The sequence below is a fragment of the Nansenia antarctica genome (assembly GCF_963989245.1).
Source record: "Nansenia antarctica genome assembly, chromosome: 4".
NCBI lineage: Eukaryota > Metazoa > Chordata > Actinopteri > Argentiniformes > Microstomatidae > Nansenia > Nansenia antarctica.
In genome coordinates, this window is record NC_137689.1 from 59,076,898 (window position 1) to 59,365,255 (window position 288,358).

General features: G+C 43.4%; 13 protein-coding genes across 13 annotated transcripts in view; 6 read left to right on the forward strand and 7 right to left on the reverse strand.

Moving 5' to 3' along the window:
- Positions 1–4,679, forward strand: part of sh3bp2 (SH3-domain binding protein 2) — a gene marked incomplete at both ends in the record, with an annotated part of 16,429 nt that extends 11,750 nt beyond the window's left edge. The window contains 7 exons of the mRNA XM_080529539.1: positions 359–430; positions 643–1,438; positions 1,957–2,047; positions 3,095–3,150; positions 3,539–3,620; positions 4,189–4,248; positions 4,542–4,679. Of these exons, the coding sequence (XP_080385665.1) occupies positions 359–430; positions 643–1,438; positions 1,957–2,047; positions 3,095–3,150; positions 3,539–3,620; positions 4,189–4,248; positions 4,542–4,679 (1,295 nt within the window). The remainder of the gene's footprint in view (positions 1–358; positions 431–642; positions 1,439–1,956; positions 2,048–3,094; positions 3,151–3,538; positions 3,621–4,188; positions 4,249–4,541) is intronic.
- Positions 4,680–9,043: 4,364 nt separating this feature from the next.
- vldlr (very low density lipoprotein receptor) lies at positions 9,044–30,655 on the forward strand (the record flags this gene model as incomplete). Its single annotated transcript, XM_080528141.1, has 20 exons — positions 9,044–9,110; positions 12,408–12,527; positions 14,150–14,272; positions 16,840–16,962; positions 17,127–17,498; positions 18,165–18,287; positions 18,451–18,573; positions 19,973–20,092; positions 20,534–20,659; positions 21,058–21,229; positions 21,996–22,220; positions 22,354–22,472; positions 22,713–22,852; positions 22,995–23,136; positions 23,458–23,607; positions 24,629–24,691; positions 25,089–25,130; positions 25,575–25,655; positions 27,194–27,363; positions 30,526–30,655. 20 exons carry the CDS (start codon positions 9,044–9,046, stop codon positions 30,562–30,564), a joined length of 2,640 nt encoding a protein of 879 aa, XP_080384267.1. The 3' UTR covers positions 30,565–30,655.
- Positions 30,656–34,360: 3,705 nt separating this feature from the next.
- On the forward strand, positions 34,361–36,711 carry kcnv2a (potassium channel, subfamily V, member 2a; the record flags this gene model as incomplete). The annotated part of the gene is made up of 2 exons (XM_080529540.1): positions 34,361–35,755; positions 36,475–36,711. The coding sequence occupies 2 exons, from the start codon at positions 34,361–34,363 to the stop codon at positions 36,709–36,711; spliced, it is 1,632 nt and encodes a 543-aa protein (XP_080385666.1).
- Positions 36,712–39,145: 2,434 nt separating this feature from the next.
- Positions 39,146–49,508, reverse strand: pum3 (pumilio RNA-binding family member 3). Its single transcript, XM_080528712.1, has 18 exons — positions 49,481–49,508; positions 49,078–49,177; positions 48,774–48,974; positions 48,493–48,631; positions 47,926–48,001; positions 47,469–47,562; positions 47,300–47,366; positions 46,744–46,918; positions 46,458–46,561; positions 46,192–46,270; positions 45,875–45,973; positions 45,618–45,671; positions 44,591–44,671; positions 44,138–44,280; positions 43,709–43,931; positions 42,005–42,092; positions 41,550–41,640; positions 39,146–39,704 (listed from the first exon to the last, which is right to left on the reverse strand). The coding sequence occupies exons 2-18, from the start codon at positions 49,160–49,162 to the stop codon at positions 39,575–39,577; spliced, it is 1,929 nt and encodes a 642-aa protein (XP_080384838.1). The 5' UTR covers positions 49,163–49,177; positions 49,481–49,508; the 3' UTR covers positions 39,146–39,574.
- Positions 49,509–57,147: 7,639 nt separating this feature from the next.
- On the reverse strand, positions 57,148–73,961 carry LOC308156186 (histone-arginine methyltransferase CARM1-like; the record flags this gene model as incomplete). The annotated part of the gene is made up of 13 exons (XM_080529541.1): positions 57,148–57,241; positions 58,596–58,733; positions 59,054–59,143; positions 59,455–59,540; positions 59,630–59,711; positions 66,878–66,968; positions 67,308–67,485; positions 69,500–69,610; positions 70,606–70,710; positions 71,479–71,534; positions 72,602–72,825; positions 73,628–73,766; positions 73,895–73,961. The coding sequence occupies 13 exons, from the start codon at positions 73,959–73,961 to the stop codon at positions 57,148–57,150; spliced, it is 1,461 nt and encodes a 486-aa protein (XP_080385667.1).
- A 19,678-nt stretch (positions 73,962–93,639) lies between these two features.
- Positions 93,640–94,263, reverse strand: LOC308156187 (heat shock protein beta-11-like; the record flags this gene model as incomplete). Its single annotated transcript, XM_080529542.1, has 1 exon — positions 93,640–94,263. One exon carries the CDS (start codon positions 94,261–94,263, stop codon positions 93,640–93,642), a length of 624 nt encoding a protein of 207 aa, XP_080385668.1.
- A 1,771-nt stretch (positions 94,264–96,034) lies between these two features.
- Positions 96,035–96,670, reverse strand: LOC308155383 (heat shock protein 30-like; the record flags this gene model as incomplete). The annotated part of the gene is made up of 1 exon (XM_080528700.1): positions 96,035–96,670. The coding sequence occupies one exon, from the start codon at positions 96,668–96,670 to the stop codon at positions 96,035–96,037; it is 636 nt and encodes a 211-aa protein (XP_080384826.1).
- An 11,778-nt stretch (positions 96,671–108,448) lies between these two features.
- Positions 108,449–109,075, forward strand: LOC308155585 (heat shock protein 30-like; the record flags this gene model as incomplete). Its single annotated transcript, XM_080528944.1, has 1 exon — positions 108,449–109,075. One exon carries the CDS (start codon positions 108,449–108,451, stop codon positions 109,073–109,075), a length of 627 nt encoding a protein of 208 aa, XP_080385070.1.
- Positions 109,076–109,842: 767 nt separating this feature from the next.
- On the forward strand, positions 109,843–169,868 carry tnksa (tankyrase, TRF1-interacting ankyrin-related ADP-ribose polymerase a; the record flags this gene model as incomplete). The annotated part of the gene is made up of 27 exons (XM_080530170.1): positions 109,843–110,275; positions 111,645–111,869; positions 115,234–115,329; positions 130,934–130,970; positions 133,725–133,800; positions 148,170–148,264; positions 148,692–148,758; positions 149,448–149,634; positions 149,982–150,103; positions 150,204–150,295; positions 150,437–150,515; positions 154,072–154,243; positions 154,543–154,622; positions 156,769–156,914; positions 157,862–158,027; positions 160,568–160,787; positions 161,467–161,576; positions 163,353–163,541; positions 163,750–164,005; positions 164,404–164,483; positions 166,453–166,573; positions 167,155–167,252; positions 167,609–167,683; positions 167,945–168,050; positions 168,435–168,621; positions 169,352–169,508; positions 169,678–169,868. The coding sequence occupies 27 exons, from the start codon at positions 109,843–109,845 to the stop codon at positions 169,762–169,764; spliced, it is 3,759 nt and encodes a 1,252-aa protein (XP_080386296.1). The 3' UTR covers positions 169,765–169,868.
- Positions 169,869–173,393: 3,525 nt separating this feature from the next.
- dusp4 (dual specificity phosphatase 4) lies at positions 173,394–179,997 on the reverse strand. Its single transcript, XM_080528923.1, has 4 exons — positions 179,521–179,997; positions 178,487–178,608; positions 177,736–177,955; positions 173,394–176,370 (listed from the first exon to the last, which is right to left on the reverse strand). The coding sequence occupies exons 1-4, from the start codon at positions 179,906–179,908 to the stop codon at positions 175,967–175,969; spliced, it is 1,134 nt and encodes a 377-aa protein (XP_080385049.1). The 5' UTR covers positions 179,909–179,997; the 3' UTR covers positions 173,394–175,966.
- Positions 179,998–202,655: 22,658 nt separating this feature from the next.
- Positions 202,656–240,672, reverse strand: LOC308156188 (putative cytochrome P450 120; the record flags this gene model as incomplete). The annotated part of the gene is made up of 11 exons (XM_080529543.1): positions 202,656–202,886; positions 208,066–208,153; positions 218,213–218,340; positions 232,395–232,505; positions 233,088–233,232; positions 233,728–233,851; positions 234,551–234,684; positions 235,071–235,106; positions 237,343–237,427; positions 238,429–238,506; positions 240,483–240,672. 11 exons carry the CDS (start codon positions 240,670–240,672, stop codon positions 202,656–202,658), a joined length of 1,350 nt encoding a protein of 449 aa, XP_080385669.1.
- A 15,032-nt stretch (positions 240,673–255,704) lies between these two features.
- Positions 255,705–269,530, forward strand: LOC308156944 (5-hydroxytryptamine receptor 4; the record flags this gene model as incomplete). Its single annotated transcript, XM_080530404.1, has 6 exons — positions 255,705–255,733; positions 255,936–256,082; positions 257,321–257,521; positions 258,175–258,328; positions 259,151–259,716; positions 269,437–269,530. The coding sequence occupies 6 exons, from the start codon at positions 255,705–255,707 to the stop codon at positions 269,528–269,530; spliced, it is 1,191 nt and encodes a 396-aa protein (XP_080386530.1).
- A 1,747-nt stretch (positions 269,531–271,277) lies between these two features.
- Positions 271,278–278,335, reverse strand: prc2 (protein regulator of cytokinesis 2; the record flags this gene model as incomplete). Its single annotated transcript, XM_080529544.1, has 13 exons — positions 271,278–271,343; positions 272,692–272,772; positions 273,040–273,123; positions 273,732–273,830; positions 274,253–274,399; positions 275,203–275,298; positions 275,686–275,822; positions 275,998–276,148; positions 276,463–276,612; positions 277,050–277,220; positions 277,410–277,643; positions 277,942–278,064; positions 278,186–278,335. 13 exons carry the CDS (start codon positions 278,333–278,335, stop codon positions 271,278–271,280), a joined length of 1,689 nt encoding a protein of 562 aa, XP_080385670.1.
- Between the last annotated feature and the right edge of the window lie 10,023 nt (positions 278,336–288,358).

A 288,358-nucleotide genomic window follows, 5' to 3' on the forward strand; every position in this document is an offset into this window, starting at 1 on the left:
TGTAGCACATGCAGATAACACTTTAAACTAATGACAACTCTTAAGGTTTCATGAAGCCTTCATAAACCCTGTATAATGTCTACATAGACGCTTTCCAAATGTTTTATAAGTACTTTATGAAGCCACCCGGTGGTGAAAACAGTTAAATACTTCATAAAAATAAAACAATTGTCAGTTGATTAAAGTAGGACCCCGGTGCCTAAATTAGCATTGCGCAGTGAGGCATGCTTTGGCTTTTCTGGGTCAGTGGTTGTCGTGGTGCGTGGCTGTAGAAGGGATAGACATTGTCTGTCAACAGTTCTTTTATACTACATATATATGCTATATGTACTCACAATGATGGAAATCTTGTATCTAGATTACATGTTAGAAGATGATGACGATGATGAAGAGGACTACTTAAAACCAGATGGCTCACCAGCATCTACAGGTATAGTCCACCACTAAATCCTGAATTTAGTACAGTGTTTGGGACTAGCCCAGTACCTATCATGGTCCCTGATTTGCTATATAATTCCATGGATCCCATTTAATTTATTTTTCACGGAATTAATTTGGAATCAACTCAATCAGAAATATATAATATGATTCCTTGTTGTTCCATTCATCACTGAATCTCTTATGTTGTTGTTGTTATTGAAGGTCGGCCAACCGTTCCACCGCCATCCTACCCCCCTCCCCCGGTCCCTGCCCAGCTCAGACAAGACATGTCGGTTTTCTTCAAATGTCTTCCTCCGCCCGTCCCAGCCCCCAACAAGAGCCCCCCTAGCCCCCTGCCCCAAAAAACGTCCATTGCCTTATCTTCTCCGCCCAAGCACACCAAAATCAACCAATACGGACACAAGGACATCCCCAACAAGGGTCCAGCTCCTCCACCACCCTTCGCCCCCCACCTACGTAAGTCCAGCCCAGAGAGGAGTGCGCGGGGGTGCTCCAAGAGCCCAACCCCTCCTCCCCCTCCCATGGCCAATCTGAAGAAGCAGGTGTTGGAGAAGATGTCCATCTCCACCCTCCCTGGAGGAGGGATGAACCAGAGGGACAGGAAGCCAGTCATGCCCATAATTCTGCAAACCCCTGCCACCCTGCCCATCTGCAGAGACCTTGAGAAGAAGATGGCGCTGGGCAGATCCCCGTCTCCGCACCCACGACCGCCACTGATGCCGGGTAACCAAGGCAATTGGCCCAGCCTGCCCACCTTGCCACCGAGCCACAGTTACCTCAGCAGCCCCAGACCAGCAGGTCTAGACAACGACTCAGCACAGCAGCAAGCCTCCCCACTACACCCCTGCCCCAAGCCTAGATTATGCACACCTTCCCTGGCCTCCAAGCCTCCCCCACCCATGGCCAAGCCTCCCCCACCCATGGTCAAGCCTCCCCCATCCATGGCCAAGCCTCCCCCACCCATGGCCAAGCCCAAACCTAGCCGACCCTCACCACAGTAAGTGTACCATTTCACTTACTACAGATACAGATCAAGTCAACGCCTAGACTAGAAAGAACTGGAGAATAGACTCCATTGAACATGGTCTTTAGTCCAGGACAAGGCTTAATCTGGGCCAGGCAAACTAGTCCAATCAACTCTTTATTTGATTAAGGTCAACAACATATCTGTTCTTTTCCCTCTGTATGCACATCATTTTAGAATCAAGGCTTTCATACCATAATCATACAGCAGAACTGTAAACTATGATTGCTTTGAATTTATTGGGGGAAATGACAAACATATGTAAGGAAATACTTCCATGATTATGTACAGTACAGAATATTGTACCATAATTCCACATTTGCATATCGTAATTTGTAGGAGCAAAAAGTTGTTCTGAATCTGGCCATAATGTTCAAGGTTATAGTTCATTGTCTTACGTCAAGTAAGGTGAACTACTATCAGTGTGTAAGGAGTCAACTTCATCTGGCATAAGAGAATTGGATACAGTGATAATACCTTTTTGTTCTCAGAAGATCATCACCGGACAGACAAAGCTTCAGAACTTCAGTGGATGAGATGCCTGAAGACACTGGGGATGTCTCTGATGACGATTACGAGAATGTGAGCATACTACCAGACCTATGCCAAATGTGACAGGGTCTCGTAAAAAAGCAATGTCATTTTTCTTTTTTTTCCATGAAAGTGCAGATTGTAGCTTTCAAATGAGGTGTCAAACATTGAAATCTGAACATGCTTATTTGAATGTTGGTACACCTCAAACCAAATAATGGAGAAACAACAAACTCTGAATCAAAATACACGCAAAACAGCTGCTAGTAGGCCAGCGCTAAAAAGGAACAACATTCGGATAGAACATCAACATCGTAAAAACACATAACTACACATAATTAGATCACACAGTCCTTACTTTTGAACACATCCTAAAACGTACGTTTGTTTACAAGCCATGTATCTTGTACTTACCCAGTAGCCTATGGCAGACGATACAGTGAATCCAATTCACAAATTGTAAGTATTTAGTGATCCTGAAACTGTTGTTTGTTATATCAAGCGGGCACTTTTATTTTTCGTAATATGCAAAAAAACGGAAAACACTTTGCCGACATGCAACCCTTTTCACTAGACTGTGTCACAAATACTCTATCCTCACCTCAAACTCATTGGAGAAGGAGAATGTCTAGCCATCTCATCTGATATGAAAGATAGGGAGAGAGGACAGGAGGAATCAAGGAAAGACTTGAGATTTCAACCCTGGGTCAAATACTGAACATGTGCCCAATGCTTTCACACACACACACACACACACACACACACACACACACACACACACACACACACACACACACACACACGCACGCACACACACACACACACACACACACACACACACACACACACACACACACACACACACACACACAGACACACACACACAGACACACACACACACACACACACACACACACACACACACAGACACACACACACACACGCACACACGCACACGCATGCACACACCCACACCCATACCCACACACATACATCACATTAAACCCTGCATAATCATTAGCGCACATGTACAGATTCCATTTCATTCCATTCTAACCTTCCTGTGTGTCTTGTGTTTTCCTAATTGTCTGATTGCAGATGCAATTACCAGATTCTGTGTTCGTGGACACGACTGAAACCAGCAATGTTGAAAGGTAAGACACACATTTCTTTTCTGTGATGAAAATTCTCTCAACTCACCTCCTCACCCTTTTTTATGTACTTTCTGAACAAGAGTGGCACCCACTAGTGACAAATCAGGAAACAGCACTCAAAATCGTACTTGTGTTTTTTCCTTAAGACTGAAACAAGCAACATTGAAAAGAAAGAAGCAAGATTCCTTTTTGTACAAAAAATTCTCTGCCCTCACTTAATGTTCATTTCTATAAGGTGGTTCATACTCTTTAGCGCCCACTAGAGCTGGATCAGGAGACAACACTCTAATATTCATGATTACTCTATTACATGTTTTCTCATGGGTAAAGTTCTAAACACATGTCGGACTGCACCAATGCATTATAAATTAGCTTTAATTGACTACAGGTTATTTAAGGAAGGCACCAGAAATCCAGAGGACGGCCTCTACTGCATCAGGAACTCAGGATCAAATCATAAGACATCACAGGTAGATACACCCTAAACCTAATCCTAACCAGCACATGCTAGGATACAGTAGATGTCACCAACAACACCTGCTGGGATGTATGAACACACGCATGCACGCACATGTGGCACGTGCACACACACTCAAATGCACGCACCTACACACACACACACAAATGGGGCGGCTGTGGCTCGGGAGGTAGAGCCGGCGTCTAATGATTGCAAGGTCGGCAGTTCCGTGGTTTGATCCCCAGCTGGCCATGTGTCGAGGTGTCCTTGGGCAAGACAATGCCCCCAAATTGCTCCCAATGAGCGGGCCGGCACCTTTTATGGTAGCTTGCCGCCATTGGTGTGTGAATATGTGTGTGAATGGGTGAATGAGAGGCCATTGTAAAGCGCTTTGGAATAAGGCGCTATATAAGTGCAGTCCATTTACAATTTACAAATGCATGCACACACGCACGCACACACACACACAAATGCATACACACACACACACACACACACACACACATCAAAATCTAATAGGTTATGCTACCCAAGTGAAAGATGCTAAAACTAGAAAGTAAAATATACATTACCTGAAACAGGTGCTGGTGGTGTGGGACGTGACCCTGAGCAAGGCCAGAAACTACAGACTATTTCAGGAGGTGAGTACCATCCCAGGTCTCTCACTACATTCTCTGTGTAACACAGGCTGTAACACACTTTTCACTTTTTAAAACTTTTGAAGCTCCATTGTCCTCTAAGAGTTGCTGATTTTCCTCTTCACTTCAGGGTACTATGCATATCAATGGTAGTAATACTACCGTATATGTCAATTAGGAATAGCAGAATATTGGAATTACCATTGAAAATGTAAATGATAAGGAATGTTGTCTTCACCTTCTGTTGTTTGATGAAGCTGTGTGTTGTAACACTGATGTTGTGCTGTTCTGTCTAGGACTCCCGGGTCTTCCTGGAGACAGATGTGACCTTTCCTTCGCTAGCAGCCTTAGTGGAACACTACCACGTCCAACCCCTCCCCAACAATGGCTCTCTGTGTCTACAGAAGCCGTATGGCTACATCATACCCAGGTGACCCCGCCATGACCCCATGGCCCAGGTTATACCCCACTGAGATGACCATGTGACCCTCACCTTGACTGCTGGAGTCAATGCCATATCTGCTCATGTGGCGTCAACCATTCTGCCATAATAATGAACTTCAGTAGGAATGCAACACTGCCCCCTGTGGAGATTGTTGCTCCCCCAAATGTTGCTTTAGGTATTACTTGACGGATTCTAGTGCTGTGCTTCTTGCCCTGGTCTGAAGCTGGTCAAAAGGGACAGAATTGGTGCATCCCAGTCTTTCCTCTGTTCCTTCCATCCCCCTTCTCCACTTCCTTCTCAAAACACATTGGAGGAGAAGATCTAAGGGTCCTCTAATGTTTATTTTTAGAAGAATGGAGTATGGACGCCTCTTGTCTGCAGCCAGAGGACCACCACTGTAAATGTCTGTCTGTCATTACACTGGATAACTGACTGGACTGAGAGTGTATGTCCACATGTATTGTACTATTGCTGCAAAAGTACTGAGTTTGTGTTGAGTAGAATGTACAAATGTCAAGATGTGGATTGAATACAATACAAGACATTCCTGTAACAAATGTGTGCAATGCTAACTGAGGACCAATTTAGCTGCCTTTTCACTTTCTGTTAAATAGTTGCCAATGTACATTAATTCACTCACTTATCACTTATTACATCATCACAATAATTCAAGTGATAGAGGATATTGGGCTCTATTTTCTATTTTCAAAATCGACCACGGCATATTGGCAATTTTGTCGGTGGTTACTGGTGAAAATACCACAGCACTGAAGCTCTATCTCGCCTGTGCTCAGGCACATTTCATATGCAATATACGGTGCTCAAACCCAGCTGATTCATTTGATGATTCCATATATAACCTCACAATATCTTGCAGAGAATGATATCACAACAGTATTGTCACAATAGTATTGTCAGGCCTATAATGCTTTTGTGAAATGTCACACCTAAAGTGTAAATATTCACACTTACACTATTACTCTGTACAGCATTGTATATTTGTGAAATATGTATTATATGTATTATTTTGTAACTTGCATTTGTAAAGTTGTAAATATACTCTTTCATACAATTATCCTTTTGAGAATGTTGTTATGTTGTTACATTGTATTCCATCAATGTAAATAAGCTTGGATGTTCCTTAAGCAACATTGATGGAATACCCCCTGGTTTAGTAAGCTGCAGATTCCAGTAGGTGGCGCTACATAGCCCTGTACCATAACTCTATTCCGCTTCACTATTGCTGCATCCCATTTCTCCACCCTTAACTGAAGTATGCACTTGTGCACTCTGCCATAGAGATCAAAATAGGAATGGATTGGTGTTAGAGCCCATGCTTAGGGGGTCGTTTAAATGATGAGTTGAATTAAACTCATATCACTGCTATTTTTATATAATATTTCATATTTGTATACATATTTCCTATTGGCCTGTGTCTTTAGTGAGCAGTTTGAGGGGAAATCATTGTCATGTTTGTGTTTTGAATCCTGTTCCATCTGGGCGTTATTTGATCTGAGGGCATGTGCTGCAATCACACGTTGGACATAGAATCAGACATTGGACACTTGGAGATGTGTAGAATCAGACATTGGACACTAGTAGAATTATACATTCAACACCAGTTTTAGAATCTAAAACTAGAACCTGACAGAATGGTAAGCTATAGACAGAGCAATAACAGGCAGTTGAGGAGCAAGTTCATTAAGCACTGATACTAAATAAATCATTGTAATGGCACTGTGATTAATATTCAATATTTCTTCTCTACATCTTACTAGTGAGGGAATGGAGATTATGTAATTTCATTCTATCTCTCTCTCTCTCTCTCAAACTTTGACAAGACACCCAAAGGAAACTCTAAATCATTTCTTATCTCTACCCCCCTCCCCTCTCTCTCACCCATCCCCTCTTCCTCTCCCCTGTTCTCTATCGCCCCAACATCATTACGTTAGCAGCACAGGAAATTACTACTGTGTTCCTCAACTGGTTAATTAAATCTAAAACGGCGAGAGTGAACAGCAATGCAAATTATAATTTATCAGGACAGGATTACGAGAATCTGTGTATGTGAATTAATTAACACAGCATATTGGGTGGCGACAGACAGCACTGCCAAAGCGATGGCATCCAATATGTCAAATTCCATTAGAATTGAACATTTCAAAACTTAGCATGCAGACATTGCATAATAGTCCAGATAATTGATGTTAATGATGAAATTATAGTTTCATCTAATAATGGTTTGCCTAATAATTCTGTTAGATAATGAATTGTGTTGGATTTAAGGTGTTTGTAAAAAAAAAAAGTACCAACAAATAAAAGGAAATTGTCTCAACCGTGAAAAGACAATACAGGTGAATCCTCAATCAGACTCCCAACATGGCTATGCGTGGCCTTCGCAGAAAACGTTGTTTATTTCAACAAGTCCAGATCGGTACAGTTGTTAGAGGAGAGATACACTCAGCTCCTGGTGGGCCGCACACATACATAAACAATTCAGCATTCTGACACTGGTTTATGTAGAGTTTCCTCATGTCATACATTATCGGTCAGCCTGACCCCTTCACCCCTCCTTACTTAAAATAAGATGCAACCTACTATCTCCTCTGCATGAGTGGCCTTGAGCGAGGAGTTGCTAGATAAGGCGAGAAAATCACTTGCTGAAGCCAGCAAGTCTGCCCACAATACACATTCCTAGATTGTAAAACATACATACTGCTCACACACTGTAATTTGGAACCTAGGTCCTTGGTCAAACATAGTGAAAACATTGTGAAATCAATCAATGTCATTTGAAAGATGATTGGATATCAATATATATATATATATATATATATATATATATATATATATATATACAGCAGTCACCGTTTTTACCCTCAATGTAAGCCAATTTAGGCACAGTATTCAAGTGGCAGTGCTCATCTTGACTAACCTAAATAAATTAATGGGTTATTCTCACCTGAATAAATGTGTGTGTGTGTGTGTGTGTGTGTGTGTGTGTGTGTGTGTGTGTGTGTATGTGTGTCCGTGTGTGTCTGTGTCTGTGTCTGTGTGTCTGTGTGTGTTGTATGTGTGTTGATACGTGAATGTCATAGTCTGCGAAGAAGCGACATTGAATTATGGATTTATATGTGAAAAAAAACACTGAATAATGGATTTGTTTTGAGAAAGAGAGAGAGAGAGAGAGTGACAGAAAGAGATGATTTGTGTGTGTGTGTGTGTGTGTGTGTGTGTGTGTGTGTGTGTGTGTGTGTGTGTGTGTGTGTGTGTGTGTGTGTGTGTGTGTAAGAGAGAGAGAGAGAGAGAGAGAGAGAGAGAGAGAGAGAGAGAGAGAGAGAGAGAGAGAGAGAGAGAGAGAGAGAGAGAGAGAGAGGAAGAGCAAAATGGACTGTTTTGTTTTGGGATGACAAAATGTAGGACAGAAAGTGCCTCTAGGAGTATTACCGATGCTTGTAGGCCTACAGCCTTTAATGCAGAGAAGGTGCAAGGAAAGTCCTCCCCCCATCAACCTCAAGTGGATCATGATAAAATGATAACAAGGCTGAGATATCTGTGCAACTGTTGTTTGTAAACAACAAGAATAGAGGCTCTTAAAGGCATGTTCAATTGATTTGTGAATTACCTAATCATAAATGCAGTATGTATGTCACTATTGCCACTGGAAACTATTTGGATACTTTGAGATCATTAATCTCCTGTCAGTGGATTGATAGAGAACTATGTTTTAAGTGTGGAGATTATCTATCTATAAATACTGCTCAGTAGGCTATTCGTGGGCTGTGTTTTTTTTAAAAATTATTATTATTTTTACATTTTTAAAATGTTTTTATCAATCTTCTTTCCACCACATCTTTCAAGTGATAAGACACGTGTGACACAACTCTGACAAACGCATTACTGATTGCAACGTCCGATTAATGCTGCATAATGGGTCTGTATTTTTTAATTATTTTATTTCCATATCCCCAAATGGATGAAGCTTTATATCACCGAGGAACGTTGGTGATGAAACGGAATATTGTCCATAAAGAATAGCCTACCATTGCATTCAGGGGTGGGCAGGGAAAGGGTTAATTTACAGTATGTGTAAATGACATGTTGGAGGGTGAAAGCACAGGGCTCTGCTGGCGCGGTTATACGCTGCAGGTTCACGCGATCAGTAAATTAGGACATGGATTGCAAGTCGATGACCAGCTTGAGAGGAGGTCTGAGAGCCTGAGCGGTCACCTAAATGAGATAAAGCGCGTGGTTTGCGTTGCTTTCTGTTTGCTCCTGGGAGGCGTATCGGTAGTGTGTGAATATCCGCGCAGAACGACGAGGCCAGCTTTCAGTGCTCAGCTCCACCGCGAAATGGTCACGTCTATTCTGGGGCTCCTTATCCTACCAATATGTCTTCAGCAGTGCGGTTATGTACAGGGTAAGTTGTCGAGTTTAAAGCAGAAAACGATTCGTTCCGGTTATTTTGTTGTGACCGCTTCGTTTCGGCGCGACTGTTTGCGTTTTTGGTTAAGACCATTACACCTGTCTGTGTCTTACGCAGGAATGACAGCGTTATTTCTTATGTTCAACCTTGCTCGTTCTATGTTTACGGCCAAACATTTACTGGCAACATATGTGTACCGTGCGCTGTCATGATTGATTATATAATTGGCTCATAATAATCAGTGGTAGACTATATTGTTGCGTGAATTGGCCACTTTATATTTGCGTATCCATGGGAATATTAAAGGCCTATCCTAATAATTCTTTCAATTGCGTTCAAGCTATAAGGCCCCATATGTATTCCTTTGATACACAGGGAAATGAACGCATGTTATTGAACATTATAATACTGGTTAGGCTACAAGATACCCAAATTCAACCAATGCCTGTGTGTCGGGCAAATAATCTGTTATACTACTTCGGAGTCCTCTGTTAGCATTTTCTCCCTAAATTTAATTAATTAATTTATTTATTTATTCCTGAAGATGGGCCGAGCCTTCAGTGGGTTGATATGGTGGTGTAACAGCCGGCTGTCGGTCCGCGTAGCAACACCGCATTCTCCTGGAAACTGTCTGTTGGGGGGGGGGGGGCTGCAATTTACCAAGACCAGGTGACCGTTATTATTTGCGGCTTGTAGACTATACTATTAGATTGCGGCAATTGATCTGATTGGTTGGGTTAGCCCAATTGAAAAGGCCTATTTGAAGATGCAATCTTTAGGTTTCCATTGAGCATTAAGAAGATTAGTGCCCAACCGTGAAAATGACATTTAGTTACAGCGACATGGAGACGCGCTTTTGTTCTGAGCATATTGTTTATTCTTGGTGTGAAATAAAAGGGACGGTATACGCAAATTAGGGATTGGTTTGCTGACCTAATTAAAATGGAGATGTAGGCATACTATCCACGTTTGTGTTGTCCATCCGAACCACCGCGCTCAGTGGCTCGTTGTCTTCAGACAGTAGTCTACCCCAGGGTTGCAAGTGGCAAGTAAGCATGCTGCAACTCAATTACCGGGGGAAATGTTGTTGCCACCATGAAATCTATGCAATCAATTCAGCATAAACCCTACAATATAAATTAAACATGATGCAACAAGGGCATATGCGCTACATATAGAATGTGTATTTGTAGATTAATTAGGACTGTAGACTGGCCTAGTTTTAATTGTTTGCTAAGAATTCATATTTGGCCCATAGCATAACTGCCTCCTGTTTGTAATGCATCTTATTTCTCAAGCCTGTTATGATTACAAAATGGTAATATCCTGATGAGTCAACTACAATTGATATTGCATCATGTTGGATGAGACTGGAGAAAAATATAGGCTTTGAGGATCTTTCCTTCCTATAATCCAATTAAGACTTAGACCTGATGGTTGTTTTTGATCAACACTGAGGTAAGCACAACCAGACGCCTTGGGCTAGCTAACATGTTCACTTTTTAGTGAAGCAACCTCAGCATTAAATGTGGTACATCTGATGAGTTGCAGGTTTACTGTGAGTTTGAAGTGAACGGCTTAATCCATTTGGCCTGGGAATGCAACAAACTATTATTGACTTATTAGCATCATCATTGAGGTACTGTTGGCTCTTTGATGTCTAAAAAATCTGATGACAAATGTCTCCTGATTCTGCATTGTGTATGTTTCCAACAGTTTTCAATATCAAATATCACTAGCAACCTCACATTAAGCACAATCAGCATTCACATTTTAACTTTTTAGCACTCACTTGTTTTGCTATTTTCGGACGAATAATTTCAGTGGCCGAACTTTTGATGCATCCCTAACAGGAACAAGACCCACACATACCACAGTTGTTGACATTCCCCATCAGGCTACCCTGAGATGGTGTCTCAAAACATTGATAAACTGTCTCCCGAGCAGTCTGGTAACAATCGGTGTGAGACCCTGCATTTTCACCTCTGATCTAATCTTCACATAGTGGGTATAAAATATTGTTCAAATTCTTCAGTACTTGTAGGTTGTATAGTCTGTTAAGAACTGACCTGAAACTTTGAGTAGCTTGTATGATAAGGATTGTAAAATTGTTTATCCTTTTTGCACCTTTTAAAATTGTTTAAACATTTTAATTTGACCCCAAAATAAATCCTGTTTGATCCTAAATCCATGATTACTCCAAGCCATATATTCTGTATGTAGGCAAATATCAGCATCTTATTTTGTACGGAGCCCCCCATTGTTTAACACTCTGTCGTATGTAATCCTATTGACCTCTGGTTTGCCACTTGAACACACTAAAGTCAAGTGCTAGGGCACATACTGTATGCTTGAACACAGTCTACCTTTTATTAGCTTGCACAACATTTTGATCCAAAAAGAACTTTGCCATTGTTACCAGATGGTGTTAGCTCCCCAAGCAAATGCCTAAGATTTATTTCAGCAGGCTAACACAGTCTTGTGGTGCACTGGAGACCTGGGTTTGAGCCCAGTCGGTCAAACACAATGCTGGACTGACACCCAAGACCAGGGGCCAACGCAGAGTCCATGGCCATTATTCAGGACCACAATGCTGATTGAGCCAAACTGTTGTTATTAAGGAGTACATGACTACTCATACTATGAAGTATATTTCACATCAGTCCACTATAACTTTGGTTATATTATTTTGTGCATACAAGCCTCCTAAAAACAAGCTTATATTTACTTCCTGAAAAAGTGAGATGATGCGTTTTCACAGGTCTCTAGTAGACCTACCATTCCCAGGTAGAGGATTGTTATGGTAGTATTGGTCTAGACATGGTGAGAACTTTCCCCTGCAGAAACTGGCTACATCCTGTCATCATTTGGAGGCATATGGCATGTTTCACTCTGGTTGATGCTACCCAAAGGCAGATGCATCTACAATGCAGTGCTCAAAGCTGTACTGTTTCTTTAAATGTCTGTTTCTTACATTTCCTTCATCCTGAACACATTCCCTAGATGATTTATAGGAAACCTGACAATCCAAAGCTAGCACACCTTGCATTGCCACATCAGTTCCCATGTAATATAGTGTACAAAAGAATACAATGGGAACTTTACAGTGAGCATTGAGTTGGGAACGGATGGGACTAACCTTGTGTAGCCTGTACCCTTGGTGCTAAACCCACACATACCACAATGCATGCTGGGATATGTAGTCTTATAGGACTAACCTTGTGTAGCCTGTACCCTTGGTGCTAAACCCCGGTGAGATTCAGTAATGTTGTGTTTCCTTGCCCTCTCCAGGATCAAAGACAGAATGTGAGCCCTCCCAGTTTCAGTGTGGCAATGGCCGCTGCATCCCGTCTGTTTGGCAATGTGACGGGGACGAGGACTGCTCTGACGGAAGCGACGAGAACACCTGCGGTGAGAATGACCAGGAAGTGCACGGGCGAACACACACACACACACACACACACACACACACACACACACACACACACACACACACACTGTACACTCACACTACCCCATTCCCAACCCAACATGTCATACATTATCACAATTGTATTTAATTTCAGTTTAATTGATGAGAAATCACTCACGCACTACACACGCACACTCAATGTCACAAGTTGGTGCCAAAATCACCAGCATACTACTGTGTTGGAGAACTACCCTTGTTAGCTTGGCCAATCGGTGCCACACTAGAATACACCAGGGCCTTGGTGACCTGGTGCGGCAGAGGTTTTGGAGAGCTAAAAATGGCAAGTGACAGCGATGTGTCTCCAAGCCCCATCTGGGCAAATGGATGCTTTTCTCCTTGATTCTGTGCGATATCTGGGTCATGGATGGGGCTGGGAAAAGGGAGGGGGAGGGAGGGAGATGGGAGTAGTTGGCATAGAAAGGAAGCATCTCCACTCAGTTAAATCTGTGCTAATGTAATAACCACATTGTTTTTGTCCCAAATGGATTACCTGTCCATGTACCGTAATCTACCTCTCTGCCTGCAACTCCCACTACTTGCCCTCAAGGGAGCCACAATGGAAATAAGTGACTGTCATCCTCAGTTTTATTTATTCTCATAAGAAATGGTCAAAGAAATCAAATCAAATCCCCACTGACTGTTCAGTCCACCCAAGTCCAGTCAGCTAAACCCCTTGTCCTGGTGATACAAACAGACTTTTAGAGTAGTTATGTGCCCCTGCCACTTATTGCCATTCTAGCCACATTGAGGAGTGCCCTAGAGGAGGTACTTGAACACACAGTGGACATGGAGGGACTGAGAATGGCTTGTGGGGGGGGGCGGGGGGGGGGAGTTTGGGTGGTGGGTGGAGTCTTGTACTAATATAGACTTGAATATGTTTGGCTTTGGGGTACCTTGGTTGGCAAGCAGCCACCTGGGAACTGATATTTACCTAACTCTGCACTTCAGAACAAAGATTTGTCACTTAACCCTAATTCACATTCCAGAGCCGAACTGAGCTGAGCTGGAGAAGGCCGTTACCCATCCGCTATTGTTGCTGTAACAGTACTAGACTGAACAGTATGAGAAGCAAATATCCGAGCCGGTACAGTAGGGTTTTGCTCAGCCCTGTAGTGTGTAAAGCCCCTCAGTCCTGAAATGACGGCTAGCCTCTACCCCCTAGACTAGACTTGTTTACATACGAAATATAAGGAGTATGAAGTGATTGGATTGATAGATTCTGGAAAATGCACTTATCAGCCATCAGATGGCAAGATGGAGCTATCGCCTATCCAATCATTTTAGAGCTGCACAAATGTCAAGGGGTAGGGGCTACTGGTTGACAAACGACCAGCCATGCTGGAGCCTTTTTCACGCCGACCCAAACTGCACTGTGATAGCTCGGACATGTCCCATTGTCTCTGTTACAACGACTGTACTGGCCGCAGAACCAGGTCAGCACAGTATAGCTCGGCTTGTCTCAATAGTGGGAAAAGAGTGCAAGTCTTTCTCTTATTCTGATTCCGAACCCTGTGCACCTTACCCGTCTAACCTACTCCATTCCTCTCGTCTTCCTCTACAGTCAGGAAGACCTGTGCAGAAGTGGATTTTGTCTGTCAAAATGGCCAATGCGTCCCCAAGAGGTGGCACTGCGATGGGGAGCCAGACTGCGAGGATGGATCTGACGAGAGTGTGGAAGTGTGCCGTAAGTCGTCTGTGTCGAAGATTTGATCTGTTCCACCACCAGTACACCTGATTCAACTAATCAAGTACAAAGCAATTATGATTTTTACTTGATTAGTTGAATCAGGTGTGCTGATGGTGGAACAGATCAAATATGTGGAGCCATTTGGGGGAACGAGGAGAGGTTTGAGAACCACTGGTCTAGTCTTTGGATAGTTAAAGACATTGCCCCTTTTTCGAATGGTTTGAAAAAAATGCACTCTGAATGGAATGAATCCTTCCTTCCTTCATAGAAGAAATCACTAATCTGACATGCTTTGATTGGTGAAGGCAATCCAATGCAAAGCTCACTTGGACAATGCCAGTTGTATTAGGTCAGTGATTGGATCAGTTATTTCAAAGGAGGGGAGAAAGGAATCAAGGATTCATTCCATTTGGAGCATGCAAACAGGGGCCATAGATTGGCTATTCAATCCCACATTGAAGCATGTAGACACCCCATGTGGTTCATACTGTCTTGTATCAGCCAATGCAACAGCTGTGCAAGTTTTTGTACATGGCTTTGGATTCATGCCATAGGATTGGGTTACTTAAACCCCCCCCCCCCACACACACACACACACACACACACACACACACACACACATGCACACACATGCCTCTCACATGGTTTAACTTCCATTGAGTCACCAGCTGGCCACATCAAACAGGGGCATTCATTTAATGTTCCAAATACAGTAAGATGATCCTTCCCTATTGGTGGGACAGTAGCCATGAATTCTACTCAGCCATGCAAGACTGCCTGTCATGTTTCCGATGGTGTACGTGCAGAGTTGATATCACTGGTTTTATTTGACCAGCTGTTGGAAATGTTCAGTGAGCACTGAGCAGTGTCTTTGTGGTCGTGTGACTTAGGAACTAGGTCTCTTGTTTCTGCCTTTAACTTTCAGGAATAATGAGTGTCTGAGTCATAGAAGACCTTGTATACGACTCTCAATACACTCTGTATGCAATGATGTAAATAGTGCTATATTCCAGCTTTTTCCAGGCTAGTTCTGTGGTGTAGATGGTGTCCTCTCTCAAGTTGTGTGTGTGTCCTGCAATGTAGATATACATTGTATAGTCTGCTCTGTATGAGTTAGCCCATGTCTGATGTACCTGTGGATATAAGGTAATAGTATATCTTCAGGTACTTCTGCTCCAGCTGTGTATGATGCAGATAAGTATAGTCTGCTCTGTATGAGCTAGCCCATGTCTATGATGTACCTGTATATATGATAGTGTTCTGCTCCAACCTCAAAAGATGGAGATATGATGATATGGCCAATGTGTTTTGTACCTGGCTGTAATGTGCTCTGCCCTAGTTAGCCTCATATCTATGGTGGGGATATAACACTAGTCTGTTTTGTACGAGCTACAGGTAGGCCATGTCTATAAGATATATCTGTAGATATAATGGTGTTCTGCTCTATTTAGCTTCACAAAGTGTAGATAATGGTACTATAATTATTCTCCTGTGTATGAACTAGTCATGTCTGATGGGGATCTGATACTTGAAAAGTTTACCTTTTCCTGACTTCCTCAACCCGGCATGTTATTTCATGTGCACTGCTCACAAATGCAGTTGTATTGATTTGCTACCTACCGTACTTAGATAACACTCCTCCCTGACTACACATTGTAAACCTCTGTTACATTTCTGCGCCATGTCAATAATCTTGACACATGGATCAGTTCCTTCATATGCCTTACTAACGTTGTGAGACTGTAGTGCTGTTTGTCGGGTTCTTGCTGAAGGACTGACTGGCATTCCTATCGCATTCCATCAGATTCCATTTTTTTTTTTTTTACTATTATGGATCAATAGCCACCTCTAGATAGAGCCTTGTAATAGTTGTTAGTGGCCTCCAAGCTATCCTAACAGTGTGTTTGTTGTGGAAGCATAAGTCCCAAGTTCAAATCCATAGAATATGATCTCTAAAGAGTCCACACACTAATCTCAATCAAACACAATCTTGTTGAACACATCAAGATCAATGGACCTGGGTACCCAGTGCATTGATTTTTCAGACCTGCGGTAACTACCTGCAGTGCTACATAAGCCCATGCATACTTTTTATTAAACCTGCTTGATCCTCTGCCAGAAGCTGGATTCGGTACCATGTCATCCAACATACTGTAGAAGCTAGTGTACTAACCATTACTCTACCGAACCATGCCACTGATTAGGCGAGGGCAACACGTCTTCAGGTCAGGAAGGTGACCCTGCCGCATGATGCCGACTTAGTCATCAGCGTCATACAGTATACTGAGTTCTCCATTAGTTGCCCTAGCCAACTTCTGGAGAACAGTGTAGCCTAGCCCATTCAAACCTACAGTATACCTCTGCAGGCAGCTCTACAGAATATCTGTGGTCAAACGATAAACCATCGATGTTTTGTTAGCCAAGCAGTCTAATCAATCGTCGGAATATGGTAATTTTTCGCCCCTCCCCCCTGACACAACACACGTGCTGCTTCATTAGCCAGCCTAGGCTTTATTTCTGCAGAACTGTAAGCGGCTCCCCTCCCGTCCCTGTGCCCCGTACAGACACCAGAACCTGCCGTGTGAATGAGTTCAGCTGCGGGGCGGGCTCGACCCAATGCATCCCTGTCTTCTGGAAGTGTGATGGAGAGAAGGACTGTGATAACGGAGAGGATGAAATTGCTTGTGGTGAGTGGATCTGTGCTTCAGCCGACAGAGACGTGTCTCAAGTGTGGGACATTTCTATGATGGGTTTTTAGAATATACTGTGTATTTTTGGGGAAATGAATATTTATTTGTAACGGACCTCTTCTCCCATTGGCATCACAGTATTCTTCCATTCCTTCCCACAGGCAACATCACCTGCGCCCCACTGGAGTTCACCTGCGCCAGTGGCCGCTGCATCTCCCGCAACTTTGTGTGCAATGGTGAGGATGATTGCGGTGATGGCAGCGATGAGCAGGACTGCGCCCCATCCTCCTGTGGCCCCAGCGAGTTCCAGTGTGGCAATGCCACCTGCATCCCTGCCAACTGGGTCTGCGACGACGACGTGGACTGCCAGGACCAATCGGACGAGTCGCCCACTCGCTGCGGCCGCCATCCCACGCCACCGGCCAAGTGCTCGTCCAGCGAGACCCAGTGCGGTTCGGGCGAGTGCATCCACCGCAAGTGGCGCTGTGACGGAGACCCCGACTGCAAGGATGGCAGCGATGAAGCCAACTGCCGTGAGTGTGTGTGTGTGTGTGTGTGTGAGGCTGCTGCGTCTCAGTAGTTTGAGTTTGCGTGCTTTCCTTATGTTGTTTCCTCAATAATAACTGATCTGGCAGGATGTGCCAGATGTAATAGATACCTACCAACGCTCTCACCTATCATAGGGCTTACACACCGGCAGTTCCGAACGCCGGTTCGCGTTCGCGTGCCGAAACCTCCGAACGTTGGCGCTGTCTGGCGGATGATACACTGGTATGAACGCGGGCTCGTTCGCCAGACAGCGCCAACGTTCGGAGGTTTCGGCACGCGAACGCGAACCGGCGTTCGGAACTGCCGGTGTGAAAGAGGCCTCAGTGGTGGAAAGGACTTATGGGATCCAATTTTATGTGGCCTTAAGTTGGATCCCATCTGCTTCCATTACATTGGAAAATGATTAACAGGATATGGAAGTAAGAAGCATCTTGCTGTATTGAGTGAAGGTAAATCACAGAAATTAGATTTTGGATTTAAGTGCAAACAGTTAACAGTTAAAGGGTTGGCTAATAAGCCGACGCAGGGTTTAACTAACCATTGAATGGGTTAAGTAAGACTTGACGGATTTGAAGAGTAGTCTCCCTTGCCAAAAGATTAGGGTTAACTGGTTAAAAGATTAACAGGTCTGTATCATCTTTCTTCCCCAGCTGTTCGTAGCTGCAGGCCCGACCAGTTCAAGTGTGAGGATGGCAACTGTATCCACGGCAGCAGACAGTGCAACGGACTGCGTGATTGTGCAGACGGCTCAGATGAAGTCAACTGTAAAAACTGTGAGTGTCTCTATTCAGCCAGAAGTAATTTTTATTCCAATTTAATCTACTTGGAAAAACAGAGCAGCCCCCCCCCCCTCCCCACCACTCTCAATACTTTTGCTTAACCTTTCACCATCACCAGTTTGTGATGCTACTGTTGCTCTCTTTTTCCTCCACCCAGTGACCCAGTGTAATGGCCCTGACAAGTTCAAGTGCCGGAGCGGAGAGTGTATCGAGATGAGCAAGGTGTGCAACAAGGCCCGGGACTGTCCCGACTGGAGTGACGAGCCCATCAAAGAGTGCAGTAAGTGGAGGGATCCAAAGTGTGCAGTCGTTCGCTCTGCCCTCATAGATCTAGGAATGTACTGGTATTGGGCTTATGGTTGAAACTCCATTTAGCCTATGCTTGCACCTAGCCGCTGGCTTCAATTCCAGGAGGGGGACTTGAATGCTTTAGCAGAATGTCTGGCATAAGAGTCCTGTGATATTTTATTCACCAGGTGGAAGTGCAGTGCATCAGAATTCAGTAAGTGGGCTAGCTTGTAGTTTTCACTCAATGGTTGAAGTATGTGTTGAGATTATTTCAATATATTGTTTGATGATGAATGAATGGTCTTTATTGTCATTGCTATAGTACAGGTACCAAACAACGAAATTTGGGTACATGCATCACTATCGGTTTCATTGGTTTGTTGGGTAAATGACAAGGAGAGACACAGCTAGTACATGTGTAAAGTTTTCACTCATCTTGGCTATGAAGCACCACCAGAGAGTAGATGGTAAACATGGGGAAATATGCTTGGAAACATGGTTTGCAAATAAACTATGGGCACTGTATAAATCAAAGTAACAATGGTAACATAAAGGGAGCTCCTAGCAGTGTGAGTTGCTACTCCTAACTGAGAGTAAGTTAACAATTTTCTGAACATTTTGTGGTGACAGTGTGACCCACCATAACTTGCTGCCAGGCATCAATGACTAGCTAACATTAGTGGTGTGTGTGTGTGTGTGTGTGTGTGTGTGTGTGTGTGTGTGTGTGTGTGTGTGTGTGTGCGCACATACGTGCTATGTGAGAATCTGCCTGGGTGCAAGGCAGCAGTGAAAACGTGGTATGGAATTATGCAATTTTTGGGCATTCTCTCAATAAGCAAGTGGAATGGATTTCGTAATGAAGCACAGATTGGATAGACCGAAGTACTGATTTCCGACATGGTGTATTTGACTCAAGTCTGGTTGATTACTACTACTATTGACTGTTCCAGATCTCATTCATAACTTGAACATCATTTATTTATTTTTATTTGACCTCTAAATTGTGTGATTAATACGTAGATGTTAAAAGGAAATAAACACAATATACATATCAAAAGTGCGGGTGTGTAGCTGTATGTTGGTACCAGCCATGATGCCCCATGCACAGGTGGATTCTCTCCATTTTGGCAGTCATGACACGAGTGCTCGTCCACTCATGAACACAAATCATGGAGCACAGGCTGCAGAGAGAAGGGCTGACCCACCCTTCTGCATAATGGCAATGTTCATGTAACAGTATGTCCATTTCTGCTTGTCTGGTTGAAGTGCACTGTTGATAATAAGGCCCCAAGTACAGTGTCACACACACACCACAAGTCAAATGGTAGCATTAACAACCTGTTCCAGACATGAATAGGCATTAACAAACAGTCTTCCATTGACCGTTTCAGACCTGAACGAGTGTCTGCTCAACAACGGTGGATGCTCCCACATTTGCAGAGACATGGTGATTGGCTACGAGTGTGACTGCACCCCCGGTCTGCAGCTCATAGACCGCAAGACCTGTGGCGGTACGTGTTGCAATTCAGACATGACACATTCACCCATACACCTCTAGAATGAATTAAGCTGTTTTCTGCATCATGCCATGCAGCGTGGCCTTTCCCATATGCAATTATGACATGCATCAGAAGAACACAAGAAAATTACAAAAAGGAATGCAATTTACAGCTCAGCTCCTGCAAGGAATAGCACTGGTTAGATACATCAACTCCAATACAAAACGTAGAAAAACTAAACATTTTAGTTTCCTGTTCAAAATGGGGCATTGAGGCACACACTATTTCAAAACTACCTACCAGAGTCCATTTGAATTTCAATTCACTCAATGCAAAACGTGAATCCAAAGTCAAAGACCCTCATTGTTTCCAAAAAGGATTTGGATGACTGAATTACCATTTGATGTGTATGGATGACTTTTACACACGCACTCTCTCCCTCTTTCTCTGCAGACATTAACGAGTGTCTTAACCCTGGCATATGTAGTCAGACCTGTATCAACCTGAAAGGGGGCTACAAGTGTGAATGCCACAATGGCTACCAGATGGACCTCATCACAGGGGTGTGCAAGGCTGTAGGTAAGTGGGCTCACCCAACCCCCTACTACTGACCATTAGGAGATGTGGGGGAATAGGTCTTCACCAGACCTAGGGTCAAAAGAGTCTTTTAAAAGTGTCAACGTTCAAAACCTCCTCAAACGGAAACGCCTGTCCAGCAATGGAGGCCGGATTAGAATAGCAGTGGTATTGTTTTCAAAAGCAGCCTGGCCTATGTGGGTTATACATGCAGCTGGGGGAGATGTCTGCCGTCCCTAGCTTGTAATCAGTGTGATCAGGGCATGACTCTAAAAAGGCTCCTTTGTATTGGTCATTATGAATGAGTGTCTTCTGTGTCTCTCACCCCCCACCCCCCCCACCCCTCTCTCTCTCTCCATGCTCCCCCTCCCTCTCTGAATCCTCCCTCCCTCCCTCCCAAGGCAAGGAGCCCTGTTTGATCTTCACTAACCGACGGGACATCAGGAAGCTGGGTCTGGAGCGGAGGGAGTACACCCAGATCGTGGAGCAGCAGCGTAACACCGTGGCTCTGGATGCAGACTTCACCCAGCAGAGGATCTTCTGGGCAGACCTGGGCCAGAGAGCCATTTATAGGTTGGATCAATTTAAATTTAGCCAAGTCCCATTTTTAAAAACCCCAATTCCCACTGCAGAGCTGAACTGTACTGTACTGGGCTGGCCTGGTAAAGCATCCACCATAGTTGCTGAAACAGTGCTGGAAAGGGCAGTGTAAAAGTGTGACCAGCCAGCACAGCATGGTTCTGGTCAAACCTGTAGTAGTGTGTGAAGCCCCTAAGATTAATCTCTTTACAATACAGCTCTTGCTCACTTAACCAAAATGTCTCAATACTCCACACAACTACTGAAGGCCATATTTAGATAGGTGCTGTAAGGACAAGCATATGTCTTGTTTCTTAGGTAGAAAACAGATTAAAAGGCAAGAATATCATAATTACTTAAATCATTATGCTAAAATCAGTTGGACACTGCAGCTCTCCGTGCTCGTTACAACCTAATGACTGAACTAAACATGGAGAGACACTTCATCAAAATATGCATCTGTTTCTTTTTCTGATTTAATGCCATGCGAAGAACGTTTTAAAAAAACACCACCACATCGGCCCTGCAACATGAAGCTTAGGGACAGGATTGTTGGAAATGAACAGAAGAGCCAAATTCTGGATGCATGCACTGATAGTCTGTGATATGGGAATTTTAAACACATTTTGAAGCTATGCAGTGTTTGTTTACCTTCCTGTTTGTAAACATTGAAGTACTTCCCAGCTATTCAACTTCTGGGTTAGGGTTGGCTAACCCAATGTAGCCAACTTTAATGTTCCTCCTCCCCTTGTCGCTCCAGCACGGTGTTGGACAAGCGAGGTGAGGTAGGAACGCATGTTAAGGTGATAGACAACGTCCAGACGCCAGTTGGCATCGCGGTGGACTGGATCTACAAGAACTTCTACTGGTCCGACTTGGGCACCAAGACCATCGCAGTGGCCAACTTCAACGGCACCAAGCGCAAGGTTCTGTTCAACAGAGGGCTAAAAGAGCCTGCCTCCATCGCCGTGGACCCGCTCTCTGGGTAAGACTGTTGAATTTCATTGATGGTGATCAACTTGAATACTGTGCCTTTCATACGCGCCTTCTGTGCCTAATATGTGTACAAATGATTTTTTTTTTACTCTTATGATCAACTCACTCTGCCCATGTTCTAGATTCCTCTACTGGTCAGACTGGGGCGAGCCAGCAAAGATTGAGAAGTCTGGAATGAATGGAGTAGACAGGCAGGTCCTGGTTGAGACTGATATTCAGTGGCCCAATGGAATCACCCTGGGTGGGTATAGCATAATGCCATTTAAAAAAGAAACTATCAGCCCCTAGCTTTGAATTGTTCTACCCATACAACGCGTATATCCTCTCAGACAGGGGCAATTTCGCTGGTACACTGGACATTTGAACTTGAATAGGAGTATTGTATTTGTTCAGATTCTATGCTCCTTCCATTCCACTGTGTCGAAGCAACAAAATGTTAAACGTGTCATAAAAATGAATGTATATATTTCCCCCCCCCCAGATCTGATCAAGAGTAGATTGTACTGGGTGGACTCCAAGCTGCACATGCTCTGTAGTGTGGACTTGAATGGCGACAACCGGCGGAAAGTGTTGCAGTCTGCAGATTACCTGGCCCATCCCTTTGCTCTCACTGTGTTTGAGGTACAGCAACATAGCATGAGGCATCAAGACCTGGCTTGCCAGTCAGGGGTTGTGTGTGTGTGTGTGTGTGTGTGTGTGTGTGTCTCCTTGTTTGACTGGCAGATTTATGGCAAACTTATCAGCAACTGTGATTTCTTGTCAGGATCGAGTGTTCTGGACCGATGGCGAAAACGAGGCGATCTACGGAGCGAACAAGTTCACAGGCTCCGACGTGATTACCCTGGCCAGCAATCTGAACGAACCCCAGGACATCATTGTTTACCATGAGCTCATTCAACTCTCTGGTAAGACTGCCATATGGTTTGAGAGGGAGGTAGGTAGGTAGGGAAGGAACGAAAGAAGGGAGAGGGCAGTAACCCTTAATAGACGTGCTGTAAGCATTTGGGGGTACTGATATGTATGAGTTTCACGCTGGCCTTGACACGATCTATTGTCAAGGCCTTTATGGACAGAAAAGTTTAAGTCATTTGTTTACGTCTGACTCCTGTAGAGACGGTCCTTTTTCGATTCATAGAATTCAGTTTCTCTGTCCAGGCTTCTTAGTTCAGGTGTTTGATAGTCCTGGCAACGGGCCACGGTTGACTCCGCCTCAATATTTCCGACAGGAACCAACTGGTGCACCGAGAAGGGTGAGAACGGAGGCTGTGCCTACATGTGCCTGCCCGCCCCGCAGATCAACAAACACTCCCCAAAGTACACATGTGTGTGTCCGCAGGACCAGGAGCTGGCCTCAGATGGAGTTAGCTGCCGACCAGGCAAGTACACCCCCACCCCCACTCCCCTCCCAGTCAGGCAACTTTCAGGAGTTCTCTTTAGAGCTTTCATTCCAATTCTGTGCCCGAGTCACTCAAGCGTGTGTGTATTGAAATGTGTTGCTTGTGAAGGGTGACGGCTGTAGTTTGGCTGACAGTCTCTCTGCTCTGACTGCTTTCTACTACCAGTCTGAGCCGCTTTGCTGATGTGCTGCCCCTTTTCTTTAGATTCACAAACATGAATGATCTGGGAGGGGAAGTATTTAAACTCCTTGAAGGGTGAAGGTACCACCCAGGGGGTGGGGCGTGGTTGTGTCCAAAAGCAGGATGGGAGTCGCTTGATGAATGCTTATGCCACCTTTTGATTTGATCCAGAAAACTCCCATTTCATTTAGTACCAACCAACAATAGCTAGTCACTGTTTTATTAAATAAATCAATGGTAAGTTCCATGATAAGTGATGGAATGGTAACTAGGTCCATTGTGTCCAATCCGGTTATAGTCAGTGTAGTGGACAAAGCTCTTGCACTCAGGCTTGACATGACCATGGATCTACAAACTTTTCTTTCACTTTAGAGCATCGGGGAGTAAAGATGTTTGTAGGGTTAGTGCTTTGGCCCAGATAATGATCACAAACCAACATTTGTGACTTAGATTGCACAATATGAGAATTAGTTGTGGTGATTTGTCACTAATTAGTTTAATCATTTCATCTTGTCATGGACTCTGTCTGTTCCTTCATGTCCATGTCCCTCATCACATGATTCCTGCTTCATATCATTCATAATCAGTGTTGTGGCCAGTGTTATGGATATTGATTAATTCCCCCACCCCCCCATAATATGTCTTGGTCTTCAATAAGCGGCTTGCTTTTGCTCCACTTTTCCATACATTCTCACCAGGACAAAGACGAGGCAATCTGTTACCTGAAATGGTTCCATATGTCACATGAAAGTAGAGGAAGAGTTTGTTTTGTCAGAATGTGAATTCTTTTTCAAAGCTTTGCTTTGCTCTCTTGTGTTAGTGATGACTTCCGCTCCCTCAAAGGATGATGGGAAAGCGCTAATACACCCCACTCACCCTCAAGGTAAAGATGTCGCCATAACCATAAGCTTCAGGACAGAATCTAGTTTCACCCTTTCAGGCTCTTAGTTGTTGGTTGTTTCGATACAAAATATTTAATTTCACACTAGAATGCAAGTCTACAGCTGCATTGCTATTGTTGTATACTGATTAGCCAGTTAGCATGGAGCCTGCACGTAAGGAAGGTTAGCACTTTAGCATGCAGCCTGCCGCCGACAGAGCCGGTGCAAGATGTGAAAGTTGAAGGCAGTTTCTGCTCATGATAATGAATGCCTATTTTACAACACCATATACTTTGTTGCACAGCAGCCTGTTTTGTTTGTTTAGGTTGCAACTGACATTATTGTAGCCATGCCGTTCTCATTTGCACTGATCCTGGTGTTTTTTTGTTTCGTTCAAAGTGTCCACCTTGCCAAAAGTTGCCCCTCAACCTGTTCCTGCTGGTAAGCCTGGTTTACACTCCCCACTCCAGCCAGGACTTTGAGGAAACCCATCACTTATTTTCATTCAGGGCTCAGTGTTATCGTGCCAAACACTATGTTGGCTGGTTGGTTAGTCAGCCTGGCTAAGTCAGAGCTCAGCTGACTGGCAGGGCTTTGCCAAGGACCAGAGAGACATCCCCCAGTTGGCAGACATGGCAGGAAAGATCCATTCACCTACTGTTTTGCAAGTCATGTCACTACCCTGACTCATCTCAAACCATCATTCATTGCTCATTTTCCTGGTCCATCAGCTACAGATCAAGCATATTGTACTGTTAACTTTTGGTACAAGGCACAACATAACATTTTTGCTCAGGATAGATCTTGGAGAATAATGCAGAGGAAAACTTGTTGAGTTGAACAAAATGAATTATTCTTCATTCTGATTAACCTTTTGCATTTCAGAAGCCAATGTCACTACCTCCATACATGAGGTCAACCCTACTGCTAGAGGATCTGCAGCCGCCTGGGCCATCCTCCCTGTCTGTGAGTACCGCTGTATCTATGACCCTTGAAGTTACCTTTGATTAATAATAAAAGAACCGCATGCTCAATGGCACTGTTTTGTGCAGTGCATTGTATTGCATCTGTGTTTGTAGTCAGAGTTCTTTGTCACGTACTCAGAGCCATGACATGTTTACTTCACCTGGGGACTCAAAGTGTTACAATATACAATAAAAACACACAATGCTAAAATACACCCTAAATGAATTGCACAATATAAATAAACATTTTCTCTGTCTATACACAGTATCTAACATATTTGCAATAAATCATTATATTCGCAATATAAGGGTAGTGGGCAGTGGAAAATAAATGATGGACAATAATATATAAATGTATGTATCTGTAGCGCAGAAATGATCCAATAGATGGCAGCAGCAATGTCAATAAAATGTGTCAGTCAGTGGGATGGCTCAACAGCCTTATGGCTGTGGGGTAGAAGCTGCCACAGAACCTTTTGGTCCCAGGGTGGGCGCTCCGGTATAGTCCGTCAGACGGGATGAACGGTCCGTGGTCCCAGGGTGGGCGCTCCGGTACAGTCTGTCAGACGGGATGAACGGTCCGTGGCTGGGGTGGCTGGAGTCTTTCATGATTGTGTTGGTGTTCCTCAGAGACCTGTTGGTGTGGATGTCTGACTCCAGTAATGATCGGAACAGTTTTTACAACACTCTGTGGAGCCTTGCGGTCGAATATGGTAGAATTGCCATACAAGGCGGGCATGCAGCCGGATAGAATGCTCTGTGTTGCACCTAAAGTTGGTGAGGTGCCATGCCAAATGACCTACCTGAGGAAGAATAAGTGACCCATTAGAGGGAGATGTTCATCTCCAGGGTCCTGAGTTTGGTCACAAGCCTGGAGGGCACTCTCATATGCATTCTCACATAGGTGATATCCTTCTCCAGATGGGCTGGAGGGCGCTCTCGTATGCATTCTCACATAGGTGATCTCCTTCTCCAGATGGGATAGCGTGGTGTGCAATGGCCATTGTGTCATCCGTAAATATATCGTTCCGGTATGCAAACTGTAATGGGTGTCGTCTGGTACGATGGAGTTGATGGTTTGACCAGCCCTTCATGATGAATGTGAGTGCTACAGGGTGATAGTCATTTAGGCAGGTTACCTTTGATTTCTTGGGTACAGGAACAATGGTGGTCGATGGTGGAGGTCACAGACTGGAAGAGGAAAAGGTTGAATGTATCTGTGAATACTGGTTTGTGCATGCTCTGAGGATGCGATCGGGTATCCGACCCAACTGTTTTGCGGGCGTTTACTCACTTAAAAGACACATCAGCCATCGGGCGTAAGAGCACAGTCCTCTGGAAATGTGCTCATAATGTTTGATTTGATGCTAGTGATCTCTGACATAGCTGGATATCTGATATCTTACACTGGCCATTTTTCCAGCGACAACCCCATTGTCACTACTCAAGCACGCAGTCACACTAGTGAGGCTGTTTGGTCAAGACACTAATGCTAGGAAAACATCCTGCTCATGACCCTCTGCCCCCTTCTCTTCCCAGTAATGCTGGCCATGGCTGCTGCAGGAGGCTACCTGATGTGGCGCAACTGGCAGCTGAAGAATAAGAAGAGCATGAACTTTGATAATCCAGTGTACCTGAAAACGACGGAGGAGGACTTAAACATTGATATCAGCAGGCACACTTCCAACGTAGGCCACACGTATCCAGCAGTAAGTACTCAAAAGCTGCTTGTACAGCCATGCTATATTATCCAAAAGAGCTAGGGCGTACCTGCGCCAGAGGGATGCGAAGCTGAGCACTGTAATGTCCTGTTTGCAGCCCGTTGTTGTCTTTTTTGCACCAACAAGTCTGCTTTGCGGGCGTTACAGCAAGTCATTCTTTTAGCGCAAGCAGCACAAATTGTTTCTTTTGCATATAGCGTGAACGTTTCAAGCGCACACAGTGCTACAGTGTTCAAGCAATCTGGGGGTGTATTCCATGAGCTGAAACATTCACAGTTCAAGTGCCAGATACTAGCCCTCTATTTCTTTCTATGGGTCAATTCTGCATGACAGACTTCTAAGCATTTAGAATTGTATTCTCAAATGATAATAATTTAGGCTGCTGTCTATTAGATTGATAAGTTACTAACTAATGGAATTGTTTCTCTGAACTTCAGGACAAAAATGTGAATTATTATTATATATTTAAAGGTTTAAAACCGCCTTTAAGTCCTGAATTAAATCATATTTTCAGTTGAGGCTCTCTACCAAAGATACATTTTAGTTTTTTAGAGTGCTTAACCTGTGGGTCAATTGTCCTGAATTGCTTTGTGACCCCTGTCCTTACTTTCACCTACTCATCCCCACTAAAACGTTTATCCTAAGCACTGGCAATCCACTTCACCAGTGTTTCTGCTTTAGGCCTAGGCTACACCACGACAAAGCGACGATTTATATTTATGTATTTATAGCACAAGACTTGCGCTGAATGGTTTGGTCACACGCAATGCGCACATACATCAATCAATCACTTTATTTATACAGCATATGGATGTTACGTGCCTAATGCCTAGACCTTTGATGCGCATACTTGTTTTTCCGCTTTCATAATTTTATTTAGCCTATATAGCACAAGTCATGCATTGAATGTAACCAAGTGCTGAACAGTAATGGTGCTTTTCCACTACAGGGCCAGCCCGGGTCGACCCAGGCTGGCCTGCTTCTTTGGCGCTTTTCCATTTGTCGGCCCGGCCCGGCTCGGCTCGGTTCGGCTCGGTTCTTTAGCTACCCTTCGCGAGCAGGAACCATAGGGCCGAAGGGTACCTTTTTGCCAGGCTGCGTGTGACGTGTGACGCTGCACACCGTGGTCAATGGAAATCGTCATCCCATGTTCATAGATTTCATCACTAAACGCCATTTTTAAATACCACAACAGATTTCGCTCTAGGAAAATGTCACTTACTGTTTCTGTAATAACGTATTAATAAAGATTTGAAAAAATATGATAACCATCGTATTATCTTAGTTTAATGTCATTTCAATGCATCATAGAACTTTTATTTACAACAAGCATAACAAAAAAATCGCTATTATGGCGATGTGCTGTGCCTATGCTGTTCCTCAGTCCAGCGCTTCATCATCCCCCTTCTAAAACTGCCATCTCCCCTTTCCATCCCTTATGTCATTTTATCAATGAACATTGTATTACTGTTATTTCAACATTTAAGCCTCTTTCACACATAGTTCCCTCTAACTTCAATGGAATCCCAAGCTGTGCCGTCCAGACATTTTCGCCGTTCACCCATGAGTCAAATGCCGGTAGATTCGCGTCTTGCTCCCTTTAACACATGTTGGCGTTTCCCTGGTTGCGAGATCTAAACTACTAGAACTGAAAGCGGCAGGTAACAGGCACGTAACATCCATATGCTGTATATATAAATAAATATGACTACCAGCAAGATACCGGAGCACTCTATAACAAATGCGGAGATTGTATGAGCCCCGCGTCAGTCAGCCTTTTCGTAGAAATACATTGCTTCCCAATCCCTGGTTGCGAGATCTAAACTACAAATCTACTAGAACTGAAAGCGGCAAGTAGGCTAACAGGCACGTAACATCCATATGCTGTATAAATAAATATATTTGACTACCAGCAAGACAGCGCTGCACTCGTATCTATAACAAACGCGGCGATTGTATGAGCCCCGCGTCATTCCAATGAGAGAAGCACACACAACACACAATGAGAGAAGCACAGCCTTTCCGTAGAAATACATCGCTCCCTGTATAACGTTATATATCTAACGTTACATGTTTTAAGGCTGATCTGTGCATGATGGTGCTGCATTTTGACATAATTCTTATCGCATTTCCCCCCGTTGTGCTGTGCTGTGCCGTTCCATTAGTCCAGAGCTTCATCATCCCCCTTCTAAAACTGCCATCACCCCTTTCCATCCCTGGCGTCATTTTATCAATGAACGTGGTATTATACATATTTACATATTACATATTTGTTGTTATTTATGGAAGTGTCCGGTTGCTGGAGGAACCAGGACGCCGGCTACACTGCACAGTTTAGCCCGAAATAGAGAGTGCTTTATCCCGCTAATAGAATACAGTTCCAGTAATAACACTTTTATCTCTATATTGTAATCATTCTCTTCATCTGTTTTTAAATGTTGATCTATTTATATCGATCTATTCTTGCCAATTCCTTATTACCAGTGGAAAGGGGGAAGGCTACACTTTAGGACTTTCCGTTCAACGGAGGAATTTATAGAACTCGCATAGAGTTCATCTCGCATTTCCCCGTTGATGTGACTAACTGAAAGCGGCAAGTAACAGGCACTTAACGTTACATGTTTTAAGGCTGATCTGTGCATGATAATGCTGCATTTTGACATAATTCTTATCGCATTTCCCCCCGTTGAGCTGTATAGCGGCACTTATTACAGTGAAGCGCTCTTATGACACGTAACTCCTCCTACAGTCCCGGGTCTCTCCGTATAATGGAGAAGCGTTTCTGAAAGTACGGCTCGGCACGGCTCGGATACAAATGCGGCCCGCGTCAGCCCGGTAGTGGAAAAGCGCCATAAGTAAACCACAATACATGTGTGGGTGTCCGCGTCATCCTTATTGAAAAACACACCCAATTGCCAACCACACGACTCCGAAAACGATACGGAAACACCCTCCCAGCGTTATCGTCTCATCACCGTCTCAGCTCACGAATTCGGCGGAGTTGTGTAGCCGTGAGGTGCAAACGATATCAAATCTTCACCGTTTCAGACAAATGCGGCGCCGTGTAGCCCAGGCCTTAGATCACGTTTAACATACTGTGTTAAAGTGGTCCATCAATGAGAGATCTTCCATTTGTTTTTCTCCCTCCAGATATCAGTGGTGAATACAGACGATGATGACCTGTCATAACCAGCCTCTTGAACACACCCCAGCGGTTTACTGTACCCTTCGGTAACCTTGCCAACGACTGCTTCCTGAGCAGCGCTAACTACAACCACATGCCTTCTAAAGTGCATTAGTTGTTTTGTTGTTTATTTCTCTCTGGGGGGCGTGTTTGTCTTTAGTGTGAATATGATCATGAATTGTGTCCTACTCACACTGAGTGTGTCCAAAGTGTCAAGGGATTTATGGGGGTGTGGCCTCATTATCCCCACCTCCCTTTTTCCACAGCCCCTTGACAAAACGTCTGCTTCTTGTCTGACCTTGCATCGAGGGCACGGGTGGTCCTTGTTCCCAGGCCATGCAGGAAGCCTGCTCTTGAACACTTCTAGTTCCTAGTGGACACTTATCTGTGTGAATATTTATGAAATTCATATTTTAGGCAGTAATGTCTTCAAGGTGTAAGTTTCTTTTTTCTTTCTTATGAACATTACCTCCAGAAATGCATTCTTATAAAGCTTTCTCGTGCAACTCTCTGGTGGGAAAACAAGCTCTATAATGAATGCGATGGTACAGCATTTGTAAAAACATTGTACATAATCCCCCTCCCCCTAAGATCCAGAATCAGGACTCTGAAGCACTTTGAGCAAATGTTCCTCTGTAAATAAGATTGTATACATTTGACTGAAATCAATTTTTTGCTATGGTTGCGCATAGTACCAGGGTAGAGCAAGATGTATTTAAAAACTGAATTTGTTAAACTATTTTGTATGTTTGTGTGCCGTTGCTGTGAACTTTTATAGCCTTGTACAGGGGGGGGACTAAATGCTCTGTATCGTGAAGAAACTGATTTGCAATCACCTTCAAATAAAAACCAGACCCACAAGTTGTTCAACCCTGCTTCCTTACTTTTCACTCGATTAAAGGTGCCTCAGCATTATTGACCAGAGGAAAAATAGGTGCACACAAAAGCTGCTATTTGGTTCACTTATTAACATTTCATATGGATATCTTCTGGGGGAGGGGAGTGTTCTGTGCACAGGATAGACAATATCTCAAATGGGACTGAGTACAGAGCCAGGTGGCAGTAGAGATTAAGCTTTGATAAACAGGACTTCATACACAGCAGCACTGAAAATACATTGCATACCAATGCACTAAAGCAACACAAATGGTCTTATGTACAACACAGAAGATTTTTATTGAAATGTTGTAATTTATTAGGTTTTTCACAAGTGCAAGACGATCACAAAAGTGGCACATCTCAATCTAAAGTCTCTTTGATTCCCTGAGTCCTCTACTCACATCCTCCTAAACATGGACTAGAGGAGAAGGTCTGAGGGGAGAAACCTCCAGGCTTTCTCCTTGAATACATTTAGAAAAGGATACAGGGAATCAAGAAAATAGTTTTACGATTTGGCCACACTTCCCATAACAAACAAAAGTGATGGTTAATGTGGCTGAACTTTTTTTTTTTTCCCGAGACGGTAAACACGGCCTAAGTCACATCCAGTTTTCTCCAACTGGAGAATGTGTCATGTCCGGTTTCAACGCCGAATTTCCATACCATTGGTCGGCCAACCCAAAAAAATCCCCCCCCCCCAAAAAAAGAAATCTGATACATGAGAAAGGTCAAAGGTCAAAGATATGCCAAAATATCTCCAAATGGCCTAAACATATAGGTGTCCGCCTAAACATACCTGTATTAAAACAGGTACAAAGTTGCATTTGCTCACATTACTAGCATCCACTTTGGCACAAGTACTAATAAGACCCTGGAGTACTGATTCCTAGATGATTTGGGCTTCGTTATCAGGTTTCCAAGGTGATATTCACTGTAAAAGCTGTTGTGTTTTTAGGCGGAGACTGAATTTGATATGTTTTATAATGTTCTAGCTCTATTTGCTCTGACACAGTAACATATATTTTGATTCTGACACTTCTACAGCCAACCCACAGGTGTTAGCTTTCATTTGATAACAATATCATTATGAAGGCCCTTGTGATTGTGGAGATATTCTATATTCACTGTGGGCATGTCATTTCGAGCAGAAAACCAGAAAAATTAGGTGGATAAGATCTGGTGGAGTTAGGTTAGCCATTTGAGTTGTCTCAGTCACTGCATCTTCCATCTTTTTTTATACCATACAATCTGAGGAGACTGGGCTGCCGGGGGACAAATTAATAAAATCCACTCCTGTTTTTGAGAATGATTTAATTTAATTAATAAGTGTTATAGTAGGGTGCGTCCCAATAGGCTGTTCTCTATTCCTTCCTTCCTTCCCTTCTTCCTTCCTTCTTAAAACGCATAGGAGGAAAATATTTCAGGTTTCTCCTCTTAGTCTCCTCCCTTGCTTTTTGAGAAAGAAGCGAGGAGAGAAGATGCAAGGAATAGAGAAAGGACTATGGGGATTCAACTAGTGTTGGGCAGATAAAGATCATACTCGTGCAAGGCTAGGTACATTAGGCAGACTGACAAGGATCTTGGTAGGGCTGAAGTTTTTATATAGGCCAGGAGAGCAGGTTTCACAATGGTACATTTGATTGTATTGTGAGATTTGATCAATATATTCACAACAGTTTCATACATTTGCTTTAAATTGGATTAAAGGTTCACAGCAATGTTCACAAACAGACAATGAACAGCAGTGTTTGTGTCATTGAACAATCATGTTCATGAAACTATTCATTCATTCATTCATTCATGTGCGAGAGAGAGGTTGATCAGGTAAATCTAATTTATATTCTGAATTCCAAATTCCAAACCCCTAAGCATTACAGGAGATTAACATAGGGCAGATTATAAGCAATATGGTTATTATAGCTCCATCTGCCCATCTGTTGGAGATGTTGCAATATTGCTGAAATTCTGCAATAGGATATAATAGCACACACACACACTCCAGGGGTCAGGCGTTGGGTTCTTATCATGTCTCCCTTCTGGGATTATCATACTCCATAAACCAGTGGTTTTAAGACTATTAACATGTGCGTGTAGATCTGCATAAATGGAATAGATGAGAGATGTCAGATTCAGAATAGAAGATTTATTGTCACCACCAACAGTCCTGATAATCTCTGTCAATTTACTGCCGTAAACTGTACTGCTTTTAAGCCTCTGTATTTCAAGAGCCCTTAAATAGTTAAACGTCCACTGTTCCAAGAGACAAAGAATCATATTCATGCTGCATTCTTGTATTTTCATAAATTGAGAGAGTGACCAGAGTCTTTTAAGTAGAAAAAAAACAAAATGTAAGTGTCAACACTGACCATATAAAACTGTGGAAAAGCAATGGATTTGGCACACACTTAATAAAATAAATACATCCTAATTCAATCCCTGTAAGTATCCATAAAAACAAACATGTTTTCCACATATAATTCTGTTCAACAAGGTCAGCAATGGTACATGAGACAGCAAGGAGTGTCTGCTGTGGCCAGGGGATTAGATCTGTGAATATTAGGCAAATAAGATACGTCAAGGTGGAATGAGAGAGAAGGAGGGGTAAATGAAAGATATTAAGGGAAAGAGGGAGGAGGAGTGAGCGTGGGAGGGAGGGCTAGTGAGTGAGAGAGCAAGAGAGCGAGAGAGAGAGACTGGAAGATGATAATAGTATTTACAATTTTAAGCCTCGCAGTCGGCAACATTAGATGGCATTAGACGGTCACGGCTGCATCCCTCTGCTCTGCTGTGACCCACTACTCGTTAGACTTACAGATGCCTCCACACACTCTGTGAGCCGCCGCGTCCAACTTGGGCCCAAAGCTCACACACACACACACACACACACACACACACACACACACACACACACAAACCTCCAGCATGCTCAAGCTCAAAGACAGACGCCAGAGTCTTTTCCCCAACTACAAAGTTGGGAGGGGCACCCCCACCTTCAAAGACCCAGAAGAGGATGAGCTTCCCTTCGACACCAACAAGTTGGTCAAACCATGGAACTCAATGCAGGAGCTCAGCCGCAACATCTACGACATCTATGCTGAATATGAAGATGAGGAAGATGAAAGAATGCTGGCCTCCCCATCCAGTATGCTGGCCTCCCCATCCAGTATGCTGGCTTCCCCATCCAGAATGCTGGCCTCCCGGTCCAAAATGCTGGCTTCTCTATCCAAAATGCCGGCTTCCAAGAACGACATGCTCAACATCAATGTAGGCGGGAAGGTCTACCAGATCTCCTATAGGGTGGCCGCCAAATACCCCAAGACCAGGATCGGCCGATTGGCCACCTACACGGACCACAACAAGAAGCTGTCCCTGTGTGATGACTATGTCGTCCAGAACAATGAGTTCTTCTTCGACCGCAACCCAGACGTCTTCCACAACATCTTCAATTTCTACCGGACCGGCGTCCTGTGGATTAAAGATGAGCTGTGCCCACGCAACTTTATGGAGGAGATCTACTACTGGGGAGTGAGGATCAAGAACACCCACCGCTGCTGTCGCATCTCCTTCGAGGAGCGGCATGACGAGCTGCACGACCAGCTGAAGATCCAGAGAGAGCTGGAGGCCGAGGTGGTGATGGAGGTGAATGAGGAGCTGTTTGATGACATGGCGTTCGGCCATGTGCGATACAGCATCTGGAGCCTGATGGAGATGCCCTTCTCCTCAGTCACCGCCAAGCTGATGGCGACGGCCTCCAGCTTCTTCGTCCTGGTGTCGCTGGTGGCCATGACGCTAAACACAGTGGAGGAAATGCAGTACATGATGCCCACGGGCCAGCTGAGTGGGAAGACGCACGGCGAGCATGTGGAGACCTTCTGCATCGCCTTCTTCACCATGGAGTTTCTCCTCCGTCTGGTCTCCACTCCAGACCTGCGGCACTTCGCCAGGAGTGTCCTTAACGGCGTGGACCTCATCGCCATCCTACCATTCTACCTCCAACTCTTCCTAGAGTGCTTCGAGAACGAAGACTACGGGAAGCACGTCAGCGAACTCGAGACAGTGGGGCGGGTGGGCAAGCTGGGCCAGGTGCTAAGGATCATGCGCCTGATGAGGATTTTCCGTATCCTGAAGTTGGCGCGCCACTCCACGGGCCTGCGGGCGTTCGGCTTCACGCTGCGCCAGTGCTACCAGCAGGTGGGCTGCCTCCTTCTTTTCATCTCCATGGGCATCTTCGCCTTCTCAGCCATGGTGTACACAGTGGAGTATGACATGCCTCGGACCAACTTCACCAGCATTCCCCACGCCTGGTGGTGGGCGGCGGTGAGTCTATTCAGCTGTGTTTATTTGGTCGCTTACATTTTACTTATCTGCCAAGTCACTCCCACTTATTTGTCACTGCCAGGTCACGCCCATCTTCTTCTCTCAGGCCTCCCCCCCAGCCTCTCCCCCCCAGCCATCTCCTTAGCCTTTCCCAGGCAATCTCTCTCTCTATCCTCTCTCTCCTTCCTAGTCTCTCCCTGGACTCTCTCTCCAGTCAGTTGAATTCAATATGCTTAATTGGCATGAAAAACATTTGTTTACATTGCCATGGTAATAGTTAACACAACTGGTACTAATACTGGTAATAATCTCACATATGTTGATTGTAGTAAAGAAAAGTACATTACAATTAAAAAGAACAGACTCTCCTCTCTCCCTCGCCTCTCACCTAGTATCTCCCTGACTTCTCACCACAATCTCACCCACCCTCTTCTTATACTCTCTCCAGTCTCTTCCTAGTTGATCCTTCTTCCCCATCATCCAGGCCTCCATCTCCCTGGTCTTTCCTTCCCTCTCTCCCTGACCTCTCCCAGGTCTTTCTCTCTGGTCTCTGCCCCCAGTCTCTCCCTCCTTTTCCATGGCCTCTCCCAATGATGATCTCTACCTACCACCCTGTCCAGGATTTAGCTTCAGTTGTTTCTGGAAAACTTCCCATTGATAGTTACTTCTAGAGGGAATTTTTATTTGAACACAACTGTTATTTTTCCTTTCCCCTGAAGGTGAGCATCTCAACTGTGGGTTACGGGGACATGTTTCCAGAGACCACCCTGGGCAGAATCTTTGCATTTGCCTGCCTCTCCTTTGGGATCATTCTGAATGGCATGCCAATCTCCATCCTGTACAATAAATTCGCAGACTACTATACCAAGCTCAAGTCCAGCGAGTACACGTCCACCGTCAAGGCTCGTGGCAAGGTGCGCTTCGCTAAGAGGGCGGCCAAGAAGCTGGCGTGCTAAGAGCCCATTGCCACTGAAGCTCCATCAGGACTTTGATCATGGCATAATATGCTTAATGGGAGAACCATTCAAGAACTGATACTGTTTGCACATGACATTGATTTCTACTAAGTGTGGGTCCAAAGTCCCAATGGGGGAAGGATCTGCTTACTGTTGCTGTAGACCAGTTATTAAATTCAAGTTCACCAAGCTATTCTTTTACCTATAAGACCTTGGATAAAATGTGTGCATTTTAGACTATTCCATTGGTTCCATTTGATAGCATCTGACATATTTATTTGACTATGGTCTGTTACCTTTATGCTTTATTTAGTTCCAAGCAAGGTACTGCCAAACATTGTGAATTGTTAAAGGTGAAAAAAGTGAATGCAAAAGTGAAAGCCCTTCTCCACTCTCCACGGCCATGTCATCTAAACTAAGACATAATCCACTGCTGAACAACATCCTGAAATAATACGTTCAAGATGCAACATCTGGATGAATGAGTCCAGGTTATCTACTCCGCCCCTCCCCCGTGTATAGGCATCTGTGGAAGACTGAATCTTCCCAAAGCCGATTTATGCATATAGAAGCAGCTTGTGATTGAGCGACACCATGTTTCTGTGCCTAGAAGATTAAAAAGACTAGGTCACTTCTTGTGTTCTCTAATGTGTGTGTGAAAAACCGCGGAAGTACTACAGAAGCTTAAACTATTCTCAGTTTGATATGAAAACATCGGCCTATTATTGGCTACAAGGCTCACTAACGACACAAAGAATTCTATATATATTATTATATATTATACTGTATACTTATATACAGTTAGGTCCAAATATATTTGTACTCTGACAGAATGTTTGTTATTTTAGCTGTTTACCAATACATATTCAAGTTAGTTATATAATGAATATGGGCTTAAAGTGCAGACAGCTTTAATTTGAGGGTATTCACATCCAAATTGGACAAAGGGTTTAGGAATTACAGCTCTTTAATATGTGGCCCCTTTTTTTCAAGGGACCAAAAGTAATTGGACAATTGACTCAACAGTTGTTTCATGGACAGATGTGGGCTATTCATTCGTTATTTATTTATCAGTTAAGCAGGTAAAAGGTCTGAGTGGCATTTGTGTGGCATTTGCATTTGGAAGCTGTTGCTGTGAAAGCACAACATGCGGTCAAAGGATCTCTCAATGCAAGTGAAACAGGCCATCTTTAGGCTGCAAAAATAAAACGAAAAATCCATTAGAGAGATAGTGGACAAATCAACTGTTTGGTACATTCTGAGAACAAAAATGCACTGGTGAGCTCGGCACCACAAACGGAAGACAACAGTGGTGGATGATCGCAGGATCCTCTACATGGTAAAGAAAAACCCCTTCACAACATCCAGCCAAGTGAACAACAGTCTCCAGGAGTTATGCATATCATTATCAAAGTCTACCATAAAGAGGGTTCACCACAAGATGCAAACCATTCATAAGCCTCAAGAATAGAAAGGTCAGATTAGACTTTGCCAAAAAACATCTAAAAAAGCACCCACAAACAAACAACAACTGAAGACTGCTGCAGTAAAGGCCTGGCTAAGCATAACAAAGGAGGAAAGCCAGCATTTGGTGATGTCCATGGGTTCCAGACTTCAGGCAGTCATTGCCTACAAAGGATTCTAAACAAAGTATTAAAAATGAACATTTTATTTATGATTATGTGAATTTGTCCAATGGTTGCAATTCCTAAACGTTTCATACAATATTTTTGTTCAACCCCTTGAATTAAAGCTGAAACTTTGCACTTCAAATGCATCTTAATTGTTTCATTTCAAATCCATTGTGGTGGCATACCAAAATGATGGAAATTGTGTCACTGTCCAAATATTAATTAGTATTAAACTGTACTACAGATATTTACATCTGGGAGTGCTCTTGAGCCAAAAGTAGTCAGAAATCATAGAAATCATTCATTGGACAAAAAGGGGCACAGTTCCACATGCCCATGAGAAAATAAGGTTATTTTGCCAAAGTTTGTATGGTTTAATGTGGTAGGAAACGTATTGATATGAAATTAAATTGTCCCTACACATCGACTCAGTCACCAAGAAGGCATTGCACCAAAGATCCTCACCAACTTCTATAGGTGGACCACTGAAAGCATCCTGTCTGGCTGCATCACTGCCTGGTATGGCACCACTCAGGACCGTAAGGTTCTACAGAGGGCGGTGAAAACTGTTTGTTACGGTGAGGTTTAGCTTTAACTAAACTTTTGCATTTTTATATATTAACACTAAGCTTGCTGACCAACTTCTTCTTCTCTCACCACATCCCTGCCCCTCAGAAACAGTCAGGTTTTTACATTAGCATTTTGTACATAACTTTATATAACTTAGGGTTAGGGTTATTGATAACTTACACATTCTCAGTTCTCAAGTTTCAGACAAAAACTATTGTGCACCAACCAATAGCTTTTTTATTGTGTACATACAACATTCTTTAGTTTAATTCTTGGACCTCTGATGGCTAGTATAACTTGAAATCATTATCACAGTTACAAAATATTACAAAAACTCTGGCTGTCTAGGATATTTCTGTTACTTTTGCATTGCACCAAAGCTTTACAAATAGACATCTGAATTCAGTGGACAAATAACATAGTACAAATAAACGTCCTCTCTCCATCCCGTTTGACAAACATTGTAGGGTTTTCACCAGGGTGGTTATGACTTGACTAGGTGGTAGACAGTATGGATAATTACACAGAAAAAAAAAACATAAACCAGGCTCAGTAATCTCCTACAGATAAACCTGATTGAATGAAAACCTGTGATGTCACAGCCTATGAAAGGTCGCAGTAGAAAGTGAACTGTGTGAGTGCGTGGCAGCAACAGTATGTCTCTATGAGGCCAGTTTCTCTAGGAGAACTTCCACTCCTTTCAAGCCCTGGATCTTCTGCAAGTCAGAGGTGATGGCCGTCAATGCCTTCTTCATCTCCCCTGCCACAGTCTCATCTGCACCGCTAACCAGACTGGGGACAGACAAACAGATGGTTAAATGAACTCCTCTTTAATCTTATAAGATGCAATCTATTGATCTATAACTTTAGATAACTTTTGTTTCAAAAGGCGCTTGCAGGTTAAAAAGGGTCCCCAAAATTGTAATTCATTGAACAGAAGGGCGTGTGTAATTGATTCCTATGAAAATCAGAGGCCCTATAAAAACAAAGATATTCATTCCAAAATGACATGAACTATTGTTCCTGCATTAAGATGGACTCAATTCAACTTATTGAGTCATGTGTTGATGACATTTTTGCATATTTGAAGTGTCATAGCAAAGGGTCTGAATACTACCGTATATAGGGGTATTTCTTGTATTTCAATTTTATTTAATTAACTGAAATTTTAAAAAACATGTTTTCACTTCATTGTCATTCTGGGGTATTGTGTGTGGATTTATGGCAAATAATTTAATCCAAATGTAGTCTATAACAAAACAAAATGTGGAAAAAGCGAAGGGGTATGAATACTTAACGAATGCACTGTACAGTAGTTCATTTGTTAATATTTTAAGTTTGCTAGAACTGATAACTGGTTTAATAATGTAAGAGGTTGGTTGATTTATATGATATATTATGCATTAAGGAATTCAAGTCAACATTTGAGAAATAATTAGCAAGACTTGCAGAATGAACCTTTAAAAGTAACACCTGACCCAAATTCACTCATATATTAATTGTATTTGTCATAAGTAAGTAAGCCACATTTCAACTCATGCTGATCAAGTTCCATTTTTTAAACAAAAACAAAAATGATTAAACGTTGAAAATGAAATCAAATTGTTTGATATCAAAATACAGCCATAACTCATAACAGTGGAAGAGAAGGGATGTGGAGCAACATAGACAGGGGAGGAGAAGGACGGATATGAGGAGTAAAAGGAAGGAGAGGGAAGAATGAGGGGAGCAGGCAGAGTAATCCAGTGCTTGCGGCTGTTTCACAATAGGCAGCTGTGCCCTTCTGCCCTCTTCTCTATCCGCCATGCCACCAAAGGATGAGGAGAACATATACAGACATTTTGACAGACATCTTAGAAGACCCCTAGCTGACAGCAGTGTATTCTCCCTTTAACACAGAATCTCGTTGGCAATCTAACAAACAGCTAGAATGATTTGACAAGCAGAAAATCTACAGTGATGGGGAGCTTTAAGTGCTATAATGAAGTAATGAACAAATAGCTTCGACATGAATAGTGTGGGCTAGAGAGCGATTCCTTTAGTTCGCTTCAATGGAATGTTTTGAATTCCTGAAGTGTTTAGTCTCCAGAGACCCTGTTTCAACCCTGTTCTTGAGCCTGTTCTAGGTTCAGTGACTATTTTTGCAGCTCAATGAAGTTTAATTTCACGGTGCACATTTCTAAAGCAGAGGACATGGATGCCTATATTAGGAAGACAAACGTGTTTAGTTGAAATCTGTTGACAACTATTTATTTGAGATGACACTGAAGTGAACAGGATAGTCACTGTGTTGAGAGAAGCACCTCAGCATCTCAGCAAATGGCCGCTCTTCCCAATGGTGGGACATTTTGTGTGTGAGGTGGAATACACACCTCTACTATTACTGCTGGGGTTTTGGCTGTAGCTATTAGATTTAACAGCCGTTTAACAGACACACAGACCAGTATAACGGTTTGGTGCACAAGGGGTGTAAATTACATCTTCAAAATCGTACAGAACAACAAAACTTTGATTCTAAGCCAATCTTATGCCCTCTATTTCAATTATATTGTTCTATTTATATAAAAATAACACATTTTGGTCACATGCATACATATCCCTTGGATCTAGCAGTGTTAACAGAGCATAAAGACTCACCAGCAGAGCACGATGGCACCACGGTTAACTGCAGCCCAAGACTTCAGCTTATCCAACCCCACATTGTCTACCAGGATCCTGGCAAACCTCTCTGTGGAGATGGTAAAAATACAGTCATCACTAGTCAACACCACCACCTATGTGACATGATCCATCATTTTCCGTCGCTTGTGCCCCTAAACATATTTTAAGTTCTGATGACTGCCGAAGAGCTGAGAATCTCAGTGTTCTAACTATGCAAACTTTGTGTCTTAACTCCCAATAATGAGCGACATGTGCTTTATTTGTGATGTATTGGCATGTATTGGTTTAACAGCTAAAATCCCAGGTTATGTAAAGGGTTTAGACAAATTGTCATGCTAATTAGGATTAGATTAGATTAGATTAGTGATATCTATGTGGTTATATCTGCGCGGTCATAGGAGCGAGGCCATGTGTGTCAGGAGCAACCTTACCTTCTCTCCCAACCTCCTTCATCTTCGCATCTTGTTCGATCAGCCACTTGAGCACCAGGTGACCAGCAGGGTGTTCACACATGTGCAGCTGGAGAACAGGGAACCAATAAAAAGCTGTGTTTAACAAGAAATCTTTGCTAGGTAACCAACAGATTTCCAAACTTGGTGTGCTCTGAGCACCAAACTAAACTCTCAATCATCCTAATAGAATCAACAACAAGCATCTATAACATTGTTATTAGGGATGCACGATATTATCGGCACCGATATTTATCGGCCCGATAATGGGAAATTAATGTTTATCGGTATTTATCGGTTTTATACAATTTTAGCCGATATTTTGCCGATAATATGAAGCCGGAAATATTTCTGCTTCCGGTTTCCGCGCTCATGCTGCTGCGCCTGCGTACAGGCACGCAGTGTATAGACGAGATGAGAGCGAAACATGCCTTCCCCGGTGTGTCTGACATTCGGCACAGTTTCTGAGGCAGATAGTGCGTTTGCAATTTGCAATACATGTTCGACAAAAGTTCGGAGAGGAGGGCAAAGGTCTACGAGTTACAACACAACGAATCTCATAAGTCACCTTAAGATTCACCATTGCAAGCACGCTGTATGGAAGGAATATCAAGCACTAGTAGTAGTAGCAGAACAAGGTAGCCTAGCCGCGGAAAAAAAAGCTGCTGTGCCTATTGAACACGCATTTGAAAACTGCAGGAAGAGACAGCTCAAAGGCTCAAGCAATCAATGAAAAAATAATGGAGTTGATGGCCCTCGACGACCAGCCTTTCTCTGTAGTAGAAGATAAAGGATTTCGCCAGCAAATTTCACATTTAGAGCCCCGGTATACACTCCCAAGTCGCCGCTATTTTGCAGACGTGTGCCTGCCTGCTATGTATGATACAGTCGCCACACACATCCATAGTCTGATCGATACTAGCGTAAGCCAGATAAGTTTTACCACGGACATATGGACTTCTGACGTTAGTCCAGTCAGTATGCTTAGTTTGACGGCCCAGTGGCTGGATGAGGACTTCGTTCAATATGAAGAAGACACTGCTGCATGCGCAGGAGTTCTCCGGTTCGCATACTGCGACAGCCATCCGCGGGGCTTTTGAAACCATGTTTGGACAGTGGAAGATAACTAAGGAGCAGGTGCACGTTGTGCTGAGGTAATAAGATAATTACTCTTAGGTGAGCCTTTTTTGTTTTCATAAAAGGAGGCCAGATCTTGGCTAAAAAAAACATTGTGCACTGTCTATAACAGATTCTGTTTGTTAGAGGAAATAATAAATGAACATTTGAAGAGTCAGAAGTGTTCTCTTTGTTGTGTTAACAATAGTGATGTAAGTTAGATTTGGTGAGATCACTATGGAATATTAAATCATCAATCTTTGCTCACTACATAGCCTTTCTTACCTTCAGGTGTGCATGAACTACAGGTTATCAACTGTGAAATTATATCTGAATGGTCTTTATTGTCATTGATATAGTACAGGTACCAAACAACGAAATTTGGGAGGGGGGGCTCCCCTGGTGCTAGGAAAGAAAAAAAAAAAAAAATGCATATCGTGCATCCCTAATTGTTATAGAGAAATGTTGCCCCCTTCCCCCTTACCTCCACAACCCCTGCCCCTCTTCACCGGTTCCTAACTTGTTTCTCAACCCCCAATCCTCACCTGCCCATCCCTCTGTCTCCCTCACCTGTTCATCCACACCCCCTGGGGTAAAGTCTAGGGCAGCCATCTCAGCCACTGCCTCCATGGCGGGCCGCAAGTCCCCAACGGCGGATCCTAGGATTTCGCGGACCGCCACGATGGACACCTTGTCCATTACCATATCCTGGGCATGTTCGCACAGGTGCGCCAGCAGGGGTGGAGACACCGCCTCCAGGAGCTCCTGCCGACGAATCGCCACGTCCTTCTTACTGCAGGTGGAGAGGTTTTGTTTACCAATCTAGTCAGTCATCCATGTATCCATGTATCCATGTATCCATCCATCCATCCATCCACCCATCCACCCTGTCATTTATCCACCCACCCATAGATCCATCCATCCATCCACTAACCAACCAATCCATCCATCCACCGATCCATCAACCCACCCTCAGGTCTGGGGCGTAGCAGGACTCACCTGTGGGGGTTCCCGTCGCCCTTCGCCAACACCTGGCTGAGCTCAGGTAGCAGGTGGGCGGCGCCTCGTGGGTTCACCAGGTACACCAGCACCTTCTTACCGAATTTATTATTGAAAACCTCAGGCAGGGAGCCTAGGATCTCCTTCAAAGTCAGAAAATGAGGAAGATGTAGGAGAGGGTGAAGAAAGAAATAGAGGGAGAGAGAGTCAGAAAGATAGGGAGGGATAGGAGACCAATAGCCTTTCCTCTATTCCTCACATCCTCTCCTCCTTCTTTGTCAAAAAAGCAATGGAGGAGAAGATCTAAGTTCTTCCCCTTAGATCTTCTCCTCCGATGCATTTTGAGAAGGAAGCAAGGGAAACATAAACTGAGTCAGAGGTTTACTCCAGTCAGTGGAACGTTCACACACAGTTCCACAGTGCCACAGACACATTCAACAAAGACCAACTCACCGATAGGACAGCCTGCTTCACTAGCTTGGTGTCATCTATGCAGTCAAACGCCGCCAGCAGGACTAAGTGAGCAAACTCTCCCTGTGGAGAATAGAACACGCACAGCTATTTCCAACAGTATTCTACACTTGTGTGTGTGTGTGTGTGTGTGTGTGTGTGTGTGTGTGTGTGTGTGTGTGTGTGTGTGTGTGTACACTTTATTAGGAACACCTGTACACCTGTCAACAGTCCAAGCTGGTAATTTTGTGTGGAATGTTTTCTTGGCACACTTTGGGCACGAGGGCGTTAGAGGTTAGAGAGGCCGACTAGCAATCGGAAGGCCGCTGGTTCGATCCCCGCCTCAGGAGGGAGCTGCATGTGAGCTGGTGACAAGAGGGTTGCTGGCATCATATCTAAGGTGTCTATCACCATTGTGTCTTCAACCCCTAATTGCTACAGGTGTGCTGACTATGACTGACCCTGTGCCTAGAGCAAAAAATTGATTTCGTTGTACTCTGTGCAATGACAAAAAGGTTGAATCCAATAAAATCGAATCTAATCTAATGCCAATCAAATCATCGCTTGAATGCCACAGCCTATTTGAGTATTGTTGCTGACCATGTGCATCCCTTCATGGCCACAACGTACCGATCTTCTAATGGCTACTTCCAGCATGATAATGCACCATGTCACAAAGCAAAAATCATCTCAAATTGGTTTCATGAACATGACAACAAGTTCAGTGTTCTTCAGTGCCCTTCCCACTCACCGGATCTGAATCCTATAGAACACCTTTGGGATGTGGTAGAATGGGAGATTCACAGCTTGAAGTGCACTTGAAAAATCTGCAGTAATTGCGTGACGCAATCATGTCATCATGGACCAGAATCTTAAAGGAATGTTTCCAAAATCTTGTGGAATCAATTCCACAACAATTGAGGCTGTTTTGAGAGCAAAGGGAGGCCCTACCCAGTATTAGCATAGTGTTCCTAATAAAGTGTTTAGTGAGTGTATATCAACACTGTAAAAGACAATGCATTTTACTTACGGTTGCAAACTTAACAATGTAGGTCTTCATGGTTTTAATGATAACTTTTCTGTCCTGAAATACAGAACATAAAAATACATAGATAAACACGCTGGAAACATGCACACCTACACACAACCGTCATAAAAACATGCTCAAACAGACATCCTTTGGAATATGGTGAGCAACGTCCTATAATCGAATTTCATTTTTAAATATATTATCAATCCCTGTAGATATATATGTATTATGTTAGCAGACTTGAGAGCAGTGCTCACCTTCGGGGTTCCTTGCCACAGACAGTGCATGGCGACTCTGGCTCCGTCGTGGGTGTGGGCCATGTACACCACCGATTCTCTTATTGACTCGATCATCTCCTGCAGGGTCACAACATCAAACCGTGTCAAGACAAATGGTGGAGTTCATTCAAAGTAATTCACACCATGACTGACTGTTGTACAATCAAACAATAATTCACACCTCGACAGACTGGTGTACAATCATTTCAAAAGGTGACTGACTATTGTACAGTCATTTACACACCTTCAATAAGTGTGGTTAAATCATTCACATGTCGATTGACTGATGTACTTACAGTCCTCTGTTTGACTGGGGCATGAAGGAAAAAGTCCAAAAACACTTTGTGCACCAGAGAATGCTTGATCACAGCCTCTCTGAGGGGGAGAAAGATCAGTGACATTAGTTAAAATGTGACTTAAAAAAACAATATTTTTCCACTTTTCTGTGATGAGAGTGAAGATATGTTAAGTCTGAAAGGCGCTCCATAAGAATGCATGGTTGTTCTTATGGGTAGCATCATTAGGGTGTGTGGATGTTTGTGCTTGTGTTTTGAATCCTCACTTTGTAGCCATGGGGGTAAGAATCTGCTTCATCTCATCCATGATGCTATTCAGCTTGTCTGGGTTACTCTCCAGCACCTTCTCCAGCGTAGGACACACTGTCGACTGAGCACACATACGTTACCAACCACCCATATGCAGAAGCATGTACTACAAAGACATGTACATCAATTGACCTGAACACAAGTCTTGTTTATGTCTTTTCACTGTATTCAGTTACATATCAAGCCCAAACTAGACCACGACAGTCTAATACAGTGGGAGAGGTGTGTGTGTGTGTGTCCCACCTTGCAGACTTGGAATGTGTTTCCATAGAGCTCCTCCGTGAGCATGAGCCTCTGGGCGAGGATGGCCTTGTCGTTGTAGGCGTATTCCACCACTGACGAGGCCTCTGAGTGACGTAGCATCTGTCTCACCTGCCCCTTGAAGGCTGTCATCACACCACCCACCTGCTCTTTGCTCCTAAGGAACACACATAGACACAGAACATTGTATTTTAGTCTAGGATTAGACTTAATCTGTGTATGGGAAATAATCCCCTGATCTATAGATTTTATTTCATCTGTTGGTCTCCTAAACAAATAAGGAAATCAAACTACAAATGAGTGTTAAGTCTTAAAGAATTCACCCCCTCCCTTCTCTTCTCAAATTCATAACAATCCATTAAACATGTGCCATCACGTGTAATATATATATACTTTTTCAGGACAGTTAGAGTAATTCTAGAATCTAGATCATACACATTATTATTAAACCATACACATATAGGCCTACATTATGATTATGAATATTTTGTTGTGTATTACTTGTGCATGGAAGGAGGTAAACGGCTCAGTCACTTACCCATACATCAAAAACTTCTTGACAATATTTCGGGCATACTTTGATTTACTCAGCTCGACCATGTGCTCTATGAAATAGAATAATGTTGTTGTTATAGATACAGTACATCGTATGACAAAAGCGACTGATTCGTCTCCACAGAGAAGAACAACAGACTATACCCACTGACCTCGGAGTTCATCAAAAACCTCCTGACGCTGCTCGTCGTTGCCAAACTGGATGAAACACTGGAGCACTCGGGTAGAATCATGAGCAAACGCTATCTGAATAGGGAAGAGGAGAAATGATCATAAATGATTCATCTTCATCTACACACTTGATTCAACTTGATTACGGTAATGTAAAGATTTGATTGTCTCACAATGCAAAGTATATGCATACTAATGCATATAACCCTAACCCTTTTGTGTTAAATTGACTTTCAGCATTCACAATTAGAATTGACAGTTTGAGAGTGTCAAACATTTCCCTTGTATATCCAATTCTTTACTACGTTCTCAATTTGTCCATTGTTAAGATTTACAACGGGCAGGCATAAACAGTACAAATCTGCAGCATGCTGCCTATCAGTGATATAAAACAACAACAAGAGCATACATACATATTTTACTGCCAATGGTACTTACTGCTTTTATCTTGCCGCGCACAAGTTCCTGAAGCTCTGTTATGAGTTTGTTTCTCTTCTCTTTGTCACAATCTTTCCTGCACATAAAAAATAATGTAGTAAGAGAATATAGATAGCAATCTATCAGTGAGAGATGCATTACTAAATCTGAAGGAAAGATAACGGTAGGTGAGTTTTGTCTTTTATTAAACAAGTTCATGTTCCATGTTATTCAGCCTATTGTTATTCCTCATCTTTGTAACATCAACAACCTTCAAAAATGTATGGTTTAATTGGTTTATTCTGCACACTGCAAGATCCTATTCATTTGGGCTTTATAAGTATTCATCAAATCCATTACACCCAATAATGAGCATTTTATTGACACCTGACTCAGGCAAAATGTGTACTTTAAATGATTTCAAATATTTGAATAACTTGGGGTGCGCTTGATACAACTTATCAGGCAGAATTTAATCAATGAATAGTCTCAGAAGTGCAAATGAATATTGCAAGGCAAGATAAATAAAATGTTTCAAATATCTAATTGACACGTTATTGACACACAAGTGGGAGTATGCTGGTTTACCTCCTGACAATCTCCCACACTTGCTTGGCTCTGTTCACTACGACGTAACTATCCTTCTTCTCTTCCTTCTGGCGATTCTGCTTCAGCTCCTTCTTCTCCTGTTTGAATTCAGACCATTTGGGCTTCTTTGCCTCTGAACCTGTGCAAATACACCAGACACAAGATCCTGTATTAGCTACACAACCAGGGTTTTAGGAATTTGTTTCCAGCATGGTGGCAAACTATACATGAACAGAAATGAGACGTTTGACAGTTCAACAGTATCAAGCTGATTCATTTACCGTCTTCTCCTTTCCCCTTTCCTGGGATAAATTTTCTCTTTCCGGAAAACTTTCCATCTGTAGGTTTTTTGTTGAGGAACTTCTGGGGAGCACCTTTTCCTCCTGTTTTCTCAAACGTCTTGCCCTTCTCTGCAACGTGTGGCTTGAATGGTTTTTTAAACGGTGTACCGGCTGGTTTGGTCCAAGGTTTCGCTGTGGTTTCTAAACACAAGTTGTCATACTCGTTAGGATAGGTTGGTTTTAGATTTAAATGACCACACAACTATCTTGTCATTTAAAACAAACATGTCAGATCGTGACCTACCTTTTGATTGAGGGCCCTTTCCTTTAGGAGTAAATTTCTTGCCCCCCTTAGGAGAAAACGCTTTCTTTTGGGGTTTGTCCTCCATTGTTAAAATAACTCACTATTCAGCAGAAAGAAAGATACAAATACTTGAGACAATTGTCGTCACTTAGCTATATGACAGAATTAACGTTAGTGTCGACTTCAATAATAGTTACAGCCTAGTATAATCAGTAGCTAGGTAGCTAGTAACACAGGCCAAAGGGAACTCAGAGAAAATATGGTTTTATGTGCAATACTTAGTATTATACTACACTACATGTGATAGATCGATAGATTTGTAATGAACATACAGCAATGCCAAGACCAGCAACATTACTTAAACGTTATTTCCCTAGCTAGACCAGTCCACACGTTTACATACCTGCCCATGCGTCTTCTCTCTATTATGCTTTACGGCAGTAGCAAAAACCTCCGTCGCTGCCGTAAAATGATTGTGTGCTTTTCGACAATGTTGTAGCAGTACGGCATTTATGGCAATGTACCATTTCAGCATGTAGCGATTTACCTTGGCTCTTTGGCGTCATCGTTTTCTAAAGCCCAATGTACACTTAGCCACTGGATGCCCGTAATCTATACGAGCCACCAGCACATTTTGCATTGTCCAGTCCGCTCAATAAAAAAAGGAGCCAGGAAAATGTGGTAGGAATGAAAATTGAACAGGACCTACTAGTCTAGCAGGAAGGGCCCTCAGATTTTGAGATACCCCTACCCGAGGTAGAGCAAATGACAACAATGATTTTTCTTATCTTTAGGGTCTCCCATTAATGAAATTGATTGTTGTCAAATTTTATTTTTGGGGAAAAGATGTTTTTTTGGTTGTTCTTTAGAGCTACCCCAATCCCTGAAAAAGAGCCAAATTAGACCAGGCCGAATATGGGGAAGGTGACAAAAAAGCCATAACTTGAGAATGATCACTCCTTTCCTCTTCAGATATGCTGAGGTATGAACCAGGTGGTTGTCCTACATCACCAAATAGTCAGACAACTATTTACCTAAATAAATACTGAATTATAGTCCTGTAAACTTAGCTTTAGTTTAGACGGAAATTGTACTTTTTGGTGACAGGAACATAGGACTCCATCACTTTTCTCTCATTTATCAGAAAAACAGAAATCCCTGAAAAATATATCATTACTGAATTGTCTAGGGTGCTATTGAACAATAACCAGTAGTTGTATGGAAATATCTCATACAGTTCTATTGCAAATGAGATTTCTTTAGACATAGGCCTACCTCTTCTCTGATACAGTCAAATTCCGAATGGGGGATAAGTGGCATAATAGCCTATAAGTTAAGAATGCTCACTCTGATGGTCATTATATTTGGAGAGGGAAATACCAGGTGGCTGAACTACATCACCAAATAGTCAGAATAAGAGTAACCCAATCAATCCATTTTCCATTTTCTTTTTTCCATATAGGAGTAGCGCAAATTCTCTTGCGACTGGCAAAGACTCTTCCAAGCTGGCAGAGAGTCCAAAATGGGCCAGATCTTTGAGCTCGCTGAGATGGGTCTTGAGTTTGTTGAATGCTGTTGTCTTTCCTATTCTGTACAAACTACTTGTTGTGTCACAGCCAGTGAGTGCATGACATGCTGGTAGACAGTTAGACATGTCTTTTCCAATCTTCTCAGATATGGTGTTGATGGGGACATAGCTCTCTCTCATTCCATGGCCTGTATGCATGTACACCAGAGATGAACCAAACATTTCTTTGCTTGCATAGTATATGAGCAGTACTTCCACATCTGTGTCATCAGACCTCACAATGATGCGGGAATATGACTCTGCAAGATGTATGGCATGGAGCACCATCCTTGTGTCTGCCTCCTCCTGATCACTGTACAGTGATGTCAAACTGCTGACTCCTGCTGTGCAGATGCTCTTCACCTCCTCCCCTTTGTCAAATCCACCTGCCAAGATGATGGAGTCATCTGAGTGTAGTCTCTATGGGGCTGCAGTGACAATGTAGTTGCTCACAAACATGCACAGTGCAGTCTTGTTTCCACTACTCCTCAAGTACTTCCTGTAGTTTGGGACATTTGTGTTGCCAGTGATAACATGTGTAGGCCTTCCATCACTTGCACCTCTCCTTTGCCTCTCCAGGTCTTTGATTGACTGTGGGCCGTCATACCTGTCAAATACCATGACCACACATTGCATTTCATCCTGCCAGCAGCCCGGAACCATGGTATTACTTCAGACATGCAGTTGAGATGAAGGTCAAAGTTAGCTTCACGCTCTGATCGTAGCATTCTGAGTAAGAGATCAGCCCCTTTGAGGAAATTCAGCCAGTACTTAAAAGTTGCTGATTGTTGAACTCCCCTCTCTGAAAACTGTTGTATTCTTCTCCTCAGTTCAGGAAGGTCTGTCTCCACTTCACTTAAGAACTGTCTGGCAGAGACCTGGTCGTCGCCATGAAAGGCATGCTGCACATCTCGCAGGAGGTGTTCTTGTTCAGCAGACAATGGACTTTGGCCTTTTTTGTTCAGCCAGGAGACCAGTGCCATCCAGAAGAGCCTGAACAGAGCCTCTGAAACAACCTTGATGCTCCTCACACCTCTTGTCAGTTGTTTCCCCTGAAGCATCTGCCGAGCTGTTGCGTCAGCATAGACTCCAGACTCGGTTATCATGTCAAAGAGGCCCCCGTCTGCATACACCTTCCCAATGCTTGCCAGAAAGGCCATGGTGACGTGCATTCCTCCAATTCTCATGGTGATCTTGCCATCCAAAGCTTCAGGTTTGCTCCACAGAATTTGCTGTGCTTTGCTGTAGATGGCAAGGTCAGCAGTTACAAGTATATGCCTCTGTCCCAGTTCTTGAGCAAGCTGTGTGAGCTGCAAAAGAGCTGTATAGATCTGATGGTGAAGCTCTTATGAAGGGCATATATTGTACTGTTGTTAATGGGATGTCTGACGTGGATACATAGGCATTGAATGCAGACCATCCTGGGATTCTCTGGTCTTCTTCTTTCATGATACGGCTCACCTTCCAAAGTAAGTCTTGGCCTTCTGCTGCCTGAGCTTTTGTGCTGTCTGATTTGAGGACCTGTGGTAGAACTGCTGGTGGTTCAGATCGCCTACCTGGCTTGATGTATCTGAAATTCAAGAACAAGTCATTAGGCATCTTTTGTCATATAATTCAATCTTTAACAAAATGCCCTTACAAACAACAACACTCCAGATTCCTTAGATTATGATGTGTGACCTCACAAATAATGTGTAACTTGAATATTGGACAAATGCTAGTCTGACTTACACAAGTGTAATGTGAAACTTGAAGCCTCCAGTGCACATTACACATTTTACATTTTAATATTGGATTATATTGCATTAACATACAGTATATCAGAGCCATTTCAATCAAGTATTGCATGTGTCTGGCAGATAGTTGGTCTATAATATTTACCTCTGAACCTCTTCATTATCCAAATCACAGCTGTCCAGGGCATGGAGAGATCTCTCTGGGATTCTCAGGATGGGGTTGTGTGCTGTGGCAACATCACCTCTTCTGTATACAACAATTGCCATGGAATCTGTTGTATTTTTGCCATCCAGCGTCTCTTCATTCTGGTCAAAGTTGTCAATGGCTGCATCAATTATCCCATGTTCTGTGGTTCTTGTCAGTCCATTTGGAATGTAAACACCTTTGCTTCTCTGTAATTGATCTGCTGCTACTGATGTGAGAAATTGACGCACTTCATCATACGACACACAATGACCCATCATGTGTAGCTTGTTGATAAGGGCCTTGCTGCCAAACTCATGATGGATCATAATCCCAAGTCCTAGTGTGATATGTGTACGCCTGCTGCAGCACTGTGCAATTAGATCATGGCAAAAGGTTATAACACTTGTGTTATTCTTCACAGCTGGGTCCTCATCACAGGTCTGCACATTTTTAAATGCACCTGCATTGACACACCAGTTCACAAAATCATACAGAGTGTTTGGCACATATTCACTGCACTGGAGAAGGGAAAGCTTGTCACTGCTTATGTAGAATTGAGGCTCATGCTCAACCTTTTCCATAGTTTTCCTCAATATACCTGCAGCCTGGTGGAGGATTTGAGTGTCAGTGTCTCTGTTCTCTGTGGAGGCATTGTCTCCCTGTCTTCTGTTATGTTTTCTCTTCTTCTTCTTTCGTGTAACGTCAGAGGTCCAACTCGGTGTTGCGTAGCCATGCCCGCATCTCTGGTTCTAGGTCGAAGAGGCTGGCTTCTGAGGGTGGTCTATATAAGGGGCAGATGGTGATTATGTGGTCGGCGGTCTGCTCTGGGTCACCGCACTCGCATGCCGCACTGTCCGCCAGGCCCCACGCCTTCATTGATGTTTTAAAGCGACCGACACCAGTTCGTAGACGGTTCAGTGTGGTCCATTGCCGGCGTGGTAGGTCGTCTCCTCCAATGGCGCCATCTCCTGGGTCCCAGATGTAGCGGTGGATTCGGGAGGGCCCGGCTGACTCCCACTCCTGCTTCCAAGCTGCTGCCAACCATGCATCTCTGGAGATGTCCTCAGAGGTGGAGTTGAGCATGGCTTGTGCTGCCTTGTTGTCTGAGGAGAGAAGCTTCTCTCATTGCATGGCCAACAGTCATGACACCAGAACAGATCAGATCAGATTTTCCAGGACGTTCAATGAAGATGAGTTTATCCCCTGGTTCATCTTTTCTTTGAGTTTCCAGGATTTATACATTGTTGGTTCTGTAGCTGTACTCAGTTTTCCTTTATAGCTCTCAGTTACAGCACTCAGTGTTGTGACAGTCATATGCTTTGAAAAAACTGTCTTAGTTAATTCTTCAGTTAGCTCAATGAAAGCTCTTTCATGTTCATTTAACTTCTTTTCTGTTAAATGTTTGTTTCTAGCTGCTAGAATGTTCCTTTCTGAAAGATAGTGTCCTAGGCAACTTCTGTGATACTTTGCATCATAGGCAAAAATATCTTCATAGGTCAGCATACGGTGATGTATTATTTCATCAAACCTCTCTGAGGCTGCGTTGAGGACCTTTGACCTTGTACTTTCACCTGTACTGGTACATATAGGGGTCAGGCCTTCTCTCTTTGTGACTTTCTGGCTGCAATTGAAACATTGGCTGCAAATGAAACACTAGCTACGGATGTCAAATCTAGTGTCTCTGGACAGTCTAAGTCTTTTACTGATCCTGGGGTGGTTCTTGATCACTGGTTGTAGGCGTATAGTTATGTGTGCTTGAATAACTGGCCCGACATGACCTGTGATATGAAACCTTGACCTTGAAGGACAGTATGTCATCTGAGTGGGGCGATAGTCTCTTATGAACTTCATCATCTCGTCCTTGAGCAACGTTCAGTATGGTTCTGAGTCCTTGTAAGCTGGGCTCTGCTAGCCTCTGCCTAGATCAGAATGCCTGCACTATGGTTTAAAAGCTCACAAATCTAACAACATATTCAACAACATATTAATATCATAGTTGGACATATGTGTTACCTGTTATCTGTCATTAGATTGGTGATAATCTGAACAGAACTGTCAATCCACAGCCCCTCTCCCTCTGAGATGGAGAATGTTATGGCTGCTGCTGCCCAGTTGGCTACACAGTTTTGAAACATGCAGCTGTCACTCAAACCAGAGTGGCAGAGAGTGTTCCACTGTCAAGCTTCAAAATTATTTCTATACTGTACTTTGAATTAAGGTTCCAGTTTTAATAAAATCTGTACTATTTACACCTATGTTTTAGAGGCTTGCAATTTAGAACTAATAAACTTTATTTTATTGGGTTACTCTTATTCTGACTATTTGGTGATGTAGTTCAGCCACCTGGTATTTCCCTCTCCAAATATGATGACCATCAGAGTGAGCATTCTTAACTTATAGGCTATTATGCCACTTATCCCCCATTCGGAATTTGACTGTATCAGAGAAGAGGTAGGCCTATGTCTAAAGAAATCTCATTTGCAATAGAACTGTATGAGATATTTCCATACAACTACTGGTTATTGTTCAATAGCACCCTAGACAATTCAGTAATAATATATTTTTCAGGGATTTCTGTTTTTCTGATAAATGAGAGAAAAGTGATGGAGTCCTATGTTCCTGTCACCAAAAAGTACAATTTCCGTCTAAACTAAAGCTAAGTTTACAGGACTATAATTCAGTATTTATTTAGGTAAATAGTTGTCTGACTATTTGGTGATGTAGGACAACCACCTGGTTCATACCTCAGCAAATCTGAGGAGGAAAGGAGTGATCATTCTCAAGTTATGGGCTTTTTTGTCACCTTCCCCATATTCGGCCTGGTCTAATTTGGCTCTTTTTCAGGGATTGGGGTAGCTCTAAAGAACAACCAAAAAAACATCTTTTCCCCAAAAATAAAATTTGACAACAATCAATTTCATTAATGGGAGACCCTAAAGATAAGAAAAATCATTGTTGTCATTTGCTCTACCTCGGGTAGGGGTATCTCGAAAACTAAAGCCTTTTTTGAGGACTTGCTGCTAGACTATACCGCTAGATCAACAGTTAGATAAATGGGATCCTTGGGACGACCCTACCTACCCCATAACCCCCCCCCACCGAAACGAAACCAATGTTTCGAGATTAAAACAACTAACCCTAACCCTCTGCTCGTTTTAAAATTAAACTTCAAAGAAGCATCCCACTTTCCATTTACCCAACGGCCGGAATAAAGTGTAAGTCGGTTAGTGATAGTAAAAACAAATTCAGCCATGTTTATTGATTGTTTTGCTTTTGAATTACAGAATTGCAATCACATACTTTTGCATACAGTTTTACTTTTGCGTTGCAGGTTTATTGCATTGATACTGAAGATCTTCTATTTTCCACTTGGTGTCCTTACACACTCGATTGCGCCCCGGGCCGATGTAAAAGTTGGATGGGGGGCGCATTATAAATACAATTAACAATTAACAATTAGATTAGAGCCTACAAAATAAAAACCGAATATAAAATATTGTAGGCCCACATTCAAAGTTCTTAAAACACATTTTTTATAGTAAGTCTATATGACTTATTACAGGTGTAGGGGTGAAGGCTTTTGGAACTTGATTGAAGTGATGATCACTTAGGCATACCTTTAGAGGGAAAATACATTTTGAACCAAACAAAAATTAAACATAGTCTTACTATCCAAATGGATACATTTTACAAGACAAGGGCAGATCATCATCATCATCATCATCAGTGATATAGTGGAGTTTACTATCCACCCTTTTATTTTTGTGAAAAGGGTTTACCCACCTATTTATTAACACTACATCCCTGATCATCATCCACATCATCACCTTTAAAGTACATCTCATCAAATACTCATCAAAACAGTTGAACATTTAAGACTCCCTGTCAAGCTCTTACTATTGGATGGACCAACTATGCCAAGTCCACCGTACACCTCCAAAGGGGATGTCATACAGTGTAGTCTACTGAACACAGAAGTGAGATCTCACTGTCCACATTCCTCAGTCCAAGGATACTTTATCTAGCCTAGAGTACCTGAGATGTAGGGGAGGCAGGTGTGATTGACAGCCCAGTAGTGGCAGCTGACACAGACTCAGACACAGAGAGTCAAGCAAAAGTAGACAGCAATGAGACAGAAGTAGAAAGCAGTGAGACAGATGGACAACAGGGGGCGCTGTCTCCCCTCACAGCCTGTATGGGTGGGGCCGGCCCCACCCGCTGCCATAGCAACGAGCTGGCCTGGGACCTGGGCGACGAGGACCAACGCAACACACTGCAGGACATCTGGCCCTGACACACACACACACACACACAGACGCATACAGACACACACACACTCACACACAACAATCACTCACAATGTGACACGCTAACTTCTTGATTGACCAGTTAGCATTGTTGACTACTCTGTCCACATGCCCTGTTGGCCCTCTTGTCCTGCGGCACTGGAGGCTCCTACCCCTGCAGCCAGGAGGCCACCTTATACATGCAGACAGACAGACGGGTAGTCCAGGCATACTACAGTGAACAGTCAAAGGCAGGTAAATTGGAAATTGACATGGTCCAAAACAGCAGCAAACTCACCTGAAGAAAGGGTTTTTTAAATCCAAGGTGTTCCAAGACTTGAAGCCTGACTCATCGATAACTGCTGTGATGTGAATGTCATAGCTCTGCCTTGCATGGGGAAGATTTTTTTTATTTATTATTACATTTCAGTTCAAAAGGCCATGAATAATACCAGACCTGGATCAAATAAATAATGTCAAATAATTAAAATAACATGAGCTGTGCTTAATTTAGTTTGCCTGTAGTCTCGTTCCCAAAATACGAGGTTAGTTTGCCTGGTTAATTGGTCCAAAGTCTAAATTGGTCCAAAAATAAACTGTAAGCTATGTCTATACACATATACTGTATTTCCAAACATTTTGCAAATGTACAGTGCCCTGTACAGTGGAAAGAGGAAGCATTTTGTCTTCTTTTAGTTTTATACTAACAGTACAGATTCTCAGCTTTAAAGGAGACCTATTATGCAAATGTACCATTTGAATGGAAATGATTAGACCTTGCATTCGAAAGTGACATGTGGCTACACACAGGTTGGGAAATCATCAGCGGTGTTCTGCAGATTTGCTGTGGCAGTGCAGGGAAAAAACACACTTCCCGGGGGAAATGTATTCAAAGTTTGCCATTGCACAGAGTACAACGAAATGCATTTATGCTCTAGAGGGGGTATCTAGGCAAGAGGTCAGAGTCATTGAAGGCGACCCTGGAGCAATTAGGGGTTCAGTGCCTTGCTCAGGGACACTTCGACACATGGCCAGCTGGGGATTCGAACCGCTGCGAGCTGCTGACTTTGTGAGCTTTCTGAGCCACAGCCACCGCACAAATAGGATAAGGAATAGGATTAAAAAACAAATATCCCTGTGTTCCCCACAATACAAGGAATCCAAAAACATTCATGGAAATGATTGGAGTTTGAATGTAGTGGATGGATGAACACGGTGGGGGAAATGTTCAACATGATGTTAATACACGCTGACTCCACTGTGAAGCTAAAGGCCGAGGCAAATCTGAATGGCTTGTTGAATCACATGTTTTCTAAAATACACAGCCCACAAAAAACGGACTGAATTGCTTTATTTCACGGTTTCTGTGTTAGTAGGGTCATCAGAGACCCAAATGTATAGCACAAGCGCTGAAACCTTTTTATACATAGGCCTACCTATTTCAGAGTATTGAAAAATTGGCTTGACAGGCGTGTTCCATCACATTTCCATTTGTGAACCCAATGTGAAAAAAAAAACATTGAATTAAGGCTGAGAATTTCAACTTTGACCCCATAGTAGTTGTTTAATAAAAAGCAAAACTGTTGGATTATAGAGCTAAAAGAAGACTAAATGCTTCCTCTTTCCAATACTGGGCACTGCAATTGACCCAGGTCTGAGTCTGTCTGCATACTTCTGTGGTCGCTCTCACTTCACTTACTTCACCCCACCACACCCTGACTCCTAGTCCCTCTCTTTCCTACCTATTGTTGGCTGTGAACTGGACTGTCCCGGACAGAGTCTGTCCCACCTTGCCGAACAGCGGCGTCTGGATGAGACAGCGGACCTGGTACCAGTGTGTGATAGGTTCACTAGGAGCAGTGGACAGCCACACCGTCATCCTGCAGAGAGAAATGTTGTCGCTCACTGGGGATTCATTCGTGTGGATTGAATATCACATATAACTCAATGGGTTTTCAAATGGACTCATATGGGCCACATAGGACTGAAAACCATTATGCAGGTAATTACTACCAGACCTGGTACAGAACAAAAATACTTTGCTCTGCTTGATTGAGTTTGCCTGGCGCAATAGAGCCAATTGAATAGCCCCACAATTGCAAACCCTGTCCATCTGGCACTTTAGGCAGTATCAAGCAAATGCTCAAAGTATTTATTTAAATTAAAATAATAACTATTTCAACCTAGTTCTGCCTCTTACTTGGATCCGACAAATGCAACATCAAACCAGAAGGCAATTCCATGGATCAGACCCGACTGGAGCAGTTTGAACACAAATGGAATCTCCATCCTATGAAACACATTGAAATTAATGTATTAATTTATTTGTAACTCTGGTGGCAGGATTAAACCACTTGAGATGCATCATCTCGTTTTCTCTGGGGTCCTGTATGAAATGACTGCATTTGAGTTAGCATGGAAAGAGAACAAAAACAATAGGTGATAAAAAATAAAATAAATCAAATGGACACACGGAATGGAATGTATGTATAAATCACCATATCACAGCAGTTGAGCTCAATTCTTTAATTATCATAACCTTTGTGATATTCAAATCTGTCATCATTTTCAGAGTTCATTAGAGGTACGGTAAACAATAACCTGTGTACGTCCTCTTCTTTAGCCTCCATGAAGTTTATACAGTACTTGACCGATTTTGCCATTAGAATCTGCATGTCAAATGTGTCCTAGAGAAAGTGATACGTTTGAAAAATGTTGCATTATACATAAAGTTGATCAGAAATACTGTACATATCTGAAGTGAATGTGCACTCACCACGATGGGCTGTTTGAAGAACTCATCCACTGCAGCATCGTGAAGACCGCTCAAGTTCACCCCATAAAAACAGGTCTGATGCCTGCAGTAAGAGTGTGTCAAAACAACATGCAATACAGTACATTAAGTTACTGGATCTGACAATATTGAATGGTTATCATGCTATTCATTTCATATGAAAAATATATATATGGTGTGGTCCAGCGGTCTAGCACCGTGGTCTAAAGTGCACACATATGCCCATGTCGGAATGGGTTCGGCCCATTCCCTGACAATGCCCTCTTCTCCTTACTTTCCTGTCTGTCTTCACTATCTCTATCCAATGAGATGATAAATATGGGTAGGACCCACTAAAAAAAAACATATATTGCCTATATATATATATATATATATATATATATATATATATATATATATATATATATATATATATATACTGTATATATATGGTGGAAGAGACCAGAGAAAAGCACTTACTGTAGGTCTAACATGCCCAGGCAAAACTGACTATGATTCATACTGTGAAAAATGAAATGGCCATGGTATAAGAATGATCAAAGAGGCTTATCATACCCTCAAAGTGGAGCTGTGAGTGACATACAGAACAGTGCTAGTCACACTAAATCTCACTTGCACTGAGGTTTGAAGGCAATGCTGGTGACTACTGTTACTCTATCCAGTTCAACTTTAAGGAAAAGTGAAATATGATTCAAACTCTTGCTTTCAAGGTGTGTCCCATCTTGGTGAAGTCTCTTGTCTCATGTTGTTATAAATGGGTGTTAAGATGTGAAACGAAAGATTATGAGAGAGATGAGGCTCCGCAATGCTGTCTGTCTGTCCAAAGTGCTCAAGCTTCAATGAGGGTGTCAGTGGTTTGGTGCAGGTGCTAGAGACTTACAAGTATGTGTGTGATAGGAGCCAGGTACTATAGTATAGGGGACAGACCTGCGTCAAAAAGTGTTTTCAAGCATTTGCTTGAGCCTGCATGGAGTGCAAGATAAGCATATTTTGCACTTTTGGAATTATTCCATTGGTTCCATTATGCCAGGTAAGTTCAATTGGGCTAAGCATGGCTAAGCATAGCTAAGCATTTCAAATAATTTTTGAAACTATTGAACCTATGTCTGATAGAGGAGACAAGGGAATCACAAGAGTATGACAGCATATCACAGGTATGTATCTCCTTGTATGTAGAGTACTGTATGTGTAACCACACCAGAGGAGGCAGACATGTTTGATACCATTCCTTATTCCATTCCATGCAATGAGCCTGTCCTCCACCAGCCTGCTCTGAACCACACTCACATAATGAGTAACCTTCCATGAGACCTGAAGACTTCAGTTTGTGTCTTGAGCTTATACTGAAGCTCAGTGCGCTAACACAGTCTCATGGTATGCACACAACATAGGCTCTGGTTCGAACCCAAGTGATCACACATGTACACAGGTCAGAGTCCCGGGCCTGCAGGTTGTAAAGGAGACAAAGGGTGTGTCCCAATAGTCTATTCCTTGTATCCTTTCTGCTCGATTCAATGTGTTTTGAGATGGAAGCGAGGAGATGTGAGGAATAGGGCTGTTACGATTATTCGACGTCATCGACTACGTCAATAGTCGGTTGCCGTAAAATGCGTCGGTTAGTCGTAAAAAACAAAATGGCTGCGACCAGTGCAAACACGGAGGAAGAGCCGGCGGCTAAAAGACTTCGCCCACGATCGTCCAAAGTATGGGAGTACTTTACAAAAAAAGAAACCAATGGCAATGTGGTGGTCTGTAAACTGTGCAAAAATGAATTGTCCTATCACAGCAGTACGACCTCAATGAACGAGCACTTGAAGCGAAAGCATCCTGGAGCGCTTTGTGAAGACAGCCGCAAGCTAGCACCGTAAGTCAGCGTTGTATTTCTGTTCACTTTTCCGGCCGTGTATCAGTGAAAAATGGATAGCTACTAGCTAATGTCACACAAGCAATGTAGCTCACCACAGTTTGTATGTCTTGTCTTCTGGTGTTAGTAACGTTAGCTATGTAGCTGGCTAGCTACGGTAGCCTTACTAGCCTATTGTTATTGTGGTGCTCGCACCTACTGTACGTTATCTAGCTCGTAGCTCGCATGCTACGTTAGCATCAATTTAGCTATTCATAACATAGCAGCGAGAGTAAAGTTAGCTAGCCATAGGGGTGTAACGGATCACCTAACTCACGGATCGGATCGTGTCACGGATTTTGAGTCACGGATCGGATAATTTTTCGGATCAACACAAAACATATATATTTTTTAATAAAAACAACATTTTCCTTGAATTCTGTAAAAACACCACTTTTAATGTGTGAAACAAAAAAACAACATTCAAGATGTCAAAACTGATATATATATCACATATATATATAACATCTATATATAACAACATATATATATAACAACATATATGTAACATCACTGCTGCAAAGTAACAGAGTACTTTTTTTGTGTGTTTACACAATCACCCAGGCTGCTTAGCGGGTGATATGACGTGATATAATTGGGACAGAGATGAGTGAATGAATGTTGTTGTCAACTCAGTACACATGCAGAGAGTGAGAATAAAGCGCACATGATTGTTTTTCTACCGGTTACATTTGAATGAATGAATGTTCTTTATTGTCATTGCTACAGTACAGGTACCAAACAACGAAATTTAGGAGGGGTGGCTCCCCTGGTGTTAGGAAAGAAAAAAAAAAAGTTTTTTTTTTTTTTTTTTGCTATTGATCCGCGGTACACATGCGTTCCGAACCGTGGAGGGCGATCCGAACGGATCACGGATTATCCGTGATCCGTTACACCCCTAGCTAGCCATGTAGCTACTAGCTAGCTATGTGTTGTGGTGATGGACAGACTTCTAAATGGCCATGTTGGCTAAACATAGCAGTGAGGTGGAAATTAAGGGGCCTACACATGATAAGAAATGTGTGCTTTTTTTATTTTCAGGAAGCAAAGCAGTGTGGAAAACTTTTTCCACAAAAAGAGCACAACTCCATGCACACCCCAGATGGCTGCTCAGCTTTCTAACAGCATCTTACAGATGATCGTCAAGGACATGAGACCTGTTGCTATTGTGGAGGGTCAAGGCTTTCGTGAGATGATCAACACATTTCACCCAGGGTACACACTTCCCTCCAGGCACCACTTCACAAATTTGATGGAGAAAAAATACGAGGCTACTATAGAGAGGGTGAAATCTGAAATAAAAAATAAAAAAATCACACTCACCACAGATGCTTGGACAAGTATTGCCACCGAGGCGTACTTAGGAGTCACCTGCCACTTTATATCTGAAGACTGGGAGATGACTTCATACAGTCTGACCACGATGCCGCTTGAGGAGCGCCACACAGCGGTAAACATTGCTGGCTGGTTGGAAGAGGCAGCAGAGAGGTTTGGTTTCTCTCTCAGTGATGATGTCCTGGCTGTTGTACATGATAATGCTGCCAATGTGGTGGCAGCTCTCAGGATCCTGGAAGAGAGGCATGGAGTTGCTTCACATCGATGTGCTGGCCATACAATCCAGCTGGTGGTCAACCACGCCCTGAAGAAGGACCCCCAGATAAGCAAGGCACTGGGGGCTGCAAGATGCCTGGTAGAACACTTCAAGCGGAGTGAGCTCGCCAGCAGCAAGCTCAAAGATAAACAAAAGCAATGGGGCACAGCTGAACATAAGTTGATCCAGGATGTGTCTGTAAGATGGAACAGTTCTTACTACATGGTGAGTCGCCTCTTGGAGCAACGGTGGCCGGTGACCGCAACCCTTTCAGACCATCATGTCACACAGCGAGGAAAGCACTACCTGGACCTGAAAAATGACCAATGGACCCTACTGGAGGAACTGGAGCAAGTTCTCAAGCCCTTTGAGCAAGCCACTGTCTTCCTGAGTGGAGAGGCTTATGTCACAGTCTCTGCTCTACCTCCACTGGTAAAGGGCCTCCTGAAAACCACACAGAAAACATCCTTCGAGTCTGCTCCCATCAACTCTTTCCAAACAGCTGCAGCAAAGGAGATAGCTTCAAGGAGGAAGGACAAGGCCACATTCAGAGAAGATGGTCAAAATGTGTGTGTCATCGCTGCTGCCCTTGACCCCAGGTTCCGCAAGCTAAAGTTCCTGTCGTCAGAAGATATCCTAAAAGTGCAAGTCAAACTTCAGACTCTTGCACTTCAAGCCAAAATAAGAGAGAAGGAACAGCTTCAACAGGCAAGTGAATGAATGAATGAATGAATGAATGGTCTTTATTGTCATTGATATAGTACAGGTACCAAACAACGAAATTTGGGAGGGGGGGCTCCCCTGGTGCTAGGAAAGAAAAAAAAAAAAAAAGGGAAAGGAGCTGATTTACATAAATAAAGGCTATGTACACTATCCACTATACTATACTGTACAAATAAAACACTGTGCTGTACTCTATGCTATGCTATACCTATTCTAACATTTCCTATTCTCTGTGGGGCAGGATGGCTCAGCCAGTGCCCAGCCAGAAGCTTCAAAGAAGAGGACTAAGATGCCAGTGTCTGTGCTGGACACATTGCTAGGCTCAGACTCAGAGGAGCAGCACAGCAATGAGGAAGACAATGCCCAGGAAAGAAACAGCGAGGACAGTGACACCGACACTGACATTGTGAGGAATGAGGTGTTAGTTTATTTTGGAGAACAAAATGTTTCAAGGGATAAGAGCCCCCTACACTGGTGGAAGGAAAACGCAGCACGGTTCCCCTCCCTGGCTATGCTGGCCAAGTCCTACCTGTCTGTCCCTGCAACGTCCACTCCGTCTGAAAGGCTCTTTTCAGCTGCTGGGAACATCGTTTCAAAAAAAAGAGCAAGCCTGACCTCTAAGCATGTGGACATGCTCACATTCCTCCACAGTAATGCCTAAGGTGGAGGGGGGAGAAGGGAGAGAGCTAAGGGGGGAGGGGGAGAGCAGAGAGAGGGGGAGAATGTTATGTTTGTTATTGAGATTGTTATTGTTAAAGATTGTTACTGAGAGGTATACAGTATTCCGGTTAGAATTTTACTTTTTTACAGAATTTACTGCATTACTTGCACTTTTCCTTTTACTTGAAGTTAACTTTTATATTTTATAATATTATATTTTATGTTGAGATTGTTATTGTTAAAGATTGTTACTGAGAGTATACGGTATTCCGGTTAGAATTTTACTTTTTTACAGAATTTACTGCATTCCTTGCACTTTTCCTTTTACTTGAAGTTAACTTTTATATTTTATAATATTATATTTTATGTTGGACTGTAAGAAAGAGAGGATCTTTTTTGTTGTGTGGAATATTGCCCTGCAGTGCAAGAATAATTGAATAAAATACTGAAATGTTGATAAGAGAAGTTTTTGACATTTATTTGGGGAAAATCAAGTGATACATTAATCGGACAGCAAAAAAATAATCGTTAGACTAATCGCTAAATTAGTCGCTAGACTAACCGAATAATCGACAAAATATTCGTTAGATTAATCGTTAGAAAAATAGTCGTTTGGGACAGCCCTAGTGAGGAATAGATGCAACCACATTTTACCTGTGCCCCACTCCTCCCTTACACAGTGTTGGATCTAATGGGGTTTTCTAAAACATATTCTTATGTCACTCACACACACACATACACACACACACACACACACACACACACACACACACACACACACACACACACACACACACACACACACACACACACACACACACACTCTCTCTCTCTCTTAACAAGAGTATCAGGCTAGGTCACTGCTAAGGTCAGGATGTCCCTACTTGGAACTAAACTGTTAGCAGTTGACACTACAAATAGGCGGATTCGGAGGTGTTATCTTAAGGAGCGGAGACGGTCCGACTACGACCTTGGGGGTCGTAGGCACCAGAGATGGGCAGGGGAGTGTGAGCTAATTCACGACGTAACATCTAAGATAACATGAAAAGTATTTAAACGTGTTTGTGTTCAAGAATGAGTTGTCTAATGCTTGTACTCTGTTGGGAGAACCTATTTGGAAGAACTAAAGGTGACCAATACAATCTTTAGAGTAATCATTACGACCCGTGTTGGATCTCTATTCCTTGTCAATTCGTGTATGCTGCACACCTGATCTATAGAGATGACACAACGCATTTAAGATCACGAAATCCTCAATAGATTGATCCATTCCATCTTTACCAACGAGAAGATTCTTCAACAGACATGCACATTCCACAGTATGTCCACAGTCTATATATTCTCCTGTTTCCGACTGACAGTATGTGAGCAAAATACATTTTCTTCACATAAATTTGGTTTCTTTGTGCTTGCTTGCCAGTTGGGGGGGGGACAGTTTATCTGAGCAGAGTCGGATTGTGAGGGTATGTATGAGTCAGGCTTGGGACTGAACTGGAGCGTTTTACACTGACAGGAAACTCGCTTGGTTGGGGTCACGGCCCAGTGCCAGCGGACCCAAGAGCTGTGGGTGGGAGGTCCCTTACCCTCTCCTGGCATTTGTGTGTGTGTCTGTGTGTGTGTGTGTGTGTGTGTGTGTGTGTGTGTGCGTGTGTGTACATGCTTGTGTGCGTGTGTGCATGCGTGCGCACGCGTATATGTGTGTGTTAGGGAAAGTTAAGGTGGAGTACTGACTATTAACACGTAACTTGATCTGTAAGTTCTGTAGCCAACTCCTGGCAAAGTGTAAACAGTGTTACTTAGTGCCCAGTTTTTTTTTTTTTTTTTTTTTACATAAGCAGTCTTCCACAAAAGAAGAATGATAACTTGTTAGTTCCTGGGACAACAGAAAGTTTGGGAAACACTAGGCTAAAGCACATACATATCTGGAACCAGGCTGGGGAACAGGGGGACGCATAAAGGAGCACGGACGAGCGTTAAGTCAGGGCCGTGATGACTGAGAGGCTTTGTGGGGGTGTGAGGCGGGTTCATTCATGGTCTGTTGGCACACTGGCATTCAGCTCTGCTTCCCCTAGGGGTACTGGAGGAGAGGGGGGTGGAGGCCATGAGTTCATCCCAAACAGTGGGGGAAAGCAACTGTTTTTATGACTTCCATATGTACCACCACTGTCACACATATAGACAAATACCAGTGAGGCGAGGCACTGTGAACCCCCCGATGGGAAGTATAGCCTTTTCAGAATGTCATACTTATAACACTAGTGAAGATATCAGAATATAACAGAAGTTGAAAACACAACTAAAGACTTTTATCTCAAAGTGACAATCAACAACATGGTAATGTTTAGTGGCTTACCAGAAGCTAGAGCGTGCATGGTGCTCGATGTAAAGCTGCTCATCAGTGAAGGGAGCCAGGTGCATATCACTGTAGGTCGGGAACATCATACCTGACCAGGTTACAGAGACATTGTGTTCTTTATATCAGCGAAACATCATTTCCAGTATATTTCTCATTTAGTCCACCAGATATGGTCCCATAATTACTGTTTGAATAAAAGCCTAATAGATATCCTAATGACAACTTGCCTATATTAATATGTAACATAGTGGTTTGGGCCAAACATGTCTGTGACTTGTTTTAGCTCCCTGAGCTAATGCCCCTGTCTTTAGACCCTTGTTCAAATCCTGTCAGCAGCATTAACTGGTCAACCACACGTGGAATATGGTCTATGTAACTAATAATGTGCGGGTTTTATAGGGTTAACTCTCCCCATGTGTGCACTGACCTTTGGGTTTCAGCCACTTCCTGGAATGGATGTAGCTCTCCAGCATCTTCCTGTTCAGCAGCATATAGCCAATCGGCTCAGAGACGATCACATCCACCATCTCGGGACATGAAACCTCCTCCATCTTTCCAGGAAGGATTATGATTCTATCTGAGAGACCATTGCTCTTCGCCATTATCTGAGCAGGGAAAAACATAAAACATACTGCTTCAGAAGACTGAACCCCAAATCAACTTAGCTACTCCCAGAAGTAGTGGGGAAAAGATAGGACAGGTATAAACAATATGGGAAATTACTGTATGTAGGGCAGAAGGCAAGATTATCATATATCACACAATTATATTGATTTTCTGAGATCTACTGTACAGTATTGATTGATTGAGATGTTTATTTCATATATGTGCAAAACAAGATACAGCAACAATAATTAATATAACAGAAAACAAAACAAAAAAACTAATAGAATTAAAAAGCTGATTGCACATTTAACTTTCTTTTTTTCTTTTTTTTTCTCACATATTTGAAAAGGAGTGAGAAGAAGAACAAACTTATTCAATCCCACCCCTTCTCCATAAATCAAAATGCTTCCTGTTCAAATGCTCAAATTACTGTAATACAATCTCATAATATATACAAATACTGCGTACCCAAAAGTCCAATATCATATTTACATAAAATATATATACGTATATATATATATATATATATATATATATATTTAGGAACCCAAATGATAAATGATAATAAATAAACAATAACCCCAGTAAACACCTATACAAGTACCAAGGGTGCTAAGTTGGGATTCAGTCGCTTGGGTCAAATGGGCTTAGTTTAGCTTAAAAGCCACCCTGTGTGGAAGATGTGGAAGCGGCAGTATTAAATAATGGTTTTAAGATGTAAGTCCTTTGTTCCTCATCTGAGATAACATTCATCATCTGTCTAAAATTAGAGAAGTATTCAGCTGTTGACTAGTGTTTGGGTCAACTCTCAGATGCAGTGCCCTGGTGTACGCTGAATACATATTGTGTTGTTTCAGTAAATGATGTGGGAGAGCTGGGCACACACTCTTCAAACAAAAGTGCCTTGATCGGGACAAGTATAGCCTGTAAGCTTCATAGGCACTTTTCTACTTTTTGAGATAACTCCGGTGGAGACTGTTTTCCCTCTTTTTTCTCACATTTCAATGTATGAAGGGGATTCAGCCAGCTCAGACGGGTCTGCCAGATTTGTATTGCCACACAACTGAGGTAGGTGGAATTCATTTTATGAGTTACTGCACTGTATATACGTAACATAAGTGTGACAACAGCATAACAACATTAACAATTATTTCTCAGACTAAAAACGTCTGTGATTGGCTAAAAAGCTGAAACGTGAAAGACAGATGATGGCACACATCTGGTTGCTGTCTAGAAACGAAACACTGGTATTTAACAAACTGGGAGAGATGGAACAGAGTGACCTATGCCTGACTGTTAAGCTAGACGCCATCACCCATCCATGAAAATATGTTTCCCTCCTCATCCCCAAGCTGGTTCCTTGGCCAGAAATGGCCTCAAGTCATTTCACACACAGAATGTCATGCTCTGTAGCCAGCCAGGAGGTGGGCTTATGGAGGCTGTTATGGAGGCTCTTCTGGAGGTGTGACTCTAGGATAGGATTTTCAGGGTTGTGTTTTTTTTCCCCGTCTTGGCTTCATGAACGTGTGTGTGTGTGTGTGTGTGTGTGTGTGTGTGTGTGTGTGTGTGTGTGTGTGTGTGTGTGTGCGTGCGTGTGTGTCTGAGTGCGTACGTGTGATAACAGATTCATCATCCTAACCCAGGTGATTAGGCGCCAACCTATACAAATGACTTAATTTTCTGGTCAGAGCTGAAATATTTTTCCTCTCTTCATAGCCGCAAGTAGTTAAAGCTGCTAAATCAGCGTGACATAAATCAGCTTGACATTATTTCAAAGCAGCATTGAGCATTCAACCATCTGAACAACCCAATGAAGTTCTTGAATTGACAGACATTGAAATATGAACACACACACACAAAAAAAACTCATTTGGACTGTAATACCGCTGAGTCGTCTTCATAAACTGATTAATAGCAATAATCTTCTCTCATAGCAATAATGTGCTATGAGAGCAGGGAATAGAAGAGTGAAGTTTTGTATAGAAGTTACTATACAAAACAGTACTTCAGTACCTGTGCATATTTGGCTACAGGGCTGGCCTCCACAGCATACACCCTCTTTGCCCCTGCCTGGATGGCAAAGTAAGACAGAATACCTGATCCACTGCCGACATCCAGTACCACCTACACAGGAGGAGCAGGGTTTTAATCTTTATCTGCAACAACTGCCTGTACATGAAGTAAGTCTACATACCTGTGAAACACAAACCATTTGTGACAGGGTCTGGTGAAAAAGTCCCCAAGTAGGGCAATGTCATTTCCCAGTTTTTTGAAGAAAACTAGTTGAAGAAGCTTATTTGAATGTTGGTACACCTCAAACCAAATAGGCTACTGGAGAAAATCGCTCAGAATCAAAACAGATGGGTTTTCTACCATCGCATTGGTAGCTAACTAGCTAGCAGCAAAGAAAGAACATTGCTATGAACATCTAACTGCATGCTTAATACATCACAACATGATGATACAACATCAACATGCTAAAAACACGTAAATACATAGAATTAGATGATCACACAGTCCTTGCTTTTGAACACGTCCTAAAACGTAAGTTTGTTTACAAGCCATGTATCATTAACCCAGTAGCCTACAAGCAGGACGGTAGATTATACAATGACTTCAATTAATACATTATAAGTATTTAGTGATCCTGAAACTGTTGTTGTTTGTTATATTGAGTGGGCTCTTCAACACTTAAAGATTCGTAAGATGAGAAAAAAAACAAAAAACTAACAAACGGAAAACAAAGCTTTTTGGTCATTTGCGCAATTTGAGAATTGCCTGCATGCAGACCTTTTCACCAGACCGTGTCACATGTTGTCTACCTGAAGATGATCATGAGATGGTACTGCAGTGGGGTGTTATGAGAAACCTATAAGCACTTAAGACAATTCCTATAGGGCTGGTTTCCCAGACTACAGACTACACAGTCTAAAACTAATCCTAATCCAGTTTTAACCTAATCCTGGACTAAAAAGCATCTTCAAAGGAGATTTTACATTAAACGTGGGATTTAGTCCAGGACTAGGCTTAATCTGTGTCTGGGAAACCGCCCCATAAGGCATAATTATTTTTCCATTCAATCAATTAGATACTCAAAAGTGTCTCGGCTCTTACAGTACCTTGTCCTTGAAGTCAGCCTCATTTAATAGAATGGCCTTCTGGTATGTAGCAGTTCTTAGATAGTCCTCTAGCATATTCTGTTGTTGGGATAAACAGCCATAAAACTATGGAGGAGAGGTGGGGGTTCAGTCACAACCTTGAATATAGACAGCATGTCTCTTTTTATAGACTTGTTGATGGGCCAAACTACCTGGAGTGGACTGGAATAGTGAAAACTACCTGGAAATACTGCAGGGCAGATGAAGATACAGTAAACTATCTGAAAGTACTGCAGGATGGAGGACTGTAAACTACCTGGAAACACTGTGGGGGCAGATAAGGTTAAACTATTTGAAAATACTGCAGGATGGAGGAGCTTACAATACCTAGAAGTAATACATTGCTGTGGATTGAACATTCCCGGAGATATTGTGGAACAGAGGAGTACAGTATAAACTACCTGGAAGTACTGCAAAGCTGCTGAGTCTAAACTAACTTGACATGCTGTAGGTTAGAGGAGTGAAAACCATGTACCTGGAGACCAAACTAACTGGAGATACTGCAGAATGAGATAGTACAAGCAACGTTATATCATATGGAAGTGCGACAGGATGCAGTTTAGTACCTGGACACACTGCTGGGCAGATGAGTCCTCCATTCTCTGATCAAACACTCTTTGCTCCTTCTGGGGATCATCCCCTCTTCCCAGCTGTCTACGAAACTCCTGAAACTCTGGTGTAAAGAAACAATGGTATGCATAATAGCCTAACATAAGGTTTAATATAAATATATAAAAAACAACTATCATCTGTGTACTCACCAATGGGTGTTCTGAAATGCAGAAGAATGCTAAGGCTGCCAGAGGTAACAACAAGAAAAGACTGGCTGCCCACCCGGCAACAGTCTGTTTCCTTAGTGACAGCGAATCTGTACACACAATCTCCATCACCTGTATGGGAAAACACACAACTGACATTGACAAACACACATGAAATACATCTTATATACTATTAAATTTTGATAAAAAAGATAAAAATCACCAAATAAGCTGAACTGGGGTCTGAAACAACATTAAGCCCTTCCATTGAAGGCTGTTGTTTTTAAGTACCGTAGTCCTCTGTATTATAGTTTGTTACACTCATAATCTGCTCATCATCATATGTGTACCATTCCTTTGCCTATACTGTAGATTAGTATAAAATACCTTTAAAAAAAGCATCAGTCAGGGAACAATAAACACAAGTGTCAGGCTTTTAACCCTGGAAACCTTTGGCCAGTTCTGGCAGTGTTGTATGGCGTGAGGCCCCTGCTGTGTAGCGGCACTATCTGATCCTGTGTACCACCAGGCCGAAAGCACTGCTAGGCTCAGTGTACCGGATAGAAATAACACAGTCTGGATACATACTGTACTGCATATAGTCACACACATGCAGGCACGCATGTATGTATGCATGCACGTATGCACTCATATGCACATTGAGAGACATATGCACATAAACACACACACACACACACACACACACACACACACACAAATGCATGCAGGCACGCACACAGACACACGGACACACACACAGACACACGGACACACACACACACACACACACACACACACACACACACACACACACACAGAGAGAGAGAGAGTAGTAAATCTTCCAGAGTTCTCAGTAGGTCAAGAGACCACACAGAGAGGAGGAGAATTATGTGATGCAGGAAATAGGAAAATGTGTTAAAAGCACACATACACACACACACACACACACAGAGGCTTACAGGCTTACTCTGTGACCCCATAGTAAAGAATATAGGGCTCCGCTTATGTATACATTATGCTTTACAATCCAAACCAATGCTTTGGAATCAAAACCCATTGTTAATCTTACGCAGAAATTAAAACATCATGACTGAAATGCCTCTTTTTGTTCATTCATAGAATTAACTGACAAAATAAATGTACAGGTTGTAATTTGTCATACTTGGAGTAGGTTGTTTACGTGTTGTGTGGGCACTTACCATCCTGGACGGTGAGCCATGTCTCCTCCTGCCCTGAGCTCATGTGTAGAGACAGAGGTTGGTGTTGTCCCCGTTTAGACAACTGGATCTCACCTTTCACCAGGTTCTCATTCAGACAGGACACACTAACAGAGAAGCGGGTCACATCCTCACTCCTCGCCATGATCCTATTGGTAGTGGCTCTGTTGAGTTTGATTCTGTGAGTTTGGTGCTGTACATAGACACTAGGGGAGGGAGGGGAAAGAGAGTTGGTGGGAGACAAGGGGCAGGGTTAGACTGTGTCTCAGAATGTGATTGGAACTAAAAGAAAAGTTGTCATCACTGTATGTAAATAAGAGTCATTATGTTGGTTGCAGATTTGGAGTAGTATTACAATAAAGCAGCAATTTGGAGTATAAATATTACAGTGATAATGTCTATTCTAGGTGTGTGACTAACTATAAGGCAACAACGTAGATCAACCTGATTAAAAGTAAAAGTGAAAGAAAGATTTGAAGAATGATTTGCTGCTTTTGGTGATAATTAACCCTATGACACCCAATACCTGTTGATAACATTCAAATGTAAATAATGCTTGGCTAAATGAAACCCCAAATGCAATTTCTTTCACCAAATATTTAACATAAAAAATAAATAAAAATATTACCAGTAATGTATACCTATGTCTTCCAGCATACTCTATTGCAATTATTTGCCATATAAATGTCATATACAGTATAGTACCGGTATATGCTACTTATCACACAAAGAGATTTCAATGTAATTTAAAGATTTTTTAAGAAGATTGTCTTGCTTTGGGGACATAATATCAGTGAAATCAAAATAGAGAAAATCTATTTAAATCCTAAACTACCTGATTTAGAAGATGACTGGAGTGATGTCACCACTTCCCTGCAGGGTGACACCCAGTGGACAACTGTGGCAATGAAAGGAAAGTTCCAGAAAACTCTGAAACTCCTAAAGGCACATCACTGAAGATGCTGTGCTCTCTTGGATTCCAGTCTTCCCTCTGGCCAGAGGTCCAACCTCTTCTCTGCCAGAGGAATCAGGTGCAGAGAAACATGTTGGAGATACAGAGCAGTCTGGAGCTGATGGAGAAACCTCAACACACCATCTTGGAGGAGATGGATCATGTCCCAGCCTCTGTGGCCATACAACCCATCTCCTACAAGCTGGACAAAGAGGGAGAGCACACTGGGGACTTTCGCAGCTTTTATATTCTGCCTCTAGTAGTTCCAGAGTCTTCAGGAACTTTCATGTCACTTTCATGTCATTGCCACAGTTGGGTATTACCCTGCAGGAAAGACTTCTCCGCAGAGAAGATGCCAGTTAAGCAGTTGGCCAACAAGCTGAGAGCCATTGGGAAGAGGGAAGAAGCAGGAGGATGGGAAAGGCTACTCTTCCTACTCTCACTAAAGCCAGGCGTTCAGACAGGAGATCTGCCTGAAGGGGTGAATCCTGAGACAATCACCTGCTCATGACAGGAATAGTACAGGCATTTTGTGAGAAAAGAGGCTTTCAACTGTTTATTGCTCATAAATGTCTCTATATGACATATAAAAAGTCTTAAGAAATCCAAGTGGTGGAAAGTATATATTTTTTTACCATAACCTGGTAACACAGTTTTGCTTCCAAAAATGACATTATAAAGCTTTAAAATGTTGAAACTTTAATCGAATCACTAAATTAATATACTTTTATACAAGGCAACATAAATTGGCAGTAATCAACATTAATATAGGCATTGATTAACAACAATTGAAAACAATATTATTAAAATATCACTTTTATGTTACTTTCAAAAATATTTGTGACTGGTAGATTTGCACTAATCAACATGTTGGCACTATTGAACAAAAACGTAAACATGTTAACTTTTAAGTAAAACTTTATCAGTAGGTGTCTGGTTCATCTTCACCATCTTCATCGTCATCACATGCAGCCTGAGATGAGTTTGCACACCCCAATCCTTTGCAGTTGCTACATGTAACAGAGCACTCGATGCCATGCTTCTTGCATGTGCACCTCAGGCTGCTGCAGTCTGTCTTGCAGGTGCGTCTGATTTCCTGTGGACCTTGTGGTAAGTCAGTTTGGACAGGGACAAGCCTCATCACTCTCTTTCCATCCCCATTCTTGTGGCAGGAGTTCATTTGAGGTTCCCTTCCACTTCTGCACCTGGTAGGACACACGAAGACTGTGGTACTTCGCTGCTGCTGACGTAGGTGTACATGAGAAGTGCTAATAGCTACCTTCTCACAAAAACGATAGTGTTGTAGAGAGTCGAGTCCCTTCCCAGGTTTCCCAGTGTCCAAGCACAGCAAAGCATTCTTTGTTATTGTGCAAAGATTAGTTATTGTGCATTCTGCTGTGGTAGCTGACTGTGTGTCAAACACTTTAGCTTGCTCACAGAAGTCATCACTGGTTGTGAATTTCTTGAGGGGAGCTCCTTTCCCAATGCCATAAATGCGGGAGGTAGTGTCACACCTAGGGCTGCAACTAACGATTATTTTTGTAGTCGACTAATCTGTCGATTATTTTTCGGTTAGTCGTGTGGCTTTTCGCTGCGCGTAAATGGCGACGCAGAAGCATAAATCCGGCTTAACTAGCTATCTAACCTAACGTTACGCCAAGCTACAGCTGCTCACAGAGCTAGTTGATTGACTAGCTAGCATTGCTGGCTAGACTACAGACAGCTCACGTTAGTAGGCTACGCTTGGCGCTGTTTATCTTACAGACAGCTCGCTGGTGGACTCAACATAATTGAAATAGCATTCACTTATCAAGCATCATTCATGATCATCCACCATGACTACCTGGTATTTTAATAGTGACCACCCCTCACTTCATTTCATCTCGCGTTCTCCTGGCTTCAACATGGAAAACCCCTGCTACGTAACGTTACATACAAGCGCCTCTGTCTGTCACACGCGTGCCACAGGGCAAATAAATTAATAGCACAAACGCTCATAGCATGTACAGCCCTGTCCATGAGACGTTGTTTTCCAACATGTAACAGTAAAGCTAACATAAACATTACGACCCTAACAATATAACGTTAGCCAGTTGGCTAACAACGTTAGCTAAAACTTACCCTTACTTTTTTTCAATTTATAAATTTCTATACGATTAGTCGACACTAAAATTCCACGTCGACGAGTTTTTATGATTGACGTCGTCGATTATGTCGACTAATCGTTGCAGCCCTAGTCACACCCAGCTATTGCATGGATGAAGAGGTTGTGAGGGCAAACACTGGGCCCCAGCTGCTGCATGTGTAACAGAGTTGGGAATGTATGTTTAGTTGTGGTGAATGTAGATGAGTTTCGCCGTGCTTTGAGCAGCCCTGGTTGTTGTTGGAGCCCCCCTTTGGAGTTTGGGTGTACTGCAGGTCTGCACGTTCTTTTGTCCTTCTCTTGTTGCCGTACTTGCGGTGGTGCGTCAGAACATGGCCGCCACCTTAATGGGTATGTGCGTGATGTGAAATGCTCCTCGTGTTTTGTTGTTTGTATGGAGAATCTTGTAATGTAGGGTGAAGGTGTTGGTGTAGTACTGTGCTGTTTGTTTTTACATGTATTGTGATGATGTGATGTATTGTGATGATGTGAAACAGAACATTTATTGTATGTTGTTTTGAACGTGCAGATTCACAAGCAGACCAGAGAAGAATTGTGTTCTATATGTCTTCTCTGCAGGTATGTCGCTCCACATGTTGTTTGTAATTGTTATTTGTAATGTTTGAGGGAAGTTTGTGTTCTTTCTGTGAACAAATTGTCCTGATGTGAAATGTACATAGACGGTGGTGGGAGAACATGGCCGCCACCTTAATGGATTCACAAGCAGACCAGAGAAGAATTGTGTTCTATATGTCTTCTCTGCAGGCCAAATAAAAGAATTGATTGAAAGAAGTTTGGCTGTTTGACCATCGTTACACTGGTGCCGTGACACGTCGATCTCAAGATCAGCTGAACGCCGATCTCCGTGGATGCTGCGTGGATGCCAGGTCTTAGTGTGATAGATCAAGTGTGGTCAGAGTATTATAGTAAATGGTCATTCAGTCTGAGGTCTGTGATTACATCAGTTTAAAAAGTGCTTTGATTGTTTTGGTTTTTATGTCCTGCTGTAACTCTATATTTTTTTTTGAACATTATCATTATTATTATTTTTTCATTCAGTAATATTACACAACGCAAGTCTGTACCACTATGGCTCAGAGGCCAGGTTTTAATGATGAGATTTTTGCCAGCCCAGTGTTGCCTATGGGGAGGGGTGCATGGGGGGCATGTCAGAGCAGAGCAGACAGTGCTGTCATCGATGGGTTGAATAGTAGGGAGGTGGGGTGTTCCCAGTTGTTTACTGACAGTGGTAGAGGCATAGGGTCAGGTCAGGACCCAGGTTGTGCTGCTGTCGGACAGTTTACAGGGGAGGCTCCTCCCACATCCACACCCAGTGTTAATGACACTGAAGCTCTTCATCACCTTTCAGACATGATGGGTCAGCTAGGTGCTCAGATTGGCGAGTCCATTGTAACCAAGTTAATTTCAGCTGGTGTAGTTCACTCAAGTAGTATGAGCAGTGCACACCTCAACTGCACATCGCCTCCAGATCCTGTAACTGATCCTAATGTTGTTAGACAGGAGGTTCCGTGCGTTACTGTGAATGTAACATCAGACAGGGAACCACCAATGTTCCGAGGTGATAGTTCTGATAAGTGTTCAGTCCAGGACTGGATTGACATGTCTAAAGCTTATCTGAGAAAGCAGAAATGTCCAATGCATGAACAGGCTGAGGAGATACTGGCAAGGCTGATGGGTAAGGCAAAGGATGTTGTGAGGGTTGGTTTGCGAAGCGATCAGACACTTGATGTGAAGCAGAACCCTGATCTCATCTATGATATCCTTCTCAAGTACTTCAGTGATGTGTCATCATGCCTCCCGTTGTCAGATTTCTATGCCACTCTACCCAGACCCAATGAGAACCCTGTAGACTACTGGTTGAGGATCAACAAAGCAGCTGATGTAGCTGGTGAGGGCCTTCGCAGACAAGGTAGGAGGATGGAGAACGTGGGTGAAGAGGTAGCACGGATGTTTGTCAGGCATTGCCCGGACTCTGGACTATCCCGTATTCTGGAATGCAAGGCTATTGAGGAGTGGAGCTCACGAGACATACAGTTGAAGATTGATAATTATCAGAGAGAGCTGAGAGCCTCTGGCAGGACCGGTAGTTCTGTGCCATTGAAGAGCCATGCCACCGCCCTCCACACTGTGCAGTCTCATCCAGAGCCTTCGATTCAGTCTGTGTCTGAGCAGTGTTCCACCCAGTACCCCCCTGCTCCTGCCCATAGTCCAGTGTACCACACACAGTGTCCGCCTTCTACCCTCATTCCTTCCCAGGACCATGCTTTAGGCCAGCTTCCGTACCACTCCTCCGCGACTGCTGTGGCCCAGAACACTCAGCAATCTGAAGACAGGATTCTTGCTCGCATTATGGAGAGGCTGGAGCAGATGATGGGGAAAGTGCAGCAGCGTGACAGTGCTCCTCGTGGCGGAAGATACCAGGGTGGCGCCCGTGAGAAGGCCTGCCGAGTCTGTGATGACAGTAGACACACTACCATCTCACACTGCATGTCAGAGAGGCTGTGCTTTGTCTGTTTAGCCCCAGGTCACACAAAAGTTGAGTGTCCCACCAGGTCGTCCCGAGCACCTCAGCCTCAGGGAAACTAGGTGGCCTGTATTCAGAGGGAGAAAGTATAGGTCGCCAAGTAAACTCCCATTGTGAGGACGAATCTAGTGCTGAGACAGTGTATATAGCTCTCAAAAGCTCAAGTGATAACTCTGAAGATATTGTTTATCAGAATACGCATACAATTAGTGGTAGTGACAGCCTTTTCTACACACCTGTGACAGTTGGTAATACAGTGACTCTAAATGCTATGCTAGACAGTGGGTCTATGGCTTGTACAATGAGTAAGACGGCAGAGGGAAAGCTTAGAGAGGTTGGAGTTGCTACAGAGCATAACCAGTTCAGTTCAAATGTGGTGCTTGTTGGCTGTGGTGGTCGCCGTGTCAAGCCTGAGTCAGCTTTCAACGTGGAAATGGAGGTGTATGGCTGTAGGATTATGGTTCCCACTCTGGTAGTTGAAGGCCAGCATGATGAGTTGATACTAGGCACCAATGTTATTAAATATATCCTCCGGCAGTATAAGCAATGTGATGGCTACTGGAAGGCTGTGTCTACGCCCTGTCCTGCTGGCGATCCAGAATCTGAACAGTTTCTCTCGATGCTCGCTGGTCTGAACCGTTGGCGAGGTGACGTCATACCTGACAAGATAGGCACAGTCAGGTGCAACTCAGCCGTGTGTCTTGAGCCTGGTCGGGAGTACCTGATGTGGGGCAAGCTACCCAAGTCCACTATTGTGTCTCCTGGTAGCGCTGTGATGACAGAGCCCACATCGTGTCGCTCAGCTCCAAGAGGGGTTCTGGTGGCCAGAGTTGTTACTCCTTTGTGGGGAGACGGATGGGTTCCATTGAAGCTGATCAACTCGTCCGACAGGCCCGTCTTGGTAAGACGCAATGCTAAATTGGCCGACGTCTTCTCCTGCATTGCGCTCGAGGACATGGATGAGACCGGACCTGCTGAGGTCCCACTACTCAGTTGCTGTCAAGTAACCCCGTCCAGTGAAAATGCGGCCCGCACTGTTGATGAGGAACTGAAGTACATGGGATTGAGTGGGCTCGACATACACTCCTGTGACGTGTCTGAACAGTGTAGAAGCAAGATGGCTGACCTGGTTGTGCGCTACAAGGACATCTTCTCACGCCATCACCTGGATTGTGGAGAGGCAAAGGGCTTCATACATCGCATTCACCTCTCAGATCACAGGCCATTCCGGCTCCCATTCAGACGAGTGCCCCCCAGTCAGTATCAGAAGTTGCGCCAAGTACTGAGTGAGATGGAGGAGAAAGATATAATCAGGAAGTCAACCAGTGAATATGCATCTCCGTTGGTTCTTGTATGGAAAAAGAACGGAGATCTCCGTATCTGTACAGACTTTCGCTGGCTGAACAAGAGGACCCTGAAGGATGCTCACCCTCTCCCTCACCAGGCCGACTGCTTAGCTGCACTTGGAGGTAACTCCTTGTTTAGTACTATGGATCTAACCTCAGGGTTTTATAACATGCCACTACACGAGGATGACAGAAAGTACTCTGCCTTTACAACACCTATGGGCTTGTATGAGTATAATCGCCTCCCGCAGGGCCTCTGTAATAGTCCTGGGAGCTTCATGCGTATGATGACTAGCATTTTCGGAGACCAGAACTATCTGAGCTTACTGGTTTATCTGGATGATTTATTGGTGTACGCCCCTGATGAGAGGACAGCTCTGGAACGCTTGGAGATGGTGTTCAGTAGACTGCGTGGTCATAACCTGAAATTGGCCCCCAAGAAGTGTTTTTTTCTCCGGAAATCCGTCAAATTCCTCGGCCACATAATTAATGACAACGGTGTGTTGACTGATCCCAGCAAAGTTGAGAGCATCGCAAAGATGACAAGTGCTGACCTGATGGAAGCGGACGGTGTAACCCCCTCACAGAAACGAATCAGATCTTTCTTGGGGATGATCAATTATTACCAGCACTTTGTGCCTAGCTTCTCCGCTATTGCAAAGCCTCTCTTCTCTCTGTTGACGGGCCAGAAGAGAAAAGGGAAGGTGAAACAGTCCAAACAAAGGTCACAAAGCAGGAAGTTGAAGGTTACTGACTGGACCCCCGAAACGGAGCAGGCTTTCCAGAAGCTGAAAACGGCGCTGGTTGAGACGGCTGTCCTGGCTCACCCTGATTTCAGCCGTCCCTTCATGCTGTCAACGGACGCGTCCCTTGATGGCATTGGTGCTGTCCTGTCGCAGATCCGAGAGGGTGAAGACCGAGCGAGGCCAATCGCATTCGCCAGCAAGTCCCTCTCTCAGTCTCAGAGAAACTATCCAGCCCATCGGTTGGAATTCCTAGCCTTGAAGTGGAGTGTCTGTGACAAGTTTAGCCATTGGTTGAAGGGGCATGATTTCACTGTTTGGACGGACAATAATCCATTGACTCATATCATGACGAAGCCCAAGCTGGACTGCTGCGAGCAACGATGGGTGGCTAAGTTAGCGAGCTATAACTTCGACATCAAGTACGTGCCAGGCCCACAGAATGTTGTCGCTGATGCCTTGAGTCGTGTGCCTTTCGTCAAGCAGAGAGTCAGTCACAGATTACTTGAAGAGCCCTACAAGAATCTCCTCTCCGAAGTCCAGGATGTGTCGAGTGCTTCTGTACAGGACGCCTTCCGGTCGTCCAATGATAGTGGTGACACTCCACGCCAGGCAGAGAGTTACGCTCAAAGTGTCCCATCACCTCTGCATGTCCACGCTCAGTCTATGGAGATGGATGAAGTGTCTGTTGTTCTACAGTCATATGACGATCTGTGGGAGGTCGGAGCAAGAACGCGCGCTGTAGCATTCTTGCACCATTTGCCTCAGTTAGTCCCAGGTGGTCAGGACTCACTTCCTGCTTACAGTGAGAAGGAACTCCGGGATGAACAGCTCAGAGACAGGACTCTCTCTCGAGTCTTGTACTATGTGGAGAGACATCGGAGACCCTCCAGGAGAGAGAGAGATAAGGAATCAGTCACAGTCATGAGGTACCTGAAGCACTGGGAGAAACTTGTTGTGAGATAAGATAGATAGATAGATAGATAAATACTTTATTTATCCCCGTGGGGAAATTCATTTTGCCGCGCCACTCCACTAAAAACCACACATAACAACACAACACAACATAAAGGACAGACAACAACACTGGGCCAGCCATGTACAGTATATAAAAAACAGTGAGATCTGATATAAAAGTGGATTAAAAGGATGGCTATAGTTATTTATATTAAAATACTAAAAAAGTGATGATGGTGATTAAAATAAATAATAAATACAGATTCAGGAGCCTTGACCCCGACTGCTACTTTAGTTGCCATTGAACAGTCTTAGTGCAGCCGGGATAAATGATTTTTTTTATATCGCTCCGTCCGGGAGCGGATCGTAATGAACCGCCCTCTGCGGCGGCTGCTGGTTTGCCCAGCGAGGACATGATGGAGGGGGTGGTTGGGGTTGTCCCTGATGGACAGCAGCTTACTCCTAGTCCTTCTCTCCACCACCGTCCCCAGAGAGTCCAGGCTCCTTCCCACCACTGAACCCGCCTTTTTTACGAGCTTGTCCAGCCGTCCGGTATCCCTCTTGGTGATGTTTCCCCCCCAGCAGACTGCAGCGTAGAAGAGAATGCTGGCCATGACAGACTGGTAAAACATGGCCAGCATCTCTCCACACACTTCAAAAGACCTAAGTCTTCTTAAGAAGTACAGCCTGCTCTGGCCCTTCTTATAAAGTGCCTCTGTGTTGTTGGACCAGTCCAGTTTGTCGTCCAGATGCACCCCCAGGTACTTGTAGGTCTTCACCACCTCGAGCAATGGGATACTCTACAGAGTCTCGAGGGATCAAGTCGTGAAGTCAAAACGCCGCCAGTATGTGGTTCCTGAGTCTAAGAAAGTTGAAGTTCTGAGAGGTGTTCATGACCATGCTGGCCATCAAGGTCAGTTCAGGAGTCTTGGCTTGGCCAGACAGAGGTTCTTCTGGCTCAACCTCGACAGAGACGTAAGAGACTACGTCCGTAACTGCCAGCGGTGTATTGTCAGTAAGACTGTTGAACCTGCTGCGAGGGCGCCTTTGCAGAGTATCACATCAACCAGGCCACTTCAGCTGGTTTGCATTGATTTCTGGTCAGCGGAGGACTCAAGGAACAAGTCAGTTGATGTGTTAGTTGTTACTGACCATTTTACAAGAATGGCCCAGGCATTCCCCTGCAAAGATCAGTCAGCCAAACAGGTGGCGAGAGTTCTATGGGACAAGTTCTTCTGCGTCTTTGGGTTCCCAGAACGTATCCACAGCGACCAGGGAGCTAGCTTCGAGAGTCAACTAGTGAGTGAGCTGCTCAGAGTCTCCGGTGTCAGAAAGTCGCACACAACCCTGTATCACCCGATGGGTAACGGTAGTGTGGAACGTTTCAATAGAACTCTCGGTAACATGATCCGAGCGCTTGAACCAGAGGCAAAAATCAACTGGCCGAGGCGTTTGCAAACTCTGACGTTCATGTACAATAGCACAGCGCATGAGTCAACTGGCTATGCACCTTTCTATCTGATGTTTGGGCGTACTCCTCGTCTCCCTGTCGATATACTCTTCCGGACAGTCCTGAATGATCCAGCTGTGGTCAGCTACGACAAGTATGTGATGTCTCTCACGAAGGATCTGAGAGAAGCTATGGTCATAGCCCAGGAACATGTCATAAAAGAACAGCACCGTCACACAGAGCTCTACAACAGACGAGTAAAAGGGCCCACCATTGACGTCGGAGACCGTGTGCTGTTGGCGAACAAGAGAGAGAGAGGAAAGAGAAAGGTGGCTGATCGTTGGGAGTCTACTGTATACACTGTGGTGGATAGGAACTCTGAGACTCACACATATAGGATACAAGACACTGTCACTGGACGAGAGAAGGTAGTCCACCGTAATCTATTGTTGTTGGTGAACTTTCTGCCGGTGTATGATACGAGTGTGATCTCTGACCCAGTTTCATCCCTGTCTGCTGTTCATACATCAAATGAGCCAAGTGACATGTCCGTGTCGGAAGTGGAACAGGATTCCTTGCCTGGGGAAGTGAGTAGAGGAACCGCGTTCGAGTCGGAGAGAGTGGATTCCTGTCCTGGGAGTGAGGGAGGGGAGGTTGAAGACATGGAGTATGGGGGAAGAGCTGTTCGGGAGAGGGATGTTCCCTTGACTGTTCCAGAGCCCAAGGATCCCAAGGGAAGAACCCTGGAGTGGGTCACCCAGTTACCATTCCCTGACCACTCACGGACAGAGGCTACTAACACTGTAGTGTCTTCAGTCTCGTTTGCCCCTCAGAGGGTTCCCGAGCAGATGGCTGAGGAGCAAATGGTAGATCAGTCCATTAACTCTGATTCTAGATTTGTGGTTAGCGCTGATGATTGTACTGATGTTTCTGGTAACACAAATCAGACAGATGATGCTAGTGACACACAGCGTACTGACACTTTAGCTTCTGTCACACAGTGTGAACATCCTAGTACAGTCACACAGGTCAAGTCCAAGTTTGGTCGCCTTATCAAACCAGTTGACAGATTGATTTATACTATGTCAGGACAAGACATTATCCAAGACACTAAGTCAAACATTCGAGCTGTTTGCAGGTCAGTGTTCCAGGCTTCCCACAGTTAGATAAGCCGAAGCTCAGTTCAGTGCATGTATACACTGTGCACACTGACATCCTATGACATATAGGTTTGTTCGTTATTCTGATTGTTTCATAAGAGGTTGTGGCCTCTTGAAGGCTAGTAATACACAGTGAAAAAAGGGTCTTGTGGGGTGTAGAACGCATCCTACCGCCAGTAGTTGGTTGGAGAGATAGTTTACCTCTCTTTCCACTTCATCCTTATAGGATACTTTTCAAGTTGGCTGTCCTGTCCTTTGGCGGCCCTATGTAATAGTGTAAAAAGTAAAAAGTAGTATTTAAATGTATAGTTGCTGCTCAAGGTTGGCGAAATTCAGGGGAGGTGGGTGTAACAGAGTTGGGAATGTATGTTTAGTTGTGGTGAATGTAGATGAGTTTCGCCGTGCTTTGAGCAGCCCTGGTTGTTGTTGGAGCCCCCCTTTGGAGTTTGGGTGTACTGCAGGTCTGCACGTTCTTTTGTCCTTCTCTTGTTGCCGTACTTGCGGTGGTGCGTCAGAACATGGCCGCCACCTTAATGAGTATGTGCGTGATGTGAAATGCTCCTCGTGTTTTGTTGTTTGTATGGAGAATCTTGTAATGTAGGGTGAAGGTGTTGGTGTAGTACTGTGCTGTTTGTTTTTACATGTATTGTGATGATGTGATGTATTGTGATGATGTGAAACAGAACATTTATTGTATGTTGTTTTGAACGTGCAGATTCACAAGCAGACCAGAGAAGAATTGTGTTCTATATGTCTTCTCTGCAGGTATGTCGCTCCACATGTTGTTTGTAATTGTTATTTGTAATGTTTGAGGGAAGTTTGTGTTCTTTCTGTGAACAAATTGTCCTGATGTGAAATGTACATAGACGGTGGTGGGAGAACATGGCCGCCACCTTAACACTAGAACAGCCGTGAGGTGTTAAACAGCACCAGTGAGTACAAAAAAAATTCTACCTTTGCACTCGATCACATTTCAGGACCCTCCTTTCATGACTTTTCCTAGATATGTGCGTTCTACCACCCAGCATTTTTACATTTTCAAAATCGAGTTAGTATAAAGCGTTTTAGCAGTATTTCTGTGTGTGTCTGTGTATTTGTGGCTGCCATCTTTTTCTCCAAGCCTGCAATTCTCTTTTATATCAGCAGAGGTAGCAAGGGGGCACACACTGTGCTCAAATTCAGGCTTCAGTGCTGAATGAGACACAGTGCATAAGACTGATATTTGTGTTTATATATAGGCTACAATAACAATCAAAATAAGATATGTATATGTGCAGACAGTTATGAAAATGATAAACTGTACAGTATGTCTCCCAATCAATGTTCGTTCAGACAATACAACCAAAGGCGTAAAAATACTGATGTTCTCATAATGTAATTATATATATAGCTAAATTAGACTGTAGACTGCTATGGAGGTATATTGAAACCAATATATAGATTATATATATATAGATTATATATACAACCTGATTGGATTAAATAAGATTCTGTTGTGATTGTGTTGACATTGTTGTGATTGCAAAATAAATCTTGGTTATGTAATGTGTAAAGAACATGATGACACGAATGCCTATTATGATGATATGCAAAAGGGACAATCTGTCTATGAATCTTGGTTCAATCAAGGTTGTACATAGATATACGCAGATTCATATTTGGATAGTTGATTTTGGCACCATTGTATAGTAGCCAATTGCAGAGAGTATACATTATTTTGTTTGTTTACTGCACATTATAAATGAAATGATGTGTATTAATTATTTTTGTTGGTTTGAATCCTCACTGTGTTCATGTGTCTGCTGATGTTAGGGCCGGCGTGAAGTTCACGACAAATAAACAGACTGTGTGAAGCTCATAACTATGATAACACAATATTGCAATATGTATTACTATTCTTTTTTAATAATGATAATCAACTTTCATTCATTAGTAAAGCTCCCGCAGTCTCAATCAATCTCCTCTCCATATATAGCATTTAATCTGTTCCATAGTTCGTTCTCAGCTGACTCAAGCTTCATCAGATTGCTCTAATAATTTCCCCACTTCTCTGCTTATAGGAACTTTATGCATTTTAGAGAAACATGCAGAGCATGTATTTGACAAAGAAACGTGTAGGCTAAGAACTAGTTTCTAAAGTGAGTTACAATCACTTGATGGTTGATACACGGGGGAGGGTAATCTTATTGATCGTTTCCCATTAGCAAACAATAGCTGCCAATTCATGAGCGAGCCAAGCGGGTTTCAAAGCTGCCAAGCGGGTTTCAAAGCTGCCAAGCAGGTTTCAACGCTTACAAGCTTACAGCAGTCGATTGTCTGCTGATGTTACGGGCACGGCCGGCGTGAAGTTCACGACAAATAAACAGACGTTATCACTGTGAAGCTCATAACTATGATAACACAATATTGCAATATTTATTACTATTATTTTTGTATAATAATAATCAACCATCATTCGTTAGTAATGAAAACTCCCGCAGTTCCGATCAATCTCCTCTCCACTTTACACATTACATAACCAAGATCTCTTTTGACATCACAACAATGTCAACACAATCACAACAGAATCTTATTTTATCCAACCAGGTTTTATATTTTGATTATGACATCATGTCTTTCAACATTGTCACACTTTTCATTACACACATTAGCGGATTTATCATTCTGTACTCTTTCTCTCCTTTCTTTCATGTATTTTCTTTTCTTTTTCTCAATTAGTAGTCTACTAATCTCGCTACAGTTTGAGCGAGACTGTAACTGTCATTGTTTGAATGAATGAATGAATGGTCTTTATTTGTCATTGATATAGTACAGGTACCAAACAACGAAATTTGGGAGGGGGGGCTCCCCTGGTGCTAGGAAACTAGGTGCTAGGAACTGGTGCTATAACTGTGTTCATGTTATAATGTTTAGTGAACGAACAATTGTTGGGTGTTTGCCACAAATCGGAATTATCTTGCCGTGAAATGTACATCAAATAACATGATGTCGGCGATCTACTAGAACTGCGGGACGACTGCAATGTAGGCTACCATATATATCTGCCATATCATACCGTTTTATATTGAAAAATATGATGGTAAATAAATACATGTGGGACCGATGTATGATATGGCAGAGGTGTGGTGTGTATCAGTCTGTCTCGTTCCAGCGAGTCAACTCGTGTTGACTCAATAAGACATGCGCTTGATGGGGGGAGGGTTGATGGCTCTCGATCGTTTCCGATCAATGAACAAAGACATCGGGTTCCCCCGCAGTCACAGTGCTACATGAAAATATCTAGCCACACACCACATAGCATACCTCCGCCCTATATGTATTTATCATCATATTTCTCAATATAAAACGGAGGTACGATATATGGCAGATATATGTATGGTATATTATGGCAGTTTCTGGCGCCTGTCCCGTTCTGTTGTTCAAAGAATATAATATAAAACGCATCACTGCACTGCTGTCTGTCCTGTGTTGTTTTGTTTGCATTGCATTTTAGCACAGTGCGCCGATTAGATAGAAGATGTTCTACAGAGGGATGTAACCCCTCCCTCCCCTCCCTTCCCCCACCCCTCCCCTGCTGTTGTGTCTCGATACCTGGTCAACACAGCTTGGGATTCCAAGGAAATTACTTGGAACTATGTGTGAAAGGGACAACATTGCAATATATATTACAGTTATTTTTTAATAATGATAATCAACTTTCATTCGTTAGTAATGAAAACTCCCGCAGTCTCGTTACATACATGCATACGTTATTATATATATAAATAAAGCCTTGAACTGGCCAAGCATAAAGGCTGAAGATGGAAAGTCACTACAGGCCTATGCACTGTATTTGAGAGGATGCAACAATGCCATGCAAGACTTGCACTATCTGGAAGAGCTTGATAGCCCATCAAACCTCAGGCTTATTGTTTCTAAGTTGCCCTACAAGTATAGGGATAAATGGAGGTCTATTGCCTGCAATATACTTGAGATTAGTCATGGCAGGGCTAAATTCAAAGACCTTGTTGGCTTCATTGGAAAAACAAGCCACAATTGTTTTAGATCCTTTGAATTTAGATTACCATCCCCCATGCTTCAACCATTATATCAAGTGAATGGAACTGACTTTAGAAACGAGTTATTCTGGTTTATTTGCGAGGACCACAGGATTTCCACTTACACATGTGTGAGGAAAAGTAACAGCGTTTTGTTACAGAACTGTTCGCAAATGTTCCATTTGTTCATTTGCTTTATTGAGGTGACTCTGCGAAATGACAATAACTAAACAAGTCCTGACAACAAAAATATATGTATAATATTGTATATAATGTTTTTTCTGTATATCACTGTAGACCACAGTCTCACTCACATATACACAACACAACACTGTTGTGTATAATACAGTTTTCTCAGTCGCTTTGGTGCATTTCTCACATCACTATTAACATTTGCACAACAGTTGTCAGTGTCATCAAAATGAAAAGTCCTGACACCATTGTTTATGAACAAGATAGTCAAATGGCTTTGTCATGTTTTCATTATGACAGTTCACTCTGTAAGTGTTTTCCAATGCAAAAAAATTAGATCTTGAAAGTGAAACCGCAGGGTGCGTTCGTAAATTCGCTATGAGAGCGCCGGAGCGCACACCGGGTTCAACGTCATAAAGGGACCAGGTAATTTGATTGGACAAGAGGCATTCCATGGGTGCTAACCAGATTTCCAGGGCGAATTTACGAACGCATGCTAGCGAATTCGACGACGAAAATCGTCAGAGGAGATATACGGGTTATTTTGATAAACTGGACACATTTTGGGAATATATATTGGTACTTTCTCACCTGAAAACATATTAAAACTTCATAAAATGACATGGTAACACTTGTAAAGGCAAAATCACAGCATTTTGTTTTTGAAAAAAAATGGAGGATTCAAAACGCCTTCTGCTTGCCGGTGCGAAATGCATTCTGGGAAAAGGCGTCGGAGCCTGGCAGACGGCCTTGTGTGACATCGCCCTCCAGCGATCTTTGTGCGTCAGTACACTCTTCTCTATGTTAAACTATCATAGTGCTGAATCACACCTCATCGCGATTGAATAAGGTCGCGATCCGCGGCGGTCGTAGTGTTAATGGATTCACAAGCAGACCAGAGAAGAATTGTGTTCTATATGTCTTCTCTGCAGGCCAAATAAAAGAATTGATTGAAAGAAGTTTGGCTGTTTGACCATCGTTACACATGGCGGCCTCGATGTTCCAGACACGTGGCTTCTTCATGCTCTTCTTCGCCTCAGGTTTGAAGAAGAGGTCATGTGACTTGAGGTTGGTTTGGTATAGTGTATGTGGACTTTTATTCAGAAATTAGCTAGCTCCCAAACCTGTCCCAAACTTTTGGGCTGGTAGATTTGCTTCACTCACCAGCCAAAAAACCAACAACAATGACGTTAATCTATTGAGTGGCTGGTAAAATCTGAACGTTCACCAATTTGTCTGACAACACACACGCTCGACGTTATTCGCGTTAACGGTTAGTTTGTGGTCAAGAAAGTAAATGTATCCATACAAAGTAACGTTAATCAATTAAAAACAGTTATTGTAAGTAACCTTACCGTTTAATCCACCGTGTCCCGTTCCCTTGTGCTGTCTTCAACTAAAACCGTCTACCTGTACCCGATCGCGGAGGTGAACTGAACATCTCAGTCAGGCGTGAAATCTAATCAGAGTCGTTTGATTGGTCTGAAATCTAATCAGAGTTGTTTGATTGGTCTGAAATCTAATCAGAGTCGTTTGATTGGTCTGAAATCTAATCAGAGTCGTTTGATTGGTCTGCCACGTCCTCAGCCTCCTCGGTTATTGGTGCAAGTCTGAAACTTGAATTTTTAATAACATCCCAAAAACATTTTCTGAATGTTTGGGCATAGTGTTTTAACAGGGTTTTCAGTAAACATTTTAAGAAGGTTATAAGCAAACGTTTTTAGAATGGTTTTTAGAGCACGTTATCCTAAAACATTCTGGGAACAAACAAAAAACTTCAGCTGAAAATGTTTTGAGAACATAAGGTGTAATGTGTTCTAGCAATATTGTCAACTCACATTTTAAGAAGGTTATTACAGAACATTATCCTAAAACATTCTGGGAACTTCCCACTGAAAACGTTTTCAAGAACATTAGGGCATACTGTTCTAGCAATGCTGTCACTTAACATTTTAAGAAGGTTATCACACAACATTTTAAAAATGTTTTTAGAGAACGTTATCCTAGAACATTCTGGGAACCTGAAGAAAACTTCCCACTGAAAACGTTTTCAAGAACATTAGGGCATAATGTTCTAGCAATGCTGTCACTTAACATTTTAAGAAGGTTATCACACAACATTTTAAAAATGTTTTTAGAGAACGTTATCCTAGAACATTCTGGGAACCTGAAGAAAACTTCCCGCTGAAAACGTTTTCAAGAACATTAGGGCATAATGTTCTAGCAATGTTGTCACTTAACATTTTAAGAAGGTTATCACACAACATTTTAAAAATGTTTTTAGAGAACGTTATCCTAGAACATTCTGGGAACTTGAAGAAAACTTCCCGCTGAAAACGTTTTCAAGAACATTAGGGCATAATGTTCCAGCAATGTTGTCACTTAACATTTTAAGAAGGTTATCACACAACATTTTTAAAATGTTTTTAGAGAACGTTATCCTAGAACATTCTGGGAACTTGAAGAAAACTTCCCGCTGAAAACGTTTTCAAGAACATTAGAGCATAATGTTCCAGCAATGTTGTCACTTAACATTTTAAGAAGGTTATCACACAACATTTTAAAAATGTTTTTAGAGAACGTTATCCTAGAACATTCTGGGAACTTGAAGAAAACTTCCCGCTGAAAACGTTTTCAAGAACATTAGGGCATAATGTTCCAGCAATGTTGTCACTTAACATTTTAAGAAGGTTATCACACAACATTTAAAAAATGTTTTTAGAGAACATTATCCTAGAACATTCTGGGAACTTAAAGAAAACTTCCCGCTGAAAACATTACGAGAACGTTCTAGGTAACATTCTTTGAACATTTTTAGAACCAAAAATTGCTAGCTGGGTTGATTATAATTAGATGCAAGTCAATTGAGAATATAAATTCAAAATAATAAACAGCAATGAAAACATTGTTTCATTAACATTTTTCCTAGATAAGTATGATTTATGACACCCAGGTCTTTATTATAGTGGATTTTGCATTTTCAAAGTTAGGGGCATCATGTGCATAAAAACGCTACTACTCATCATGCTGTTGTTTGCCCCCACCTATTCCCAGGGGTCTGACACTTTGTTACTAAGCATCCTCTGCTCCAGCCTCTCCAAAGGGCAGCCCCCCTAGATCCACCAGAACAAAATATATGCACTTTTGAATGTGTACACAGTACCAATTGTGCATTATTGGGTACAGTACCTTTTTGTGCCCACAGGAGGCGCCCTTTAATATTATGGGCTATTTTGGGGCTTGCAAAGGGTGTCTTGCACCCTGAGTATACCCCCTTGTACGGGTCACCCTTGGGACTAGGAGCACCGTGTCAGGGCAAGTGCTTTTAAAACCCCAATGATGTCCCTACGAAAGGGTCCAAAAAGTGAACATCACACAAGGGTTAAGAAAATCTATTTCAATATGCTATCTATGCGTTTCTTATTACATAATAAATTACATGCTCATTTGTATAGAGCGCAACAGTGTGGATCCGGAAGTACATTTTGCGTTATCGTGTAACATTATCATGTAACATTGTGAGAACATTTGGTAAAAGAACATTCTATAATCTGTTACCTAAACAATGTCCCCAAAACATCCATGGAATGTTGCAGGTAAAACGTTCTTCCTTTGTTTACATATCACATTACAGGAACATTCTAGAAAAAACGTTTTGTGATCTGAGGCATCAATAACATCCTGAAAACATTATCCAAATGTTGCTTTGAAAATGTCCTTCCTTTGTTATCGTGTAACATTGTGGGAACATTTGATAAAAGAACATTCTATAATCTGTTACCTAAACAATGTCCCCAAAACATCCTTGGAATGTTGCAGGTAAAACGTTCTTCCTTTGTTTACATATCACATTACAGGAACATTCTAGAAAAAACGTTTTGTGATCTGAGGCATCAATAACATCCTGAAAACATTATCCAAATGTTGCTTTGAAAATGTCCTTCCTTTGTTATCGTGTAACATTCTGGGAACATTTGATAAAAGAACATTCTATAATCTGTTACCTAAACAATGTCCCCAAAACATCCTCAGAATGTTGCACCTAAAACGTTCTTACTTTGTTAACATTTAACGTTATAGGAACATTATTTGAAATGGTAAACATCCTTAAAATGCTCTTTGAACATTAGATGAAAACGTTTTCTTTAAAACATTAGCAGAACTTGTAGGGAATGTTAGCCAATGTTGTGGGAACATTCCCTGCTAGCTGGGATGGTACGTCTGACAGTTCTTCTGTAGGTGACCACTGAGCATGTTGATGAACTGCTGCTTGTTTTTTGCCATCAAAAGCAAATGGTCTAATCCTCTACATGGCTATTTATTTTTTGCAATCTAATCAATAATCTTACATTTTACTTTTAATTTCTTAATAGTGTTATTACATGTTATTACATTTGTTTATGAACTTCAATTATGAAATATAAGATCAACTGGGCTCCTAAAAAAGTGCTTTGTATATGATTGTATGATGTGATATGTCATAATGGTCTCATTTATTTATCATTTTTCATTTCACAACAAAAACATAAACATTGGTGGCCTGGGGTGGTCCAGTGGTCTAGCACCGCAGTCTACAGTGCACACATATGCCCATGTCGGCATGGGTTTGAATCCGGCCCATACCCTGCTGACATGCCCTCTCTCCCTTCTTCTCCTTACTTTCCTGTCTGTCTTCACTATATCTGTCCAATAAAATGAAAAATAAGTGGGACTGCCCCACTCAGAAAAACTAACAAAAATCATAAACATTGGTGTAACAGGTCCTTCCTTTGGAAACAATGAGGTCATAAACTGTTTGAGTGTTTATCACAGCCAGACAGTTTTATTTGTCATTATAGATAAGTTGAGATGTTACTATAATGGCCCTTAAGACAAAGGATGTGTTTACAAGGTGTCATCAACCCCCCATGTCAGTAGAACAGGCCCATTACATACCCATGCATGTGTGTGTGTAAGTAAAATATACTACATTTACAACTAGACCTAAGTAAGCTGGGCGACCTATGGTGTCACCTATTTTGATATCATAGCCCCTCTAATGTTCTCTATGGTTAAAACTATCATTTTAATATACTACATTTCAAATTTGCAAAAATAACAAATTTCGTTGTTTGGTACCTGTACTGTAGCAATGACAATAAAGTCCATTCATTTAATCTCATGGATGGGCATTCATTGCAACCACAGCTCCGTTTATTCATTTGAGAGTGGTTACATTTCTCCAGCCCCATCCGTCAGCTGTTTACCAAAAATAGTAGTGGGGAACCCGCTCTGTTGTTGTTAGAATTACAGATTTAACCTTTAATCAGAAAAATATACTCTTATCTAAACACATTCTCAAAGCCTGATTTTCTGTAACACAACATAATAATCGAAAAAAGGCGTACCTTAAAAAAACTTTTATTGTTAAAGATAATATGAAAATGCTTACATTTAATTTAATATTTCATCAGGAGGTCATACTGTACATAAGAGTGAAATAAGAGTAATTTTGTTCAGTCTGCCTTGGGCTCAGTCATCAAAGCTGTATTGCTCCCAGCCTCAACACTCTGAGGTGGTGGTGAGGTGATGGCTGGCATGAAAGTGATGGGCACCACTCTTTCGTTGCCCTCAGCCACATCGTCCTTAGGTGCCTGGATCTGAAGCTGTCCATTGGCCAGGGAGCAGGTGACTGCCTCAGGATTCACTCCTTCAGGCAGATCAAATTCCTGTCTGAACTCCTCACATCTGTAAGAGAATGAGCCTTTCCCATCATCCTGCTTCTTCTCTGTTTTCCCACTGACTCTCAGCTTCCTGCCCACCTGCTTGACAGACAGCTCCTCTGGGGAGAAGTCTTTAGTGTCCAGTGTCAGGGCAAAGCGGTTGTTCTCTTTCCCCATCTGGAAAGGGATGGGCTTGAAGCCCGACAACGACGTGCCCTGATCGATCTCGTTGAAGATCTTTTGGTGGAGCCGATCCATGAATTCCATGTTTTGCCTCATCTCCTGCATGTGTCTCATCATCTCTTGCTCCATCTGGAAGAAGAGCGGCCTAGTCTCAGGCCAGAGACTGCGCACAGGCCAGTGGAAGTCCATAAAGGGGCTGACGGAAGCCTGCTGAAATCCACTGGGCATTAGCATCTTCAAAATGAACCTTCAAAACAAACACTGTGGTTTCTGCTGATCTCTTGTCTCTGTCTCTATCTCTGTCGTTTAACTTCTGGCTGAGCAGAGACAGTTCACAGCTTTTATAGTCTCACACGGAAAGTTCCAGTGGCATTCCTCTGACGGCCACATCTGAGTGTTATGACAACGCTATATCGCTCATACTCCAAAACGGTCCGCAGGGTATTAGCCTACAGCCTGACTGCCAAATGCCAGTGTGGATATCTTTGTTCTATTTACAGTGACCACAGCAGCAGGTCACCACGGCCACATCACGGCCTATACAGAGGAGTACACAGTGAGAAAGGAATCTGCGACAGCTGCCATCATGTAGTCATATTCTGTTTAAGATTAACTTTTTCCTTATGACAGCAAAACCAAGATATTCTGGATGTTACTGAGTGTAGGAAAATTACCTTTACAGTACTACCTATTCTGCATGAAGGTCCAGTCTTAAATGCAAAATGAACAATACATTGTTTACTTCGTGGCCCATTTCCGAAATCTATCTATTTTGCTCAAATGTGAATGTTTATATTTAGTTTGTGTCAGTATTACAACTTCCATTGACTCTCTTCCTGGATATGACACTGGTGTCAGTATTCCAACTTCCCTTCAACCCCCATCTTGGATATGACACTGAAACTGACACCACTGACAACATTGTTTCCTTGTCTATATATAAGTTCATGGGATGTTGAGGCCAGCAAATAACCAAAAGCTTGCTCACACATTATTGTACCAATGTACCACGATGAGTCAAAAATATATCATTGACAAATAACAACCTGTTGTTGGTATTATTTTTTAGAACATTTCGCCTCTATAGCAGAACATCCACAAATCTGTATTCATTCTGTAAATTGCTATTTTTTATGAATAAGAGTATATTTTTTCTGGTAAAATTGTCTACCTTAAAGTGTTTGATAAACTATTCTTGAATAACAATAGGAGTTACAGAGTAAAAAACGTTCCGGTCATTGTCATCACTCAAGTCATCCCCGACATCAGGTTGCTCTAGAACCAGCTGGATGCATTATAGATATAAAATCTGAAGAATTCTCATAAACAAAATGCTTATAAGTGTGACTTATTGTAGTTATGGAGGAAGGTGTCCTCTTACTTTAATCATAAAGACTAATAACATGATTTCTGTCATTTTTGTCTGTAATCAAGTTCAATAGGAGACCCTTGTTTTCTTGAATCAGAAATCCTTTGGTTTGTTACATTTCCTTCTGAAGATATTTCAATTGCGTTTCTTTATTTCCTGTCTCTCCTATGGGAGGGTTTTAAAATGACCATAACATGTACTTCAATAAATGAAGACAATCTTTACAGTTAATCCTTGAATAAATTGTATGATCTAATATGAGAAAAAAATCGAAAGCAAAACACATGTTTCAGAGCCATCTTCTTGAACTTATCTAATAAACACATTGGAACTAGAAAATAACTAAGTCTTATTATGACTGATTTTACCTTTTGAAGAGATTAAGAATTAGTAGGGAGAGAGGTATCGGGCAATTTATTTCGGATGGAAAATCATAGAATTCAAATGTGTAAACGTTGAAGTTATCAATGGATAACAATTTTCCCAATATGATATTAAAGTAGATATTTTATTGATTGGAATACATGTCAGAGTTAATTATTTCAGAAATTATTTAAACAAAAACACATAATTACAGTACAAATACTTGTATCAAAAATACATCTTGTTCAGCACAATTAACAAAGACGCTTTTGTTCAGTCCTCATGTTCAGTAGTGTTGTGTTGGTTTTGCGTATCTGCAGTGCTGCCCTCTGTCTGTGAGCTGAGGCACTGCTGTGTCTTCACATCCAGGCCACAGTTGATGGGCACCACTCTCTCAACCGCCTCAGCGGATGGATTTGTTGGTGCCTTGATGTGGAGCTTCCCGCCATGAGCCAGGGAGCAGGTGACTGTCTCAGGATTCACCCCTTCAGGCAGATCAAACTCCTGTCTGAACTCCTGGCATCTGTAAGAGTATGAGCCTTTCCCATTGTCCTGCTTCTTCTCTGTTTTCCCACTGACTCTCAGCTTCCTGCCCACCTGCTTGACTGACAGCTCCTCTGGGGAGAAGTCTTTAGTGTCCAGTGTCAGGGCAAAGTGCTTTCCCTCTTTGTCCAGCTTGTAGGAGATGGGTTGTATGGCCACAGAGGCTGGGACATGATCCATCTCCTTGAAGATGGTGTGTTGAAGTTTCTCCATCAGCTCCAGACTGCTCTGTATCTCCAACATGTTTCTCTGCAGCTGATTCCTCTGGCAGAGAAGAGGTTGGACCTCTGGCCAGAGACTGCGCACAGGCCAGTAGAAGTCCATGAGTGGACTGAGGGAAGACTGGAATCCACGAGAGCACAGCATCTTCGGTGAGTGTTGAGTATTGAGTCCTCTTGTTCTGAGATGACACAGTGTGTGCAGTGTTAGTTGTGTTGGTTTCTGCTTCAGCATTGGAGACTCACAGCTTTTATATTCTGCCTCTAGGAGTTACAGAGTCTTCTGGATCTTTCCAGTCATTGCCACAGTTGTCCACTGGGTGTCACCCTGCAGGGAAGTGATGACATCACTCCAGTCATCTTCTAAATCAGGTAGCTCAGGAACCAGCTGGATGCTTTGCACATTCCTCAGTGACGGCGCTGTGCTTAAAGATGCTTACTCTATGTTTACATAACCAATTAAATATAGCAAAATAAGAGCATCAGTTTTACATGTCTTTTTTGGCGTTTTAAAAAATATATGACTGATTTTACTTCTTGAAGACATTAAGAATTAGTAGGGAGGGAGGCATCGGGCAATTTATTTCGGATAGAAAATCATGGAATTCAAATGTGTAAAAAAGTTAATGGATAACAATTTCCCCAATGGTATTAAGCATATCTCAGACAAGAGGCCTATCTATTACAGAGAAATTGTTTTCTTGCAACTTTTGGCATTACTCATCAAAGATGGCATTTTCAATGTGAGCCAGTGTTTGTGTGCGCAATCACAAATATTTGTGGTATTCTTGACCTGAGAAAGAAGCACTGACATACTTCAGAGAATAGAATGCACATAACATGATCAGAGAAATGTTAGTACTGTTATTTTCACGATCTATGACATCCTCCAGATCGTCGTCATCCTCTTCATAGTCATCTTCATCATCATCATCATCCTCCTTCTCTTTTCTTCTCTGTCCGATATATAAAATATATACCTATTCGTACATCTTATTTTTGTTCCTGAACATCCATACTTATTTTTGAACACCATATATCATTATGATTATGTAACTTTCCTGTAAGATGACTCATAATGACTTGTAACCCTATTCTCACTTTTGCCCATCTGTAGTAATCATACATTGGTACCCAAGAGCATAGACGGATTATGAAAAAATGGGCCCCTGGGCCTGGACGTGTAGAAAGGCCCCCCCCCCAGCGCACACACACAACATTTTACCGTGCACATAAACATAATACCAACAGCATATACCTAAGACATAGCCAACATTCACCTGCATCTCAACAGGATTTACGCAGGAATACTCAAAACCAACAGCACCATAACTAGAAATTGAAGCCGACAGGCTTCCGGTTAACCGGGATTCAAAATGACATTGTTGAGTCGCCAATTTCAAATAATGAAGCCTTATTATACTATTACAATACATTAACACAACTAGACTACTTCATAGTTTCATAAATATAAGTGAATATGAAAACCGTATACCATCCATTAATACACAGCTTAATGCACATACACAGGTAGCCTACCTGCAAAGACATATTACCGAACGGGCCCACTGTGTATGCCCACTGTGACTGCTACAGTCTGTAGGATACAATACAAATTGTTTTTGGTAGCGGATATGCCTGAAGAAGGTCTATGAAGGACTGAAATCTTGCGCAATAACATCGGATGAATATGGAAGGAGATTAACTAAGTGACCATTGGAGATAAATCACGGAACCTGTCAACATATTACTACTTCTGGACCCGCAGCCAAAGCCAATCACAGAAGCCACAAAAGAGCTTCTAATGCTATGATAAGATCTTGTTTTGGTGGGGTCCAATACTATATTCTTTCGTAGGGCCCAAAATTCTACCGGCGTCCCTGCGACAAGAAATGCAAAGGATCCCTTGAGCTCTTTGGGCCCCTGGGCCTGGGCACACACACACACATGATGCCCCCATGAGAACCACCAGGGTTAAAGCCCGATCGGAACCATGGATGAATTCGGACATTCTAAATGCTATGAAAGTCAGAGACCTAAAATGCTCTGAAGTTCAAAAATGCAAATCAAAATTAGTGAAACACTTAAACGAAGATCACAAAACCCACTTTGAGAAAATTAAAAAACAATGCAACAAACTATGCAATCAGGTAATTACCATGACCAAATCTGCTAAGAAAGAATACCTCGATAACAAAATCGAAGAAAACTTAAACAAGGTCTACAAACATCAGCATAAAATCTGGAGATTCTCTCCTTACAGACAAGCTGGATGTGGCTAAGTGCTTAAACACTTTCTTTACAACCATAGCCACTAAATTAGTTAACAATCTACCACCCCACTCAGGGCGTTATGGTGTAGAGCACATCCGTGCGTTCTACAATAAACTGGGTGTACGCAAAGATGATTTTAAACTCTCCATGGTGTCAAACGATGAGGTGTTTAAAAAGATGGGCGCTCTACACTCAGAAAAGGCCACGGGCCATGACAATATTCCAGCCAGATTTCTAAAAGACTCAGCTGCCTCCATTACCCCAATCATCACCCACATAATAAACCTCTCCATCAAACAGGGACACGTCCCCCTTGACTTTAAAATAGCAAGGGTAACCCCACTGTATAAAAAAGGAAGCAAATTAGACCCAGGCAACTACCGACCTGTTTCTATTCTTAATTCCATCTCGAAACTTATGGAAAAAATAGTTTATGAACAGGTTGATAGGTACCTTACCGAAAAAAATCTGATGTATGAATTTCAATCAGGATTCAGAACATCCCATTCCACTGACACATGCCTTCTCTATTTGAACGACCACATCAACCATGAGGTGGACTCGGGCAAGTACTGTGGCATGGTCATGCTGGACCTCCAGAAGGCCTTCGACACAGTAGATCACCACATATTGTTAGATAAACTGAAAGCAATTGGGTTCGATAGAACATCGGTGAGCTGGATGCAATCCTACTTAGAGGGGAGGGAACAGGTGGTTAGTGTGAACGGAACACTGTCCCCCCCCCTCCCAGTGACCTGCGGCGTTCCACAAGGAAGCATATTGGGACCTTTACTGTTCCTAATATATGTGAATGACATGTCATCAGCATGTGATTGCAATTTGTTCCTGTTCGCGGATGACTCGGCTCTGCTGGTCTCTGACAGGGACATATTGCAGGTGGAAAAAGCGCTAAGCACTGAACTGAGTAGAATCTGCATCTGGCTAGCTGACAATAAACTATCAATACACCTAGGTAAAACTGAAACCATCCTATACGGATCCCCATCTAAACTCAGAAAGGCTGAACATTTTAAAATAAAAGTGGGTAACATTAATATCACAAGAAAAGAGGATATTACATACCTGGGCTCCATCTTAGAGGCAAATCTTTCCGGAGATAAAATGGCAGCAAAAGTAATCAAAAAAGTGAACCATAGAACTAGATTCTTGTACAGGATATCCTCACTTGTCAGTAAAAACACACTGAGGACCCTATCAGGAGCCCTCATTCAATGTCACTTCGACTATGCCGTAACATCATGGTACTATAGAACCACAAAGGCCCATAAAACAAGACTCCAGACAGCCCAAAATAAACTGGTTAGGCTTCTGCTAGGCCTCAACCCTAGGACACATCTAACCGCTGCTCATTTTTTGAGCCTTGATTGGCTACGAGTAGTTGACAGAGTGCAGCAGCTTGCACTGGGCCTGGTCTTCAAGATACGCTACACCACAAAGACACCCAAGTACCTGTCAACATACTTCCAAAAAGTGAACAACGTCCACACATACAACACCAGAGGAAGCTCCACGAACCACGTTCAACCGCGTTGCACCACAAACAAGGGGTTAAACTCGTTTGCAAACTATGCAGTAAAAATGTGGAACGCCCTTCCTATAATCTTAAAGGAGTGCAAAACACTGCCCACCTTCAAAACCACTCTCAAAAAACATTTACAGGAGGCTGCAATCCGTAACTGGACCCTCTAAATCAAAAATCTGATTAAAAGACCCGAACTACCCACTGTACATACTTCGTGTTTTGTCCCCCGCCCCCACCTGTGGTGTATGTCCCCACCTGTCCTACCCGCTGTACATACCTGATGTTTTGTTGTATTGTTCTTCCCATGATGGATGTATTTTTATCTTGTAGATAGTAATAGTTATTTGTCTGTATTATCTTGTAGATAGTACTAGTTTTTTTTGTCTGTCTTACATGTAACGATGAATTGAGAATCAAGGACCCCAATTGAAATAAGCCAGTGGCTTTCTTGGGTTTTTATCCTTTTAGTTGACCTTGTATGTAATATGTACTTTCATGTACCTACTTCTGCAAATCTTCTAATAAAGTTTTCAATCAAATCAATCAATCAAACACACACACACACACACACACACACACACACACACACACACAAGATCAAGTAGTAAAATAAAAAGAAACAAAAAAAGAAATAAAAGAAAGTATTGGGGTTACTAACTCTAAGTCTCTTTGTAGGGTACAGGTCGACTCTGTATTCTGCAAGTATATCTAGATTTATGATATACAATATATATGAACATGATAACATAGGATAACGTTACAACCGGTTTCATTTTCAAGTTTTTGTGCAGCGGATGCCGGCAAAGATATGAGCAAGTGCGTCTAGAGTGCAGGGTTGCCAGATGGGGCGGGTTACCGCCGAATTGTCTACTGGATTTAGCGGTTATAGACTGGTTAGGCTGTAAATTGTCAATCCCATCTGGCAACCCTGCTAGAGCAACGTAAAAGTCGCATTAAATGCGACTTGACAGTTCAGACGGGGGCGCGTTTCTAAATATCAGATATGTATCCGTTATAATACCACCTCTGAACTCGACCCAGGTCGGATTTTAGAAAGTCCGATTTCATGTGACTTGCGCTGTTCACACGGTCATTCATAAATCAGACCTGAGTCGCATGTCGGCAAAAAAAAATCGGATTTGGGTCACATTTCACTGCCCAATTCCCCATTTGCCATGAAAAGCAGAAAAGACACATTTTGACAGTTGATGAACTTCCATGTTAGCCATTATAAGCAGATATCTTTGGACATAATCGTATGATACAGTTCCTTGTTTGCCTATTTACATCATATACAGTGGGGGAAATAAGTATTGAGCACATCAACATTTTGTCCAGTAAATGTATTTCCAATGAGCCTATTCAAGTGAAATTTGCACCAGACGTTGGTATTAACTTAAACAATCCAGAAAAACAATCTAAGAATTAAAGTCCATATGTAAATAAAGTTATGTGGAATAAAGTGGAATGAAACAAGAAAAAAGTATTAGGTAAAATATGTAAATAGCTTTTAAGGGAGGATGCAAAATGAATTATAGCCAAATTTTAATAACTATAATATTGTGGTGACTAGACACCCACTGAGTGATCAGGGCGAATTCACTACATTACCCAGGTGCCTTAGCAGGGTGATGAGGTGTATTTAAGGCGACCAGGAAGTGTGAATGAGGAAGTGAATGCAGAGTGTGCAATAAACACAGCTCTTGTTTACACATTAACCATGTGCTCCTAGTCCTTCTTCATATCCCTCAAACCAACAACTACATTGGTGACCCTGACAAGTGAGTTTTTTGGACGTTTTTCTGAAACTTTTTTGAACATGGCTAATGCAGTTGCTCTCAAATTGCCTGAGTTTTGGGAGCAAAATGTTAGTGCTTGGTTTGTGCAAGCTGAAGCTCAGTTTGCCATCAGGGATATAACTGCAAAAGACACAAAGTATTACTATGTGGTGGCATCTCTGAAGGGTTCAACTGCCGCACGGGTGATAAACCTGATAGAAAACCCACCAGCCAGGGACAAATATACCACTCTTAAAGGGCACCTGAAAGGAATTTTTGGATTGTCAGAACCAGAAAGAGCCCGGCAGCTCCTATCTCTCCCTGGGCTTGGAGACTCAAAGCCCTCTGAGTTAATGGACCATATGCTGGCTCTGCTTGGCAATCATCAACCATGTTTCCTTTTTAAAGAGCTTTTTTTGCAGCAACTCCCAGACCAGATTCGTTTGCCTTTAGCCAGTTCTGTAAAGGCAAACCTTCGTGAATTGGCTAAAGAAGCTGATGTTTTTTTTTCAGCTGGGAGAAAGACTGTTTCAGTCAAGCCCCTTACCAACACCAGCACTGCCTGGGAGGAATGCATGCATCAACCGCACACACACTCTGTCTCCGCCAGCGCTGTGGCCCGCCGTGAGAAGTCAAGTCTCTGCTTCTATCACGGCAAGTTCGGCAACAAAGCAAAGAAGTGCCTGCCACCTTGTAGCTGGTCGGGAAACGCGTTGGCCGCCACTCGTTAGCAGCCCTGAGTGTCGGCCCTTCCAGCGGATTGCTGTTCATTACTGACTCTATATCTGGCCGCAGATTTCTTTGTGACACTGGAGCTCAGGTCAGCATTCTGCCGGCGTCAGCCTTGGATATCCGAGCAGCCAAACTGGGCCCCAACCTTGAAGCAGCTAATGGCACCCCCATCCCCACGTTTGGCACACGCCCCTTAACACTGTGCTTTGCTGGACAACGTTTCTCTTGGGACTTTGTGTTGGCGAAGGTGTCCACCCCGCTCCTGGGTGCTGATTTTCTTTGTGCTAATGGGCTGCTGGTGGATGTGGGTAACCGTCAGCTTGTCAACGCTGAGACCTTCTGCTCACTGGCTTGTGAGCACACCACCGCTACATCGACAAGACTGGCCGCTCTCCTTTCACCGGCTGATGATGTCGCCCAACTCCTGCTGGAGTTTTCAGACATCACAACGCCAAAGTTTTTGGCTGGCTCCATAAAACACAATGTGACACACTTCATACCTACCAGTGGTCCGCCTGTGCATGCTCGAGCCCGCCGGCTGGACCCACAAAAGTTGGCGATAGCAAAGGAGGAGTTCAGCTCCATGGAGAGACTGGGCATCATTCGTAGGTCTGACAGTCCCTGGGCCTCGCCTTTGCACCTGGTTCCCAAGGCCAATGGAGGCTGGCGCCCGTGTGGTGATTACCGGCGGCTTAATGATGCCACTACGCCTGACCGGTATCCAGTTCCCTACATTCAGGATTTCTCAGCCCACCTGGCAGGAGCAGTTATTTTTTCAAAGGTGGATCTCATTCGAGGATATCACCAAGTGCCAGTCCATCCTCAAGACATCACCAAAACGGCAGTCATCACACCGTTTGGCCTCTTTGAATATTTACGAATGCCTTTCGGCCTGAAGAATGCCGCCCAAACCTTTCAGCGGTTGATGGACTCAGTGTTGCGTGATCTGCCTTTTCTTTTTGTTTACCTTGATGATATCCTGGTGGCCAGTACATCCAAGGCAGAACACATGTCACACCTCCGCCTCCTTTTTGCTCAATTGCAGCAGCACGGCTTGATTGTCAATCCAGCAAAATGCCAGTTTGGGGTGCCCTCCATTGATTTTCTCGGCCATCACATCACTTCTGCCGGTGCAACCCCACTGCCCTTAAAGGTGAAGGCGGTGCTGCAGTTCCCACGCCCCACAACAGTGAAGGCCCTACAGGAGTTCCTGGGTATGGTGAATTTTTATCATCGCTTTATTCCACAAGCAGCCTGCCTCATGCGACCCCTGTATGGGGCCCTCAAGGGCAAGCCTCCCAAGCACATTGTTGACTGGTCCAGTGAAATGTCAGGATCATTCTCTGCCACCAAGGAAGCTCTTGCAAATGCAACCATGCTAGCACATCCAGTGCCAGATGCCCCCATTGCCTTGACATCTGATGCCTCAGACCGCGCAGTTGGTGCTGTTTTAGAGCAGCAGATTGACGGGGTTTGGCAGCCTCTCGCTTTTTTTAGCCGGCAGCTCCGTGCTAGTGAGCAGAAATACAGCACGTTCGACCGTGAGCTACTAGCCCTTTACCTGGCAGTCAGACATTTCCGTTTCCTCCTAGAGGCTCGACCATTCACTGCTTTTGTAGACCACAAGCCTTTAACTTTTGTCATGTCTAAACTGTCGGAGCCATGGTCAGCCAGGCAACAGCGTCATCTCTCCTACGTTTCTGAATTTACTACAGACATACAACATGTAGCAGGAAAGCAGAACGTCGTGGCTGACTGCCTTTCTCGCACCTTCACAAGCACCGTCCACCTCGGCATCGATTATGCCCGCATGGCTGTGGACCAAGATGCAGACCCTGACATTCAGGCCTTTCGGACGGCGACTACAGGGCTTCGGTTGGTGGATGTCCCTTTTGACGATAAGGGTACGACACTGCTATGCGATGTCTCTACTGGCCAGCCCCGTCCTCTGGCACCCAAGATGTGGAGACGGAAGGTTTTCGATGTCATACATGGCTTGTCACACCCAGGCCGGAAGCCATCACAGCGTCTGGTGACAGAAAAATTTGTCTGGCATGGCATGAAGAAGGACATTCGCGACTGGGTCAAAACATGCATCGCATGCCAGCTCACAAAAGTCCATCGACATGTGAAGGCACCATTGGAGCAGTTCACAGTCCCAGAAAGGCACTTTGACCACATCAACGTGGATTTAGTTGGACCTCTTCCTCCTTCTGGAGGGTTCACCCATCTCTTGTCAATGGTGGACAGAACGACACGGTGGCCAGAGGTGGTTCCACTGTCGGGAACAACGACAGCTGAGGTGGCCCGCGGATTCATTGGTACTTGGATCGCCCGGTTCGGGGTTCCCTCTGACCTCTCCTCAGACCGGGGACCACAATTCACCTCACAATTGTGGACCTCTATCACCCAACAGTTGGGTATTTCACTCCATCGGACTGCAGCATATCATCCCCAGGCCAATGGCCTGTGTGAGCGATTTCACCGTTCCATGAAAGCAGCCCTGAAAGTGGACCTCCAGGGCAATAGCTGGATCGACAGGCTACCCTGGGTGATGCTGGGACTTCGTACTGTACCTAAGGAGGACCTCCTCTCTTCTTCGGCAGAGCTTGTTTATGGCCAGGCCCTTAGAGTACCGGGTGATTTTTTCCCCTCTGTTAACGTTCCCTGGTCTGCACCAGAACAACTTCGTAATCTATGGGACAAGGCAAGTGCCTTTATGCCGACCCCTACTTCAAATCACAGCCTGCCACGTATCCATGTCCCTCTGGATCTCCAATCAGCAAGATATGTGTTCATCCGCCACGACGCACATAGGAACCCTCTACAGCCGCCTTACGATGGCCCCTACAGAGTTGTGGAGACAGGCGACAAGACCTTTATCATTGACATAGGGGGAAGTATGGAGCATATCTCAGTGGACCGCCTGAAGACAGCTCATCTAGATGGAGAACGGGCTGTGGAGGTGGCCCGTCCACCACGTCGTGGCCGCCCTCCTACAAGCACAACAAAAAAACCTCCCAGTGGTTCCGGGCCAGGCTGTCAGCAGCCAAGAGATTTCCGTCCAGCCCAAGTTCCGGAGTCCCGTAATCGCTTTGGACGAGTCCTCCGAGCTCCGGCACGTTATGGGAAGTCAGTGTTTGTGAATTCTGGGGGGGACCTGTGTGGTGACTAGACACCCACTGAGTGATCAGGGCGAATTCACTACATTACCCAGGTGCCTTAGCAGGGTGATGAGGTGTATTTAAGGCGACCAGGAAGTGTGAATGAGGAAGTGAATGCAGAGTGTGCAATAAACACAGCTCTTGTTTACACATTAACCATGTGCTCCTAGTCCTTCTTCATATCCCTCAAACCAACAACTACAATATAATAATAATAATAACTATTTTAACATGAGTTACACCAATGTATGTTTTCTCAGCCTCAAAATAATAAAAGGAGTGTTTTTAAAGGAATGAATATCTTATATGATATAGCAGAGGAGTGTTGTTTGTAAGCCTGGGCTACACAATCATCTGACATCACAATAGGAAGAGGAAGATTCCAAGTGACAAACAAAGACACAGAATTCCATGTGTGGAGTTCTAATTCCACTCAGAACCTTGGAACCCATTGTTAGAGCTGAAACTGTTCATTAGCTGGTCAGCCAGACACAGAGAGAGACAGAGAGAGAGAGATAGAGAGTGAACAGGTCATACAGAAAGAGAGATTACCCAGAGAAAGAGAAAGAGAGAGAGAGAGAGAGAGAGAGAGAGAGAGAGAGAGACAGAGAAAGGCTACCCAGAGAAAAAGAGAGAGACAGAAAGACTAAATACCCAAGGAAAGATAAATAGAGAGAAATAAAGAGAGTTCAGAGATGATCCGTGAGAGGTTGTCTGGCCCTCCCTCCTGGTCCCAGGCGGGTATGGAGATGCTTCCCCAGGCGTGGGGGGGTCTCGCCGCCCAGGGGGTCCGGAGTGAGGCCTCCTCCTGGTCCCAGGTGGGTCTGGAGATGCCCCCCCAGGCGTGGGGGGGTGTGGCCGCCCAGGGGGTCTGGAGTGAGGCCTCCTCCTGGCTGGTCCAGGACTGGTCCTGTCTGCTCTGGGTCCTGGTCGGGTTCTGCCTGGTCGGGTTCTGCCTGGTCCGCTTCATAACCAACAGCAGCCGAGGGGATGAACACAAGCAGGTAACTGATGGAGGAGAGGAGAGGAGGAGGGAGAGAGAGACAGAGGAGGGAGGGAGGGAGGGAGGGAGGGAGGAGGGAGGGAGGGAGGGAGGGAGGAGGGAGAGAGAGAGGGAGGGAGAGAGAGAGGAGGGCTAGGGAGAGAGAGAGGAGGGAGAGAGAGAGAGAGGGAGATAGATAGGGAGAGAGAGAAAGAGGTAAGACCCAGCAGTAACAATTCAGTGACGACATTCAGACGTCCAATTGACCTCTGACCCCCCCCTCCCCCAGCGTCGCCCCTCCCCCATGCCCTCCATGGTCCGCCAGGGTCTGGAGGTGCAGGCAGAGATCCTCAGCAGGCTCATCTCCATGGAGACCACGCTGGCGGCCGTAGAGGACTTCGTGTCCGGCCCGGCGAGGCGCGGCCGCTATGGCAACGACCAGAGCAGCTCCTCCGATGATGGATCCGATTACCACTCTGTGACGTCTCTGTGACATCACCGGTGACATCATGGTGTCTTCCTCAACCACCATTTCCCCTTTAGTTCCTTATGTTGAGTTAATAAAGACCAAGTTACTTTTACATTTAAACCATGGTTGTGTCCTTTATGTTGCTACGTTCCTTTGAGCCGGGGTTGTAACAACACACACACACACACGCACACACACACACACACATGACATTGACAATCGCGCCACCAAAGATTATGCCCCTGCCCCCCTGACGCGTCGATGTAAACCTCTCCATTGGCCTAAATATATAATTAAACAAATTAAAACACCTCATTCATCAGAGCGTCCAGTAGGCCTAGTGATAGGGGCTGTATTTCCATGCCCGCGGGGGAGGGGGGGGGGGGCTGTATTTCCGTGCCCTGCGCTGCGACAAAACTATTTTTTCCAATTTGAACGTAATTTATGAATTCAAAATCAAAGAGCAAATATTTATTCATATATTTGGATTTATTTTGGGGCCCCTTGTAGCCCGGGGCCCCTGGGCTCAAGCCCAGGGTAGCCCATGCATAAGTCCGGCCCAGGCCACTAATGTTACCAAAGATGACTGTAGTCTGTAAACAAAGGTCAATAATACAAGTTTCTAGAGCTGGTGCTCTTATTTTATAGAAATATTAATTAGGTAAATTATTATTAAGTGTAAGCCTATGTTAAACAAGAACACTTTTAACATAACTATTGGTAAGGAATGTGGAATGCATCCAGCTGGTTCCTGAGCTACCTGATTTAGAAGATGACTGGAGTGATGTCATCACTTCCCTGCAGGGTGACACCCAGTGGACAACTGTGGCAATGACTGGAAAGATCCAGAAGACTCTGTAACTCCTAGAGGCAGAATATAAAAGCTGTGAGTCTCCAATGCTGAAACAGAAACCAACACAACTAGCACTGCACACACTGTGTCATCTCAGAACAAGAGGACTCAATACTCAACACTCACCGAAGATGCTGTGCTCTCGTGGATTCCAGTCTTCCCTCAGTCCACTCATGGACTTCTACTGGCCTGTGGGCAGTCTCTGGCCAGAGGTCCAACCTCTTCTCTGCCAGAGGAATCAGCTGCAGAGAAACATGTTGGAGATACAGAGCAGTCTGGAGCTGATGGAGAAACTTCAACACACCATCTTGGAGGAGATGGATCATGTCCCAGCCTCTGTGGCCATACAACCCATCTCCTACAAGCTGGACAAAGAGGGAAAGCACTTTGCCCTGACACTGGACACTAAAGACTTCTCCCCAGAGGAGCTGTCAGTCAAGCAGGTGGGCAGGAAGCTGAGAGTAAGTGGGAAAACAGAGAAGAAGCAGGACAATGGGAAAGGCTCATACTCTTACAGATGCCAGGAGTTCAGACAGGAGTTTGATCTTCCTGAAGGGGTGAATCCTGAGACAGTCACCTGCTCCCTGGCTCATGGCGGGAAGCTCCACATCAAGGCACCAAAAAATACATCTGCTGAGAGAGTGGTGCCCATCAACTGTGGCTTGGAATTGAAGACACAGCAGTGCCTCAGCTCACAGACAGAGGGCAGCACTGCAGATACACAAAACCAACACAACACTACTGAACATGAGGACTGAACAAAAGCGTCTTTGTTAATTGTGCTGAACAAGATGTATTTTGATACAAATATTTGTACTGTAATGATGTGTTTTTGTTTAAATAATTTCTGAAATAATTCATTCTGACATGTATTCCAATCAATAAAATATCTACTTTAATCATATCAACATCAGTGTCAATAATCATAACTGGTTTTCAGCTGGTCGTGTGCTGCAGACTCATAAGACTGGGAAAAGACAAGCATCCGACAGACTAGGCCTAGATTAAATAAAAATATGATCTGAACAGACAATATAAAAATGTACAGTCAGACTTGAAGAATCATATTCAGTGTTCAAACTGAATACACAGTCTGTATGTTTGTTATCTGTCCATTTTCTGTGCGAAACAAAGTTGTTACAAACAACATCACATATTTAACATCAAACAACATCTATATTTAATTGAACAATTTTGATGATCTGTCTAGCTCACAGCACTATTAGTGAGTATGAAAAGACAAAATGCAATGTCCAATACAATTGCTCCTTTTAATGAGAAACAGTAGGCTACAGGGTGCCATCACATCCATGACAAAGTCAGATTTCCACATTTCTGGGTGAATAAAGAAGGTGTAATTGCGTTTAATCACAGTCGTTATGATTTCCTTCTGAGTTCTGACTGACAGCCAGACCAACAACAGACAGCCCTACTGACAGCCGAAACCGGAAGCTCGAAATTTTCCACTTCCAGGAAGTTTGTCCAAGATATTTTCTTGTTGCCAGTCTGTGGGATTGTTATGAAAATGGCGGCGTCTCGTCGCTCTTCTCATCATCAGCCACAGCAGAACCTCCCCTCGCCGCCTCGGAGTGGATCTCTGTCCCTTACTCCTCCTGGATCTCCCCCGGTGCCCGGTTGTGGAGCGATTTCAGCACCAGCGGGTGGTGAGACAGACAGCCCCGGGGATGCGGAGTCGACTCCGGCCTCTCCCGACATCTCCGCCCCGGCCCTGAGCGGTAGCAGCAGTCCCAGCTCCGCCACCACCAGCCCTGGCTCCAGTCCCGACTCGGGTAGCACTAGCCCGGGGGGCGGCTGCGGGACGAGCGGGGCTTTCAGAGAGCTTTTTGAAGCTTGTCGCAACGGGGATGTATCGCGGGTGAAAAGGCTGGTGGACACGGTGAACGTGAACGCCAAGGACATGGCTGGGCGTAAATCCACCCCGCTGCACTTCGCCGCAGGTGAGTCAATGTTATTAAAATTATAAAATTATCAATGTTGTGTGTTAGTATTAGCCACACTTTTGCAGTGCAATAATATATAAGCGAACGTTAGCTTACCAACACTATTTGACTAGCTATCTAAGTTGTTGTTTATCTGTAAGCTTTCTGGCGAGTTAAAAGCTGATCTTTTTTTTTGCTAGATCTAGCTAGCTAGGCAGGCTAGCCGAAGGGCCGAGAGACAGTCTGCTACATTTGGGGGGATGGGGGGGCTATTTGTTGGCCAGCAAGTCGCAGGCAAAACAACAGAGATCGTTGGACTCATTTCTGGAAAGAAAAGTTTCATGGGAGGCTTAATGTTTACACAAATATGTTAGGACTACTTCAGCTTTATAGTAGAGGCACCTTCCATGTTCAGAAACCTCCCAGAAAATAAAATAATGATTGAACGCGCAACTTTTGAGCAAAACATGTTTGATTAGCTACCATTCCATAGACCTGGAATGCCCTAATGCATTCCAGCAATTAGACTGACCCACTTGAAGCAGCCGCAGGTTGCCTGTCTGTCATGTCAGCGAGACCATTCACAACAACGTTGCCATTGGCTTTCTATTTTCATTCGTTCATCGATTCGTTGTGCTTGACAACGTAGTGGATTATCAAGTACAACAACTTGAAACTTTATTGTGTGTGTGTGTGTGTGTGTGTGTGTGTGTTTAACCACAACTTTTGCCTAGTAGTGTATGTACAGAATCAGAAACAGATTTATTGCTAAGTAGGTTTTCACATACAAGGAATTTGCTTTGGTCTGGTGCTGCATAACAATAAACAAAGTGAGAGGACAAAAACAAAGGTGGAAAGTAATAGAGATGAAGTGTTTATAAGAATAGTGCAGTGTGTCTGTTTGTTGTCAGTGGAGGTCCCGGGCCTCGTTGAGGCCAACTGCAGTAGGAAAGAAACTGTTTTTGTGCCCTGAGGTTTTGCTCACAGCCTCCTGCCAGAGGGGAATGATTAGAAGAGTTTGTGTCCAGGGTGGGAGGGGTTGGCCACAATCTTTCCTGCTCGCCCCAGGGCCCTGGAGGCATGCAGGTCCTTGAGGGATGGCAGATTGCGGCCAATCACCCTCTCAGCACGCCACAATCATGACCACACATATCATAATTGTGTTGAGTGTCCCTGTGTAGGCGAGGTGATTTGGGCCTGGGTAACCCAGCCATCGAAAAGTGTCACTCTCAGACTTAAAGTATGTCCTCTTGGACTAACTGTAGACGCTTCCATGTAGGAACCCCATCTGTCACACCCACTTAGGAATCACCCATCATTGTCTCTTGTGAATAAATAAATACACCTGACCTTGCTTATATATTTAAACTTTTTCTTTGCTTTGCAGGATTTGGGAGGAAGGATGTTGTGGAACACCTCCTTCAGAACGGGGCTAATGTTCATGCCCGTGATGATGGCGGTTTGATCCCTTTGCATAACGCCTGCTCCTTCGGCCATGCAGAAGTGGTCAGTCTTCTCCTCTGTCAAGGTGCTGACCCAAACGCCCGCGACAACTGGAACTACACACCCCTACATGAGGCTGCCATCAAGGGCAAAATAGATGTTTGCATTGGTAAGAATAACAATTAAATAGGACCTAATTATCAATTCTGCAATGGTATCTTGATATGCTGTTTTATTCACCACCTTCAGGGAGCCCTCACACAAAAGCTGCTTGCATTGGAGTCCAACATGGAATAAGCATTTAATTTAGATACATACAAACTTTTCCAATCAATTCACAAAAAGTTTTCCACACTTTTAAAGTGAAAGTGTTTCGTTTTTTCATTTCAACATGTTGGAAAGCTAAAGAAAAATCTAGAAGGTTGTGTGAATAGGAAACATGCGTCGTGTTGATTGGCTCAAATGCTGTAGAAATTTAGAGGGAGCAGATAAGAAAGTTTTGCTCTACAGTTCCTCTGAAACTAGTCTAACCCTAGTCTTCACTAATGACAGAGGGCAAACAGCATTCAAGACAACCATGGCAGGACTCAACCTCTAGAAAGTTGTTTACGTTGTAATTCAACAAGGTGCCATTATTTAGAAATGACAGATATCAACATAATATGGGCATTCCACTTGCACTCCATCTTTGCCATCATAACTGACATAGCAATAAGCTAGATTGTCCTTCTGCGAGTGACACATGGCTCTTATTTCTCTGGGCGGGTGATGGACAGCGCTCACTAGCTAGACCTAGTTGTGGTTGTAGACACTGGTGCTACACTACCTCGGTGCTCCTGTTACCATGAGAAGTTTAAGACTACAGGATATTACATCATTCAGTTGGTTTGTTTGTCTGTCTTGTCACCAAAATTGCTCTTCCCCAGTGATCTCATCAAAGAATCTGTGCATCTCCAGAACGACGCAATGGTATTTTCTGACCAGTTACAACCCATAATAGTCCTATAATGGTTTAGTCAAGCCATCTTCCTACCCCCAGGGAGGGAAAGTAGACACTAGTAAGAGGAACACCAGGCCAGATCAATTTCACAGAGGAGTAATTGGAGCCACAGAGGCCCCTCTGCTGTTAGAGCAAACATACTTTATTTTTGAGCCCCATAGATACTACGATTTTTGGGTCCAATGCCGATTTAGGGGGGGCAGGGGGCAAACATTTACAGATAACTGATATGTATTTGCAGATATTAGTTTTTCAGTGGTACAATGAAAAACATACCCTTTTAGCCCAGTTACTTCAAATTGGGCCTCAAAGGAGAAACTGCTCTGAATGCTGATTTCTTATTCTAGGCCTATGTTCTATGAATTACATTAAAGGGTGGTACATCAAAGCAAATATGAAGCATTTGCCAAACAACCTTCTTTTCTCTATGGGAATAACATTTTCAACATTTGTTTGTTCCTAATTATTTGTTTGTAATTTTCTTAATTCTGTTATTTGATTGGCTATCGAGACCATTCCTCTGCTATAATTGAAAAAAAAATTTTTTGGCTTAGTGCTAGAAATAGCACATTATTCTCTCTGGTGGGTGATGAGTTGCATGCTGTGGATGCATGGTTTTCAGATTAAGGTGCTTCTAGCAACATTGCCAAAAATGAGTCTCAAACAGCCCACATTGAGGGAGCCTGCCAGGTAATGGTAGCTAGGCTATATCCTAGTCTGTGGCTCTGGAAATTCTCTTCCAACACAACAGCAGATGACACAGCACTGTTCATCTCTCTCTAATATGGTTTTCTCACTGTTGTGTGAACTGTACACCACACAATATTATCTCACCAACAATGGTACAGGCCTCCATTCAATTACTACTTCATATGGCTTTGTAACATTATAATCCACCTCTAGCAATACTGTTTATTCAAGGCTGTTTGAGAACAAGTCCCAATGCTCTAGCTTTCTCTCAACGGGCTGCTGTGATCACGGCTCCTCTCTGTCTCGCCATCTAGCTGTCAGTCCGCTGTGGTGGCTCGACTGGTATTTAGCATGCTGAGCAGTGCAGTCTCCCCTCTCTTGTTTGTTATTGTTCAGAGAGTTAGCGGGTTAGCCTACTGCATAAGGATGAAGCACACCATATGCTATCTCTCAGAGTGCTACATTATGTAGTTACTCTACATAGGTAGGAACACCCACCCCCATTGCCATCGTGCCCCCCCCCCCCACACACACTCGTCTCCCTCCCAGCTGTCAAGGCTCTCTGCTCCGCCCCCGGCCAACGCAGCGTCTGTCTGACGATTGGTTTCCCTACATATTAATCTCCGTTATGGAAGACACTGCCGTAGCTATAGCATCCATTCTACACAGTGCTCAGTTTATTCTATTTTAATTAACTCTCTTTCCCACCGAGGCTCTCTGCACATCTCTCTCTTTTTATACCCCTCACTAATAGTAAAGGAGAAGACGTGGATGTGGATGTGGAGGTGGAGGAGGTGATTTGGTGCAGTGCTAAATCATATTTGTGTTGAGGGGTGAGTAAGGCATGCGTCACCGACCGGGCGAAGGAGAGACAGACACTGGGGCCATCTATTCAAGTGATCATCCCATAGGCCAGTGTCACTCTCTGCTCACTGGTGTGTGAACGTGGATGAAAGATGACTCGACGAGCAACAGAACACACACACACGCACACGCACACGCACACACACACACACACGCACACACCCGTTTTGAGTTCTGGGTTCTGATGTTGATGGAGTAGAGTCATATTTTTTTCACACTCCCTCCTACCTCCCAACATCACTCTTGTCTGCCGCCTGGTTCCTAATTTGAGTGCAGAGCAGCTCTCCTTGTCCGTATGCCCTTTGTGTCCGTGTATACTAAAAACGACTGAGGCATGGAAATTGTGTGTGTGTGTGTGTGTGTGTGTGTCTGTGTGTCGTGGGAGAGCTGAGTCTTCGGAGCCGCTTGTCTCCCTACGAGTGCTCTGCCGTTCCACTCAAACAATTGCTCAGCTGAGGGAGATTAAAAAGCGGCACCCTGGGAAGCACGTCCCTTTCTCCCTCTCTCATCCTCTCCCTCTCGATCTCTCCCTTGCGCTCTCTCTCTCTCTCACTCTCTCCAGAATAGAGAGAAAGGCTAGGCGATGGCAGGCAGGCTGGCTTTGATATTCTCCTCTCATACCTGTGCCGGAGTCACATGGTAGTGGCCGAGCCCTCTCTGTTTTTATAATATGGCTTTCCTCCCTCCTCCTCCTCCTCCTCTTTTCCGCCGCAGCGTTCAGTTTGAGGCCGTGTTGTTTTTTTCCTGCTCTCACTCTCACCGCTCCGGTCCTCCACTCTCGAGGCGTGCCGCCGGTGTGCGATGTATGTTTATGTCTGCAGCATGCCACGGAGGGTGCTAGCGGGCAGCTGTAGCGGTGGCGGCGGTGGGGGCGCTAGCTCCGCTGTGGTCCCCAGCGTCAGTGGTGTTAGCGGCAGCGGACTGTGTCTGTCCCTCTCCCTGCCCGAACTCAGCTACTGTCTCTGTTTCCCCTGCACAGTGCTGCTCCAGCACGGCGCCGACCCCAACATCCGCAACACGGACGGCAAGAGCGCCCTGGACTTGGCCGACCCCTCCGCCAAGGCCGTGCTCACCGGTGAGTACAACTCCTGCTGTTCTCTCTCTCTCTCCGTCGCTCTTTCTCTCTCTCACCCTCTGTCTTGTCTATCTTTCTCTCTATCACCCTCTAGCTCTCTATTTCTCCTTCCCTCTACCCCATCTCTACCTCTCTCTCTTCGTAGCTTAAACACTCTCTTTTTTTCTTTCTATCCCACTCTCCCAAGTTTTATGTCTGTGGGAGCGGGGGGCCGTGTATAAATAGTGCAGTTTGTGTGAGGACTGCTCCAGTCCAGTCACTGGAGTCCACCAGATAATTGTTACATATTGACGCTTCTGATCTGTCTCCCCCTGCGCTGTGAGCCAGCACTCTGACCCTGCTGCCCTGGGCCACTCCGCTGTGTCGCTCCCAGCGCTGCTGGCGTTTTTCTACACACAGCCCTCTGCTATCTCTCTCCCTCAAAGAGACCAGACTCTCTGTGTCCCTCTGATATAGAAACTGTACGACTCATCTTCAAAGGCATATTCCAGTCATGCTGTTAAGTGTTATCTCCTCGCCAATTGTGTCCTCCTCGCCCTCTCGGATATAGAACTCTTCTGATAATATGAATGCAGGCTAAGAGACACCATTTTGAAGAGTACACTCATACTTTTTTCTCTGCAGAATTTTGGCCAGATTAGATCTAGATAGGTTCTGCAGGCTATCAAACACTGGCATTCATTGGCACTTAATGAGGAGACCGAATGGAGGCTCTAGCGAGTTTGATCTCTTTTTCATTGGACACTTACATTGGATAGAGTTCTATTAACAGACAATTCAAGGATGTGTCAGAGTGACCGATACACATCATGTTGTCACATCAGTCACTGCAGTTGTCTTGAAGGACTGGAAGTTGTGTTGTGGTGCTCAGATAACGGTCTTCTAGAGTGTAAATAGGTGTCTTAGCCTCTGTGTCTTAGCCCCAGTGTTGCAGTCTTTTAGAGATGGTAAGGCCACTCTGGTGGTACTGTTTGTCTTCCACCACAAACTAGGGATGGACGGTTTTTCGGTTAAACCGAAAACCGGGGTTTATAAAAATAGAAACGGTTTTTTATCAAAACCGTCTGAAACCGTTTTTTTTTTTTTTTTTTTTTGGAAGAATAAAATAGAATAAGAATAAAACTGGAACATGTCACATGTTTGTCGTGTGTGAAAATAACAATGATATAGTCTGAATCTGCCGCGCAATGAGTGAGAGGTTTGGTCAGTTGTGAAGAATAACTGAGGATTAATATCTAATTGGGATTATATTTAAGGGTAACGAATCACTCTATGGGAAAGATAGTTGCCTTCAGTTATTGGTAGATAGGAAAGGTTTTTTACAATTACTCGCTTACATTTAATAAGATCATTTTCGCTGCTCTCTGTAAAGCGCATTGGGTCACTTTTGTGAGAAATGCGCTATAGAAATAAAATGTGATTTGATTTGATATCAATCAATCAATCAAACTTTATTTATGTTCTATAGCACAAATCATGCATTGAATGTAACTCCAAGTGCAGTATTTACTAAACCACAATATAATAAAACAAGAGCTATACGGTACGGATCAAGAGTGTTTGTGCACAGCGCCACTGTGTGTGAAGGCGCTACTGAAAGTGATGACAGAACGCATGTCTAAGAAGATACGCGGTCACTTAGTGACGCAAAGGTAGTTCTGTATTTATCTCTATCTGTATTAGTACATTTATTTTGAAAGCTCTATTTTGACAGCTCTACCATGGGCACTTTTATTTTGATGGGGCATTCTTTGTTGATTGACTTACGACAGTTCAGGACGAGTCAGTCTCGCGCATGTGGTTTTTATGAAAAGCTTTAAGTATGTTCACTGCATAATTCTAAGTCTAATATTTCAGTGATTATTGAGCAGTATTCAAATATTTAAATACATTGAGCAGCAGCTGAAACTTTGTCTAAGAACCAAGATATTGAGAAAGCAGTTCATTCAATGAAGACGCTGTTCCAAGAGATGATCTTCCGTGCAGGCGTGCACCATGGATCAGCGGAGCTGGTGTGTTAAGTGTTCATGTGTTTTCATGTATGGTGTAGCTTACAAAAGTCTGCCTTTCCACTTATATTTGTGAAACTAAGTAGCCTAAATGTGTTGCGACTGTGCTTACGGTGTTTTAATGGTGTTCAACATGAGTGTATTGTAGCAGTAGGGCTCAATTATTTGAAATTGGCGCTCTTTTAAAAAAAAAAAAATGTGCACTTTTTTTTTTTTTTTTTTTTTTTTTACTGTATTTTTCGGTTAACCGGAAAACCGCGGTTTTACTCTCTGACGGTTTTTCGGTTTCAATAATTGGAAACCGTCCATCCCTACCACAAACATCACTTCACCATGACCTTCCTTTGAAACTCTGCACAAACTGAGTTCCATAAAAGCATGCCTCTGTGTGTTTAGTGTGTAGGATTTGTGCGTTTAGTTTATGAGACTCTATGCCTGTTAGCCTCGCAGAATGTTTACAGAGTGTTTGGCCTCTGTGCGTAAGCCACGGTTTGTTGCTGTCTGTTAGCCTTTGTGTGTTAACCTATCTGTGTTGCAGGGTGTTAGCTTCAGTGTTGCTGTGTGCCAGCTCCTCTGTGTTTCTATGTGGTAAATGTAAGTTTCTATGTGTTAGCCTCTGCGCTGAGGCTGGATTTAGTCTATTCAGAGGCTGCGCCTCAGAGCGAACACAGCATACATTCTTTGATTAAAGATTATATTGACCTATAAATTACCTCTGTGACAGGGAACAAATATCCCATAGCGATGACAAATTTAGATCTACGTCCTGGCCTGACGTGTTGATGCAGCCCTGGAGTGGAGAACATCATCTCCTTACTTGTAATCTGTATCTAACAGGCATGAAATGCATTTTCAAACCCAGCTAGAAGTCAAACAGTGTTAGGGACGACACCCGGGGGTTAGTCTTTTGTTGGATCCTCAAAGTAGGCTAGGCTATATTAAATCCCCTAACAACATGGCTTGATACATGTAGGCTGCTCAATGTCCATTTAAACTAATCTCTAGTTATTATTTTTTTGTAATTCATTTATTGTGCTTGTTGATGTAAATAGAATTAGGCTACGCTATGCCAGCTTTGACTGTATAGCAATCTGGTGATGGGAAAAGGAGGGAAGGTGGGAAGAAGACAGAGATAAACAGCAGTAAGAGAAGAGGAGAGAGGCTAAGCTACACAAGGCATTCAAGAGACGGAGAGGGATGCAGCTGCTCCTGTTTAACTCTGTAGAAAGTCTTTGCACAAATGCCAACATGCTCCAAGAGTTTCTATCCCCATATCCATGTAGAATAGGCCTAGTAGTTGCTATGCAAGCCTTTGATCCTGACAAGTTTTACATGGTTACAGAGTGTTATCACAGGCCAGTCTGGAGCGAGTACCGCAGAAATTACTTTAATGTGCTGGAACATATTAAATGTCAAGGTCACTGGGAATTTGTTTTGCTACCTGTGTAGACTTATAGATGGAGATGGTTTGCCTCAAATGCTCTTTGCTTTTTGTTGATAAAATGCTACTGTTATTAGGTAGATAAAAAACACTTAGGTACAAGTGTAGTAAGGACTGCTCCACACAAATATGTTACGTGACGACGAGATGGGATTTGGTGCCCTGATGATTTAGACCCTTTCCAAGGCCACTGTGGCCTTGCCCTAAAACATGAAATTCCAGGCATGTACTTGGAAATCAAATAATGCACATATTGTTGCATCATAGCTAGATTAGCCTTGTAGATATGGTGTTTAATTAGGCCCACTCATTAACTCACAGGCTCTGTGATTCATGTCTGACTACCCCAGCAGGCTAACGATGCTAGCTTCACACTCCATGATTTCAGCTCATGCCAGAAACATCTCCTCCACCAAATCACACTGTCAGTGATTTCCACATGCAGAGCCACCAACGGAATATAAACAGTGGAGAAGATGCATTTTAAAATATAATTAGCATTTGATTGCTATCTTTTCTGCTCAAGGAAATGGCATGTTATGAAGAGCATATTTTTTTTAAATAACTGCAAGTCATTTGGTTTGAAGTCCCCTATGACCACATAAACATGAACAGTAGCGTAATCTGTGTTAGTAGTGTTATCTGTGTCATAACCATGCCATGGTTATGATGGCATAATACATTTGTTCTACTCGTCATTACTGATTAAGTTATATTCATCTTTAACTAGGGTAGGCCTGAATGTAGTTTTGCATAGCCATACCTCCTCCATATATTGTTTGCATGCTTCCTTTGGCCTGGAGAATTTTAGAATAGCCGACCTGGCTTGGATTGAACCTGGACAGACCGCTGTGAGAGCAAGCTAGCAATTTCATTGGATGTTGCATTCCAAGAACCCTCCACCACATGCTCATAGGTGATTGCTTGTTGTTGCGTCGTCTTTTCTGCTTGTCGTTTTCCAATAGATAGGAAAAGACTAAGAGAGTTGTTGCCTATGCTAGCTTGCAACATTGAAGAAAAACTGAATTCTGTTTTGCCAGAAGGGTGCACTATACATAAAATCTAGCTGATAAAGACATTTGGTGTTTGATTGGTTTGACATGTGGCGAGTTGTCACATTTCAAGCCGGTTTCCACCCCTTTTGTATGTGAACATATAAATATCAAGAGATCTCCTGGTAGAATAAAGGATAGTCCACAACATGAAATTGCTAGGCTAAGCATTGTTGATGCAGTGGCAAGGAGCATTAACTGGCTCTGACAGACGGCTGTCTCTGGTTTGAGTTAAATGGAAGAATAACAAGCACAAGGACAGAGGATTTTTACATCCCGCTTTTTGTTGTTTATGAATGACTCCCCCTCTCAAGCCTCTTCACTCGGAGTGGAAGTCTTTCAGGTCATTACCCATGTCCTTGGAACGCCCTGACTTCTTTTTCTCTGAATTAGAATCCAGTTTAATGATCCTGGCCATCTCCTAACGTTCACCCTATTAGTAGGCATTTTAAGCCTAGATCATAACATTTTGCAGCATGTGAAATGTACTGAAAATGTTCAGTATGTATAAAATGCCAGGATATCATACAAGATTTGCCTTTCCATGTAGTATATGCTTTAATAGCCTTTGAATAGTGTGGTTAGAATGTAGTTTTAGTAAACAGTAGGCGGTATGAGCTTTTCTGACTTCAGGCAGTGTTGGTGCAGTGGCTCTCTCCTTTTGTCTTTACTCCCTCTTCCTTCTATCCCTTTCTGTCTCTATTCCCACTTTCTCTAGCTCTATTTCTTTTTCTACCCCCTATTTCTGTCTATCTTTCTCTCTACCTCCCTCTCTCTTTTTCTCCAGTCAACCCCCTTGTTATCCCTCTCCCTCCCTGATAAAAATGAGACATCACTTACTAATTTGATCTATATCATCTTTGGGTCCACAGTCTTCACTCTGCCTTTTGGACTCCCATCTATGAGAACACTTTAATGTTCTCTATAATCTTCACTATAAATGCTTCTTCTATACGTTCGTTCCTTTAGTTTAGTCTGTGTGGGAGACGCCAGAGGGGGTATAGCCAGGCAGTCTGAACCAGGGGATTCTGGCAGAGGACAGACTCATTATAATGCATGAAACGGAATGCTATCAAACACACAATATTATTATTTTTTACCTCCACCAGGCTTTCCTGGTCTGAACATAGAAATCCTTGCTGCCTTTTGTCATCAGCCACTGTGAGAGTGTGTGAACAGACTGCAAATCCCTCATAAGTCTGTCTTACAAATGAGTGCTCTTTTCACATAAGCCTATTCCACTGCTTCATTACAATTGTAAGAAGTTTTTTTTATCACTTCTTCTTTGCTTAGCTTATAGCAGGATGAGTGAAATGACATTAATATTCATTTCTGTGGTTAAATAGGCTGAGTTTGCGACAAAAGGAGCAGGACCTGATATGGATTGGAGTGTGATCTGTTTTTAAATGTTTGTTGGTCTTGTCTTCCTTCTGTCGCCCCCAGGTGGATAAGCATTTTCATATGTATATATATCTATTATATGTATATATAAAAATCCAAAAAATAATACAACAATTCTTCTCTTCTTCTGAACTCTACCCTCCACCTCCCTCTCCTTCCCCATCCCTTCTCTCTCTCCCACCCTGCTCTCCTCCCCATCCCAACTCTCCACAGGGAGGTAGTGGTTGAGTGTCAGTTCACACAAACCCTTGGTTCTGAGAAAAAACGGAGAAAACTGACTGTTTCAAAGACTAAGAGACAGACGAACATGACTATTGGACTAGCTGTGAGAAGTCACTGAAGAGATTGGAGGAATAATTCACCATGTCAGTGTGTTAACTCCGCTGGCACACTCTGGTCCTTATCAAAGGGTGTGCCATTACTGAGCCCGAACACTGGTGCATTGTCGGCACTGTCCAGCAGTGCTCTGTCCATAGTCCGTCAACATTTGTATAGATCAGAAAGGATTGGATGAGTGCAAACCTATCTATCCAATCCTTGTAGATTGACTACACAAGTGTCTTGTGTGGCTAGTGCGAGGTGATTTCTTGACAGGACCACCGTTTTCCCCCACTTGGTTTTTAAAGGGATGCTGACTCTGAGGTGGTGTTCAGGCAAGACTATAGGGTTTCCTCAGCCTGTCCAGAAATAGCAGCAGAGACCAGGGGTGGCCAAGAGATGGAGACATGTCTCATCGACCCTGGGCTGGAGAGGAGCTCCCAGATTTGGCTGCCTGGCTATTTTTAGCCCTCATCACAAATCGCTCATCCATAGAATTGGAGATGATAGAACAGGCAATACAACATATGTTTTTTTTTTTTGTCTTCTGCTCTTTCAACTCCTCACCCAGAAACAAAAACACAAAACATGCACATGTATAGCAAGCGGGCCAGTGGTTGTCTTTGGTGTACCATTCAGAGGTTTTGTTTTCAGTGCAGCATTTACTGGTCTATTTCCGTTGAAATGATAATCTGGGGGAGTCTGTTGAGTCATTAATGCCACTAGGCAAGTTGACTGTCTGGCTTTCATCTCCAGGCAGGAGCACTGAACTAAGAAAGTTCATTAACATTCATGTGTCTCTACCTCCGTCTCTGTGTGCACTGCAGTGTAGGATGGCCTTGAGTTAGGTTGTTTTCACATCTCTTTAGTTTGGTACTCTGATCCATGCAATAACTCGTATGTGAAAAGTAAACAAATCCTGACTCAAACGTGATCGCCGAAGGGTCCAGGACCAGAATACCCTACCTGGCAGTGCGGTCATGTGGAACATGTTGCCCAATTTGAGCTAAACAGACTAGCATGCTAACACAGAAAATATGCGTCTTGTGAGATGGTTCTTTACAGTTTTTGTGAAAGATATAGGAGCCTGATATCTGCGATAGTGGATGCTATATCGCTATTTTGTTTAGGCCATAGGTTTTGGATTGACAAAGTCCAATTCTAGTGCTCGTATTTATTGGTTTTGTCTGATAGTTGAATCGTTGTTCGAATTTCTGAAAATGTACTCTAACGTGCATGTATGAAGAGCCTATCTGCTAATTAGGTGGGAGCATTAGCCTACTCTGTGAAGCTGTTATTATTGCATTTGGAGTGCAGAAGGTGGTGATATCACACACAATCCTGCATTCCATTAACCCTCTGGCTGTTTACACACACCTACCCTCACAGATCCCTTCTATCTAACTGGCTCTCAGAGTTGGTTTCCTGATAACCACATTCTTCCCTGGTGCCCCTTCTTTCCTCCAAAAACCACATTTATTACTGCTGATAAAACACTCTTCAGGGCAGCAGTAATGGGAGTTTCACAGAGCCATTTCAAAGAAAGGGCTATCTTAGACAACATTAACTCCAATTAATTACCTCACTAATTGGTATTCTGAGGCTAGCCGCCTGTGGGCCCTAGATGCGGATGGGCAGATCAATTCTCTGAACCGGACCATGCACTGTACAGGGACCTGTGATAATCACTTCTCTCTCGCCTGCTCTCTCTTTCTTTCTCTCCCTCTTTTTCTTTTTCTTTCTTTCCCTTTACCTTCTCTCACACTCAAACACACTCTCATTCCCGTATCTCTGAGGTCTGTGTGATGACCTCTGTGTGCCACCCGTAGCTTTCCATTCTCTGGCCACTTCATCAGACAGGCGGAGGTCAGACATGGTCATTTGAGCAGCACAGGGTTGAGGTTGTGGCTTTCCACTAACCTTGGCAGGAGCTTCTTCAGTCCAGGGCTAGCCTATTTATAGTACGGTTCTCATGATGATCAGGTATCAGCACACACACACACACACACACACACACACACACACACACACACACACACACACACACACACACACACACACACACTAGGCTGATGCCTAGTGCATTGCTCATTTGAAAAGTGGTCCTTTTATTCAACCTGATGGGGTGTGATAGCCTTTTTGCTTTGTTCTTTGGGGATGTTTTGCATGAGTGCAGCTGGAGATGGAGTATCGATTTTTAACGCTTTGCTCTTCTTAACTACTCCTTCTATCCACTAATTGTTTGCCCAAGACACAGGATTTTTAAATTCCAAAGTGTTATTGTTCAGCGAATTCACCTGGGCCCGTAATGGCCTTTCAGTGGTTATTTGTTGTAGCACTCAGAGACCTGGCTGTTGTCCTCCGACTTTGCAGCTGTGCTGAGGTAAATCTCTACCCCATCTCTCTCAGCATAATAAAGCACTCCATCTTAAATCACACACACGAGGCCAGCTCTGCCTGCCAGAAACACACACTTCTCCCTGGTGAGAAGTTCTGTGTAGTAGTACATTGGGGAACTATAATGAGAAAGAACATCTTTAAAAAAAATTGTGGGTGTTAAAAGGGGCTTTATTAAGGTGCATATTTAAGCTATAGTTTCTTTAAGGCGTGTGTGTGCGTGCGCAGTGACTCCGCTATCACCACTCGGACCACCTGCGATGGCAACACTGGCAATTGACCAACTCTTCAAGAGATATCCTACAGAAAACACTCCTTCACTTGTCGGCCCCATTCTTCGCCATCAATATCTGGTATGGCAGCATATTCTTTCCCCAGAATCAATTCACAGCAGCAGACAATGAGGTGGAGCGAAGAAATGCGGTGGTGTAGTGGTGGTCTAGTGGATAGTGAGTTGGACTTGTGATCGGAAGGTTGTGAGTTCAAATCCCGCCTGAAGCCACACCACTACTAGTGTGTCCTTGAGTAAGGCACTTAGCCCTCAGTTACTCCAGGGGGAATGTCCCTGTAATTCGTAATTGTAAGTCGCTTTGGATAAAAGCGTCTGCTAAATGGCAAAATTAAATTAAATTAAAATTATAAATGCGTGTCACAAAGGAAATCGACCTCCTCTCGCCAATACTGTTTCAGCACATATACAGGTGCCCTCTTTCACTCTGGCTCTTATTGCTTCTCCATGAGACACTAAGTCCTTTTCCGGAGGAGTGTGTGAGGACGATAAACCTCTTACAGCACTGGCAACAGAAGCCTTGGCTTTCACACTGCAGCTAGGGTCATGGTGCTAGTAAGCTTAGCCCGGGACAAGGACAGCGAGAGGCAAGAGAAGAGAATAGTGGACTGAGGGATGAGAGGAGAGAAAGATGAGAGGATGGAGGAGATGGATGAGGATGTAAGACCAGGATGGGAGTATTTAGGTGAGGAGAGAGGAATGATAGGCTGGATGAATGGATGAAAACAAGACTAGAGATGGAGGACAAGGATGGATGGAGGACATTGGGGGAACACCCACACGCTGCTCTAAGAAAAGAGCCCAGAAGGTGGACAATCCACAATCCTCATTGCCCCTGTAACATAACTGCATATTTGACACTCATGTCTCTCAAGTCAGTATTTAAAAGAAAGACAGAAGGCAGGTAGTCGCAGGGTAAGACGTATTGCCTCCCACGAAGTGCATATGCTCCTGGCATACCGTCTGGTGGCTTATTGTCTTCCCTGTTCTATAGACTGTTGGGGAGGGACTTGCAGGAAATCCGCCTATCACATCACACCGGTCCAGTTATCAAGACGGCGCACCTCTTCTTCCTCAGAGGGCGTAAGACATTTGGCATGGAAATGTACCGTCTTCATGAGGCGCAGCGTCATGTGCATCCTGTCCGGCTGCATCGGCTGCCTGGTACAGAAGCGGCACTGCCATCGACCGCAAGGCTCTACAGAGGGTGGTAGAAAGCCTGCAGTACATCACAGGGAGTGAGCTCTCAGCTGTCCAGGAGGTGTCTGAGGAAGGCCCGGAAGATCACCAAAGACCTCAGCTAGGGGTGGGCATCGACGATCGATAATTGATCGATAAGGATCTTGGTCGATCACAAAATAAAACATTTGGTCGATCACGATTTTTGTGATCGACCAAATGTTTTATTTTGTGATCGACCAAGATCCTTATCGATCAATTATCGATCGTCGATGCCCACCCCTAACCTCAGCCATGCCCTGTTCTCTCTGCTACTGTCTGGCCGGAGACGGTACAGAAGCATCTGTTCTCAGACCAACAGGTTCCGAGACAGCTTCTACCTCCAAGCCATAAGACTGATTTCCCTAGCTTCTCAGCAGCACTGCCTGCTGCTCACCTGCACTAGAGACCATTTGCGCTCACCTCAGCACTTCACGCACACACTCACTCCCATCATGTCTGTTTTTTTTTTTTATAGATATAGTTTTGTTAGGCCTATTATTATTGTCATATTCCTATCCTCATATGTACACTGCACTGTTCTTCTTACAAGGATTTCATTGTACCATTTACATCTGTATAATAATAATATAGCCTAATAATAATCATAATAATAATAATAATAGAGAGTGCATTTTCCACTTTTGTTCTTCTCAAAGGTCTTAAAAGATGGATCCATTGTTTCCTTGTCTCACTGTTGGAGACTGACTGCTGTTACCAGGTGAATGATAAGGTGGGGCCAGCAGCCGGTGCTCTTTAGATGGAGTTGTCCCCCATAGGGATGGACGGTTTCCAATTATTGAAACCGAAAAACCGTCAAAGACTAAAACCGCGGTTTTCCGGTTAACCGAAAAACGACCGAAAAACGAAAAAAAAAAAAAAAAAAAAAGAGAGCGACAATTTCAAATAATTGAGCCCTACTGCTACAATACACTCATGTCGAACACCATTAAAACACCGTGAGCACAGTCGCAACACATTTAGGCTACTTAGTTTCACAAATATAAGTGGAAAGGCAGACTTTTGTAAGCTACACCATACATGAAAACACATGAACACTTAACACACCAGCTCCGCTGATCCAGGGTGCACGCCTGCACGGAAGATCATCTCTTGGAACAGCGTCTTCATTGAATGAACTGCTTTCTCAATATCTTGGTTCTTAGACAAAGTTTCAGCTGCTGCTCAATGTATTTAAATATTTGAATACTGCTCAATAATCACTGAAATATTAGACTTAGAATTATGCAGTGAACATACTTAAAGCTTTTCATAAAAACCACATGCCGCGAGACTGACTCGTCCTGAACTGTCGTAAGTCAATCAACAAAGAATGCCCCATCAAAATAAAAGTGCCCATGGTAGAGCTGTCAAAATAGAGCTTTCAAAATAAATGTACTAATACAGAAAGAGATAAATACAGAACTACCTTTGCGTCACTAAGTGACCGCGTATCTTCTGAGACATGCGTTCTGTCATCACTTTCAGTAGCGCCTTCACACACAGTGGTGCTGTGCACAAACACTCTTGATCCGTATAGCTCTTGTTTTATTATATTGTGGTTTAGTAAATACTGCACTTGGAGTTACATTCAATGCATGATTTGTGCTATAGAACATAAATAAAGTTTGATTGATTGATATCAAATCAAATCACATTTTATTTCTATAGCGCATTTCTCACAAAAGTGACCCAATGCGCTTTACAGAGAGCAGCGAAAATGATCTTATTAAATGTAAGCGAGTAATTGTAAAAAACCTTTCCTATCTACCAATAACTGAAGGCAACTATCTTTCCCATAGAGTGATTCGTTACCCTTAAATATAATCCCAATTAGATATTAATCCTCAGTTATTCTTCACAACTGACCAAACCTCTCACTCATTGCGCGGCAGATTCAGACTGTATCATTGTTATTTTCACACAGGACAAACATGTGACATGTTCCAGTTTTATTCTTTGAACAACATAGGATAAATAATAAAAATAATAAAAAATCCGGTTTCAGACGGTTTTGATAAAAAACCGTTTCTATTTTTATAAACCCCGGTTTTCGGTTTAACCGAAAAACCGTCCATCCCTAGTCCCCCAGGGGGGCGTGTGTGCCTTTTCCTCTGTCTGCACTCTGAGTGAGGGAGAGAGTCTGTGCATTCCAAAGGGCCTCGCCGGTGTGTTGGTGTATAAGAAGCCTATACTCCTCAACAGTGACAGGCTCATTGATTACCCTGGCGACTGGCGACTGCCTTTCGATTGGTCCCCAGTGATGAATGGGCCAGGGCCTGGTATATTCCCCCTGCGCTCATCAGTCCTCCTCCGGCCTATCCCCACATCTCAGTGTTGCCATGAGAACATGCAGATTCTGCCTGAGGACCACAATGTCCCTGCCTCGCCTCATCCTTTGCTCTTAACGTTAGGGCCACATAACAACACACACACAGACACACTCTCTCCCTCCCCTCCGCCCCCCTCCTAGGGTATAGGCTGCTGTTTTTCCCCACCGTGATGCCAGCCGAGGCAGTGATTAATCTCTCAGGCTGTTGGCCTTGGTGGCCATTATTATCCTGCTGTAATTGCCTAGTTTTCCACATGGATGCGTGCGTGCGTGCCTGTGCGTGCCTGTGCGTACCTGTGCGTGCCTGTGTGTGACAGTGCGTGCCAGTGCGTGCCAGTGCGTGCCAGTGCGTGCCTGTGCGTGCCTGTGCGTGCCAGTGCGTGCCTGTGCGTGCCAGTGCGTGCGTGTGCGTGTGTTCAGAGGGAAAGCCTGGATAGCTTGGTTTAAAGGGCACTCTGGTCTCCGGGAGAAGTCGGGGAGGGGAGGGATGGATGGAGTCATGCTATCAATTTATCCAATTATTTTGTTTACCATTTCAAAAGATGAACATTTAAATCCCCATCCTTAAATCTTTTTGAATAACACACAGAAAAAAAAGGTCTATAAAGGCTTAGGCAGCATCAAATAGCATAACTGCCATATTATTAAATGGATTGTTTTGACTTGAAAGTTTTTGTGGAGAGGCCTTTACAGATAATGATATCGGCTGCAGTAGCCTATCCGCAAGGTCTCTCACAACGTATTACATCCGCAATGTACATTCATGTGACCCCCCACCACCACCACCACCACCACCACCACCACCACCACCAACATCCTTTTTAATTTAGTTCCCCAGGGCAATGGTGCAGATTTTAGTCATCTAGACTAGAGGACTCTCCTGTGCCCTCATTACACTGTGTCAGAATGGAAAAATGACCATGTTTACCCAAAAGCTTCTCTGCTTTACCATTATGTCGGCCCGAGACCTGACTTGGTATTGTGCTTTTTAAACTAAAGCTCTGCCAACCAAATGGTTTAGCAGTAACCAGTGCAGATTTAGCAGTAACCATTTTTTTCCGTCGCTCACACCCTGTCATAAGAGTCGACTTGCAATGACAAAACACACACACACACTTGACATGTGATTATGCAGCTGCATATAGGACAAAGCAATCATTTAGGGTTTGTGGATAGAAATGCCATGAGTTGAGCTGACAGGACTCCTAACATCTACATGTCATCGAGGCTCTGTTCAATATATTTACACATATCTGAATGGCATTTCATAATGTTTTACAGGCTTTGGTTCTGTCGGGACAGACAGACAGGATTGGGATAGACTCACATACAGAGATATGCTTGGGATAGAAACACACACACACACACACGCACACACACAGACAGTGGGGCAGCAGGGCAGCGCGAGCAGCGTTAGCGTTTGGTCCACAGTGAGTGGCATCGTCAGTGGAGCTGTCAGTTTTGGTAAGGTCACTTAGTCACCCTGTAGCTCTGTCACTGGACGCACGCAGGGCAGGCACTGAGTCTCTTAGACTAAAGACATCCACTCACTAGTGCGTCTCCTAGACGTCCACACACCCACTGCTCTATTGTGCATTAGCATGCAAGCCAGTAGAGGAGAATGTTAGCGATGTCCTGAGCTTTACCCTGTCCTTCTATGTGTTCTTTAGTCAGCATTATTATAGGGAACACACACGCACACACACAACCTTGAACAATTTTACAGACAAGGGGTATTTTTTATGGTGTGTAATGACTTTTTCTTACCAACCACACATCGCCTCAAAATTAATTAGTACTGCCACAATTTTTCCATGCAATTTCTCGACAGGCATAGCAAGCCTACTGGTTATGTGTAACAGGGAATCAGATGCCATTATGTGAAGCTTGCCAGTATAGCTAGACTGTTAGTTAACGGTCTCTGAGGCCCGGTGATTTCTGCTCTGTTTTCTTTTTTTTCTTCTTTTTTTTACTCACCACCCTGACAGTAATGTCATATCTGTTCAGATGATCTACTCACACACATCACTCACATCAGAGGCAGACACTGTACTCTTGCAAAGATGGATGATAACACTGCATAGCTCCGATGAGGTTGATGTTGTTTTTATACTGACTGTTTGAGCATGCGTGCACACACACACGCCCCCCCCCCTCCCCCACAGGACAAACACAATGTAATTTATGGCATCCATTAACTACATTCTGGGGTCCAGCCCATAACTCTGTCACTCCCTGTCAGCTGCCAATCAAACAGGGACAGTTAGGCTACTCAGTGTGGGGCATCACCACTGGGGACATGGGATGGGGAATGTTTGTGTGTTTTGTGGTGGGGAAAATGTGTGTGTGTGTCAGCAGCATATCCATTCATCTGCATCCTCTGGTAAAAGGACTGAAAACAAAGGACTCCCCCGCCACACACAAACACACCTCCACCCCCCAGTGATATTTTGTCAAATGCAAGCACACTGTCTTTTTTGCTGCCCTTTCCCCTTCTTTCTCTTCACCTCTATATCCTTTCTTATTCCCTGCCCCCATATACTCCTCCTCTCCTCCCTGTACCCCCCCCCCCCCCCCCAAAAAAAAGAACACACCACAGTCTCTCTCTCCCGAGAAAGCACATGTGGAGGGATGGCGATGGAGGGGGGAGGGGGAGTTGTTGTGACTGTAGCGGCAGGGCAGGGCTGTGAGGGGAGGGGGAGGGAGAGGGGTGGGATCACACCTCTCCATGATATCCATTTCCCTTCTGTTATCACGGCAACCGCTCTGCTCATACAGAGAGAGAGACAGAGAGAGAGAGAGAGAGATGTTGGCATGGCATTGGTCGGATAACGGTAGAGGCATTTGATTTGAGAATGGCAGGGGGATATATATGCGTCAATTTACCGGCCGTTTCCAAGACAATGATGATGCCGAGTCCATGGGAAGCTTAACGTCACGGCAACATCAGCCGGAGGGGTGTGCACTGAGCTACGCTACCCAAACACAGAGAGGAGAGGGAGGGGGAGAGAACAAGAGAGAGAGAGAAAGAAAGAAAGAGCTTTGTGGCGTTTGCTGCTCCTCTCTCTGCGACTCTGGCTCTCTGCTGCTGCTGTGCGCCTCTCTCCCAGCCCGTCTCTGACATTATGATTTTCTGCAACCATTTAGGTGAATACAAGAAGGACGAGCTCCTGGAGGCGGCTAGGTGAGTACAAGCTTCAGCTCTCCTCCTCCCACTAGCTCTCTCTCTCTCTCCGTCCTCTGTGTTCTCTCTCTATCTCTTCTTTTTTCTCCTCCCCCTCACCGTCTTAGCAGGCTGGTGTTGTGAAAGCGCTTGTCATGTGGGCTGGGATGCTGGTGCATGGTGAGGGGTTGTTGTTGTGAAGGGATGTGCACATGGTGTGTGTGTGTGTGTGTGAGACTGTGTGTGTGACTGTGACTGAATGTGTGAGACTGTGTGACTGAATGGGTGTGACTGTGTCTGCATGTGTGTGTATCGGCGAGGGTTGTTGTCAGTTCCGGTGGTATGGGTGGCAGGACTGCGATGTCTTATTCAGCGATCACACACACACATCCCAACACACCAGCAGTGTTGAATAGGCTGACAGAGGGCCTGGCACAGCCCCTGGCCAACGGAACAGAACCACAGTGGAACCAGAGGGGATGATATGGTTAACATGTTTATCCTCTCAATGCCTGTTGTTATGTCACAACACTGTTGCCGACGTGGGGGATGATTTTCCTTTGGCCTGGTGTGACGATCCCTGTTGAGGTGCTCCTTGGGAAGAAGAGGAAGAGGAGATGTCCTCATCTACCGCCTCCTTTCATGTCCTCCTTGCAGCTCCAATACCCTGTGTCTGCTCTGTGTTCCGGAAGGGTTCTTCAGCACTTCTCAGGCCTGCGGAAGCTCCTGTCATATCACAACAAATGAGTGGATTTCTCACTGTTTTCTCGACAAATTAAAGGCTAGGGCTCCCCCACAAAGGCTGAAGACCCCCTTAATATTTCTCTCCCTCACTTTTAAGCTGATTCAATGTCTGGCAAGGAATCTTAGATGATCCTCAATGGCGGTTTCCCTCCCCACAATGGCTGGTTGTCAAACACGTTTCTGTTCATTTATAGCTGCCCCACAATGGCTGGTCATCCCCACAGTAGCCTCCCCCCCATGGCTGCCCCACAATGGCGGTCTGTCCCCTGTCAGTCCTCCCCACCACAGCTACCCCAATTGCAACTGTGAAGTTCAGAGGACTGCTTCAAACCCCGCAGCATGTCATGCAGAGTAAGGCATGTCTTTCACACTGAGCTCATTACACTGTAGCGGCTGCCTCTATGTACAGGGCCAGGCCTAGAGTTTAGCCCCAAGCAACAAACCTTACAAGATATGGCTGTTTGATGACTGAATCTGAATATTCTCCTGGGAGCAACCACATCTGAAGTTGTTTTTTCTACTTTGAACACGTGGAAGATGCCCTCATTATCAGTATGACAGTTGTGAGTATTGAACCATGATCATAGGTTGTTGCCATGCAGTAGGCCTATAATGTACCACTATGTTCATAACAACTCCTTGTGCTGAGCCCCGGATTGAAGCCATCCCTCTGATTACTCTGCAGTCGAGGTGTCACTGTCTTCAGAATCTCATGAGCTGATTGACATACTACTGCAGGTTTTCACCGGCATGATCTCAATTTTAGTCCTCTGGTAATCATGAAGATAAATCTCGGCCTACACACAAACACAAGCACTCACAAACATTTCCTAGCCTCCCCCTCTGTAATAAATCCTGGGATGCTGTTTGCATCCAAATGAAGGAGCTCTTGTTTTAGCCTTCTCTACTCGGCGGAAGGAGGGGATGAGAGAGGAGCAGAGGAAAGCCACTGGCTATGAATGCATCTTGACTGAAGGGATTTTGGCAAAGCTAGATACACTGCGACTGAGAAAAGAGGAAGAGAAGAAAGCTCCCTTTCTTCCTCTTCCCTTCTCTCTGATGGTCTTTTAGCGGTGTGGTCCGAGTACCAACACTGACTGGACGCTGCTATGGTAACACATCCCTGGCTCTGCCTCCGATGCCTGTGCACCAGGCAAACAACCATGGGGACAGTGGGCACCCCTAATAGATCAACTGCCGGAGTGTGCCAACAATAAAGACTGGCGCACTGGCATCAAGCAAAGAGGGGTAACAAGGGGACTGGTACCAGCCAGAGGGAGGTGAGACAAGAGGAGTAGAGGAGTAGTAACATGAGAGTAGCATGGCTGCTCTACTGATTTCAGCGTGTGTGTGTGTGTGCGTGTGTGCGTGTGTGCGTGTGTCGTCTGTGTCTGTGTCCATGTCTGTGACTGTGTCTGTAGAGGTGGTGCTGACTCAGCTGTCTGGAAGACTTCTCTGTTACCGCTACAAAGTCTGATCGACATAGCGGAGGAAACTGTCATTGCACCCCAAATCCAGTGCCTCCAATTAGTGTTGCCCAAGACCAGGCAAACCCCTCCCCCAAACTGCACCTGCTACACTTTTTGTTTTTAATTAGTCAATACATGGACATACTGCTCTATAGACATTCAATGCACAAAGTTAGCCGTAGGTAGAGCCTGTGAGTGTTGGCAAGAGAGACTACTATAACGACAATGACACAGCCATGCTAAGCCTATGGCACCACAGAGAGAACATCTCTGTTGACATAACCACTATGACACAGCAGAGTCAGCACAGGCCTGGCTGCCGGTTTTTGACTGCAGATACAATGCACTTTAGTTTTCTATTTTTTAAAACTGAAAACTCCCAGCGCAAGCTTTCTACTCTCCTTGCAATTTCCTTTGTTATTCTCCTTTTTCTGTTGATAATACTATTCCATCAGTCCCTCCCCTGTTACACTTTTTTGCTCATTCAGTTTTCTAATGCAGGGCATGGTGTGTTTTTTTGTTTGTTTTTTTCTCCCCTCTTTTCTTGGCTGCTTTGCTGCAGGAGTGGGAATGAAGAGAAGCTCATGGCCTTGCTCACTCCACTAAACGTCAACTGCCATGCCAGCGACGGCCGCAAGGTAAGAGTTCTAGTCTCAACACACACACACACACACACACACACACACACACACACAGTCTTCCATTTTGATGCAATTCATAAAACCTCTTTATGCAAAATTGCTTACGCCTGTGCAGTATTTAACTGTTGGCCATGAAACAATGTACGGCACAAGACAAATGACTGTCTCTTAAGAACATTTAACTACCTTTCCATAATACAGCATGGACAAAAACATATTGGTGTTGTTTGTTGTGGTCTAGTAATCCAACTGACCCTATAATAATGTTGTACTGAAATAGACTGAAATGTCATTTTACTTAATTGACCCTGGCTACAGTCAGTTGAGGAACATTTGACTGTAGAAGCATCGACAGATTAATTTAGTGGTGGATTGAAACCGGATGTAACACACATTGTGGAACACAATTCATTGGGGAACTAGTGTCATGCTGTATGTCTCATAGCCACAAGTTCCAAATCCAAGTGTAGTCCTGATCAGATATCAGTTAAATCTGCTGGATCTTGGTTTAGAGGCTTTACCTGAGCCAGCTTTCCTCTCAAACCCTTTCAGTCTTGAAATAAGAGGATTTGTCGTCCCCTTGTGAAAAGTTTTCAGAGCTTGGACGAAAAAGTATTTAAGGATAGGGTGGCTGCCTTTCACCCTGAATTCCTGTTCAGGCCATAAGCAGGGATGTAATAGGAGAATGTTTAAAAAGGAATGCTGATTCAGTGTGAACGGTGGATAAATGCTACAATGGTACGTAAAAGATGCTCAGGCTACAGGCCTTTATTCCCCACTACATCCCTGGACATGACCCTGACCCATGAGGTACTAGATGAGCTATGTAATGGCAACTTTCAACCACACTCAGCAGTTTTCTACACATATAATGTGGCGTTCAAGTAAAACAGGTGGGTAGTACAGGGTTCTTTAAAAAAAATAATTTGAGACAGTAGGAAGAGAGGGAGCCAGATAAGAGGGATGACGGGGCCAAATGGGCTGGGGTGGGGCTTGTACCCTCAAGTGGGGCTTGTACCCTCAAGTGGGGCTTGTGCCCTCAAGTGAGCCTTGTACTCTCAAGCCTCCAGAGAGATTGGATGTGTGTGCTACTGCTGGGAGTAACTTTGCCACAGTGCTGGGGACTTGACCATAGTCATGTACTGTGATGTCCAGTCAAAGCACTTGTCCAGACTGTCCCTAACTATTTGGAAGCGGGCTCCCTGATTAATACTGTATACTAGAAGTAAAGAGTTAAAGAGTCTAGTAAAGTTAATTTGGGGTCACTGAGAAATCCTGAATTCAGCTGCAAGCTGTTTGTCACCTCCGCCACAGTTGTTTATTATTAGGGCTATTGTGCTAGCAGATAGCATTCAACAACTGCTCCCCTGAGTCTCCCCTGACTTGGTTTCCATTACTGTGGGTTGTTTTGTATGTGAGAGCAGCAACCTCTGTCTGTATTCACCGTAAGTCAGCTTAGCAGGAATGCAATGACATTTAAGACTGCATTGATTTTTATAACAATTGAACAATGACAGTGATCAATGTAATCGACACAATGATTCATATTCAAATTAAGCTTCATCCAGCCACCTGTGCGTGTCTGTGTGTGTGTGTGTCTGCCTGTGTATTTGTGTCTGTGTGTGTCTGTGTCTGCGGGTCTGTCTGCGTGTTTGTGTCTGTGTGTGTCTGTCTGCGTGTGTCTGTGTGTGTGTTTGTGTCTGTGTGTGTCTGTGTGTGTGTCTGTGTCTGTGTGTGTCTGTGTGTGTGTTTGTGTCTGCGTGTGTCTGTGCGTGTGTGCGTGTGCCAGCCACAGAGACCCATGTGTGTGATCGCTCTGTGCCTGATGCAAATAACTATTATTCTGATTACCATACTAATGATATTCTCTTTTCTCATAACCCATTCCCTTATCATTTCTGTTGTCAAAGCTGATAAACAAACAAGCAATTCAACTGGAACGAAATGAAGGTCTAAAGCTCGCATAGAAAGAGGAGAAAGCCTCCCACAGGGATTTTATGTTGGGAGGGGTTTTTTTTGGTTGGAAATGTGTGATTCATTCGATTAGAGTGGTTTCTGAAAAAGACACTTCTTGCCACGTGATTGTATGGAGATTCTGATGCAGTATCACCTATGTGCATTAGCAGGCCAGTACTTCTTTACAGAAGCAAGTTGAGGAGGTTGGTGAAGTGATTCTAAACTACAGGGAGAGAGGCGTATGACAGGTGTTAAATAGAGAGTGTAGCAATAAGGTGTTGGCCACACTAGTCTGTCAAAAAACACATTAAGACACCATCTTAAAGTCCATTCATTCATTCATTCATTCATTCATTCATTCATCTGATTTGATCCATGGAATTTGGCCGTAGACTAAGAGAGGCACGACTGCTTCTTAATTTCTAATCGTCTTAACGGATGAGATGCACAGTGCGGTCTGTGCGTGTCCGTAAAAAACGGAACCTTGTCATCTCCGTTGTCCATCAATAGATGACTCCCATAGACTTTGATTTAGAAAGTAATTTAAGAACACAACGGACTAGTGTTGCCTCCCTTCCCTGCATCCACCACCACCACCATCCCTGCTTTTGTCCCCCTCCTCTCTCCCCTGCCCTACGCCTTTACCACCCCCCCCAGGGAAATAACAGAAGAAGCATCTCGCCTCCTCGGCTTGTCATAAAATTCTAGCTAACAGGTGCATTCTTTAGCTCACGTACAGTATATGATAGATTAAGCTCTCTCAGAGCAGCACGGTTCTCTGTGCCCGTCTCTCTCTCTCTCTCTCTCTCTCTCTCTCTCTCTCTCTCTCTCTCTCTCTCTCTCTCTCTCTCTCTCTCTCTCTCTCTCTCTCTCTCTCACTCTCTCTCTCTCCCTCCCTCTCTCTTCCACTTCTCTCCTAGCCCAGATGAATCTACGCCATGAGTAACACAGGGTTTATTCCTCCCCTCATATCTGTTCATTGCCTGAGAATATCCTTTCAGTTTGCTCTCTTGGGTTATTTGTCAGAATTGCCCTTTTTTACACAATCTGTTCAATCTGTTCAATCTGTTCATACAATTAAAAAAAACAACCAAAACCATGGGCCACTACATAAAGCTGAGGAATAGGGTTGGAGAAATGTTACCACTCTTACATTCTTAGACATAACTCTGGATGCAAGGACTGACAGTCTGTGACATCAACATTGAATTGTATGTTTGTTTAGTGTATATGTTCCTGTTGTTTGTATAACATTGGGATACAAGAGCTGTATATTTTGGATTATGATGGTACACCACAGGTGTATTAACCTCCATGAGGCTTGTATAAGTAATAGCGTGTTCTTCAAGAATGAATAGGGATATATCAAAAACGTTTTTTACAGAATTACAGATTGTGGCTTCAGCACATGCTCAATTCAAACCTCAACCCTCAACATCCACTGTCTACAAAGATTTCCCCCTATACGCACTTGCATGCGGAAAATGGATGGCATGTAAGGTGCAGGTGACTCACAGGTCTGTTGTCGTTTACTGAATCGTGTGTGTGCGTGTCTGTGTCATCGCCGCTTTCCGTCAGTGGATGACTCCCACAGAGATATTTCTTTAGAAAGTAATTTCGCATACACCGGACTAGTCTTGCCCCTTCCCTAACTCATCCTCCACTATCACCACTACCCTTGCTTTTGTCTGCCTCTCCTCCTCGTGCGTGTGTACTGTAGGGAGGAGAACAGAGCTTTCCTAATCGTCTATTTCTCACTGTTCAATGTCTGTCCAGAGGATATGTCAATGATACCATCATCCCTCTTAACACCAGTCATAATTAGCTGGTGATGAAGTGAAAGACCAATTCAATTTACACAGGACCGTGTGAGAAAACATGCGGGGGGGGGGATATTTCATGGTATTTTGACAGGATTAGCCGCTGACCTAAAGCCTACGGCAGGTTCATTCTGAGTCTGTGTCAGAAGTCATTCTGTGTCTTGTGTGATCTTCGCCTTTAATATATTTTTTAAAAATAAGTTTCTTTCAAATGTGGCTGGTAAAGAAAAATCTAACTGGCTGGTGAATTTTCTCATCCACCAAACACCTTGGCTGGTAGACCAACAAGTTAATTTGATGCCCTGTACACTGGCACACACTGGTAATGCACTCACATGCTAGTATACTAATACACTGGTACACACTAATTAGGGGTGTAACGGATCACGGAAATTCCGTGATCCGTTCGGATCGCCCTCCACGGTTCGGAACGCGTGTGTACCGCGGATCAATTTAAAAATAAAAAAAAAATAAAAAACGTTTTTTTTTTTTTTTTGCGTTCGTAAATCCGCTCTGGAATCAAATTACTTGGTCCCTTTATGACGTCGGACCCAGTGTGCGCTCCGGCGCTCTCAAAGCGAATTTACGAACGTGGCCCAAGTGTATCATGTTACGTTGTTCGGCGGAGAAGAACTCAAAATGCCTCCCTCGTCATTTAAATCCCATGTATGGGAGCACTTTGGCTTCTCTGTCAACTATGACGGGAGGCACGAAAAAGGTAGCTCGACAACTTCTGATAATGTAGGCATTTTTTTCATACCATGTTCAAAATAAGGGTTCACTTTATTATTTAGTTAAAAGTGGCATAAAACATGTTTATTCATCTGCTTTAAAGAGCCCAGTGATTCACTGCTGCAACCAGGCGCCTCCTCCCTCTCTCCTATCATTTAAATTGAGTGTATTTCAGTATAATTATGTAATGTTTGAGTGTAGAATATGTTATATATATATTATATATATATATATGTATATATATATGTATGTATATATATATATATATATATTACCAGTTTTGACATCTTGAATGTTGTTGGTTTTTGTCACATAGTAAAAGTGGTGTTTTTACAGAATTCAAGGAAAAAGCAGTTTTTATAAAAACAAAAATGTTTGTGTTGATCCGAAAAATGATCCGATCCGTGACTCAAAAACCGTGACACGATCCGATCCGTGAGTTAGGTGATCCGTTACACCCCTAACACTAATGCACTTGCACACTAGTACACCAATACACTGGTACTCTGTAACACATTTACATCACATTAGCATTTTTACCATTTAGCAGGCGCTTTTATCTAACGCGACTTACAATTAGAGATTACAGAGACAGTCTCCCTGGAGTAATTTAGGGATAAGTGCCTTACTCAAGGGCACTCTTGAGTGTGTTCCCAGGTGGGATTTGAACTCATGACCTTCTGATCACCAGTCCAACTCACTCAATATCAGAAGAAGCATCTCGCCTTCTTGGCGAAGAGAAGAAGAAGCATCTGGCGCCCACTAAGGCCACCACTACCCTCAGGTACTAACACAGGTACACTTATACACAGACATATACAAATATATATAAATATACTAATATGATTGTGCACCAGTATGCCAGTGTCCATTAACTAGTCAGAAGGGAGGAGGAGAGAGAATGAGAGAGGGAGACATAGAAGGCGAGAGATGGAAGGAGTCGAGATGGAGGCTCTGTGCTGGCCATGGAGGAACATCCCCCTTGTGTCATACTGATAGGCAGCCAGGACAAAATGGTATTGATACAGACCCTATGGGCACACTGACAACGCCTGTACCCTTAACCCTTAACCCTTAACCCTCAGCCTTCATCTGAGTGTGTTGCATCTAGAATAGATATTGGCCTGTCGTTGTGAATTGCTGCAGTGGGGGAAAGAGCAGCTGGTATCCGACATGCAGGACCATCATCAGCTCATAGCCTGCAATAGTGCAAGCACCCACCAAGGCTGTGTTACCACTGTGCCCTCTGTGAAGTGAGGAAGAATACAAACCCAGGCTACAATCAATACTAGGTCTGGTCCCCATCAAAGCAGGGGGGACTGAGCCACTGCTTCTGCCATTGAAAAATATCCTCAGAAAAGCTATCAGAAATAGCCATCTCACTTACCTTACTCCACACAAGAAGGTTCAATTTGGAGTGTGTGCGATGTAGGCGTGTGTGCGCTTGATCTTGGTGTGGAGTGTGGAACTTCTTTGACAGAAGATGATGGAAAGCCCAGAAGTGCAGGATTGTTATTAACACTCCACAGCTCAGTGGAGAGCTCCATCGAGATGCCTACAGGAAAACCAATCACTTACTCCAGCACACATGTACAGAACAGTCATGAATCACTCCACAACACTGTTTCACTCACAACAATTGACCTCTCTCTCTCTCCATTTCTTTCTCCTTTCTTGTTCGTCGGCCACTCTATCCTCGGAGAAAGGGGCCTGTGCACAGTTCCTATTACAGGGGGCTCGTGTGTGTGTGTGTGTGTGTGTGTGTGTGTGTGTGTGTGGGGGGGGGGGGGGGTGGCGGCTCGACCATACCATAACAAATCAGAGCCCTCACCCCCCATAATAACTGACATTTCAATTTTCCCCCCCCCCAAAAAAAAATGTTTTAGAAGAATTATCTACGTTGCCCTCCGCCACTACCTGCCTTCCTCAAGAGAGCCCCCTAAAGACAAGATCTGTTGTTTGGGGTGAACAGGTTGAACCCCTGTGTACTGCAGGGCCTTGTTGAGATGAGAGTTACAAAGTGATACCGAAAAAAGGCCAGCACTCGATTCTGTTCATATAAACAAACCTCGTCCACACAAAAAAAGAGCACACTGCACAAACCATTTGGCTATTACTACCTTTTTCAGCGTCTCTGAATCTGCTACGACAGCATTTCAGGCAAATGGATTCTCGTTTTTTGTGGGGGTTCATGACCATAGATAATGACTTGGTCACTCTGCTGTTGAATGGAATCCATCTTATTATCTTTATATAATATATCTTTCACTTTGCTTTTCCACCCAGCGACTACCCAATTAGCACTTTCATGGCTAGACTGTCCTGTCTATGTACCCGCAGTAGACTTGTAATTCTGCAGTAGAATATTTAGCCTCTGCCTCACTGTCTTCCCTTTCCCTTTTGTCAAAATACATCATCTCACTTTCAAAGTAATTAGATTTAAGCTTGTATGCACAACATAATAATATTTTATTTTATCTTATCTTCTTTAAGAAGTATCAGTACTGGCGCTCTGCTATTACATCAGCTTTAGAAGCGAGGCAGGATTTCCTTCGGTGCGGGAATATTTACCCTGAATGTTTCCAGATCAAACATGAACATCATAAATAGGATTGGGTAGGGAATACGGTGAGTGCTCAGTGTCCACCAAATACACTAGTTTCTTCATTTTAGGGCTTTGGGGGCTTTCTTTAACCTTTTTTGTCATTTCAATAGCTTCTCAGATGCGTGTGATTTCTGAGAAACCCATGATAGCCATTGGGTGGCGGGCTCTTTGAGTAAACAGAGCGGTTGCCGACTTGTTATTAACAATTGTGGGTGAACAAACAGCTTGCCCATGCATCACACGTGCAGGTGTGTGGCGTGCCGTACAGCACAGAAAAGTTGCACTCACGTGTGTGTGCATCCACCATATTTCTGGACAACAAGGATGCTTTGATGCCTCTCAGGCCTGGTATGGGAAGTGTAGGCCTATCCTAGATTGCTCTGTACAGTCTGAGTGGTAAAACAGACATGTAATATGTGGTAGGAAACGTTGGAAACGTTTGGGTATGTGTAACCTGTACCAAGTAGAGGATAATACACAACACAGTGACCAAGGTGTGTGTGGAGTTTTGTGCTAGTGTAATATTTTGGTCTATGTTGTCTGTGTGTTATGTGTAGTCTACTATATATAGAGGATGGGTGACCCACTACCCATCCATATGGGGTCCTGCTTCATTTCCATAGTGTCCTGCGTGCAGTATTTCCTAAGAGATATCTATGGTAAACACCTTCCATAGGGTAGAGGGAGAAGCTAGGGCTGGGCTTGGGCCGTACATCTCCCTGTTTGCACGGTACTGCCATTAAATACCAAGGAAGAATAAGCCATCAGCAGAGTAAGGGTATGGCCTAATGTGTTATTGATCCAAACAGAATGCGACCAGGAGGGTGGGAGGGCACTCTCTGTTTAGGCAATGTTAGTGTTCCCTTGCCCACTCTTAGAAATATAGTTTGTCTTTATTCCGTATAGTAAAACTGGGGGACAAAAAGACTGTCATCCTTCACTATTCACTCCTTCACCCTTCGTCAGTGTCCGTCCGTCAGTCCCCAGGGTAAAGCCGGATGCATGGCTATCTCAATTTTAGAGACACCAGCCGTGGGTTCGCTCTGGGAAGAGCAGCGTGTCAGCCTCACACCGACCGTAGCCCATTTCACGGCAGTTATAGCATGCGCTGCCACCATGGCAACAACTGACAGCTAGCAGTCACTGTTGGCATGGTTACAGGTTACAATTCTGTAAAGGAGAGAGGGAAGAACGGGGACAAAGGAATGGGAGCCGTGTGCCTGCTGATGAAAGTCGTGGCAAAGGAGGCTTTCCAAACCTCCCGCCCCCGCTCCTCTCCTCTTCCCTGTGTGTGTGCTCTGTTCTTAGATGATTAAAAAAAACACCAGTATTTTATCCAATTTTACCTTGTTACAGGTTTCATATGCAAAATATACCTCAACCGTCTATCTACGGGTATGCTGCTGTAAGCTCTGAGATCTGATCTCCTACCTAATGTCTAATTGAAGACTCAATGGAAAATAAACCACTGCCGATTCCTACATGGAAAGCAGCTTTAATCTTATTGTGGGTGTGTTTCTCTGTATGTTTGGTGGTGTATTATACTTACCAGCAGTGCTGTCGATCGATGGGTACTATTTTGGAACATGTCTGTGCTGTCTTTCATATGGAGCGCATTCACCCGATAGTATTTTCCTCATTAGCCACAATCCTACTGCAAGTACAGGGCTACAAGTCACCCAAATAAACTCCACATGACACTTAAAGCGGTGGCAGTCCCTGCTGCATACTTCAACAGGAAAAAAACAAGTTCCACCACAAAGTAATGGATAGAATATTAATTGGACTTCAAAGTAGTGGTATTAAAAAATGTAATTAGCTTCATTATTAGTTGTCAGTATCATGTGGTTTATTTTTGGTGCTTTTTTCCCCTCTCTTGCTGGTACAAAATATAATGTTTTGTGGGAGATGTTCTCCTGAATATAGATTATCTGGTTGTATTAAGCTCATGAGACATACCGGTACTCTTAATACTCTTCAAGAATTTGGGTATATACAGGTGCATCTAAAAAAAAAATAATATCGTAGAAAAGTATATATTATATATAGTATATACCGGTATATATCAAAGTATATATTGAAGATAATATTTTTGGCAACTTAATTCAAAAAGTGAAACTTGCCACGCCGCATTGATGCAGTAATTAGTGAAGTGAAACTTTATTTATATAGCGCCTTTCGTACATGAATGCAACTCAAAGCACAGTAGCCTAATTAGTGCAAAAGTCGCCCCGACCAAGTATTGAGTGCATAAATGAACATACTTTTTAGGTTGACATTTCATTCAATCCTTTTTTTGATTGGTCTTATGTAATATTCTAATATTTTGAGACACTGGATTATTGATTTTCATGAGATGTAAGCCATAATCATCAACATTAAAACAAAACAGGCTTTAAATATTTTACTTTGTGTAATGAATCTAGAATATATGAAAGTTTCCCTTTTGAATTAAATTATGGAAAATAATGAACTTTTCCACAATATTCAAATGTTTTGAGATGCACCTGTATATCATGAATTTATGAATAAAAAAGCAGCATTACAAATGACATATTGTGGCTTTATGTCCGTGGTAACCAGACCTAGAGCTAGTGTGAATATGTTCTCCTCTCTCTGACTCAACTACACAACTTGTCCCCAAGGGCCAGGACATGAAAGGTCACTCCTACCATAGAGTTCAGCTACAGCAAGGGGAAGGCAGAGCTTATTGCAAATATTATTTGCCTCAGCTGTCTCTGCAATAAGCTCTGTTTCCACTTTGCTCTGCCTGGCTGTAGCTGTACTCTGCCCTCTCTCAGATAAACTTTGCCTTGTCGTAGCTCTGCCTTGCCCTCTCTCAGATAAACTCTGCCGTAACCTCTCAGAAGACCTGTCTTTCTCTCTCAGAAGAGCTCGGCCTTTCCCTCTCTCAGATAAACTCTGCCTTAACCTCTCAGAAGAGCTGTCATTCTCATTCTCTCAGAAGAGCTCTGCCTTGACCTCTCTCAGGTGCAATCTGCCTTGACCTCTCTCAGAAGAGCTGTCATTCTGTCTCTCAGAAGAACTCTACCTTGTATTAGGTCTGCCATACCCTCTCTCCAGCCCTACTGGGCACAATCAATCTGGTTTGGACATGGAAATGCTGTACTACATCACTGAAGCCTCAGAGACTTTTACCAGCCCTGCGAATCCTCTCTCTAAATCATGTTCACAAACAAGCCTGGCTATGATTTAACATCCAACCCGTTTAAACACAGTGATAGGAACATAGGAATTGTAGATTGTAGGGAGAATTATAGTATTAGGAGTAGGTGTAGGAGTATTATGTGCATTTATGCCTGTGTTGGACTGAAATGTGGTTTTGTTCAAAGCTGCTAACCGCGTGCAGGGTAAAACGTATGCTGTGTTGTTGTGTGAACTGCTGTTTTTGCAATTCCTCAAACAGCCACTGAAATATGTACACACTCGCGGAACCTGGTTTTAATAGAGAATTGTTTTGTAACTGAAAGAGGACGCAACATAACCTCTGCCGACCTAAGCTGCACCAGAATTATTTCTACCAGCAGGGTTTGTTATTGTGTCCGTATGTGTGTTTTTTGTTTTAGAGAAGTGTTTGATGATGATGTATAAAGCTTGGAGGATGCTCCAGGTCCCAGTAGACATTCCCCCTCCACCGCTACCCTCCCCTCTCACTTCACCATACCTCCTCCCCGCACCCCTGCTCACCTACCAGCTCCCTCTCCTATCTCTATCTTACCTCTCCCTGCCTCTCTCCCCTCTTCCTCCCCACTCTCTTCCCCATACCACTCCCCTTTTCCCCCCACCCTTCCCCCTACCACTCCCCTCTTCCCCCCACCCTTCCCGCTACCTCTCCCCTCTTCCCCCCACCCTTCCCCCTACCACTCCACACCCTTAGGGTTAACAGATTGACAGGCGGGGCCTAAGCAAATTGAGCCTGCCCAACCTGTGTGTCGCCATGGTGATGCATGCAGCTCTGCACTGTGTTGAATTGGATCATGTTCAGCTGAGACACATCTGAGACACACAGTCCAGTAACACACACACACACACACACACATTTGAATACTTTATTTGGTTCCACAAATTATATTATGCAAACAGGGAATCAAATATTTCGGGGCTAAGCAGCACTGAACACTTAAGGGTACACATAACACCTCCTTCTCCACACGGCCAAGCTGCCACACACACACACACACACACACACACACACACACACACACACACACACACACACACACACACACACACACACACACACACACATATTTACATACAAACATTTGTACAAGTGTAGAACTAGCCTAATGTTGTATGACATGATGATTGAATCATAGCATAACATTGAACTTTCGTTGTCTATCACAACATTTTGCGAGCAGAATTGAGGCATCTACTATAGCTAGTCAGTGGTATCGAATTGGAGCACTGATATTCAAAGCATAGTCTGTTGTGGACTTGTTATTTCCTGTTAGAGTTTATTTTGCTTTCAATCAAAAATGTTGTGCAGCAGAGACGTGTGTCTGTATACTAATGTCTGTAGAGACGTGTGTAATAAAAAGGCGTACTGGTGAACTACTGTGATGGATTTTTAAGCATTGATTTTAAGTTAGACAGTATTGTCTTACCCTGCTCCCATATCTCTATATCATACCACCAAACATGTTTTGCATGATGACATGGTCATTGGAGTGGGCTAAAAGCACATCCAGTACTTGAACCAAACAGCTGTTTAGTACTATGATTCAGAGTACCGTACATATGACTCACAGCCTATAAAGAGATAGGGTTGCTTTCTCTCTGATTCTGTCAGTTCTGTCATGTTTGTCTGAATCGTGTGTGTGTGTGTCTGTGTGTCTGTGGGTGGGAGGGAGGGAGGGAGGGAGGACAGAAGAGAGAATGATAAACGACCCTTTGACGTCCCTCCCAATGCAGAAATGTCCTATCAATGTTATGGTTGCAACTGTCAGTCAACCTCCCACATGAAGGGGCCCTAAAGATTTTACCGTAGCGACACGTTTCCACACAGAACTATTAGCACTACTAGCACACTACTAGCAATACTAGAATTTAATCTTTGAATTTCCAGTGATTTTTATTTTTTTAATAGGAAATCAACATGATGCTATCATTATATCATTTTTGTGTTTTGTGTTTTGTTTTCCTATTTTTTGTTCCGTTGTGTTTATGGTTTGTGATTTCTGGCGACATTGTCTATCAGTCGACATCCCAAAAAATGCTGGTAAGTTGTTTTCAACAAGCTCTTAGATTGCTGCACTCTTTGGTTTGTCTTTTGGCGTTTGTTGATTTATGATTTATGGTCGTACGCTCGCTGGCTCTGCCTCCTTGTGCACATGTTGGAACTTGGCCCTTTGTGTCAGTCGGTCACATTTCATCGCCCCCACCAAAAAGCTCCTGTATTCTGGTTTTGGATTGGAATGAAGCCGATTTATTTTTTTATTTTTTGGGGGGGGAGGGGGGGGGGGATATGAACCCTTTTTCCAAAGAGGTGTTCCTGATTCCCCATTGCCTGCTGTTGTAGGAGCATACCTACACACCCCTACCCCATTTGCACCTGCTACCGGCCCCCTGTGACATCATCACCCTCCCATCCCCAAAGCTTGCATCACACATGTTCTCGTTTCAGAGTCGGTTGTCTCTCTCTGTTGCTGTTGTGTTTCAATGACATGCATGTGACGAAAAAGCTTTATTTTTTGCATTTTGGTGAATCTTGTCAGACCAAATAAGTGTACATTTGTCTTTTGGCAGACAATTTACACAGTCCAGTGTTGGAATGTTTGTGGGTGAAAAGCGGGGGGAAAAATTAAGAAATGGTCAATGTTTGTTGTTGTTGGACACTATTCATTGGCACATTTTAGATTTTTGTTCACTGTTCTCCACATACTTTTTACCTAAAAAAAAAAAGTACTGGGGTGATATTGGTACCACCCTTTTCCCCGATGCCTGTTTTTCTTCATTATTTGCTTGTTATTCAGTCCCAGCTCCTTTATTTGTTCTCTGATACACAGTGAACGGATGCTAGGCTAACTGTCTCTCATAGTGTGAACTAGATTGATGCTAAGCTACTCATCTGTCTTTTGCTATAATTCTCCAATAATGCTGTGTGCCATAATGCTGTGTGCTTCTTTTCAGTTTCTCTCTCTTTTTGTCTGTTATCTTGTAGGCTAATTAATTATCACGTCTCTACTGCCTCAAATCTACGTGAGAAGAATAGCCACGCTAATTTTCACAAAACTACTTTTTCCACGACTTTCCAGAGACACAGTTGTGAGGACCAAAATTAAACCATGCTAATCAGTGTCAATCGAAGTAACCAATTCCCAGCAGCCACTTAGCAGTAGCGCTTCCCAACTCTAGACAGAAACAGCTGAGAGATTAGATCACAAGGGGCTGCTCTGAGGGAAGCCATTGATTCCCAGCTTGAATCTGCACTTTTCCTAATTGCACTAATTATTTCCAATGAGGTGAAGTAATCTATTTGATGATTCAGTGAAAGGATGGAATCTGTGAACTGCACATCATTGCTATCAGCCTAAAAGAAACAGTGGGCCGCATCACACCCACAGTTAACCCCAATGTGATTAGATTCCATTAGAAGTCATATGAAGGGCTACTTCTAACAGTTTGATCTGTGAGTGGCTGCCCGCCAGTTGACCTTTCTCAAACCATACGACCGGCACACTGATGAGCGCTAGCCGATGACTCGGCACTGCAAGACTTTGTGTCGCGCTTGGTTGTGATTAACCACAAACCTTCACTCCAATCGATACTCCAAGACACCTTTTAATTCCTCATTCCGGTTATGTTTTAAACATTTTAAGCGACTTACACTTCAGCATTTTTCAATACAATGGAAGAGGATGGGGGGGTCCACTTTGTGGCCAGATCGACTGGAGTTGAAGGTATGTGGTTTATCACAGAAATTAGATTTTAGACAGAACTATCCCTTGAGGCTAACATCTTCTCAATACCTCTCAGATCTGGCATACACAGTACCAAGGGGAGCACAAGTACAGAGGTTGAGCTCGGGGTTGATTTGGAACACAATGACCCTCTCACAAATGCTACTACGGGATGCTAACATGGTTTAGATGTGTTAACATGCATCCCAAGCCTGCACCTCCTGCTCTCTCGGGTGTTTTGTGGAGCTAGCAAGGTCTGGTCTGTTCAGACGCCCTCGTCCTGTTCTTATCCTCCTCTGCTCTGTGTCTGTCTCTTCTCTCCTGTAGTCCACCCCTCTACACTTGGCAGCAGGATACAACCGTGTCAGAATAGTGCAGCTCCTGCTACAGCATGGGGCAGATGTGCACGCCAAGGACAAAGGGTAAGTGTGTGTGTGAGTGTGTGCGTGCGCATGGTTTCACCAGGTTTCCTCTCAGAATGTCTGTACTGTTGAGTTGAGTTGAGTGTGGTTAAGACTCGTGTGTGTGGTGGGCTGACACTCTCTCTAGTGTCTACTTGTGCCTCCCTGCCTAATGAACTTGGTCTAATTAATAGTTAGTGCCATATCCTCAAATCCATGCCTGTGTGTCTGTAGGGGATCTAAACGCAGTCCCACCACCCTTCTGACCCACTTCTCCTACCTGCCTCTCACTAACAGGAGGAAATATGAGAGTGGGCATTAAAAAAAGTGAATTACAATGACATGTGAAGTCCCTATTATCATTCAACAAAGTCTGTTCCTCAACACATTAATTTATACTATTATACTGTATATTAATACTTTTTATTTGTGTTCCTCTCCCAACAAGCGGCCTGGTCCCTCTCCACAACGCCTGCTCCTACGGCCACTACGAAGTCACAGAGCTGCTGCTCAAGGTAAACATTTGTTTCATTTGATTAATTTATTTGTTGTAAAATAAAATATATTTTTTTTTACACAAGTAAGCCTCTTGTAGATGAAACACCTGGGTTGGCAAGGAGATGTCTGGCTAAAATGGATAGTTTGCCATCAAATATAACACCTATCATATACCCCAAAATGGTTATTCTTCTATGCTGTGATGCATACAAGTGTATAGATATGTATGACAAGACGTCTCCTCTGTGGTGTTACTCTGTATCCTGTATGGAAAGGCTTGAGGCCCCAATAGTCTTACTTCTTCTCCTGACATACTCTCTACTCACCTCCTACTGAAAATGCACTGGACTGCACTTATATAGTGCCTTATTCCAAAGTGCTTTACAATGGCCTCTCATTCACCCATTCACACACCAATGGAGGCAAGCTACCATGCAAGGTGCTGGCCCACTCATTGGGAGCAATTTGGGGTTCAGTGTCTCGCCCAAGGACACCTTGACCTGTGGCTAGCTGGGGATCGCACCTCCGACCTTGCGATCATTAGCCACAGCTGCCCCACAACAAAATGTATTGGAGGAGAGTATCTAAGGGTTAGGAACCTTGGATCTTCTCCTTCAAAGAATGTTGAGGGTGCAAGACATAGAGGAAGGGGTATTGGGGACGCAACCATGGCCTTCACCTGCCCATTCGCCTCTGTTTCCTGTAGCACGGGGCGTGTGTTAATGCCATGGACCTGTGGCAGTTCACTCCTCTGCACGAGGCGGCGTCTAAGAACAGGGTGGAGGTATGTTCCCTGCTGCTCAGCCACGGGGCAGACCCCACGCTGGTCAACTGCCACGGGAAGAGCGCCGTGGATATGGCCCCCACCCCCGAGCTCAAAGAGAGACTCACCTGTGAGAGCAACACACACACACACACACACACACACACACACACACACACACACACACATTGTACAGTACATACACACACATGTGCATACTACATACATTCACACCCACGCACACACACACACACACACACACACACACACACACAGAAATGTATGTACAGTATAGCACATACAAATTACAGTACACCACAGACTACACTCACACATTCACTCAAACTCTCATGCAGACACACACACACACACACACACAAACACACACACACAGTTTACGTGTTTGCAAGACTAATGCCAGTTTCATGATGTGTGTGTAGGAATGTCTTCATGACGTGTGTGTGTCTGTGTGTATAGACGAGTTCAAGGGGCACTCCCTGCTTCAGGCAGCACGAGAAGCAGACATGGCCAAGGCCAAGAAGACTCTCGCTCTGGAAATCATCAACTTCAAACACCCGCAGACCCACGAAACGGCACTGGTGGGACACACACACACAAACCATACATACCCACCCACACACACTCTTGAATCCCACACATACATGGTCAGACTGTTAAGTGTAATGGTTTGTTTTGCAGCACTGTGCAGTGGCGTCGCCCCACCCCAAGAGGAAGCAGGTCACAGAGCTCCTGCTACGTAAAGGTGCCAACGTCAATGAGAAGAACAAGGAGTGAGTGTTTTTGTTCGTTTATTTAGCTGACCTACTGTTATTGCGACGCTATGGCAATGTGTACTCACACCTCTCATTCTCTCTCTCTCTCGTGTGTGTGTGTGTGTGTGTGTGTGTGTGTGTGTGTGTGTGTGTGTGTAGCTTCATGACTCCTCTCCACGTGGCAGCTGAGAGGTCACACAATGACATTGTGGAGGTGTTGCAGAAACACGGAGCAAAGGTAACTACTTTAACAGTATTTTTGCATTGTCAGAGTGGACAATTTGTCTGTCCTTCTATCCCTCCATCGCAATGTATTCACTCCTCTCTCCCGCCCCATCGATCCATCCATCCAGCAAATGATCCACCAATCTATTCATCCCTTCATTTGTCCTGCATCCATCTACCCAGCAAATTATCCAACCATCCACCAATGCATGCATTCATTTGTTCATCCATCCATCCATCTAATTATCCCCCCAAACCATTCATTTATCTATCCATTCATCCTCTATCTATCCAAAGAAAAGAATCTGTCTCAATCTGTCTCTTTTGTATCAGGTGGCAGACTCTAGCCCCCAGCCTATTCTAGAGGTTAATCACTTTAAGTTTTACTCCAGCTATTACAGACAGGGGGAAAAGACTAGCCGATCAATGGGCTCATTCTGAGCTCTCCATCAGATAAGAGGGTCTTGATCGATGAGAGCGTTTTGCAGCCTGCCAGTCGTCTACATGTCTACCAAGACCCTCCGTTCCACAGCCTTGTCCTACAGATACCTGACTGGAGAGACACTAGTACCACAAGATTAAAGTTGCGTTCTGTTATCGGGAAAACAGCCAATTGGATGACCCACCACTCAGGCTACTACAAAATAGGGGTGCAACGGTTCTCGGTTTTATATTGAACCGTACGGTTCGCCATCCACGGTTCAATACGCACTAGTGAATGTTGGTTTTTCGGTTTATGCTGCGTTCCATTGAAAGTCGGAGATCAAGTTTGTCTGGAACGCAGTTGCTTCTTGTTCAAATGTTTGTTCATGGCTAGCTGAGTTGAGGCAACAGTTTGAGGAAGCCCCGGATTGCTACAAATCTGCGTTGTGGGGTCATTCATTTCGGTTTTGGCATTGAATACAATGACGAGGGAACGAAAACAGTGAACGGAAAGGTTACTGCAAGCATTGCTTCACGCGTGTCGTAGATCGCGCATAATATTCATATATATGGGCTACCAGCTGTCATGGCTAAAGTGCACATTTACTTTCTTTAATTATTTAATTTCTTCCTTTCCTATACCAGTAGTCAAGGCTAAGAGGCACTTTTACATTTGAAAGTGTTTTTTGTTTATTTATATATATATTTGTATTATACAATATACCAGTCATATTCTGAAATGTGTCTGAATGTTAAAGTTCCATAAGTATAAAGTAAAGTAACAGTTTGTAAATAAATAGTAGCATTTTTTTTTCTCACGTACTGATACCGAACCGAAACCATGACCCAAAAACCGAGGTTCATACCGAAACGTGGGCCAACTGAACCGTTGCTGCCCTACTACAAAACACAAAAAACATGGTGTTTCCCGATAGAAACCCCCCCCCCCAAAAAAAATAAATAAAGAACACAACCAAAAAAACAGAGAGACATTTTAGCCATGTGACTGCCCTAAGAAGAAAAGCTGTACAGCAAAATTGTAGTGAGGTTGGCGTTTTCAGCAGCATACTGCCTTGTCTGTAGGCAGGGCTGTTTTTCAGCAGGACACAGAGTGTACATCATGTCCATTTGTCATTTCTCTGCTATTGCGGACGAACATCCATGTTTATGGCAAGGGTACAGCAGCTTGAAGATTGTTTACACTGTCACTCACATGTCCATGACTACGGACCCTTTACGGTTGTGTGGCAACCAATATGATAAATGGGCCTTTACAATCAGACCGACAATAGACTAAAAGAGATCCTAATAAACAAACAAACAAACACATCCACGCCACAAGTCTCTCGACATCATGTTTCATGTGTTTCCTGAAGAAACACGTTGTCGACAAAGCTCCAAAGCTTGTTTTCCCGATGGTGACGAGACATCCAGACAGCCTTCACAGTGGCCCTGGGCGGGCACACTCATGCCCTGCTGGGGCTGGACTCACCCTATGAAATGTCCTCAGAGCAGCCAGGTATCCCCTATAGAGGCTTGGCACTACTTAGCTGACTGGAGACCATGACAGATGGACCTCTGAGCCAAAGTCAACAGCACATCCGCCGCCTGAACCCTTAACAAACACTGCCCAGTCGAGCGCTCCAGATCCAGGCTTTGAGTGGGTGTTAGAATATGGCCGTACTCTGAACAGTCTGTCGGGACTGCTGTGCACAGTGCGGATACAGAGACGAGTACACAACAGCCCGAGAGGAGACGAGACCAACGAAGACGTGATGACAGGCACTGAATCACAGCTGTCGAGACAGGAGATGTTCTATAACGGGGTAGTTCATATAAATGAAACTGCGTCGGAAAACCGCCGTGTCTCCTCTCGGCTGTTGTATCTGTACCCGGCTCACGACAGTTTGACGGTACTCTGGTGCGTCTGTGGGGACTGCTGTGTCAGTCTCCTAGAGGGTATTGCAGGAATTGACTGAGCTCAGATCAGTCTGTGGGGGACTGCTTTGTGAGGCTCCTAGAGGGTATTACAGGAATTGACTGAACTCAGATCAGTCTGTGGGGATGGCTGTGTGTTGCTTCTCAGGAAAGCCTGCTTTAATGAGTTGTAGGAGACAGGATTCACAGAAGTCACTCTGGAAAGCACACAGTATACTGTATATACACAGGACATGCTTTATTTGCACGTATTGCACAGGCACACTCATACACTTGTACACAAATACTAAATATTCCAACACTCCTCTCGCTAACACTCCTCCATTCATTCATTCATTCATTCATTCATTCATTCATTCAATCACACTCACATACAGACTTTCTACAGATTCAGTAGATACTCACATATGCTGCCACACATGCACATTCTCTCTTGCTCTTTTTGTTCTCTCTCTCACTCTCTATTTCTCTCCATCACTCACTGACTCAATCACCCTCTCTCTCTCTCTCACACACACACACACACAAATACATACACACAAACACACACACACACACACACACACACTCGCTCTCTCGCTCTGGGTTCCTGCACAGTGCCGATAGTCTCTGAAGAGCTTGCAGCAGCCTGAGGGCTGAGCTGATTAATTCATGTTTGTGTTCATTTCAAAATGGGGGAAACTCACTCACGGCTCTATCCCCTGTCTGCCCTCTCTAGAACTCCAACTGTTCTCACTGCTCCCTCCCAATCCCCTCTCCTCATCTCTCTCACCCCTCTCTCTCCTTCTCTCTTTCTCTAATTTTCCCCTCTTACTCTCAACCTGTCCCTCTGTCTCCACCTGTCCCTCTGTCTCCACCTGTCCCTCTGTCTCTACCTGTCCCTCTGTCTCTCAACCTGTCCCCCTGTCTCTCAACCTGTCCCCCTGTCTCTCAAGCTGTACCCCTGTCTCTCTCAACCTGTCCCCTTCTCTTTCAACCTGTCCCCCTCTCTCTCTCACCCTCTCTCTCTCAACCTGTCCCCCTCTCTCTCTCTCAACCTGTCCTTCTGTCTCTCTCAACCTGTCCCTCTGTCTGTATCAAGTATATGCTTTAATGAACCGGGGGAGTGTCTCTCAAATGTTGTTAACATTTTTGACTTGGGTTTTGAAAATGTAGCTTAGTTTTCACCTCATCAACACCCCCCCCCCCCCCTTCTCTGTCTCACACAGATGAATGCCTTGGACACCCTGGGTCAGACGGCCCTGCACCGCGCGGCCATGGCTGGTCACCTCCAGACCTGTCGGCTGCTGCTGGGCTATGGCGCCGACGCCTCCATAGTCTCGCTGCAGGGCTTCACCGCCGCACAGATGGGCAACGAGGCCGTGCAGCAGATACTCAACGGTATTGCGTGTTCGTGCGCGTGCGTGCGTGGCGTGTGTTCGCACGTCTTCAACATTTCTGTGAAAAGCGTATGCAACATGCGTTAGCAGGTGCTTGTACACGTACGAGCACATGCGTATTTGTGTAGGAATATGTGTGGGTGTCTACCTTACATATACCGTCTCTCTCAGTCGGGTCTATTTCAGAAGGTCTTTGCCAGCGTCGCTCTCTGTGTCAACAATGTCTGTCTGACACTTTTCCACTGGCTTTGAAACATCCCAGAGACACCGGTTTGATTCTGCTCTTTTACTTCTCGCCAGAAAACGTTCCGATGAGGAACTCTGACGTAGACTACCGGCTCCTAGAGGCAGCTAAAGCTGGAGACCAGGATACTGTGAAGGTAAGTGCCTGGAATGTAAACAATGGGAATTTGTGTTTTAACATGGAAAAAGCACTCGATTTCTATGACCTACGTGGTTGCGCTCAAGGAGTTAGGCCTACATAATAGCAGCTTAGTAGTTTTTTAAAACATGATTTTTAAGCTGTACCTCATTTGTTTATAAATTGTATTTTCTCAACAAAAGCTAAACAGTGGTAAGTCTTTATTGCTTTGGTTATAATGTGGTATACCACTTCCTTCCGTCCTACTTTCATATAGGTATTTTGGAGTCGTATTAATCATCAGGGAGTATATTAGATTTTGTATTACTCAAACAATTACTGATAGTTTCTTTAAGTTGTAACTAGCTGACTCAAGGGGTAATCTATAGTACAAGCTAAATCACACAGACATGCACAGGACTTTGTTATGGAAACAGTCTTTTGTTTATCTTGTTGTCGATTTCCCGATTCTGAATCGATCTTCATTGAATGAGCGATTATCGATTCATAAATCCCGAGATCGATTTTCATGCATTTTCCTGCTTGCAGCTTCAACCCGCAACGAGATCTCGTGGCCAGATCTCACGCTACAATAATTTATCATATCTCACGCAACGAGAGGTCTCAACACTGTAAAATCTAAAAACATGGCGATGGCAGGGACACTCAAGTCACCACCAGGCTTAAAGGCAGATGTCTGGGTGCATTTTGCATGTACAAATTATGACGATAGAGATGAGCTGTAGCAAATTGTATTTGCAAGGATATACGCCCGTACAGCGTTGTCGAAAATGCTGGCTTTCGAAGCCTCGTCAGTGTACTAGAACCACGCTACGTGTTACAGACACGCAAACAGTTGAGTGAAGTGATAGTCCCAGACATGTCCGCGCAGGTGAAACGTGACATCGCAACTTCTCAGCCAGCAGAGAGTTGCCATAACGTGTGACAGCTGGACATCCAGAGCAATGGACTCGTACCTGACAATCACTTGCCACTTTATCAGCGAGGCTTGTTTCGGATCAGCTTTTCCATGTTTCACGTCAGGGTGATGCCTCAATAAGTGGTTCCGTAGATTTGTGATGTTTCCACGAACTTATTGTTACTGTATACTACAGTATTTTAATAATCATTGATTTTCCAATTATGTTTATTCCTGAATAAAATCTTCCAATCTCCAAAAAGTGAGAAAGCAGTAATGAAGGGCTTTAGTTTCATGGACATTATGGTTTACAATCAAATAAAATTGTATTTGTATAGTGCATTTCTTACAAGATGCAACTCAATGCGCTTCACATAATGAACATTCTCAGTCAATCAATCAATCAATCAATCAATCAATACTGACAGAGCCGCAAGCAGGCAAAAGTAAAATGTGTTTTTTTGTTCCCCAAAATACCCTCATCTATTGCACTATTTTCGTTTGAGTTTTGCACATTTTTATTTTGTATATAACATATATATATTATGCAAATAAGCTATTTGAGACAGTCCTGAGGGATATGTGATGTCTTGTTTACCGATAGGCTATGTTTGTTGCCCCTTTATTTACACTGGCTGCAGTAAAGCACGTTAAAAAGCACTTTTTGTAGTGCCTGATTTAGCAAAATGTTGGTCAATGATGTTCATTTATGTTCCAATAAGAAGTACATTCATGTAACTGCTTTGGAGTCAATTCTTAATGTAAACATTGATGTGTTTAACAATGCTACATGTTATAGGGTTCCTTGAACCATTAGCATTAGTTCTGAGAATCTCTTCATATTCAAGGAAATTGATATTGTAACTAAATCGAATCGGAATCGAATCGAATCGTGAATCGAATCGGGAGCTGTGAATCGGAATCGAATCATTTTGGGAAATCAGTGGCGATACCCAGCCCTAGTCACAGCTGGTGTGGACATTCGTGCCAAAAACTGTGATATTCTAAGAATGTCTTGAAAGCTCACCAGTTTCATCTCGGTTGTTACTGGCTTGGTTGATGAACTAGTCGTTCGGTTGGTCTCTCTCCCACTTTCTGCCTGCAGAGTCAGACAGTCTGCGCTGACTGAATGTTAAGTGTGTGTGTTGTGTGTGTGTAGTGAGTGTCTCTTCCTCTCCCTCTTTTTGCTGCAGACTGCTGTCAGAATGTATACTGACTTTTTCTCTCTCTCTCGCTTGCTCTCCAGACGCTGTGCACTCCTCAAAATGTGAACTGTCGGGACCTGGAGGGTCGTCACTCCACACCTCTGCACTTTGCCGCGGGTTACAACCGTGTGGCCGTGGTGGAGTACCTACTGCATCATGGGGCGGACGTCCACGCTAAAGACAAGGGGTGAGGCAGTCTGTCTGTGTGGTCCTGTGTGTCTGTAGCAGTCTGGTAGTCTGGCTCAGTCTGTCTGTCTGTATGCAGCAGTAGTCTGGTAGTCTGGCTCTGTCTGTATGCAGCAGTCTGGTAGTCTGGCTCTGTCTGTCTGTCTGTCTGGTAGTCTGGCTCTGTCTGTCTGGCTCTGTCTGTCTGTCTGGTAGTCTGGCTCTGTCTGTCTGTCTGGTAGTCTGGCTCTGTCTGTCTGTCTGGTAGTCTGGCTCTGTCTGTCTGTCTGTCTGGTAGTCTGGCTCTGTCTGTCTGTCTGGTAGTCTGGCTCTGTCTGTCTGTCTGTTTGCAGTAGTCTGGCCCTGTCTGTCTGTCTGGTAGTCTGGCCCTGTCTGTCTGTCTGTCTGCAGCAGTCTGGTAGTCTGGCTCTGTCTGTCTGTCTGGTAGTCTGGCCCTGTCTGTCTGTCTGTCTGGTAGTCTGGCCCTGTCTGTCTGTCTGCAGCAGTCTGGTAGTCTGGCTCTGTCTGGCTCTGTCTGTCTGTCTGTCTGTCTGCAGCAGTCAGGTAGTCTGGCCCTGTCTGTCTGTCTGTCAGCAGCAGTCTGGTAGTCTGGCCCTATCTTTCTGTCTGGTAGTCCGGCCCTGTCTGTTGGTATAATCTGCCTGTCTAGCTGTTTGTTCTCTAGTCTGTCTGTCTAGCTGCTTGTTCTCTAGTCTGTCTGTCTAGCTGCTTGTTCTCTAGTCTGTCTCGTAGTTGCTCGTTAGTAAGGCTCTGTCTGGGGGTCTAGTTAGGAAATAATTTAATCTTCTCTTGCCATCAAGCCTCATCTCTAATGTATATCAGACCCCTAGAACCTCAAGAGTAGGGAAAGGCTCACTCTCTCTCTCTCTCTCTCTCTCTCTCTCTCTCTCTCTCTCTCTCTCTCTCTCTCTCTCTCTCTCTCTCTCTCTCCTTTTCCCCCCTCTCCAGCGGTCTGGTGCCTCTACACAACGCCTGCTCCTACGGCCACTACGAGGTGGCAGAGCTGCTGGTGCGACATGGGGCATCAGTGAACGTGGCTGACCTGTGGAAGTTCACCCCTCTCCATGAGGCCGCTGCTAAGGGCAAATATGAGATCTGCAAGCTTCTCCTCAAGGTAGGCTGTGTTTTTTATTATTATTCTCATATTTGTATTTAAGTGATTACAAAGAATAATATTTCACCAAAACTTTCCACCAAAGTGTGAGTAAATTACTACAATGGTTACATAGGCACATAAAAGGTCTTTGTATGAAGTGCAGGGGTGCACCTCCTTACACAAACACCATAGTAATAATAATAATTCATTATATTTATAAAGCGCTTTTCAGGGACTCAAAGACGCTGACAGTATGGGTACACAAAAACACAGAAAGCAACAGATTACATGAGTACATAAAACACAGTATTAATTAACAGGTACAGGGAACAATTAACACAGCAGTGTTCAGGGGAGGGGAAAAAAACAGGGGCAGTGTCTGATTTTCGCGACATTTCGGAGATGGAAGTATGAGGTCTTGATGATGGAGCTGACATGGGGATCAAATGAGAGGGTGGGGTCCAGGATGAGCCAGGGGGGAGGGGTGGTGTAAGTCATAGGGACCGGGGATGGACTGGGGCTAGCCCTGGACATTCAGCCGTCAAGACGGCCCTGGACATTTGCTCGTTGCGCACATGTTGTCGCGCCACCATGCCAGTGGATCCTCAGTGGAGTCCAGCTCTTCTTATCTGTCTAAGTTGATAGTAGTTTTATGCTTTATTCAGGCCTACCTCCTCCCCTCCCTCGCATCTAGCGTGATATCTAGTGGAAGCTTCAGAGGGATAGCGCAAAAATACAAAACAGTTTAGTAAATACTAAATAGACAGATTATTGTAGCAAAACAATTGTTAAATCCTGTTAAAAATCAGCCGGCGGGCCCTAGCGCCATGTGCAAATTGTCTCGTCCTGTACACGCTCCTGTACATGTTTACATAGGCGCACAGCCCACACATGACCATGGAGAGCCTTGCGCTTATTAATAATAATAATAATAATAATAATTATTATTATTATTATTATTCTCCAATCATGTTATTAGGTCAAGTATATCTACATGAAATTTTAAATCCCGGTTGGCTATTTTAAACTGCCTTCAGTACAATAATGTTACACAATATAAAATATGTAATGTTGATTGCAAAGTCCCAGTTCAATAGATTATATAAATGAATAGATACATACATACATACATACTGTACATACATACATACAAGCCTAGACTAAATAGATTCATAGACCCTAGACCACAGGCTTGTGGGAAGAATGAACAGGGAGGTACAGTAGTCTCGAGGCCATTGATTGACTTCCTCAACCTCCTTCTCTCTCTCTCTCTCTCTCTCTCTTTTGGTTTAAAGCTCTAATACGTTGAGGGAGAGAGTCTGAACATAAAGTAATTTCATTTTTATCACATGCTAAAAGCCCCTGCAGTTAAAGACAGTATATTGCCACTGAAAAAACATTTGTGGTAAATTCAATAAGAATGATTTGCGATGTTTTTTGGGCCTCATCTGCAAAAGCTCACTGCAGTGTTGTAAATATAATAGTCAATCACTGCTTTCCATGACAAGTTTAGGCCTACACATCACATTAGATTGTAACAGAATGGCTTTTGTAAATTGGGATAAAAATGTACATAAAATGCACAGAAATGCAAATATGTTTTTTGCATTTATATATGCATGATCATGATGGCACACATTCCATCCAATGCGTGTGGTTTTTGAATGAGCTGCAATTTCTTTTTGTGACGGTTTAACAGGCGCAAAAAGCCTCATAATCCTATGGGCAATTCGCCCCATTGTATTTTATGTGCTATTTATACTACACCTCCCATGGTTACATCACAGGGGGTGTTTCATTATTCTAATCGTCAGTATTTAATGCAGAGATCAGAACATCTGTTATTTTTAATACTTTTCACAGAATGCTGAGGGCTGGAGCATAACTCTTTTTACCTGCTAGTCAGAAGGGAACGGTGTGATGTTATAGATTCACATGAATAAGCCTTCGAGTCCTCCATCACCTCACTGATATCATGGTTTGACTTTGTACCCCTATCACATAGCTGAGCTGAGCTGAACTGAACTGAGCCGAACCGTACCTGGTTACACATCCATCATGGATGGTTCAACAGTGCTGAAAAGGGCATTGTGAAAAGAACATGTCCATCCAGCCTATTAGGTTTGGGACAGCCTCGTAATGTTTCAGGCCCCTTTGTCCTGTTCTCAGAGCTTATCAGCTCCCGTGTTCAATATTTTCGGAGGCAGTGCAAAGCAACCGTTCTCTGTATTCTCCCGGGCAGCGTTTTTCCATTCCAGCTCCGGGAAAGCCGTGAACCATGAATTATCAATGTATTGTCAGAATCCTTGCCTTGGTCTAGCAACGTTTTTAGTTATTGAAAACAACTTGTTTTTTATAGCTACATTATCCTGAAGAGTAGTGTTATGGCATATCAAACACTTTCAAGTGAAAGTGATTGGGTTAGCTGTACTAATATTGTGGATATCAGAACGGCTGGAATACATCTCTGCTCGTCATAATGTTTGGTCGGATCTAACCGCGTAAAAAACTATGCTATGCCTGGCCGATGCTTGACACTGCACTGACGACCCTTTCAGCATGGAGCAGACCCGACCAAGAAGAACCGTGACGGCAACACTCCGCTGGACATGGTGAAGGAGGGTGACACAGACATCCAGGACCTGCTGAGAGGAGATGCAGCACTGTTAGACGCCGCCAAGAAGGGCTGCCTGGCCCGCGTCCAGAAACTCTGCAGCCCAGAGAACATCAACTGTAGGGACACGCAGGGACGCAACTCCACCCCTCTGCATCTGGCAGGTAGAGTAACACTCAACTCCCCCCCCCACCCCGTTGTGCTTTAATCTAGTCCATGTCGACTGCTACTGCAACCACAAAGCCCTTTTAAATGACTTCACGTGTATGTATTTCCACTGTAACAGCCGTCCCTAGTCTATCATTAGTTTCCAGTCTCCTAATTAGAGAGCCAAGCTACTGTGAAACTTTCTCAGGTCTGCCAGCTTGCTAAGACTACTGTTCTATTATCTTCCCCACCAGAACATTAGCTCACATGAAAGACACAGAGATGTGGGTGGGTGGGTGGGGTGGATGAGAGAGTGTGTGTGTGTGTGTGTGTGTGTGTGTTTGCCAGACGTCTCTCCTCACACTTCCAGGATGGAGAGGAGAGAAAGAGTGTGATTTAGTTTTCCTCATTAAGGAAGAGGTGAGAGAGCTGGGTGTGGATAAGTACAGTAACATTGAATTTTCTTCTATGATTAGATTCAACTTTATTGTCATCGCAGAGTACAAGTTCTATACAACGAAATGCAGTATGCATTCAATGACATCATTGAATTCTCAAATCTGGAATGTCAAAAAAAGACAATCTTGCTTGTTTGCCATGCAAATGACACAAATGAAAGTGTGTGTGTGAAACTATACAGTATGTGTTATGGTGTCTCTTGTGTATTAACCCATGTTGCGTCTGCACCCCCACCAGCTGGCTACAACAACCTGGAGGTAGCAGAATATTTGCTGGAGCACGGTGCTGATGTCAACGCCCAGGACAAGGGTGGCCTCATCCCCCTGCACAACGCAGCCTCATATGGGGTGAGTACCTCCCCTCATTCCCTTTTTTTGCAGGACCAATCAAAACTCATGTGTACTCCTCCATACCAATCCTCCGGACCAATCGCGACCTCTCTCTACTCCTCTACCCCCACATGGCGTGTCTGTTCTCAACTTACCCCAGACACAGTTTGTTGTGTTCTTGAGTGTGACACATTGTGGCATGTGTGTAAATGATGCACTTGCGGTGGTCCCTCCTCGACTGGAGGAGCTCATAAAGGTTTCATGTACCCCCTACGCATCATGATTCTTTCAGTAGGCCTTGTCGGGGAGAAACATTGTAAACAGAGTCTGATATTGAGACGATATTGAAAGTGGTCACAGACGAGGCTGAGATGAGAGAACACAGCTCTCACTCTGTAAACAAACACTAGTTTTGCCTTCCCAGATGCTTCTCCCAAAACGTACAGTAAACCAAATCTCCCTGTTTGAGTTAACTTCCTCCCCAAACTTTTTTCTTCATCCGGTATCCTCATTAACCTCACCTGTCCTGTGAAACTTTGTAGTGGTTGGTAGTGATAGCAAAGAGACGTGATGAAACTCTTGCTGATCCGATCAAAAAGAATATGGTCAGAGCAATCTTCAACCCTCGCCATTTGGAGCCCCATCACAACAGTATCAGTCAGTAAGCTCTTTATATTTGAATATTGGGGGACAATTCAGAGCTCAGTTGACCTATGCCGCCTGGTCAGTGACCTCTGCCAAATGAGCTATGAGCCAACATGAACCAAATCTTAACACGGTCCCAGGGACAGCTCTGGTCTGGTCAACAACACAGATGGAAAAAACGTTGTTATGCTAGGCTAATGAGCGGAACGAATGCATGTTGTTTGTGTTTCCTGTCGTTCATTTTTGGTCCTGTTGTATTCGTCCTCTCGCTGACAGTAAGGGGCCCTGGAGACCTGATTAAGCCAAACAGGAAGCATGTAGACCAGACTGTTGCTGCTTACGGAACAGTTCTAGGACAGTTCTCACTCCAGCTCCCCTGACGGGGGTTCTTTAGACCTGCTGCTGCTGCCACCCAAGTCTCACTGAGTCTCATCCTGTGTGTGTGTGTGTGTGTGTGTCCGTCCGTGTGTGCGTGTGCGTGCACGCGTGTGCGCGGGAGTGCGAGTGAGCGTGGGCATGGGCGCGGGCGTGGGCGCATGTAAGTTCTTGGACCCAAGGGGTGGCTGGTTTCTGGCATGCCTTGGCTGACCTTGGTTGGGCCTGGCTGTCTGTCGAGCCATACTGCTTGAGGCTGTGTCCGGCTGAGTGACTTTTGAGTGACCTAGTGCTCAGCCTGTCTCTCTCCACTGCCGCTCTCTGTGATTATTAGTCTTAGTGAGGATTTGTGGAGGGAAATGTGTGTGTGTGTGTGTGTGTGTGTGTGTGTGTTAATGTTGGCTTCAACAGAAGTCGATATGAACCTTCCGCTACATAATTGATTGACTTGAATCCAATCAATTGATCGATCAGAATAAGTTTATCAGTGGTAGACATGAGTGATTTTATTGTTTCGTTATTTTATCTATTCATTACAGACAGTAATAGTATAGTCATACTTATTTGAAAAGAAAATATGGATTTTATCTTTCTCTTTTTTGTCTTTTTCTTACACACCAGCCCAGCCACCTATACTTGTTACCAGTCTAGGTGCAGACCCCCCATTTTGCTCTACTACGTTTGCGCTGGTTTATCTTAGGTTCTGCTCATGTAAAACGCAATCGACATACATACTGTACATAATCTAACTCCCTTTGGTTCTTCCTCCCTCAGCATGTTGACATAGCTGCTCTCCTGATCAAGTACAACACATGTGTGAATGCCACGGATAAGTGGGCCTTCACGCCGCTCCACGAAGCCGCCCAGAAGGGCCGGACTCAGCTATGTGCCCTGCTACTGGCCCACGGGGCAGGTCCCACCATGAAGAACCAGGAGGGACAGACGCCGCTCGACCTGGCTACGGTACAGAAACACACGTGCACTCTGAACTCCCTCAACCTTACGTGATACACATCATAGCTGAAGAGCTGCTTGTGATTTTGATAATGACCTTCTTTTGAATGACAATTACAGCACATGTTTACAATTAGGATATTCCGTCAATCTATGAATGTCGATCACGATGACCTACGGTTACATGAGTCCATTTCCTGTGCCATCTCTGTCCCAGGCTGATGACATCAGAGCCCTGCTGATTGACGCCATGCCTCCGGATGCCCTGCCCAGCTGCTTCAAGCCCCAGGCCACGGTGGTCAGCGCCGCCTCGGTGGTCAGCGCAGCGGTCATCTCCCCAGCCTCCACGCCCTCCTGCCTGTCGGCTGCCAGCAGCATCGACAACCTGTCGGGGCCTCTGGGAGATCTTGCGGTGGGCGGGGCCGCGGGGCCAGCTGACGGTGCCACAGGTTCAGACAGGAAGGAAGGAGAAAGTATGTATGATCATAAAAAATAAAAAAAATCTGTAGTGTGTAGGACATTTTATAGCCATACAGCATAGTTCAGGTTGACTGTTTTAGTTAGAGTTTGGGTTAGAATGCCTGTTCTGGACTAACACTAGCCCATTACAAGTAATTTTTTTCTGAGTGTGGCAGTCCCACTCATATTTTTCATTTTGATTGGACATGTATAGTGAAGACAGACAGGAAAGTAAGGAGAAGGGCATGTCAGCAGGGCATGGGCCGGATTTGAAGCCATGCCGACATGGGCAATAGTGTGCACTGTAAACCGCGGTGCTAGGCCACTGGACCACCCCAGGCCACTACAAATACGATTTTAAGAGTTGCTCTAAAAATCTCTTATCATCTGTTTGTCTTGTTTGAACCTCCAGCCATCTTGGACATGAACATCAGCCAGTTCCTGAAGAGCCTGGGTTTGGAGCACCTGCGAGATATCTTTGAGAGGGAACAGGTAGATCAATGTGCACATTTCCCCAATCCTTACATGAACTAATGCCCTTTACCAGAAGCGGATGGTGCCCACTGCCCAAGCAAACATTTGTCACACCACAATCTATGGAACTCACCTCTGCCATCTATGACTGCATGCAATGTTGTGTGAAAACATTCCTTGCACAAAGAAGTGTTAATTTTGCAAGCAGAGAGAGAGAGAGAGGGAGAGAGAGAGCGAGAGAGACACCATCCCTCCCTGAGCTCTGTACGTGATATGCAGCTCTACTGCCTGTTAGCCAGTGTAGCTTCTCCAAGTTGCCAGATGTCCCCCCCAGAGTCAGTCTAACGTGTTCATCCTAGCCCAGATTGATTGTTTGGGGAGGAACAGGGGGGTTTCACGCAGCGAAGCGCTTGCCGTTCAGAGCTCCCTGCGGAGAGAAATCAGGCAAGGGACACGGCAGCCGTGCTGCGTCCGTGCCAGGCCGGCAGGAAGAGAAGGGCTCTCATTTGCACATAGATGAGCAGAGGGGTCCCTGTGGAGAAGGGAGGGCAGCCTGCAGGAGCAGGGAGGGGTGGGACGAGATCTGCTGAGAGAAGCCAGATTTAAAACCTAGGCCCAAGCCGGACCCTGACAAATGCCTGAACGATGCCTGTTAGGTGTTAGACAATGTTGTTAGTAGCTTCACCTTGCTCTCAAACAGGCTTGGGGGGCGGGGGGGAGTGTTCACTTCCTTCTTTCTCCTTCTCTCTCTCAATGACTGCGTTTACATGCACACCATAATCCGATTAAGGTGTTATGGTGTTTACATGCGCTGTAGCAACTGGAGTATTCCGTTTACATGTTAATTGGCATATTCCGATTCGGCGGGAGAGACAAGGGTCTTCCACCGGCACCTCACCTGGTGGACTGTTCTGGTAAATCCTGCCTCCTGAAGTCTGTCACAAACGTTTTTAAATATGTCGTTATTTTCGACGACGTCTTCCATCTATATATTCCATTATATTCAAATCCTTCATTATTTGAAGGAAGACTGTAGTTTCTTCCTCGCTCCAAAAGTGCTGCACCCTGCTAGTTGCCATTTCTGCCATTGTCGTTTGTGGTTGCTATGCTGTCCCTATCAACAACACAACCCAGGATTGCATGCTCGAGGAGAATCGAGCATGCACAGACATAACTGAATATTCCGAAAAGGGTCATAAACCACTTAAGGTGTATATAGTTATGTCACTATTCCGATTCAAACAGACATACGCCAGGGGTCTTAATCGGATTGCCAAATTGCCAAATCGGCTTAAGCGGATTCGGTACGCGTTTACATGACACTTGCCCAATCGGATCGAATATTGAGCATAAGCCGCTTAATACAGGATTATGGTGTGTATGTAAACGCAGTCAATCTCACAGACGCACCACATAACTAGCAATCGTCCATCTAACCCACTAACAGACCACATAAAAACACCTGTCAGGGCTATTCCCACTGTGCGACTGAACGATACTCTCTACTTGAATCTGCACCCAGAACCTGTACCCATCCATTAATTTCTTCATATCCAAGCCCATGCTTTCGTTTTTATGTATATAGATGACTTATAATAACTGCTTTAGGCCTGGGGTTTTCTGAATTTCCATTGTTTACACAGTGAACCTGTATCCTTATATGAGTCATGCATTTAAATCCCCCTCTTCCCCTCCTCCTGTGCATGCTAAGTTTATCTCCTTAGTGGGTAGAGCTTTTAAGACACAGCAGCGCACCAGTTGAATGAATGGGGCATGTCTCTGTAGAAATGGGCCTGGCTATATGGCTTTAACCGGGGCAGGAACTTTTTGGTAATAATGGTGCAGTCTGACTGTGCTCCAGCTCTGATTGGTTGTGTGAAGGACAGGTTTTCTCTGTTTCTCCTGCTGCTGTTTTCTTCGGAAACTATTTTGGACGCTCCGCATCGATTGGCTGTGTTCTGAATAGCTACATGTTGTTTTTGGGAAGATAACGCTGGATGTGCTGGCTGACATGGGTCACGAGGAGCTGAAGGAGATCGGGATCAACGCCTACGGCCACCGCCACAAACTCATCAAAGGCATCGAGAGACTCCTGGGAGGACAACAAGGTCAGAGGTCATCTCCATGTTCAAATCATCTTCGTCTCTGTTCCAATACTTTAGAAATATATCCCCCCTTCCTCAAAGTATTCATTGACCTAACATGATTGAGTGAGTTAAAGCAAGCTCTCTACTACATCGCTTTCACCAATCAAGTCAATGTCAGATCAGTGAGGAATCCATTGATGTTCAATCCAACTCTTATATATGATCAGCCATGAAAATGATCATCATACATAAGGTGGTTTCTCCGGATTCTAACCCGTGAGTGTGTGTGTGTGTGTGTGTGCGTGCGTGCATAAATAATCATTGAACAGTGTGACTGAACAAAATCTAATCCTCATGACATGGTCATACTGATTGAAATAGATTGTTGTATGGCTATATTGATTATAAGAATATAATACATTTCAGATGAAAATCAGCTAATATTTCAGAATAAAAGTCAGAAAAATAAAATTTCTGAATAAAAGTCAGAAAAATAGAATTTCTGAATAAATGTCCGAAAAATTAAATTTCAGAAAAATATATTTTGCCTCCCCTCACACCTGCCTCTTTATTACTAAGTGTGTGCGTCCCTGCTGCTCCAGGTGCCAACCCGTACTTAACCTTCCACTGTGCCAGCCAGGGGACAGTCCTTATTGACCTGGCCACTGATGACAAGGAGTTCCAGTCTGTAGAGGAAGAGGTAGCTACCTACACACATACATCTCTCTCCTGTCTGGTACTTTCTTGACACCAGATGTGGGTCAAATATATGTCAAGTGTATTTGATTTGAGCTGGATTTGGAATTTGCCCTTTCAGGATTATTACACTGAATCCATTGAACTTGGGCAAACAAAATCAAATACAGCTCAAGTATTTTTCATGTATTTGACCAAGGTTGACAATAGGGTCTGCTAAGCGGGACAACCCTTACCATAAAGGGATATAACACCCCAACTGGGCTCTGTGAAATTGGCCTGAAATGAGATTGTGTGTGTGTGTGTGTGTGTGTGTGTGTGTGTGTGTGCGCGCGCGCCCGTGTGCGTTCTTGCTTACAGCTGCAAAGTACTATCAGAGAGCACCGGGATGGAGGCAACGCAGGCGGGGTCTTCAGCCGGTACAATATCCTCAAGGTGAGTTAATACTCACTCCTAATACTAGGAGTTCTGGAGTTAATACTCACAATCACTCCTCATACAGAATCAATTATTTTTCTCTATTAAATTATTTTCATTGGGATGGCTTGAACACTCTGGTAGTGAGAGCTAGGATTCCCATCATTGCATTGCATTGCAGGTGTTTCTGGTGCCTCTGGACATGCATATTTTATGTGCCTTACTGTCTAATAATGTACCTCTTTAATGTGCACCCCCCTCCTCCCTTTGTCTGTGTAGATTCAGAAGGTGGTGAATAAGAAACTGAGGGAGAGATACTCGCACCGACAGAAAGAGATCGCTGACGAGAACCACAACCACCATAACGAACGCATGCTCTTTCACGGTAAACAAGCGACCACCACAGTGCTCATCTAAAACTGAAAAAAGATCTGGATCCCTTGTTTTAGGTTCCGTCTTTGAGATGCTGTTGGTTATCTGCTCACATCTCTTAGATGCTGAATCGAGTCAGTCATTCAAAACATTGATTATTGATGTTATCAAGATCATTGATATTATCTTGGGCAGTCAAATGATTAAAATAATTTAAATAATTCAAGTCTGTTGCACAATGGACAATGAGGAGATATACTACTATATTCCACTCTGTTGTGTTGTGTGTTGTGTGGCAGAGAACAATATGTTTTCAGTCAAGTTATTATAACTGGTAAAATATGGTTTAAGACAAATAAAATACTATTGATAAATATTTTCCTTGCTCCCCACCCAGGCTCCCCCTTCATAAACGCTATCATCCACAAAGGCTTTGACGAGCGGCACGCCTACATTGGGGGTATGTTCGGGGCGGGCATCTACTTTGCAGAGAATTCCTCCAAGAGCAACCAGTATGTGTACGGGATAGGAGGGGGCACCGGATGCCCCACCCACAAAGACCGCTCCTGCTACATCTGTCACAGGTCAGACTCCAGACGCCACACTACTTTTTTTGTGTCATTAATTGTTTATTTATTATTTGTAAACCTTTTTTCTCTTTCTGACGGACGTAAACAATAATAGTAAACAGAACAAAACATTTTACAAACTAACAGACGTCACAGGGAGGTATTTCATCAACGTCGCTAAATAAAGCAGCGCTAAATTGAAAAAGCCTGGTTAGACTTAATGTCGACTGTGACTTAAGACTCAAGCCATTCCAATAACACAATTCAGCCGTGTCTCGTCAATGCTAACTCTGGCCAGGCTTGGAAAGTCTTGCTTTGGGCACGCGCATGGAGTAATAAGCACTGCAGGACATCCAATTGTCGAAAAGAAGAAGCTATAATATATCTGATCAGCAGGCTAGATAATATCAGATTGTTAGAATGGCAGAGTGGTCTAAGGTGCTGCATTTTATATTTACTTTTTTTTCTGCTAACATTTTCTTGGAACAACCCATTATAATCTTGGCTGCAAGGATTCATATTGAAAAGCCTCACTGGTAACACCGAACATAATATGGCTAAGACGTGCTCAACGCTGTAGCCTATATATTCTTTATGTAATAGTTTTGTTGAATGTGTCTTTGGGTGCAGCACTCTTAAAAAATGTATTCACTTTGGGGACACTATGAACATTTTAGGAACAACATGATATGTTGTCTGTGTGTATGTAGTGTGTGTAGTATTCTGACGTTGTGTGTTATTGTAGGCAGATGCTGTTCTGTCGGGTCACGCTGGGCAAGTCCTTCCTGCAGTTCAGCGCCATGAAGATGGCTCATGCTCCGCCTGGACACCACTCTGTCATCGGCCGGCCCAGCGTCAATGGCCTAGCCTACGCAGAGTATGTCATCTACAGAGGAGAACAGGTCAGTCACCCCACCCCCCCCCCACACACGCACGCACACCTGTGCACACTACACAGAGACACTTACAGTATGCACATACACTTCATTCCTATTTAGTTTAAACACTGTAGTCAGACTATTTCATTGTTAAAGTTTGGGATGTTAACAATGTTTTTTTTTTTTTTTTCAGGCGTACCCTGAATACTTGATAACGTACCAGATCCTGAAACCAGAGAGCTCGCCCCAAACCACACCCGGAGCCGAGCAGAAGTCCTAGTCCACTCCTAGACCAGCTCAGAACCACAGAGACTGTTTAAAACTTTAACCCCCAAAACACTTCACACATTCTGGGCTGAACCCCGCCTCTTAACTCCACGCAACCCAACCATCGCCCATGGAATGATGGTCTTTCCTCCACTCACTCACTTTTTTGTTGCATTTCACTCACTCGTTACAAATGTTCAGTTCCTCACCAACAACACCCATTTGTCCTGTTTTTTAATGTTTTTTTATTATTATTATTATTATTTTCCCACTAAACAGAGTTTACATGAAGGTGTTGCTGGTCTGGAATTGTGTTGTCGCCCTCTAGTGGCCAAGCTCCTTGCTCTCTCGTTGGTTGTCTTCACCGGTCAAAGCCGAATAAGGAGAGACCAATGGTTAAAGGTTAGGGCTAACGTCAAAGACAGGGATTCAACGTTTATTGGTTAAGGGGTTTGGCCAAAAACTCAAAGCTAAATGGTTACTGGTCCAGGCCAGAGACGGGTACTCAAAGCTCATTGGTTAAGGGTTTAGGCCAGAGATGAGTGAAAGCTCATTGGTTAAGGGTTTAGGCCAGAGATGAGTGAAAGCTCATTGGTTAAGAGTTGGTGGGCGACAGGAAGTTTGCTAGTCTGCCTTTTGTTTTTTGCACCAGTGAAGAATGGGAGAGGCTCCTCTACCTATCCATCGGACAAGGACTTTTTGCCGGTAGCGATCTGAATGGGTGTGACTTGCTGTACTGTACAAACTTCCACTATTAAGAACCATGCAGGGCAACCAACCTGTCCCACTCCTGCCCTTCAAGCACACTACTAATATGTAATATTTTCAACAGCATTAACACTTCATTTATCTATATTAGCTCTGTAATGTTTTTATTGCGATATTTCAATTATTGTTTGACTATTTACTGTTTTTACTATGTTTTTAAGATGATGTACACTAATCATGGGACCATGTCACAATGCTAAGTTGTGGGGACCTGACCGTTTTTGACCCCCCCCCCCCCCACCCAAATCATTGTCGTGTTAGGGAGGTCTACTCACCATTAATTTACCTACATCGTCTAGAATGATTCCAGCTTGAGAATAGCAAGTGTGCACATGACCGAAATAGAGTTCGGTGAGACAGTTAACAAGCTACCAAACATGTATTATCATGATGATGATGATATCATATAACAAGGAAAACATTTCACAGGAAAACACAAAACCATCAGACTTTCATTTCCATCACCCATCCAGTCAAACTCATCATTTTAATGGATTTGCACTTTTAAAAACTGGGATGATTTTCACTAAGTTATTTGAAATTATGAAAAATAACCTTGATCAAAAAAGATGTCCAGTATTGTACAGGTTGTGTAGCAACAGACAATGCCTTTGTAAAGCTTGCCATGTCATTTACTGATAAAGTGTGGACTTTATTAGTACTGTAAATTATGGGGGGGGGGGGTTGTGGATCTTGAATCTACACTTTAGGTGGGGTGAGGGCCAGACATGGATTTTTTCCGTTGAATAGCTCAATTGTACCCTCTTGAAGTTTGTTTATACAAACTGCTAGTTTATGTGTATTCCATCTCTTTCCTTTCTTGGTCACTCTTTGCTAAAGTCATCCCTGAGTGAAACATGACTAGGATTAAAGGATTTAACAACAATCTTGTTGGAACCAGAAGGTTAGAGGTAGAGGGGAGAGGAAGGAATGGCTTATTATTAGACTGGCGCGTGTGCCTGTGCGTGTGTGTGTGTGTGTGTGTGGTGCGTGTGTGCACCCGTACACACACACACACACACACACACACACACACACACACATGTTTGCGTGTGAGGTCCAACACCGGCCTCTCTTTCCTACCAACAGGTTCTCTGATCTCTCTGTTGAATTTTTGTTCCTGGTGCTGAAAGATCCTGCAATGACCCACGTGTAACCTCTGATGTGCAGACTAAAGAAACACTCCTCATTCTTGTAAAGCAGTCTTAATAAAGTACACAAACTGTAAACATCCAGCCTATGCCTCAGTCGCTGCTCTTTTCCGCTTCCTCTGTCACATTTTAGTTTAGTAGGGTACATTGGACAAGTTGGATGCACAGTTTTGAGTTAGGGTTTGGGGTTGGGTCATCCTAAGGAGATCCCAATTAGCTACCCTGAGATTGTGACTTTGACGGTGATGAATAAATGTATGTGTTCTCTGTATGTATCACTGTAAAAATGCTGTGTAGGGTGTTTACCACCACAGAGTGTTAGCAACTAAAAGAGCAGGAGGGGTATTCCATCAATGGTGCTAAACGAAAATCCAGGCAAGTCTTGCAAGACTAATAAACCTGGGTTTTTTATAAGTCTCGTGAAATTTATAAATAAGCCTGGTTTTTCTGGACGTTGATGGAATACCCCCCAGCTAACTTTGATAAACAATTAGATTTGTATGATTTTCCAAACATGATTATGAGTTGTTGAGAGTATCCAGTAAATAATACCAGTCCCATGTATTGACTAGTGTGTTTTTCTCTCCACTACCGGTGTAGTGTATTCATGGAAATGTCTAGAGCAGAAATGCGGTGAGACAGTGAGTCGAGTATTGGACATGCAGTGTCTTCCTGTAGAGTGTCATTGATTTCCTGTGAAGTGGGAGATGAATCGCCGTAAGGACAGAGTTGACCATTTGCTCAGCCATCAAATGAAGGAAAAGACTGCAATGTTTAATCAATCCGCCCATTAGAAACCAGTCTATCAAAGCATGCAATCTATTCTCTCATCACCCAGAGCTACACTGTCACTACTGTTCTTGTGTATAGTAAGTGTCTGGTTGACGCAACTAGAGCTTAGTTTATGGTCTATATTATATTATTATTGTATTATTCTTCACTTGGAATCTACATGGTAAAATGGTAGTTAAATAGTAGCGACCTAATAGTCACAAGCACGATTTATCACCATTATACTTATCAATTGTTTTAGAAATATAATTTTTTCATAGTTTCCCTTGGAAATACTAGGTAAATTCCTAGGGAAAAAATACTGGAAGATACAAGGTATATATGCCTAAATCTCATAGTGACGCACACTTTTAAATGGCTCATTATAGCCTGCATTATATATTGCGATTGTCTTGTGCTTTTGTCATTTTAACTTTTGGTTTCTATCACAAAATACTTTGTTCTGCGTAATCAACAGTGATTTTTGTTGCAACGTTTCGGAGTATGGAGTATCAGAATAGCCCACAAGGGGGTGATATAACTCCATTAATTTGGGTAAATTCCACACTGATGAATGACCTTGGATTTTGATCATTAAAGTCATACTTTTAAGGGAGATTCAACTATTTCAACATTACTGGGGTGACTTCCTGCTTACAGACTTCAGATGATGTCCTATTGCTGAGCTTTTAAATGAGTACTTAATGCTTATTAAAAGGTTGAGCATACAAGCCTCATAGATATCCTACTGTAATGACGAGCATACTTCCTGGAGAAGTGAGAAGATAATGTTATGATGCTTGTACCCAAAATATCAGTGATGGACTGATGAGAAATAGGCTATATATTTGTAATTAAGGATTCCAATTACCAAAGTGATAATAAAATAAAAATAATAATAATAAAAAAAGAGCATCACTGTTCAGCTAGCTTTGTGGAAAAGGACTGCCACAGACACCAGGGCATGGTGCTATCACCTAAAAACAAGGCTTTTACGGTAAGTGGTTTTCAAAGTATCGCTCTATTGTTTTGAGATCAGTGCTCAAAAAGTGTTGAACTTCATCCTGTACTGGCGTGTTAATGTAAGTAGTGTTTATGAAGATATATTGATTGTCATGAGTGACATCACATGCAAAGAAAGACACCAGAAACTGTCTTCTAAGAACATTGTTGTATTTAACAATGGAATCTTACAAATAAATAAATGAGCATACCCATTCAACAGAAAACCTGGGAAACGTTTTAAAATGTTCATCTTAATGAACGATATTGCCTCGATGAGACAACAGCATTTCACTGGACACAGGTAGAAAGTATTGCATTGTTCACCGACTGTTGAAGCAAGCACTTCATTGTTTCATTGACATTACCGTCTCTCAAACCAAAGGACAAATGGCTGTAGGAAAACTCATCATCATCAGATACCACCTGGTATCGTAATAATGTGCAAATCAATTAAACATTATAATACAGTATTGCATTACTTAAAAGTGCTTGAGAAAAGGTGCCAACATTCTTCAAAAAAAAGATTGAGCAGGGGGAATTTTTCCTTTTTGTCCCAGAAGCCTTTGCCTTCAATTGTCACAGGCTACGCCACTGGGTAATATTTGGACTCAAACACATAAATGATCACAGAACTGTCTCTTTTACAGACAGATAGTAACCATTAAATGTGTTGGTACAGTGGCAGCACACACAAGACTCTTATCATCTCATATTTTTTATATTTCCAGTGATGTCTGATAATATCCCAGTGTCTTGATTTAGGGGTGTTTTTGTGTGTATGCCAGGAATCTGTGGAATCACCCTGTATTGGTGAATGTGCATCAGGGCAACTTTTTGCGTGTAGACCACAACATGGCCCACGTCGCATGGACGGCTTTACAGTGATTAGACAAAATAGAAGCCAGAGACACTGACTGGTTCATAGGATACTTTCAATCTGGGCCAGTATCAGACTATTATCAAACCAGAACTAGGGTGGTATCAGACCAGAACTAGAGTGGTACCAGACCAAGTATTGTAATAGTAGACAGTATCAAACCAGTGTTTGGCTAGTACCAGTCTGGTGTTAGGCCAGTACTCCCATCAGTAGTGGACCAATCACCATCCATGGTCTGGAGGGATAGTACATTTGGCAACAGACCACAGAGTGTAAATCCTACAATGACAACATTCCTCATGTGAGAATTCGACAGTCATTACCCGGTAAGGCAAACATATAATTTTTCTGAGATCTGGTCTGTATGAATACATACACAAATGTTAAAAAAATTAAATAAAAAAAGAGTTCAAAACATGATAAAAAACAACAACAACAACAACACACAACATAGTGCTTTGGTGGCAACTGGGAAGAGAGAGAAATGCATTATTGCTCTACTTAGGGTGAGGAGCGGATACGGTGACATTGTCTGTATTGCAGTGTTGAAATGCTTTGTTGTCATTTTGTTGACATTTGTCAGTTTGTATCGCCTTCAGTTAATTTGAAATGAAAAGGTGCTGGCACATCTGTAGGCACCAAAAATCCACCTGGTACCTGACCAAAGGCACTGACCAAAAGAAAAAACACAACAAGACGCCTTATCCGTCCGATACAGTCGAATCCTCTACTCTTCTCTTCTGAGAGCGCATTAGTTCACTCCTCATAGGGAATTTATAAGGAAAATACTAGTATTAGGAATATGGTGGGAACTCCCTCAAGCTAGAGTCTAGCCCCATGTTTAAACCAATATAGAGCTCTTAGAATGTAAATTACATGAAGGGGAGAAGGGTAAAGAATCAGACCGCAGACCTAGTTTCTTCACCCCAAGAGACTACAATCCTCCTCCTCTGCAGGGGGTGGAGGGAGGAGGGGAGGAGGTCTTTCATCCAGTCATTCATCAGCAGTCCTGCTCCAGCTCCAGGAGAAGGGGGGGGGGCAGTTCTGCTTCAGTAGGGGGGGGTGTGGGAGAGGATGGGGATGTCAGGAAGGCAGGAAGCTGGACAGGACGCCAGCAGAGCACCTGTCACAACTAAAGAGCCTCCTGCACTCCATCAGGAAGCTAGAGAGTGACTGAGCACTCTTTCTCCTCCCCCCCCCCCCACGCACACACATACACACACACCAAGTCCTTCCTGTGTCAACCCATGCAATGAAATTCAGAAACTGCCATGGCAACAGCATCTATTCTTGAGCCAGCTTTCAAACAAAGCTTATTTATTGGTCACCGTAATAGTCAGGAATGGTGCCATATTCTAAATCGATAGAGTGAGAGTCTTATGTGTGTCATTTGACAGTTTTGAATCAGGCACCTGGATAGGCACCACTCCGTTTTTTTTTTCACCTTTCAGCTTGTACCAGTCAGGAGGGTAGAGGACCTCTCTCAGACCCACCCCCACCCACTTGTCCCAGATGGTCGAAGGAGTCACTGGGTACGTGTCTAATAGGGTGTGTGTGGAGAGTGGGGTGTGGGGTGGGGGGGGCGAGCTTTAGTAGCCAGTGTCTGTCAAGCAGTCTATGAGGATGAGTTGGGTGGGCGAGTATCAGCAGCTAGGAGAGGTTGTGATTGGACTCTGCAGGTAGGCCAGGCCTACACTAGGCTGCCCGTGCGACACCACCACCGACACAGGGAAGCTAAAGATGAAGGGTGAGGTGGGCGTGGAGGAAGACTTTGGCCCCTGCGAAGCAGCCGCGACCGCAGCGGCCGAGGGACTGGCGGCCTCCACGCTACAGCTGGTGGCCAGCACCTGGGACTCAAACTGTAGCAGCTGGCCCATGAAGCTGAAATTGGGCGAGATGATGCTGCGCCGCTTCTTGACAAACTCGAAGGCCTCGTCCAGACGCACACGCTTCTTCTTCATCAGGTACGCCAGGCAGATGGTGGCCGAGCGAGAGATGCCCGCCTGGCAGTGGACCAGCACACGCCCGTTGGAGTCCTTCACTGAGTCTGAAATAAGAGGGGGGGGGGGAAATAATTAGAGATATTTAGACTTTTTATCCGTGACATGAAAATAAAAAGGAAACACTACGTCATATTTACACACATATTTATTCAAAGATAGATACACCAACTTCTTGCGTTTCAGTACATAATCGCACACACACAGACACACCAATCACCCATGACCCCAGAGATACAAAGACATGCAAATTGACATCCTGCATCACAGCCAAATTCACACCTACGCTAACACCATCAACATAACTCCACCTAACCTCCATCAACATTCCTCCCCCTGCTTAAGATAACGAGGAGGTGAGAAATAGCATCAACAGTGAACTCGCTAACACATACATGCAAACACATACAGACAATTTTAAGGTAACAACACGGCGCACCCAGGAAGGGTGGATGAGTCAGACTCCGGTCCCTGAGCAGCTAACTCTGACGCATTTTAACTCCGACACGCTTGCACACCACAAACACACCTCAGTCTACTGGGGTCCCGTCTGGAAAAGCTGCTGTGTGTGTGTGTGTGTGTGCACAACCCCCCCCCCCACACACACACACTATACCTTGCCATGGGGGTCCCACAATGACTTTATCAACACACCCCTCCTCCCAATCCTAATCTATAACATCAATAACTAGCAACTGCAGCATCCCTCCTTCATATATAAACCATCTATAACAACAGCCCTCCTCCCACTCTCCCATCATAAACATCAAGACACACTGTGCCATAGCACGCTCACTCAAATCATTAAACATTCTAATCTAAACGATTTCCCATCTAATTGTATTGCTACTGATTATTAGGCTAACGTGCTCTCATTTTTCCCAAAACAAATACAAGACATCATATTTTCCAAATACAAATGCAAGAACAAATACTTGTCTTACTTTAACAAATTCAATTCAGGCTAAATTAAGGCCCTAAAATCATCAGGTATTATGACAGATCCTTACACTTGGCAATTATGTGACATAAAAGCATTTGCTTTTTTGTTATTTGTGAGGTAGGCCGTATAATGGATTTATGAGGGTTTTGTAAAGCTTAACCAATTGTTTAGCAGTTAACCCCATTCCCACACAAAAACATATATTGTTTAAATTGGGACACAATTCCTTCATTAAAAACATCACTCCGGTTTGGGGTAACTGCAGAACAACCCTTTCTGGACATCAGTGATAAATCCCCCCCCCCCCCCCCTTCAATAAAATGAGCAAATTAAGATTTCACTTCTCTATATAGGCTAGGCACACTGGGATGGACAATCATCTGGCCATGTACATTTCCTGCCACTGATGATGATGATGACGATGATGATAATAATACTTATATGTGTAAACAGACAGCATCTCACTCACCAATAAACTCAATGGCTTCTGTGAACCAGGAGCTGATGTCTTCCTTGTGGTTGTCCTCTACAGGAATGCACTTGTACTGGTACACCCCCTCAAAGTGGTTGGGACAGTTGGAGGAGACGTTAAGTAAGGCGGAGATACCCATGCCGTCCAGCATGTCTTTTTTGGAGGCATGGAAGGCACTGCCGAGGTACAAGAAGGGAAGAATCTCCACCGGACCTCCCTGGATCAGAGAGAAGACGAGAAGAAGTGAGAAGAGGCAAAAAAAAAGAAGTGACAAGTTAATAAGTGATATAGATTAAACTATGGATTAGTTGCATATAGCCTAATTGTTTACACGTCAATGAAATAGCACAATTCAACATTTGATTTGGGCTATTATATATTAAAAGAATAATAATCATAATAATCATGCCTACAGTGTAAAAACATCATTAGGCTACTTTTCCTACAAAATGTTAGAGATCCATCTATCTAATTCTAGAGAATGTATTGATTTTAGATCATGTTATGTCATTGCCGTTATGGGGCTCTGCTCCAAGCGGCAGGAAATGATCGATCCGTAGGCCTTGACCTGAAACAGATGTGTTGGACGGGGATGGGGCAATATTCTTCATCGCACCCCCTCGAGCATGGGAAGAGGGAACTAGTGATGTTATCAATCGTTGTCGAGCCGAGAGACCATGTAAATGACCGGAACCCTACTTGACGCAAGACAATCAATCGGCTAAATCTAAATAAACGGTCTTCTCACCTGTTCTTGAGTTCCACAAGACGAACAGCTGGAGTCCAAACTGGACTGGGTAGAGAATGTGGGCAACGTTTTGGTTTTCAAACAGAATTCTGGATACTCCGTGAAAAATCTGTCGTAGCCCCCTGTGAAAAGATAAAAAAATGTTTGTATTATTTTGATAGGCCTGGCGACATTCAATCTTAGCCTATTTCACACACATGCCGAACAGGGACAAGTGTAAAAAGCTGTGTTATTTGAAATGTATGGAATGTAGGCCTGAACATCAATAGCCTAATCCTAAATAGTGTTTAAATGCGCCACACGTGCTTCCTTCAATTGAAAGGCTCAATGCATTTTAGCTAGACATCATCAATTAATGGAGAATCCTACAAGCTGTGGAAAATATTAAAATGCAATCAGAACAGCATGTTTTTATTTAATGTCATGCGCAATAGTATATAGTCTATAGGCCTAGTCTATACTTAAAATCATAACGAATTGCTATTTCGACATTTAATAGAATAAACATGGTTGATTTTAGATTTTTTCATTTATCCTTTATATCCAATGTTTCATATGCTTAAGAACATCTGCTATACCTGTCTTTACCCCTGTGTCTGGGTAGCCTACACTGCTCCAATGCGTGTGCGTCATTTTAACCTTTTTTGCTTGGAGAATACAATAACCATACTGCGCCATGAACAACAGTAAGGTTTCTTAGCATGTTTTGCATTTAAAAACATGTTGATGGAAATACATCCTGCTAAACGTGGTTTTATGTTGTGGAACTGGAAAACACTGCAGCACATCTTCCCATCGCCAGGGCTCTGCATTACCTCATTACGAGACAATGAAGTGCAATGGGTTGCAAGGTTGCATACGTGCCAGCTGTAGTACAACATGACACTGTTTCAAATAACCTACCAGGTAAAACCATAAGCCTAGGCTACAATTATTTCTAAATATTAATATCTGGTTTGTTTGTAAACAAAGCCAATCGAACAACTCAATAGCAATTCTACCTATTCTGCCCATAGGGACGGCTATTAGTTTACCTTTGAGGAGGAATATTTCGGTCCCAACTGTGTCTCTGTACAAAGCATTGAGCACCAGGGTGATTGTGCTGTCGTCTTTAACCGTGTCTGTGTCGGGTGTCCTTTCGTCGTAGAGAATAACCGCGGAATACAGCCCTGACTTTAGCCGGGCTCTGACCTCTTCGTCACCCGACAGAATCTGGTCCAAACTCACGGAGCCCTTCGCACGCCTTCGCACAATGGTGTTACAGCGGATATTAACTGCGTCCCGAATGTGTCCGGCGCTAAATGCCAGGAATGATCTGCAGTCCAGCACCAGACATTTCGCATTGTCCTCCTTCAACAACCTTTTCAAAACGTTGCAATCCATTTCGCAAAGTTCATCCATTATAACCATATCTTCCCCCATAGCTAAGAGAATTTTGGTTGTCGAGTTGAGGCACACAACTGACTGCAATTGTTCAATCCTAAGCAGCTCCTGCGCGATGTTGTGCTGTTTATCCTCCTGAGAGCATTACTATCACGGGAAGTCACCTCGTTCCGTTTTATGAATGGGGCCTCTGCCGCGAGCTCCATAAAAGGGCGGTGGCGTCACAATGAAGGTAACGTCACCACTAGTGCATTCATTAACCATTCTCTCCTCCCTTTTCATTCATGAAAAGTCAACGATCAGTTAAAGGCGAGATAGAAGATGAAAATGCCGCTGCTGCCAAACCTCGAGCATTATTTAATTCATTTAATTTCTTATTTTAAGGTCCAACTAGGGACTGATGCTGAAAATTACGACAAGCATGATAATATGATAAGCATGATGGTGCAATGCATCTGACACTTGTTTATTTAATGGGTCAATGTTTTAATGTCTATCTGTCTACTCAATACAATTATTATTATTATTATTATTTAGAGTAGGCTAAACTTGTCATATTCTTAGGGGAAGAGGATATTTCATATTTTGAGTTCCTCCTTTTGAAAATGTCATATTTTACATGAGGCATTAGCCCAATCTTAGGCCTATATCATACAAAGCGGGGAATATTGCTTGGCAGCAACCAGCAATACTTTCACACGAAGGTCACGTGATGGTCAGCTTTAATATTCGCACGTCTACCGAATATGGCAGCAATGGGCCCTTAGTTATTAGCCTATTGTGAAATAGTTGTCTTGACACCAAAATAAAGTCATTTTATCAAAAGAATAAAGAACCAAACAAGAATGCAAAGATTAAATCAGTTTCATACAATCGGCAGTTTCACTGAGAGCAAGATCAAGCCCAAGAGAAATCCACACCTGTGTCTGAGTAAACTCAGAGTATAAGCCCATTGAAATAGAACCATGTATACTGATAGGCCAACACTTTTTTTCCAGAACATTATAAAATGGCCAACAGTGAAATATGCTCTATAGCAATGGAGTGTCATGCCAGAAACTGTGTTTTCAGTTGTTTTTGTCTTCTTCTCCAGTAATCATAGCTCAGAGCATTGTTGCCCTATCGGAGAAATCCCCATTACGATCATGCCTGAATTATTTTCACTGCAACGCAGTTAATGAGATGCTCCAACTTACTGTCAACGTGGAAAACTGAATCTGAACTGACCCCCTCTCCCTAACCCATGGTCTATTGTTCGATGGTGTCCATAATGAATGTTTGGTATTGTAGCTTTAGCAAGGCACTCACAGGAGGAAGCAACTGCTTGAGAAGAAAAGACCAAATAGATTAAGGCACCTTGATATCACAGAGTGGTTTCCTTTGTGGTCTGATGTGTATTGGTGTAAAGAAAGTGTGAAATGTTCTAGTATGTCTCTGTGGAGAGTTTCTGTTGCTATTCCTCTAATCTCACTTCACAATGGCAATGAAGACTCAGATTTGACCAAGCCCACAATCATATTCCCATTCAAGGAACAAACTGCTCATATGCAGATTACAGAACATAGTGGTTCACATACTGTACCAATGAATATACAGTATCAATGTCTGCTTGCTCTCTCTCTCTCTCTCTCTCTCTCTATGGATTGTCAATGTGCATCATTTGCATAGTTTAACACAAGCCCATTCAGAGCGCTCAGGTATTTTGCATGAAGATTTCATCTCCATGGCTACGGTTAGGTAGGGTGGAGATGAGGTGACATAGGGGAACAGATGTTTTACTGTAAACAAAGACAGACAGGCAGACAGAATATTGTGTAGGTTTTGGCCAAACAGCAACAGCAGACAATCACAATACAGCAAAGAGAGAAAAGGAGAGAAAGAGAGAAGGGAAGAAAAAAGGGAGAGAGAGAGGGAGGGAGGGAGGAAAGGAGAGAGAAAGAGAGAGAGAGAAAGAGGGAGGGAGGGAGAGATAAGCAAAGAAAGGGAGAGGGAGAGAGGGATGGAGGAAGGGAGAAAGAGAGAGGGGAGAGACAGAGAGAGAAAGAGTGAAAAAAGAGTGGGATGGAGGGAGGGAGAGAGAGAGAGGGGAGAGACAGAGAGAACTGCTGGGTGTGAATCAGGACATCCAGAGTAACAGCCAAGCGTAGTGGACATCAGTGTCGGAATGACATGTGTCCCGTCGCCATGGTGCCCAGCGCAATCCACAAAGCCTCAGAGGGACCTGCCATGAACATGAAGCCCCACCGTCATGGCAACAAGAGAGAAGTGTGCGAGAGGAGGGTGTGGCAGTCCGCCTGTCATTGGATGGGCATGTGGCCCCCTTCTCTGCTCTGACATCACTTGTCTCCGCCCCCTTCCATTAACCACCCCTCAGAAGCAGCTCAATCACAGAACAGACTAGGATAACTCCAGATCCACCCAAACACACACACAGACACACACACACTCCCTAGTAAACCCTTTCTCTTCCTCTCCAACTTATCCACCCCCTGTCCGTCTTTCATTGGCATGATAAATATCCAGTGCTTTGCATGCTGGGTAGAAAATGAGTCACAGGCCGAAGCCATGGGAATACAACCCACTCTGTCATCTCTATCAGGGCAGCTGTGTCTCCCTGCCTCCCCCTACCAGCTTGTTTGTCTTCTGTTCATCCCTGTGCTTGGCTGTCACTCTGGGTGTCCTGATTCACTCCAAGCAGTTATCTCTCTCTCTCTCTCTCTCTCTCTCTCTCTCTCTCTCTCTCTCTCTCTCTCTCTCTCTCTCTCTCTCTCTCTCTCTGATTTATGGATTCCACTGTACAGTATGCTCTGTTTTGAATCTTTTCCTATATAAAACCTTAATCCAATGAGTATTGTGTTCAGTGAGTGTGAGAGTAAGTGTGTGTGTGCGTGCGTGCGTGCATGTGTGCATGCGTGCGTGATTGCATTGTGCATGCATTGTCTATGATGACATGTGTGAGAAAAAGAGAGATGGGTGGGTATGTGTATCATGTGAACAGGATGCCTGGTGTGTGTGTGTGTGTGTGTGTGTGTGTGTGTGTGTGTGTGTGTAGGGTGGGGTTAGTGGGGTGGGAGCTGGGAGGTTGTCGACTATGTTTTGAACAGAACCATCAGCCAGCCAGTCATTTCATATATAGTCTCCAGTTTCAACTCTTTTTGATTTAGTTTGGTTTGGGTTAGAGAGTATAGAGTAGTAGTTGCTCTCCTCTCTGAAGATCTTGGATAAACTTTATTCAGTACTCCAGAGGGCAGACCATGGCAGTACTTACTTGTACTATGGCCTACATTTGTAAAACTTCTCAGGAAAACTTGGTAATGTTTTACTTGAACCACCATCCACATAGAAGTGATATAGTCATATCCCTTTACAAGCATTAATAGAGCCTTATAGATGCAGCTATTGAGTATTATGAAACTCTATGATTATGCAATAAGACAGAAGGGCTGTTTTTTTAAAATATATCACAGCTAAGGGGCCACTTGTTCCTTATTCCTTTATCATTTCTCAAAGGAGCAGGATGTAAGATTTAAAGCTCTAAATGCCCAGGATAAATCCATTCAGAGGAGGAAATGGAACATTGAATGGAAATTATATATATTTGTTGCATTAGGGCCTTTAAGTACCTATTTTACCTTTTACATGTGAAAAAAATCAAGACCGGAATACACTGATGTTTTTGGAAAGTCTGTGAGTTAATCAATGACAGAGTTCTGTGTCAATAACCCCAAATCCATGTGTTGACTTCTCACCTCTTGCTCCTGCAACTGTTGTCTGTAAAACATTACATTGGTCAGACAGACTTCATCCTGGGCATGGAAAAAACAGCAGTTTTCTTTCAAACAGTCATGGAGGTTATGACTTTAGAATCTAAGGCTACATTTCTGGGCCCAGTTTGCTTTGTAGCTAATGTGGTACTTTATTTATTCCTGATAACCCCGACCCATGACACTTGTATAACAGAAAGGTGCTGACTTTGGAATCTACAGCTACTTTCCTAGGCCCAGTTTCCCAAAAGCTTTAGCTTTGTAGCTAACATGGTACGTTTTATTTCTCTCAATGACGCAGACCCATGCTACTCATATAACGACAAAGTGCTTTAACACATTTATTATAATTAATAGTATCACATTAGCTACAAAGCTTTCTGGAAACAAGACCTGTATCTAATAAAGTTTGACTCATTCCTCGTCTTTATGCAGCCTAGTATTGATACATGGTGTGAGGGTCCATTGTCGAGCTCATGTTCAATGCACAGAAACAGGTTGAAATTAGTACCACACTCCTTGGGTTGAATGGGTAATTTATTCAGAAGTTCAGGCTTTGAGATGATAACAGGAAGAAAGTTGTGGTCCCACACATCTAAAGGCATGCTGGGGGTTTCTCCTTCTGGAGGAAAGAGTTTCTTGAATTTTTCAAAATATATATATTTTTATCTTCTTGCTTGGAAAAATGTATTGGAATATGCCTTGTTCACAGCTGAACATTATACCATAGACAAGTGGGTTGCAGCATTTAAAATCAGGACAGTTGAGAATGACAACCCATTAGCAACGTTCTACTGGGTATCCTGTATCGAATAATGCCATTTTAATGCATACTCTAGGTGTGCAACTGTTTTAATCTAAATGTCAAAATATGCAGCATTTTCACGTTCTCCCTTGCTAGCACAGCAGAGAGATTTAGATTGTCCTCTTCCTGCTAGTGTAACTGAGGTGGTTCAGTGACCCACGGTCATGTGATCAGAGGACTTACACATTTGTGTGGTGATCAAACAACTCAAGTTCAAACCCAGCGGATCAGACTAGTGACTGCTGTCCATGCACTACACTAGCTAGCAGTGTTCATCCTGTATAGTTCGGTCATGCCAGTCGTACTCTGCCAACGGATGCCACACAGACAGAGCATTAGAGTGAGAGAATGAGAATCCACAGGCTCGGTCAGGGCTGAGTAATCATCTCCTGATTGGTCAGTTGGTGCTAGGAAACACCTCCTCTCCCTCTTATCCTCGCCAATTATTTCCGATTGGTTGAAGTTCTCGGAAAGACACCAAAGACTATTTGTGTTGGAGTCATTCAAACAAAGAGTTTCCTAACATGTATTGACTTCTGTCTAAATGTCACCTTCTGAGAAAGTCCTCCTGGAATTTGAATGAATATGGACTGATAGTGTCCAAACAAGCATGGCAAGTTCTCACAATGTTTGTATTTACTATCAAAGACAGACAGAGTGGTGCTGTCACAACTGGACTACTGGAAAGCAGCCCCTTTATAATGTGTTATAATGCGATATGTCACCTTGCTCTCATTCCTTCTCTCCCTCTCCCTGTTTCTCTCTCCTCTTTTTATCTATCTCTCAGTCAATAAGGGCATTTGTGTGTTAATCAAATCAAAGCAGACAAATCTATTTACAAATACATTTTTGAATTCTATATTATTGAGTTAATTATTTATTCCACCTGCTAGTGATAGTGGTACGATAAGAACACATCTACTGTATCTTCTGTGAGATGTTAGGTATGTCCCTGTGTGTATGTATGTATGTGTGTGTGTGTGTGTGTGTGTGTGTGTGCACAAGTGTGTTTGTGTGTCACACAGACACAAATTCAGCCCACAACTCCGGAAGCTGACATATCCTCATTCAAAAACTTGATTTGATAGTCAAATGTATCACAGAAGATGAGAGGACTGCTTGAGGTCAGGATACCAATCCCACATTATTATGCAACACTAAGACAAACATGCTTCATAGACTGTATATAACATGGTGGGAACACTCTTAGGCCTACATATACAGAATCATCCTCAGCCTATTATGCCCAAACCAACTTATTGTTGTGTGACATTTCAATTATACTTTACACACAGATGTAATTTTTTATTTTTTTATTTTTTTATTTAACCTTTATTTATACAGGTAAAAACACATTGAGCCCCAAGGGCTCATTTTCAAGTGTGACCTGTTCACAGGCATACAACATCCACCACAAACAAATACAATACAAAACCTGGCCTACATAGTCTAAAACTAAACTAAAACTACATAGTCTAAAACTAAAACTAGTCTAAAACAGTCTAAGATAATCTAAAACAAAACTAAAACTACAAACCTAAAACTAGCCAGCTAAAGAGCTAGGGACAGGGAGGGGTCAGCAATGGGCAAAAGGGAGGGTCAACTCAATTGCAAGAACAAATCATGGACTCGCACTGTATGTCTCTCAGCAAGAGCTTGAAACTGGAAAGAGGGATCAGATGAGACAGTTTCAGACTCTGCTGTAAAGAATTCCAAGAGGAAGGGGCTGCAAATGAGAACGCCCTTTTGCCTTTCATGGTCCGGACCAAGGGGATGGAGTATGTGATGATGTCCTGTGTGCGAAGGCCGTAGATGGATTGCTTGCGTGACAGATGGTTAGAAAGGAGGAGGGGAGGGGGAGCAGACCAAGGATGGATTTGTAAATGAAAATATACCAGTGAAGAGTTTGGCGGATAGAGAGAGATGACCAGTTAACCAGAGAGTATAGCACACAGTGATGCATAAGGGGTTTACAGCCTGTTATAAACCTTAACGCGCCATGGTAAACTGCGTCCAGATGTTGAAGAGAGGTAGCAGAGGCATTCATGTACAAGACATCACCGTAGTCCAAGAGAGGCAGAAAGGTGGCAGCAACCAGACGTTTTCTTGCAGCAGCTGAGAAACAATACTTGTTTCTAAAGAAAAAGCTTAGCTTCAATTTCAGTTTCTTTAGAAGGTTGTCTATGTGCAGTTGAAAAGAGAGGCTGTCGTCCAGTTGAATGCCAAGGTATTTGTAGTTTGGCACAAGCTCAATAGGTGAACCCTGACATGATACAATGTCAGGAAGAGCACTTGGCACCCGCTTGTTATTGGAAAAATGCATGACTTTGGTCTTCCCTGTATTCAACACCAGTCTGAGCTGAAACAGCTGGGACTGAAGGGCATCAAAAGCAGTCTGCAAAGCCTCGAAGGCACGGTTGATAGAGGATGCAAAGCAATACAAGATTGTGTCATCCGCATACAAATTAACAGCAGCATTAGAGATTAATCCTATTTCATTGATATAAATGGTGAAGAGAGTTGGCCCCAAGACCGAACCCTGTGGCACCCCATTGGTAACAGTGAGCAAGTTGGATGAGAGATCACCAAACTGCACAGACTGTTTCCGTTGTGACAGGTAGTTGGTGAACCAGCCAACAGCATGAGGGGACAGCCCAATATCAGAGAGGCGCTGGCATAAGATGGCATGATCGACGGTGTCAAAGGCTTTAGACAAGTCGATAAAAAGTGCAGCACAGTGATTCTTCTTATCCAAAGCCTCAGTAATATCATTAACCACTTTGACAGCAGCAGACACTGTGCTGTGCTGCTTCCTAAAGCCAGACTGAAGGGGCGATAGGATGTTGTGTGAATCTAGTAAGTCCTTGATCTGATCGTTAATTAGTCGCTCAAGGACCTTGGCTAGGACAGAAAGCTTTGAAATTGGTCTGTAGTTGTTCAAACATTTTGGGTCACCCCCCTTCAGAAGTGGGAGCACAAAAGCGGTTTTCCAGACCTCTGGCATCACATTGTTAGAAATAGATAAATTGAAAATGTGTGATACAGGTTCTGCAATGAAATCTGCGAGATCTGTGAGATCTTAACATGGGATTAAATCATACCAATACGTATGTTACAAATAGTTTCAAATACTTGACCTGCATTTGATTTTGGTACACTGGCACGGGTACAATGGAACTACTGTAATGGAATGTACATCATACCAAATACTATAACATTTTTGTCATATTTGATCCAGGTCTGATTGGAATCTTGACACCATTCCCATATCCTAAAATCACATACAGTAAGTAGTGCCTTGCAATCTATGGGTTTCCAGGTTCCAAGTCCCTTCTTGACAGCCCAGCCCAGCCTCTCTCCCTACCTCCCCAGCCTATATCCCCCTACCTCCCCAGCCTCTATCCTCTACCTCCCCAGCCTCTATCCTCTACCTCCCCAGCCTCTATCCTCTACCTCCCCAGCCTCTATCCTCTACCTCCCCAGCCTCTATCCTCTACCTCCCCAGCCTCTATCCCCCTACCTCCCCAGCCTCTATCCCCCTACCTCCCCAGCCTCTATCCCCCTACCTCCCCAGCCTCTATCCCCCTACCTCCCCAGCCTCTATCCCCTACCTCCCCAGCCTCTATCCCCTACCTCCCCAGCCTCTATCCCCCTACCTCCCCAGCCTCTATCCCCTACCTCCCCAGCCTCTATCCTCTACCTCCCCAGCCTCTATCCCCTACCTCCCCAGCCTCTATCCCCTACCTCCCCAGCCTCTATCCCCCTACCTCCCCAGCCTCTATCCCCTACCTCCCCAGCCTCTATCCTCTACCTCCCCAGCCTCTATCCTCTACCTCCCCAGCCTCTAGCCTCTACCTCCTCTACTTCCCCAGCCTCTATCCCCTACCTCCCCAGCCTCTATCCCCCTACCTCCCCAGCCTCTATCCCCTACCTCCCCAGCCTCTATCCCCTACCTCCCCAGCCTCTATCCTCTACCTCCCCAGCCTCTATCCCCTACCTCCCCAGCCTCTATCCTCTACCTCCCCAGCCTCTATCCCCCTACCTCCCCAGCCTCTATCCCCTACCTCCCCAGCCTCTATCCTCCTACCTCCCCAGCCTCTATCCCCCTACCTCCCCAGCCTCTATCCCCCTACCTCCCCAGCCTCTATCCCCTACCTCCCCAGCCTCTATCCCCCTACCTCCCCAGCCTCTATCCTCTACCTCCCCAGCCTCTATCCCCCTACCTCCCCAGCCTCTATCCCCTACCTCCCCAGCCTCTATCCCCCTACCTCCCCAGCCTCTATCCTCTACCTCCCCAGCCTCTATCCTCTACCTCCCCAGCCTCTATCCTCTACCTCCCCAGCCTCTATCCCCCTACCTCCCCAGCCTCTATCCTCTACCTCCCCAGCCTCTATCCCCCTACCTCCCCAGCCTCTATCCCCCTACCTCCCTAGCCTCTATCCTCTACCTCCCCAGCCTCTATCCCCTACCTCCCCAGCCTCTATCCCCTACCTCCCCAGCCTCTATCCCCCTACCTCCCCAGCCTCTATCCCCCTACCTCCCTAGCCTCTATCCTCTACCTCCCCAGCCTCTATCCCCCTACCTCCCCAGCCTCTATCCCCTACCTCCCCAGCCTCTATCCCCCTACCTCCCCAGCCTCTATCCCCTACCTCCCCAGCCTCTATCCCCCTACCTCCCCAGCCTCTATCCCCCTACCTCCCCAGCCTCTATCCTCTACCTCCCCAGCCTCTATCCCCCTACCTCCCCAGCCTCTATCCCCCTACCTCCCCAGCCTCCATCCCCCTACCTCCCCAGCCTCTATCCCTACCTCCCCAGCCTCTATCCCCTACCTCCCCAGCCTCTATCCCCTACCTCCCCAGCCTCTATCCCCTACCTCCCCAGCCTCTATCCCCTACCTCCCCAGCCTCTATCCCCCTACCTCCCCAGCCTCTATCCTCTACCTCCCCAGCCTCTATCCCCCTACCTCCCCAGCCTCTATCTCCTACCTCCCTAGCCTCTATCCTCTACCTCCCCAGCCTCTATCCCCCTACCTCCCCAGCCTCTATCCCCTACCTCCCCAGCCTCTATCCTCTACCTCCCCAGCCTCTATCCCCTACCTCCCCAGCCTCTATCCATTACATTCCCAACCTCTATTTACTACGTCCAAGCCTAGCTTATTATTAACCTACATCCCTAGCATCTGTGTACTGAGGGGGATGGACAGGGATTATCCCAGCCCACGAGGGCAGCCAGAGCTAGAGACATTGGGGAGGGAGTGCTGTAAGAGTGGTAGTGGCATGGGGCACGTGGCAGACGAGTAGACAGGCATTCAGGGATTACTTAGACCGGAATCAGAACGATATGAGAGGCCATGTGAGAGCTGACCCTCCCGCCCTCCCCCACCCCCGGACACAGGAAACTGAAGAGAAAGATACGTGGGTTTCTCTGTTCCACTACTGCTCTCTGACTTCTCTAAGGACTCTTCACTGAACTCATAGTAACTGATGATTATTTCTCCCCCACACCCTCTCATTTAAAGAATCCACTCCACTCTCTCCTTTCACTGTCACACATAGCAGTCATCTCTCTCTCTCTCTCTCTCTCTCTCTCTCTCTCTCTCTCTAGTTCTGCTCTTTATGCATACATCTACTGATCAACTCTCCTAACCCATATTCTATTAAATACTTACACAACCCTACAACTTGATTATCTGTCTTTTTGTATACACTCTACAGTACTGCAAACTGTCCACAGATTCACAAAGACAGGAGGAAAGTTTTTTCTATCAACTCCTGCAGACATTTGTTTCCATGGTTACCCAGGGAATGGGTTCATATGTATGAATGTACTGCAGTTCTTTAGATACCACTTTGATATTAAATTCAACAAAATGTAGTTCGTTTTTTTTCTTCATTACTGAATACACAAACAAATACCTTTCAGGTTTTTCATCCCATTATACAGTATATACAGCATTTCCCTATACAGCTATACGTATAATATCTGCTATAGACATACAGTAGCGGTAGTAAAATCAATGAAACACTGGCGTGATGTTCTTAGCAGGTACAACCATGTTCCTGGAAGTAGACATTATTCTCCTTCCTGAGAGGAGGGGTCTCGAGGGTACAGCTTAACAACATCATTCATTCAGATTCTGTTTCATGGCCGAGGTAGCTCTTCTAAGCAGAAGGCAGGACGCTGACATGAATCGTAAGTGACATCAGCAGGAAATGGTGTCTGATGACTGACGAGCTTGGCTTTGATTTTTCCTTTCTCTCCTGAGGTTTGTGAATAAGGACGTCACACCCATGTCATTAAAATGAATAGAATTGACATTATTTTTCGACACTTACGCAGAGCTTGTTGCTTTCTAGGAACATTATCTCCATATGCAGGTTATTGGAAATGATCATGGTTGATTTCTTGCCTAACAACAGGAGAGTACTAGATTGACCTATTTCTAGTAACTCTCTTCAACAAAAATGCCTTCAAACAGTAAGTCATATAAACACTTAGATACTAATAAGCAATCACACCCTTACCATGTCCTGCCTTTATATTAAGTCTTCTATAAGTTCTGGTCTTGGAGAGCCATCAACTTTTGTCCCAGCCCAACACTCAAATTCAGCTTATCACAACATTGTGGCTTTGGCAAAATTCAAAAGGTTTCCTCCCAGAAAGGGGGGATTGTGTTCTTACTGAGATCTAAGGGACAGATAGACTCTTGTTACAGACAGTGTTTTTGTGTCAGACGTCACCGCACCTGATATGTTTTCTCTGCTGTGTGTTTTCAAGGCTGAGAGAGAGAGGCAGCTAGAGGGATGGAGTTGCCAAGGCGACCATGCACACTCTTGTCTGAAATATGTATTTTGTTAGTAGACATTAGACAAGATTGTGGTAATGTTTGTGTTTGCAATAATTTCATCAATCACAGTTGTATTGGTGGAGAAAAATACATGCAGTTACATGGGCAGACGTTGCCAGTCTCCACCCCAGAGCTTTAACATTCAACATTATTACATGAGTAAACATGGGGGAGAGAGAGAGGGAGGATGGAGGCCGAGAAAGAGAAGAAGGGGGACAGAGAGAGAGAGGAGGGAAGGACAGAGAGGGAGAATGGGACAGAGATGAGAGGGAGGAGGGGTGATTGAATGTACAAGAAAGGTTATAGACAGGGAGAAGGGGGGACAAAAGGGGAGGACAGAGAGGGAGGATTGGGGGAAAAGAGGGGGGCAGAGAAGGAGATGTGACAAAGAGGGAGGAAGTAGATCCCTGACACTAATGACACCAGCACTTCCAACAAGTGATTGAATTGAAATGTTCTCTCCTGAGTCTTAATGGGTGGTTCTCATACAGGCCAGGGTAGCTAATGACCAGTGGCTAATCTCCATGCAAGGCCAAGTGTGTGTGTGTGTGTGTGTGTGTGTGTGTGTGTGTGTTTACATGTGTGTGTACATGCATGTGTGTCTCTTGGGCCAATAGTCAGGTAATTACTAATGCACAAGCAGCTGACAGGCTAACATACAGTATAGTAAGAAGAAGTGGATTTCAAGATCATGACTTACAACATGTGCCCTGTGTGGGGCTCTTTAAATTGACTAATTATAGTTAGCCACTGTGTTACGTCCACAACCCTCTACAATAACAAACCCCAAACCACAACGGCAGCCTGCAGAAAAGCTAGTTTCCGAGCAAGAATGAGTAGAGTTTGTTAGTCTGGTCTTTCCTCTGTCCTATTCTTGAGCTGTCTTTTTCCATTCTCAACTCTACTCAGCTGTGAACGGGGTGAATCATTCTCTGACCGTGTCTGGGTTTGACTTTACGGACTTAGCTTAAGTTAGCTATGCTGAAGGTTTCTTGGAGAGGGAGTCATTTAGTGGTTTATATTTGGTGGCTTAAATTTGTCATTTCTAGTTGAGACCTTACACATTAATCAAAAGAGAAGGAAACATACGACATGTTTGACGTGTGTGAGTGTGTGTGTGTGTGTGTGTGTGTGTGTGTGTGTGTGTGTGTGTGTGTGTGTGAATGACCTTGACTGGCCCTATCACATGAGAGACAATACTCTGCTAAAACAGACACATCTGGTTCTGTTGGTCTACATGTGACACCCATGTGACAACTATCTGACAAATGTTCAGTTTTTGGGAACAATGCTGGTCTACTGGCCAGGTCATTGGGACAATATCCATATCAATGCCATAATAGTCAGTAGTATTCATTGTTCACCTAATAAATGTTCTTCTGAAACGTCTGGACACTCTTGAGCATTGTGTGGAGATGACCAACAGCGACAGCTTTTTACAGCTACGCCCACATCCGTTCTCTTCATCCCTTTCTAACTCGCGCTTCTTCTTCCACTTCTTCTTCAACATGCTTGTTGGTTCCGTGCCTCAGGTGAAACAGGTAAAGAGCACAGAGACATGATAGTGTATACTCTATAGTAGACACAATTGGAAAATGAAGATTTTCAAAGAACGATATGCAACACCTCCACCAAATTATACTTCCCTGAAAAGTTTTTGTATCATAATTCAGAATTTCAAAGGGGTCTGGCTTGGTTCTAGGCTTAGCTCTAAGCCTAAATGGGAGAGAGACAGGTTGGGGTGAGGGCAGGGACTGAGAGTGAGGGCAGGGACTGAGGGTGAGGGTGTGGGCATGGCTTCAGTAAACACAGACAGATTGGGGTGAGGGCGGGGACTGGGGGTGAGGGTGGAAGTGTGGCTTCAGTTAGCACAGACAGGTTGGGGTGAGGGCAGGGACTGAGGGTGAGGGTGGGCTTCAGTAAGCACAGACAGGTTGGGGTGAGGGCAGGGACTGGGGGTGAGGGTGGAAGTGTGGCTTCAGTAAGCACAGACAGGTTGGGGTGAGGGCAGGGATTGGGGGTGAGGGTGGAAGTGTGGCTTCAGTTAGCACAGACAGGTTGGGGTGAGGGCAGGGACTGAGGGTGAGGGTGGGCTTCAGTAAGCACAGACAGGTTGAGGTGAGGGCAGGGACTGAGGGTGAGGGTGGGCTTCAGTAAGCACAGACAGGTTGGGATGAGGGCAGGGACTGGGGGTGAGGGTGGGCTTCAGTAAGCACAGACAGGTTGGGATGAGGGCAGGGACTGGGGGTGAGGGTGGGAGTGTGGCTTCAGTAAGCACAGACAGATTGGGGTGAGGGCAGGGACTGAGGGTGAGGGTGGAAGTGTGGCTTCAGTTAGCACAGACAGGTTGGGGTGAGGGCAGGGACTGGGGGTGAGGGTGGGAGTGTGGCTTCAGTAAGCACAGACAGGTTGGGGTGAGGGCAGGGACTGGGGGTGAGGGTGAGAGTGGGCTTCAGTAAGCACAGACAGGTTGGGATGAGGGCAGGGACTGGGGGTGAGGGTGGGAGTGTGGCTTCAGTAAACACAGACAGATTGGGGTGAGGGCAGGGATTGGGGGTGAGGGTGGAAGTGTGGCTTCAGTTAGCACAGACAGATTGGGGTGAGGGCAGGGATTGGGGGTGAGGGTGGGAGTGTGGCTTCAGTTAGCACAGACAGGTTGGGGTGAGGGCAGGGACTGGGGGTGAGGGTGGAAGTGTGGCTTCAGTTAGCACAGACAGGTTGGGGTGAGGGCAGGGACTGGGGGTGAGGGTATGGGTGGAGGCGTGGCTTCAGTAAGCATCAGTAAGCATAGGCAGGTCCGATGCTCTACCCTTATAGCTGAAGTGTGTACTCATACACTTCCCTTCATGGGTGCAAAAGGAATGGACTGGTGTAAGCAATATGGTGGAATCATTACCCACCCATGCTGGTACCAATCCAGTGCTTTGGAAGGCATGAGAGAAAGTGAACGAGTGCACACTTCAGCCAGAACAGTAGAGAATCAGACTGCAGCCTTAAGGAGGCTTCAACCAAATCCACTCCTGGTAGTAAGAGGAGCGATCGGGGTAACACCTAAGCCAAATGTGAGTGACTTGGTATGCTTGGCATGAGATAATACTGAAGACTAAAAGGAGTGTGCACAAGGACAGTAAATTCAGAGTCAGAGAGTGGCAGTCTTTACTCAATGTAACAACCAAACAGATGTCTCGTATCTCTACTCAAGGCCGGTGGTAGCTATGGGCGGCGGTGGGCTCAGCCCACCTGATCAAAAGTTATGACTTTTTTTTCTGAATTGTTGATATTCCGGGGGGTGTATGTTTAATCTCATATTTGTATTTACTGTAGGTCGATATACTATGTTTATCGATTTAGCGCTGCCCATAGCCACAGCTAGCACCCCCCCTCCCCGTCCCTACCCTCCCATGGTGTTGGTTCTGGTGCCGGGCCTGTCTCTACTAATACTTCAGTCTACAATTCGTGAGCAGTTATTTACTTGTACAGAACAATGTACAGAATCACCTTAGCTGCAGCCATTTCCTCTTAATGACTAGCTTGTCCAGCTTGTATAATAAAGATTATAATGATTTGCAATATTATGTTCTTGGAGTAATCTCATTAGAATGAGGGGGTAATCTTGCAGAAAATATCCTGAACAAGTGTTACATACTATAAACATAAGCATTCCAAGTAATTAGACCTTTCAGGAAACTGACATTTTTCCATCACTTCCTCTTTTGTTTTACCAAAAGTCTTCCTCATAAGAAGAAACCACAATTGTCCTGTATCCCACGTTAAGACAATGTCAAATTCCCTAGCACTTCTCCGCTACTCCCTCTCTGCAACCACAAGAACAGCTTACAAAAACATTACCTCCCTCTGCCCTTTCCCAGGAAAATGTGAATATGCTTATTCCATATTGTGGGACTATGAGTCTAGTCATTTTTTAAACCAAATATAACCTTTTTTCTTCTTCTTCTTTTTTTTATTTTTATTTTTTAAACAAACCACATATTTGTGAAACCAAGACTACTTTGTGCATTAGACCTAACTAAACAATGAATTCCTCCATGTTCATTTCATGTTTGGACATTCATTGATTTTACCTCATGGACATTTTTCAATCAAAACAAAATAGCTTGACAGTTACCTCCATGACACAAAATGAATACCAGAAAATACCAGCCAGACCTCTATAAATTACCTCCAGTTTCACAGAGTGATAAAAAAAAAAAAGCAAGGCCATGGGAACAAGCAGCCTTTTGTTGTGTTTCTCTGAGTGATTGTTTGTAAGCCCTGTTGCCTAACTGGGATAAATATGCTTATTTCCTGGCCCTTCTAACTCAGTGCAAAGGTCATAGCTTTGGTCTGAATGAAGCAGAACGTCCTCCCTTACTAAAGCCAACCAGACATTTTCTGCTCTTGATCAAACAAAGCTGACCGGAGATGACCGTATAGGCTCAGCTCCAATTTGGATGAGGATGGCCACAGGTTTCTATTTGATCTCGACTGGACTAGTCTATTTTTAATGTTTGCATGACATCCTGCTTGATCATGGGAAACTGTGCTAAACAATTATTTAAGAATTTAAGTTGATACAGTATAGAGTCATGTGAACATGGTAAGAAGATGTCCATCAATTATCAACACTTCATAGGATCTAATATTCAGTGAAGTCTAATTTGTTTTCACACTACCCCTAGTAGATAGGAAACTCTATTGGAGTTTTAAAGCTCAGGTAATGTGGCCACAAATCTAACCACTTCCATTATATTTGAAGTGCAAGTTGCTAAATAACCAATATAATGACCTAAAGGGTGTCTTGGTGTACTGACTGGAGTGAAGGTATGTTGTTCATTAGGGTGAGCCTCTTTAAGATTGCATTTGTCGGTGCTTAGGTGGCGTAGTGGGTTAAGCGGTGACCATGTAACCGCAGGGTCCCCGGTTCGATTACGGCCGGGGACATATCCTGCATGTCATCCCTCTTCTCTCTCTCACCCATCCTTCCTGTCTAATGCTCCACTATATCTATCAATAAAAATGAAAAATATGAGTGGGACTGCCCCAGTTTTTTAAAAGTTTTTTTAAAGATTGCATTTGTCAAGATAAGCAGTCATTGTCTGTAGTAACATGGTCAGGAGGAGCTGGCCATCCAGGTGCACCTCCTTGAGTCCTGGGGGAAGAGTGAAAGTAAATCATTGTGTTTGATCTTCTGCAAGGATATGGTTATTTAATTTTTATCCTGAGTGGGGCAGTCCCACTCATATTTTTCAATGTATTGGACAGATATAGTGAAGACAGACAGGAAAGTAAAGAGAAGAAGGGAGAGAGGGCATGTCAGCAGGGCATGGGCCAGATTTGGACCTATGCCGACATGGGCATAACGTGTGTGCACTCTGGACCGTGGTGCTAGACCACTGGACCATAAGGCACTTAAAGGCACTCTATTTTCACCCTGCACAAAACTGACGCATGTCCAAACACAGGGATATTGGCAATGTGTGTTGGTGGTAACAGATGAAAATACCACTGCGCTCACATGGGTGAAGTAGCAGTAAATAGAGGTGTGTTCAGTAAGTAGGTCAAGTGCCATCACCTGGACTTCCCTGCGTTTGCATTCATACTGTTTTTTACGCCATTAAAATGCTGCCGCCACTGTCTCTAAAAGGAGGTGGAGCCACAGTTTTTCTGAACATTTAAATAGTTCACCCAAGTTACAAAACCAAATGATTGCTTCCTTACCCAGAAATCAGTCAATGGACAACGACAGGCTTAAATCCACACTTTGGTTCTGTTTATCTAGCCACTGTCACTAACTGCTGACCGCTAAAACTCATTGGTTGTGAAGGGTCCTGGAAAGGGGACCGACTGATTGAACTGGATATAAAAATCTGATTTTGTGGAGATTGTTCTTGGAGAATATAGCAATTGTAAAAGTGGTAACCCTTTTAACACTAGGGTACATTTCAGGGGAGGCTTATGGAGGTAGAAATCAGAGGATCATTGTAATGCATGGAACGGAATAAGGAATGGTATCAAACACACATTTGAAACTGAGTGATGTTTACTTCAGTACAGGGTGTACGGTACCTACAGTATATACACAATGAATACTAGTGCACCAAGGATTACAGCAAGCCACTTTTTGGTACCCCAAGTACATGTATAGAGAAAGTCACACTTTCAATACATGGGTTATAATAACTGTTTGTACCAGTTTCAGAGACAGCTGAAGTGTTGTTCAATGTTGTTGCCATTAATGATTAAGGAGAGAGAGAGAGAGAGAGAGAGAGAGAGAGAGAGAGAGAGAGAGAGAGAGAGAGAGAGAGAGAGAGAGAGAGAGAGGAGAGGAGAGGGGGAGAAACAGAGAGAGATAGGCTCCTGGGATGAAAAATGACACAATTAAAGAGCCGTTCATAGCATCCTAGTGAGTAATGACCCCCTCTTCCTGTCAGCACTGGTGGTCCAGACAGACAAACAGAGCAGCAAGCAGAGAGAGGAGGTGTGTGTATGTGTGTGTTTCTGTGTGTGTGTTTGTTTGTGTGTGTGTGTGTGTGTGTGTGTGTGTGTGTGTGTGTATAAGTGAGATAAGCTTATGGTGAAGAGATGAGGTGAGGGTGTAAAAGTGTGTGTTTAGAGTGTGTGTGCGAGCTGAGCTTGCATGGTGCAGAAATGAGGTGAGTGTGTGTGTCTCTATGTGTGTGTGTGTGTGTGTGTGTGTGTTTTAAGCATAAAGCTAAAATAAGACACAATGCTTATGGAGGACACTGCGCGTGAATTGAGCTTACATACAAGTTTCAAAGAGAAGTGATCAGTGAAAGAAGCAGAGAGAGCAGGTGTGTATGTCCCAACAGCACCCCTCTACCTTCAATGTAATATAACAATGTTAATATTGTAGTGTACTTACTTGACGAATTGACTAGATTATTGGTATGAAGGCACTTGACACCCTGGCTGTGACACTTGGACCCTGAATCTCCTAATAGTCTCCTTCATCACCCTCTCCACTCCCGCCTAATGGAATGTGACAATAAAGCCTGAAAAATACAAAAAAAACTAATTATCTTTGTGCTCGCCTACGTGACAGTGAAGGATGTTGTTTCAGTCTAGTAACTGATTTATTGCAGATTCTGCCATAACATTAGTTGGCATGTAGTGTCAAGAAATACATAGACTACAGTTGAGGGCTGCAAGTTGTGCCGCAAACAAACTAGAGTCAGTCAGTACACTCTTAGAAAAGGTGGGTTCCTCATTTTGGCCCTGTAGGGGAACCCTTCTTGGTGCCATGTACTGTAGAGTCCTTTGGGTTTCATGTAGAACCCTCAGTGGAAAGGGTTCCAAAAATGGTTCCTCTACTGTCTACAGGGACAAATCAAGAATCTCTTTTGAACTAGAACCTTTTTCTGAGTGTAGTGGAGAATGGGTTTGCAGTAGACATTACTTTACTTTACTTTACATTACTACATCTACACATAGGCCTACTGTACATATAAAAGACAATTTCAGATATGATGGGTGTGTAAGTTATGAATTTGCTATGGTGGATTTTATATTTAACAGTGGATCACCATTTTCAACAATATGATAATAATATATATAATGTATAATATCTAATCTAATCTAATATCTAATATATCATATATAATATAATATGTGATGAGGAATGAATGGCTGCTGTGTATTAGCTGGTCATGTCATTATGGGACAGGAGGAGCAAATTAATGTATGGTTTCATGATTCAGTTGTCTATGCTGTTCTTGCAGTCTAGACTCTAGTTATCTCTGTGTCCTCCCCAAGGTCTCCCCCCCCTCCCTCCTACCATCCCTTTACCCCAGGTTGTGGTTTTATTTATAAATGTGACATATTTACCAGTTTAGTTGTCATGGACTAATGCACAACCAATATTGCACCGGATTTAGCTGCATAACAAAAATCTACAGTCCCTGGGTTCAGCCTTGAGATATGTGTGAGACTGACAATGACGATGATCACAGTGCCAGGGCTGCATAGGCACATGAAGCTGGTTTCAATGATTATTACACTCCTGAGGAAACTGGGTGCAACTATTATTACGGTCCTTAAGGAAGCTGGGTGCAATGGTTCTTATGGTCCCTTAGGAAGTTGTGTGCGATGGTTATTGTGGTCCCTTAGCTGCAAAGGAAGTTTGGTGCGATGGTTATTACGGTCCCTTAGATGCACAGGAAGCCAATTCAATCTGCGATAATGGAATTGACCTGACCCCTGAGGGGCTGAGCTCTGACAGGCTGGCTTCCTGTTGGGCTGAGGCTATCTAGAGGGTGGAAGGGATCTTTTACCAGAGAGCTGACACAGACAGACAGGATCAGAGAGACAAGATCAGCCATAGGAATGTAGTACTTGGATTTCTACAGTACCACTGCAATTGTAATGGTCGATATGCACTCATAACTCCAGTTACACGCACTTACTTATTTAATTATTTGCACACATCCCTCTCCAAGCGGGCTCTAACGTCAGGTGCTTAGTGTAATGTATATCAGTGAGATATGTGGTTGATCTGGACTTGCACAAAACAGAGATGTGTCATATTGATGACACATAAGCACTGATTCATTCCTGATTCACTCTGACCGAAGGATGCTAGCTACAGTGTTTATACTTTCTATAGAATCTATATACTAATGATAGAATCTATATACTAATTATAGAATCTATATACACACAGTATATTTGATAATGTTTTTATATTCTGCTATCTGTAACCAAGGTCTCTAAGTCATGAACTATTCATTCACCAGACGATTCCTAAGGTGGTCTACACAGGACATAGCTTAGCATGCTTCACTTATGGGTACAAAGCAGAGCAATTAGTGAGCTGTCCATACATATCCAGTTAGACCCATACAGGGGTGTATCCTGTGTCTTCTTCCTGGTCTGATTACCATGTGAATGGGCCGTCCTGTTAGGCTGAATGGCACAGCGCTCCTTGTAGCCGCCATGCTCTAATTAGCACTGGTCATTAAAACATGGCTGTCCCTTTGTAGTGACATCTGGTTCCCTCCTCTGCCTCCTGTACAAGGGGAGGATAAGAAACAGGAACTACCCCCAAACACAAGGGAGGCTGAGGGCTAGCACTTCCTCCATGATACACCATGATAAGGCAGGGGCATGGGGTGAGAAGTGTGTGTGTGTCATGAGGAGCCTATTACTGTATCTGCTCTGGAATGGCCACTTTTATCTTAAATGGTATTGGCTATCATTTCACTGTCATAAGGAAAATTATAACATTGTGCTTTAGAAGTATGCAGAGGCAGGTAGTTAGAGCACTGAGCCAGCTTCTGATAGAGTTAAGAGGGATGGACACAACATTAGAGTTAGCTTTTTTTGCCACGGTAGGTAGTAAGCAAACTGTTTGAAAAGTCTAAAACTATATTAGAATTGCACACAATGTGCTTACAGAAGGCCACATTTGGGATTATTGTCCTCCCCACATGTTTAAAAAGCTACGCCCATGCTCTCAGGCATAACATATTGAGCCACCTAACCTTTAGTGGGTGTGGATGGTGTTCTACAGTACTTCCACAGTGTAGGACGTAGAGTAGGAGTCAGAAGTCTCTAACATGCGGTCCACACAATGCTACATTAATGCAAGCCGACTCAATACGCCAGTGTGTGAGAAGGTAGCCAGAATGGTTTTAATTATACAGCACAGAAGGAAAAGAATACACAGAGACATACAGACCAGTAGCTTGGAATTTGCTAACTATTGCACATGAAATTCAGATTGAAAAACAACAATAAGACTCATACATGACTCACATTCTATCAAGTGAGCTATTATTCATTAGTCCTTCTGTGCTCTGTGTGTGTGTGTGTGTGTGTGTGTGTGTCTGTGTGTGTGTGTGTGTGTGTCTGTGTGTGTGTGTGTGTGTGTGTGTGTGTGTGTGTGTTTGTGTGTGCGCGTGTGTGTGTGTGTGTGTGTGTGTGTGTGTTTGTGTGTGTGTGTGTGTGTGTGTGTGTGTGTGTTTGTGTGTGTGTGTGTGTGTGTGTGTGTGTTTGTGTGCGTATGGTGAGAGACTCACCAGGAGCTGAAAGAAATACAGGTCTGTGCAGTGTACCATTGTTAGACAATAGCGTCCTTCACAATCATAGAAAATCACTAAGGATCAGCAGCATAGCTTACATTTCATAGATATTTCACAAAGTCAGACTGAGCTGCTATTGCTGGTGATTTATATAAGGCAATGGGAGTGTTTACATTCAATGTTTTGCATTGAATCACAGATTTTTTTTTACATGTTTTGATTGATACAGTATAAGACACCGTACTAAATAAGTACTATGAGGTAATATAATAAATAGCTGTTCTAACTGTTCAACTACAAAAATACATTAAAAGACCTGGGCTGGCCTGGGCAAGCCTCTCAGTACAGGAAACAGGTTATAACTGTTCCAAAATTCTGGTCTCACTTTAACATATACGAATAAAAGCAACATTTAGAAGACGTCACAACCTGTCCTAATAGCACGATTCCCATAAGTAATTCTGTGAGACTTGATAACATCAGACTCTGATGAAATCCTGTTTCAACATGACCTTGAGCTAAAAAATTATTCAGATAATCAAATGATGTCTACTGAAGAAAGGGCTATTTTAATCAATCTTCTAAACATTATTACTATTTATATCATTATTCAACAAATAGAGTGTGTTATATTGAACTCTGAGATGCTCCATAACAGTATTATTCACCACAGATATCGAAATAATTGATGTGGTATTCATATTCACCAGACACAGCTTGCATTTCATGTGGTGTCTATGTGGTATTGAGGGCTCTGGTCTACAACAACAAGCAAAAGGTTTCATTTGTGGATGTCTGTGTGAGGATGCGGGCTGCATGATAACAGACATGAGATAGCTACCTCTGAGTCATTTAAGCAGTAGTGGTTGCTAAGCAGTAGTGGTTGCTAAGTCAAATTGAGAGGTGGAACATTTGGAGAGCCCATGGTGCAGTGGTGTAGTCTGAGGGCATTCCCTTGCTGTGTGTGTCTCTGGTGGTGCTACAGCATTGATGCAGGGTTGTTTCATTCTGAAGCCTCTCTCATCATTGGTGCAGCGAATTGAAACCTCTCTCTCATTGTTGGTGTGGCGAATTGAAACCTCTCTCTCATCGTCGGTGCGGCGAATTGAAACCTCTCTCTCATCGTCGGTGCGGCGAATTGAAACCTCTCTCTTATCGTTGGTGCGGCACTTTTTTAAACTGAAACCTCTCTCATTGTTGGTGCGGCATTGTTTACAAGTGATCTGGTCCCTTGGTTAGATTATCCTGCATGTCTACCGTAATTGGTGATTGCTGGTGCTCTGGTCACTGGGTTGTCCTGCCTGTCAGAATGGTGCTGTGATCTCTGGGTTCAGTTTGATTGGTCTTCGGGTCTCTGGTCTAGGCTGTCCTGCGCATTTGATTGGTGCTCTGGTGTTTGGACCGGGCTGTCAGGCAGGATTGGATCACTTTGCTCCAGCCTTGTGAAGCTCACCATTGGGTAGACAGAGGGCCGGGAGACAGGCAGCCATTTGTACTGCAGGTCCTGTGATGAGGGATCCAGCTCCCAATCAAAGTGCTGTAGCAGGTACCCACAGGCAGCCTGCAATAGAGATACAGTATAAGACCTGGGTCGAAATGGATTTTAAATGATTTCAAATATGTTGAGCTTTTGCTTGATTCTCGCTGGAGTGGAGAGGGAAAAGTGTTGAAACCAGGACCTTTGTGGGTTAAAGTACACTACCTGTGCACTGATGTCAGGAATGTTAATGCTCAGTCACAATACCATGCAGATTTAAATTTTTAATTATTGTTCGATATCAGTGCTTTTGCAGTGATTAATTCTGTGTTTTTTGTTTTTCCAACTCCATATACCACCTGCCCAATCTACAGGGTGTCTGCAGTACACAACAGGTGTGAATCTGCATTGTAGTCAACAACAAAACAGAGTAATTGATTCCTTGATTTGATACCACTGTACCACACATACATGTTTTTTTTATTGTTCTTTCAGTGCATTTGCTGTGATTAATTCCCAATGTGATTTTTTGTTTTTCAACAGCAATCGGTGCAATCTACTACTGCCCAAATCTGCCATCTGTCTGACATGCGAGTCATAGTGGTGTTTAGTCACAAGGTTCCATCAGTCCATGGAAAAGTGGCCTTTTGGCATGACAAGCCCTCTCTAAAGTGGCCAGTCTGACGCTAACTGTACATGAGTGACAGCCAGGCGTCCTTCCCTCCTCCTCCGTTTCTGAGTGCCTTTGCCAGGGGCGGCAAGGGGAGGGATTGAAGGGAGTAGAGAAGGATGACTCATAGCTCTGACCTACATCCCTGGGTGTCTCCAGAGTCTCTCCTTTGGCCACATCCATTCAGTCACCAGCATTGGCCAGGGCCACTTGAGTTGGAATGATGGGTCCTCTGTAATGATCGACTTTTGAGAATACATACATTTTGGCTCTACACTCCAATAGTTGAGATTTTAAAACAAACAATTACTATTAGGTTAAAGTACAGCTCAGCTTTTATTTGATGCTATTTGTGTACATATTGGTTTCACCATACATAAATGACAGATAGTGTTTACAACACTATGCATAAAAAGTGTCGTAAACTCTTGGAGTGAAGAGCCAAAAGAACCTTTAAAACATGCTTCACTGTCCCATTACTTACACAGGGCAGTGTGTATTTTCAATGCTATTTTGTGTGCCCATTATCTAATACATCTTTGTGGTGGCTTGCCTATAGATGGATTCTTATGTTAGTTTTGTTTTGCACATGATTTAACTGTACAAAGCCAAAATGTGGCTTACATGTCTGATTCAACTATGTAATTCATTGCTTAGAAAAGAGAAGAGAGAAAATATCTATACAGCATGCTTTTTTAATTACCTTGTCTTTAACAAGAGTTTAGGTAAACAGCATGAACATTTATTGCACAACATGCAATGGCTAGCTGCAATATTCAACGGTCCAATTGGATAATGCCCCATCCCATCCATTTTAAATATGATGGTTTCTTTTGCACAGTTTAATGCTATTTTGGAAAATGGGGTTCTTCATGGCCCTATTCAAACAAAACCTGTAAAAGGGTGTAAGCAGTACACAACGGGTGTGAATCTGCAATGTAGTCAACAACATAACAGAGTAATGTGCTCCTTGATTTGAAGAACTAATTATTTTAAGAACATTATGGTTCTGACCAGCTTTGCAAAAGGAATGTTTGGACACAACGTACCTTCTAGTACATGAATCATACTCAAGATGGTTGCCATGGTACCTGTCTCGAAGATATGCTCTTGTGGATGTGTCATCACTGTTACTAAGAGAGACACTATCTCTTATATATGAGGTTGATACAAAGCAGTATCTTCCCTATACTGATACCACAATTGAGCATTCACACGGTGAAGGGCAGGTTATCCTGTCCTTGGCTTTCAATGCAAACAAAAACCATAATATTCAAGTCTGAATAGAAGCAGCTATCTATTAGTCATAGTCAGTGTGTGTGTGTGTGTGTGTGTGTGTGTGTTTGCTTCAGCCATATAGCCAGTCAGTACTGTATTTGTATTCATGATGCAGTCTGTCAAGGATGCAGTGTGTGTGTGTGTGTGTGTGTGTGTGTGCGTATGTGTGTGTGTGTGTGTGTGTGTGTGTGTGTGTGTGTGTGTGTGTGTGCGTATGTGCACAAGCTCACCCATTATCAGCATCAGGATTGAGTCATCGTTCACAACAACAGTATGTCAGTGTACAGCAGGCTGCACCAGTCAACAAATCACTACACTGGAGCAGGGAGTTTTTATTCTAGTACTGACTGACATCCATACCCAGCTAAACGTACCCACTGTCCTGCAAAGATCATGAGCTTTCATCTGTTTTTTAGTTCAAATTCTCAATTTTTCCATGGTCCTGAAATATTATGCAGTTCCATTGTGAGTGATGGGGAAGACTGTATTCTTGACAATAACCTGTTTTATAAAAAATAAAAAAAAAGATTAAAGAATCAATGGATTAATAGAGTTCTAATTAATCATGTTAAGAAGAGACCTGAAATGTAATGTAACTCTTGAACTGAATAATTCTCATGGAATGCACTATGTCAATTTATATTCACTCTTCGTGTGTGTGTGTGTGTGTGTGTGTGTGTGTGTGTGTGTGTGTATGTATGTGTGCGTGTGTGTATGTATGTGTGCGTGTGCATGTGCCGGTGTCTGTGTCTGTGTGTGTGTGTGTGTGTCTGTGCGTGTGGGCTCTCATGAGTGTATGTGAGAGGCTTAGGCAGCTGTCATTGTTAAAACAATCGTTGCCGGGGTGGTGTCATTTTCAGTGCAATTACTGAACATCCTGTGTCACCGGCACAAACTGTGAACAGCAAACAGGGGACATCAATATCCCCGTCAACAGGGCCTGGCTGTGTGATGCAGAGATAAACGCCCTGGAGACCAGACGCTGGGGCTCCTGCCTGTCAAAGCCTCCGGATACAGTGGCACACACCCATCACACACATCACTGGCGACAGGAAACAGATCCCCGCCCACTTCCCATTCTGTTGTCAAGGCAGCACACCTGTCCTGTTCTCACCTGCCTCCCACTCTGTGCTATGTGTGCGCATGTGTGTGCGTGTGTGTGTGTGTGTGTGTGTGTGTGTGTGTTTGTGTGTGTGTGTGTGTGTGTGTGTGTGAACAGACTACTGTAGCTAACGCCTACTTGTGACGCCAGTGAGAACCCCGCGCAGGTGGTCTGTTCATACAACCAGCCAGTACCCGCAGGCAGTACTTAGCAAGGTAACAGCACCATGCCTTCAGCCAAGCACTCCCTACAGGAGAAGTCCATGTCTCCGGAGTGCTGCTCTACTTGCTAGGAAACTGGCTACAGCTATTAGTCAGACAGACTGATTCTATTCGTCCCACTTTAAACCAATTACAACTTATGAAGGCTTTATGGAGCATTCTTAAACTCTACACAGATGTTATATTTATATTTTTGGCATTTAGTAGACGCCTTTATACAAGCGAATCATCTATCCATCGGTCATCGCAAGAAAACGTTATCTATGCAGGGGCCAGGTACCATTGGCAGTCATAATGCTAGAAGAAGAAAGAATTAAGAATTATTATTATTGAGATTTTTTTTTTGCAGCATAAACAGTCTATAAGCCTAGTCATAAAGGGTGATATGTCATACTACATAAAGGTGTGACATAACAGATCACTCTGTCAGGTGCATAGCCTAATGTGACAATCCACAACCTCAGATAAACTAAGACGTTATGCTAATAGTGACATAACATGTCAAATGAAAAGGACAAAGAGCGCCTTAAAAGGGTTATGGACAGGTGCCATACGGAAGCCCTTATCACCCAGCTACCTCTTAATACCAACACACCCACACACACACTGCAGCTAGTGGTTGTGTAATCAGTGTGTTCCACACCGAATACATTGCAATCACACTTTTCGTACCAACCAACGGTTGCATACCATATCATCGACTGCTCAGTCAGGCATCATTGCTATATCATATGCATTTAGCTTACATGTTTTGTGAGATTAGGTAGGCAACTGCAACAGGACATTTAGGTTTTTCATTTTTAACTATTTCTGTCTTCAAACAAACATTTGGGGTGTTTCACTTTGAATGTGTGGAGCAGATTGTGAAGATCGATTGAAAACTAAATAAACTAAACTGCATCATAAACTAAAACTAACATAAACTAAAGTGCATCATAAGAAAAGAGTGTGACATCCAGTATATTGATTATGTATCATTGGCTGGAAGTGCTGCACACAGATCAGCTTTCTCTGTTCAAATTCTTATTTTCACATGAGTTATACGTAATACTGGACACTATAGCACACTATACACTATAGCTCTTGGAGATATTATTTCCACCAATAGCAGCACATCGCAACACAACGATGGCAAACATCAGCTTTCACAATTCTTGTGAAACCATTGTATGAATGGTCCTGGTTGAGCAGTGTGTGACCAGGCTGGTGACCAGCGTGAGGAGGAGGTGCCAAGCTGTTGTGACTGCGTATGGATCTTCCACACGCTACTGAGGTCCCTGACAGTGTAACATTTATAAAGTGTAAAAATTGCCAATATGTGTTGTTTTTTCCTTACAGTGGGTAATGAGTGCAATCATCCAATCCACCAAGCAACTCAAAATGAGAGTGAATACCAACAGAAAAATATTGCAGGGGATTTTGGCCAAAAGAATTGGGCCGCTACCCACACATTTAGCTGTGTTGCTCATTCCACGAATGCATGATCCTTACAAGTTGTACCTCGTTGTAAAGGACACTAATCAGGCTTTCCAACGATTTTGAGGAGTTTATATTGAACAGATTTGCCTTACTTTTATGTGCACAACATCAAAGTGGCATCATATTATGGAATCTATAAGCGATCACAAGTTGCAGTTTATCAGAATTTAAATATAATTAAGCCTATGAAAAGATATCTTCATAACATAATCACATTTGTACATTTTAAAAAAGCTTCTTGATATGTAATTCCTTAATATGTTAGTTCGCAAAGACATATGCAAACCTAATAAAAGAAAAAAGAAAGAAAAAAAGCTAAAATCTACCTTACAATGGATGTTGGATGGATGTTGCTGCTGTATGACTGGTCTGAGGCTCTTGTTAATTTACTAGCGTTTTCAAGTGCAATGTTAGTTACAAGGGTTTTTAGAAAAACAATGCACTAACATGGCTTCTAACAATGAACGTAGCTTCTGGGTAGCGAGGCCCTGTATGAGCGACAAGAGGAGTCACCTTGAGGAAGACATTGTTGAGCTGGACTCCGATGCAGTTCCTGGGGCCGTTTCCTAGGCTACAGAGGAGGTGCTTGTGTCGGGCATTCCTGAAGAGACAAAACACAAAGTAATCTTTAGACCATTCCTCTCGTGCAGTTTGGTTTCTATTCCCCAGACCTCTACAAGACCTCAATGAGACTCACCCAAGCAAGACGGTTCCTTATGTTGGAATGTAGTCTATGGGCCAGCAGTGTCTACAATCCACAGTTCAGATTTGTTTTAATATCTACTATATATATATATATATTTATGTTAACTGTAGTCACTGGTAACACAAACAAATGGATGTGATAGGGGCAAGTAGTGTAAGCTCAAAATGACATGGCCAAAACAACTCAAATGAACTGTCTGACTTGGTTGGAAGTTGCTTTGAGGTGATTTGGCCACATAATTGAAAGTTAGTCTTAATCTACTATTTGGCCACATAATTGGAAGTCTACTACCACATTAATTGATGTTTATAGTAGTGGATAAAGTTAGCAGAAGTCGTAGTGGCTGTTCAAACAAATCTGAACCTGGGACAGTCACAGTTGCTTCGTGTTCATCGACTACTTTCAAGCAAGGCAAGTTTATTTGTATAGCACATTTCATATAACGGGCAATTCTGCAATTATGCTTTACATACATTATTTAAAAAATACAGCAAGGTAAGGAACCTTCTAAATAATTTCCTTTAATGTCACACAGTCAACATTTTATTTTGCTGCATATTCATGTGCATTTAATGTTGTACACACAGCATCTATTTTATGTTGTACACACAGCATCTATTTCTGCATATATCTATTTATCTATCATAGTATCCTAGTTCTACATCTAGCCATCTTTTTTGGGACAGGACACACACACACAGGTTGTTGATATACTTCAGCCCTTTTCTCCACTCAGATTACAGGAAGGAAGCCCAGAGAGAGAGAGAGAGAAAGAGAGAGAGGGAGGGAGAGAAAGGAAGCATATTGGCTTTCTCTGAGACATAAGTGTAGACTAATGCACTAAATGGACAATGATGAACTACAGCTTCTGAGTGGCTCACTTCCTACAGTGTTGTAGAATCCTACAGTGTTGTTTGTCTGACTGTATCACCAGACCTGGTGGTAATTCTGAGCACAGCTAATTTGCTAAATCATGTATCTATTCATCTATCTATCTATCTATCTATCTATCTATCTATCTATCTATCTATCTATCTATCTATCTATCCATCTGCAGACAGAGAGACAGTCATTAAAATATCTGATTGTCCACAAAGTTCAGTAATGAATGTATGTGTGTTTTCTTTCCCATGTCTGCTCAGTTAGAGCTTACAGCTGCCTCCTGAGTAACTCTATGTGTCCGTTCACATATCAGATGGAGGTAGAATATCAGACAGTGTGACCATGTGATTCTGCACCTGATGACGCAAGCCCGCTTACATAACATTGGCCAAGGTTCAACCCACGGTAACATCAGACATGTGTAATTTTCCAGCAGGCAACAATGCCATGATGGATTCATGTCTGTAGCAGTGGTCACCTACTGGTTCACTGACACACTGAGTATGGCAGGGATATTACATATCTGAATGATCACTGTGATAGGACCAGTCAATAAAGATTAATGGTAATCATGGGCAATAATGATCAAATATTGGGAATATTATACAGGGAATAAACAATGAGTTGTCAACCCGGCATTGCAAGGTCTGTGCAGAACGTCTGGACTGTAAATACTGTATATCTAATCTCATTCCCCAAGTTCAAATACCCTCACCCGTGAGCTTAGATGCATGGAAGGAATATTGTTTGCGGCTGCATGAATATCCTGGTGTGAACGAGATACAGCGGCACACCTCAGTGTCATCCGCCTTCTCCAGCCTTCTTTTATTTTCCTATTTAAGCCAGCTCCCTCAGAGTCCCTATGTTGCCATGTATAGCTGAGGTTTCCTGCAAGTCATCTTTCTGAATGGGTTATATGAATGGTAATAATGGCTAGCTATAGTGTTTTGTGGACACAACCAAGTCAATGTGTTAATTTGGGAGTTCTTAGCCCACAGGATTTGCTGTATGGCATAACATCAGCCAGTCAGGTCTACTGCACTTGGAGTGGGATGAGGAATAACAATGTTTTATACAGATGTACTGGCTATCTGTAAACAATCATTTATCTATCTATCTGTCTATACACTACTTATATACATGTCATTAGCCATGCTTAAAGTGGCAGAAGGCAGAATCGAGGAAAACAGGGGTGTACTGCAGTGCACTAATGCCACACATATAAGTAGTGCAGTGACCTCCATATTCAAACCAAAACAAACCAACCAACAAACGGGATAGAGATGATCTCAGGTGATGATTTATTTTCTGCCCGCCAATTTCACTGTCCAATCACCAGGATAAACTAGGGTCATGTGACAATATTTGAGTGATTAAGGCCCAATCCCATTTCCCATTTCACAGAGTTACAAGGAGTAGTTGTTGAAAATCTCCCCTATGAAATGGGACAACCCTTCAAAACCCTGATACGTCATCAGTAGTATCATAGAAAAGCATGGACGCTCGCGATTCATTCACAATCACAACCTAAGTTTCACAAGTCATCAAATAAAAAAAAACAATGCTTCATTATCAGGCAAGTTCATGACAGAATAGCGGTGCTCTGTAGGCTATCATATCAACCCATGCTCATACGTAGTCTGCACTGACATTAGAGGAGTGGTAACAAGTGGAACAATTTGTGGCTGAACTTTAGTTACATTTTGGGTGTCATATGCCATCAAAGGGGGGAAATGCATTGTGGGATTTCGCATAACACTCTGTTTGTAACTCCATTTGGAGTGTGCATCGGAAATAACTCAGTTTGGAGGGCTATGTAGCCCTACCACTTGGCCCTACCACTACACGTGAACGCGCAAAACGGAGGGGCTTAAATGTAAGGCCAACGGGTGAATTGGGATTGGGCCTAAAACCTGCCTACTGCCACTTTAAAGGGGTTATACTGATCCAGTACACAGACACACACAGACACATACACACATGCTGATATTGCCATTGACCCCGAGTCTCATCTCAAATCCGATGGCTCTCTCTAGAAAAATGCCTGGCTCAAAGGTCATCACACACACGCACACACACACACGCACACACACACTGACACCGCCATGGGGTTATTGATCCTGTCCCTTCCAAAATCTGATGGGTCATTCAAAGAGAAGGGAGGTCATCAGTCTAGGAGATGAGGAGTCCCTAATTTTCTGTGCCCTTCACTACCCAGCAGCTGCACCTCCCCTCCCCTCCCCTCCCCCCTCCACTTCCCTACTCCCATTTGACATGCAAGAGGCATGGGTTGGTGAATGGGGCTTCTCTGACTCATTCCTGAATGCACCCGAAGGCACCCCTGAATCACCCTCCCGAAGGCACCCATGGGAGAGCATCCGTTCCCGCCTTCCCAACTCACCCACTCTCTACCAACACACACACACACACACACACACACACACACACACACACACGCACACACGCACACGCACACGCACATCTCTGATAAGTGATCACGTAACTTATGGAAAATGCTATTGCATCGCAATACAGGACCTCTATAAATTATGCAAAGACCTGCAGGGACTCAGACATCTCAGACATAGTACATACACACTTCATATGGCTAATGTGCACCGCATAGAACTGCAGACACAAGCCATGTAAATACTGGGGAATCCCCATTGGTAAAGAAAGGGGTCTGGTGACCAGTTGCCATAGCAACAGCTGCCTACTGCCTGTCTCTGGAGAGAAAGAGAGAGGGGGAGAGAGATGGCAGTCACTGGTTCCTTCATAGATGTGCAGCTCATTCTTATAAGGGAGTGCTCTCAGTAACACAAGCCAGCGTGAATGAAAACAAATGAAAGTGAGAGATGAATGAAAGAGGGAGAGAGACTGGAGTCACCAGAGAGAGAAGAGATAAGAGATAAGAGAGAGAGAGAGAGAGAGAGAGAGAGAGAGAGAGAGAGAGAGAGAGAGAGAGAGAGAGAGAGAGAGAGAGAGAGAGAGAGAGAGAGAGAATGTGAGAGGAGGAATTGCAACAGCAAAAAGGCAGGTAATCCAACAAGACAAGCAGGATTGCTGCAGTTCTACAATCACAGTAGATAAAAGTCCATATGTACTATAACGCATGACAATTTGTGTAATGAGCTCTAATGAACATCATACGGACAGACACTCTACAAATACATAAGGGAAAACAGCATTTATGGCAGGAGAACGGCACCAGACCTAATGCTGCAATAACCATCACGCTTTAAAGTACGTGGACGGAGTTGTCACAGGAGGACACTCAATCTGTAATTCATGTCTTGATGACTCATACTGTGGCTAATAAGGTAGTAGCCACCCTGACACTCACTCCTCTTGAACAGGATAGAAAGCACTTTCAATGGGATTAAAATCAGGACTAGACTACCCCACCGGATTAAAGCAGGACTATATACCCCTTTGTTCCATCTAAATACCCCTTCCCTCCACTTTAAAGCAGGACTAAATACCTCTCCATTCCATCTAAATACCCTTTCCCCTATCAAAATATCCCTCTGTTCCATCTATATTCCCCTTCCTTTATCTAAATACTCCCTTCCATCTAATGCAGTGCTTTTTGATTTTTTCCCCCCTGAATGCATTTCCCTCTCTATGAATTTCACTCTATTCTAAATGTGACCCGGCACTCTAAGCTTCCCCTCACTGCAACCTTTTATGGGTGGGCTTCTGGTTCGCCTCAGGGGACTCGGCAGGCTAAGAGAGACCATTCATCTCATCCTCTTCCTCCCTTTGGTTGTGCAGCACATCCTCACAGGGCACTGCCTCCTACGCAACCCAACCAACCACACACACACACGCACGCACACACACACACAGGGGCGCCGCTAGAGATTCTGGGCCCCATGACAGAATATCATTTTGGGCCCCCCCACCTAAACCACCCATCAACCTAAACCCAGTTGAAGTTGATGAACTATTGATGCACTGCAAGAAATCCAATGATGGACATCTTTTGTAAATGTAATTTAAAATTACAGTTAATACAGGAATCAACAATTCAGCAAAGAAATCTCAACATTCTTTAACTTATTAAATTAAGACTTGAACAACACAAGGACAAAAGTATAATTAAATGAAGATTGGAACCCAATTATAAAAGTATAAATCTATAATAAAAAATAAAAATATAATTTTAATGCGGTGGTATTGTGTCTAAATAAATGTAGATCTTGTAAAGATCAGTTGGCCATAATACTGTCAGGATTAGATCAATGAAGAATTACAGCAGAGAGATATTTACTGACTCAGCATTGCTTGTTTCACACAAAGACAAACGTGTCTTATACAAGAGGGAGCAACACAGACATGGTGCCAGCGAAATTGAATGTGAAATGGGAAGATTTTTATTTTTACACTGCGGCAGTACTGTGGAATAGTATACCTGGAGAGCTAAAAACTATATCTAGCCTAATGCACAACGATTCAAGATAGGAGTAAAGAGATCAAATCAAATCAAAGCTAAACGCTGGGCCTTCTTAGTAGCAAAATCTTTAATAAGATCCTTAAAATCTAGTGATGAAGCCAACTTGCTGTGCTGCTGTCATTGTCCTTTGTTACTTCTTGCTCTTCTTCTTCTGCCTCTTTACCTCTTAATTTTTTAAATGTTTATTCATTTTACCCAAACAATTACGAATTACAGGGACATTCCCCCTGGAGTAACTGAAGGCTAAGTGCCTTACTCAAGGGCACACTAGTAGTGGTGTGGTTTCAGGCGGGATTTGAACTCGCAACCTTCCGATCACAAGTCCAACTCACTATCCACTACTAGACCACCACTACCCCCCCACCTCTGCTCTCCTCTCTGGCTGCCTTGCTTGAAGAGGGCCCTGGCATGGAGTATCCATAGGTACATAATTCATAATATGTCCTATAATAGTATTAACATAATAACACATACATTACACCAGATTAGCTAACTTAAATGTTATCTAGCTAGCTAACAATATTATTAAGATGCCAGTGTGGTCAATGTTATTGCAATTACTGGAAGAACTATTAACTAAATATGAATATTAGCTAAAGTTGTATTCAATGCTTGCATGGTAATGCAGCATACATTAAAATATTCTAAATATGTTTGTTAACCCCAAACTCCTACTGCTCACCCCCTTCTCCTTCAACTGGGAGGTGCATCTGTGCATGACGTCATTAGCATGTAACATTATACTAGCTAGCTAGCTATAATAGCAAGAGTGCATAGCTGCTGGATACAAATTCACTGAGCTCTAATACATTTGGACCAAAATTGCCCTAATCTCATACATTTAACTGAAATTATACTGACAGTGCACTGTAAGTTAACTATACTTGAAGTTAATGTTAATTAGCTATCCACTTGTTAAGCCTGACGTCAAAAGTGACGTTTAGCCATTTCCGAGTCCAAACCAGAAATTCTCCGCACCAGAATACCTCTGAACTACAGCGGTAGAATGACAGTTTAATAGTTTTTTAGACTCGGATCTATTCATACAACAAGGGACACAGCACTTTCCCGTTTTCTCCATATTGTCAGGGTATTTGAGCCTCGGAAAAGCGCTATATAAATATAATTAATTATTATTATTATTTCTCCATTTCGAAGACAGCACCTCAGCCAACGTTGGGTCCCGGAAACACGTCACGACTTAACAAGCGGATAGCGAGCTAACTAGATCATCCACGCAGTGATTAGATCACTAAACCACTGTTTTTAGTGATTTTTTTACTTTTCTCTTTTGAGACCCTGACTTTGGCTTTGCCTTTCACGACATCGTCCACGCACGCACACGTACATTTGATGCATTTCCAATCTGGCTGTCCTCCATCTGTCCCACACACATACTACAGCAGGACGTGTTGGTCATGGAAACCTTGTCAGAATATTTGCGGTAACGTTCCTCTCGTCTAGCAGCTCACGCGCGGTGGACTGAACCATGCAATGACTAATTAGAGGGGTAAATAATAAGGCTTAATTTTGTTAAACATAGAGAAACAAAACTCCAGTTTGTTTCTTTTGTGACTTTTTTTATTACATAGAATTATAATTTGAATTCGGCTACATTAACGTCCTTATGATAATAATAATAATAATAATATTTATAAATATAATATATAAAAAATAAAAATAAAAATAAAAAGATTCTCATGGGCCCCTGTCAGTGCTGGGCCCTTAGAATCGTCCTAACTTACCACCCCCTTAGCGGCGCCCCTGCACACACACACACACACACGCACGCACGCACACACACAGAGACACACACACACGCACGCACGCATACACACACACACACACAGACACACACACACGCACGCACGCATACATACACACACACACACACAGAGACACACACACGCGCACGCACGCAAGCACACACGCACACACACACACGCACGCACACACGCACGCACGCATACACACACACACACACACACACACGCACGCATGCAAGCACACACGCACACACACGCACACGCACACACACACACACACACACGCATGCACACACACAGGGACATGCCTAACATCTCACAGAAGATAGATGTATTCTTATCGTACCATCACTAGCAGGTGGAATAAATAAAAAAGAATATAAAATGTATATAAAAAATGAAAATGTATCAGATTTGTCTGCTGTTTATATTGGGGGGGGGGGGATACCTTAGCCTACCTCTGAGGGTTATTTGTCCGAGAGAGTCAAAAAGCTGTTCAATTAAAGCATGTCATCTGAATGTCATCTCTCTGTGCTTGTTTTTTTTCTAAAATGTTTTGCCATCTCATTATGATCCTGGAAAAAAGAATGCTGAATCTGCATTAGATACAGTATGTAATGCATCATAGACTTATCAGCAACACTACTGAGGGAAATGTGAGTCAACTGTGGCATCATACAAAAGAGCACCACTAAGAGTGATGACTGGGTTCCTCTCTTACTCATAGTTTCCATACCACAGCAGCCAGAGCGTGCCCATGGCTAATCACCAGAGAAGTGCTAAAACCTTCTCTTCTCTTCCTGTTCTCTCCCTCCCTCCCTCCACAGGCAGATGGGCGCTTTATTTACCCTAGGGAAGGGAAGGGAAGGGAGGGGGGGAGGGGGGGTGGTTGTGGGAGTTGGCTTACCCATAGAAATAAAATATGGCACTACCGTCCCACATGAAGGAAAAGACACTCAGTCACTCTTCCAATTATTCTCTTCAATTATACATAGTAGAGGCCAAAAACAAACCTGTTTCGGCATTCACCTTCTTCAGTGTTTCTTTCTTACCCTGCTACCTCCTGTCATCTTGCCCTAATCACTAACCCTTATCATCTAGCCCTACCCCACTCTCCATGCCATCTTGCCCTGCTCTCTCTACTATGTCCCCCCCCCCATGGTCTGATCCCCCAACCCACCCCACCCCCTTCCACTACACACACCACCCCCGCCTACCATCCCTGTAGTCTATATCCCCCCGTGGTTTCATCCCAGAGTCCAGAGTCACAGCTGGCGGAGCAGCAACAGGAAGCCCACCGCCACCACTGACCTCATAGAGGGCAGGTCCCGCAGCAGCATCATGCCCCACAGCCTCGGGCATCGGGCAGCTGTGGTCTCTGACTGACGAGGAGACGTCAGCCAGACTCTCTCCCCGTCCTTTTGTTATTCTCTCTCTCTCTTACTCTTTCTTTCTTACCATTTCTCTCTCCATCTGTTTTACCATCTATTATTGTCTCTCTCGCCATCCTTCTTACCATCCATCATCCTCTCTAGAAAGCTCTTTCTGTCTCTGTACGCCCCTTCTTTATCTATACCTTTTCTGAGTGGTTACACTAATGCGGAACTCCAACATTCAAGAAGAATCTTGGCATTGGCATTGACGTCAATGGGACATCTGTGCATGGATTCAAGTAAAATGTGTGAATCTGGAGCAAGAGAAACGTGAGCTCAGACAGACCAGATCTCTTAGAAACATTATCTCAGAGACTTTCCCATGAGCAGCCTCTCCCACAAAATGTGGTTTAAAGGGATTCTCTTTACTCTACTTGAGTGACGTATTTCGGGGTAATCCCCCCCCCCCCCCCCCCCTACAAGTAGCTTTAGGGAGGAGTGAGGTTATCGTTTCTTGTGTTTACTAATGTGCATCTTAGCTTAGACATGACTGTGGCTGGCTGGGAGGTGCAAAGCACTATGGACGTTGTAGGTGTTAATCATTCTTACATTTTACTTCCAGTTTTCTCACTTATTTGCTTGAATTTCAAGATATTTCCTGGCTATTTAGACAACAACCCTGAATACCCTGAACTCAACGTACAATAATGACAAGAGCATCAAATCCTTACATTATGACATGTGTTCCAAAGGAATAACTAGTGGAGATGGATATGCATCCATTACATTTCTACAAGATACAGTATTGGATAAAACAATACTGATAACAAAAAAGAATTTGTTTTGGATAATTGCCAATCCAAAGAAACTAAATAGGACTGCAATTCAATTGATTGTCAATAATGTGACCACTGAATGAAGGTTACCTATATGTTGTGAATATCATACTGTACATTCACTGTCTCTTACAGCATCAAGAGACAGTGAGCAAAAGAGAGCAAAAAAGAGAGCAAAAAATATGTAACAGCACAAGAGTGGCTGGTACGAGGGTAAAACAAATGCCAAGACCAGAAAGAGAGACCAGAGAAAGAGAGGGGGGGACAGGGAGAGGAAAAGAGAGAAGGGGGAAGGGGTCAGGGAGAGAGGGAGGCCAGAGAGGCTTGAAGCTGTGTATACCTTTTTGTAAATGTAACATCATTATTTGGTAATTTCTGATACATTTTGAATAGACTGGCATCTCAATTATCTATATTTGTGAAAATAATTATGTCACACTTACGAAAAAGGTATACACAGCTACAGTGGATTGCGAATCCATAAAACTGCTAGCCGAAGCAACGCTAACATTCTAGTATACTCTTATAGTATACTGTTATTATAGAAACAAATAGAAAGTGAAAGGCAATTAGGACGTGAAATGAGAATTCCCACTCTCCATTTTAGTGTAATGCTAGGCTCTGATGTCACTTCCCCTCACCTTCCGCTCCACCTCTCTGGCAGGAAATGTTCTGGCTGCTGGAACACTTCCGGGTCGCGGTGGATGGCGTGGCTGATGTAAATGGCGGCGTTGCCCTTGGGAATGTGGTAGACTCCCAGTGTGGTGTCCTACGGAGAGAAGGCAGGGCCAAAAAGAGTCAAACAGCTGAGTTGAGAGAGTCTTTCCTCTATTCCCTGCATCCTCTCTCCTTGCTTCCTTCTCTTTTCAACTTCATTGGATAGAGACAGGAAGATAAGGAGGAGAGGGCATGACAGCAGGGCATGAGCCAGATTCAAACCCATGTTGACATGGGCATACATGTGCACTGTTGGCCATGGTGCTGGAACACTGAACCACCCCAGGTTCACTCCTTTTTTTAAGGAAGTGCAGTACCATTTTTGTGGAAGCAAATTGGAGCCCTACAGTAGGTCCTTATTTCTGGATACACCCTGCTGGGTAGAGAGAGGACCTGATGGAAGTACTGTAGCCTGCTGTGTAATCTTCGTATCTAGTGTTACACAATTTATTGTGAAAATCTGTGTCTCTTCATCCCTTACAGGATGGGTAAAGAATAAATAATTAATTAATTAATTAATTCAGTTATCCAACCAATCAATCCCTCATTCATTAATTCACTCTGGCAGGGAAAGAGAGGGCCCAGAAGAGAAGTGTAGGCCTATATCCTGGCAGGAAGAGAGAAAGAGAGAGAGGAGCAGATGCTGATGTTTTTATGTAAAAACCCATTAGCAGGGAGCATATGGATCCACATGGTGGTTTGCTGGGTTCTCTGGGCAGAGAGTGCTGCTTAGGAAAATAAACAAACACATCCAGTATCTGGCACATAGGAGGTGAGGCTGATATGAAGTGAAGTAGGTTTCATAACAAAGGGTAGATTCAGCGATATGACTATCATATACAACAAAGCTACTTCCTGCAACAACAACAACAACAGGATTCAGATGCTGGGACTGCACACATAATGGAAGCATTGGCCCATTTGAATTCTGTTGTTGTTGTTGTTGTGTTGTTTTCTTCTGTAAGCAGGAAGTCTCTCTGTTGTGTATGACATGTCTGTGTTTTAAATGGCTGTGTTTTGTATGTGTACATGGAGTCTCTAATGCAGAACAACGAATGTCCTCAATGAGTTGTCAGGTTGTCTAATCTAATCGTATCGTATCACAATAGCAGTGTCAGTCTTCTGTACTCCCTGACCTGGCAGAGTTAATATGCCACTACAGAGCGCCAACGGGACATGCTCAGAATGCTGCGGCACACTCCCTGTTCCGGATGACAGGATTACTCCAGACTTTCCGACCACTCTGGAATCTTAATGATGTCAGGTGATGTCAGGAGCTTCACAGCTCGGAGACCTAGCGGGGGGATATGGGTAGTAGAAGTGCTCTCTCTCTCTCTCTCTCTCTCTCCCCATTATCTCTCTACTGTATCTCTCTCTCTCTACTGTCTCTCCACATTCTCTCTCTACTGTATCTCTCTCTCTCTCTCTGTACTGTCACTCTCTCTCTCTACTGTCACTCTTCTCTCTCTGTTATTGATGTAGATGAGGTACCGTATCTCAGTGAAAGGATCCAGCTATTATAAGCCTCCTCCCCCCTCACGCAACTCCTACATCAGTGTGTGTATGTGTGTGTGTGTTTTCATGTGCACATATGTGGATGCATTATTCATGCACCTGCCCGGTGGGAGGGGGAGGGGACAGGGTGGCGTCCCATCATGAATATTCAACACACACCTTTCTGTTACCACGGTGAATCAACACTCCTGAATAGCCAAACATGACCCGTAACATTCTTTCCCTCAACGCCTCCACATGGGTGACTGTGCCCCAGCATGGTTCTATATCGTGGAGCTCCGCCCCATAGGGGAGCTCTGCTCCTATTGGTTTACCCGCTACCTAAAGTAGCCAATGACTGAATTTTTCAATGCCTGCGCCCGCCTGGGGTGCTATATAAAGGGGTGTACTTCGCTACCTCATTCTCCCAAAAAGTTCAGCACGGGTTTATATCTGAAGACTGAGAAGGACGACTACTAAGACTGGAGAACCCGCCAGACTTTTCCCTTCAAGATATGGATCGTCCGCCGCCTATGGAGAAGTTCCTCCGGGACGCCTGCCGCTGCGACTTCCGAGCAGCGGAGGACACTTTTCAGCGGAGGAGACTTTTCCCTTCAGCGATGGATCGTCCGCCGCCGACCACGAAGAAGTTCCTCCGGGACACCTGCCGCTGCGATTTCCTAGCAGCGGAGGACAAGCACGACTTCTGCCACGTCTGCCTCGGCCCCGAACATGCCGAGGCGGCGTTGGTCGCCTCCCCCAGCTGCCTCCCCTTCCACCTCCTTTCCGTCGCGGAAAGGCGAAAGGGGATGGCCTGGATCAAGGAGAGCTTTTTTCCCCTGGCGGGCGCTATCTCGGGGATGCTATCCGACTCGAATAGCTCTGCCGATGATGCGTCCGGACAGGCCCCAGAGCGGCGTTCTGGGCAGGCACCTCCCCAAGTAGGGATGGTCCCGCCCGCTCAGCCGGCCCTGACACCACGCCGCCCTCACCCAGCTGAGTGGTCGGTGCCGGTGTCAGAATCAGAAAGCTCTGATGAGCTCGGTGCGCAGGCGGCGGCGAATAACATCGCCGTGTTTAACGCCGCCATTGCGAAGATCACCACAGACCGACCCAACGGTCTGTCTGCAGCGGAGGCGGAGTTTCTGAGCAAACTCAGTGCCGCGACGACACGAGGCGTTATTACATCAAAAACCCCTCCATGTCTATCAAGACCTGGCCCAGCTCATGAGCGTGCGGCCGGTTCTTTGATTATCAGGCATAATAAACCTGCGTCAATAAAGAGCATTGTTACACATAACAAACACTCTTTACAGACGGTAAGTCAGACGGTAAATCCCTAAGGAGGATTTTCCATGGTATCTACCAGAGCGGAGACCCACCTGCCTTGTCAGAGTGTGGTCGAATCGCTACCGGTTAGAAACGAAGCGGAGACTAGCCCAGCTTACCGGCGTGTGGCCAGCTCTCTGCCTAGCAGACTTACCCCTATCACGACACGAGGCGGTATTTACATCAAAAACCCCTCCATGTCTATTCAAGACCTGGCCCAGCTCATGAGCGTGCGGCCGGTTCTTTGATTATCAGGCATAATAAACCTGCGTCAATAAAGAGCATTGTTTCACATAACAAACACTCTTTACAGACGGTAAGTCAGACGGTAAATCCCTAAGGAGGATTTTCCATGGTATCTACCGGAGCGGAGACCCACCTGCCTTGTCAGAGTGTGGTCGAATCGCTACCGGTTAGAAACGAAGCGGAGACTAGCCCAGCTTACCGGCGTGTGGCCAGCTCTCTGCCTAGCAGACTTACCCCTATCACGACACGAGGCGGTATTTACATCAAAAACCCCTCCATGTCTATTCAAGACCTGGCCCAGCTCATGAGCGTGCGGCCGGTTCTTTGATTATCAGGCATAATAAACCTGCGTCAATAAAGAGCATTGTTTCACATAACAAACACTCTTTACAGACGGTAAGTCAGACGGTAAATCCCTAAGGAGGATTTTCCATGGTATCTACCGGAGCGGAGACCCACCTGCCTTGTCAGAGTGTGGTCGAATCGCTACCGGTTAGAAACGAAGCGGAGACTAGCCCAGCTTACCGGCGTGTGGCCAGCTCTCTGCCTAGCAGACTTACCCCTATCACGACACGAGGCGGTATTTACATCAAAAACCCCTCCATGTCTATTCAAGACCTGGCCCAGCTCATGAGCGTGCGGCCGGTTCTTTGATTATCAGGCATAATAAACCTGCGTCAATAAAGAGCATTGTTACACATAACAAACACTCTTTACAGACGGTAAGTCAGACGGTAAATCCCTAAGGAGGATTTTCCATGGTATCTACCGGAGCGGAGACCCACCTGCCTTGTCAGAGTGTGGTCGAATCGCTACCAGTTAGAAACGAAGCGGAGACTAGCCCAGCTTACCGGCGTGTGGCCAGCTCTCTGCCTAGCGGACTTACCCCTATCACGACACGAGGCGTTATTTACATCAAAAACCCCTCCATGTCTATCAAGACCCGGCCCAGCTCATGAGCGTGCGGCCGGTTCTTTGATTATCAGGCATAATAAACCTGCGTCAATAAAGAGCATTGTTACACATAACAAACACTTTACAGACGGCAGCCCATCCCTTTTCGAAATGACCCCACCTTGGGCTGTGCCATCTCCTCGGTGGGCAGCGGCGGCTGGGGTCATACAGAAATTCAAGCTTTTTCTGTCGACTGCACCACAACAGACGGCCCAGCCGCTGTCGTTGCTTTATGCAGAATGACTAGAAGGGACAGGTATTCTGTCGGGCTGGCTTGACAGGACATTGAGGAGGGGATATGCACTACAGTTCATTCAGCCTCCTCCGCCCTTCAGGGGCGTGAGAGAGACTGTTTTTTGTCCTGCCCGATAAAGACACGTGCGCTCCGGGAGGAGATTACGAATCTCCTAACAAAGGGCGCAGTGACATTGGTTCCGAGGGACCAGTGGGACATGAGATGGTACTCCCCGTATTTCCTTGTCCCAAAGAATTCGGGAGACATGAGACCCATACTAGATTTCAGGGTCCTCAACGAGAGAGTGGCGAAACGCCCCTTTCGTAGATACCTGAGGGTCGCGTATTTCGTGTGCCAATCACAGAGTGGCACAGGAAATTCCTACGTTTTGTTTTCCAAGGGAAGGTTTACGAGTACACGCGCCTGCCCTTCGGGTACGCGCTTGCTCCTCGTTTTTTCTCCAAATGCGTGCAGACAGCACTCGAACCACTGAGGCGTAACGAGATACGCATAATATGCGGATCTCGACGACCTACTGGTCTTGGCCCAATGCCCAAATCGAGCCATTCGGGACGCAACCTCACTGGTGCAGCGCCTCACTCAGCTGGGGTTAGCTGTAAACTGGACAGAGAGTGCTCCGTGGCCGGCTCAACAGTTTTCCTATCTAGGCATTCAGTTGGATACTGCCGAGATGAGGGCCAGTTTATCGGCACCACGGAGAGCGACACTGACGTCAGCTCCCTGGGTGTGTCGAGTGACAAATACAATCACCGCTCTGTCAAGGATGTCCTTACTAGGACTGAGGTCTGCAGCCCATGTAGTGGTCCCCTTAGGCCTGTTACACATGCGCAGACTGCAGAGGCGGTTCGCACGACTGCGACGGGTTCCAGTGAGAACGCCGTCGCAAGTTGATTGTAATACAGAGATCGGTTAAAACCGACCTGAGCTACTGGAGAGACCCGCGCGTCATCGCGCGCGGAGTCGCCTGAGTTCGCTGAAAGCTCTCCACATTCCAGGTCTGCTCAACGAAGGAGCAGATCTGTTATCACGGGGAGGCCCGAGGGACGACGACTGGAGGTTAGCACCCTCCATTGTGTCGCTGATTTGGGCACGGTTCGGGCAAGCAGAAGTGGTTCTGTTTGCGTCACGGACGAATGCGCAGTGTAGCCTTTGGTTCTTCCTGCGCGAACAGGACAACCCGCCATTGGGAGTCGATACATTCGCACACCACCCATGGCCGAGGGTCCTGTTATACGCGTTCCCACCCCTGACATCTATCCTCCCACTGTTGGCACGAGTGAGGTCAGAGAGGCTAGAGTTAATTCTTGTAGCCCCGGACCGTCCCGGAGCCCCGTGGTTTCCGGAACTGATGGAGATGTTGGTAGAGGGCCCATGGCCCATACCTCATCGACAAGATGCACTCTCTCAAGCCAGAGGCTTGGTGAGGGGGCCGCCTATGATGGGGGGCCCCCTCATGGCCTGGTTACTGAGAGGGATTTGTTAGAACGCAGGGGTCTGACAGACGCGGTCATTCAGACCATTCAGAGTGCGCGCGCGCAATCCACTGCAGGGGGATATGCGGCGCGCTGGCGAGTGTTTACACAGTGTGAGGGACAGGACGTTGACCCAGTCTGCTGTCGGGTCGAAACGTTCTTGTGCTTCTTACAGTCGCTGTTTGACAAGGGATTGGCGGCGAGAACTATTAAAGTTTACGCGGCTGCCATCTCAGCTTGTCATGAGGGTTTTGCGACAACGACACTGTTCAGTCATTCGCTGGTTAAGCGTTTTTTGACTGGAGTGTGTAGGCTTAGACGCCCTCATAGGACTCTAATGCCAAAATGGGACCTGTCGATTGTGCTAGAGGCGCTGTGCGTGCCCCATTCGAACCCATTGACACTGTGTCGTTGCGTTTATTGTCTCTCAAGACGAGTCAGCTCCTCGCCTTGACTACGGCTAAGCGAGTGAGTGATTTATGTGCTCTCTCGACACGGGCAGATTGTTTGATCATATCTGATGACAAAACAAAAGCTGTGTTACGCCCTAACCCGGCTTTTATCCCTAAGGTTAATCGTGGGTTTAGGGTTCAGAGCTGTGCTCTGAGCGCCTTTTTTCCTCCTCCTCACGACGGAGAGAGGGAGAGGCGTTTACATTGTCTATGTCCGGTGCGCGCGTTGGCACAATAGGTGAAGCGCACGGCAGGACTGAGATCTTCTCCCCAGCTTCTGATCTGCTACGGCGGACAGAAAGCCGGGGCACCACTCTCGAAGCAGAGGCTGTCCCATTGGATTTGCGAGGCTATTAGCCTCGCATACGAATCGAAGGGGCAGCCCGTGCCGACTGGCATTCGGGCTCATTCCACCAGGGGCATGGCCACATCAGTGGCCATTCTCAGGGGAGTGGGAGTGGAGGAGATATGTGAGGCGGCGTCTTGGTCGTCGCCATCACTTTTTGTACGGTATTACTTGAAAGATATTCTTCCTCATCCTTTTCTCATTCTGTCCTCAGTTTTGCTGATGACTGATGTAGTGGGAAGGCACTTGGATTACCCTGGTCATGGGGATTCTATTCAAGTGTTGTCAGGATGAATACGGATGTGCCTGGGGAGGGGACCCTCCTCCAGGACATGTTCCGTTAGATCAACAACCCTACGTGCTCACGTAAGGGTTAGATCAGTGATATTTCTTCCGCATCCTTTTCTCATTCTGTCCTCAGTTTTGCTGATGACTGATGTAGTGGGGAAAGCACTTGGATCACCCTGGTTGGGGATTCTATTCAAGTGCTGTCAGGATGATTACGGATGTGCCTGGGGAGGGGACCCTCCTCCAGGACATGTTCCGTTAGATCTACAACCCTACGTGCTCACGTAAGGGTTAGGTCAGTGATATTCTTCCTCAATCCTTTCTCATTCTGTCCTCAGTTTTGCTGATGACTGATGTTGTGGGAAGGGCACTTGGATTACCCTGGTCATGGGGATTCTATTCAAGTGCTGTCAGGATGAATACGGATGTGCCTGGGGAGGGGACCCTCTTCCAGGACATGTCTGTTAGATCAACAACCCAACGTAAGGGTTAGGTAAGTGATATTTCTTCCTCATCCTTTTCTCACTCTGTCCTCAGTTTGCTGAGGACTGATGTAGTGGGGATGGCACTTGGATTACCCTGGTTGGGGATGCTATTCAAGTGCTGTCAGGATGATTACGGATGTGCCTGGGGAGGGGACCCTCCTCCAGGACATGTTCCGTTAGATCTACAACCCTGCGTGCTCACGTAAGGGCTAGATCAGTGGAGCAGACTCGTGTGGGTTGGGCCAACTTTTTAAGGTTGTCTTGAACCAACATCAGTGGTCAGCTCCGGGTGCCGCTGAGATTGTTTTACGGATTAATAGTCTCAGTGGGGGTACATTTGGCCTCGTTCGCTCCGCCTAAACCAATAGGAGCAGAGCTCCCCTATGGGGCGGAGCTCCACGATATAGAACGATAGTTATGGAGATAGACTCCAGTTCTATGAGTGGAGCGGAGCCCCATAGGACTGCTGGCCCACTTCGACTCGTTCAAACCCGGCTGTTTTTGTATGTTTGGGAGAATGAGGTAGCGAAGTACACCCCTTTATATAGCACCCCAGGCGGGCGCAGGCATTGAAAAATTCAGTCATTGGCTACTTTAGGTAGCGGGTAAACCAATAGGAGCAGAGCTCCCCTATGGGGCTCCGCTCCACTCATAGAACTGGAGTCTATCTCCATAACTATCGTTCACTGACCACCACTGGGGTGGGAAGAAGCTGGCTAACTGACTCAGGGCATGGCTACACAACGTTGATAAGTGATTTCGGAGCCAATCTGATCTCTGGCCCAGGGTTTCCGTTAACCGGTAATTCCCGGTCTTTGTCCGGTAACATTTGTTGAAGTCCGACAAACTGAAAACTCGTCGGACAAAATGTCCGGTGAAAATAATCACCACCATTCTCAGCTGAGCACCAAACACACACACACCCACGCACACACACTGCCCGAGAGAGAAGGACCCGCCCCCTCCAGCCAGCCTATAGGCTAACCAAAGGGGGCGGGTCCTTCTCTCTTGGGCAGTGCCGCGCGTGCACGAGTGTGTGTGTGTCCGGTGCCCAGCTGAAAATGGTGGCCCGAAGCGGAAAGCCTTATCTTTATCGCACAATAACAAGGATAACAAACGAAACGGACAACATTTACACTAAGACAGTGTGCGAATTAAATCACGGTGTGCGGGGGAGCCCAGGGATTCAAGCAACAAAAAGAAAATCTCCTGACGGAAAAAAAAGTTCTGGCCAAATCGGGGCCGGTGGCTTTCCGCGCGCGTGCGATGTTCCGTTCTACGTTCTAATGCTTTGACTTTTCTTTCGAAAAATGTGAATACATTTCCGCGTTGTCGAAAATCAATGACACATCGCTAGTCAACTAACACGGCTTGTTTTATGAGCCTGCTAACAATGTAAAGTAGTGTTGTAAGATGGAGACAAACTTCAGCTATATGATCTAACAGCCGGTCTTCAGGACGACATACAGACCCGTATGAGCTTACAGGGCTATCCCCTAAGTATGATTTGACAGGCAGCTAAACGAAAATGCCTTCCCAACCAGCGAGACCTGGGGGGTGTTCCATCAACGTCGCCAAAGGGAAACCTAGGCCCACTTCGCCAAGTCCCGCGAGACTCTTAAAAAGATCCAGGCATATCTTGATAGATCTCGCGAGACTTGTCAAAACAAGCCCAGACTTTCCTCCAGCGACGTCGATGGAACACCCCCCTGGTTATAGAAATGACGTTGTTTTATTGATAAAAAAAAATTAAAAAGGGTAAAACTGGAAAGAGAAAATTGAAAACTCACATTAATCCCAAACAATTTAACAAACTTCAGTTAACGTAATGTGGAGTCCGTTCATTGATCGATGCTGTCTGTTCAGTTCCCAGTGAGGCGCCCGTTCAGCGCTGGACATAATGGCATAGCGCGCATGCGAATCATGTTATATTATTATATAGCTCGCATCTAATCGTATCGGATGAGAAATAGACATTAAATGGCATATATAGGCCGCTACACAACAGTAATCACCGCGACAAACAGCTATATTAGATTTGGAGAAAAAAAAATATGATTTTGAAAAAAAAATTTTTTATTATATTTTAATATGATGACCGGAATAATTCACGTTTGTCCGGTAAATCGAAATCTTCCCGGACACGATGTCCGGCGGCAAATTTTTCTAACGGAAACCCTGCTCTGGCCACACAAGCGTTTTCACACCAAGATTTTCCAGCCACACGGAATCGTGTTTCACAGCTGGTAGACCCAGGAAATGATTCAGCACATGCCAGTGTGACCTGGAAGCACGTCACTACATCACACAGGGCATGCGCGTATTGATACAAAACCAGAAAGCACAACAAAAAATTATCCACTATATTACTCTATATATAGAGTCACATTCATAGCATAGTTTTTTATTAATACACAATTATTTATTTTTGAATTATTACACATATTTCTAGGCCTGTTTTCTTACGCCTTTGTTACGCACACACACACAACCAAGATATGGCATGTACACGTTATTAATCTGTGTAATTTTAGCCGATGCATAATAAACGTTATGATTGAATTGTTGAAGTGCCTCTTGCTAAGATGTTTCTAGAAGACGGTCAAAAATATCACAGCACTGGTTCATCAATGGAGGGACAGCCTTCAGTATATATGCACCTAGACTGTGGAACACTGAGCCTGAGATTGTCCAAAACAAGACCTCAAAACCTACTTATTCAATCTCCCCTTTTGAAACTAGGGAGAAAAGTTGGGAAATTTGGGGATTATAGAACTAGGATTACTGTGCTGTTGCAGATCATTGACATCTTCTGTTGGACAGGAAAAGAGGACCTGTGTGCTGATGGGGCACTGATAGATGTCAGCGGCACCTGGACCAGTACGAGGACCTGCACCAGGCTGTGTTGTTGTTGTGTTGTCTCATCATAATTGCGCTTGAGATCTTCTGTTGACAGTTAAGAGTACCTGGGTGCTGAAGTACCAGGCTGTACCAGCGCCAGGACCTGCACCAGGATCTGTGCCCCGCGCTGGACAAAACAGTTCCGATGACAAGGAAATTACTTTAATGACTTGTGGACAGTGTGTACGCTGATAAGATGCAGGGGAATTTTTCCTGGATACGCGGTGTACAGGTTTTCCGCCCTTGCTTGCTTGCTGTGCGCCGGTGGTCCTCGGGCCACTCCTCGGGGGCCCCCGGCCGTCCTGCGTGTTTGGTCTATTCCGCTGCCGGGCACCTGGTTTGGCTAGCAACGTGCGGGGCTATTATGGTTGTGCTTGGTTGGCTGGGCCGGGTGTGCTGGTGGTGGGGCGGGGCGGGTGTGTGGGGCGGCTGGGGGTTGCTGGGGGCTGCTGCTGTGCGCTGGTAGGCAAACTGGAAGTAGTCTCTCTATGAGTAGAGGGCTGCAAGGGAATTTTCTTGGATGCACAGTGTAGGCTACAGGTTTTTTGCCCTTGCCTGCTTGCGTGTTCTGTCATCATGTGAAGCGCATTGGGTCACATTTTGTGCTATACAAATAAAGCTTGATTTGATTTGATCAAGTGTAGGCTATTTATTGTGCTCTCAGGAGGCCATACCGTGAATACACTTTATAAACTTTCAAAATGATAAACGTATTTCTTGAAACTCTTATTGGTTGGTTATTAGGCAACGTTCTGATTCTCCACCATTCCCCTTAAATTGGGTGATAACCGATTTTTTGGTTTCAGCTATATTAGTGACTGGTCACATTAGCCACACTTCTTGCACCAGTACACATGTATCGAATATCAAATACAAACTTTTGGTCATGCAAAAAAAAGAAGCTAAAATAGCTTTTTTGTCATGGTATTCTTCGATTATGATGCACTTCACCAACGTATTGGCCATGCGTTCTAAGTCGTGTACAAGTGTGGACATTGAGATATAATAGTAGTTAGCCATGACTTACATAATACAGACGTATCATATTGATATGGACATTTACATTTTTGACATTTAGCAGATGCTTTTATCCAGTGACTCTGCGTCATCATTATCAACACGCTCCCGTATCGCCGACCACACGGCTGCAGAATCCGTTCTCGAAAGTCAGTTCTCGAAATCGCCTGAGTCGTGTACCCGCAAGGTGCAAACATTATCAAAGCATCGCGGATTTAGGCGAATCCGGCTTTGTGTAGCCCCTGCCTAGGAACATTTTCCTCTCCAATAACCCTGGAGATCGTGGAAAACATCAAATGTACATATTGCAATGTTTATTAATTCTGGATAAGACTACTTTCAGATATGATTTGGTATTATTCTCTACTCTCTTCTCCTCTTCTCTCCCCTCCTCTACCGCTCCCCCGTTTCTCATCCTTCTCATCTCCTCTTCCCGCCCCTCCTCTCCTCTTTCTCCCTTTCCCACTTTTCTCCTCTCCTGTCCTGTCCCCTCCCCCCTCTCCCTTTCCCTCTCCTGTCCCCTCCCCCCTCTCCCTTTCCCTCTCCTGTCCCCTCCCCCCTCTCCCTTTCCCTCTCCGGTCCTCTCACACTGACAGCTTACTCTGCATGGATTCATATTCATAAGATATTTTAATAAAACACCCATTATACTATCAGCTGTTATTACCTGATTCATTTCAACAGTTCAACAGTCGTTGTGTTAAAAATGTTGCCAGCTGGTTTAAATCCCAAGCCACTTCTTTATTACCAGCATGTCCAGGAGGTCAAAGGTCAAATTCTATCCTGGACACAGGAAGTACATCAGGCTTACTGTGTGGAGCAAAGCCCCATTCAAACTGACAAAAGTGATTTGTTAAAAAGATAGCTTGTGAGTGTATAATGTATGCCATTGCAAATGGAGACTACTACTTTTTCCACTCACTCCACAACAGCCTGAGGCGAGAGGGTCAATCAATATGGGAAAAATCAATTCCTCTCACTGGGTGTTGTTGCATAAAGAGACATGAGGTCACACAGATCCAAGATGGATGACAGAGGCTGTACCAGTTTCACACCCAGAGTGACCAATGAGAAGCTGAGGAATTAAGTAAGCCGAGATGCTATTGGCCGACAGCTGTATTATTACCTAGAAATCAATGACGCAGTGTTCAATATCTGAGTCAGGGGATGCAGCATGTTTCAAATGTGCGTGCTAAGTTGTAAACATCGACAGGGAGCAAGGTGGCTTGTTTTGACAAGTAGCGTTCTTTATCAGTGCTTCCACACAATGACATAAGGTAAAACTGACATATACCAAAGCTCTACCCTACCCTCTACCCTACCCTAGTTCTACCATCAATACTCAAGTTTAGCATATACTACCTTGCGATATAAGTTGAGTTCATGTTACTGTATGTGCATGTTAACGCCATGGCATAGGTGGCAGTTGAATTAAAAAATAATCTAATCTAATCTATCTGTTCCTGTGTGGACTGTTTATGCAGTAGTCTATGGACATTAGTATTCAAGGACAATATAAATTCAGGACATACTTTCACCACAAAATATACTATGGTAATAGGTGGGGATCCTGACAGATAAATACCACCTACATGCCCTCCATAAGTACTAGAAAGGGTAAGCATTTTGTCTTTTAGCTCTATATTCCAGCAGTTTGGAGAATCAAACAATTACTATGAGATTCTCATTTTCTTTGATGATACAATGATTGGTTTCACCATTTAGAAATAAAAAATACAACCCAAAAGTACTGGAACATTGGCTTGATAGGTGTTTCTGGTCGATGTATTTCGATGTATTTCCGTAATCGATTACGTCGATTACTTCGAAACCCAGCCCTACTGCAGACACATGAAAATACATCTGAAGATGCTTCCACTTCTGAACAGATTAACTGTCTGGCATATTACTAGCATATTGCTATTGTTTCCACCCTTACTTGAAATTATCATTTTACAGATGTTAGTAGCAATGTTGGCTTTTTTCTTATTCTTCTGTGAAATGAAGCCATGCTTTGGACCGTTTTTTCCTCCTACGTCATCATGATGCATGAGTTTTTGCAATGTGCAACTGTCAGCGCATGCGCAAAACATGCCAGCATCGATAAGAGGAATCGATAACCTCAGGCATACTTTTGGAGCCCTGAAAGAGGGGGATTATGTTTAAAAATGTACTTTCTAAATGGTGAACCCAATCTGAAAAAACCCACTGAATTTAGAAGCTAAGAATCTCTACTGGTAATTGTTTGATTTCAAATCCAAACTGAGTATCAAGCTAAAAGACAAAATGCGTCCTCTTTCCAGTACTTATGGAGGGCAGTGTATGTGTTCATATCTTGCAGTCCTGCCCTCAGTAGAGCTTAAAGAGGCTGGTTCTCCATATCAGCACACATATCTGTACAGTGTTAAAGACCAAAAAGATCATGCAAAAAAAATTATGATGATGGCTTGCATGCATTTACTGTATAACTCCCCATTGTTTATCTGGTGGTAAATTGGTGGCAAAACAGATTATGTAAACACTTCTATGGAAAGTCCTGACTGAAGAGATATCACACATGGCTATCATGGAGCTGGGAAAGACGCAATTTGCTCCCTCTACTTTCAGGCTTGTTTTGAGCTGTATTTGCAAGTATGCAACACCCTCTAGAGCTCAGACCATGAATAAGCCAAGGGCCAAACCTCACATCCTCTCATCACATCACTTCATATCACCTCCTTCTCAAGGGGGACAGACAGTCTGAGGGGAAGAACCCCTGAGAATCTCCTCCAATGAGTATTGAGAAGGGGGAGAGAATAGAGGACAAGAGGAATCAAGGAAGACATTTGAGATGCAACCAAGGTAGAGAGCAATGGCGTGGACTCACCTGATTGGCTATTCTCCTTCCACCAATGAAGGCAGGCCATAGTCGTTGGACCTCCAGGAGGACATGGTGGAGGTACTCAGGATCTTCTCTTGCATGGCGCCGTATCTCCTCCTGATGAGAGCACATCAATCGAAGAAGTATGTCTCACCTTGTCTGGTCCACTCAGAGCCAGATTAAAGGCGGTGTGTCTCACCTGGCCCATTAAGTACCAGGATGTAGGAAGAAGTATGTCTCACATTGTCTGGTCCACTCAGAGCCAGAGTACATTTACATTTACATTTTTGGCATTTAGCAGACGCCTTATTCCAAAGCGACTTACAATACATTTGACTAAGTAAGTGAATCGTCTATCCACTAGTCATAGCAGGAAAAGTACTCTATGCTCAGGCCAGGGACCATTGTCAGTTGTTGTGCTAGAAGAAGGAATATTTTTTAAATGTATTTTTTATATTTATATTCAATATATTGACACAGGTGAAACAGTAGGCCTTACAGGGGGGTAGCAGATGTCTCAGGCGAAACAGTATAGGGGGGGAAGTAGGTGTCTCTGGAGACACAGTACAGGGGGGTAGTAGATGTTAGGGACAGTTAAGGTGTAGGAGGGACAGTTAAGGTGTAGCCTGAAGAGATGGGTCTTAAGTCTCACACAGAAAATGGGGAAGATACCAGGATGTAGGAAGAAGTATGTCTCACCTTGTCTGGTCCACTCAGAGCCAGAGTGAATGAGGTAATCAAGGATGCCAGTGCTTTGGGGATCAGAGCAGAGATGAACAGCAGAAGGTGCTGGGAGGCACTGCTCTCGTCAGGGAGAGGGAGAGCACGGAGAGAACCAACAAACCTGAACAAAGAGAGGGGGTGATAGATGGACAGAGAGACAAACAATTAGTGAGTGAGTGTGTAATAGTGTGTAATATTTGGAATTGTTACAGGCCTAGCTCCACTCTCAGCTCATCATTATGGACTAATGTACGGAACCTGTGTGTTTGCTCACCTGGATTACTTATGTCCTCACTCTCCTGCCTGCACTCCCTGCTCAGTGTTCTCTGCGTGTCGTGTCATGTGATGTGTTCCATGTCAAGATTGTCTGTTCCTAACTCAAGTATTGAGACCTTGATCTCACTGTTTATTTGTTTTCGTGTAAGTCCGTATTTTGTAGATCTGTCTTTGTTATTATCTCAGTAAACAGAACTTTTATTTTGCACTCGCCACCTGTTCCTTACTCTACACCGCACCTGGGTCCACACCTAACTACAAACCCTTATGTGTGTGTGTGTGTGTGTGTGTGTGTGTGTGTGTGTGTGTGTGTGTGTGTGTGTGTGTGAAAAAACCTCACCCCTGTCTCTCAGTCTCCAGCTTGTCTTTAATGATGTCCATAAGTTTGTCTTTGGCCGCCAGCGCCGTGCAGAAGCCCGAGGACCACAGAGGCACTTTCACACTGACTGGAGCAGAGATTATCCCTGTATGGGAAGGGACAAGAGTAATGAGGTCACTTGTTCATCCTGAAACTAAAGTTGTATCTTGCAACCCAACTTTGTTCCGAGAATGGCTAGAAACCCCCCAAAAAGCCTTCTGGAATGTGATCTGTCTACTTTCGAAATGAACATCAACTGCCAAAACAGGCCATAAATGAGCTGTCCTATTGCCATTTGAAGCACTGTTTGAAAGACTCGAGACCTAAAAGAGACAAGTAACTGTCCTGTATGTGAGACTTTCTTCAACCAGAGTTGGGATCATTTCCATTTCAATTCCTCTTTCAATTTCAAGACATTTCTTACAGTGGCAAGAAAAAGTAAGTGAACCCTTTGGAATTACCTGCATTTAAATGTGTCTTAAAATAATGGTCTGATCTAAGTTACAATAATGAACAAACACAATCTGTTTTAACTAATAACACACACAATTGTATTGTTATTGTCCATATTGAATACATAATTTAAACATTCATTTGGACACATTTCTTTAACCCATTTTCCCAACCCTATTTCCAACTTGACATTGACCAAAATCTCTCAGTATGGTACATTGATCAAAATAAAGAGATAAAATGTGGCCTTCTGTGAACGCATTTCTTAAAATGTTTCAGCAAATTTGCTTGGTGGAGAATGTACACCTACTGTAAAAAGAAAATACTGTATGTCTAGAGAGGCTGAGCTCACCGTGCCAGTGTAGAGTGCAGAGCCCTGTGATCTCTTCGAACAGCTCTGGCGTCTCCTCAGGATGCACGTTGAGGAATAGGCCAAGTACCAGCTCTGTGCCCAGACGCTTAAACAATGGGTAGACTGACTCCCTGCTAGACAACACACATAGCCTACTGTAAGTGAACATGTGGGAAAACAGGAGTAACACTTTACATTATGGTTGACTTGTAGTTTATATATATGGTTTACTTGTAGCTATATGTAGTTTATTGACTGTATCAAATGTTTTTGTTTGTTAGTTTATTAATCATAATAGTGAGCTTATACAGTATGTGGCTGTACAACGTTATTAACGTTTATAACTGCTGCAACAGATGCATATCATAATGTGCACGGTGCACCCCAACTTCAACCCTTTATAAACACAACCAAAACAGGTCTTGTATTTTGTGTGTGTGTGTGTGTGTGTGTGTGTGTGTGTGTGTGTGTGTGTGTGTGTGTGCGCGTGCGTGTGTGTGTGTGTGTAAAACCACTATACCCTGCAGAGATGTCCTTTAAGCAGCGCTCACACACACTGTATGGGGAAGAAAAAAGACAAACAAATACTTTTACACTATCAAAACCTTTCATGAATATTGATTAGATACTTTCCTAAAAGTATCTCTCTTATAGATATTTAGGATGGAATCCTGCATAACTCCAACATTCATGTAAATCTTGCATTGATGTCAATGGGAAATGTGTGCGATTTGACTGGGACCATGGCCTCTTTTGCATGTGCACCCTGTCCACAATATTTACAGAATAACAAAGCAACACAGTTCACAGTTTTAACGAGGTCGTTGAAAAAGTATGCAATGAACACCATCACCTATGATAAAACGACGGGCACTATGAATGAATGAATGAATGAATGAATGAATGAATGGTCTTTATTGTCATTGCTATAGTACAGGTACCAAACAACGAAATTTGGGAGGGGTGGCTCCCCTGGTGCTAGGAAAGAAAAAAAAAAACTAAAAAAACTATGGTATAAGGCCAAAGGTTAGTGACTGCTACATGTTGGTAGATGATATCACAATATCACTATAAAAGAAGCCCATCTTAAATATTAGCTTTTTAACAAGCTTCTCCGTATTTTTTCTGAACGTCAAGTCTTTGTCGAACCAAATGCCCAAAGTACATGCTGTATGCATAAATCAGATACATTTTTCTGTGATTTGGTAAATAACATATATTTTGTCTTTCCAGCATTAAGCACCAACCTTTAAGCCAAAGAATGCTCTCTGGAGGACAGTGAATGCAAACTGTAGCACATAAACAGTCTGGTTGGGGCAATAGCATATATAACAGTGTCCTCAGCATATAGATGCAGATAACAATTATTTACAGATAATCCAATATTGTTGATGTAAATAGTACAAAGAACCGGACCAAGAACTGATCCGTGTGGAACACCCTTTGTTATGTCCGAAAAACCTGATTTAACACCGTCAGTTAAGACACACTGGGCCCTATTATGCACTTCTTAACTTGCCGTCTTAAGCCTTAATTAAGACGCACCGCCAGGTTAAGACCTACCGCCACCCTTATTATGCGCTTCATACGCGCTACTGCTATTATGCAGGTGTCGATAGGCGCCCACACATAAGACGTAATACTCCCGTGCATATATTACTCATTGTGGGAGTGTTCATATGTTAATGAAGTGCACTAGGCGCCCCTGCTATTATGCGATCTGACTTTGCTCCTAGCGCTAAGAAGTGGTTTGAAAAGTTCTTAAGTTTAGACTTCATGCACGTTTTGAAACACGAGCGCGCCTCCGCGGTTTGCGCATGCATGTGGGCACACATGAACACGCACATGGCTCCACGGCAAGACGTCAATTACGGTCACAGTATAAATGCTTTATTTCAGAAGGGAGAGGCAGAGAAGCGCGCTGACCTCCTTCTTAGGACTTCCATAATAGCATAGCGCTAATGACTCAACGCAGCCGGTTCTTAAAGGGAATGGCACCTGGCACGCTGATTGGGTTGATTGAGAAGACGCCCAAAACACACCCATGACTAATTTCTTTGCTTAGCGCCGGGTTTTAGGCGCCCACTACCGCACGCATAATAGCAAAGTGGCCTTGACTACGCCTCCACGTCTTAAGTTTAGATCTACCGCCTCGTCTTATTGCTTAAGACTTATGAAGTGCATAATAGGGCCCACTGTGTTCTGTCCGTTAAATAATTTTAAAACCATCTACATGGTTTATCTATCCATGCCAATTTCAGACCACCTCTGAATAAGTAGGTAATGGTCGACCGTATCTAATGCCTTGGAGAGATCCATAAATAAGGCAGCACAATGTTTTTTTTTCTGATCTAGGCAATTTAACACATCATTTAAGACAACTGTAGCCGCTGCTTGTGCTATGACCAAGTTATGTCTTTACTATGACATTTATTATGTCTAGCAGGGTGGATTTATCTGGATGGAAGTTAGGCTGTGTTGGTTTTGAGATTAACTGTGATAGTTGTAAGCCATGCACAGGTGTTTGATTTTATAACTAGTGAAGATTAAAATCACCTATTATTACTACTTCAGAATGTAAATAGTAGGATAGCAAGAAATGTTTTCGAGCCAAAAAGCGGCAGCCAAAAAGCTGACAAAGAGTTGCATGCATGCTAATTAAGATTCCACCCTTAATGCAGAGATGAATACTAGATTATTGCACTTGTGATGTCCAATGAAGAGCCTTGTTGTTGAGCAACCACAGTGAATTGACCAGTTATATGTGAGTTTATTATAAAGCTACTTTTTACCTATTGATGTAATCAGAACAGGAGGCCAGACACTTCCCTGTGAAGAGGTTGGTGAGAGACAGACGCAGAAGGCAGGCCTCCTCACCTGAAAGAACAGCACAGAATACAACATTATGGTGTCTATAGAATATAATACTACAATCTTTATGGTGCTACCTGTCAACATAACACTGAATGACCAACACAATACTACAACACATAACTCTACAGATAAGTGAGGTTTAAAAACAGCCTTCCATGTTATAATTTGGCAAAACATACACTACTTTTATGTGTTTCTAAATAAATGATCTCCGCACTTTGATGTTTGATGATGACATACACTTACTCTTGAGTAATGAGCCAAATATGAGCCAAATTTAAGTGACACATCTAATGCTTCTATTGTAGAGGCTTTGTGATTTCCTACTTCAGCTAATAAAGTGGTTGTTAAAGGGGCAATCTGGAATTTAAACAAGAACAAAGTGGTCTCTCTTCCACTTTCTTTGGTAAACAGCTGAGGGACGGGCCTGGAGAAAATGTAACCACACTCAAAGTCATAGACGGAGCTATGGATGCAAGGACTGACCATCCATGAAATCAAAATTATAGTTTTAACCATGTTTGAAACTACACAATGTTAGTTTATAATTAAATTGTTTACAAACAATGGCGTAAAACACAATTATATTGTGGGTTCTGACGGGGCAAGACAGAACTAAGTTCATGAGGCATTTATAAGTTATATTCTTCAAGAATCAATGGCGATATCATGGTCAATTGCTGCTCTTGATGGATGGGGGAATACAGAAACACTGTACAATGGCGCTACCTACTGGTCTAAAAGTAAACTGCTATTCTTTCTCAACTTCTGGTTGCCTCAGGTATAATGTGTAATAACCATAGTATGAATACATAAAGGAATAAGGGAATAATATGTCCTATTAAAACAGTTCTATGTCACATATTATAAATCTGTATGGGAAAAGATACTTGTTGAGGCCAGAGGAAGTGGTGCAGCTATGAAGGCCTAATATAACGCCTGCTCAATAACACATCACATTGCGCAATTGACATGAGTGAGGAAGTATTGGGACATCAGCTTACCATTAGCTGTCACAATGTTGTCTCCGTACATGTGGTGCATGACGTCAGTGGGGTCTTTCAGGAATACAGATGACTTATCTGAAATACATTAATCATGTACATTAATGACCACATTTCCAAATACTTCTATGGCCTTTTCTGCATTGGGGTTATGTGTGTGTGTCATTCTTCTTGCACCTAGAACAAAAGGCAGGTAAAGTTATCTAAGTTATCTACGGTAGTTTATCTAAGATAAGAGCCGTATTCAAACTGCCATTAGCCATCGTACAACTTTGCAGCAAATGATTAACGAATACAGGCTTTCAACTCCTCAAATTAGGCCCCATCATGTTTTAACCTAGAAGCGCAGTTAAGCGCTTAATCGCACTTGTTGTGAGGTCTCAGAATCATATGGTTATCACCTGTTACTCAAGTTAATCAATCTTTAACTCTTGAGTTGGAGAAATAACGACCTATTCAGAGTGGGATTTGATCCTCCTATCCATCGAACAACGAAAGGGTCACTCACACCCAGGGGCGCCGCTAGGGGGGTGGTAAGTTAGGACGATTCTAAGGGCCCAGCACTGACAGGGGCCCATGAGAATCTTTAAAAAAAAATATATTTATTTATTTTATAAATAATATTATTATTATTATTATTATTATTATTATTATTATTATTATCATCATAAGGACGTTAATGTAGTGGTGTAGTGGTGGTCTAGTAGGGGTAGTGGTGGTCTAGTAGTGGATAGTGAGTTGGACTTGGGATCGGAAGGTTGTGAGTTCAAATCCCGCCTGAAGCCACACCACTACTAGTGTGCCCTTGAGTAAGGCACTTAGCCTTCAGTTACTCCAGGGGGAATGCCCCTGTAATTCGTAGTTGTTTGGATTAAAAGTGTCTGCTAAATGGCAAAATTAATTAAAATTAAAAAATTTAAGAGGTAAAGAGGCAGAAGAAGAAGAGCAAGAAGTGACAAAGGACAATGACAGCAGCACAGCAAGTTGGCTTCATCACTAGATTTCAAGGATCTTATTAAAGATGTTGCTACTAAGAAGGCCCAGCGTTTAGCTTTGATTTGATTTGATCTCTTTACTCCCATCTCGTTGTGCATTAGGCTAGATATAGTTTTTAGCTCTCCAGGTATACTATTCCACAGTACTGCCGCAGTGTAAAAATAAAAATCTTCCCATTTCACTATTCAATTTCGCTGGCACCATGTCTGTGTTGCTCCCTCTTGTATAAGACACGTTTGTCTTTGTGTGAAACAAGCAATGCTGAGTCAGTAAATATCTCTGCTGTAATTCTTCATTGATCTAATCCTGACAGTATTATGGCCAACTGATCTTTACAAGATCTACATTTATTTAGACACAATACCACCCCATTAAAATTATATTTTTTACTTTTTGTGTGATTTATACTTTTATAATTGGGTTCCAATCTTCATTTAATTATACTTTTGTCCTTGTGTTGTTCATGTCTTAATTTAATAAGTTAAAGAATGTTGAGATTTCTTTGCTGAATTGTTGATTCCTGTATTAACTGTAATTTTAAATTACATTTACAAAAGATGTCCATCATTGGATTTCTTGCAGTGCATCAATAGTTCATCAACTTCAACTGGGTTTAGGTTGATGGGTGGTTTAGGTGGGGGGGCCCAAAATGATATTCTGTCATGGGGCCCAGAATCTCTAGCGGCGCCCCTGCTCACACACCCCACACCCGCGGGCAATGTCACGGGTGTATCTCATGACATGGTCTGGATGAATTAGCATTAATCAAACCATATCATATCATATGAAAATAGCATTGAAGCCAACATTACATTCTTAAAACAGGATTGGTCGTACATGCCAAATGTAATTGTGCACTGAGCTGACTTTAATTAGGCTACCAGTATTACAAAATTAGTTTCGTTTAAAACTCAACAATTCTCTCTCTCTCCTCACACTCACACACACACACACACACACACACACACACACACACACACACACACACACACACACACACACACACACACACACACACACACACACACACACACACACACACACACACAAGATCATACCGCAAAGTAATTCTCTCATTCCTTGAACTGAACAGACGACGACTGTGGGTTTATTCAGCAGTCTGGATTGGAATATCCTTGTACCGTGTTTTTCAATGCGCTGTTCGCAAAAAGTCACCGGATTTCGGTAAAACTCCAGTGACTTGTCCCCTAGTACCGACACCCCCGCCGTTCCCGGTAATTTCGACATGATTCAGAACTGCTTAAGGCATAATTGCAATCGTGCAATTTCTCTGATGAGAAGCCGCTTTTCCTACATCCTCGGTCAACAGAAAGGTTGACAGTCCAACTAAAGCATTCGATACAACGGATTCACGTAGCCTATGTTTTGAAGTCAAATTCAACTATTAGATTATTTATTCCGACAGATCGGATAACTTGCCCTGCATTCACACCAGACTATTGTATTACTCCATCTCATTGTGTGATCTCGACATCTATGTTTTCAGAGCTTGAATAGTGGAACTCACCGACTTCCCCCTACTTCCGGCCAATGTAAATGAGGATTTATTCAAAATAAGAGCGCCCAAGTTCAACTTTATTTAGCATTTAAACATGGTAAATGAGGATCAAGGAACCACACAATATGCTAATCATAACAAATATATAGGCTATCAATAATCACCATATAATATTTGGTATAATATTGCTTGACTTTAGACTCAAACTCACCTGATCTATATTCTAGAAGTGTTGCCGAATCCGTTTGTCCTTATTTCAGTGGAAATTGTGATCCCATCACTTTCCATTAACGTTTTAAATCGCGCTTTTATTTTGAAACCACGAAAACGGCGAAAAGTGAAACCGGATGTCTTAATTAAGCTATATGGACCTTATTAGAGCTCAGAGAACACAGGCATCTGTCTCCACGGCATCCGAAAGTATTCAGTAAAGCGCTTCCTGACTTGTAGTCCCACCCCCAATTCGTCAGGTGTATGGCCTTGTTTTGTGAGGAGCAAAATGCATCCTCCAGCAGGGAAGCTATGATGCAATCAGATAAGTAGATAAATTATACATTTATTTATACATTAATTATACAATGATCATCTTTAATTGTACAACACTTTCAAACATAAAAAGCAACTAAAAGCGCTTCTATAAACACCCAAAAAGAAAGGAAATAAATGTAGCCACAAGTTAATTAAACACTGGCCATCTTCAAAGCAAAATTAAACCCCAATGTTCACCACTGCATATGAGCAAATCTGAGAAATAGAGGCTATTTGAGAAAAAGAAAACAGTAACACATTCTTTGAATTTTATTTTGCATTCATAACTAATTAATGGAGGTTAAGTCACAACGAACTTCATTGTATTTTCATAACAGACACTTTATGGTTCATATAGATTAAAATCTAGATATGTCATGGGAAGGGAATTGAGAATGTTTGTTGTAATAGTAGCTGTAGTTATTGAGCACTGAGTGTCACTATCCTGGTAGGTTGTAAATATCTGACTTTTCTGTTTAAAGGAATGAATATCTTATATGATATAGCAGAGGAGTGTTGTTTGTAAGCCTGGGCTACACAATCATCTGACATCACAATAGGAAGGGGAAGATTCCAAGTGACAAACAAAGACACAGAATTCCATGTGTGGAGTTCTAATTCCACTCAGAACCTTGGAACCCCGTGTTAGAGCTGAAACTGTTCATTAGCTGGTCAGCCAGACACAGAGAGAGAGATAGAGAGTGAACAGGTCATACAGAAAGAGAGATTACCCAGAGAAAGAGAAAGAGAGAGAGAGAGAGAGAGAGAGAGAGAGACAGAGAAAGGCTACCCAGAGAAAAAGAGAGAGACAGAAAGACTAAATACCCAAGGAAAGATAAATAGAGAGAAATAAAGAGAGTTCAGAGATGATCCGTGAGAGGTTGTCTGGCCCTCCCTCCTGGTCCCAGGCGGGTATGGAGATGCTTCCCCAGGCGTGGGGGGGTCTCGCCACCCAGGGGGTCCGGAGTGAGGCCTCCTCCTGGTCCCAGGTGGGTCTGGAGATGAAAGAGAAGAGTTCAGAGATGATCCGTGAGAGGTTGTCTAGCTCTCCCTCCTGGTCCCAGGCGGGTATGGAGATGCCCCCCCAGGCGTGGGGGGGTGTGGCCACCCAGGGGGTCTGGAGTGAGGCCTCCTCCTGGCTGGTCCAGGACTGGTCCTGTCTGCTTTGGGTCCTGGTCGGGTTCTGCCTGGTCGGGTTCTGCCTGGTCCGCTTCATAACCAACAGCAGCCGTAGAGGGGATGAACACAAGCAGGTAACTGATGGAGGAGAGGAAAGGAGGAGGGAGAGAGAGACAGAGGAGGGAGGGAGGAGGGAGGGAGGAGGGAGGGAGAGAGAGACAGAGGAGGGAGGGAGGGAGGGAGGGAGGAGGGAGAGAGAGGGAGGGAGAGAGAGAGAATGGGAGGGAGAGAGAGAGGAGGGATAGGGAGAGAGAGAAGGAGGGAGAGAGAGAGAGGTAAGACCCAGCAGTAAAAATTCAGTGACGACATTCAGAACGAAAACCCCCAGACGTCCAATTGACCTCTGACCTCTGACCCCCCCCCCCCTCCCCCAGCGTCGCCCCTCCCCCATGCCCTCCATAGTCCGCCAGGGTCTGGAGGTGCAGGCAGAGATCCTCAGCAGGCTCATCTCCATGGAGACCACGCTGGCGGCCGTAGAGGACTTTGTGTCCGGCCCGGCGAGGCGCGGTCGCTATGGCAACGACCACAGCAGCTCCTCCGATGATGGATCCGATTACCACTCTGTGACGTCTCTGTGACATCACCGGTGACATCATGGTGTCTTCCCCAACCACCATTTCCCCTTTAGTTCCTTATGTTGAGTTAATAAAGACCAAGTTACTTTTACATTTAAACCATGGTTGTGTCCTTTATGTTGCTTGTTCCTTTGAGCCGGGGTTGTAACAACACACACACACACACGCACACGCACACGCACACGCACACGCACACGCACACGCACACGCACACGCACACACACACACACACACACACACACACACACACACTCCTAACTTATAAACTCAACAAAAAATAACAGCAACATAGGCCCAACAAATGTCTAGTAAACATCGAGTTTTTTTGCATAACATGTGTGTGTGTGTGTGTGTGTGTGTGTGTGTGTGTGTGTGTGTGTGTGTGCCATGTATATAAATGCACCATGAGGGGTCTGAGAATTGCTGCAATGACTAAAAGAAAGGCCAAACAGGTTGCCAAATTTTGCTCTGTCTCAGCTATTATTGGCAGCTTGGCCGTGTGGAGAAGGAGGTGTTATGTGTATCCTTAAGTGTTCAGTGCTGCTTAGCCCCGAAATATTTGATTCCCTGTTTGTATAATATAATTTGTGGAACCAAATAAAGTATTCAAGTGTGTGTTTGTGTGTGTGTAAAAAGGACAGAGAGCACGATGATGCAAACTTACATATGGACTTGTCACCTGTCATGAACCCAGGATTTAATCTCGTTTTGTAACATGAGCTATGGTGGCTACCCCAGAATCTCAATTGTATTATTGTTTTGGACGAGGAGGACCTCAATCCGTGCAAGGTGTGCGTGTGGTGTGTGTGCATGTCTATCCGAACGCACAGGCAGCGGGGTTAGAAACAAACTAGAAGCAGGTTTCACTGTCACTATGACAAGGAAGGAAAAGCCACAGTTACTCAACAGTAGCCTATTCGAACAAAATGTCAGTGGCTGCGCATAGCCTGTAAAAATGCAATTTAGCAATAGAGAAATGTTGATATTTCGTTCAAAGAAATCACAACCCAGTCTATTTATCCATTATTATCACTGTCATGTTTTGATATCATGTTCACTAATTGCACTTCTGGTTGGATGCTGAACTGCATTTCGTTGTCTAGTATACTCTGCAATGACAATAATGTCGAATCTAATCTAATCTAATCTACAGCATCCTTTTAGTCGCCCATCAAGATTGGGTATAGCTCCTTAAAAACCTAATCCGTTACCGTTACACATTATAATAATGAAACTATAGGCCTATTTTAGCCTACTCATTACTTAATAATAATGGGTAATATAATCCCAATTTCACACACATGTATCTTTCACGTGACAAATTTGCATTGAATGTTTGTCAGCATTATTTTCTCATAGATCAATTAACCGTAGGCCTACCAACACTAATTCAGAATTAATTTAATTGACATAATTGCACAATTTGTACGCAATTGTGCAGAGAAAGAAAGATTCAAAAAGTATATAGTGAAGTCCATAGTGAAGTGTCTCGAAGACTCTCCTTGTTGAAACCAAATGGGGGCGCTCTAGTCCATCCTTCAGTCATTAGCCAGGCGGGTAGGTCTGCTTACCTGCAGCAACTCCCAGATCAAATGTAGTGCCAGGCTGCGACTCATCTGTTCAACTCCACCTCGCTTGGCGCGCCAAGGAATCACATTTATACCCGCACCCATGGCACTAACTGCTCACTGCCGGATGTTTTTAATACTTGAAAAGATTCCGACGGAATATGGGAGTCCATAGCAACCCAGGGTGCTGCTCGAACCCAAAAACCGAGGCGCAGAGCCCGCAGGTAAGGAACGTTTCAAAGTTTACATTTGTGTTCAAATTCAGAAACCAGCAGGCTGAGCAGCAGATTACAGGATGCGTGTTACATGTTCATAAATCGACCTAACTATTATAGCCTAATTTAGCACATCTTGTCACAAACTGTATTGCTCGCACAAATCAGACTATTATGTAACTGGAAACGGGCAATATGATACAATGAATACAATGTTGCACGCGCATTACATATTTATTAATTTAATGCCTACAAATGCAGTTATGAATTCTTAATTGCATACCCTAATGCCATTTAAGCTGTAGAGAGAGTTGGTTAGCTCTGTAGCTGCTTTTTGTTACATAATAATACTGTTGGTTGAAAGTCTCAAAGGTTTGTTATATTACCAAACTTGAATGTGAAAAGAAAGTGGAACATTTCCACCACAATAAGTTGAAGGACCAGTACCACCCGACCGCCATCCTAACCTTAGCCATTAGGGTAAAAACTGTTCTTATACATATTCCATATAGACCACTGTGTCATATTTCCCTGGCTGAAGTTTTATTTACTAATTCTTAGTCCACCGCCTTGCCATGTAGTACTGTTTTTCTTGTCTCTCATAAGAGTTACTTAAATGACAAATAACTGTCAGATGGCTACTGCTTGAAATGACAATTGATTATAGGAAGTATGCCATGGTAAAATAAAAAATGTTCCTTCCAAAATGACACAAGTGTACGTAACAGAGAATTCCTGTTCCATTTAAATTCCGCCTTTCTTATTTATTTTTTTATCATCACAGTAGGCCCTAGGCCTATCACAGTGGTGATGATGTTATTAGAAATGGACACCATGTTGTTGATTTCATTAGAGCTGTGGACCCTGGAAAAGATGAGTAAAAAGGGTCATACAAAAATTACCTTTTAGTGAATGAGCTTAAAGTCACGCTGCAAAAAATGAGAAACATCCAACCTTTAATTGAAGTAAATTTATTCTGAGAGAAAATCATTCTGTCATCAAGAAATAATAACACACTCACAATTATTGGCACCTCTAGAAATTCTCATGAACAAAATGTTTATTCCATTTATATTTTACCTTTTTTTTAAGTTGATCAGAGTGTTTAGGAACTTTCAAGCAGTAATCCATGACTTCTTGTTTCACTGGGGTATAAATATGAGGTGACAGAGGCCATATTCCTTATTCCCTTTACATCAATGTGGGAAAGATACGAGAACACACAAATCAAATGAGGGAAATCAAGTGTGTTGAGCTTCATAAGTCAGGGAATGGCTATAAAAAAAATCACCTGAAAATGCCCATATCTACCGTTAGGGCAATACTTTACAAGTTCAAAGTAACTGCTACAAACCTGCCTGGAAGAGGACCCGAGTTTATTTTGCCCCCATGCAGTGAGGAGGATGGTAAGAGAGGCAACCCCCCCCCCAAGGATCACTGTTGGAGAATTACAGAGGAGAGTAGCATCTTGGGGTCACCAAGTCTCCAAAACTACTATTAGACACCATCTCGATGCCAACAAATGATTTGGAAAAAACCTTTCCTGACATTTCACCACAAACATAAGCGTCTGGAGTATACTAAATGCTACTGAAACATTGATTGGAACCATGTTGTATGGTCAGGTGAAACAATATATTTTTTTGCTTTTTGGCGTAAAAAGAAGGATGGCTATACTGAAAAGAACCTGATCCCCACTGTTTAGTATGAGGATCCGTCATGTGGGGCTGTTTTTCCTCCCAAGGCCCTGGAACCTTGTTATGGTACATGGAATCATGAACTCAGGAACCAGGACATTTTAAATCTGAATCTGGCTGCCTCTGCCAGGAAACTGAAACTGGGTTGTCATTGGATCTTCCAGCAGGACAATGATCCAAAATACGTCCAAATCAACACAAAAATGGTTCACTGAACACAAAATCAAGCTTCTGCCATGGCCATCTCAGTCCCCTGACCAAAACCCTGTGGGCTGACCTGAAGAGGAGAGTGCACAAGAGAGGACCTAGGAACCTGCATGATCTGGAGAGATCTGGAATGGTCTCAGATTCCTTGCTCTGTATTCTCCAATCTTATTAGATGTTACAGGAGAACACTCAGTGCTGTTTTATTGGCAAAGGGAGATTGTATTAAATGCTATATTTGCCAATAATTGTGGCTCACATGGTTTTGTTAGTAATAGTTATTTTTTGATGACAGATTTTTTTCTCTGAATAAATTAAAGGTTGAAAGGTAGATTTTTTTCAGTGTGTCTCTAAGCTGATTCACCAAAAAGTGTTTTTTTAATAACGCTTTTATACTCGTCTTTACCAATAATTGTGCCAATAATTGTGGAGGCATATATAATTGTGGAGGCATATACCGGTATATCTATATTTATGGGCACCACAATAGCATTCACAGCGACATTTGATTGGTGGCACCACAGCCCTTCTTCTTTGTCTGACCTGCATCTGGTTGAATTATTTTGTGTATTCTTGTGACCTTTACCTGAATATGGCGAAGAAAAACAAAACAAGCTTCTTAAGTGGCTTGTTGGCTATGAAAACAAATCGGTCCCAGAGAGAAGACTACATATAATATTAGGAAATAAGAAAAAACCAAAATCACAGTCGAAAACAGTCTTATTTTGCCATTTGGAGTATGATGTTTAAAAATGGTTTCAATGGGGAAACATGCTTTTTGGCACTAGCTGCATTTCTCCACATGGCTTTATGATATAGCCACCTTCAAAATCTCTCAGCAGGATTGCTCCCTTGGTTGGACTGGACTGGACCTCAGTTCAACCAACATCCCTCTTCTCCATGGCAAACACTCTCACCAATTTAACAAAAAGCAATAACTCTCTCTCTTTCTCTCTCTTTTTCTCTGTCACACATATCTCTCTTGCTCTCTCTCTCACACACACACACACACACACACACACACACACACACACACACACACACACACACACACAGATCACACACGGACACACACTACGCTCAGTGGTCTGACAGGGCTCAGATGATCATCATGGAGAAATCTTCCAAGGCATCATTCAAAGTATGCCCGAGATCTCCTCTAGAGGATGTTGCATGTGGACTGAAGGTATATAGTAGTTTTATGATGAGGAGATTTGCCCTGTCTCTTAAGGCTCCAGCAGATATAATCAGGAAGGTAGTAACTATAGTCCTGTGACTACCAGGTGGGTGCACACTGTCATGAGCATGATGCTGTGTCTCAATTCTCTAACCTGAAGCATGAGGGATTATCCACCACATCTCTTACACTAGTCCATTACCTTTACAGTAAGTCTACATAACTAGGAGAGCACAACTCAGCATGTCTAGCACCCATGTTTACCAGGTAGTACTTAGGGTTCTTTTGTACTGTTGTAGCATTGTCTAACCTCCAAGTCCCACTTTTCACACATAGTGAACCTATACCTAGTCAATTGTAGCTGTATTCTCCTCAAAACATTCTTGCCTTGATAAGTGCTACTGTAAGAGGTTATCTGCAATAATCTGCAAGGGTTGTTAAACGCATAGTTAAAAGCTACAGCATGATTTAACTATTTATCATCCTTTTAAGCTTAGCCACAGTCACAGGTCAAAGTACCTCGGCCATCAGTGATGTTGACTGTGGTGCCACGAGAGAGTATCAGTGTAAAAACAGTATAACAGAACAGTGTGAAAACCAAATCACAGTTAAATGGTTGTTATAGCTGTTTTATTCCATGGTTTGTCATTCTGTCTTTACCCCCAGAGCAGCACGGTTTACCCAATTTTATAGCCAAAATTTTTTATACCCATTTTATACCCAACGTTTTTCAGTATCTATTATGGTCACCTATGAAGCTGCTTAATTTATAAAATATGTTTCTTTGCAAAGATTTGCATCCTGTGGCCAGACATTTGCGTAGCTTGTGAACTTATCTCACTGATCACATGGAAAATGTACATTTATGGAGAAAATGAGAGCCTTTGAATGATCAGCATGTGAATTCAATGACACCGTTGCAATATTGTAGAGAAGTGTGATTACGTAAGCTTTGGGGTAAGGGTATTCTGTAGCCTTTATGAGATGTAGGCCTAGATGTACTATACCGATATTATACGATTATTTATTAGACACTGGTTTAGACAGGTACAAGTACAAAATACAGGTGGTTTCAGTGGAGGAAAGTGGGCACTGTGCACTCTGTGCAAATCACTAAAACTAGATAGTAGCCAAAGATTCAATGCAAAACATTGTTCTTGGTAAACATAGAATGCACAGATGTTTGTGTAAACATGTTGTTTACAGAGTAAAACAGTTGGCTACATGTAAATAGTATATTTTAAACATGTTTACAGAGTAAAACAGTTGGCTACATGTAAATGTATATTTTACGCACGCAACACACATTGACTGGAATCATTGACTGGAATTGTTCTCAGGCGATGAGGGTGAAGGCATAGCTTGATGAATCAACTTAGAATTAGAATTAGGTTAAACTAAATAGCTCATGTGATTAGTAGAGGTGCTCAGAGTAAACATGTTCAAATGCTAAGTTTGCTGGTTGGAGAGACCAACAGTAAAGACTGTTGTAGGGGTCTAGAGTAAGGACAACCTGTCTGCATTTTAGAGAGACCTACAATACAGTAGAGACAGCCTCTTTACCTGATGGAGACCTACCAAATAGTAGAGACAGCCAGTCTACCCGTTGGAGAGACATACAGTAAACACAATGTATTGGAGAGACCCACAGTAAACACAATGTATTGGAGAGACCCACAGTAAACACAATGTATTGGAGAGACCCACAGTAAAGACAGTGTATTGGAGAGACCCACAGTAAAGACAGTGTATTGGAGAGACCCACAGTAAAGACAGTGTATTGGAGAGACCCACAGTAGAGACAGCCTGTTGGAGAGACCTACTGTAAAGACAACCTTTTGGAAACACCCAACGTAGAGGAAAGGAAAGACAGAATAGAGAGAGTACCAAACTGTCTGGGAAGGTGTCATATTTGATTATGAGAGCAGTCATAATAACAGTTTGTTTTTCTTCTGCTAATGTTAGCTAATTAATGCAGTGAATCAGTTAAGGTCTCTTGTAATAACTCATGATTATTGATTTCTGCGTTTTTGACATGGACCCCATGTCTGTTGGTTCTAGAACAAACTAAAACAGTATGCTATTTCTCCAATTCCCTTCAATTTCCTCTCCCCATGTTGGTTTATGTTTAAACCAGATCTGTGCTTGATCGTATCGGACAGAAGTCTGGCATGAGCTCACTGAGGAGTGAAATGTAAATTATGACATCCTTCAGAGGTGAGGGATGGGTTGGCTAACTATAATGGCAAGGCTTATGGATTTTTGTGTTCATGCAAGTTGCAAAACATATACATTACATCTTTGCAACTATTTTGGGAACATTTCAAACACATGCTGGGTAGTCAGTTAACTTGCTGTCAGAGTTTTCATTTGTTGTGGGACATGATGAGGATCCTCTCTCATTGCTACAGTATGGTGTCATGAATCATGTCATGGAATACAATCAGGCAAATAGTTCTATTGTTTAGGATTATCTAACCTTGTCCCCAGGCTATTGTGCACATCGCAGAGAAGCCTGGAATAATAACAACTCAAACCTGGCCTTAGTGGGACTGAATTTACTGAGTTAAGTATTTGGTATTAATTAATTTCAGCGAATCACACGGCTGCAAGGCGCAGCTCCAAATCAGAAACAGGCGAATTGCTGTGGGAGATGATTGATGCGAGGTAAAGCCAATGGCAATGTGCTACTGTTTTCAAAGCTCTTTTTATTGGCTTAAGGAAGGTCAAGTTTGATATGTTGATCCACCAGATGTTCCACCTCTGTATGGAAGTGTCTGGGGGACTAAGGATTCTCTAATGTGTTTAATTCACTTATTAAGAATTCATGGCACAAGCATCCTTCTTTCATGATTAATTTACTCTGTGCATTACATACTGTATGTCGGGGTAGACATCAAACTCACTCATTAGTGACATCCATTGAGATGGTCCCATGAAAGTGTGACCATTTCTTTTTTTACTGAGCACTTGAGTTTCCTGCTGCCACGTTCACTCAGTCACGTGGTCCTGCATTAAGTCGGTTAGACAGACTTTCCAGGGAGCAACAATCACACACTATACATTTACTCTGGCAATCCTCTGGTTTGTTTTCATGAAACATATTGTGCATGGATGGTTTTTATTCCACTGGATCTTTGTGTACCACAAATGTACCATTCTGCTTGACATTCCTGTCCTTCATTATTGTGGTGCATTTCTGAGGACTATGGACTTCTCTAATAAGCCATTCATTTTAATAACTAAAGTACAGTCTTTATGCTTGAATCTGACTGGATTCCCTTCCTCAAAGGCTTGGAATGAGGTGGCCTGGGGTGGTCCAGTGGTCTAGCACCGCGGTCTTCAGTGCACACATATGCCCATGTCGGCATGGGTTCGAATTCGGTCCATGCCCTGTTGACATGTTCTCTCTCTCCTTACTTTCCTGTCTGTCTTCACTATATCTGTCCAATAAAATGAAAAATATGAGTGGGACTGCCCCCCCCCCCCAAAAAAAGGCTTCACAATCAGAGTCATCATTTTGACACTGATGGATCCATCCAAAGTCACTAATGGCACATAAACAACAATGTTCAGTTTAGTTCTTAATGCATATTTTTACGATCGACCCATTATTATAGGTTCATTATAGGTTTTGTTCGGAGTTTATGGAATGCCTTTTATTGGTAACACTTTACAATAAGGATATGCATTGATAAACAAGTTTTAATGCATTAGTTAACAAATACAAACTGTTTAGTCAAGCATTTACAAAGAATACATAATGTAATGTTTAATAAACAAATAATAAAGACACTTTAAGAATCAATGACTTGCCATACTGTCTATAGTACCAATCAAATAATATGATTAAAAATGACTTCATGTTAATACCTTATTAGTATTAGTCCATTTTATGGACTCTAGACAAGTGGCAACAATTATTTCTCAGTGTTAATGGTATTTAATCAGTAGATAACAGTGGTATGGTATTTAATCAGTAGAGATTTTTGTCCACCAACTCTAACAGAAACTAATTCATGATTTTATCACTATAGTCGGCTGGACTACTGCAAGGATATTTTTACTGGTCTTCCCAAAAAAATCTTTAAAGAAATTGGAACCCATACATAATTCTGCTGCTAGATTTTTAACTGAGACCAAGAAAAGACAGCACATCACTCCTGTTTTAGATGAACTGCACTGGTTTCTTATAGAATTGATTTTAAGGTCCTTTTAATTACCTTAATGGCATAGCACCTTCATACATCTCTGACTTTTTAATATCCTATCAAGCACAAAGAGCCCAATACTGATCTTTTAATCGTGCCCACAGTACTCTGCAAACAAAGCAGGGAAGCTGCTTTTATGCATTATGCACCAAAACTGTGGAATGCTGCCCGTGTATATCAAACAGGCATTTATGTATGAAAGATGCTATACAAATAAAGTTGATTATTATTATTATTATTATTATTATTATTGTTATTATTATAGTAAGTGCGTGAGTGTGTGTGTGTGTGTGTGTGTGTGTGTGTGTGTGTGTGTGTGTGTGTGTGTGTGTGTGTGTGTGTGTGTGTGAGTGAGTGATGTATCTCTCTGTAACTGTGGTGTGTAGGGGTGCGTACTAGGGTCAGTAGGGTGTGATGCCTCTCTTCTGAAGTGCACTGAGTAAGGTGCGATATCCTGAGGAACGAGGAGTTTCCTAATGCAAACAGCATGTTGTTCTCATGTATTTACCCACTTGGATTTCTGAGTACTCCCACCTTCCTCTCACTCTCATCTCGTATTTACCCAGTTGGGTCTTAGAGCTCTAGACTATAATCATTCTGAATATTGCTTCTTTGTTTCACCTCTGCTGTTGTAGAGAGGCATCTGGACCAGCTAGATAACCAGCATCCTTTCAGAAACTATGGGCAGGTTAAGTCTGTGGGTATTACATATATTAGTGTAACCTCCCTCAGCAGAGGTGTGTGCACTGTGCACTACAGGTTTCAATCAAGGAGTTTCCAGACTGATAGTTACACAATTAAGGCAACCAAGTGAAACATGTTGAACCAAGTGATACAGTATCCAGTCTGGTCCCAGGCTCCTGGAGCTCTTGTTTGAGTTAGACCCACTGCTCCCTTGCTCTGTAGGTGTGATATGGCCACAGAGAACTCCCTGTTATGGATGTGACAACAATCCCTCACTTTACTTCATGTTGTGTTGGGCCTCGAGAGGGAGTTCATCCTGTTCAAATCACCTACTTGTCTGACAGATGAGAAATTTACGCTCTGGTCTGTGAAAATGTTCTATGGAGAAATATCAAAGAACAGCAACCTGTCTGAAATTCACATTGGGCAAATGTTGTCTCATGCCATTGAATGTGTGGGTAGAGTTTGTTCAGAAAGTATGTGTGTTTCACTGTATCTACGCACATGTACATGTGTACATGTGTGGTCAAGCTGCTAAGCTTTGTGAGGAAAGGAGATTTATGGGTCAAACTACCAAAGTCCTCTATTTGCTCTCTCTTTCTCACCATTGTTTTGTCAACGTACAGTATGAGTAGACAATACTTGTTGGTATCTTTCCTTGATGCAGATCTCAGAATGTGGTGGTTAGCTACATGAGCTGTGTTATCTCAAATCTGCTGCACACCAGGCTATATCTGTTGACTGAGATCCCTAAGGTAGAAGAGATCCTCAGCTGTGTTGACCTTGGCCCATAATAAACATCAGGTAAACCTTGCAAAGCTCTGTTGATATTGTAGATAATGAAATGAACTGTAAACTACCTCACTGATTATTGTTGACATTACCTGGACTTCTTATCCAGAGTATTGCATTCTTCAGGGATTTGTTGTTGCATGAGATATCTAACTGATATGGAAAACCAGCAGTACAACTGCTCTGAGGAACAGGACTACTGCAGTCTGTAAGAGCTTTGATGAACATGACTACTGCAGTCTGTAAGAGCTTTGATGAACAGGACTACTGTATTCTGTAAGAGCTTTGATGAACATGACTAATGTAGTCTGTAAGAGCTTTGATGAACAGGACTACTGTATTCTGTAAGAGCTTTGATGAACAGGACTACTGTATTCTGTAAGAGCTTTGATGAACAGGACTACTGTATTCTGTAAGAGCTTTGATGAACAGGACTACTGTAGTCTGTAAGAGCTTTGATGAACATGACTACTGTGGTCTGTAAGAGCTTTGATGAACAGGACTACTGTAGTCTGTAAGAGCTTTGATGAACATGACTACTGTGGTCTGTAATAGCTTTGATGAACAGGACTACTGTAGTCTGTAAGAGCTTTGATGAACAGGACTACTGTAGTCTGTAAGAGCTTTGATGAACAGGACTACTGTAGTCTGTAAGAGCTTTGATGAACAGGACTACTGTAGTCTGTAAGAGCTTTGATGAACAGGACTACTGTAGTCTGTAAGAGCTTTGATGAACAGGACTACTGTAGTCTGTAAGAGCTTTGATGAACAGGACTACTGTAGTCTGTAAGAGCTTTGATGAACATGACTACTGTATTCTGCACCAGTAGTTTAAGAGCCCAGAGGAACGGGACCACTGTATTTTTTAAATGTATTTTTTGCTATGTTGTTATTATTATTATTATTATTATTATTATTGTTATTATTTTATTAAAAGTTGCAGGTACAATACATAACATTTTCAGCATTATTGTTATTTTCAGCATCATTTAGTATCATCATTGCGATACATAAATGTAGTAGTTAATCATAATCAGTCATTGATCATAACCAGAGATTCATAGTGCAAATGAATAGGCAAGAAAGAAATGAACACTACCACTGTAGTCTGTACCAGCAGTTTTAGAGCACTGAGGAACATGACTACTGTATTCTGTAAGAGCTTTGATGAACATGACTACTGTAGTCTGTAAGAGCTTTGATGAACATGACTACTGTATTCTGTAAGAGCTTTGATGAACAGGACTACTGTAGTCTGTAAGAGCTTTGATGAACAGGACTACTGTATTCTGTAAGAGCTTTGATGAACATGACTACTGTATTCTGTAAGAGCTTTGATGAACAGGACTACTGTAGTCTGTAAGAGCTTTGATGAACATGACTACTGTATTCTGTAAGAGCTTTGATGAACAGGACTACTGTATTCTGTAAGAGCTTTGATGAACAGGACTACTGTATTCTGTAAGAGCTTTGATGAACAGGACTACTGTATTCTGTAAGAGCTTTGATGAACAGGACTACTGTAGTCTGTAAGAGCTTTGATGAACAGGACTACTGTATTCTGTAAGAGCTTTGATGAACAGGACTACTGTAGTCTGTAAGAGCTTTGATGAACAGGACTACTGTAGTCTGTAAGAGCTTTGATGAACATGACTACTGTATTCTGTAAGAGCTTTGATGAACATGACTACTGTATTCTGTAAGAGCTTTGATGAACATGACTACTGTATTCTGTACGAGCTTGGACAAACAGGATTACTGTAGTCTCTGGACCAGCAGTTTAAGAGCGCTGAGGAGCAGGACTACAGTCTTTACCTTTTTCCCAGCAGTATGAGAGCTCTGATGGACAGGACTGTGGTTGTTTGTCCACAGGGCCACAGCGTCTGGTGTGGAGGAATACCCTCTGGTGACCTCCATGCAGATAAACAGTGATGGCCACAAAATCACACCCAACTCAACAGTAAGGAGATAGACCTTAATGGGTTGCATACACAAAACACTTGAAGACCACCACCAATTTCATGCCTTCGATAATTCAATATGCTTTTGATTGTGCCACACTGATAATGTATGTGTATTTCCCCAGGGCATTGAACTAATAACATCGTCTGTACCATTATTGTAATAAATAATGAAGTAGCCATTATTGTCTGTTTCTGTAGTTCTGTCGATGAAGTAGTAAACACAGAACAAATACTGAACCCCTTGGAGAAGATCATTCTCACCATTTTCCTTGTCATCATCATCATCATGACTGTACTGGGAAACCTGCTTGTGATGGTAGCACTCTGCAAAGACAGACAGCTACGGTAAGTTCACTTCCTGCCAAACAGACACTTACAGGGAGGTCATCATTTCCTGTCAAAGACACCTACACTGAGGCAAATACATTTACAAGGGAAGCCGTGTCACTCCCCGAACCTATTGGAGATGCCTCCAGGGCACTTATTTTTCGAAAAACAAACGCTGTGTTTTGCCTGTGCACCTAATGAAGGGCAAGACATAAACCCACCCCACGTCATAAGAATAAGCATTAGCAACCTTTATTGATCATAAAAAGCGTTTGTAATGGCTTTAAAATACAGTTTAGCATTTAGCTCTAGATTTCAACATGTTGCTACTGTAAGGGCAACAGCACAAGAAAGACACTATACGCCTTATTCACAGCTGACCTAGTTGAATGTTCATAAAAGGTATTGTATAACGACTGCCGTGAGATTAACATTCAAATACAGACAGTTATGATTTGGACACATTCTGTAAGCTGTGGACAAAGTTATGATGCAGACAATTTTTTTCAAATATGGTTGATTTAGGTCTGTCTGTTGGATGGCTGCACTGCACTGGGGGAAGAAATATAACCCCAGAGTGTTATTCTCCTGTGCCCACCACCCCATGAGAACATCTTCAACATATACTGTATACCCGTCATTACCTATTCTATTATGAAATGCATGCTCTATGAAAAGGAATTCAACTGAGTCAAATCAGAACATAATATGATTGATCAAAATGATCACCATTAATAATAATAATAATAATAATAATAATATCTTAGATTAATATAGCGCCTTTCTCAAACCCAAGGACGCTTGAATGAATGAACATTTGTTTTCATGTTTTAAAATAGTGGTTGTATGAAATGTATGTATATGTTCTGCTTTAGATTCATATCATATCATAAGAATGTCAATTAACCTTAGTGACATATATGCTGAGTCCTGGTTGTCTCTCTGGTGTATAGCTAAGCACCACAGGTGGTTAAAAAAATGCAATTATCGTCAGGGAGGTGCACATGGGGTCGCTAGTCAGTGACACAGTTCCACTTCAGGTAAAGATTATATAAGCCATGGAGTATTGTGGCATTGTGAAAAAGAATCATGATATCATTGCATTTAGCTGTTCATGGTCATCGTTGTTAATGAGAATTGGTTCTTAACAGACTCACCACGTTACATAAGATTAAATAAACTGCCTTAATGGAAGATGATTTCGGCGTTTTCAAAACAATTACCAGTTTCTTTGTTCCTATAATTCTCCTTTATAGGAAAAAGAAGACTAACTACTTCATCGTATCCTTGGCGTTTGCGGACCTCCTGGTGGCACTGGCTGTTATGCCATTTGCGGCCATGGAGCTGACCACGGGTCACTGGGGTTACGGAGAGATCTTCTGTCTGGTCCGGACTTCACTGGATGTTCTTCTGACCACTGCATCTATCCTGCACTTGTGCTGTATAGCACTGGACAGGTGATCTTAAAGGGATAGTTCACTATTTTAGATTTGAAAGTAGTCTATGGGCTAGAGGAGAAACTGTAATCCATGGTTCAGAGTTATTGAAATAGCCATTACTAACTCCAGCTAATTTCCGCCCATGGAGCTAACTTTTAATCAGACATCAGTGTTTATCCAAAAGAACCAAAAGTTGGAGAACATTTTTGGACTTGTTTCTGTTATACTTGGTATCAACATGGACCCAGCCTTAGGCCCATGGGGGCCCAAAATATGACTACAGGTACTCAGTATCTAAGGAAGCAACATATGTAGCTAAAAATTGTCTGGGCTAATTAACTACACCCAAAGTCAGGGTCAAACCAGGAACAAATGTTAAAGAATCCACTTCCACTTTAAAAACATAAAAACCTGCCCCACACAGAGGCAGAGGGAGTCCCTACCCCCTCATTCTACTAGTCAGATTGGTCCCTGGGTGTAACTATGACACATTACTCATGACATTTGTGATGTGAAAATACTGTTTTGATCAAATAAAAAAAAGTGTTGATTCATTCAGTCACTTTGCTTGTTTGTCCTACCCAACTTCTGGAATACAGGACTACTGCCACAGTTACACTTTGTATGAATATCCTCTTCATAATGCAAGTGTTATGTGTGTGTGTTGCCAGGTACTATGCCATCTGCTGCCAGCCGCTGGTGTACAGAAACAAGATGACACCTGTCAGAGTGGCCATGATGCTGGGAGGATGCTGGCTCATCCCTGTCTTCATCTCCTTTCTTCCCATCATGCAAAGCTGGAATGCCATCGGCATAGAGGACATCGTAAGTGTGCAATAGTGGACATAGGGGACATCATAAGTGTGCAGCGGTAGATATAAGGGGTATTCATAACAGTGTACGTAACAGTGCCCATATGTACAATACATTCCCCCTCATTCTTCATTTCATGCCCAAATCATCTTGAAGTAATTCAAATAAATCATAGAGCTCAACCATTTCTAAGTTACTTTGAAATGATTTAGGCATGAAGTCTGTGGAGATTGACCCTTCCTAATTTTTGGGTTACAAAATGCTAGCATTAAGCAACTAGCTAGTCAGGGGCTAGATAAACAGCACTGTGTGGATTGCAGTCTGTCCTTGACCATAGACTGCTTTCAAGGTACAGTAGGCATTAGGATCAAAATGTGATTATGTTATTGAGTGAATAAGAGTATCACTTTCATCAAAGCCTTTTCATTTGAATAGCAAGTCTATTGTATGATGATACAATATGATGAAGTCATCTTCTAGTTTTAAAAACAAGACAATGATGATTGTTGTTTACAGTGTAGACATAGATCATGCAACATAGCTCCGTTATCTGAAGACAAATAAGTGATTCAGTGAACAATCCACTGTAACTGATTTCTGAACAACAATAATGTGTGATCAATCAGCCAAAAGCTAGTAGTGAGACACTTAACATTAGACATTTAATTACGTTTCTCTTATAGAACAACTGTGTAGTAATGCTGTATTTACGCAGGTAACAACATTGTATTACCATGTTACTACTGTACATAGACATCTCTTGTTTTCCATTTCCTGGTTTTTCTTGTGTGTACATGCTAGCTTGTTTATTTTTGCTGGTTTCTCTTGCCTCAGATCGAGGAGAGGAAGTTTAGCTATGGCGGCAGTAACAGGACCAGCTGCGTATTCCTGGTGAACCGCCCCTACGCCCTTGTCTGCTCCTCCGTAGCCTTCTACGTGCCGCTGGGCCTGATGGCCCTGGCCTACCGACGGATCTATGTGACAGCCATGGGCCACGCCCGACAGATTGGCACGCTGAAGAGGGCTGGCTCCGCCCCCGAGAACTACCTCAGCCCCGAGCAGCACGGCTCCAGCCGCATCCACGTGGAGACCAAGGCTGCCAAGACGCTGGCTGTCATCATGGGCTGCTTCTGCCTGTGCTGGGCGCCCTTCTTCATCACCAATGTGGTGGACCCCTTCATCCACTACAGCGTGCCTTGGCAGATGTGGACAGCCTGGCTGTGGTTGGGCTACATTAACTCAGGCCTCAACCCCTTCCTGTATGCTTTCCTCAACCGGGCCTTCCGCCGGGCCTTCCTCATAATCCTGTGTTGTGGGGATGAGCGCTACATCCGCCAGGGCAGCTATGGCCCAACACGGCCCTACTCTGCATCCGTCAACGGGACCTCAATTGCTCTCAGGTAGGTAGCTGCTGAAACCCATAAATGACTGAATCTGCCTTCCTCAAGTAGGTACTGAAGAATTGGAAATAAAACATTGAACAATAGAGGACAGGTTAAGAATAAGACATACATGTTACATGTATTCCCAAGTACAACTTCAGATGTTATGGGCATGATAAAGCAAACTCAGTACAAGTATGACCAATTAACCCAAGTTAACATAACGTTAAATCTGACTCCAAAAGACATTTCACGGTTAATAATGATTGATGATTCTTTGCTCATCCCTGTGTGACAGACAATCGATGTTATCGGATCCTAGATTCAATTAAGAATACCCCAAATGCTATTTTACCATGGCGTCATGTTAAGATAAATTAGATTGCAAGGAGTTTACGCTCAAGCCAATATATGAAGCCGAAGCACTCTACGTGTCATTAATGATGCATGTGAACATAGATGGGAGAACCTTGTCACGATTATGTCGTGCTGTGTTAACATAACTTTTATCTAATGCACAACATCACATTAATGCACATAGGAAGAATGAGAATAAAATCAACAAAGTAACCAATTTAACAGTTTCAAAGCAACATATGACTGTACGTTTTAACCATATGTTGAATGTGTGTCAAGGACAACACGAGAGAGTAACTCAAAGGACATATTGTTATCCTTCTCCTTAAATATCTTTCCCAACAAAATGACAGAGGTGAGAGACACATTACAATCGCAAAGGAATTGACAAATGGTGAGGTGCAATTTCTTCAGGATGTCCGCAAGGCATGCTCATTCAACTGTTAAATAGGTATACACAATTAAATCAAGGCTGGCAGCACCAAATCCATCTACAGTGGGGTTAGGGTTAATCTAGTTAACCAGACTCTACACTGGAGAATACACCTCTTCACTAGTTTCTAGATAAACTGAGATTATATATGAGTTTTTTTAGTTTACCAGATTCCATACTCGATTATTTACCTCTTCACTGGCTTCTTGTTAACCAGAGGTCCTATGCTGGAGAATACACCTCTTCACTGGTTTCACATTAAGCAGATACTCTATATGAGATGATACATACATTTGCCAGCTTCTAGATAAGCAGAAATTCTGCATTGGCTGATATACATTTTCACTGGTTTCTAGGTAGCCATTGACTCGACACAGACACGGCCCAGACTGAATTAACATCCTCCTCTCTCAGGTAGGGGGGATAGGAATATCTGGTACCCAACCTCTCAATTAATTTGGATCCAACAGATGAGATGTTATCCAACACATCTGGGGTTTGGATAGAAAACCAGGTTAATCTCACACTTCCATCAGGGTCAGGTATAATGAACATTTAGTCCACTTTTTTTCAACATGTTGAATCATAAGCTTCAAAACGGTTTTTTTTAACTGTTGAATGCCTCTATGTCCCTTTTTATTTTCTATTCCATCTTTAATCTATGGTTTCTATCATTCTTTTTTTTAAACAGGTTTAGTTATGAATATACTTAGCTGTATGCCATACCTTTTTGCTTTGATCATTAATGGTTTTCTCTAATCATAGCTATAAATGACTTAGCATATAGTAATCTCATACATGACATACAGTATGCACCATTTATGTTAGAAAAAGGTCATGGACATTCTGAAAGTTTTTAAGCAGTGAAGAGGCGTATCAACTATCATATAATCCCTGTTTAACTAGAAACCTTCCAGGGGAGGTTATCTGCAGACCAGGGAAGAACAGGGATATAGATTATGACCCTAGTTTTTTCCATACCCAATTTGGTCAGAGCTGGGTAGCTAGCACACACAGACTCATGTGTGAGTGAAGACACTTAAACCCACTCAGCCTCACACCAACCAGCCTCAATGACATCATCATTAACACCACCGGTTTACAGACGGAAAACAAAATGGATGTGGCTCTCAAATCTGGAATGTCAATGTCTTACTTAGGTACTTTAGACACTCCATAGGCATATTTTATTCCGATCTTTTTAGATATCCGTGACGTGATTAATCTTCTATTATGATTAGGCTACTTTTTTTGTCTCTGGCTGGAGAAAGACACTTTTATGTGCATGGTTTTAGCACGTCTCTCTCTGGTGGGATGTTGTGTTATTGTTCCATGTTGTTTGCGGGTTTTTCACATTTAATGTGTATGACTTTGTTCCATATTAGGACGCGCCCATATGTTTTTGTTTTATATAGTGGAAAAGAACATTACATTTCATGCTTAGCTGGTAACTTTGTTGTTGTGTTCACACTTGTAATGGTCACTAGTTAGATTCATGAGTGGGTAATTTAGGAAGCAGAAAAACAAACAGTATTAGAGGCTGTCTAATGGCTGTCTATTAAAAAGTCTCTGAGACACAAAACAGATGCTCATAATCTGATTACTGCAACTAGAATAGAAGCAGTTGGAAACCCATTCCGGATTTGGTGTTGAATATCTTTTCCCCAGCGTTGAACTGGTTGGTACAGAAACATTTAGGAACAGTCCCATGTGGAGCCATGTGATGTTTGTGTGTGTGTGTGTGTGTGTGTGTGTGTGTGTGTGTGAGAGAGAGATGTTTTTATCTAGAAGTCGTAATCACAAGGGCTGATTGTATTTGACATAATTTGCTACCCTATGCTGTTGTTTAAATCAGTCACTGTTCTTCGATAAATGTATTTATTTATTTAATAAAAGGATCCCTATTAGCTGATGCCCATGGCATGATTTGACAAATCACTTATGTCTTTATAGTACAGTGTGTAGAGAAAACAAGGTGTGGTGTGTTTTCACTCACAAGGCCTCTGTTTGTTGGTGTTCAAAGCATCAACGAGGGCTCAGTCAGAGGTTTGGTTGATATAACAACAAAGACCTGAAGTTATTGCCCTCCCTTTGCCTCCTCACCTTGTCAAAAGTTCTGCTCATCAAAAAAAATTTTTTTTTAAAGGTAGACTCTAGTCTAAATAACTGCAACAAAAGCGTAAATAGTTGCCTCAAGCACCAACTGTGACAGTCTAGGTTCAATTCAAATCAGTTCAATTCAAAAAACATTATTCATCCACAAGGGGCAATTTATTTGAGTACATAGTCAGGTAAATCTTAAAGGGATAGTTCACCTAAATTACAAAATACATCTATGTTTCCTTGCCTTCCTCTGCTTGTCTATGCTGTAGACTGCTTTCAGTGTAAGGACACATTTGATAATTTCGGCAAACTATCCCTTTAACTCTATTTATGTATATAAAAAGCACGAAGTGGCCGCAGTGTTTATGGTAATGCATCTTTCTGAATCTATCTTTAATGGAGGCTACTGGCAGTGGACAGGGATTTGACCACAGGAGAAATGGACATGTGTACTGTACTTCCTGATATAAATAGCCTTCATCTTGTCTGCTGAATGTCTGTCTATTCAGTGTACTGTAGTGGGTTAGTGGATCCAGGCTGACACAAAGTTGAACTCATCCATCAACTCATCCGCCCTTCTCTAGGCACAGGTCAAATCCTGTACATAATGTCAAATACTCAAGTTGCGCTTTATTTAGTTTGCCCAGTAAAATGCAACCAATGGAATAGTCATAAAAGTGAAAACTCCAAGTAGACCTTTTTTACATAGATTTGACCCAGGTCAGGACCTCTTATGAGGTTTGAGGCAGTTGTAACACTTATTGATAGTTGTTTCATACATTCATAGTTATGTCATAACTAACCTTGTTAAACCTGTTATGTACAGTATTGTGCATAAATGATTCCCTGTGGATAATGGAAAACATTACTGTATGTGTTAACGCCATCAGCATGTTGAAAAACATTTTACTTTTCATAGTAGTTTTTGCCACACTGTATTTTCTTTCGAAAGCCGCTTTCAGGGTCAGAGCACAGTGTGGATTGGAAGTGTGTGTTGAGTAATCTGCGGGGCGGAGCATAACAAGCTGTACTGTGCACGAAAAAAGTGTGGTAATAATGCGAGGAGAGAAAGAAATCTCTGTTGAGTCTTGGTTCACCCACAGCTTAGCCACAGGCTCCGGTGTACACAGGTCTAGCATTGGTTTATTTATGGTCTCCATTGAGTACTCTTTTGTTTTGTTTATACAAGTAGAGGTTTTGAAGGAAAATGTGTGATAAAAAAGCACTGTAGAAATACAGTAGAAATGTGGCCTGGGGTGGTCCAGTGATCTAGCACCGCGGTCTACAGTGCACACATTATGCCCATGTCGGCATGGGTTCGAATCTGGCCCATGCCCTGCTGACAAGCCCTATCCTCCTTACTTTCCTGTCTACCTTCACTATCTCTATCCAGTAAAACTATCACTATCCATAATAAAAATATGAGTGGGACTGCCCCATTACGAAAAAAACAACCTTAAAAAAAATGAAGCCACAATCTGGATACAAAATATTGCAATAGTGATTGCAATGTGTCATTTACAATGTGGATCTGTCTGGGTAGAATGCAAATGGTATGGGTCCAGTGTGTCAGATAATGTGAGTTGATGTGGGCCTTTACCAACCTCTCAAAGCACTTCATGATGATAGATGTGAGTGCTGAGCGATAGCCTATTGTCAGTGTGATATTTCTAAAGATTTAAGGAGGGGATTGAAATGTTAATCTTTTGATGAAACGTCACAAAATGAACTGATAAACATAATAATTGGATAAATGGATAGTATGTTCCATTCTTCTTCCCTACTTTTCCCGAAGTTCAAGTTCTTTTTTTGTGTGTTATAGACTCAAATTAAAATGGATTAAATATAAACAAATTGTCATCAATTGACACACAGTACCCCATAATGACAAAGTGAAAACAATTTTTTTGACATTTCTGCAAATTAAAAAAATTGAACACAGAAATACCTCATGTGCATAAGTATTCAAACCCTTTGCAAGGATACTCTTACAATCAATACATTTGACTAAGCAAGTGAATCATCAATCCACCAGTCGTTGCAGGAAGAATAATCCAGCTCAGGCCCGGGGCCATTGATAGAAGGAAAAACCTTCTTCTAAACCTAGGTTTTTTTATTTTTTATTTTTTATTTTTTATATACTGTATAGACACTGGAGAAACAGAGAAACAGTACAAGGGGGTCAATGGAAGTTTTTAGGGGACACATTAGAGGGGAAAAGCGGGTGTCTTCAGGAGGCGCAGTGCTGGGGTGCAGTAGATGTCTGGGGTGCAGTAGATGTTGAAAAGGCAAAGACCATCGGAAACACCATCTTGGCCAGCATGGAGGGACAGACTACTGCTAAGTACACATTCAAGAAGAAGGAGCAGGCAATCACCATGAGTATGAAGTCCTCAGTCAAGATTGATGGTGAAGCAGTGCAGGTGGATCCTCAACTACTTTTCCAGCCTGGCAGTGTTCAGGTATGAGACCTGGCACCAGTGTGCAGGTATGAGCTATGTAGTTATCCTCCAGCGCTGTTTGACACCTCCCTGCTGCTTCGACAGCCACAGAAGCCAGTGCTAGCAGATGCCATTTGGGAGCTCCTCACACCTGACCTTCCGGGAAACACAGACACATCCACAAAAGACATGACACACCGCAGGCGAGCAGGTGGGAGGACTGGAGCAGCCGTAACCATGGATGAAGACATGCCTATTACGATGAATAAAAGACCTGTTCCTTTCAAACAACACAAACAAGCAGCAGTTCATCAACATGCTCAGTGGTCACCTACAGAATAACTGTCAGACATACCATGCTTCAGAATAAAAGTCTGAAATATTGTAATGTTAATTGTTAATATTGTAATTGTAATTGTTAATTATTAATAATATAATGAGTGAGCCAATATCACATTAGAAATACTGGTTCTCTGACCAATAAACCGCCTCTCTGTGTCCCTCGGCCAATAATGACATGCTTATTCTGTAATGCAAACCGTAACAGATTATGCAAAATAGGTATGTACAGTATGTATGTATGTATTTACACTAAATTTAGCTACACATGCTTGGAATTAACTGTTAATAACTGCTGTCAGGAAATTGTAAACTGAACCACTGTGAGATAAAATAACTAAATAAAGAAGAAACATTGAACAAATATAGAAATTTACAAGAAATCTGTCTTCAGAGGCCAACTCATTGGTACCCTGAAATAGACAATAAAAAGTGAAGGCTTCTGATATCTGTTATAAATCTTAGAACTTTTTAGGAAGGATGACTGTGATAATTTAAAGATAAAATGAGATCACAGATATGATAAAGAAGATTGTTTTTTGTTTTTTAAATTTAATTAAATTTTCTACAGTAAGAGATACTGTAGTTTTTTTACTTGGAATAACAAGTCAGAGTTTTCCCACAAGGTATAAGGGGGTATATTACTGTAAAAGGGCGTTTAAACATAGCTCATAAAGGGAGGCCCTAAAATGATGAGGATGTTTCTTCTGTTATCCTCGTATGTCTTGATGTACTGAAATAACTTCCTGACCCGAAGGCACCTTGCAGGGTTTCATTTGTTTTAGTCTAACAATGAAGGCTCTAGTCATTCCTAGTGTCGTTTTTCATAATATAAGAAAACAAAAACAAAAAACAAATATTTCAGTTTAGTGTTATTTTGTGCACAATACACAATATAACTTGAGGTCTTCATATTATTTCACAATATCTCTTTGTGCCTTTGGCGCCTGATTCAAACTAGACATGTTATCGTTGTACATGCCTCATAACACAACCCCTTCAGGCTCTGCAGACTCTGGATACTTTTAAACACTTTCAACCAAAAGATGTTGTAGGATTACTGTCCTCCAGCAGAGAATTACAGTTAAACATTGTGTGATGGATACACGCTTTGAAGCTTGTGAACAGAACACATAATGCAGTGCATAAGAAATGTTTAGTTAATTTCTGAAATTACACTATAATCACCAAGGACCTATCAGGGTGTTAACACTGTTTATTTTCGCATGATGACGAAAATAAATCAATTGATTCATTTATTTATATATAGTGTTTTTACAGGGACTCAAATCCCTTTACATTTAATTGTACTATATTGGGGGAACCCATAATATCTCCTATTTCAGGCCCAGTTGTTCTTCATTTGAAATTAGATGGGACATGATAGGGATTTGCTAGAGCTGGAGAAAAAAGAAATGTATTTGTTTTTAGAGGCAGAACTTATCTTTCACAGCATATTTTGGTAATAAGAGAAGCTTGTGTCCTTGGGTACTGCAGCAATGTCACATGCTATATTCTGAAACCTGTAAGATAAAGTAGGATTATCCTTATATCTCCATGAAAGCATATTTATACACACTTTGCTGTCATAACAAAGATCAACTCAATCAACGATGAACGACTCTGGAAACTGACCACCACCTGATTCGGTTCTGAAGTCCAATGTTTTGCTTTTGATTTCCAACCCAGTGTCCCTCTGGGCTTTGAGAATTCAAGGCCGATCACATTATAGTTTGAAAAGCTGAACTTGGGGGCTTGTGGCCGAGGAATCAGGATGAAATTAAAAAGCAAATTAGTCAAGAAAGCCTTCCCTGAAAATGAACTTTTTCAAATAATGGTCCAACCTCTCTGTTGATGTAGAGAGGACGATGGATAGCAGACATCTGGACTGCTCCTGAAGAATAACCTTGTATAATGTATTTCAGCAGTAATAGCAGCAGCTGAGATTGATCAACTGTTGATGAAGCATTAATATCATCATTGCATATTTATTTTTAACGAAATGACTACACAATTTGTTCATTAGTGTGATCAAAGGGATTTGAACCCAGGTCTCTTGTATGCCATAGAACTGTAAGCCTGCCAAGGCATTAGCTTGAGCAGCTAACACAAGTCTTCATGTCTCAGACAAGATAATTCATCATCACATGAGCTAGGTACACCATACCACCTCTTTACCCATGAGCCCCCTTTGACCTTTGACACAGCATCAGTATGACTGAGTGAGTGTGATTCCCTGAACCACCTAAGATAGAGATGGATATGTGGATCAACAAATAGGATTACAATGTATCACGGTATGATATTATTGTTGTATACACAGTTTTAGTATTTTTTATGTCATATGTAGAATATTTGTAAAATAGTATATTAGTGTGTTTATTTTGTGGTGTACAATGTTTGTATTTCTCAGAAGATATTTTTCCCCTTTCGTTGTAGGCCTACATAGCCTTCCTGTGGGAAAATACCTATTTTATCCACTATTCACCTACTACAACTTATTGCTTAATGTTCTAGCGCTCGATAGACATTCTCTTTTGGGGAGTCATATGGATGTCTGATAGATGTTGGAATGTTTAGGTCAATTTCCAACATGTTCTGAAAGAACTAGTGCCAAAATAAACCCACACATGGTCAAACACACAACATAAGCAGAACATGGTGTTATGTCAAAAGGAGAACTAGGCCTATAGGCCTCTGGTTTGACTCTATACATGATAGACATGATTAGAAATTCCCCAATTTCTCAAAGATGTGGACAACACACTTTGTTCTTAATGAGGAGTTTGTGCTATATCCAAAGATGTTGCCTTTTATGTTAGCAGTTATGTGTTATCTGTGATGTCTATACCTTAGTATGAGAGTTGGGGAGACAACACTGCCAAAGCATTTACATGCACAATGTTAACAACATTCTGGTGAGTTCAGGGGTTACTATGAGATGACTTCAAACCCAATTTAGCTCAAACCTGGGAAAGTCTGGAAAGTCTGTTAAGTCTGCTATTATTTGCTCTTATACCATAAACACAGCCCAAACTGAATACAAATATCTGTTTGGAAAAGAATAGAAACATATAATGATGTCCTAAAGACATGGAATACATCGTTGGGAACCAAACATGAGATTTCTTTTTTTTCCCTTCAGTTTTCAATTGGCCAATTCAAGTTGACCCAAATGAAACAATGACTTGCTTCTTTACTTGTTTTACCCTGTGGGTATTCGTAATGGGGTTTGATGGTCTGATAGTGATGTAAACTTGATCTGTAGGTATGAGAGAACTGGATAGGTTTAAGCAATATACATATTATGGTAACAGCTACACCTAGCTCCCTGGTAGGGTCATGTGTAATTTTCCTCTTTCTTACTTAGTCCTAGGTCTGTCAAGTCTCCTCTGATCTATAGTAGTGCTCACAGGGTTAAGGGCTAGGGTACAGTAAACTGCAATAAACGTGCAGATTGTATGAGTGATCTGGTGTCTTGCTTTAGGTAGTCTAATGGAAGTGCCCAGGTAATAGTTTTGCTATTATATTGTCCTCTACTGCTGAGCACCAAAATCCTCGGATCTTAAACTTGGCTGAAGCACGTTTGGAACTCTGATTCTGATTTTTGTTGGAGTCCAGACAGGGCTGTCTCGGCCAGGAGCACTGAACACAAGGCCTTCTTATTGTTTAGAGCCTCAGAGAGAGGCTCAGATAGGGCTCCAACAGGCTTGAGCATAAATGAACTGAGCAAAAAAAAAATCAGAGCAACAAATGTACCTTTTTGTACCATGTTTTTGAGAAAACGGTGGTTATTCCACCACAGTTTTAGTGAAAAGTCTGTACACATTGCACATAATCCAAACCCTAGTTGCAGTCTCATGGCGTCTATTATTAATATTGCAGTTAATATGGCACTTTTTTGTCAAAAAGATTAGAAATTAAAATTAGAATCCTTAGTCCACCAATAATAAATTATGATAAAGTATGATAAAAACCCTCATATGATCAGTCTTTAACTTGACAACATCAATTTTCTTTTCTTCTGATAACTAACAGTAACTCATTTCCATTCTCCCTCTCCAGCCTCTCGTTTCTTCCCAGCCGAAGCTATAGTGACAACAGCAGGAGGATTCTGTCCAATGAGATGGAATCCCAGGACTCCATGGGCGTTCTATGATGACGTCAACAAACAAACAAACAAACAAACAAACATTGATGAACGTACGTACAGAGTAGAAATACATTTGGATATGTTTAGTTGTGACAAGGAGATTCAGACTGAGTTGAAGGGCTTGAGAAGATTTCAGTCCCATCGCGTAGACAATCATTTGTATGGTTTGTGAAACAAAAAGGCCCAAAAAAGACCCTAACCCACTGTGTGGTCAATAAAAAATACAACTGAAGCAATTAGAACATTAACACACATGACTAGATCAAAAGCCAGTTCAAGAGCTTCTGGAATAAGTCAAGCTTGTGATAACATGTCAATTTGTGGTAGATTTTCCACAGGGTTCATGTGAAAACAGTTGTGTGGATAAGGATCTCTCTCAGTCCTGCTAGTGGCTTCTATTTTGTGAGGAGAGCATTTACTATTTATATTATTTTATTAGGGTTCTTTGACATGAACTATTGTATCTGAAACACAAAGAAATACAGTATAACACTTATCTACACAAATGTATTTATTTCAATGTCCAGCTTCAAAGATAAGGAGCAATGATGTATTGTTACTGTGTGACAGTTTATTTGTAATTTTATTTTTATAGTTGAGCAGTTTTGCATTGTATTGCATGTACTATTTGTGATAATAAATGTTTAACTTTTGAAAGCTTCTTGCAACTACAAAACATGATATTCTAGCCTATTGACGCCTTAAAGCCACACTTGTAGAATGTGTATACAATCAAAGAGGCTCCTTTCTTTCTATGAAATATCTGTGGTCAAGGATATTCTATGAAAGCAACATTTCTTTTTTATAAACCTGATTCGAAGCTGTACACCATTTGGTAAACTCTGGGATGTGACCTCATGGCAGGAAGACATAGCTACTTTTGCCAAAGATATTTGGAGTAAGTAGAAATGTGAACAGTTATATCCACTAAACCCAAACCTGATGACTGAGAGGCACCACTACTCAAGTCTGGCCATACCTCCAAATCACATTATTCTCACACCTCTTGACCCTGTGATGTGACCCTCCCCCCACATGCCAGTAGAATGGTTCTTGTTAGGTGTGTCTTTTCCAAGGTAGGAGGACTATTAGCAGAGTTGTTGCCTATGCTAGATTGCAACATTGAAGAAAACGGCAGAAAACCTGAGGGATACTTTTTTAGCTCCACACAAGGCATTTGATTGGTTTTGACCTAGCATGTGTGTATAATGGTATAAAGGACACAAGGAGGAATATAGTTTAGCCTAGATGTACCCCAGGATTGACAGAGAAGCAGAGGAATGCATCTCGTTCTCTGAACACAATATCAAGTTTCCAAGTCTGCTTCAATCTCCGGACTTTGGCTCTGCTCCAACATGCTCCCCAATATGAAGAAAGCCAAGCACACCCCTGGTGTCTGCTCTCATTTGTTATATGAAGGCTAAAAAGACAGGTGAGATATTGAAATATATTTATTGAAGCAGAATAAAAAATAAAAAATATATACACAAATAAAATCTGCTACAGCAGTCCCTTTTGTACAACCTGCTGCTAAGCAGGATGACCAATAAAAATGCTGCGGTGGCATTTGATGACAAATAGCATCAACAGTGAGAGATACTGTATGTAGAGGAACCCATTAAACATCATTAAAACTGAACCTATATAGCAAGCAAGATCTTCATCCTTTCGCTCCTAATCAGCAGCTGTTTTAGGTATGGCCGTGGACAGGGACACACCATCAACCAGCAGACAGATGGATAGACTCGTCCCATCAGAAACCGTCCTTCACTGTTGAATTGAGAACAGCGTCATGACCTGTCTTCTTGGACAACTCACTCTGAAAGAAAAAGGTACACATTTACTCAGATCACATTTACTCAGATCACTTCACTATCACAGCAATCTCAAGTGAAGTAGAGACCAACAAAGACATAACTCCTTCAGGAACTTTGGGTGTTTGAATCAGGGTTCCTGCAGGTTTCAACAAGTCAAATTTAAGACCACTTTTAATAGAATTTTAGACCTATTTCACGGCCATACTGCCCCCCCCAAAAAAGCGTATTTCGCTCTTGATGTGCCCTGCTAAACTTTCATGACATATGATGTTGTCACCACCGCACATGAAGGTTTTCATGATATTGGAATCTGGGAACATGTTAAAAAGCATGAACTTTTAAAAAGATCACCTATGCCATCGTTGCTGTTGTAGGATTCGTGTTTGGCTGAAGTATTTAGCACCCACAACATCACCTTGTTTACTAACTGAGTGTTCTCCGAAAGGTTCTCACCGGGGGCTGCAAAGCTAGTCTGAAGACCCATCTCTTCAGGTTACACCTTAACTGCTCCTCCTGAGACATCTACTGCCCCCCAGCACTGCGTCTCCTGAAGACACCCGCTTTTCCCCTTTACTGTGTCCCCTAAAACTTCTATTGCCCCCCTTGTACTGTTTCTCCAGTGTCTATATATAATAAAAGAATAACAATAATAAAAAAAGTCTAGGTTTAGAAGAAGGTGATAGAAGGAAAAACCTTATTCTATCACAGAGACTGCCAGTGGCCCCGGGCCTGAGCTGGATTACTCTTCCTGCTACGACTGGTGGATTGATGATTCACTTGCTTAGTCAAATGTATTGATTGTAAGTCGCTTTGGAATAAGGCGTCTGCTAAATGCCAAAATTGTAAATGTCAATGTATTGGTGCCAGACCTATTTCCATACTATTGTTGGGGGCGGCGGGGGGAAGACTGAGATTAATTACCATACTGCTTACGTTGCAGACTGGACATTTCAATTTTCCCCAAACACATTTAAAAGTGATAGAGAAGTTATTGCAATTTCCTAATCGGAATACATGTTTAAGACCTAGCAACTCCTATTTAAGACCGGTCGCAACCTGGTAATAACTAGGGCTATCACTGTCATGGAATTCTGAGTGTCAGTCGATCATCATGCAAATAATCATTATAACATTCATAATCATTTGAAGTATGGCTAACACTAACAATACATATGATTCTATTTAAAATGATTATTGCAATCGCTATGACGGTAATCTCATTTTGTTTGTAATGTAGATACATAACAAAAAGTCATTTCTCTCTGACTTTAAGGGAACACAAGCACCAAGGTGGTTGGGGCTTATAGGTGTCAATTTGGGACTTGAGTAACTGTTGAGGGATGGTCTTACAGTGAAGTCTGAGTAGCTGATGCCAGCAGGTTTCTTTATGCTGTTGAGCTCCTGAAGTACACCCTCCAAGGGCTTGATCGACTGCTGAGACAATCAAAGAACATCTCAGTTAGGCTGGAAACAATACATCTGAACATTTCTTAACCAGAGATATTAGCCTTACATTTTGCATTTGTAAATGGCTCTGCTGCTAGAACAAGCCAAATTGTAGAGAGACAGCATCACCTAGTGGGTAATGTTAATGGTCCTCAAGCTATAAGAACATCATCATGTGCAAGATACGAGCCAGAGAAACCAAATGACAAACTGAATGAAACTACAGTTATGTAGGACTTAAGGGTGCATCACCTTTTGAGAGGAGAGGGGGGCCTTGCTATACACACAGATGAAGGTGGAGGACATCTTTGATTGTGTGGACTGGTTAGGGATCTGCTGAGAGAGGCAACAGGACAGTGGTTAGGTCCATTTTAGGATGTGACATCTCACACCTTCTACTTCAGCCCTACCCAGGTGAAGAGTCACCTCTCATCTTAGATGTATTTCTTATCCAGCAACAAGTTGGATATGCATAGATTTCCTACGCAAAATGTGACATAGGCCGTCTTAAAACTGTCATGATGTGCCATGTCATGTCTGGAACAACCTTACATAGGCTTGCATATGGAACATAATGAAGAAATGAAAAGTAGTGCTGAGGCACAAATGTGTACATTTCAAGCCTGCAAACTGCGACACTTTAAATGAATGTGCAATAACACTATGTGCAATATGACAACCCTAGTCGTTTTATCTGTACAGTATAGTATAGTGGATAGTGTACATAGCCTTTATTTATGTAAACCAGCTCCTTTCCCTTCTTGTCTTTTTTTGTTTTTGTTTTTTTTCTTTCCTAGCACCAGGGGAGCCCCCCCTCCCAAATTTCGTTGTTTGGTACCTGTACTATAGCAATGACAATAAAGACCATTCATTCATTCATTCATTCATAAGTAAAAAAATAACATGAGTGCAGCACTCCCTATGGGATATAGTGGTAACCGCACCTTCCTGATTTTGCTTGGGGTAGGCCCGCCCGTCCCTCCATGAGCTCTCTTAGTGGGGGTCTTGGATGTACTTGTATTCCCCTTCATGGATGTCTGCAACTTCAGGGCAGAAACAAAGCATCAATAATGGCAGTAGGCAACTGTCAGTAGCAAGGAACTCTATTCCCCAGGACTCCTAACACACTAGTTCCACATGCTGACCAGTGCATTTTGATGAGGACCATTTTTACATTTACGGCATTTAACAGGCGCCTTATTCCAAAGCGACTTACAACAAATACATTTGACTAAGTAAGTGTATCATCTATCCACCAGTCACGGCAGGAAATGGTAATCTATGCTCAAGCCAGGGGCCATTGGCAGTCGTCGTGCTAGAAGAAGGATATTCTAAAATTTGAATCCAAGTTCGTAGTCTATCATAGACTTTATGGCTGTAGCAATAGATATAGTTTGAAATGGAAAAACCAACAGACCCTGTGAACTAGTACTGGGAGACTGTGCGTGTTTGTGCACCAACTCACCCGCTCACTCTTCTCCTTGCTCCTCTGCTGACGGTGCTCCTCCCATCGATTAGTGATGTAGGTCATGACCTTCTGACCCCAGACCAGGAAGTAAGAGCCTAGGTCCTTCTCCCAGGCCTCCACCCTGGTCCTCAGCTCCTCTTCCAACTGTCAAAACACATCCAAGCACACAAAGGGAAGAAGATTTTAGTTCTCTATCTTGGCAGCATTGTTCCAAATAACTAGCCATTAAGTGATCCCAACTTCAGATATTGACATTAGCCCTCCTATAGGACAGTGGAGGCCAGAATTGACATCCAGATCTGAGAGAATAAGAGGGACATTGAGGATGACTGCTCAACTGAACGGTCCCGAATAGAAGCGCTGCAGATTTAACGCTCGATTGCAAAGTGCCTCGGCTAGTCGTGAGAGTTGTCTCGTCCTTCCCTGATTAGTCAACCGTAGCTGCCACTTTTCATAAACAGGGAAATGTAATTACCCTCAACTTCGGAGACCTATCATTTCAAATGTCAATTGTAATCAGGTCAAGAGAATTCCCTGAAGCAAATGGAACACTCATGGTGAAAAACACTGCATCTAAGCCACTTAAAATGTGTGATTTAAAACAATCTTATTAGAAAAGCACAACTTATGTTCCATCTCATCATACTTTTCTTCAATACTGTGTGCAAATACATTCTTCATAAAGCTGAATTCTGAGTGCTTGGCCGCAGAGACTCACTAGTCCGGCAGCCCATGACATGTTTTAGTCTCTGGAGCCACAGTGCATACAGCTCGAACACACTTTAAGATCATTTTCCAGACAGCACCACTCTAATTGTAAAAACCGTGGACAATCTGTCTTTTTGGGGGGTCTTTCAGACATGATGAGTCAAATCACTCAACTCGAAATTAACTCTATGGTTACATGCAAGTCTGTAAATGTGAAGAGGAAAAGTAGTATTCATCACCTTGGGCAGCATCTTCTGAACTTTGACCTTATCCTTGGTCTCTTTAAGAAGAGCTCCACCTCGGTTGGAGAAGCGGTTCGGATCATTGGCCTTTTTCTGCAGAGAAATAATCGATTATGTGTCTCCCTCAGTGGTCCCCGAGTTGAAATAAAGGCTTGAAATGAATTGACCATTCAATAAAATAATTAAATACCTCAGATACACATTGAAGACAGACGAGTACAGTAGTATGTCAAGTCTTGGTTGCTTTGGTTTGTCACCGTTTCAACTATTATAAAAATGTCAAATGGTTCTCAAGGAACACAAACACACCAATATATATATATATATATACACACAGTGGGGGAAATAAGTATTCAGTATATATATATATATATATATATTTTTAAAGTCAATATATGTCCATTGTAGCTACACACACAGGTAGTGTTCTACTTTCCAACTTATTGCATAAGCAAAGGAGATACTACATTTGTCCCGCACCTCAAACTCCAGGAAGAGAACCCAGTTCCTCTCCCATTTCTGAAAGGCCTCCAGTAAAGGCCTGGCCTGCGCTTGGTATGCGTTTGCCTTCAACAGCTCCACGTCGTGCAAGGCTAACAGCTCCTCTGTGAAGTTACCTGTGGAACAACAGAGGGGTTCAGAAAGGAGTGGTGTGATTGTTGTGGTCTGTTGTGTGACTACCACTGTGTGTAGCTGTGTCCATACATGAGTTATTTGATATCTTTTAATGAGCGAGTGTGCGGCAAGTATGCATGCATGATGTGAACACATTTTTGACACTGCTCTACTCACGGTCACAGAAATGGCTGTTGAAGGGCTCTCTCTGCTCGGGGCCGAGCATGCACAGGTCCCAGAGAGAGAGCAGTTCCTGTCTGACCTTGCCAATCACCTCCTCTAGCTTGGCCTTTTGTAGCTCAGATAGTCGCTCTGCCTCCCTCTGCCACTAGCGGGGGCAACAAATACATGTTTCACACTTGGGAAAATGGGTACTAAAATGGGCTACCATTCTCTCTACACTGAAATGAAGAAACGCTAGTGTGGTGTTGTTGATGTCGGTAGAGGGTGTGAGCTCTTGCCATTGGTAACCAAGTCAAAAAGCAGGACCAAAGAGTTAGCCCGCTGACACCACAGAATATTCTAAAATACCGTAATATACATAAGAACTGAAATTTCAATGTGGTCCAAGAACTATGTACATTTAGCGGTTGGGCCTTCAACATGTAATTTGTACCCTTAGTAAATCTATGAGGTTCTAACCTGGGTGATGCGGTCAGAAAGTGTACCCTGCACACTCTCCTGAAACCCCTGTTTCTCCTGCTCGGGACAGTCCAGACGGCTCCACAGGCATCGGAGTCGTTCCTTCAGATCCTCCAGGGACTTCATCAAGGATTCCTTCTTTACCTCCATCTTAAGCAAAACAACACACAACTCATGAGTACAAAGTCCTGGAGGCACAACTTACATTTATTAAATATACAATTTAGTGATTTGACAAGATTATCAAGTGTCTTATACACCTTTCATGGTGCCCTGCCCATAAGACACAGTCAGCAAATACTGTGTACACTCTTGTATGCATAGTTAGATATTACATAATAGCTAACATAAGGAATACATCCACATACGGATACATACATGCCAGCCCTACATGCACATACAACATGGGTAGAGAAATCTTTTCATGATTTTATTTTCAGCATACCACTGGGTGTTGGAAAAAAAGGATGTTTCTAACCTAATAATATCATGAGAGACAGGTAGAATAAGAATATTCCTTAAAAATAGAATTGCATTCATCTTCATGCCAATATGATTGTAGTAGACAGGGAACGTCTGCTGTGTACCTGGCCCTGCAGCAGTTTGAGGGCCTTGATGTTTCCAAGCGTGAGCAGGAAGACTTCCTCGTCACTACCCACAGACTCCCTCTCCAGGCTTGTCTCAGGCTCGTGACCCATCTCCTCCATCAGCTTCCGGATGGCCTCCCTCAGGCCAGAGAACACCTTCAGGCGGCTTTTCTACAGGGGGGGAAGGACAAAAGAACACCCTTTCTAAAACACAGTCACATGGCTCACTCTTCAGGGAGGGCCAAAACACTTTATGAAACATCAGTAATGAGACAAGACAGACATTCAAACACCGCGTATCTAACATGATCATTAATCCAATATTCATGTCATTCAACAGCAAACCACCGGTTACAGTACCTTTTCCTCACCAAGGGTGTCGACATGCTCCTGGAGCTTCTGCAGCTGTGCACGTGAGGGCAAGGTACCGGTGGGGATGTAATAGGGTGTAACACACAGCTCGACACACAGTTCCCCATCCTGTTGCTGGAGCCTGTGCAGCTCCTTTAATCGTTCCCCCTTCTCCTTGTTCAGAGCCTCCACATGCAGACGCAGCTGCTTCTCTTCCTGCAGGACCGTCAGGTCCTCCTCCAACTGAAAAGAAGGGTAGAGTTACAAAAGGCATGGGGAGTTTTCTACTGGTTTGACCAAAGGGAACCAGTGTGGGAAGTTTTTGAGGAGTCTGTTCACAATGAAAAAGTAACCCTACAGTATGACTACAACACATTACCAATAGCATGACTTAAGTTATTTTCAAATTTCCATAATATTAAGAAAAATACATTTACATTTTCTTTATTAAACTATCAAACTGTGGCTAGTAACACTGACACAACTAGAGTTAACATTTGTCTGCAGTTCTGCATCTGAGCCCTTCACCAGTCCCACTTACCAGGTATGGGTCCAAGGACATTTCCAGGCATAAGGTATCCAGCTGTTTCTGTAAATTTATGACACTGGCCCGGATCCGGATTTTCAATGCTTCCTCTTCGGCAATCATGTCATTCAAGAGGCCCTTTGGGATTTGAGTGTTTGGTGGAAGATACATAGTTACTTATACTATAGCATTTATCCTAATTTCTTGTGTTCTAGCTAGCTAGTTGAGAGAGGACTGCTTAAGCACAACCAAAGTTCACCTCTATGTGGTTCTTGACCGTCTCCATCCGCTCCGTTCTCTGTTCCTCCATGATTCCAAGGCTGTCCCAGATGTCCACCAGCTTCGCCTGGGCGAACTTAATGCCTTGCACAAGCGAGAGGGCCAGTGCTTCACTGCAGATGAGTGTCATGAGAAGAAATATCAGATTTGTGACAGCTCAACACCTATGCAGCAGCAAAAAGCATTAGCGCCCTCTGTTAACTCCATATTCATTTTTAGTGTGAGTAGTGTGAATAATACACAACGCCCAAATTAACATCAAAAAATTAAACATTCAAATCAATACAAACTTACAATGGGACTAAGATAATCATGAAACACAACTCCCATAGAACTAGGGACACTCTACCCTGTACCTGCATACAGCTAGTAGGCCAACTGCAACCAGAGACACAAATCCAACACAGTTTATACAACAGTTAGTTCCGACCAAGTCATTTGATTGGACCCGCCGCACAGATGTTCTACTAAATGACCGTTAATTAGACTACATATCTGTGTTCAGGTTACTAGGCAACAGTCCATCTGAAGTTCAGTTGCGGAACTATTTGTTGTTTATTTTTATGATTAAATAAACAAACAAAGCACAATCTGTTGTCGCTTATTACTGTTAACTAATAAATCGCGCTGTAGAACTGTTGTATAAAAGCAATATCACACTCGAGGTCGTGTGTTATACTGAATATTACTGTGATCGTCTTCGGTACTCGTACCTACGACTGAATCACAGCCGTGCTGATACTCAGTATAACACACTACCTCTCGTGAGATATTGCTTAATCGACCTACAGTAGGCTTCTGCATCATACGTAGAGTCGACTTGAATACGAGAGTCATGACTCATGATTACCTTAGTTTGAGGGCTAATGAATGTCAGAATGCAGCCAAAGGAGGAATAACAATCTGGGTTAGGGTAGCTAGGCTAGCTAGAACATCGAAAGAGTGCTAATCTAGTTAGCTCGATAGAGCGACAAACATTGAGTGATACTCATGTTAAACAACTTACCTTCTCCGCACTGACATATTGTATTGGGTAGGTTAGGCGATTCTACTTGGCGAATTCACAGTCTGATAACCGACAGTGCAAACTGCGCTCGAACTTTTAAATGTTTGCTTTTTCTAAAGGGGCTATATGATTGGGTACTTCTTCTTCTTCTTCTGTTCGAATTTCCGGCAGTGTAGACGCTTTCGCGCATTACTGCCCTCTACAGTTCAGAGTGATACTCCGCTCTGCTCTCTATATCCTCTAGTCTAGACTAGGTCTGTCTTGTGGAGGAAGGACAGGACACTTCAAATGATTGGGTACTGACTATAATGACAGACTTCCGTTGTTTTCTTTCCCCGCCTCTCGTGGTCAGAGAGGGAACTTCGGAAAGAGAGTGCACCTTTAGAATACCGCCACCTAACAGTACCTGAACAATTCATTGCAAAAATCTACCCGCATAATAATAATAATAAATAAATAAAAATCCATGGTGATGATATGCAGTGCCGCTTTACTTTCATGCATCTCAAATGTTTGGAACCACAGTTTGGGAAGTTGGCTTGGTGATTACCAATGTTAATACTGACAATGATTAAATACATCTCTCTGTTTTACAACATACCTGTCTTTTTTTTGATTGATTGAAAACTTTATTAGAATGTTTGCAGAAGTAGGTACATGAAAGTACATATTACATACAAGGTCAACTAAAAGGATAAAAACCCAAGAAAGCCACTGGCTTATTTCAATTGGGGTCCTTGATTTTCAATTCATCGTTACATGTAAGACAGACATAAGAAAAAAACTAGTACTATCTACAAGATAATACAGACAAATAACTATTACTATCTACAAGATAAACGTACATCCATCATGGGAAGAACAATACAACAAAACATAAGGTATCGGGTAGGACAGGTGGGGACATACACCACAGGTGGGGGCGGGGGACAAAACACAAAGTATGTACAGTGGGTAGTTCGGGTCTTTTAATCTGATTTTTGTTTTTGTTTTTGTTGTTTTAGAGGGTCCAGTTACGGATTGCAGCCTCCTGTAAATGTTTTTTGAGAGTGGTTTTGAAGGTGGCCAGTGTTTTGCACTCCTTTAAGATTATAGGAAGGGCGTTCCACATTTTTACTGCATAGTTTGCAAACGAGTTTAACCCCTTGTTTGTGGTGCACCGCGGTTGAAGGTGGTTCGTGGAGCTTCCTCTGGTGTTGTATGTGTGGACGTTGTTCACTTTTTGGAAGTATGTTGACAGGTACTTGGGTGTCTTTGTGGTGTAGCGTATCTTGAAGACCAGGCCCAGTGCAAGCTGCTGCACTCTGTCAACTACTCGTAGCCAATCAAGGCTCAAAAAATGAGCAGCGGTTAGATGTGTCCTAGGGTTGAGGCCTAGCAGAAGCCTAACCAGTTTATTTTGGGCTGTCTGGAGTCTTGTTTTATGGGCCTTTGTGGTTCTATAGTACCATGATGTTACGGCATAGTCGAAGTGACATTGAATGAGAGCTCCTGATAGGGTCCTCAGTGTGTTTTTACTGACATGTGAGGATATCCTGTACAAGAATCTAGTTCTATGGTTCACTTTTTTGATTACTTTTGCTGCCATTTTATCTCCGGAAAGATTTGCCTCTAAGATGGAGCCCAGGTATGTAATATCCGCTTTTCTTGTGATATTAATGTTACCCACTTTTATTTTAAAATTTTCAGCCTTTCTGAGTTTAGATGGGGATCCGTATAGGATGGTTTCAGTTTTACCTAGGTGTATTGATAGTTTATTGTCAGCTAGCCAGATGCAGATTCTACTCAGTTCAGTGCTTAGCGCTTTTTCCACCTGCAATATGTCCCTGTCAGAGACCAGCAGAGCCGAGTCATCCGCGAACAGGAACAAATTGCAATCACATGCTGATGACATGTCATTCACATATATTAGGAACAGTAAAGGTCCCAATATGCTTCCTTGTGGAACGCCGCAGGTCACTGGGAGGGGGGGGGACAGTGTTCCGTTCACACTAACCACCTGTTCCCTCTCCTCTAAGTAGGATTGCATCCAGCTCACCGATGTTCTATCGAACCCAATTGCTTTCAGTTTATCTAACAATATGTGGTGATCTACTGTGTCGAAGGCCTTCTGGAGGTCCAGCATGACCATGCCGCAGTACTTGCCCGAGTCCACCTCATGGTTGATGTGATCGTTCAAATAGAGAAGGCATGTGTCAGTGGAATGGGATGTTCTGAATCCTGATTGAAATTCATACATCAGATTTTTTTCGGTAAGGTACCTATCAACCTGTTCATAAACAATTTTTTCCATAAGTTTCGAGATGGAATTAAGAATAGAAACAGGTCGGTAGTTGCCTGGGTCTAATTTGCTTCCTTTTTTATACAGTGGGGTTACCCTTGCTATTTTAAAGTCAAGGGGGACGTGTCCCTGTTTGATGGAGAGGTTTATTATGTGGGTGATGATTGGGGTAATGGAGGCAGCTGAGTCTTTTAGAAATCTGGCTGGAATATTGTCATGGCCCGTGGCCTTTTCTGAGTGTAGAGCGCCCAGCTTTTTAAACACCTCATCGTTTGACACCATGGTGAGTTTAAAATCATCATTGCGTACACCCAGTTTATTGTAGAACATTGTCAACATTGTCAACATTGGGATTTGAAAATAAGGGATATTTTCCCGAAAATAAGGGATATCCCCCGCACATTTTTGACGGTGGACGCAGATGTCACAATGAGATAAATGGTATATTTACAATTGTAGTTGTTGGTTATAATTGTATAGCCTATTGGTTGTTTTCTGGTGTTGTTTTATTGTTTTGCTCTGTTTGTAGTACTTGATATTATGATATATATATTATACTTTTTTATCAGCTGTTAAATCACCACAGCGGTTAATAGAGATAATACCAGATTGAACATTCTTGTAGCCAACTACTCAGCTATTGCAAGCTGTCAATCACCACAGGTGCTTGAAAGCTTGTTGCAGGAATGGACGACGAACGGCTGATCCTTGAGGTCGAAAAATATTATTTTTTATATGCGACAAATGATCGATTGTACCATGATGCCCAGGTGAAGGACCGAGCATGGGGTGAGATCGGGTCCACACTTGGATTATCACGTAAGATATAATGCTACACATCACAATTCTAACGTCAGCTAGCTACATATGATTTTCAATGTTGGATGAGCAGCTAACGTTAGCTAGATAGTTAGCTAGCTAGCCTATGAGCTTATGATATAAGTGCATAACAACTGTAAAGCCGGTAGTTTAGTTTTTAAGTTAGCCAACTGCTTGTGGGCTCTATGAATAAGATAAGATAAACTAGATAGACTTGAATAAATACAGATACTTAAAAGTAGAGATCACACTGCTATGAAAGCTCCCTGCTCTCTTCTCCTCTGGTTCAAGGGATGAACCCACCATCTTCTCCCTCTTCCTCTTCTCCGAAGCCTTTGGAGGAGTAAAAGAAGAGCCAGTGCTCTCCTATAAGCAGCTGCCAGAGATGGGAAGAAGAGAAAAAGTATATTCCCAATGTAATTGTAATTGGTGTATTTATTTATTTATTTATTTATTATAACACTGAGGACGTTTAGATACATATCCATTTAGCACACATACACATTTTGTTGTAGGCTATATTCTGTTCTAATGGGTGATGCTTTCCTGAAGTAAAAAAGAAAAAGCTAGCATACACAATTACGTTACTCTGAGGTACTTTTGCTAGAGGTGTTTTTTGTCCTGTGATGGGCTACCTGCGTCAGTACCACGGACAGCAAGTACGACATTCAGCTCTATGTCAATACAACCCAACTTGTGTCCTCAATAAGTTTATTAAAACCGCTAGCAGATGTGGATAAATTAAGCTATACGTACCCATAACCATAATTGATGAAAGAGATGTTGTAAGAGAATGTAGGCGCTCTCCTGATCCAGAAATTCCCGCTATGAACGTCTCTGTTAATAACCGAGCGCTCCTCGCGCTTCGCGGGCTCCTCGGGCTCTGAGCTCTCCTCGCGCTTCGCGGGCTCCGCGCGCTCGGTGGAGCATATGACAGTATGACAATTCATACTTGACTGGGGTCACACTTTATTCCCTTATAGATGATCCACAGCTGCTCAAACTATCAACTGCAACTCTGTTGATATGTAACTAGATTTATGGTTAAGGATATGGTTAGATTTAAGGTTAGGGCAAGGTTTAGGATTAGTGGTTAGTTAGTTGAAATGTTGTTGACAGTTAGTTGAACATCTACTGAACTAACAACTATCTATTTGGGAATATGTAGATAAAATATTACCCTGATTGGAAAATGTTGTTGTTGTGGACATATTGCAGTCAAGGGTGAAATTATTCCCGTATACAAAAGATGACAGTGGAGCAGGTAGAACGTTGACGGTGACGCAACGCAGTAGGTGGAGCTTGGACAACGGGAAGTTGACGCAACGCCGATGGCGAGGTGACGCAACGCAGTAGGTGGAGCTTGGCCGTAAGCAGAGATAGGTCACCATCCTGTTTTCACCTATTCAAAACACAACAAAGTAAAATATTCCAGAGCAAAGAGTCAGGCCTACTGAAGTCTCAGTAACAGATTATATCTGTGTATTCAGATACTTCACCTACAGTTGACCAGACACACCCAGAAGAGGAGGTTAGTGGAGTTGAGTGTGATCCAGCAGTTACATTTAAAAAGGATGGTCCATGTTGTGTACCTACTGTGGTTAGTAGGCTACTCAAATAAACACGGAGAAACGGACTGTAGTTTACTAGCTTCTTTACTTGGAGTAATGACAACGTTACATTGCATGTCACGTCCTACATAGGAATGCTGGGAGGTACGTCCAACAGGTACGTAATAACGTAGTGACGTAACGTACTCAGGCCAGGTAGAATAAACAATGCTAGAGCAATAGATGCAAACCCAAATACTCTACAACTCCTCCCCTTCTAGATAACAACAACATTAAACACCATAGCATTTACTAGGTTGAACATAACTAACAATACCCTTGCTTTAAACGGATAACTAAACACACTAGTGTCTTATTCAGAGAGATAGTTTGTCTGGAGGTCTGTGGGTGCGTGTTGGATAACGTCTCTCCTCCGGGGGTGTGACCCCCGGGCTCGCACCACCAGCAGGGAGACCCAGGCGTGGGGTCAGGGGCCGACCAGGGCTAGGCAGACACCCCGTTTCACGGTCGGAGGTCGGCAGGCCCAGGCTCTCCTGAGCAGTGTTGGAGGTAGGCAGGCTCAGGCTCTCCTGAGCAGCGGTGATACGTGCAGCAGGATCCACCACCTCTTCTGCAGTGCGTACCTCTGACCTCCGTAGTTGGTCAAGGTGGCGTCGCCAGACAGTGTCAGGAGCTACTTCTACAGTGTAGGACAAAGGCCCTTGTCTTTCTTTGATTATGCCGGGCACCCACTTGTGTTCTCCACGGTAATCCCTGGCCAGCACAGTCTGTCCAATCTCTAGTTGACGTGTTTCCCTGTCGTGCGCCCTTAGACCCTGTCTGATCTGCCGATCCATTACAGTCCGCCGCAGATTTGGCTTAAGCAAGTCCAGTCTTGAGCATAACCCACGTCCCAGGAACAGCATGGCGGGTGTCCGGTTGGTAGTAGCGTGAGTGGCGTTACGGTAGGCAAACAGGACATTGGCCAGCTTCTGACGTAGAGAGAGAGAGGCATCTGCCATAGCTCGCAGACCTTGTTTTAGAGTTTGTACGAACCTCTCGGCGAGCCCGTTGGTAGCCGGATGATAGGGGGCTGATGTTATGTGGCGAATTCCATTGAGCTTCAGGAACATCTGGAATTCATTAGCCGTGAATTGAGGACCATTGTCACTCACCAACTGTTCGGGGATACCAGTTCTTGCAAAGAGGCTTCTCAACACGTCGATCTTGTGGGCTGTTGTCGTGGAGCTCATGGTGAACACTTCTGGCCACTTTGAACATGCATCGACCACCACTAGGAATGTTGTCCCCATGAATGGACCGGCGAAATCAATGTGGATACGTTGCCATGGGGATGCAGGCCATTCCCAGGCATGGAGAGGTGCAACTGTCGGCTCATTCTGTACACGCTGGCAGCCAGAGCAATGCATGGCGAGCTGTTCTATCTGTTGGTCAATCCCCGGCCACCAGACGTAGCTCCTGGCGAGTGCTTTCATCTTCACCACTCCCAGATGGCCACTGTGTAGCTCTTCCAGCACCCTGGACCTGAGCTTGGTGGGGATGACGATCCTCATTCCCCACATAAGGCATCCAGAGTCAATGGTGAGTTCGTCCCTACGTCGGTAATAGGGAGTGAGGGGAGACCCTTCGTGGGTTGTCCAGCCAGTCTGCGTTGCTCTGTACACTTGTGAGAGAGTTGCATCTTTCCGGGTCTCTCTCTCAATCATTTCCGCCGTCACCGGGAGGCTTTCGAGTTGCATGAGTGTGAACATCTCCACCGGTTCCTTGTCCCCCTTTGTCGTTGTTGCTGTGTCAAGTGGCAGCCGGGACAACCCGTCTGCGTTGGCGTGTTGCAGTCTTCTCTTGAATTCGATCTTGTACCGGTGCCCTCCTAGGAACAGGGCCCAGCGTTGCATCCGTGCTGCAGCTGTCACGGGAATCGCCTTCTGGGGGTTGAATATCGAGACCAGCGGTTGATGGTCAGTCACCAGGATGAACTCCCTGCCGTACAGGTACTGGTTAAACCGTTTTACGCCCCAGACCAGGCCCAACGCCTCCTTGTCTATTTGAGAGTAATTCTTCTCGGCCGGGGCCAGGGAGCGTGAGGCGAACGCTATTGGTCTTTCGGTCCCATCCCGCATCACATGTGACATAACGGCTCCTATACCATACGGCGAAGCGTCGCATGCTAACTTCACAGGCAAGGAGGGGTCGTAGTGTGTGAGTACTGTCTCCGATGTCACAAGCTTCTTCACTTCCTGGAAGGCCTGTTCACATTCTGTGGTCCATTTCCATTTCCGTTCTGCCTGAAGTAGTTGGTTCAACGGGTAGAGCACCGTGGACAGGTTAGGCATGAACCGGTTGTAGTAGTTGATGAATCCGAGAAACGACCTCAGCTGCTGTACATCCTGTGGCTGAGGAGCCTCCATGACGGCCTCGATTTTCTCTTTGCATCTATGCAAGCCCTGTGCATCGATGGTGTGGCCACAGTATGTGATACATGATTTTAAAAACTCACACTTGTCACGTCTGGCCCGGAGTCCGTAGTCTTGAAGTCTCTGTAAGACCTTCTGGAGGTTCTCCAGGTGTTCGTTATCGTTGGCCCCCGTCACAATGATATCATCTAAGTAGCACTGTGTGCCTGGAATCCCTTGTAACACCTGATCCATGGCTCGCTGCCATATGGCCGGGCAGAGGCCACTCCGAAGACCAGCCTGTTGTATCGGTACAGGCCTTTCAAAGTGTTTATCGTCAGGAACATCTTTGAGTCTTCTTCTATCTCCATCTGTAGATAGGCTTCAGCCAGGTCCACCTTGGTGAACCGTTTTCCACCGGCCAGGTTTGCGAAGATGTCCTCAATCCTGGGTAATGGATATTGTTCTGCTTGTAGCACAGGATTGATGGTGATCTTGAAGTCTCCACACAGCCTCACTGCCCCTGACTTCTTTGCTACTGGGACAACGGGTGTGGCCCATGGACTCCAGTCTACCTTGGACAGGATCCCATCAGCTTCCAGGCGGTCCAGCTCAGCTTCCACTTTCTGTCGTATGGCGTATGGAACTGGGCGTGCTTTGTGGAAACGTGGGTTGGCTCCGTCTTGGAGAACGATTTTTCCCTTGATGTGTTTTAACGTCCCGATGCCGTCTTGGAATACAGGTGCTGCGGCATCCAAGACTTTCTCCAGTTTCACCTCTGTGGACTTGTGAGTGGGGTTTGGCGCCACCTGCAGGCTCTTAATGGATTTCCAGTCCAGCTGCAGCTTCCTCAGCCAGTCTCGCCCCCACAACGCTGGTCCTCCTCTTCTTACGACGTACAAGTCCAAAATGCGTTGTTGACCATTGTGTTGTACATCCACAGGCAGTACTCCGAGGGGCTTGATTTTCTCTCCAGTGTATGTTTTTAGGAGGATAGATGATGGGTTCAGCTTCTGGTCTCCAAAGTACTTCACAAAGTCAATGTGTGTCATCACTGACACTGCAGAGCCGGTATCCAGTTCCATTTGTACTTGTTTGCCATTCACCTGTGGTGCAAGCCAGATAGCTTCCCTGCCGCCTCCTTTGACATGGTAAACATCCAAGCTATTGGTATGTTCACTCTCCTCATCTGACTCGTCGTCTGCAGCCTCCTCCATGTTGTGCACTTTCCTGTTCTTTTGCGCACTCCACTGTGTCTTTTTTTCATTTTTGTTCACTCTTGATTTTCCAGAGCGACACACCCTCTGGATATGTCCAGTTTTGTTACATAGTCTGCAGACTTCGTCTTTAAACCTACACTGTGATGGGGAATGTGAGCCCCTCCCACACCTGTAACACAGTTCTTGCTCTCTTGTTTGTGTGACGGTTGCCATTTTGTTTACATTTACTGCCTTTACTCCTGTCTGCAGTTCAACAGCATCCCTGGCTGCTGTTTCCATTGAGACTGCGATTTCCACTGCCCTTTTGAACGTGAGGCCGGCCTCTGTTAGCAGTCTCTTCCGTATGGCCTCATCAAGAATGCCACATACCAAACGGTCTCTCAACGCATCATTCAGTCCATTTGCAAATTCACAATGTTCAGTGAGTCTCTTCAGCTCAGCCACGTAACTGACTATGGATTCACCCTCATGTTGATTTCGTCTATGGAATCTGAAACGTTCAGCAATTAGTAGTGGTTTTGGGGATAAATGTTCTTTCATTACCTCCACCAGTTGCTGGAATGTTTTTACGGAAGGCTTTTCTGGGGCAGTTAAGCTGCGCAACAGGCCATATGATTTCCCCTCCATTGCACTCAGCAACACTGCAACATGTTTGTCATCCTCAATGTCATTTGCCTTGAAATACTGTGAAATGCGTTCCGTATATTCGACCCAGTCATCCGTCGCGCCGTCAAACGGGTCAATTGATCCAATTCTAGCCATCTTGCCACGCTGTATAACTGGACTTTCACTTTCACTACTCACGTCGGAGTCTCCGTTTGTTGTTCCCGCGAAACAAGTTCGGTCATATCAGAGACAGGGTT

Coding starts and splice junctions, on each gene's coding strand:
- dusp4 (XM_080528923.1), bottom strand. CDS start 179,908: ATGGGGGAAGATATGGTTATAATGGATGAACTTTGCGAAATGGATTGC. Junction 177,956..178,486: donor CTTGTGGAACTCAAGAACAG/GTGAGAAGACCG, acceptor TCTCTGATCCAG/GGAGGTCCGGTGGAGATTCT. Junction 176,371..177,735: donor AGAAGCCATTGAGTTTATTG/GTGAGTGAGATG, acceptor CTCTTATTTCAG/ACTCAGTGAAGGACTCCAAC.
- pum3 (XM_080528712.1), bottom strand. CDS start 49,162: ATGGAGGACAAACCCCAAAAGAAAGCGTTTTCTCCTAAGGGGGGCAAG. Junction 46,562..46,743: donor ACACATTCCAAGTCTGCAAG/GTGGGACACACA, acceptor ATGTGTGCTCAG/TCGACAGTGTGTCCTACGCT. Junction 42,093..43,708: donor CAGGGGGTGTGGATGAACAG/GTGAGGGAGACA, acceptor CCTGTTCTCCAG/CTGCACATGTGTGAACACCC.